We start from the raw sequence: 261,802 nt of genomic DNA, 5'->3' as shown, positions 1-261,802 counted from the left end.
GGCGACAGCCCTCTTGACTGATACAAAAACAGCCGATTCCCAGGTAAATGCGGGAGCGAGTCAAATACACCCTATATGGGTGTTCCTCGACATCGCGCCAAAGTGTTCACATTTCAGACCTGCCGAGCGTCTGCTGCCGCCAGACAGGAAAAAAACGGGACAAAAGGAAGTCCACTTCAGAACGAGCGAGGAGACAAGTCAAAGCTTTCCATTTCATACAATTGGAAGGAGGAGACGGTAACGGCGGCCAGCGAATCAAACTTCACGGGAAGCACGAAAAACAATATGGTCCCTTGCACCCCCCTTCTCCGTCACCGCTCTTGAGCGCTGTACGTACACGTTGGTCACATGCGCTACCTACAACCTCTCTCAACGCCTTCCCCCCTGGAAAGGTTACGATCCCCAGGGAAAATCCCACGATGCTTGGACAGTTTGACTTGGACTCCCTGTGAACGAAGACACCTTCGACCGAATCGAAACGACAGAGAACGCAAAAGAAACTTGCTTTCTCTCTCCGACGACCCAGTGCGAAGATCGTCGGAGAAGCACCCTGCGTTGGGGACGGGGACGTGGAGGAGAGGAATAGAAGCGCGCGCAACAGAGCAGCATCTTTTCCTCCTCCCGTTGCTTGCATGGGCGGCGAACCACGCCACGGGCCGTTCAGCGGGGTGACACGCGTCTGCCGCCGATCCTTGCCATATATCTGCTTCAACACTCGCACGAATTCACAGACGCTGCAAACTGGACAGGGATTTCCAACTTGCTCCGCGGTGGCGTTCTCCACGAATCGCCACGCTCACTGCAGGGTGACAGCCTCTCTCCCCGTGTTACACGCGGAAGAGATGACGCACTGTGATGATGCGCAGACACACTGAGCCTGACATCGCGGACAAACACAGACAGTAGCACAGGCCAGCTCTGCAGTTTCCCCGTACCAACGCGCCCAAGAGTAGGATTTCAGGGCGGCTGCTGCACAATCGTAAGGCCCAAAACAGTGAAGACACTCGTCGGGTGTAAGTACCTCGTGTGCTACACGGCTGTCCTCAGAAGGGGGCGGGCTGCGGCACAGCCTTGGCGGCAGAGATTTTCTTCTATCTGGGGTTGTCCTTTCGAGCCATACATTTTGCTTCACCAGAAACTGGTTCTGATAGCAGATAGGGTACACAGCTGTCGAGCCGCCGCCCACAAAGGAAAAAGAAGCAGCATCTAAGCCGAGAAAAAGTCGGGAAACCGTGCGCACGCGCGCGGGATGATCTGCTGTACGCGACCTCTACGTGCGAGCACAGCACGACAGAGTTTTGCCTGTCCATTCGTCTGCCACTCAATTCGTTGTTCCAAAAATGAAGGCACTGGTACCTTGAGAAGTCCGGGTGCTTGCACACCTCTTGCCTTGCCGTCGAAAAGGAGAAGAATGCTCGTAATGTGAACCGTCGCTGTACCTGTTTGTCGGTAAATGTGGCATAGAAGGACGACTCACAGTGTTTTGAACCGCTCCATCTTCCGGGCGACTGTGACTCCCATCTTGTTTTAATTGCTACAAAACTTTTTGTCCCACATTTGTTGCGGTTATTCGTCAGGAACGCGACTTGTTTCAGGTATCATTTACCGCCTTCCTCTGTTTCCCGCGAACGCCAGCCCCTACCGTACGCGCCCTCCGGGCGTTCCTCTTCACAGTCCCCCGGTTTTCCTCTTCACTTCAGTGTCGCAGGGAAGCTAGCTTTTCTCACAAGGGATTGAGGCAGCGCCTTTTGTATCTCTCCCACGTCGCCGGATACTGAAGGGCCTCTTCAATTAGCTGCTCCTTTCTTGCTTTGCAGCGGCTGGCGGTCACCGACATTCTCAGAGCCAGACTCAAACGTACAGTGTGTGCGCGAATACGAGGACTCCCGCGGCTACTGAGAGACCATTTTGGGATCTCAGTCACTCCTCAGCGCAGGACGTTGTCTGGTGCTTTCCTCGGGTGTGCTTCGCGGACTGTACCGACAAAGGGGCACGAGACCCGCGCGGCGGCGCGCTGGCAGACACCAGGCTTGGGGTGGCGTGTCAGAGCGTAGCCGCGAGCCTTTTCCCTTCCTGCGTGTGCTCTCGCCTCTCTCACCGAGATGGAGAAGTGCGCCCGCGCGGTGCTGAGGGGCGTCCACGCTCTTCGGGAGTCGCCCTCCTCCTTCCGCTCGCATGCGCTGTCGCAGACGGACCAACCGCGCCCCGCCAGACGTCTGCCCAAGACCGACAGAGCTTCGCTCTCCCGCCACGACCCAAGCGGCGTGCTTTTCCCCTGTGTGCGAGACGGCACGTGTCATGCGGCCTCTTTCTCACACTTTTCTTCGTCCTCTCGCGACACCTCGTCTTCTGCCGCTGACTCAGCTGCGTCGCCGCCTCCCTCTGGAGCCTCCTCGCCGTCCCCTGCTGCGGGCGAGGCGTCGCCTTCTCCTTCTTCTCCCTCTCCGTCGCCTCCCCTCGGGGCGCCGGCTTTCTCTCCAGATCGCCTGCATTCGCTCTTTGCGCGAGCCGACGTCCTCGCGAATCTGCTGCACTCGCGACTGGCCCTGCCGCTGCTCTATCCGCTCAACAGCGGCGGCGGCCTTACGAACCCGCTCAACGTGCCCGGGGGGTCGCCAGGCTCTGACGCTTCGGCTCTCAACTCCATCGCGTCGAGCCGCTGGAAGCGCGAGGAAGTCGTCGGCGCGCTGGCTACAGTCACCCCTCTCGTATTGGCGGCGACAAGCGTCAGCCGCTTCCTGAAGGCCGCCCACGCACTGTCCTACTACTCGGGCCCAACGTGCGGGACGCAGGTCAGCGGGCGGCGCCTGAGAGACAGGCGCGGAGGGACACCGCAGACGGAGGAGAACGACGGCGGCCGCGCACAGGCAGCCCCCGCTTTGGGCAGGTCGCGGGTTCACTTCCTGCGGCCGCAGCTCTGGCGTGTGCTGAAGCCTGGAGAAGAGGGCAGGACCAAACATTTGAAGTGGCGATAGAGCAGCTTCTAGGGGGCAGGATGCGTGAAGAGAGGCGCGGAGACGAGAGCGAGATGCGGGAGGACGAGACGTCGTCAAGGTGACGCTGGCCGCGGGTCAGGAGACAGCGACAGCGCCACACGCGGAGAGCACAAACACCGACGCATGCAAAGAAAACGGGTTTGAGAGGCTCGACAGAGTGGCGAAGCTTCTCAGGGGCCACCGACGGGGAACCCGAGAAAAAACTATTGGCAAACTGAGGAGTTTGACGCCAGACTGTAGGCAGGGCCGCGCGAGGAGCAGCAGTGGCTGGGGTTGCAGAGATTACCAGGGAGGAGGCAGAGAGCAGACAACAAGAAGAGAGAAGTAGAGGGAAGAGAGAGGGGTGAGGACGAAGATCGCGTGGGAACGAGAGTTATACCTGAATTTGCTGCTTTCCCTTCTCAGGGGTGCTTGCCGGAGACAGCCAACGAGAGGCGAGAGCTGTCGGTTTTGTGCGCGTACTTTTCTTTCGTGCGGCCTTCATACTTTCGAGTTTTTTTACACAGACTAAACACAGAGTCGGTAAATCGTCTTCCTTGGTCTCTCTAATTGAGTCTTTCGCCCGTGCCGCGCGCTGCGCTAGCCCGCCGGTGGCGCCTGCGACGGGGAGCCCGCTGCCAATCGCCACAGACCCGTGGGGGACTCGCCTCTTTTCTGCAGTGTCCCTCTGAGTCCGCACTCATAGCGAACGAGAAATACTGCGATGACAAGCTGGTAACTTTCGTTTTGCGAGTGGGGGCGCCCTGATTGCCGAGCCGCAACCCTTCGATCAACTCACAGGAGCACACACCGATGTCGAGATGAGTCCCCTGCCGCTTCGTGCGCCGTCCACTCTTAAGCTTGACGAAAGGGGCGACAGCCTCACTGATTTTCTCGAAAAGCACCTAGGCTAGGTGCTAGGAGGTACTCAACGCCCAGGGTTTCAGGCAGACGCAACTCAGCAGCGCGCGGCGACACGCGAATGAATTTCGCTCAGGTAGATAGGCAGAGAGCGCGGCAGTTCCTCCTTCTAGGCGCCACGCGTACGGAACTTTATGCGGAGGCGCTTTCATCCTCTTTTCGATAGCTAGGCTTCTCAACGAGAAGACACGTGCGGGTGCCTCGACAGACTGGCGAGAGTCCTCAATGTCCTCAGTGCCGTCAGTAGACTGAAGCGATCCTACGTCGGCAGCGACCTGTGAGTTCCACGAGTTCCGTCTGACCGAGTCGCCAGCGAAGGCGAACTGTGTCTTTCCTCCGCGACTTCTCCGCGCGCCAGTTCCGGATTGGTCACGTGATTTCTGAGACCCGCTCGCGTTCCCCTAGGGCTGCGAGTAAGAAAAGACTGTTTTTAAAAGAGAAAACGCAACAAGGGCGAAGCCGACGGAAACAAACATATCAGCTCCGGCTGCCAATAAACGAACCACCATGTGCCGCGAGACCCTCGCCGGACAGGCGAGCTGTCTCTGTGTCATCCCGCACCTCCCCCTCCCGCATTCAGACTGTCTCCGTTCTGCCGTCGCTCTCGCTTCAGAGCGACAACACTTATGCACCTCCCCCGGTCTGTCTCTGGAGCGTCGTCCGCACGCTCCACTTGCGCCGGCTCCCCTAGCGTCCCTGCCCGCCTGCAGCCACAGCCGAAACGCGTCACAGCCCCAAGACGTGAAGGGCCGCCAGAGAGGACGACGGCGAGAGCGAGCTCGTATCGTCGCCGTCGTCGGGGACCAGGCCCGATCGGTGCAGCGTCTCCTCGACGAAAACCCAGCCGCTGTCTGCCTCGCCCTCAGCGGGTGTGTCTGTGTGGGGAGGACAGAGCTCACTTGCGCGCACGCGCGGGGGAGAGTCTGGCATGACGAACTCCGACTCTCCTCCGCCCGCTACGAGCTGACTCCGCAGACACATACTCGGCGCAGGAGTCCCCCACGACCGGCGCGCTCCAGACTGGGAAAGACGCGACCTTTCACGGCTCTCCGCCGCCTCTCCTCCGGGCTCGTGTCTGCCTTTCCTCGGCAGGCCCCGTCCCTCGCCCAGCTGTCCCCTGCCCTCTGGCAGCCCGCGTTCGGCGTGTGCTTCGCCCCCTCTGGGCGACGCGCGCCTCTCGCGAGACGGCCACGAAGCAGACCCACCTCCCCACGAAGCAGACCCACCTCCCTTCCTGCGAGGAGACGCGCCTCGGGCTTCGGACTCTGAACGCAACGTGCAGAAAAGCCCACGCGGTCGCTGGAGCCCCAAGAGGCTGCGAAACTGGTGCAGGGCCTCGGCAACCACGCAGCTGTGTGAAGCGCCTTCTGCGGAGGCGGAGAGAGGAGACGACGACGCGCTTTCCTCGTCGCGGTCCTCGCAGACGCTCGGGTGACGAGGATCGAGCGCAGGCCGCGGCAGAGAAGACGTGACCCCCTGCGAAGCGGGCTTGGAGAAGAGAGAAAAGAAAAGAGGCGAAGGAAAATAAAAAACTGTGCCGCCGGACTTCGCATACGGACGCTCCGAGTACACGAAGAAACACGGCCCCGTCGGGCGCCGGAAAGCAGACGCCGATCGAGGAAACGGCTGACGCGTCTCCTTGACAGAGGAGGAAGAGGAGGACGCCCGCGGCCGCCCCCTCCCCATCGACGGCCTTGTCCAACTGTCGACACCGTTCTCTTGCCCCCCATCTCCACTTGCTCGCGCCAGTCTCTCTCGAATCGGCTTTCTTCCTCTCCCCCTCGTTTGCGGAGGCATTTCTGGCACACACGACGAGGGCAGGGAAGAACGCGTCGCCCCGCCGCCGCCACCGGACGAGGGAGATGAGGAAGAAGAGAGCGACACAGAAGAAGAGAAGCACCCAGGCGATGCGACATCAGAGAGGGACGCGCCTGCAGAGATACCGCGTCGCCATAGACATGCAGAGGCGCTGGCGATGCCAGCGCTGAGCGTCTGCGCCCACAGGCGCCGGCGACGCGGGGAGGAGAAGAAGACGACTACCGGCGCGCGCACACCGTCCCAGAAGGTCTGGAAAGACAAGGGGACACCAAAGAAGGAAGAAAACGCCACTTACGGCGAAAACCGCAACCTGCCGAAACGCGTGAGACGCGGAGAGACACAGACAAAACCCCTAAGCAAAACGCGAGGGCGAGAGGCGACTGAGACGCTTAGACGCCCACTCGCACCCCAGAAAACGGCTGCAAGTTCAACCGAGACCGAGAGGGTCAAGCGGGGAGAGAATCGCAGAAACTCCAGACTGACACAGGTGACTCAGCCAACCTGAAAAGAGAGGAACTCTCAAGAAGACAGGAATGCGACAGGGGCGCCTCGCCTCCGAATCAGGCAGAGACCATAGCACCGAAGACAGATGAGAAAACGAGAGGAGCTCGACGTTGGTGAAAAGAAGGGTTTAGGGATTAGGGACACGAACCAGGGACTGGCTCATCGGAAGACGGCACGAAGAGCGAGTGTTGAGGCTAAGGTCACCTTGATGTTACACAGCCTCTCTCGCGAGCTCCCCGGCGGGGACTCTGACTGCCGAAACTCACCAGAACTAGGCGACAAGAGGGATTCTTCGTCACGGCCTCCTGCGCCTCGACCCATTCATACTCGAGTTCGTGCCACAGTGTCTCGCCTTCGTCGTCTTGCTCTCCCTGCGCTAACCCCAGATCCGCCGGGCCCGCTTCACCAGCCCCGCGACCTCTCTTCTGCGTTGCCGCCCCCACGCGCCGCGCAACCGACGCCGCGGTGGCAGCCAGCGTCGGTCGACATCTCGCACATCCCTGGCACCCCCGCCCTTCCTCGCGTCCGCCATCCGTCGCCTCGCTCCCCTCGTCTGCTTCGAGGACGCAGCACAGGTCGCTGAGGTGGAGCGCCGCCTCTGGAAACAGCTCGGAGGGACACGAGGAGATCCGCAGCAGCGGCCCGTCTAGTCGCCACCATTTACGATGCAGGCCTTCATCCTCCTCCGTCGCCCCTTCCCTCGCCTCCTGGGGCTGGCGCCCTGGGGCCAAGCGTTCGCGACCCGTGGCGCCCGGGAGCGCGGGGCCCGCGCACCACCGTCCGCTCTCCTCTTTCTCCGCTGAAGACGCAGGCAGCCCACACGCTTCTGAGCTGGACGCCAGAGAGGAGACGAACGGGGACGCAGCCAAAAAGAGGGCGAGCGCGTGCGACGGAGAAGGAGAATCGGTTGAAGCCTGCATGTGAGCAAAGAACGAAGCGAAGGGAGAAGGCAGAAGCGCGGCCGCGCCCGGCGGCAGAGTCCCTCGGTGCCAAACGAAGCCCGCCAAAGACTTCCTCGGGAAGTCACACGCCTCGTCCCGTTCCGCCGTCGATTGCCTAGTCTCCCGACGCGCGAAATGAACAGGAACTCCGGCTGCCTCCGCGGCCTCCTCCTCCTCTTCCCTTCCCGCGTTCGCTCGCCACGAAGGAGAGCCAGCGTGCGTCCTTCTTGAGGTGACGTGAGAGTCACGCCCCCGCGGCAGCACTGCGCTCGCTGGGTAGCCAGCCCATGTATGCTTTTCTTCCTCGTCCCTTCCCGTTGGCGCCTTCCCGAGAAGTCGAGCTTTCTCTCTTGCTCTGCCCTCTTGCTCAGCGCCGGGGGCCTCTCCGTAGAGCTCCTCCCCGCTCCGGGTGTCAAAGTCCGGTCGGCGGCATTGCTCGCTTCCTTCCTCGCTCGAGGGGTCCGTTGCGCTGTCCTCTTCGCTATCTGAGAACGACAACTGCGAAAACACGGAAGTGGGTACATTCATCCTCTCTGGCGTGCCTCCCGCCTTCGGCGCCAGCGCGGCGAGAAGCGGCGCGACAATCGAACTCGCCACGGCCTTCGCGCGCCGCTCGTTCTCTTCTCTGCTTCTCCACATCCACCCCCACGCCCTCCGGAGCGCCGGCGACACGGCGGAGCTGGCCCCCTTAGAGGCCTCGACACCCGGCTGCACTGAGCAACGCCCTGTTTTTGCCGCCACCGCAACCTCTCCCCTCTCGCCGCCTGCCCACGGGCTGCCCCAGTGCTCTTCGACTTGCGTCTCTGCAGCCCGGAACTCGCCCTCCGCCCTGCGTGGGCCCTCGGGCCCCTCAGGCGCGTCGCCCCGGCGGGGCGACGGGCCGACGACTTCCGCGGTGGACGCCCGAGAGTCACCGCTGTGGCAGCCGGTCGTGGAGAGAGAGGAGAGGCTGCCGGCGGGGCCGGGGCGCGGAGGCCTGCGTGCGGGGGAAGCGGAAGCGATGCACCAAGGGAGTCCCCCCTCCGAAGAGGAGGAGGCGGGTGACGCCGACGAGGCCGCAGGCTCGTGCTCGTCCGGGAATGGAGACTTCGGGGACTTTGGGCCCCGAGCGCGGGCCTGGCCTCCCGGCGAGGGAAGCGGCGCGACCGAGAGAGGCGACGAGAGCGCAGCCATCGTCGACCGGGAGGCGAGGTGAGAGGACACGGGCGAGGCAGCTGACAGAGACATCGAGCAAGGAGACGGGAGAAAAGCCGCAGGCCCAGAACCCTTGACTACTGGATCGCTCGCGGAACGGGCGGGGAACCCGGCGCTGGATGAAAAAGTATCCTCGTTCAAACAACTGCAAGCACTCTCGCAGATTCCGTTTTCGCTTGTCTCTTCGTCCTTTGCAGCGGGAGAGGAGATCCCTGACCTTGCCTCCCTATCCCCTCCCACGTCTCTGTGCTTCGCGTTTCCTGCTGCCGCGCTCCACGCCATGGGAGTATCTCTTTCTTCAAGGTGAGGGGGCGACCACGCATGCAGAGCCTCTTCTCGCTCAGCACCTGGGCGCTGCGCTGGCGTCAGGTCGCCTTCATTTGCCTCCCCTCGGTCTTCTTTGCTGGCGTCGCTGCGGTGCCTCATCGTCGCCACGGCTGCCTGCGCTTCCCGGAGACGCACCAAACTCAGTCTGGCTTCCTTGCGTCTCTGCTCAGCTCCCCCGTGAGCGCTTCGCCCTCGGGTGCCGCTTCGGTCGATTTCCTCCCCTTCCTTCTCCGTCGCGGGTCTATCGGGCGCTGTCTCAGCGACCGTCATCAGCGTCTCCTTTGTCCTTTCCCACTGCTGCACCGCGGCCTCGCCACTTGGGGCGCCTCCGCCCGCTGTCATCTCCGCGGCATTCGCTGTCGGTTGTTGGTCGACAGCTGAAAGAGGACGCCCGTCCTGTGCCGCGCACGGTTGTGACCTGCTTGCCTGTGTAGTCTTTTCCCCGCGCCCTTTCCGCGCGCAAGTCGACTCTCCACGCGCGGCTGCCTCCGGCTGACGATCCTCCCAAGTTGCCTCACTCTCGCAGCTGCTCCCCGGCGCTCGGCCTTCACTGTCTCCTCGCCCACACAACGTCTCCACGACAGCTCGCGCGCGCCGGGCCTCGGCGAGCGCGTGCGCGGCCTGGCGGCGACCGCAAGCCAACGCGTCGCAGACCTCCGCGAGAACGGCCTCTTGGGCGGGGCGCGGCAAATCCGGGCGGAGCCGCAAAAGGTCGGCGGCGAACTTCTCCGCTTTGAGGCCACACCGCAGGAGGCTTTCCACGACGCGAGCCGCTTGAACCTCTTTCGCGAGAGACGCCTCGAGGAGCTTCGCAGACCCTTTGGAAGGGCTCGCGCCGCGCGCGCGTCGCTCAGGCTGTCTCCACCTGCCCCAGTCTGCGCCCGCCCCGCGCTCTTCATCTTCCCGAGCCGGCCTGGGGTCGGCGCGGGAAGCAGCAGCCAAGTCTGCGTCGGTGGGGGCGCCTCGGCGGCACTCGAGCCCAAAAGGGAGACAAGAGGCCCACGGCGAAGTTGAAGCCCGAGGCAGGGAGCCCAGTCGCACTTCGCTTCCATTCTGGCGGGCTCCGGCGGCAGCCGCGTGTCGCCCCCAGGCGCCACTGTGCCCGGCGGGGGTCGGGGGGACGGAAGTGGCAACTAGCGACGCAGCAGGGGAGAGGAGCCAGCGGCTGCTCTCCTCGCTCGCTCCCGCGGGGAAGGCATGCGAGAAGCACGGGAAGTGACTCTTCAGAATGTGAGAAAGCGGAGACACAACTCGATCTGCTGGGGCGCGCAAAAACGCCTCGAGGTCCTGCAGCAGCGCGACGCTGCGGTGAATCGACAACACTGAGAAGCAACTTCGCCCGCGCCGCGCCTCACCGTCGTGAAGGCCCGAGCCTGCAGGCGACGAAGGGGAAAGACCGGAGGACATCCGACCCGCGAAGGCCGGAGCGAGGGACGAAGGAGGAGCCGTAAAGTAGGCCACCAGGAGGACGCGCGCAGTGGACGCGAAACGCGCGAGCGCTCGGGGGAACCGACTAGGGCCTCCGGCAGTCCCGATGAGTGACGGCAAGAACGACGCACTGCAGCAAAGAAAAACACACCAGGAAGCATCCTTGTAGACCGCAGCCACTGCAGGATTCGCACGAACTTCTCTACAGCCGCCACGTTTTGAGAATGTGCGCTCCCACCCCTCTCCTCCCCATCCTCTCATTCTCCGTGCTCCCTGCTTCTTCGGGTGCTCTCAAATCTGCTCGCCTCCCAAGATCCTGCGGGGATCGTTTCGCGGAGAGGAGCCGCGCTTCCTGTCCTCTCTCCTCTCCCTCCACAGTCTGCTTTGTTCCCTTCTTCTCGTTCGTTGTTCATGCTGCCGTCGCCTCCTTCACTCCAGATCCCATCCCCGGCCTGTCCCCCTTCGGCGCGCCTTGCGCATTCACACGCTCCGCCACTCTGGCTGCGCTCGCCCGAGCCTCTCGCGGCTGCCCCCTTCCGCCTTCCCCCCCCTCCCCCTTCCCCGTCGTCCCTCTGTATCTCGTCGCCGCTCGGCCGCCCTGCGCGGCTTCCTCCTCACTGCTCTGCCTACCTGCCGCCGACCTGCGGGTCCTCATCGCGGGCGAAAAAAGGCCACAGCGGAGACGAGACATCCCTCGAAGAGAAACTGGTGTGCAGAACTGCATGCACCAGAGCCTGCCCGACGCGGGTCCAGGCGGCGTCCCAGACCGCCGCCCCACACTGCGGAAGGAGACGCAGCGACGCCGACAGCAGAGACGGCGCCGCACTGAGACGCGAAGGCGACAGCAGAGAGCCGAAGACGTCCGCCAGGGGCACGTAGAGGACGCATGAGCTGCGAAAGAGAAGTCGCACGGCACACAAAGTCCGCGGCATGAAAGACAAAGGAGCAGTCCGCAGGGTAACACGACCGACACGCCAGCTGACGCACCAGCACAGAGGTCAGACAGGCGAGGCGCGAGGAGGGAAGCCTGATGACAGAAACGCGCAAACAGGAAACACACACCGTCGGGCAAGGCTCGCTCGCGCTTCCTCGTTGCTTGAGTTTTTTCAGAGACAGGACAAAGCCTCCATGTGCTTGTGAAGCCCTTACTGAGATTTGATCATCTGCAGGGCCTCGGCTGTGATGAGCCAGACGAGGCGGTCCTTGAGCGCTTGCGCCAAACCGGCCAGACGGCTGGCCTCCCTCGCAAAACCAGATCGCAGCTCGGCTCTCCAGCTCAGGCGCTCCGCAGTATCTTCTTCCGCACTGTCGGCCTCGTCGCCCTCCGATGGAGCAGCGGGCGCCAGCCGCCTGGCCTGTCTCGTGTGTTCGCACGGCCGTGGGCGCGTGCGCTGCACCTCTTTCTGTCCAGCCGACGCCGAACGTCTTCCGCCGCCGCGTCCCTCCCAAGGCTTTGCCGTCTCTCCGCAGACGCGTGCTGCAGGAAGTTCTGCTTCTTCTTCTGAATGAGAAAAGCAGAGTCCCCCGTCGCTCGCGCCTCTCCCTCCGTCTGCGCTCGGGCACGCCGGGCGAGGTCGCAGGCGCCGGTCACCTCTCGGCTTCCCTTCCTCCTCGCTGCGGCTCGCCTTCTCCGCCACTCTGCATTTGTCGCCCCTGGCGCACGCGGGATCCCAGGCCCTTTCCTTCACCGCCAAGGCCGCCAAGGGTGTCTCCACCTGGGCACAGAAGAGGATGAGCTGCGTCAAGGCATTCAGCTGTGCACACAGCAGGTCGCCCTCGTCACACGCGAGCCTGAGAGACTCGCTGAGGCCTCTCAAGGCGTCTTTGCCTTCCGCGCGGCTGCCCCCTTCGTCGGCGTCTCTAGAGAGCGACTCGGCCTTTGCTGCAGCCTCGTGAATGACCTTGTTTCCGCCAGAGACTGCCTGCGCGCCTCCACCTCGCTCGCGCGGCGAGTCGCCCCTCCACGAGTACGCCTTGCCGAGGATGAAGACAGTCTCCGCCGAAGAGCAACTCATCTCTCGCCTCTTCCCGATGCTCGGGGCTGCCCCCACAACCTCCAGCGTGCCGCCGCGGGAGAAAAAAGGAGACGGCAGCCGCGCGCGGGACGGGGGCGCCACGACCGTCGCCAGACGCTGAACAGCAGAGGCGGCGCTCTCCGCGGCGACAGCGAGGGCGTGGGTCGCTTCTGCGCGGGCTTCCTCGTCCTCAAGCCGGAAAAGAGGGATGAATGCAGCGGCGCCTCGTAGGCCTCTGTCTCTCCCATAGGCCCCGCCCGCGTCTCCTGGACGGTCCGCGATCAGGAGAGAGACACCTGCAAAGTGGCGTGCCATCTGGGCAGCAACCTGTGCGTGCGCAAAGGCGCCAGCTTCAGCTTGCTGTGGAGTCAGAGGAAGACTCGCAGGAGGCCGCAACAATTTCCCACTGTCTCCGCTGAGCGCGCTCCTGCGCAGAGCTGCGTGGAAAGCAAACAGAACTGCCCGACAGATCTGCAGCGACGCGCGCGCCACAGCGGGACAGAGGGAAGAAGCAACACGCCCCGCGCGCCGCGTCTCGTCTCCCCCCCAGCGCCCTCGCCGAGGATCCATCCGTTCCATCCCTCCCTCCTTCAGCCCTTCTTCTCCCTGCGCACTCGCACGCTGAGCCGCCCCCCCCGCCTCCGCGGCGAAGAAGGGCGCGGAGGAAGCAGGCGCGGAGGAGGCAGACGCGAACGACGAGGGGGGGAAAGACGAGGGAGGGGAGATGCCGCCGGCCTCGAGGAGACGCACGAGCAGGCGAGACAGGACGGCCGGGGACCAAGTGGAGACGGAGAACGAGCAGGAGACAGGCAGCCACGCCGAAGCCAGAAAGGCGGGATCCGCGTCACACCCGCCCCTCAGCCCCCCCGCGCCCGGCGGCGACGCATTGTCCTGCCGCGGAAACTCGGGAAAACGTCTCAGAGAAGACAGCACTCGCACCGCTTCACTCGCTGCGTCGCGCGCCCGAGCTCCCGACCTGTCCGCGCCTGAGTAGTGAGGCCGCAAGAAGGGCAGTCGCCACCTCCCCGACGGACTCCCCGACACTCCGCACAGAGCCGCCATGGACGAACGGAAAAGTCCCCGCGCCCAGCCCCCGCCAGGGGACAGGGGCCCTCTGGCTTCCCCGAGCACAAGTGACTGCCTTTCAGAACAACGCGAGGAAGGAGACGCCGCTTCGCCCAGCCGGCCCCCGGACGCATCGGCCGAGGCGCCTGCGTCTGCGCGCCGCCGCGGAAAAGGAGGGGGGGCGTGCGGAGGACTCGCCGGGCTCCTCAGGAGCTCGGTGTCGTAGTCCCCCTCCAGTCTGTAGGGGGGGGGGAGAAGCCGCGGCCCTGCCCCCCCCCTTCGGAAGCGGGCGCGCCGGGCGGACGTGCAGCACGAGCGAGGCTGCTGAGTCACCAAACTCAGAGCGGAAGAGGCCAAGTAGAACTGGAAGAATGCGTTGCACTGCGACGCTCTGCGAGTACAACAGCGCGAGGGAAGAGACCGCGAGATCCAGCGACGGAAACTGGATTTTGTAGAGGCGCACGAGGAGCAGCCTGTGCGCGTCGAGGGCCTCGATGAGCATCGCGAGTGTCTCCGGCGAGACGGGAAACGCGCGCCCGTCCGGATGCGCGTCGCGGCTCCAGAGAAACAGACGCACGAGGTACGCGACAGACAACACCTGAAGCACAGGCTCCGTGCACTCTTGACAGCAACGCTGGACATTCAGCAGACGAGACAGACGCTCTCGCTTCAGACGCTCAAACGCAGCGCCCACCCAGACCGCCCTGCGTCTGCCACCGGCCCTAGACGCTCTTCCGTTCTCGCCTCTTGCATCTGTAGCCGGCATCTCGTCCGCAACGGAAATTTCGCTATGCTCGTCCTCGCTTTCCCCCCGCCTGTCCCCTCTGGCCCCCGCGCCTCGCCTCGGGCTGCGTGCCGCCCGGCGTCGCTGCCTTCGCCGCCGCTGCGGCCCCGCGTCGTGTGGGCAGCCGCCGTCTCCGCTCGAGCGAGAAGACGGTGGAGAGGCAGGGAGCGAGGGCGAGGAGACGGATCCCGAGGAGGACGCGCGAAAGCGAGGAGACGTGCGCGCGTCTCGACGCGTCAGCAGGGCTGCGAGCTTCTTCTCGCGCTGGAGGGAGACCTCACGCATGGAGCGGAGATGCAGATTCAGCTGGCGGAGGTAGTCGCAGCAAAACGACGCGAGACACTCGAACGAGACCTTCCCCGCAATTCGAAGGACGGCCTCCACGGATGCGAAGGACGAGAGGACACAGGGTTCGTCGTGAGCCGTTTCTTCTCTCTCCGCGCCGGCGGTCTCCTCTTCGTCTCTTTGGTGCGCGGAGAGGCACCCTCCCTCGTCCCGTGAGGCGTCGTCGCTCTCTACCCAAAGGCGCGCCGACCTCGAGGAGGACGAAGAAGAATCGCGGGCGCAATCTTCCTCAGAAGCACGCAGAACCTCAAGAGACAGGCGTGGAACTCTGCCTCTCGAACTCTGCGGACTGCGTGGCGGAAGCAAATCCTGCTCGCTCTCTCGCATGAGCGCAAAAGAGCCGCCGTCATCACTCTCATGGTCTTGGCTTTCCGTCCTCTCCTGGTCGGTTCCACCCCCTACTCGGTCTTTCACTGCCCGGCGCCCGTCGCTGGCCTCTTCTTCCTCTTGTTCGCGCGCGCGGGCGCCATCTCGTGTCTGCGCCTCATGCTCTTCTCCGCTGTCGAGAGACGCCGCCGCCGACTCTGGAGTCACGTTGCCCGCTTCCCCAGCACCTTGTTCTCTCCCAACAATCTCCGCGGCGTCGGGTGCCGGCATATGAAGCGACCTGTCTCTTATGTGACTGCTCTTACCGGTCTCCACTCCCCTCCTGTTCGCTTTCGCCATCTCTTCGGCGCCCGGCGGCGCCGCCTGCGCTCGCCTGGCTTCGCCTCGCGCTGGCCTCGTGGGGGCGCGGGGATTCCGGAGCCGTGCCGCAGGTCTCTGTTCTTCAGGCGAGTCCCCGTCCTCGCAGTCGCCCTCCCCCGCAGAGCTTTCTGCCCGCGCTGCGTGACCCGCTCTGCCGTCGATGCCGCCTCGCCAGCAAGAAGAATGACCGTCTTCGACCTGCTCCTCCGTCTCTGCTCTCTCTGAAGCGACGGCTGCATTTCTTGCCCTGTCCCCGCGTTCGGGGTCTGAGTCCCCCGCCCTGCCAGATTCGGATTCGCGTCGGTCGCGACTCTGCCGCCTGCGGTCTCCAGACCCTTGTGGGCGCGGACAAACGCCCGGCGCGGGCCCCACAGCGTTCTGGGCGCGGGGCCTCGGGGTCGGCGCGCCGCCCTCCTCGCTCCCCGCGGCCGCCTCGTCAGACCTCGCTTCTGCCTCTGTGTGTCTCCCTTCTCGCCGAGCCCTTCCTTCTGCCGCGCCGCTCGTCGTCCCGTTCGGCTGGCGCGGCTCTCTCTCCCCAACCGCGCCCTCTCTCTCACCAACCGCGCCCTCTCTCTCCCTCTTCCTTCCCATATCGGCAAGGCTGCCCTCGGTAACCGCGGCGGTCGCTGGGCCCGCGCTCGACGCAGAGGCAGCCAAGGCCTCGCTGGAGGCCCTTGCCTGCGCACTCGCGCAGCTGAGTGCCTCCTTCTCCTCGCTAGGTTGCTCTTGCTCGCTGTCTCGCTGACCCAGGTCGTCGTCTGTCCCCGGTCGAGCCTGGCAGCCCCGGTGGGATGCCTCGTCGCTTTCCGCGCATCTGCCTTCCTTCGGCCGCGCGACCGGCGAATCCGCGCCGGCGAGACTCCCCCGCGGCTGTCTGGCCGCCTCCGCCCTGGCTGCCGGCCGCGAGGAAGTCGCGGAGCGCCGGCAGCCCTCCATCTCCCGCAAGGGGATCGCCGGATGCGGTAGGGGCGAGGGTGTCGCCGCATTTTGTTTGCATACCTCGCTCGCTGCGTCAGATGTCTCCTTCTGGTTCTGCGTCTCCACCTCTCTGCGTCCCTTCCGCTCTTCGCTTGCGTCGCTTCGCCGTTGCGCGTGGCGGGCTGCGTGAGCGCGACCCCGTTTAGCTACGGCCCGATTTGCGCTATCTGTCGCGACTCCTTGCTGCTCATCGCGTCCCGTTTGCGTCAGCGTCATTCTCGCTCGCTTTCCTCCTGGGTTCTGCCGAAAAAGCGCGGGGGGCGAAGGAGCGCGGCCGCCGCAACCTCCCGGCGCTGGAGCGGCGACTTGCGCGTTTCCATTCTCTTCGTCTTGTCTCACTCCGCGCGAGGGGCTAGAGGCGGTGGACGCGGGTGCCTCTTCGCGGCACCCAGAAAACACCTCGTCCCTTGTTTTGTCCTCTGTGCGTGCACGCCGATCTTCGCTCCCCCCGATGCAGCCGAGTGCCGAGACTTGAACAGACAACTCCTCGGAATCCCCGGCAAGAAAATCCGGCAGAGGCGAACGAGAGGAAGACTCAGGCGTACATACAGCGCGAGCGGAAGGAGCCGGCATCAGCTTCTGCTCACCAAATGCTGCCCGTTTAGCGACTTTGAAAACAAAGAGGCCGCAGCAGACCGTCCGATGGTAGACTTCGGCGCGATAGTGACTCCCGCACTCGATAGAGAGGAGAGAATGACGATCCAACGAAAATCTCAGCACAGCCAACCGCGCATGCGAAAGAGATACTGAGTCTTGCTTCTAAAAAGGCCGAAGAGCGGATACCGGACGCCCAGAGACACGTGAACAAGGCCTGGTGGCGGGAATCTAGGGAGAGCGGAGACAGCAGTGATTGGTTCATACGTAGAAAGAACAACAGACAATTTCCCCCTGCTTCCAGAAAAACACCGACGCGCTCCAGGCTGCTTGAATTTTCCCTTGGACATGGCTCTACCCCGGGAGGAAGCCAGGCAGTGCAGTTGCCCAGGGTTCCTCTGCAAAAACAAATGCGAATAGACGGAGGCCGAACAAACCCGACAAAGCACACTCGCAGCGCAGCTCAGAAGCTCTTCTGCCTCGGTCTTCGAGTTGGAAGGGCGCAACAGAAGAACAATTTGGGAAAAAAACGAGGCAGAACCGATGGAACAGTCGTGGCAGCTCCTCGCTCCCTCGTGACGTGCGCGCGCCTTTCAGCGCGGAAACGGCAGAACTAGACTCTAGCGCTCAAAAGCTGCTCTTCAAGGCCATTTCACCACCAACAAAGCTGCTGAAAATTCTCTTGCAATCCGGGAGAGGTGCGATTCCATCCCGCGGCGCCGGAAAAAGAGAATGCCCTGTCCGCCTGCATGCGAGGCAGATACTAAAGGATGGCCTCCCTCAACAAGCTGCACGGCCGGCGTTGCACTGAAGCGCACACGCCCTCCTGTCTCCTCTCTTTGCTCAACTCGTGACCGCGGGCTCGCACATCGAGGGAGAAGACAGCGAAATAGGGACAGCTTCACGCCGCAAAGCAGGCAGGGAAGTCTTTTTTCTTCCGGGTGAGGTTGTGTTGCTTTCTTTTGGCGCGCGGCAGCGAACGAAGACTGTCAGTACACCTGAGCCCCTGAGGGGTCGCTGGCCCCGGGCGCGGTGGCGTCTGTCAAAGGCGAGGCGGCAGCGAGGCGGCAGCGAGGCGGCAGCGAGGCGGCAGCGAACATCCTTGCCGCAGGGCAAAACGCCTGACTAGGGAGAGACCGGAGATGCGTCAGGCGAGTGCTGTGGAGCGCAGCCTTGCCTCCGTGCTTACCTCGGCAACCCCAGGGGGGTCGATAGTGACACGTGGCGCGAGCCTGAGCCTCTAGAAATATCGACCGTACTGACGTCTCTCCACTGTGCGTTTAAGAGGGTTAAGCGCTGGAGCACCGCAGCATCTATTCAATGAGCCAAGCAGTCCCATCGGCTTCCAGGCGGTTAGCTAGTGAACTCATGTAGAGAGCGCAGCCGCCGGCTAACCAGCCCACACACTCGAACCAGAGCTGATGACGACGACTAGATACGCAAGCCGCTGACCCGCACCAGCCGCTGGGGAGGACATGAAACAGTGGCAGCCGGCAGGACGAGGAGCGACAGTGGAGACTGCATACGCTTCATCCTCCCCAAGTAGTGGGGCTACAACGCTGAAATTACTCCTCGGCGCAGCATATGCAGCGAACACGGTGAAGTTGCCGAAGACTCCTAAGACTCATATCTGCGAGCAGGGCTAAGTCAAGTACTACAGACACAACAACCATGCAAGGTTCAAAGCTAGCTCATGGAAGCTTTAACAGACACTCATGTTGCGCTAGAAAGAAAGTGAAGCTCACTTTTTTGAGCAGCCGGCATACCAGCTGATGAGGCACTCTGCAGCCTTGTGCCCAAGACTCCCACCCTGACCCTGAACCGCCACTCTCAACACACACACTGCTCTGAGGGAAAGACCTTCAGCGAATGTGGAGATTAAGGGAAGCTTTTAGAAACCCTCTCAGAACACAGTTGTGCCGACACATTCGCTCGCGTGAGAAAGGCGTCTCGTCGTTTTCTTGAGGAACCCTGTCAGCCAGACAGGATCTCACACACCCAGGCAGCGCGCTGAGTCTGAATCAGCTGCGTGTGAGGCGGCGCCACTTCCGTGGTGCAAAGGGCCTCCTCGGCAATCCCTCTATAGAGCCTGTGCAACTGCGCGATGCTTTCGCCGCACCGAGTATATATATTTCGACAGCCGACGACTCATGCCGTTTCCCAATTCTGTTTCGTTGCTGTGCCGCTGCTTTGAGCAGTGGACGAGCAATGGAGACTGGTGCGTGCGAGTAAGCGGTGGGTTGATCTGTTGTCTTGGTGCATAGCGGAAGCGAGAACAAGACCAGCCTTCTGTCTCACAATATCATTGTAACTGCACCATTTTTCCTACTCTGTCTTGTGAACTGAGCCAATGCTCGCGCAAGTGATGCTCACCCGGCGCAGCTCCTTGTTGCCTTCCACGGCATCCATAGCAAGAATTTCCAGTGGGCCAGCACGCCGTTGAACGTGGAGAGAACGGAGGACAGGGACTTATATATGAAGACAACTCTGTCCTAACAAAACTGACGTTTTGTTTCACGTGGTATGGGCGGCGCGAGGAGACTAGGAGAAGGCTTTCTCTCCGCACAGAGAAGCACTGCGCGACTCCAGCATGCGTTGCATGCGCAAAGCGACCCGCCGAGCGAAAGAAACAGCATCTGGGTTTGAACCCTGGGTGAAAGACGGGAAGGGGGACCTTGCCTATCCCACTTTTGACTCTTCTCTCGCATTTTTGCTTCTGCTCATTTCCCCGCTTTTCTGCTCACTCGCCGCCTTCGCGGACTTTCTTGAGTCGGCGCAAACGCCAAGTGCGAACCGTTTCTGCTGACTTGCCCGGCGGGCGCCGATGGAAGCGAACTAGGACGGCCGAGGTCCAGTTTCCGCTGTCTTAGCTCGCATCTTTTTTTTGTCCTCCCCGCTTCTCCTTCAATATTTTGCGGGCCCCGTGCCGGCGCATGTCTGGCGAGAACTGAGATCAAAACCACCCAGGGCGACGACGTTGCTATGACTACTCTGTCAGCTGTCTTCTCGCCCACTCAGTTTTCGCGTCGCCACCTTCTCCCCAGCTCAACCAGCGGTGGTGGCGGGTCGACGCGCTGTCTCCACGTCGGCATTCGCCATCCTTTCTCTTCTGGGCGCTGAGCATCTCTCTCCTTGCCTGCAGACCTTCGTGTCGGTAGTTTCCGGCTCCTGTGTGCCTCGTCCCGTCAGCGTCTCGTCCCGTCAGGGTCTCGTCCCGCCAGCGTCTCTTGGTCTTGCCCGCTCTGGCCTCTTCTCACCAAACACGTTTCCCGCGATGTCGGTTTCGAATCTCTTTGCCTCTGACCCCTCGGGCGCCGACGACGATTGGTTGCTTTCGGCGCCGCGAACGGACGTTTCTTCCTCCTCTCCGTCAACTTCGTTCCCACCAGCTGCCTCCTCCCCGTATCCTGGGCCTTTTCCTGGCGCCCCAGGCTCCCAGTCGGCCTCTGTCCCCCCTGCGCTTGCCTCCGCTGTCCCGCCTGTCCCTTCTTTCCCGTTCCGCGTGGCGAACCCGTTCGCCCTCGCGGCCTCCTCACCGGCGCAGGTCGCTTCGTCCGCCGGTGGAGATGCCGCGTCGTCTCCTCGTCCAGGAACCTCTGCGGGCAGGGTCTCTTGGTCGTCTTGCGCCGGTTCTGCGGGCCTGTCCCCCCAGATGACAGAGGTCCCCGACCCCGCCGCTCCTGCGGACTGCGGCGTGAGTGGAGACGCCGCAGGACTTCCTCGCGAGCCGCAGCCGGGCGCCGGCAACTCTGCGCACCTTCAGGGCTCCAGCGGCGGTGCGCCTCCAACTCCGCAGGACGCGCCTTCCGCCCAAAGTGGCTGCGTGCAATCGCCGTCTGGCGGGACGGCACCTGGCGCAGCGCAGGACGGTGTATTGGCGACCACGAAGAGCTCCTCCCTGGGGGCAGACGGCGGCAGGGCTGACGCTCCGAACGAGGTGTCTGTCGCGCACCCGGGGGGCGTAGCGGGCTCCACCCCTTACAACGACCCTTCCCAAGGACTGGCATTCACGGGCAAGACCCCGTTCTCGGCACCGCCCCCCGGCGCCGGAGAAGGGGACGGCTCCCTGGAGCCGTCGGAGCCCTCTCTTTCTCGCTCGTCGTCGTCAGGCCACGTGCCTTCCACCGCCGGAGGGGAGGGTGCACCGACGAAGGGTGCGCGCGACCCCGCTCTCGTGTCTCCTCTAAGAAACCCCTTCTCGGCTTCGCTGAACGCGACTGGCAGCCAGCCAGGTGCCCAGGGCGGCACATCCGTGGACCCACCGGACTCTGCTGCCGCTGCCGCATCTCCCTTCGAACCCTTTCCTGTCTTCCGCAATCCTTTCTCTTCGCGCGCGGCGTCGTTGCATCCGGATTCGTCTCGTGCGTGTTACGCTCAGAGTGTTTCGCCTCCTTCGTCTTCCTCCTCGCTCGCGCCCGCTGACTACTCGGCAGCATGCCCTCCCGTCCCTGATCTGGCGCTGGCGCCCGTCAACGCGCCACTACCTTCTGCGTATTCGTTGGCGGCGGCGAGCGGCGAGCCCTCTCGACCGGCACCTTTGGTCGCCCGCGAGCTGCCCTGGTCTACGACAAGCCGAGGAGTGTCTCTGTCCAGCGAAGACAGGGAGGGAAGCGCGAGTCCCGGTGACGGCGGACGCAACGAATCCGCCGCGGGGGGCGTGGCCGCGGAGGATGCGACAGAGGAGACCCTCGGCGTCGCGGGGGAGGGCGAGGAGGTCGCGAACGCCGCGGAAACGCCCGCTGCCGTTGCGCACCCGACGCGGGACTCGCTCGCCTCACCCGAAGCGAACTACGTTCTGAAGCGTGGAGTCGACGCGGCTGGACGCGAGGCTGTGCCTGGAGAGAGTGACCTCGCGCAACCCCGCTGTGCAGAGGTGGCGGCTCCTGCGGAGAGAGCGAGTGGAGAACTAGAAGAAAAGGCATACGGGCGTGTCAGCGCAGAGAAGGGAAGCCACGACGGAGGGGAGGCGCAGAGCAGCAGCGCCGGTGAACCGCACGGACAGACGCCGGCAGAAGACTCGCGCCGGCCAGGAGAACGCGAGACTCTCTCCTCTTTCTCGTCTTCCTCCGCGACTCCGTGTTCGCTCTTCACTCCCGCTCCTGAGGATGTGCCTCTGTGTGGGGACGCTACAGGGGACAGGGCGCCTGTCCCCACGGGCGAAGAGGTTGTCGCTTCATTGGGGAGCGCGAGTTCAGTGCCTGAAAACGCAACTCTGAACGCGCCGTCGTTTCCGTCTGAAAGGGCGTTGACTGCGCACCTCGCGACGGCGGAGTCTTACCCCGACTGCAGACAGCAGCCGTGCCCGTCACAGAGGGACGCGATGTTCGCTCTGAGTGATGCGGCGCCTTCTTTCTGCCGCTCAGAGACCGACGCCGTGATGGAGTTTGCGCGTGCGTCTGCGGCGGCTGCGCCGGAGGACGAGGGCAGCTTCGCAGCTGCTTCTCCGTCGTTCCTCGTGGACGCACGCGAGGCAGAGAAGGCCGCCGCAGGGGACCCTCTGTTTCTGTTTCGAGACGACGACGCCTCAGACAGCGTGTTCAGTCTGGCCGCTGTCTCCGAGTTCCTCGGCCCTGTCTCTGCCCCGCCTGCGGGCCGAACCGCGCGCGAGCCAGGCCTGGAGCCTGAGCAGAGCGGCGCTTCGAGAGAGAGCCCTGACGAAAGAGCTGGGCTAGGAGCCGAGGCAACCCCTCCGCCAAGCATCCAGGGCTTCACTTCTTCCACTTTGCCAGAGGGCGGCCTGGGCGAGAAGAGCTTTCTGCGGGTGACAGACGGAGAGGGGGTGCGGGTCGTCGCGCCGGAAACACGAGACGACGTCCCGCGAGGCGAAGAACTCAGGGCCGCGAACGGCGCTACTGAAGCAGCGAACGCTTCTGCAGAAGAGGGGGACTGCTCGTCTTCATGCGATGCCGCTGGCGACTCTGTCTTCCCCGTCGGGCCTCGGACTGAAGAAGGCGCGGGGGGGACTGGAGCGCCCCTGGAGAGCGCGACCCCGTGGAGTGGAGTTGCACCGGTGCAGAGCGGGACGGGTGAAGGACGTCGGGGCGCCGCGGATGCCGGCGCCCTTCAGTCTCCCCTCCCCCCGGCGGCTGAGATGGATTTCTCGTCTTTGCTTCGAAATCCACTTTCGTCAGCTTCTCCGTCCCCTCCCACCTCCGCGTTTCCCCTTGCGGCGCCAGCCCCAGCCAAGGTGTCTCCGGTTGCCGAAGCTACCGGGCCGAAGACTGTGATCTCGACCCCCTTGGGGGGACAGCCGGAAGTTCCTGTCGTACGACGAGCTCCAGAGGGCGAGCAAGCTGCGGCGCCCTCCTTTCCTCCTCGCTCGGATATCCCCATTCCTCCTTCCCTCCCTGTCGCCCCGCCTGCCTGGCTTCGAATCCCCTCGGCTTTCGGCTCCAAAAAGGAGCCGCTGCGACCCGACCTTGCGGAGACAGCTGGCCCAAGCGTCCCTGCGGCTCCACCGGCCGTCCAGCAGATCGCGCCCCCCGCCGCCGCCGCACCGGCCGTTCTCGAGCGGCCGTCGCCCTCGCCGCAGCGGCCCGCGTCCGGCTCTCCGGCGAAGCTCGCAGAGGCAGCCGTGCAGCAGGGCCAGAGTGTTGCTGCAGGTTCGCTTCCTGTCTGCCCTCCGGCGCCGGCGCACGCAGCTCCAGCGCCCGGTGACCCGAGCATGTGTCGCGTCGAGGCAGATGCAGCGACGGCGCAGGCGGAAGGCGTGCCACCTCGAGCGCAGCACCCTGTGGGTGCGCGGGGCGCGCCCGTGGCTCTTGGATGGGGCGGCTTCATGCTGCTGGGGACTCCAGAGAACTCGCGACTGTCTGAACTCCCTCTCGCAGACGCGCTGGCGCGGAGCCGCACGCCGCCGCCGGGTGCACGCGGCCCGGCTGCGGGGGGACAGCGGGCCTCTCTTTTCATGGAGACGGTCGCGGCGTTCCCGGGGCCTTTGGGGGCACCACACCGGAAGACCACAGCCGCGCTGGCGCGGTATTTTGAGAGGGTCGTGGACGCCATGATGCGGCAGGCTTCGGCCGACGGGGAGGAAGGCATGCGCCCTGCGGGCGGCGCTGCGCCGGCGTGCCGAACGCACGTGGGCGCGTCGCCGGCGCGGGAGGGCGCGGCCGCAGGTGCGCGGCTGGAGGTGTGCGGCCTGTGGGCTTTTTTGTTGCTTTCTCTTCAGCAAGAAGAGCAGAGAAGCCCATCCGGGGGGGCGGCGAAGGCCTCGCCTGGGCGCCTGGTCTTGCCGCCGGTCTCCTCGCTCTTTCCTCTTCCGGAGATGAGCGCGTCGATTCAAGCGGCGGAAGACCGCTTGGCGCTCGCGGCTCCCTCGCGCGCGGCAGAGAAGGCGGAGGAGCGGCCCGCGAGAGATGCTGCGATAGACCTCATCTGCCGGCGCGTGTGCAGAGGAGATGTGAGAGGCGCCTTCGATGCGGCGCTTAGGGAGAAGATGTGCGACCACGCTCTCGCCCTGGGGAATGTACTCAGCAGCGACGCTGTCAATGAGGCCCTTCAGGCGCTCTCCATCCAACTGGTTTCTCCGGGGGCAGAGGCCGAGAAGCAGTGCCCACACGCCAGCGCAGGAGCAGGGGGAATCCACAGCAGCGCTGGAGAGACGCACCCCGCACGGGGCAGGCGCGCAGACCAAGCAGCTGGGAGCGAGGGCGCCGCGGCGACCGCGCTAGGGCCCAGATGGAGGCGAGCTGTCGCTGCGCTGTATAGCGTAGTGGGACAAGAAACGAAGGCGCTCACGTTCGATGCAGGTAAGGGGGCGGCAGGGAGCGGACGGCGAGGGGAGCGAAAGACGAAAGAGGGACGCGGAGGGTGTGGGAGAGAGGGCCAGAACAAAGCGGGCGCGACCCTTTGAGTCGGCAGAAAAAGCGCGGAGGAAGCCACAGCACACACACAACGGGGTGATTCGCAGTTTCCTTCCTCGCTGCTCACGTCGCCCTCCTCGCGTTTCACAAAACCACTCATCTCCCCGCGCTTTCTCTCTCTGTGTCCACGCTCTGGCTGTCTCTTGTCGTGCATGTGTCCGTCGCAGAGGCTGTGGAGGTCTGGTACCCGACGGTCGCGCTGGTCTCCAGGTTCGCCGGCCTCGTCCACCCTACGGCACAGCGTCTCCTTCTCTCACTCAGTCAAGCGCTCGCCGAGCAGGGAGATGCCTCGCGTCCCCCCTGCGCGTCGTCGCCACCTTCCGCGAGTCGGTATCGCCACGCCTCTCAGCTGTGTGCGTTGCTGGCTGGAAAGACCGTCGTGCCTTCCTCGCTTCTCCCGGGGCTCGAGCGACAAGGCGCCCCTGATGGGAATCTCCTTTGCATCGGCGGCAACCCGATTGAGGAACTCATTCTGACAGAGACGTTCGAGTACCTCCAGCGCCTCTATGACCCCCAGGTGCGTCCACGTACAGACCGGCGTCGAGGCTTCGAAACACGCTCAGCTACCCTCGGGACAAGCGACCTAACCTACGCCCTGAGCCGTCTCCGCAGAGTCTTGAGTCTCCGCCGGCTTTCTGAGTCTGGACACGTAATCCATGTCTATTTTTACGCGCCGAAGGGTTGTGTACGTGAAGAAAGACGCTTTAGTGTGGAAGGAGGTCACAGTGGACATGCGCGTTGTGTTGGCTTTGCGGGGATGCGCAGTTCATGTTTCCGCAGCTTATCCCGGCGAAGATTCGGTACGCGCTCTGCCTCGCCGACTTGGGACTCCTGCAGCAAGTAAGTGATATAGGAAGACGCCGTCTTCTCCCGGTGCTCCCTCCCCGTCATTCTCTGCCCTACTCTCTCATTCTCACAGAAGCGCCACGTGCGGTGCCCTCAACGCTTGTGTCCTTCGCTGTTTGTCTCCTCTCTTCGTCGTCTGCGTCGCTTCCCCGGAGTGACATGGAGGATGTTTCGTCCGCCTTTTTTCGTGGCTCGCCAGTACCGCTAACGAGACTCAACTTATTCGTCTTATTCTTTCTCCTCTTTGTGGCGTCTTCCAGGCCCACAGCTACTGCAGCCTGGCGGCCTCTTTCCTCCGGGCGCTGCCGCAGGCACAGGTGCCTGCGGACCTCCGTCAGGAGCTACGAGAGGCTCAACAGAAAGTCGAGACGCTGCAGCAGAGCGGCCGCTTCGCGACGCTGGGGGCCCAGCTGGCGTCAACCTATAAACACGCTTTCGCCTCGACGCCAGACAGCCTGGAAGCGCCTTCCCAGCAGACGCTCACTCAGCATCATCCGTCTGCGCTCACGCCGGCTTCGGCGTCTCCTCAAGCGCGCGCAGCCGCAAGGCCGCTGGACAGCGCGGACGCCAGGAGAGACGACGGAAGAAAGGACGAGGGCGGCCTGTCTCTGGCCTCCGTCGTGGGCGGTGGCTGGCTTGGAGGCATGATCGGCGGACTCAAGAAGGCGCTGAGTGCGGAGGAAAGGAACGTCGGCGTGGAGAACGCATACTACTATGACCATGTGCAGAAAAGGTGGCGGGAGCGAGGTAAGGGGGGGGGGACAGCCTCACACGCCGCGCGTGCAGGGACGCGCCAGGACACTTCGCCACAGCGAAAAGCCCAAGAAACGGGAGAAAGAAGGAAAGGGGGAGAAGGGCGCGAGAGGCGAAGGAGGGAAACACGAGGGAGCGAAGCGTCTGTGAAAAAATGTGAAGCAACTAGGATTTGCGAGGTCGGAGGTGCTCTTGTGGTAGACTTTCACGCACATTATTTTTGCTTTCTCAGGACTGGTGCTCAGTCGCATGCCGCTTGAACGTGCCGGTCCCATTTGTCTCGTCTGTCTCTGTATGGTACATCTTCTTTGCCTCCTGCCCGCTTCGCCTAGAGGGGCAGCTTCGTGAATACCTGCTCTACGTGCACCTTCGTGCTGCGGGATGGCATCTTCATTTCCTCTCCTGTTTAGGTCGCGAGCACGAGGAGGAGCCCCTTCCGGCCGACGGCGCCGCCACAGGCTCGTCGGACTCGCCAGCCGGCGGTGCGGTCTCACCTCCGCCGCCGTCTCTCCCGCCTCCTCCCGGAGGCGACACGAAGCCCGCGGGGACGCGGGCGGGCGCGGACAAGCGCAATCGCTACGTCGACGTGTTCAGCTCAAATTCCACCTCTGGAGCCGGACAAAGAAAGCCTGGAGGGACTGTACCTGTGCCCGTCATGGCTCCGGGGCTCTACGGGGCGCCTGCAGCGGCCCCGGCAACGCCCATGCCGGCTTCCTCGAGCCTGCTCAAGCACCCGTTTGGCGCCGCGCGGCCGCAGCACTCTCCTGACTTGCGCGCCGACGCAAGCGCCGCTGCCAGCCTGGTCGCCCTCGGGGATCACGCTTTCCCTGCGCAGGAGCCGCGTCCGTCGCCTTTCGCAACGCCGTTCGCGTCTTCTGAAGGCTCGCCGGGCTTTCCGCCAGGGCTGGGCGCGTTCGCGGGCTCCGCGGCTTCGCCGCCGCCGACTAGCGCCTTCCCATCAGGGCGAAGCGCACGGGTGCTTGCGCCCGGTTCCAACTGTCAGAATGTGACACCGTCGAGTTTCCCTCCTTCCGCAGCCGGAGCCCCAGCGGCACCTGCCTTTGTTAGTTCAGCGACTGGCCCCGGACACACTGGGGATTCTCAGCCTCCTGCAAGCGGCGTCGCGTCGCCTCCGCCTGCCACCAGCTCGCCCGTCCCCACGTCGCCCTTCGGCTCTCGGCCGGGCTCTGCGACAGCCCCCCCCACCGCGCCTCCCTCGACAGCTCCTTTCTCGTCCCCAGCTTTCGCTGCGGCAGACCCTTTCGCGCCTTGTGGATCCTCTTATCCCCCGCCGGGCCCCTTGCCCCCGACTGCACCCTTCGCCGCAAAGGCCCTGCCCCCTCAGCCAACGGGGCAAGCCCCTGCAGCGAGCCCTTTCCCTTCGCCTGCGCCCCTCCCCACAGCGGCCTCTGTCCCCCAGCTGGCCGCACACCCGTTTGCTCCAGACTCGTGCGCTGCGAGCCTTGGAGGGGCGGTGCAATATAACGGGCAGCCAAGCGCCTCTACAGGGGCTTGGGTTCCTCCGTCCCCGGCGTCTGCGTGCCCGTCGCCCTTCTTCTCGCCGACACCGGAAGCCGGAAAGGCTGCGACGCCGGTTGTCGGCGAAAGTGCGCAGGCGCCCGGGGCGTTGTGGGCTCAGGAAGGAGACAGAGGACACACGGCTCTCGCAGGAGGCACTTTGGCTGGGGGCTCAGGGGTCAGGGCAACTCCGGGACGAAGAGAGATACACTGGTAGAAACAGCATACAGGAGGCGGAAACGAGCCGAGCAGCGAAGCCACCGAGACGGAGAAGAGTGCAAGACAAGGGGCAGTTGGGGACGGCTGGGCTCGCGCTGAGGCGATTCCAGGCAGGAACCGCTCTGCTCGCGTTCGATGCTCCTTGAACGACTATCAGGTGTGGGCATCCTGCTTTCCCTCCTTGTGTAAAAAATAGGGAGGGGACGAGAGGGCCGTCGGTCGCGATACGGCTTCTCCCTCGATGCGTCGCTACGTTTTCGTAAATGCTCTCGTTCCCGTGAAGGAAACGGGAGATCTACCAGTCTGCGTCTGTTAATGAGTTTCGTTGTTCGTATTCCTGTCATTTCCGCTTCGTGTTTCCTGGAGTCTTCGTTGCTTCAGCTCAATGTCTTCCATCTCCCTTTCCCGCGCAGGCTTCTTCGGTGCTGTGAGCCAGCCTTGTTCCTTTCGACGGCTGTCTTAAACTTGTCTTTCCTCTCGACCTGCGTGGTCTTTCTCCGTCTCCGTGTCTCGGCGTGCGTGAGAGACGTATTTTAAGTCCCGATGCTGGCGGGCGGGCGCCTTCGCTGCTGTGGCAGGGCTGTAGGTGCCTCGCACGGAGTGCGGATTTCCTTCCAACCGAGTTCAGCCTGCGGCATTTTTATCTCTTCGTTTGCCTCCTCGTTTCTGTCGTTTGAGCTGCTTTGCGTTTCTACTCTTTCTTCCCAGCGCACATCCGTGCCCGCACCTACGCAGAGGGCTGCACGTAAAGAGACAGCACTGAGCACTCCACTGTATACATCTGTACATCCTGCGATACTGCTCTATACACCCGGAAAACCGTCGTTTGCTCTTTTCTCCTGCATTCGCAGCATGACAGCTCTTCACTCACGCACCCTTTGTATCGAATTTATCTTGTGACTCTTCACTGACTTGGGCGTGTGTGGCGAATTCAACGCAGTGCGCACCAGCTTCCTGTTTTGCCTCCGTGGCCCCGCTGAGAACAAGACACGCGAAACTTCTGCGCGGGGAGTTTGCGCAGGCCCCCGCTCCCCGTCCTGTCGCCTATGCAGACAAGCGGCCCCCACAGAGGAAGTTGGCTCCTCTCTTCAGCTGCGAGGTTTCGGGGCGAGATTTCAAAACACAGACCTTTCCAACACAGGCGTTTGCAGGCTTGCAGACTCTTCTCAACAGCCAGCAGCTCTTTCGCAGGACCAGCTTGAAAGACTTCACGTTTAACACTAGGATGGAATGCCACTGTGTTAGTGCTGCACCCACACACAGCACGAAATGGAAGAGAGCTGCATACAACGTCTACCGTGTAGAGAGAGTCTGACCAGACAGATGCCTGTACACAAGGTGCCGAAATTCAGACGAAGAGAGCGACGCGGCACGTAGCTGCGCGTGAGCGCGAGGCGGCAGATTATTTTATATGAATATTTCGTTTCAAAAGAGGATTCACGCAGCCTCGTCAGCCTTGCGAGGAGGACACTCAAAAAAGTCTTCAGCCTTGACCTTTCTAAACCCTAGAGCCTGAATCACTTCAGCGGGAGGGACGGCAGAGCACGCCACGCACCCGTCTTGCCGAGTCGTTTGAATCTGGCCTGAGGTGCAGGAATTATCGGTCGACTGAGAGCAGTTTTAGTCGCGCTCTGAAGGCCGTCGCGGGCCTTTCCTTTGGTGGCCTAGCCGGTACCTGCAGCCACGCAGCGAGGCCTCTCGCAGGGCTTTTCGCGGCAGAGTGCTTCCTCGATGCCGCAAACAGGCACGTGCTGGCTCACTGCGTGTCTAAGCAAGAAGCGAGCTGAGACGGCGGCAGGACTGCGCGAGTCTCTCTGCATCACTGACTGTGCCGAAAACAAGGAACTCGTCTGCTCGGAAGCGGGGTTTTTGTGCATCTTTCACTAATGGGAACATAGCCTCGCCTGCGGTTGCCTCGTTCTGCACAGCAGCCGAATGGCGTCGCTGGCGGGAGCAACGAAGCCGCGCAGGAGTGCGGTCCCCGGCCTGCGGAGAGCGACTCTCTCTCTGTTTGTTGATTCGCTTGACAAAATCGGGATTCAGTTCGGTGCCGCGGGCGCGTCAAAAGATGCAGCTGACAAGACACGAAAAAGAGAGCGGGTAAACCCGCGCCCCGCACGGCCCCGACAGAACAAGGACGGGCATGCTCCAGAAAGAAATGCCCCCTACAGTTACCATGGAGAACACCAGTTTTACTGCGAGTTGTTCCCTTTTCTGCTTTGGCTTCTCATCTGCCTCGCGTTTCTTCGCAAGTCGCTCTTTTCTTCCCCGGCATGTGCACCGGGTTCGCCTCGCGGCTTCGGGGAGGCACTGCCACTGCTGCCTTTGGTTAAGAGGACAGGGGCAGGCTCCGTCTCCTCTTGGCGACTGCAGCTCCTCTCTGTTCGTTCTTGCGCGCTCCTCGCCCGCCCCTCGTGCGCCTGCTGCCCAGTCGTCTGCCGCGCGCTCAGAAGAATACGGGGAAGTACTGCCGCGAGCCGTGGATTTTCCGCCGGCAGACGGGACACTCTTTTTTGACGGAAAGTGCGCGCTCCAGACACCCCTTGCAGAAAGCGTGGCCGCAGACCGTAACCATCGTCTGGTCGTGGTCCTCGGGCGAGTAGAGGGAGCGGAATTTCTCGGTAAACTTGCGTTTCTGCGCGGCGCGCTCAAGATGCGACAGCTTGTCTTTCCCGCGCCCGTTCGCCTTCCGCCGGCCGCCGCGGGCCCGCCCGCCCGGGCTCCGGCCGGCGGCCTCGCCCTCAGGCCCGCCTCCTCCGCCGGCGCTGTCTCCTCCGCCGGCGCGGTCTCCTCCGCCGGCGCTGTCTCCTCCGCCGGCGCTGTCTCCTCCGCGCTCACCCACTTTCGGCGCCGCCCCCGCCGGCTGCGTGAGGGCGAAGGCCGCCGCAAGGGCCTCCTCTGAGGCTCCGCCGTCTTCCTCGCCCTCTCGCTCGCGCGCGCGGGGACGCGTCGCAGCCGCAGTCTCCTCGCCGTCGGCGCCTCTCGACGCCGCGCCGCCGTCGCTTTCAGGCCCGTCGTCCTTCGCGCACCGCAAGGCCTCTTCGTCTTGTTCCCTCTCCTCCATGAGTCTCAGCACGTCGGTGTGCCTGCGCTTTAAGTTTAAGAGACAGATTGCACATCGCGGGACGTGTACGTCGTCTTCCGGCTGCGGCGAGGGCGGCGGGCGCTGGAAGCCGCCGAAGAAGCCGCCCGGCCGGGGGGCCAGCGGCGGGGGGGTTACCGACGCGGAGGGCGACGGAAAGACCTCGGGCGCTTGCGTCGGAAACAAGAGAGGAAGGCTGCCGAGGCCGCCCCCGCTGAGTCCGTCAAACCGAGAAGGGCCGGGCGGCGAGGCGTTTTGGTCTTCGCGAATAAACTCGACGGCCTCGTCGTCTTCCTCTTCAATCGCGATGATCTCCAAGTCCTCGTTGTCGCCTTCTTCGATCTCCTCGAAAGCACCTTCCTCCGCTTCACGGTGCCCGACTCCAGCAGCCCGCGACTGGTCGGTGTCGCCTTGAGGCGGAGAGTAGGCGACCCGCGGCACGAGGGACGCGCGGGTCGTCGGTACGCCTCCGCCATTCTGCGAACCTCCGGTTCCCTCGTCTTCCTTCTCCTCCTCCTCTGCGTCCGCTGCGCGCTCGGGCGCCTCGCGCTCACCCGCAGAGGCCACAGCGCCAGCCACAGCGCGAACCACCGCGACCTCGTCTTCTTCATCTCCGCTGTCGATGCTGATGGCGGCGTGGCCGCTCCCCATTTCCTCCACACTCGCGGCATCGTCATCCCGCAGCAACTCGCCGTCACGCTGCCCCTCCTCCTGACCTCCTTCCTCCCCCTCTCTCCCTCCCTCTCTCTCTCCCTCGCCTTGGCTTTCTTCTCCGCCTTCTCCGCACTCGTCGCCTCCTCCGTCTATCTCGGGAGGCGCCGACCACGCCGTTGAGACCAGCAGGAAGGTTCGCCGCAGCCCCATCAGAGAAAACGAACTGGCGGAAGCGGCCTGGTGGCCTCCGCCCGAGGCTGGCGCGCCCTGCGCGGCTGGCGCCTCGCTCAGAGCAGAGAACGAAGCACCTGGCAGCACATCGGCACCCCAGCGCTGGGGGGCATGCGCCGCCTCTTCCCCAGCGGCGTTCGCTCTCTCGTCTTCTGAAGAATGCCCTGCTTCATCCTGGCTCTCTCGCGGCGCGCAAGAAGCAGAATGAGCAGGCGGAAGCGGCGAAGGACACAGGGAGACAGACGAAAGGGAAGGGTCCGCGGAGGCGGCGAGGGAGTCGGCCGAGGTGTGCGCACCGGCATCTCCGCCAGCGCAGAACCCGGAACTCAGCCTTCTTCTCTTTGAACTCGGCTCAACTGTTGCCTCCGCTGTCTCGCCTTCAGCGATGTTGGATTCTGTCTCACGTGATGTCGAAGATCGAAACGAGGCAAGAGAAGGAGCAGAGGCCGCAGCGGCGCCTCCCGCCCTGCATGCAATGGCGTGCGAGCTAGTGCCGGTTTCATCGGCTGCCCCCACTGAAGGTGCGGCGTCTCCGCTCTCTCCCAAAGTCGTCGTCCCAGTCATCATCCGCCTCTGTTTTTTTTGCGGCCTTTCGTCGCTCGCGGCCGCTGCCGCTGCCCTCGCCTCGTCTACGTCGTCTTCATCTGAGCGGCGCCTTCCCTCGTCTGCGCCTTCATCTGACGTCGCATGCGCTCCCTCGGACGACAGCCTCGTCCGCTCCGAGGCCGGCGAACACGCGCCAGACGACGGGAGGGGGGCGGGGACGGAGGAGAGCCCCGCGGGGGGACGAGCGACGCCGGCGGCGAGGGCGCGCGGCCTCCGCGAGGGCGTCGAGGAGGCGGGAGACGCGGATTCGGCCTCGGACGAGGCACTCGCATGCGCAGAAAAAGACGACGACGCTGCGGCGGCCGACGGCCCAGAAGGGCTGGGACGAGAGGACAACGAGGAGGAAGAGGCGCGCGAGTCGCTGGGACCTTCGCGACTGCCAACAGCGTCCGCAGCCGCATCTGCGGAGACGCACGACGCAGGGAGACAGGAGAGAGACCAGACGGAGGCTGGCAGCGGAGTCGAGGCCGCGGCTGAGGGTGACGAAGGCAGGGACGAGGCTGAGGAGTGGGAATTGGCCTCCGAAGGAGGGGCCTGAGAATCTTGCGTCGCGGCGGCGCCCGCCGCTTTAGCAGAAGGAGAAACGGCAGGGGACGAAAAAGAGGCAGACGAGAAAGACAATGACGAGAGAGACGGGCAGCCGGAGCGTGACTGCGAAACGTTGGAGCCGCCCGGAGTTCGCGACTGAGGAGAGCTGCCGTGGTCTGATGCGAGAAGCGCCTGGGGCTGCCGAGGGAGGACTGGAAAAGACGGTGACGCGAAGCACGATGAAGACATCGAGTTGTCGGGTTCTACCTCAGCCGAGGAGGACGACTCACTCCCCCGAGGCGAAGAATACAAAAAGCCGCTGCCTGAGTCGCGCTGGCGTGCGCCGTCATCGGCTCCCTCCGTCGTCGTGTCGTCTCCATCTCTCCTCCTCGCGCCGAGGGCGTCGGCGTGGAGACCCGCCACCCGCCCGTCTTCAGGCTCTTCGCGGTCGAGGACCCCGCGTCTCTCCTCGCTTCCGCGAGAGCGCGCGGCCTCCATCTTGAGACTGAATTCTGAAAGGCGAAGGCGCCCGCGGCCAACCTCTCCCCACTGGAGAAGCAGCTCCGACCTTCACTGCCGAGGTCGGGCGTCTTCTCCCCGCGCCTCGCTATTCACGAAGATTCAGGTCTCCCTCGCTCCCAAGCGAGAGACAGAACAACGGGGCCGAAAGGAGTGTGCGGAAGAGGACAGGGGACGACACAGCGGGGGAAAGCAAAATACCGTCAACACCACACACACAGAGAACAGAATCAAAGTCCGTAAGACTCTGCAGTCAGATCCGAGAGACCCACGAGGCGCGTGCCGAAAGATCCACGCTAAAAGAAGCTGCAGAGAAACCAGCCGAGGGAGCGTGGATATGAATACCTTTGCGAGGAACACCGGCTGGCGAGGGGAGATAAGAAACGAACAACCCCGCCAAAGGAGTTGAGGAGGCCAAGCACACAGCAGGGAGACAAAATCACAGAGGAAACAGGAAAACGATACGCAGACGAATCTTCCTCGATGGTGTTAACACAGAATATTCCGGCCTAAATGGGTCACTCTAGCCTCGTGGTGAACCCACACCGCCGCAGACAGCCGACGCCTCCATCGAGGGCGGCAAGCAGCGCAGCAGACACCGACAGTTGACGCTGAAGAGGTAGAGCCCTTCCCAAGCGAACTCGCCGCCCTGGCGGCCACAAATTTGACTTCGCGCGATTCGATGAACCTTCCGCGCCTCCTCGCCAGCCGACCCCCAGAGCGGAGTTTCAGGCGGGCAAGAAGCTTGGGCCGTGGCTAGTGTTGAAGTTTCGAGTTTCGATAAAAGGCCCGCGCAGACAGCTACTCGCTCTGCCCGCATAGCGCCCTCTCTCCGTCCGCGCTCCAAAAACACGAACAGTGGTTTTTGTGGTTGCCGCGCGCGTGTAACGCGGCTGAGCAGGGAAGAGGGCGGACGGCAACAGCAGAAGAACTCGAACCTTGGAGGAATCCTTCGCGCCTGAGGGTTCGCTCCCAAGCTGCGTTTTTGGTGGTCAGAAGGAGGAAGAAAAGAGCAGAAGGGACCGGAGCGAATGTGAGGTTCGGTTCAGAGACTTTGGGGGGGGGGGGGGGGTCGAGTATGCAGAAGTCGCTCAAAATCAAATCTGCCTCGTCGAAGAGGGGCATTTTTCGAAGACGAGCGATTCGTCGTCGTGCTAGTCTCATGCGAGCATGCCGAAGTCCTCAGCCACGCACTTGCCTCACAGCAGGCAGCGCTGGAGGCGCTCGTCGCCGCGCTCGGCTGCGCAGGGCAGTCCACGTTATGACCGCGTAGCGGAAAGCCGGCAGCCTCGAATACTCTACGCCGTTGCCGTTTTCACTTGCCTCTCTACAGCGCCTCTCGAAGTTTTCCGAGGCGAAAGAACGCAGAAAAAAGACACCCGATCTCCAGAGTGCCCCCCCTTCGGGCCGCCGTTGGCGCTCAATCCGGAATCCCCCAAAAAACCGCTGAGAAGAGAGTCCGCGGAGAGGAGAGGCAACTGTGCCGCGCGGCGACGGACGCCGAGGGAAAGCGGAAAAAAGAGAGAGTTGAAAAGTTGCGTCGCAGAGAAAACGCGAAAGCCTGCCAGACAAAGGGAAAAAAGGCCGTGCTTCTCCGTTGGGACGCTTGCGGCGCTGCGTGACTGGTCAGGAAAAAAGAGAAAAATCGGCGTCGACGCCTTCTCGCGGTGTGAGCGAACACGACAGCCCAGACTTGGCCGTGCCCGTTCGCGGAGCCGTTCTGCAGACACCCATAGTCTCGTCAAGAAGTCTTCTCGCAGCACGATGATTATGCAACGGATTCTGAGGCGAGAAAAAAAACGCGATTGACGACAGTCTGTGTGTCTGCGTGGCTGGTCGGTCTTTGTTGGGAAGTTGTGGAGGGAAAGAAAGGTAGCTGTCGTGTCCGCTCTTGAGACTGCACGAGGCGCGGAGGGCCCCCGAAATACGGGCCAGAAAACTCACAAAAATGCGAGACGGAGAGGGGTAAAACGTCTGCACGCAGCCCAAACACGCCCCTTGAATGAGAGTTTTGCCACGTTTATACTTCCAGCAGTGTACAGACACTCCGCCGGGGACCCGCAGTGAGCTCTATACGGTCGATTTAGTTCATGTTTGCGACAGCGACGTCACCGCGCCGCGCACAGCTCGCCCCCCTTTCCGCCCTTCTCCCCCGACATCTCTCGGTTTTCTGGCAATCGAGGAGACGCCTCCTCCCTCCGCTTCTCCCTCCCTCGGTGCTCAAGCCTCGGATCTTCCTATATACGCACACACTGTCCCCTCTGATGACTTTCTTCGCAAGGTCAGAGTCACTTCAAAGCTGACTTTTTCCGTTCCTTTGTGGATGAGACGAAGAGACCCGGGCGACCTAGCCTCTCTCGACGACGGGGCAACACCCGGCGACGCACTTGGCGTACGAAAAGCTGCTGCTCACGCAGAGGAGGGGTGGCGACAGAAAACGGCGGTGCGCGGTCGCTGGGCGGAGGAGGAAGGCGAGAGAGAGCCGAGAGAGAGAGAGAGGAAAAGTGCAATTTCATGCGCACGGGTCTCGGTCTCGTTCCTTCTGTCGCCTCGTCTTCCTGGCGTTTCGCACTCCGTTTTCAGCCTCGTCTTTCGTCTTTAGTCTTTTTGCAGCTCTTTTTCTGACGGCGGCCATCCGCTTCTCGAGTCTCAGCCGGGGCGAATGTGGGAGAGCGCCAGAGCGAGCACGTCGGATGACGAGATCTCTCGGCTTCTTCGCCCTTTGCTTTCGAAAAAAACACTTCTCTGTTAACAGCCGAGCGGAATCTCGGGGCGTGGAGAAAGCGACCTGCGGTGGGCGCAGCGCGCGTGCGCGTTCCTCCAGCTTTTTCCTGTTTCGCTTGAGAAGAAGTTCGCGCTTTTTCGGTGCGTCGGTTTTTTCTTATCTACGCCTCCTGATCTCGGTGTTCCTTCGACAGAGTTGTCGCATGAGCCCGGTATTTTCTCCTCAAAAGCGCATACATGCATAGTTCACCAGCGCCGGCGGTGAAGAGCGGATAGGAACGCGGCAGGGAGGCGAGCCATGGCGAGGATGGCTCTGCGTTGTCTGTAAAAAGTCGTGCTCGCTGGTCAAGAGAAAGATAGAGAAAGAGAGAGCTGGCAGATGGGGCATCAGTGAACAACTTGTCCCGCTCTTTCTGTCGGAAAGAGAGATTTTTTTCGCAGATTAGATCTCGCGGAGCGCGAGACGGTGTCTACCTTCTTCTTCGTTTCTTCGCCCCTCTCGACTGGCGGCGCAGCGTCCCCCGCCCCTGTTCGTCTCCTCGTGCCTTCTTCCGGCGTCTCCGCGCCCTCTGTCGTCTCTCGTCTTCCTTCTTTTGCTTCGCGTCGAGGCTCGAATCGTGCGCGTCCGCGTCTGCTCGCTATTGCCCGTGTGGAACCCTGTGTGCCGTGCTTCTCTGTCGCTGTCTCGCCTGCCTTAGGGGTCGTTGGACTGTCTCCGCAGTCACCTTTGGCGCCTTTTCCTCTGCATTCGACTTTGAAAGGCCTTTCTCTCGCGGAATCTCAGCAGGAACACACGGCGCAGAATTTCGGTGCCCGTGTGTGCCGCTTGTGTCTTCTCTCCAGCACACACGTCCACTGCCCCCGCGGCCCTCGGCTTTTTCTCCTCCTTGTCAGCTCTTTTTTGCGTCTTTCGCCTCGTCGCCGGGCCTCGCTTCTCGCCTCCAGGGCGCGCTGTGGATCGCGGTTCCTCGGGCTTCTTCGCCCCCGTCGTTTCGGCAAGATGTTGGGGGGGGCGGCTCCACTCGTGGGGGGGGAGCCTCGCGCGCGGCCCCCCTTTACAGCACGGCGAACGTGCTATATATTAAGAATTTGTCGTCGCTGGTGACGGCAGATCATATTCTGCAGATCTTTTCGCACTGCGGCGAGATCCTCAGCGTCGGCTTCAAAGCGTACGTGAACAACCCTTCGCAGCGCTACTGCGTGCTTGAGTTCAAAGACTCGGCCGGCATCACCGCGGCCTCGCAACTCAACAACACGCCACTCCTCAACGTCCCGATGAGCATCTCCGTCATGGAGCCCCCAGGCGGCGGCACGTACATCTCCCCACCCAAGACCCTGCCGACCGTCCCCCCCTCCCGACCGCCCCAGTCGCCGCCGCGGCGACCGGCGCCAACGCGACGCCGTTGGCGGGCGACGCACTCGCGAAGCAGATGATGAACGCGCAGCAGCAGCAACCTGCGGCCGCCACGCCGCCCCAGGCACTCGGCGAGGGCGTCCGCCAGCTGCAGCAGCTCCAGCAGATGCAGCTCCAGCAGTTCGAGGCCAACGGCGCGGGCCTCCTGGCTGGCGGAGCCCAACCTGGCGCGGTCGCGGCGCTCGGCGGGCTCGCCGGCGGCGCCGCGGCCTTCGGGGCGATGCCGCTGAACAGCCAAATGAGCGTGGTTGAAATCGCCATGCAGAATCACCTCAGCAACCTGCAGGTACGCGCAATCCGCGAGGCAGAGGAGGCCGACTCCGCGCGGCGGGAACGGAGCGGAAAAGACAGGAAGGGAGATGGCGTTCGAAGCTCGAACAACAGATTTGAGAGCTGGGTCCATGAGAAAAGGCATAAGTACTAAAACGCCCGCGCGCAGAGACCAAGCGAAGGAGCGCGAGACGGCGGCAGGGGCCTATGAAGATGGCAAACGCGCCAGAGATGCGCATCCTCTCGTTTCTTTTCGTGGGGTGACTCTTTTGACACCCGTGTCTTTCTTCTATCCACCCGCAGGCGGGCCTTTCTGCTCTGTTTCGCGTCCATCGTGGTCGCGTCGCCCTCGCCTCCGCTTTGGGCGCGCGCGCAGCCCTGGAGGTCGCCGGGGTCTGCGGGCGGCGATTTGGCGGCAGTGCCGCGCCGGAGGCAGTTCGCGACGTGGAATTCCTCTCTGCTGTCTGGGGTCGCGTGTGCGCAGGCAGTTCAGTCGGCGGCGCTTCAGGCGAAGCTGCTCGCGGAGAAGAAGAAGACCGAACTCGGCCTGGGCGTCTCCATCGGGCCTGGCGCTGGCGGGCTCCTCCCCGCAGCCACCTCGCTCGTCACCGGCTGCCTGCACAAGGAGACAGAGCTGCAGCAGCTGAGTCGCACGGTCTTCGTCGAGAGCTTCCCAGAAGAGGTGAGAAGGAGGGGGACAGACGGCCAGAAGAGGGCGAGACGCGCGGCAGGGGACGCGACCCTGGAGATAGGAGAAGAGGGGGGGAGGGGAGGGATATCGCGGGACTCAAAGAGGGAATGAAAGAAAGGGTCTGTACTGCGATGCTGGTTGTTTTGCGGATGGAGACCGGACGCGACGTCCCCTCTGGCGTGCGCAGCGGGGCGGCCGTGGCGTGGAACGGCCACCCTGTAGTAAAATGTATTTTTAATAGTTGACTCACAGCTGTATTACGTGACAGCTTCGTAAATACATTTAGTTCAATCCAGCAGACGAGAGAACAGGAAACAGCGAGTGATCGATGCGGGGAGGCGAAGTCAGACACGAGCGAGGCGGGAAACCTGATTGTGAAAAGACTATCTGTACTTCCCGCGTATGTGGCGTTTTGTGCTCAGTATGAAAAGGAGGAGCTGCGCCTCTTGCTACAGGACTTCGGGAAGATCGTTGGTCTTCGCGTAGGACAGCATGTAGAGAGGAAAACGAAGTGAGTCTAGGGTTTAGGGTTTGTGGCGCTCGAGGGTGTCCTTACACACACACGGGGGGAGGGAAGGGTTTCATGGGGCACGGAGACACGCCGATCGTCGCTTGCCTGCGTGGCCCTATTCTTCCCTCTGCCTTCGGCTGCGTCGGCTGCGCCTTTCGCTTCTCGTGGATTCATCTGCCTCGATTCGCCTGCGCCATGCGGCCACAGACTTGGAAGAGGTCCACGGCAACCAGCTCGTTTGCAGATGAAGGAGTTTTATCAGGGGCAGCTCTGTTGTAACCCTGTGCGGCGCTGGAGTGGGCTTTCTCTTGTCACTTTTCGCCCTTCCGCGTGCGGTGTGTCGCCTATCAGATATGCCATCGTCGAGTTCGAGACGCCTGAAGAGGCTCAGTTCGTCCGCGACATGAACGGGAAACCAATCGGCGCCCTCACCCTGACGTAAGTCCATCCTGAGGCCCTTTGAGCCTCGGCGTTCAATCACACCTGTGTAGAAATAGAAGTACATGTACGAAATATGAAGCCGGCGGGAGGGGGGGGGGGGGGGGGAGGGGGGGGCTCTCGGCGTAGGTACGTGTTCACAGTTGCAGAAGGCCAGGCTGCGTTGTGGCTGCAGAGGAAAGCACGCCGGCGGCCCGTAAAAGGGCGTGCATTTAGGATTTGCGGAAGCTTCCACTAAGGTCTCGCGTCCACTTTCGGAACCTCCCCGAGACGCGCGTCTCTCTGGGGCGAAGGAGGGCATGGCCAGGCGCCTCTTGCTTCCCTCATGAATATGGGTGGACCTCTCGATTGGGATTGTGAATGAATGTGTGTGCACCATCGGGAGTGAGTGATTTGTGGCTTCTTTGGACTTTTTTTGCAGGATCAAAGAGTCTCAGTCGCTGGTGAACTTTCGCGACCCCGACGGGGTTCTGTTTGACGTCCCTCCGCCGCCGATTCTCGCGGTGCTGAAGCAGCAGCAAACCCAAGAGGGCCAGCACGAGTCGCTTCAGGACAAGCTGAAGGAGGTGAAGTACTCGAAAATGGAAATCGAAGACAAACTCAAGGAGCTGAACGGCCAGAAACCGCGCGCGGTGCGCGACGGTAGCCGAAGCAGAGGTGAGACTGCACGTGCCTCCTGCTTTCGGCTCCGCCCCCCAACCCAGGATACGCAGCAGCCAGCTCTTTTTTGTCGCAGAGAGCGGGTGACTGTCGTCGTCTTGTTCGAATCATGAACGACTTCTCACTGGCCTGCAGACTTCGTTCCAGCGTGCATCCCCCACTCCAGGTTGATTTTTCCTCCTTGCGTTCTCAGGTCGTTCTGACCGCCGCCGACGCCGCGACCGGAGCCGAAGCAGCAGCCGAAGCCCGGAGGGTCCGAGCGGCGGGCGGCGGAGTCTCTCGCCGCGGGGAGGCTCACGCGCCGCCGGTCAGGGCCGAAAGCGGAGAAAGGAGGGCGGCCGGGAGTCGTCGCGGAGTTTCTCGCCTGCGCGCGGTCGCGGCGGCTCAGGGCGCGGGGGGTACCCCAGGGGCCCCGAGGGCGAGAGGCCGGCTCCTGAAGGGGTCTCCTCGCGCTCCCGTTCGCCTCCACCGCGCGGTGGAGGCGAGCGAGCCGGCAAGGACAGGCGAAGCCTGGAGAGACGCGACGAGAGTCGCGGGAGGCGAGGCAGCGAGAGACGCGGGTCGGCCTCGCTGGGCGCTGGAGCCAAGAGGAAGGAGTCAAAGGGTCGAAGCATCAGCCGGTCCCCAGACGACTACGAGGATGAAGTGACGGTCAAGCCCCCGAGCGCCGCTTCGAGGCCGGGCACGCAGTCGCTTGCAGCCGGCGCCAAGCCGGGGGGGGAAGGAAGGTTCGCCTCTACGGAGAGGAAAACAGGGGGGGGAGATGAGAGGCGGGGCGCGAGACAGGGCGCCGCCAGCAGGAGTCAGAGTCCGTCTCCGGCGCCAGGCAGCGACAAGAGACCGAGCCCCGAGCTAGGCAAGAATGAGACAGAGAGCGACTTGCAAAGACTGCCGAGGGACTTGCCGGGCGAAGCCAGGAGGCAAGAAGAGAAGGCGAGCTCCGAGAACGGATTCGGCTGCGGCTTGGATGACAAGAGATCCGTCAGGGAAGACGCGGCGGGTGCGCGCCGGTCTCGAAGCCCGGTCAAGCGAGCCGGACTGCTGCTCTCTGGAAGACGCGGAGACAGTCAGGGACGTCTCTCGTCTCGTTCGCCTTCTGCGGATCGATTCAGAGCTCGGGAAAACTCGAAGAAACGCACGGGCGCGTCCGCATCGCGTTCCCGCTCGCACTCGCGGCCCAAGGCGCCTGGGGCTGCAGCCGGCCGCGGTGCGGCTCCGCGTCGCCCGTCCGGCTCTTACTCCCTGTCTCCGCCTCGCAGCCGCGGTGCGCCCGTGCGGCGCTCGCCGTCTTTCCCGAAGAAGAAGGAAGATGGGAACGACGAGTTCTCGCGCGAGAGAGCCGAGCGAGATCGTCCGCGGCGGCCATCGCTGGACGCAAGGCGAGTGGGGCCTGGGGAAAGACGAATGGGCCGTCGCTCGGGCTCGCGGAGCCGGCGGTCGTCTCTGTCTTACAGCGACCGGAGTCTCTCTTCCTCTCCGGGGCGGCCCCGCAGAGGCCCGCCAGGGAGACAGTACCGCCGCCGGCCTTCGGAGGACGCAGACCGTCAGCTGTCTCCAGGGGGACGGGGCTACGTGCGGCCGCGCCCGCGGGGGGGCTTCCCAGGGGGCGCGGACGGCGGGGACCGCGATCTGTCTCCTCTCTTGCGCCGGAGGCGTCGCAGTGCCTCTCGCAGCGGCGACCGAGACTCGCTGGACGATGGCCCCCGCAGAGGAGGCCCCCGGGGCGGCAGACGCACGTCGGTGCGGCCCGAAGGCGACGACTTCGGGAGAGACAGGGACAGCGATTACCGCGGTCGTGAGGGCCTTCCGTTGTACCGGGGCCGAGGGGACCGACGAGGCCCGGGGGATGCGTTTGGGCGCGGAGAGGGACGCGGTCGCGCAGGCGGCCCGCTGCTTGCAGGCCCCCGCCGCAGAGTCGGCAGCCGTGAAGGCTCACTCGGACGCGACCGCGAGAACGAGAAGGGAGACGGGCCTGCAGGCCGGGGCCCCGCGTACCGTCGCGGCGGAGGAGGCCCGGAGCCCATGTGGACAGGGGGGGCGAACCGAGCGGACAACAAAGGCGCAGCTGGACTGGGCGGGGCTCCAGGGCCCCGCGGAGAGGACGGGCCGGGATACGGCCCGCGCGGCAGAGGCAGACAAGGCGGGCGGCGCGTCGTGGGAAGGCGAGGAGACGAGTCTGAGGAAGACGGGGGGCGAATGGACAGATATAAGAGCCAGTCGAGGTGAGGCTTTTTCCAACGTTAAAAGCCAAACAAATGCATATCCGTAGAAGCATAGAGGCAGTTGCTGCTTGCCCAATTGCATGATCGCCCAGCTCCCTGCGCTGTGCTCGGTGTTGAAGGTGGGCATTTCCCACCGTTAGAATGTGTCCGCCGCGCTAACTCTGTGAGTTTTCCTGGGTGTGTCGCGCACGCCATTCCTTGTTAGCCCGGAATCTTTTGCGTGTTCGTTTCCTCCAGGTCTCTGAGCGACGAGGATAGCAATTCTCGTTCCCCTTCTCCTGTCCGTCGTGGTCCAGGCGCGGGCGCGCGGGTGTCGTCGCCTGTGCCTCGTGACGCGGGCTCTAGCCACGGCGAGGGAGGGCGCGGTCGCTCCGCGGAGCCCAACGCGAAATACTACAAGAGCGCGGAGAGGAAGGGACAGGAGGGGACCAGGGGCGCGGCGGAGGAGTCCGGCGGCGCAGGAGCCTCCAGCAGAGGCGCTGCGGCGGACGGCGCGGTCGCGAAGGACGGCGAGTCGAATCCGCAGAGAGTTCAGCCGATGAATGCACTCTGCGGCGGTCGGCCCGGAGCGGCGTGAGTGGAGAAGCCGCGCGCGAGAGAGAAGAGGAGGGCAAGGAGGAGGAGTGACAATCACTGTAGAGGACTTGAAAGACGAAGCAGGGAGCTGAAGGAGAGATGACAAAGCGCAGGAGCCCGGGACGGTGGAAGTCGCTTCTCGCCGCAAGAACTAATGGAGGGTCTGTGAAAGTCTTGCCGAGGAAGCGGTCGGCCGGTGCGCTCCCGGTTTGATGTCTCTTTTGAACGCTGTTCGCCGTTTTTCCTTTCAGGCCTTCGGTAGCGGTCCCGACAGAGTTCCTGGCTGGCAGTGTTCACGGGTACCTTTCCCGTTCCCATAGTTTTTTGGTCTTCTCGTTTCAACGTTTCCCTGCGCGTCATCTGCATGCTCATCTTGCGCACCCATGCTGCGCACGTGCGTACGCGGTGAAGGCTGGCTCCAGGCGAGTGTCAACGAATGTTTCTCGAGATCTCACGCATTTCTACCGCTGTACCTGCATATTCTGCTCGCGTGCGTCAACACAAACGTGAATGCTTGTGCGGTGACGCCACAGCGTGGGATACGCATCTCGGGAGGGAGTCCCTTCGTACTTCATTCCACATGTCAGCCCGCGCGTGCGTAGGAAGTCCATCTTTTATGCAAAAGAAAGCAACCAAAGCACAACTCTTCCTTTTGTAACGCACAAGCACTCAGCACTTCGTGCTCCTCTCGTCCATTCCACATCGCACCATGCTGAAGATGCCACATCTCTCACGCGTTTTGCTCGGCGATTCGCCGTTTGTAGAATGTCTACTAGCACCAGCCCATCTCTTTTTGGTATCTCGCGTACCCATTCCCGTTTTCTTCTCTTTTCTGCCCTCCTCAAATAAGCAATTTTCGCTGGCCTGTCTCTCGCGAGTCTTATACAATCTTTGTGTTCATTGTGTTCACGCGGCTTCTCGCCCGTCGCCATGCGCAATCTAAGACCATACCTGCCTATCGCGTCATCAGACACGCCGGTATCGAGTGACTAGCTTGTGTATCGAGTCGGGCGTCACAGTGGCGCTACAGTAGAATTTTCGACTCTAGAAAAAACACCACAGATACAGCCTTCATCCGCCCCGAGGATACGCCTACGGGCGTGAGAGCGTCTGCGTCGCGCATCGCTGGAAGATGCTCCACGCCACTTTGAGGACTGGGAAGCAAACTGCGATCGCGGGTGTGGCTGGGCACATTTGTATCTAAAAGAAACACATGAAAATGACACGTACGAAGATTCCGTGCGTCCCCTCGCGAGAACGCATCTCTGTGGAGGCTCTCTGGAGAAGCGCAGGAGAGCGTATCTGCAAAGTAAGCCGGGAAACTCCCTGTACTGGCATCAAAGATTTATGCAGTGCGACTGAATCCCGCCTCTCAGGAATTTTCCGCCACGGTGACGCTCGCGAGCGCCGCCACTCCCCTCTTGCTACTCGTTTTGTATTCGGTAGTCTGCACGAGTCCTGCGGTGATGGCGCGATCTTTGCAAACTGCTATTTTGCTCAGAGAGATGTATACCCAGGGATCCGATATTGGGAAGCTACCGCCTTTCCTACCGAATGACTACATGGAAGGCCCCGAACATACTGCGGGGCTTCTCCCGCACATGGAAGCGATACGTGATTTTTCCTCAGAGCTCTTATGGCTTTGGAGCGAAACTATATGTCTGCACTAGAGGCCAATAAATGCCCCCTTGTCGCCCTCATACAGGTTTATATATATGTATGTACACATATACTTACATATATTTACATGTTGGTGCTTTATGGACATACCAGCCACGCATATTCGAATGCTGAGAGGACGAAACGTGGCTAAGAGTCGGGTTGGTCGGCGGCAGCGTTTCCAGGTGACGTTTGTGTTGAGGAGTCGGCGAAAAACAGCAAAAATCTCTGTCGAGTACATGAGTAAGAAAGCCGTGGGAGTTCCGAACGCGGAGGACGGGCACCAGAGGGCAGATGGAGGACGAGCAAGGACGCGTGGCCATGTAGGAGGGACTCGTCCATCCATTTGACACACGGTGCGCAGAGTAGAGTAAGAGACTCGCCAAAAGAATAACGTCAAGCTTTGGTGATGTATTTTTGCCGTGCGTGCGCTCGACACATGCGCGCCGCTGCCGCAGCGCGTGTTAAACGCCTTGCGGTGCTGAAAAAGCCGTTCGTTGACGCGACGGTAACGCATGTGCGCACTTGGAGTGAGTGGGAGTTGTTCAAGCTCCATTTGCCGCTGTGTTTGCCGCAAAGAAATATTTTCTGTGCATGTCGGAGACTCAGTCGTGTCTGGCTTGCTCTGACAGAGAAAAGGCGAGCGATGCATGCAGGGGATTCCTTCTTTTCTCTGTCGGGCCTCCGTTCTTTGTACGTTTCTTCTTGTTTCGAGGCCGAGAAAAAACGAAGAGGCGTTCGAAAAACCTTAAACGGTATTCTGTGGTGTTTGCGACTATGGGCAGCGGGCAGGTCGCAAGCGACCCTCCTCCTTTCCTCTGACGCGTTCTTACTCTGGCGCTTTTACCGCGACAACACTCTTTCCTCGTGTTCCTTTTTCCTTGCGCGACTCTCTCATCCGCTTGCTTCGTCTCGTGTTCCTCCCGAGGCGTGAATGTGCTCGCCTCTGTGCTTCTCGTTGTCTCTCGAGTCTCTCTTTGTTCTGCGACATCGCGTTCGTTTCCCTTCCGCGTCGTCTGTCCTGAGCGCCGTCGTTTTCTCTGCGCGTTCGCCGCACCGCCGCCTCCCTTTCTGCACGCGCGGCCTCCCTCTCTCTCTGATTCGTTTCGCGCTCCTGCTGGAGCGCCCCTTTCTCCAGAAGATGCAGGGCTCAGCTGCGTCCGCCGGAGGTTAGGGGGTTTACAGAAGAAGAATATCGGGCAGCGAGGAGGTGCGACCGCGCACAGTGAGCTCGAAAGGAACGAGTCGGCGACGGGACCTGAGTGGAGAGGCGAGAAAGCTGGGCCTCGAAGGAGATCTGCGGTGTGGGTCTTTCGCTCGGCAACAACTGCAAAAGGAAAGAGAAGAATCGCGAAGACGGCGGCGCGACCGCATCACCAGGGTCGCACGCGAAGAGCCGAGCAGCGAGCCAACCGGGGGGCAGGAGGCTCCTGTCGAGAGAGAGAGAGAGAGGCATGTGTGCATTGCAAGCGGTGCGCATGCCAGAGATGAAAGCATAGCGTCTCCTTCTCTCTCTCCTCGTGGTTCTGCCCGTCTTTCGCCCTTCTACACTCGTCTGCGCGTCCCTTTGGCGAGGCGCGTCTTCGGCTGCAGTTCGTCTGTGGGCTGCGCGACTGCTGGGAGTGATTGAGCTGTTTTCCTTTCTGTCCCCTTGTCTCCACGGCCGCCCTTCGTTGCTGGAGCTGATCTGCCTGTCTCGCTCCCGTCCTTTGAGCACGAGCTGCCTGCGACCTGTCAGCCTGGGGCGTCGCTTTCTTCTTCATCGCGAGTTGTCTTTCTGTGCTTGTTTCTCCTGGGTTGCGGGTCGGTCTTTTCGAGCGTCCAGCCATGCAAGGGTCCCAGCCCCGTTCGTCGCGGCCGAACTCCGTGGCGGCTGCGGGAAGCGTGGGCGCGGCGCGGCGGGCGGCCTCCTCTTCTCGACACCGCGCCGACGACCGGAATCCGTCTGCCTTCGATGCGTCGCGGACTTCGCGGCCTCTGTCGGCCTCCCACTCTCCCCCCCGCGCTGGGGCGGCCGCCGGGGGGGCCTTCGCCGAGGGCGGCGAGAGAAAGCCCGCGCGCAGCAACGACAGAAGTCAGAGCCGGGGGCCGCTGACCCACAAAGCGACCTCCCTCTCCTTCGCCCCTTCGGCCGTCGCCCTCGCGGGAGACGCCCGCGGCCGCGCGCGCAGCGCAGCCGTTCGTCTCTGCTCGCTGGCTCCCATGACTGAGTTGAGGCTCGTTCTCGATGACGTCAAGGAGGCCGAGATCGGCGGAGGCGCCGCGGAGGCACTCGGGTCGCGAGCGAGTGCGCCAGTCACGATTCTCAAGGTAGTCCACGCACCCAGCGAAATCCAGATGCGAGGGGTCTGTATCTGTTTGCGTCGTATATCGTCGCGATGCCAAACTCGGGGCTCCGTGCAGGGCTTGCCTCGACTAGTCTAGGGATGCCTCATACGTTTACATACATTGACGCATAACATACGCATCCAAGCCTGAGAATGTAGCGGCGCGGCGGCCTGCTTCCTGTCTCGTCACGCCCCTCTCCGCTGTGTCTCTGTGCGGGCTGCCGACTTCCTGGGCGCCTCAGGTCCTCCCGTCAGACGGGGGTCACGGGTCGCGTCGCCAGAGGAACCGCGAAGAGCAAGAGGACCCGCACTGCTTGCGCGGGTCGCTGCCTGGCACCGCGGAGATTTTCGGCTCGGAGCTGCTGCCTGACGTGGACTACGCGCTGCAACCGGGCAGCTGCCTCGCCGTCTTCTCCTGGGGAGGATGCACTCTGCAGTTGCGAGGCCGCGTCCAGCAGGTACGCATCCCTCCGCAGAGAGACAGGCCCCACAGCGCGCGGCAGAGAACTGGGAATTCCGCTTCTGTCCACGCATGCGACTGCGTACGTCTCCGCTCCCGAAGCGGGGAGGGTGGGGGGGGGGGGGGGGTAAAGGGGGGGGGATTGGCCATCGGGGTGTTTGGCACGCGCGCCACCGTCGCGGATGGCGTTTTTCGCTCAGGAGTACACAGCGCCGAACGCGGCGATGAAGGACTACCTCGCGCTCTCGTCCATACTTGACGCGCGCCGGCAAATCGCCGCCCTCCGCCGCGAAGTGGGGCCCCGAGTAAGTCAGAAGCGAGAAGCAACCGGCGTAGGTGAGACGCGGAGTAAAGCAAGAGGGGCTGAGTTAGGGGCGGAGAGATCTGCACGCACGCGGAAGAGCAGGAGGAGGCAGGTACGGCTGCGGAGAGACAGGGCACGAGAGAGCGAACGCGGGACGCAGGGAGAGACACTGCGCTGAAGGAGAGATGACGGAAAAGCGCGTGGAGGAGGACTCGACGGCCGAGACAGCGAGGAGAAGGAGACGAATGCGCGACGGCAGAAGAGAGAGAGGGGGGGTGTAGGCAAGCATGAGACGGGCGATTCAGCAGTGCTATGTCTTCGCGGCTTGGCTCGTATAGAACGTGCTTGTGGCGTCCGCTAGCAAGAGAGGAGGGATAGGGATGCACGTGAGTCAGAACCGCGTCTCCTTGTCTCTGTCTGTTCCTTGTGGCGCCCGTCTGTCCCGTTTGGCGCCAGTCTGACCCTTCTCGCGCCCGTCTGTTCCGTTTGACGTCCGTGTGTCGCCTCCTTCTCATCGAGCTTCTAGCTCAACTGTCAAGGCAAGTTTGTTTGTTTTTATGTAGGTCCTCGTGGTGGGCAGCAGCTGCAGCGGGAAAAGCTCCATCTGCTCTGTGCTGGCGAACTACGGAATCCGCGGCGGATGGACGCCTGTGTACGTCGAGCTCGATCCTCGGTACGTGCCAGGAGAAAAAGAGCTGAAGATGACTCACAAAAAGAAGAGAGGGAAAAACAGGTCATGGAAACCCCAAAGGCAAAAGGCGTGAGGCAGGTTGCGGTTGCGACTGGGCTGCTGTGTCTCTTGGACGGACGAGGTTGGGACCTGTCTGCGGTTCCGTGTTGCCTCACCTCGCGAGGAGTTCAGTTCTTTGTCGTTTTTTAGGCCTCTCACTGCTTTACGTTGTGTCTGCGAATTTTGTTGCTGGGCAGTTTGGCCCCGTTCGGGTCTCTCTCACTGCCACCTTATGCATGTCTCCTGTGTTTTGTCTCGACGTGTGCGCCTTGTCTTAGACTTGAATTTGTCTCTCTGCTTTTTATTGGTCGCTGTCGTTCTGCCTCCTCTGTTTCATCTCGGGTGTTTTCAGAGGGAGCACGGACAAGCCGCAGTTGCAACTGCCGCCAGGGTGCCTGGGGGCAGTTGTGTTGGAGTCGCTCGACTTTGCGGCGGAGCCTGACTTTCCACTGGTCTACTTTTACGGGCGGACCGAGCCGCCCTCGGCCTCTTCTGACGGCGCCTCGTCGTCCTACGCGGGCGGGGTCGGCGGGATGCCGAGCGCCGGCAACAACTACTCAATGTTTGGCGACGCTTCTGGCTTCTTCGATGCGGAGCAAGACGGCATGACCAACACCAGGGCGGGCGTCCGCGGCGGCGCGGAGGCCGGCGCAGGGACAGCGGATCTGTTTGAGTGGCTGTGCGAGTGCCTCAGTTGCGGCGTCTACACGGCCTTCGTGGATAACCTGCGCCAGAAAAAGGGCATTGTCAAGGAGGAGGAGGAGAAGGAAGGCGACATTCAGCGGCTCTTGGCGGCCTCGGGGATGCTCATCAACGCGCCCCCGCAGACGAATCTCTCGCTCGTGACGCGCCTCGTGGACATCTTCAACGTCGACCTCATTCTCGTCGTCGACAACCCCAGTCTTCTTCGCGCGTTGCAGGACTTTTACAAATACGAGGAGCTCGCTTCTGAGAACGCCGCACTCAGTAGTCGCCGGCTCCGGCCCCGCGGCTCCGCGCAGAAAGACGGAGAAGACGCAGAGGTGGCGGGAGACGAAGGCGAGCCCGCCCCGGGTGACGAGGCGGCGCCGACCAAGAGCGCGGAAGGGACGGACTCTGCGCCAGTCGACGGACTCTATCCGGCGCCGCCGACTGAAGCGAACCCGCATGACGACGACGATGAAGAGGAATACGCGCTATTCCAGAGTCAGGGCGTGGAAGTTATTGGTGTAAAGAAAATGGAAGGCGCTGTCACGGTAAGCTGCTCGCTCGGCCGCGGGCCTTCCAGCTCGCCTTGTAGCTTCTCCCAGGGAGGCCGCCTTCTCCTCTCCTTCGTTTCACCAGTCTCCGTGAAGCTGTCGCTCCGCCTCTCTTCTTCTGCGCCGAGTCGTGCGCCTGTTTTTTCGTCATCGGGCCAGCCACAGCATTAGGGCATTCGGCCGCGCTCCATCGCGCGCCGCGAGGCTTCGCGTACCGTAGATCGCCTGTCTCCGGCGCAGCTGTGGTGCCTTCAAGCCTTCAGAACGGGCTCAGGGTTGTAGCAGTCGCGCCTGATTCCGTCCCGCGCGCTGGGGCGACCCCTGGTCCGCCGGTAAACGCCGTGGAGGGTGGCGGCGCCGCTGCGCTCGCCCACTCTGCCCCCCTAGCGGAGGCCGGTCAAGAACTTGCCCACGGGGCTTTCGTCTGTCTGCTTCGCGATGCAGGTGGATAACGCTCGCCTGAGACAGCTGCGCCGAGCGCGCGTTTTGAGTTACTTCCTGGGGCTCGAGGGCGGCAAGCGCCTGCGGCCGCAGACGCTGCGCCTGAGGCTCTCAGACTGCAACCTCGTCCAGTTCGAGGCCGTCAACTTGGCGCCTCTCTCTGCTCTCCCTGCGGGTGAGGCGGCGCGGCTCGTCTACCGAAAAGGCCAGCGCAACTGCGTGCCCTTCCGGGCGGCCTCTCTGGCTCTGACTCGCTTGTTTCCGCCTGCTTCCTCTCAGCAGAGTGCATACGCATATTTGGACAGCTGTCTATTGGCGCATATATGGACACCTCCTACTCCTACATTTCTACCTATGTAGGAGTGGGACTCTGGAGCCCGATGTCTGTGTCTCTTTTGTTCACGCTCTTCTCGCGACTTGGCCCTGCGTCCGTGCAGACTACGTGCGGTCTCAAAAGCAGTCACCGATCACAGTCTCGCCGTGGACGGGGAACCCCCTCGCGCTAGCCAACGCCCTCGTCGCCGTCCCCGCGACGCGAGATCCGGCCTTCGTCAAATTCGCCAACGTTGCCTGTCTGATTCACATTTTCAAAGTCGAGGTACGGGCGTAGGAGCAGGTATCTCCGAGTGCATCCTACACACAATGGAGTCTAGCTGTATGCTGCTTTTTCTCGAGCGGTCTTCGGCTGTCTCTGGGGATCTCGACTTGCATGCACTGATGTATGTAGCTACCTATCTGGCCGTTTCGCTGCGCTGCTGTCTTGCGTCGTTCTTTTTCATTCGTATTCCCATATCTATTGGCCCGTTCACTGTCTCCACAAAGACAAACTGTCATTTTCCTGTATGATCTCCAGGAAGTCCCAGCCCCTCTCGGCGAAGAAGGCGGCGGAGGGCCGACGTACGTGGCGGAGGTTCACTCGCCTGCGCTGCCGGGGGGGCAGCTGCCCTCAAACATCATCATTGTGCCCGACGACTTGAAGGGAATGAAGTTTTTCGTGGACTTAAACTGAGCAGTTGGGTGTTCAGGCTTCGCATTAACACGAAGGACGCAGAGGGAGACTGAAGTGCGAGGCGACACCAGGAGACGAACTGTTGGGCCTCTGCGGCACGTTCACGCGTTGAAAGAGAAGCATATACTGCGTATCCACCGCGTAGAACAAACAGTTACAGAGGCATCTGCACATGTGCGTGTTTGTATCTCGCGTGGCGCTGCCTGGGGGCATCTCGACCCTTGTTGAAAAGTATGGGGCCGTCCACGGGGGAGTCTGCTTCGCATATCGCAGTTTCGTCCTCGGTCAGCAGTTCGCTGGCAGCGACAGCGGCATCTGCGAGCAGGCATATAGACCGTCGGCAAGACGTCGAGTGCGCCGTGATGAGTTGGGAGGGGATAGGATATCCATTTTTGAGTGTAGAGATCACCGACAAGTACGAGGTATCTCCTATAGCTCAGGTTCCCTCTCGCCAGAAGCCTAACGACACTTCAACGCCTACTCCTGTTTTCTGAATTTCCAGCGCTTTTGTCTTTGTATGCATGCGCGTGCCCGGTACACCCTCGCTGGTCTATATCGTACAGCGGCGCGGATGAGTTTTTGAATGAAGTCTCATGAGCACGTCTGCGGGGCTGGGCGCCGACTGACACCTCTAGAGCGCCAACAGAGCTGGCAGCCGGCGTGCGCATCGGCCTTCACAAACTGCACTTCGGACGAAACAGAGAACCCAAACTATCACACGCGACGCCCAGAAGGCAGAGAGGCGTAACTTGTAGACCACGTGCGGCGCATTAACTGGGGCTACGGCGAACGACCTTGATCTATCCCAAGTTTGACACTCTGTAAACCCCGTTATATACGTCTTCTTAACCGGTGAAAAACGCAGTGGAGCGTCCTGCATGGGGCTGGAGTTCGCCGCAGTGAAGGATGCGCGAGGCTCGGGCGAGCTAGCGATGGACTCTATGCAGGGTCGACCCTACAGGGGGTTAGCCCCCCCTCCCCGCTGTGTTTAGCTCTGAGCACTCTCGAGAAGGGAATCTTCCTTCTAGGCAGCGTTTCGCGGCATCCGAGCCTCGCATCTGGGATGAAGGCTCAAAGCGGGCGGTTCACACGAGCTCGGGCTGGCCTCCTGTGCTGCTGAGGCGCGGGCGTGCCTCTGTATGCACGGGCGCTGCGCGCTAAACGATGCTTATTCCTTCTGCGAATGCTGTCAGCGAATTACTACGGGCCCCTTTCTCCCTTGACATTTCTGGGTCTCCACGTAGGCAGAGAATGATCAGCACATCCTGAAAGGCTCGTCTTTTTACCAGGGGGGAGGACCGGCCCGGGCTGCTGCCGCCAGCCGGCTGCTGTGTGCATCAGTTCTTCAAGACAGACACACGAGAAGAGTTTTTTTTTAGCAGCGAAGGAGAGAGGCTAGGCGGAGAACGGAGCCTAAAAGAGGCACAAACTGTCGAAAGAAAAGCAAAGCAAACTTCGGCGTGGCCTGCGAAGTTACTCCACTTCCCGCGCGAGACCATCGCCTAGCGGCTGGACTGTTTGTTCAGGCGACAAACGCTCTGCTGGAAACCAGATCGAGCGGCGGAAAACAGTCTATTTTGAGGGGAAAGGGGTCCTGCGTCGACACGCGCCGGCAAAAGCTGAGATCGACGGACCAGCACGGTCGCGTAAGTGTGACTTGCGGGGAATTTGAGAAAGGAGACCTCCAGCGAGGAGTCAGAAAGCGCTCTCCCGCGGATTTTTGCAGAAAGCTCTGTGCAAGCTATGAGGATGTGTTGCGCCAGCGGGGGGGCTCTCTGCTTTGCCGTGAAACGACTGAGATGGGACTTGGCGTGCTGAGTTCTTGCGCGACAACATGCGCTTTTGGAGCTTGTTTCTTCCCTCCAGTCTTCACCTAATTGCCGTAAATCCTTTGAAGGGCTCTCCTGGCGTAGGAGTTGCCGTATTCTGTTTTCATCACCTGCTGAGAGAGGAGGGAGGGCTCGCCCCCCTTAAGAGTACATCACATGACACCGCCGGACTGCCCGAGTCACGCTTATCTCTCTTTTTGTTTTCCGCGCGCGCCAAGTCTTGCGCCTCGAGAAACTCGGGCTTCGGAGCTCTCGATTTCTTCTGGAAGTAGGATTTTTTTTCTTCTCAGCTTATCCGCCTCGCCGCCCTTGTCAGGCGCGCGTTCACACATACGGATTGCGCGCACAGTCTCTCCTTGTCATGCTTCGATGTCTCACCTGCAAGCGACGCTGCTGCTACACGCGTCTCTCCCGTCGTCATCGCCCTCCATCGCAGTCAAACCCCTGAAAGGCCGACGAACGCGGGACCGCTCAGTCTTTTCAACTGTGAAAAAGCAGTTTTACCTCCGCTCTGCCGCTTGGTGTCACCGCGTCTCCCGTCGGACCCGTACCGTTCGCGACAGTGTATGCACATCGTCCGCGATATTTCTCCCCAAGTTCGTCTCCGTTCCTCTTCGCTGACCCGTTTGCTCAATTTTCTTCGAACCAATCTCCGCAGGGCGCGTAGAATGCTGTAGAGAGGGTCCTGTGGGCAGAGACTGCTGCGTACGCCCCTCCCCTTTTCCTCCGCGGTCAACGAGCATGCGATAGTACTCGCCGCTAGTAAAACTGTGCGTCGGCGATTTCTTGAACTCAGGCAACCTCCGCAAGGCCCGAAAGTCATCCAAGTTCGATGCGTGGCGCATGGGCGGCATGCATGCGTCCTACAGCGACCCCGAAGACGGCTTGAGGCAACCGCGACCCTAAACTTCCGGACTCAGGGGCCCAACCTCGACGCCGGGAGGGCGTTAGTTGCCTCGGGAGCGGGGGCTCCGCCCGGGGCCCAGTCGCGCACACGTAGTCACGCATTCACGCATGCGGCCGCGAGGGGGGCGGAAGGAGCAGGCAGTCTGAATGACACCTGCGCTCCAGCGCAGCCGCGCCTCGTCCAGCGTGCCTCTCCCGGATATGACCGAGCGCGAGAAGCCGCCAGCCGCTGGGCCGCCGGCGTCTGCGGCGGCCTCCTTCGCCGTGGGAGGCGCGGGGACAAGTGGCTCAACTGCCGCGCCCATCCCCTTCGAGACAGGTACGACTCGGAAGTTCGTGCGGGTGGGAGACACACGTAGGCCCAGAGGCTCCGCGCGCGCGGGACTTCAGCTGCCGATTCGAGCCATGTAAACCAGCGAGCCGCACACGTTCGAGCTGCTTTCCCAGGCGTGGTAGTGTGCTCCATGCCAAATGTCGTCCTCGCGGGCGACGTACTTTGGCACACGTAGGTGGGCACATGCGCCTACCTCTCTGCATGCACACTTATATATTTTTATATATACGTGTTTTCCTGGCATCGGTCCTGTCCGCTGATGCACACCAGGGCGCGAGTGGCTCGCTCCGCGCGTCTGTTTGTCTCCTTGTAGACTGCCTGTCGTGTGCCTGCTTTTCGTTTTTAGCTGCCTCATTGCTGCCTCGTGTCCCTGTACTCTCTGGCGCTGCACGCAGGGGGGTGCGTGTACTACATCACCAATCCGCAGGCGGGTCTGGAGGACTTCCTCTCCTCGGTGCCCTCTTCGGAGAGTCTGCGTGGAGGGCTCGACGGCGCGTCGCTGTGTGGGGGGATGGCGTCTGCGGAGTCGTTTCCCCCCGCCTCGCCTCCACGCTGGGCAGATCTGCAGGCGATAGGCTCGTCTGCCTCTTCGTTCTGCGCGGATGCGTACGCATACCCCGGGGACCAGGGAGGGGCGCCGCTGCCCTGTGCGCCGCCGCACGCGGCGCTGCCGTTCTTTGCTCCTGGCGTGCCGTCCGCCGACACTCAAGAAGGGCATCCGCCGCCCGGCGCCTCGCCCGAGTTTGCTGGCGCGCCTCCGCCGTTCGATGCTGTGCCAGCGCCCCTCCTGTTCGACCGTGGAGGCGCGAGCAGCCCCTGCACGCCAGACAGTGGGGACGCGCTGGCCGTTCAGCAGCTGGCTTACGCCTCTGCGCCACTTCCACCTGTCTCTTTCTCGCCGCACGCCGGCAACTTCTATGACGCCCCGGGAGCCCACACGCCGTCTTCGCGCCCCTTCTTCCCGGGCCCCGGGGACAGAGACCCCTGCGGGCCCCAGTCCCCGGGGGTGCGCCACCAGAGCCAGCACCCGCTCTTCATCCCGCCCACACAGCGCGCAGCTTTCCCCATCCTCGCCTCGTCGCCAGTCGCTGCGCCCGGAGGCGGGGACGGAGGCGCCGAGGGCAGCCGAGGCGGCGGGTCGAATGGTGCCTTTGGCGGATACCGCCGAGGGAGCGCCGCCGACCCAGCTTCGCTGCCCGCGAGCGCCACTGCGGCATCAGCGCCGGCCGACTTCAGCAAGCCCAGCACGAAGGTGGACGTCTCGGGACGCTATACTTCTCTGCCGAGGAGTCCCTGCTCATCCTCTCTGCGAGCCGAGAGCTCCCCCCTCGGCGGCGCCTCGAATTACGCGGGAGGTCGCCTGTCTCCGTTCTCCCCTCCATTTGCACCAGCGGGGGGCGGGGGGCTTCTTGAGCTCCCTCTAGGGCCACCGCTGGCGGCGCGGGCCGCCCCAGTGACGCTCAATGGAGCCCAGTGCGGCGGTGGAGGGGCTTCGTCGCCAGGCGGCGGCCCCGGGGCGGGCAGCCACCGCTGCCAAGGAAGTGAGGCCAGCAGGGCCGAGGGGGGGGGATCCTTCGGCGGGGGTGGGTTGCCGCTCTCCGCTTCGGCAGCGCCTCCTTTCTATCCTTCCTCCGCCACGGCTGCGCTGGCAGCTGCGCGGCTAGGCCGCCACGCGGGGGTGTCGCCGCCGCCCCCCTCTGTCCCGCTGAAGAGTGCAGGCTTTGTGAACGTGTCTCTTTCGAATCCGAGTGAGGAGGGCGCGCGGAAGAATGGCGGCGGCAGCGGCTCCTCCTACGGCTACCGCTCCAACAGTAGTCCGGCGCCTAGCGCGTTTCCGGGTGCATCTCCGACGAGCGCAGTTCATCCTGGAGGCGCAGTGTCTTCCTTTCCTTCTGCGACTTCGCCTTCCCCCCCCCCTCTGCCGCTCTTCTGCCATACCCTCCGGTGTCGAGTCGACTTCCGGGGAACTCGTGCCAGGCGGCGGGTGCCACGCCAAAGACGCGTGGGACCACCAACGGCGTGGGAGCCTCTGCGCTTCCCAACGGCTTGGGCGGCGGCTCTCCTTCACTGTTGTTTTCACCGTCGCCTTCTTCGTTTCCATCTGCGTCGTCCTCGCCGCCGCTGCTAATGCACCCGCTGGTGTCGCCAGTGCGCCTCAACCTCGGGGCCGCCTCCGCGGGCTCGCCGCTCGCTCCTGGGGTGAAGAAGCGCCCTCCGTCGTTTCCTGTCTCCTCCTCTTCGCTCGTGTCCTCGCTGTCTCCGGCTGCCTCGCCGTTCGCGCCTGCGGGCGGGCACTCCGCTGTCGCGCCTCTGCCGCGCCCGTTGACGTCTGTGCCTCCGGGCGGGAACGCCGAGCGGGCTGGCGGCGGAGACGTCACTCAGCAGTTCCTCCTGGCGGGACGCGCACAGGATGCAGAATCAGGGGGGTCGCGAGACGACCGGCTGAGTGACTCGTTTTCGCCCTCCTCCGTCGCTCAGCTCTTCTTTCCGCCGGCCTCCAACGGCGAGGCCGGAGAAGCTGGCTCCGCTGAGGGAGCGCCGGCAGACGCGGCACCTGAAACTGCGGCAGCGGAGGGCCTGCGACTGCCGGGTTGGGATGGAGAAGGAACGGGGCGGAGCGGGGACTCTCTCGCCCAGTATTCGCGGGAGACCTCAGAGCAACTGGCGCCCACGTCTCCTTCTCTCGCCCCAGCCTCGCCTGCAGATGCGCAAGCGGCTGCAGTCCCAGGAAGTGAGGAAGAGTCGGCAGGGACAGCTCCGGCGGGAGGGATGCGCGGCGGCGTCAGCGAGCCAGAAAACGAGGGAGCTTCCCAGGAGGGGGCTGCAGGCGCGTCGCAGGATTTTTCTCCGGGTATGTCCTGTCCCTCTGTCGCCCCTATTTTGGACGAGTCGCCCTCTGGGCTCAGCACAGCTGTGCCGCCGCTGTTCCGTGCATCGTCTTTCTCCCTGCATCGCCCGTCTTTGCTGGCCTCGCGGGCGTCGATGCATGAGCTCTCATTGTTTCCCTCCTGTCTCCCTCATCCTGGTCCGCGCGCAACGCCGTTTTCTTTCTTTTTGCCGACCGATATTACGGCTGCTGAAGATCCGTTCTCTTGGCTGTCTCCTCCCTCTGTGCCGGACGCCCTCTCCTCTCCTCCAGGGTGTAGTTTTTATCCAGCCGGGCGTGCGAGTTGTCCTCCGTCTGTGCCGCCTCTTGCGTCTTTGCCCCCTGCCGGCGGCGGCGACAAAGATCTCCCTGCCTCCGTCCCAGCCTTCTCGTCGCCGGTGCCGCCGGCAGTCCCTGCCGGCCTTCGGGCCGAAGCCCAACTTCAGCGGCTCTCTCGTCTTCTCTCGGAGAGACACCTCCAGTCGGATGCGTCGCTGCCTGCGCTCGTGGATCCCACCGGCTGCTTTTCTTCGTCTTCCTCCTCCTGTAACTCTTCATCTGCTGATGCTGCCGCGGCGGTCTCGGCGCCCGAACAGACCGACGTACCGGCCGCACCCCAGCCGGGCGTCGGGGGTTGCGCCCACACCAACAACCTCTCTTGTTTGTCTTCCTCCTCCTTGCCTTGTCTTTTTCTCCCTTCCTCCGCCCCTGGTTCGCTTCCTGCTTCGTTTTCCTTGCCGTCTTCGTTTCCGCCTTTTTCTTGTTCTTTGCATGCAGTCTCGTCCTCGGCAGCAGACGCCTCAGCCGCTGGCGCAGGGCCAGCCGCGAGTCGCGAGCCGCAGTTCCTTTCTCTTGCTGAAAGCCTTGCGAAGGCGAGTGAGAGCTTCTTCGCCGAGCGCGACGGGGTCGCGGGGAGCCAGGCCGCGCAGGAAGCCGGGAATGCGTTCGAGCCAAACAAGGAGGAACGCGACGAAGAGCTCGAGAAGGAGCTCTGCGGTCTTCGGTTTCTGTCGGGACCAGGGGACTTCGAGGACGCCTGTGCCTTCGGCCGGCGCCCACCGCTCCCTGCCCAGCTGGGCGCCGCTGCCGGCGACCACGGGCGAGCGCAGACGGCGCTGGAGAACGACGCAGGGCTGTCTCCTCGTCTGCCGGCACCGCCGGAGGTCCCGGACTGCGTCGGAGGGAAGTTCTGCAACCTCCTTCTTCTGGATGACTGGGCTGAGCAAATAAGTCGCCTTGAAGACGCCCGCAAAAACCCCAGGGCGACGCAGAAGAAGGCCAAGGGCCCGAGCTTGAAGCGCGCGGGCGGCGCCTACGATCGCATCATTTGGACGTTCAAGGCGCTCTCACTGCAGGACGGTGGCGCCTACGTCCTCGTCCGGGTCGCCAGTCAGAACCTCAAGGCGTTTGACCGCATGCAGGTGAGAGAACCAACTCGGAAGGGGGAGAGGGGGAGGGGTCGACAGGCGCAGGTCGGGCGTGCACCCCCATATACTCTTTTCATATATCTATACATTCATTTGCATGTATGTGTATATGTATACACGTACAGGGTTGTGCATCGAGGGCGGAAAAACGTGGCACGACCTCTGCAGAGTCACTTTCGCTTTTCGTTCGTCGACTTCGAGGGCACAGATTCCGTGTGGCCTGTCTTCGTTTTCCATGTCCAGCGCACCGCGAAGAGGTGGATGTCAGTCACGGCCGCGCACCCCTGCCTAGTTCCTCTCCGGTCCATCTTCATCACGCCGGATTTTCGCAGCCTGGACGTTTCCGTGGCTTCGCCCTCCTGGTCTTCGATCGCGCCGCCTGAGGCGCTGAAGCCGGGCGTGTCTCCCTCGGAGACGCTGCCGCAGTCGTCTGCACCAGGTCCTTGCCCCGTCCTCCTCGCGCCGGATCCAGGGACTCCCACGCGGGCAGACTCGGACGAGAAGGTACCCGAGGAGGCGCCGCAAGAAGCCGAGCGGAAGGCGGGTTTGAGCGACGCGGTCCCCGGGCAGCCGCAGAGCCGCGAGGGCCGCGGCGAAGGGGCAAACGAGGGTGCGGATCCTTCCAGGCCTGCCATGGGCACGCCGAGCGGGGCGACTCTCAAGCCACACGAGAACGGGCCTGTCCGTGGAGCGGGCGACGCCGCCAAGCTCACTGAGGCCGGGGACGCGAAGCCAGAGCAGGGCGATCTACACAAGTCGGTCGTCCTCGTGTACGACTTTTTTGCCAATTGCAGGACGCTAGAGGAGCTACATCTGGGCTGTCGCAGCCGTTACACGTCCCCTTCTGCAGTGGAGCACGCCTCGCCGAGTTCTGGTTCGCCCTGGGCTCGATTCGCCTCCGCATTCCGCGACCCCTGGCTCTGCCGGATGCAGAGCCAGCGCGCGGACGGGGGACGGGATCTCGAATTCACGCAAGAATCAGGCTGTTCGCGCGCGGGGAGAAGTCCAGAGAACGACGGGGAGGGGAGGGAGGGGGCGGAGCCGAAGAAGTGTGCAGTGAAGGGCGAAGAAACGCAACCGCGGAGCACAGAAGCCGAGGAAGGCCCTCTCACGGCGCGCGTGGACGAAGCGATTCAAAGCGCAAACAAAGGCGGCGACAACGAAAAACGAACCTGCGAATGCGCCAGCTTTGTTCACCAAGGGAAACACGCGCATATGGAACCGGCCCCAGCAGCGACGCCAGGGCAGCAGCCTGGCGAAGACACCGCGGAGAAATCCGCTGAGAGCAATGCATGCGTCGCGCGAGAGGCGGAGGCAAGGGGAGCGTCTCATGCGGCCTCCCCTGCGCAGCGTCGGGCTCCGAGAGCGGCGGAGAAAGAAAGAGAATGCGGTTCGGCAGAGACTGAAGGACGGCGACGGGCAGAAGAAAACGATCAAGGCGAAGACGAGAGCTGCGCGACGGACGCGCCCTCTCCACGGATCCCTGAGACCCTCCTTTGGTCGTACCTCATCCAGCTGCTTCTCGGCATCGTTCACGTTCACAAATGCGGGTAAGGAAGCAGGGCGCGCGGGCTCGCCGTCTCGGGTGTCGCGCGGAGCAGAGACTCTGTGGGTTCTCCTGTTATCCCAGCAAAGGTAGCTTGACATTCGCGCTGGTGGCGAGCACGCGGCGGCGCTAAACCCTGAACCCATGAACTGTTTTGGCGGATGTCCAGCATCCGTATCACTCGCATCTGTGCCGGAGGGGGGGGGGGAAGGGGCGGACGGGAAGCACGGGCGTTCAGGCACCGTCCCTCGTACTTTCGCGCTGTGTCTGTGTGAGTGTATCCTTTCCAGCGTGGCGGTCGGTCGCGCCCTCTGTCTGTCAAAGATCTTAGTGAACTACCGATATCGCCTTCGCATCGCGGCCTGTGGCCTCCGCGAGATTATCTGTGACGAAGAAGACGTCGACGAGCCTGGTTTCGAGGGCGAGAGCGCGCACCCGAAAGCCGAAGGGGCGGGGGAACGCCGAAAAGGAAAGCGCGAGAAAAAGGGCGGGGTGCGTGGGCGATCGACGACTCACAGCGGAGGAAAAGAAACGCCGGGCGCGCGAGGAGGAGAGGAGGAAGGCGACGCAGATAACGGCGAAGCACCGACTGGAGGCGCCGCGCGAGACAGAGTCGCGCTACTGGAGGATGCCCAGCGCGGAGATCTTCGAATGCTGGGCGAGATCATGCTCACGTTGGCGTGTGCCGCGGTCGACTCATCTTTCGAGGTGCGTGTCCGCATCGCCCCCTCCCCGCCCCCCCCCTCCCCCCCCACCACCCGTCTCTCTTATGGAAAGACTCGTTTGGTAGTGGTCTTGGTTGGACAGTGTATCCTCCACTAAGTACTAGCTTGATGGTGTTAAATCCAGAGGCAGTCAACAAAAACGAGATGGAGGCGCAGTCTCCACACGCGTCATTCTGGTGTCTTTTCCTCTACTTCCGCTTAATAGTCGCACGCTCGTGATCCTCTCGTGCCTGGCTGGCCTCTGCCCTCGGGCGCACTGTAGATAATTTGTGTTAGCAGCGGATCTGCAGAGAGGTCACAATCCACTATCCCCTCTGTGTATGTAGTAGGGCGGCGTAGTGTCTCCCACGTTCTTTGCGTTTTCTTCTTTCTTTTAGCATCCTGCTGCCACGTCTGTTTCGTTTGTCTTTTTGTTTGACGTGCCAGTCTGTTTCGCCGATTTCTTCTGGCAATTTTATTGCTGTTTTTTAACAGTTCTTCGGGTAGTTCGTCTGTTTGTCTCGCCTTCTCCAGGCGTGTGGGGCCAAGAAAGGGGGTTTCGTCTTTAGGCCTGCCTCCTTCTCTAGACCGACACGTTCCATCTCTGTGAAAAGTGTCTCCCGGTTTGATTCTGTTGCATCACACCATTGTTGGTTCGGTTTGTCGTGTCGCTTTCTCCAGGCCCCGCGCTGTCCGTCGAGCGACTTCCTTTCGGCCTGCTTCTCCCACATCGTGGTGCCTTTCAGCGGCTTCTCTGGCGAGCTCAAGTCGTGTATCTCTCAGCTTCTGTCGTCTGCCTCGCCTACGTCGCCTCCCTCGTCTGCCTGTCCTTCGGCTGGGCACCTGCTCAGCGCCTACCAGCACCGGGTGTCGTGCGTCATGACCCAGCAGCTCGAAAGCACCGACACCTTTGAAGCGTTGCTCTTCCAGGAGATGGAGGCATCGCGGCTCATGCTTGTTCTGTTCAAATTGCATTTTGTCGCTTTGCGTGCGGCGCCGAGCTCCGCCTTCGCGTCGGACCGGTGCGTGATGCACCCTGGTGACAGCTTTCTTCTCTCCCAGTTCTTCGATTTTCTCTTCAAACAGGACAGCGCGCGGGGCGAACCGGCGCTGGATCTGTGCCGCATCTACGAGGCGCTCCACAAACTTGACGCCGGCGCAGGAGAGCTTCTGCCTCTCCACTGCGAGGGCTCCACAGCTGCGGCTCGCGTCTCGTACCACGACCTCCGCCGGTGCGTTGAGCGATCGTTTGCAATCCTCCTCTCCCAGGGGGGCGGCAGCCTCTGCTACGCGCCTTTTCCTTCATGTAGTGTTTCCCCAGCTTCCGCTTTCCGCGTCCCGTATCCTCTCCCGGCTTCATCGCCAGGTCAGTTTCCCTCTGCCTCCTCTCGGGCGACGCCGCCCCCCTTTTCCGCCCCCCCGTGGTTCCCCGCCTCTGCGTCTTTCTTTTCTGCTGCCGGCGCTCGGTGCCCGTCTTCTTCATTCGCCTCCAGCGCCGGCTGGCTGCCTTCCGGAGCGCCTCCGCGCCCAGACGAGCGTGAGAAACCCGCAGAGAAGCCCGGCGAGGTCCTCGCTGCCTCTGGCGGGTCATGGGCTTCCTCGGCCGCGGCGGCGCCCGCCGCGCCGCACCCGGGGTCGGGCGCCCGGGGCCCAGAGCTCGGCGAAGGCCCCTCGGAGGGTGACGGCGTCAAATGGGGCCGCGCAGGAGACCGGGACGCACTCGTGGATGCCGCTCTTTCCGTCGCGCCGCCGTTTCCTGTCTCCGTGGCGCCGCCGTTTCCTGGGGCCCTCGTCTCTGAGAAAGCGCCCGTTTTTTCGAGGCCGTCAGGCGTTCTAGCGGAGGGCTCGGAGAAGGCGCGCGGAGAGTCGGATGACCCGCAGTCCTTCTTCCCGTCGTTCTCGACGGCAGAACCGAATGCGCCGTCTGAGCGAGGGAGCGCGCCGCAGGTCTCGTCTTCGCTCCTGGTGTCGCCCTTCGGGTCCGCCGCGGTCTCTCGGGCGGGCTTCCTGGGGGAGCCTCCGACAGACGGCGACTTCCCGGAGAGGCTCAAGGGCCTCTCCACCCAGAGCGGTCGGCCTCTCCGCGAGAAGCGCGCGTCGTCTGCGCCGCTTTCGGCGTCTGCGGCTTCGTCCTTCAGCTCCTTGTCTGCCGCGGCCTTCGCGCCCTCCCCCGATCCGCCCCCCCTGCGGACACCCGCCGGGGGGCAGGGCGGGCAGGCAGGCGCTCCCCCTTTTGCCGCGTCCGGCGCGCTCGGGGCTTTCCAGTTTGGTCCCGAAGCGACGACTGTGTCGCTGCCCGGCGACGCGCAGAACGGCGTCGCCGCTCAATCGCTCCTGTGTGCCTCTCCGTTCGCTCCCGCGGGCTGCTCAGGCTTTGCACCACCGCCGCCGCTTCTCGGCGCGCGCAGCCAGGATCTCTCGGCGGCCTTCTTCAGCGCGCCCTCGTCTTTCCCGCCGCCTTCGCAGCCAAGCATGCTGTGGCGGGTCGAGCGAGGCCGAGCGTGCGAGCCGAAAGAAGGGCGCGGCGGGGCGGCCTCCGAGGGCGGCGACCAGGATTCGCAGGAGGCCGTTCGCTCGGCGTTCGAGGCGGCGATTGCGCGGGCCGCGGCTCGGCGGACTCAGTCGACGACTGAGCACGCGGCCGGCTCGTCCTCCGTCTCCTTCGTCTCCTCCACGCCGTCGGGGCGAGACGACGAGGAGGACAAGAAGGAGGAAGAAGGCGAGAGGGGGGCGGGCGAGGCCGCGGACGCGCAAGACGCCGTCCGCACCGCCATCGCGCTGGCGGTCGCCAGAGCTGCGGCGCGGAGGGAAGCTGCTGAGAGGGAGAAGAAATGTCTGGTGGCGTCTGAACACGAGAGGGACTCGGACGTCTCGCACGTCCACGCGCGGCATGAATAGAAGCAGCTCTCCGCAGTCTCTCTTGCGCCGTGTCTTTCGCAGTCGCTGTCCGAAGGGAGAGATTTCTGCTCCGTGGTTCGTGTTGGTTTCCTGTCTGTCTCTGGCGTGTATGCTGCCGGCATCTCGCCCACTTCGTTCTTGCCCGCGTGCCCGCTTTCTTCGCGGTCACGGTCGCTGGCGAGTCTCCGCTCTCTTGCGGCCGCGGGGTTTTTAGCGCAGCCGTCCGTCTGGCTTTCGTGGTTGGCTTGTCGTGTCACCAGGCGCTCAGGTAGCCTCTCGTATTCACTGTCGAACGCGCAGTTCCTTAACCTTGCTCTTGTCCCAGGTACCGGCTGTCTTTCGTTTCTATCGCGACTTCTTCCGAGGGAGACTCCCTTCTGCTGAGCTTTTCGGCGGTGGCAACTATCTTATTGCACCTGGTTGCGACCAACACGGTGCCGGGCCCCTCATACTCGTCTCAAGTGTTCGCGTTCTCTCCCTCGCGTTTAATCTGTGTGAGGCCTCTCTGTGCTTTCGTCGGCACCGTGAGGTCTCAAATCTGCCTGAGTCTTTTACCCTGGACGCTGTCGCTTCGTTCTTCAGATAGAAAGCAACTGGAAGCCTTAGCGAAAAGGAAATTTGAAGTTATCGACCCAGGAGGGCGCTTCTCGGAGTCAGCGGGAAAGCCGGCAAGGAACCGCATCGGCCTCTTAGTCCGAGGGCCTCCTCGTCGTGGTCGTGAATGCAGTGTCGCAGTCGGGGTTAAGCGTAATAGGCAGTGCTGACGTCCTCCCATCGAAGCCTATGTTTTCTAGTTTTCATGTCTTCTTGGGCGTCTAGCGCTGCAATCTGAAGTTCCAGCTCGTGTATATATACAGCGGGCGGCTGCCCTTGCATAGACCTTGGCTACAAACACCAAACGCCGGGGCCTGTCCCCTGACACACATATGCATCTGTAGGCGGTTATAGAGAGATGGATTTAGATACAGGAGATATAGATACAGATATATATAGATATAGACAGACATAGATACAAATCTAGAAAGATATTCGTTGTTTCAGCTTTTGTCTAACGGGAGGCACTACGGAACATACGTGCGCCGGTACAGTCTCGACGAAGACACGCGCGCATGGGACTCTATATGACCTAATAAGAATATATCTCGTGGTGCAGGCAGAGCTTTATAGAGGCTGTGAACTCAATAAAAATAGCTGTGATTTTCCACTGGTGCAGCACTGAAACATGGACGCAGACGTGGCGATGAGCTCCCGGCACACGCTGCACAAGATTACATGTGTGGCCCCGCGGTGGCCGTTGTAAGCTCACACAGATAGGCGAACCACGTGTGTAAGGCTATCACTGTCATACGCAGATCATGAGAACTTCGCAGTTTTGTAGGTCGTGGAGGCGTGTCCCCTCGACCGAGGCATGGGTGTTCGTGTCTGTGCTGAGTATTAAGCGTGAGTGAGATGCTGAAGCATATCTGTTTTCCAACGCGCAATCGAGCTACCCGTCGCAAGCGTTGTCTCTCGAGGTCACCCGCAAACGAAGGATTCTCCGCTGGCTGCTGGTTCGGCGGACGGGAAAACCGGAACTGTTGAACAATCTTATCGTTCTTTTCCGCCCGACAACGCAGCACTGAAATGAGGCGGCAAAAACCCAAGTGCCACAACAGAGACAGGGCACAACTCACGCAAAAGAATTTTTGCGTCGCGTGCAAGGCAGGGACGGTGTGAAAGAACCCCCGACGCGAGTACAACAAAGGAACAAGGCCGCGCCCGGATTGAAACAGTTTGACGTTTGCAAGACGGCCTCCGGGCAACGCAAATCGCCGCAGAGGGCGAAGCGCCACAGACAACAGAAAAAGTCCAGACACTCCCCGCTTCTTTGATTTTTCTCCATTTGCCGTTTGCGTCTATGCATGAATCGCTGGGCTCACATCTTCCCCCCAGAGGAGAGACAGTACTTTGCGCCCTGCGCCGGGCACATGCATGGCGTCCCCTATAGGATGTGCGAGGCAAATAAGCAGCTCCCGCAGCGCCGGCACGCGGACTCCACTGTGCGCGGTTCGTTGAACGTGTCATGACACCTGAGGCTGTCGCGGAGCGACATAGTGGGTGGACGAAAGAGCCAAACACGGCGGTTTCTGCCTTTTCACGGATCGGTCAACGCCGGGCAGATAGCAACCAAGCGACGGCGCCTGACATCTTCTTTCCAGTCTAAAAGGGTGCGGTCGCAGCGCCTTCTGCACTCAGCTTGCCGTCTGGGGTCTCTGGGGACTGAGACGTATCACCTCGCAGAGTCACCGGCCTTGGCACCTCGGAGTCAACAGCGGGCACGGGAGCATCAGGCGAAGATGCGGAAGTCGGCGCCGCGGTAGACGAGCCTTTGAGCAGATTCTCGTACGCCCGCCTCGCAGAGTCCCACATGTGTATCAAAGCAGTGACTCTCCCCCTCGGGGCTTCGGAATCGCCTGGCGAGCTCTCAGCTGTCGTCGCGCCCGGCGTCGTCGCTCCCATCTGGTCATGTCCCTCACTCCCACTGGTGCCCACTGTCGATCCGTCAGCCAGCCTGGCCTTGAGGTCGTCTACAGGCGCCTCTGCCTCAGCATCCAAAGTGTTGCCAGGCACCTCCCCTGCGAGCAGCGCCTTCCTGCCGCAGAAGACATCCGCCGCGCGGGCGGTGGTAAAGCACCAAAAGACGCCTTCGTTGACGCGAATCGTATGGTGTGGAGACAGCTTGGTCTCCTCTCCCGGAAAGGGCTTCACGCGGCAGCAGTGGCAGCCTGCATGCCCCGAGAACGAAAACCTGCCCGGCGGAGTCGGCAACGACTCGTAGTACGACGGCACCAGCAGGTAGAGCCAAAGGACAATCCAGAAAACCTGCTGCACGCACCAGCACACGCCCCCGGGGGGACGAGGAGAGGGGGGATAAACATGCGCCAGCCACGGCTGCTACCAGGGTCCACAAACTGGATGACGAGCAAGTTCTTTCTCCTGGTACGCGCACACATTACGTGTATATATATATATATATATATATATATGTATATGCTGATGCGTCAGAGTCCGTGTGAGCAGTGTGCACATCGCCCCCCACCGGCTGCAGACGTGAGTAGCGATGAGACTTCACGAAACAGAATTGCTTTCAAAGTTGTGGGTCGGCCCCCTACTACGCGAGCCACGTATGCGCCTACCCAAGACGCTGGAATAAACACATCTACATATATATATATATATATACATATTCGTATGTGGGGTGCCTGGCTGCGTGGTGAGAGGCGAAAGCAGACCAGCCTGCCTGCGGCTGCGTGTTTTTCTCGGTGTTGAATCCTTGCTGTCGAGAGCTTTCCTTACCAAGCCTACGAATGCGACCAGGCGGATACACCACTCCCGTTCATGACCCCGGAGTTTCCAAGTGATCTGCGGAGGACGCAACTGGCCTGCGTGGCGTTGCCGTCGAGCTCGCGCCACTGCAGGCGTTCACAGCACAAGCGCCGCACGCACGCTCAGCGAGCGACTCCACGATTGCTTACCTGTCTCCGCTTTCGCGTGATGGACGAATCTCCACTGGTGTTGTAGATGCCTAGAAACGCACACGTTCTTGCTTAAGAATCAAGCGGAACGAAACGCACGCGGGGGACGCCCCCCAACGTGAAAAAAGTAGGCCCCTCTGTATTCATACAAATACTCAAAAAAATGTCTATAGAGATATACATACGTGCATGTGCACATAAGCCCTCGTGCCTGTCGCCCACGCACACTTTCGGTGACTGTATCCTGCGGTTCCAGCATTCACGTTGTTTGCTGCGACGCTTCCTTACGGCGTTGACGATTCGCGCCTTGCAGCTCATCGCGTTTCGCAGAGGGGAACATCCACGAGCAAAGACACGAGGACGCCATTCGCTCCGTCACGCCCTGCCACCTGAAATACCAAAATCCAGATTTTGAAGAAATGCGCACACTGCGCGAAGGTCAACGCCGCGAAGCCACGCACACGGCCGATTGCGTACGTGCGCTTGAGTTGTACTTGAGTATTCAACGCCCATGAGCCATAGAAATAATGTCCTCATATACATGTACGTGTATATTCACTGGATTGCAAGAACGGGAGCAGAAGATGATACGAATGTACGGTGCCAGTCGCTCAAGCAGACCGAGATAGAAAGTCTAAATGCGTTAGACAGTAGACCCTAGATAGATGCCCGCTGCGAGCCGATAAAAGCTTCTGACTGCCGACGAATAGCGAAACCAAACAGATGGCGAAACCAGCGCAGCGGCCACGGGAAATAGCCCGCTGTTCGCGCATGTCTCTCTTTCGAAGACCGAGGGCAGGGCGTGCTCTGCGGAAGTGAACCGAGCGCGAACTGAAAGCAGACCTGCTGTCTGGATCAGCTGAAGGTACAGATTCGATGCTTCGTGTTTCGTTGCCAACGTCAATCCGGGCCTAAGTCCCGCGACTCACCGAAACCCGTGAACGGAGCGTATGGTAGCGAAGCCAAAAAGTAGACCGCCGAGGTAGCCCCCCAGATGGGCGTTGTTGTCGACACTTCTCAGGCCTATCATGTTGCCGAAATGCGCGAGAAGCTGCGACAGAGGCGCACAAGACATCCCACGGCCGTGGCAGCGCGCACGTCTGACCCGCGTTCTTCGCAAGCAACATACATACATACACATATTTATACATCTCCATAGCATATGTAGACACCTCGCAGTACTGTGCCGAGTACGCATACTCGTGAGCACGTCTGCCCCCCTGGTGGCGACTAGAGCGCCCCGTGCAGCCACATTCAGAGAACGAGCCATGCCTTACGAAGTATATACATTTATATATGCATGCGGACACAGTTTAAAGCAAATATATATATATATATATATATGAGCGCGCTGTACGTGTCACGCATGCGTGTGCGTTTATCCCCCCGGGCTCCCTTTCCATGCAAAAGACTTCGACGCCCCTTACCACCATCATTAAGATCGAGAACACGAGCCAGGCCGGGCTGCCGATGTAGTCCCAGTACTCTGAGACAAGTCGTCACAGGCACAGCGTCGGCACAGCACGCAACTCGCGTCAGTTTCCCGTTTCTTCTCCCTTTCCTTCCTCTGAGCCGTGTGCCCAGTGCCCTGGCTGTCACAAAAGGCTTCCGCCAAAATCCTAAACCCTGCACGCTCTGCCTCTCGTCAACCACCAAATCAGCGTCTGCGCTGCGTCGCCGAGCGTGAAAAGCCGCACACGTGGCCAAGCCTCTTCTCAGCGACCCGTGGCTCACCGATTGCGAACGGGAGAAGCGCGCCTAGGAGGCCGTAGAACGCCCCGGACGAGCCGACTGTGACCGTGCAGGGGTCGACGACGGCGCTTAGGAGGTTGCCAGACACGCCACTGACGCACCAGAGCAGCAACGTGCGCAGAAACCCCCAAGCCTGGAGAGCGCACACACAACAAGAGAATGCCGACTCCTGCCCAGTAACAGGGCGGTCACTGCGCCTAAGTGGGGAGGGGGTCGGAGAGGGGGATGCAAGGCGCTCGATCGCGCAACTCGAGCGGAACCCCTCGAGCCCGATCTAGCGTTCGCGATGGCCGCGGCTGATGTCCTAACAGAGGTGAAGAGCGATACAACTACGGAAGATCCTGCGTTGCATCGCAGCGGTGTGCGCACACCCTAGACTGGCTCACAGACCGGCTGGCGAGGAGGAGCGCCAAGCCCCGTGTAGAAGACCCACGCACGGTAGCAGAACGCGCGAACCTGTGGAGCTGCATTCCGTTCGGATTCGCAGCTTCAGCAACCTTTGAAACGCGGGTCGCGGCCGCTGTCTTTCACAAACCTACAGGCTCGATGATCCAGAGAGTCTGCACCTGGCAGAGGAGGTTGACGAGGAGATGAATCCAGCCACCGTGGAGGTTCATCGACCAAAACACGCGGAAAACTTCCCCGTAGTTTCGAATTTTGTTGGTGTCCAGACCGCCAAGCGGAGTGAACACACGAGCTGAGCAAGCGCAGCAGGACAAGAACAAAAATCGAGAGCTGCACGTTGTTCTAGAGACACTCGGTGCATCTGGCAAGGCTACGCACGCCGATCGACATACACGCGTCAAGGGGGAGGCCTGTGTGAGCGGTCATTCGGGGGCCGGAAACACCGAAGCAGTTGCACCGTCAGTCTTCGTCTCGGCCGCTACTCCGTGCGTCAGCCCGCTCATTTCCGCGTGGTGTTTTACTTTCGCCTCGAAGTGTCTGTTTCGAGAGTCATTTAGGGTTTCGCCTCCGCCTCTTTTAGCGTTTGGCGTTTAGGGCTCATCAGGCTCCGGGGCCTTCGGCGCCCTCTGACCCTCCGGGCCTCCTTGTCGCACTCCCGCCCCCCCCTCTACTGCCTTCTCTCGTCTCAGCTGTGACAGGGGCAGCTGGGCGGGTCCCTCTCTCGCCCTGCGTCCTCGCCACGCCTCTGCAAGCTTTGCACCCTGTTGATCACTTTCGCGGCTCCTGGCACCCCTGCTCCCTCGCCCTCTCGCAGGCTGAGCCACTCTGCGGCTTGACTCACCGTTCGGCGAGTCGAAGGAGGCGGCGTACTCCAGGGCGTCTCCTCTGCGCACGAGGGAGCTTGGCCATCCGCGGTCGCTCGCGCAGGAGCCGCTGGCGCAGCGCCTGATCGTCGGTCGCGGACTCGTCCCTTGCGACTCGCCTCCGTCGCCGGCGGCGGCGGCCGCGTCGCCCTCCCCCCCCGCGCTGGAGTCGGAGTGGGGGAACGCGGAGCCGCCGAGATTGTGTTCGCACGCGCCATAGCCGAAACTGATGACGCGGGGCTGCGGCAGAAACAGAGTGCGCAAGAAGAGAAAGCGACTCGGCTAATCCGGAGCTGCACTTACGGGAACATTCACCAGTCCACGCGTTACTCTGCAGCCCGTGCGACACGCCGCCGTGAACAAAAGCGAACCTGAAGCGAGAAAGCCGCGACTCGAGGGGGGAGCGGCGCCGCGCACATGGAGTGGAATCCGAAGGGCGCGGCTACGGCTCGAAACTAGTGGAAACGGTCGCGGTTACGCAAACGCCTCTCCACCCCTCGCTCCACAAACCGAGTCGGAGGCGAGGCGAACGTAAACGTGAGACCTGCCGGAAGAAGGCCGACGAAAATCCTCGTACTTAGCGGGCCAGGCACTCTGTCCCCTCTCTTTCTCCTCTACCTCTTGTCTACCGTCTCCATGCACACATGCATACCTATGTTTACATACACATATACAAACAAACATACATACATACATACATACATACATACATACATACATACATACATACATACATACATGCATACATACATACATACATGCATACATACATACATACATACCTACATACATACATACATACATACCTACATACATACATACACAGATATGAGTTCGTGCGTACGTGCTTCCCTTGCGCCGGTGCTGCATCTCACCATACGCTCGTCTGGGGGAGCGTCGTAGGAGGGGTAGATGACGGGAGAGATGCATCGCCCGTTGAAGGTGGTGATGTTGACAACGAGTCTAGCGACAGGAAACACAGTGGATCGACCCGAGTTGCATGCGGCTCCGGCAGCAGGCAACTACGCAGATGGCGCGCGGGAAACCGCCGCGGACACGAAGCGCGAAACAAAAACCAAACTGAGCGGAGTAGCGACGGAACTGTGGGGCCTGCGCGTGATGCAGTCCGGCCGACGGAGACTGAAAACGTGAACAAACGTGAAACCCACGTTTGTTCAGCGTAGATCGGTACCTCGACGCACAGGTATTTGCTTCCACGGCCACAACTCGTTTCTCGTGTGCGCTCTCTGTCTGCGGCATCGAATTGAGCCAGTTCGAGCCCGCCCCGCCCTGCTTCTGCCGTGGTGGTGTGGGGTCTTACTCTTGAAGAAAGACAAAGAGAATCACCGCACTGGTGGTGTAAGTGACGAGAAGTTTCCCTCGCATCGGAAAGCCTTTCTGCCGGTCAACGAACGGGTGGAACACGACCCCCATGACGTCCCTGCATCTCAGCTCCCAGCCGCTCAGAGCTGCGGCCACGGTATTCCTACTCGATGGCTTGGCTTCCTTCGCGGCATCCGCCGAAGATCCAGGCACGACGGCCGAGGGGGCGTGTCTGCGTTTCTTCCCACTCTTGCCGCTGCTGCTGGGCTCTCGTCTCTCTCGAGACGGCCGGCGGTGACGCGCCGGCGACTCGCTGCGCCTCGTGGGCTCGTCTCCACAGAGATCGACGCCAGCGGGCGCCCTCTCGCCTGCGTCGCCAGAATGAAGGTCTCTTCCGCCGCCCTGATGGCCTCCTCCGCGCCCGTCTCGGCTCTGGCGCGCGAGAGGGGACAGGGACGAGGAGGTGGGCGGAGACTCCGCGCGTCGTTCTTCGCCGCGCTCGCTGCACCCAGGCATTTCAATGACGCAGGCTTCTGCGCGTCGCTCCGCGTGGGGAGGCCCATCCTCTCCGTCTGCCGGCTGTCCAAAGGCCTCGTCGCCGACGTCCTCCTCCGCGCCGTGAGGCGAAGGCAGCTCGACGGCGGTGGACTCCTCTGAGCGGGCTCCCGAGCCTCGCCGTCCCCGCTGGCGCGCCTGCGAAAGAGACCTCGGAGACTCAGACCCCGCCCCCTCCGAGCACGTCGCCTGCGCGCCGCCCCGTCCCTGCGGCTCTCCGCCGCCGCAGCCCCCTGCGGGAGGCAACGGGGAGAGGTGACCAGAGTCCGCCGAGCCTGGCGACCGCGTCCACCTGGCACTCGAGCGAGCGGCGCTCCCTCGCGAGGACGCAGCTCGTTCTTCCCGGTCCCTGCGCTGCTGCTCAATGGCGCGCTGACGCTCTTCAACCTCCTCGACTTGCGCGCGGACGGAGCCTCGCCGACTCGCGCCCTCCTCCGGCGGACTGCCGCGCCAGTTCGGAGACAGGCGAGCTGCGTCTCCCATCTCGTTGGGCGTGGAAAAAAAGACACTTGAGGCACGCCTCCGCACCAGCTTGCCCCCCTGCCTCGACTGAATCAAACTGGGCGGCGAATGCGGCGTAGCACAAGGCTCCGAAGCAGCGGACGAGTCATATCGAGACGCGGCCTTTAGACGGCTGCCGCAGCTGCGCGCCGGAGATCGAGCGCGGCGACACGAGTGAGGACGGACAGAGGTGACACGCGCTCAACGGCAAACAAGAACACGGGAGAGATAGAGGTGCGAAGAGAGTCCCTCCTCCTGAAACCCACAGGCACTGCCTCTTCAACAAACTCTTTAAGTCAGAGCCTCTTCGAGAGAAGGGACACAGCCGCCTTCGTTCAGTCAGCGAAAACGGCTGCCTATCGTAAACCCTCTCTCACTGAGCTGTGATAAGAGACGAAGCACGCAGAAGGCAAGGCGGAAGCAGGGAGCTCTGGCACCCGGCTAGCCGCGTTGCGTGAGCGTCTGGAAGGCGGCAAGGCATTGAGTCGCTCGGGAACTCGTCTAAGAAGCCGTTACTCGCTGCCGTAGGTGTAGGCGCGCCTGGGCAAGAGCGTCAACAGTTCAGCATTGAAACGCCGGTCAACCCCGCACCACCTCCAGTCTTTTCACCCAAAGCAACGGGAAGGTTTGCCCGCCCATCGCTTTCACGGTATACTCGCGTCGCCGTCTCTCTTGCGCAAATTCGGTCCTGCTGCTGAAGGAAATGGAGAACGATTTCACGCATGCCGCTACCTGGTGAAACAGCTGGGCGTCACGACATACAAGGCTCCCTGCCGAGTCGGTCACCTGTACCCCAGCAGAACCTAGAACTACTCAGCGACTTCTTCACGTCGCAGCCTCTTCGACAGCGAGTGAGAGAGAACCGCCTTCGTTCAGAGGCCGCCCGGCGGGAGATAACTGTCGTTCGTGCGCACGAGCAGTACGCGACCCGGCGCGCGAGACTGGCGCGCTGTCGCTCTCGCCGATGACGCAGAACGAACAGCCGGACAGCAGGCACGGAGGCTCTGGATACCTCGAACTTCTCAAATTGAAGGCCGCTCGCTCCTCGCTGCGCCGGAGTGGGCGCCGAGAAGGAAGAAAAATGTCCGCAGGCAACGGCGGCGAGCCTCTCCTCCGCTGCCGAGAAGGCTGGAAATTCTGAGGCAAGAGTCTCCGCGGCAAGGTAGAGTGCGGAGAGGTGACGACGAGTCTCAAATCAGCTTCTAGGCAGCCGGAAAAAATATCGCAAAAAAGCGAAGACGACGAAGGCAGAAACCGCCGGAGGACGCGGGAGACTGCTGCGGTCCGGCCGGAAACAAGCTCAAGAGCCTCGCTAGAGATCCAGAAAGATGGGCGGCGAGGGCGTGGAATTGCAAAAATGATTCAAAAAAGCCCGTGGATCTCAACAGAAAGGCAACTCGGGAGTGTCCTCCGTCGAGGAGTCATCTAGTGAGACGCTGATCGACCTGCACGGATAGCTGCAAACGCGGGGCTCGCGGCTGGCAGTTCGGACTTCCGGAAAGGAGCTTTTTGAACAAGCCAGAAACGCAAAGACCGGACGTCGAGGATGTCTTTAGAGTCTTTTTTGGCGCGCATGCGCCAAGCCAATCAGACAAAACGATTCACCCGTCACCGAGTCCCCCTGCGATATCTCCGCGACGCGCGACACGGAGGAGACGGGGTACGCACACAGCGGACACACGCCTAAAAAAAAGAAAAGATCGAGATGAAAGACTAACCCAGCGCGAACGTTCATCTCCTCTCTCTCTCCCTTGTTTCGGCGTCCTCTCTCTGTAGCTCCTCCTCCTCCTCACGTCTCCGCCGCGCATGTCGTAGCGTGCCTCTGTGAACGAGCCGGGAAGCTGAACCAGCCAGAGGGAGCTTCAGCGCGGCGCTCACGGCGGTTTCCTGCGAGGAGGCTGCGCGCGACAGGCGCAACGGGGGTGGCTGTCGTGTGATGTAGAGCGATATCAAAGATGGTAAAGGCCTGCCGAACCAGATCTGTGAGTGCAGTCTCCTGCGAATGTCGAAATTCCATGGGAGTGAAGCTCGCTGCGGATCTCGCGATCGCCTGCTAGCCGGCGGGTGTCTCTGGATGGCCGCGAGACGTGAGGAGCCCAAAGGCGGCGAGGGCGGAGGGCGCGGACTGCCTTTTTCTGCGCGCCCCGAGGATTTTGCGTTTGTGTGTTTTTGAACGGATTTCGATGAGCACATACTCTGCAAAAACCGCACCTTCGCACGTGTGCAGGCGATGTCGAGGTCCCCCGGCCGCTGTGCTGCGTGCCCCTGGGCTCAGTCACTCGTGAACCGCGCACGCGCGCGCGGCGGTTTTTTGCCCGGCTCCTTGCTCGAGGGGGGGATCCGTGTGAGAGCGCATGCAGCGGGTGATCTTTTAATCAAGGCAGCGAAAAACAGGCGCAACACACGCGCGAGTGGAGAAGAGAAGCGCGGGGCATTTGGTGGACGAAACTCGGGTGATTCTGGCGCTCACATCCCTCGTTTTGCGGTTGAGAAGTTTGGCTGCAGCCAAGGGAGGCGAGAGAAAAGAAAGGAGAGTGACGCGTACGTGTATCTGCGTTTTTTGGTGTTTTTAAGCTCTCTCCTTCTCCCTGTGTGGGGGGCGTACTATCCCAGCAACTCTCGTCTGTTTTCTTCCGAGTCTAGGGCAAAGGTTGCCCAAATATCCCTTTCTCACCCACAGAAAACGTGCTTTTTCTCCCCGACTTCTGCCTTCACTTCGACGCCGCCCTCTCACACCCTCCCGTCCTTCTGCATCTTTTTACAGTTGTTTCTGCGCCCGTCTTCATCCGCAGTCTGGGCAACTTTGCTCTCTTTACACCTCCAGTCCGCAGACCTTTTTCTCTCAGTTCCCTTTTTCTTTTCTCGACTGAATCCGTTCCGCGGAAGACACCACCAGGAACTGAAAGGCGCGGCCGACTCCCAGTGTTTTCTGTCATCCCCCCTCTTCACGATGGCGGCAGGTTCGTCTCCTCCTCACATTCGCACATTTCGAGTTCTTAAACGTGTTGCAGCGCATTTTTTCGTCGTTTCCCTCGCGTTGAACACCCGCAAACTCAAAAAAACGGGGCTGACCGGGGCGGGCTGGATGTCGCACGAATGGAGAGGCCGTACGACGACGTCTAGAAGGGGGGGACGTGTTCCCTGTTGGTCCCTTCCCTGTGTGTTTTCTCACTTCTCTGTAGAATCTCCTTTCTGGCCTTCTCCTCGCCTCCCGCCGCGCCTCTTGGCGGTGCTGCCTCCCCGTGTGCATCATCTGGCTCTGTAGAACGTTTCATCGCGTGTCTCTCCTCCTCCGGCTCCCCGCCTCCGTGCAGATTTCTCGCTTTTGCGCCCGTATTTTTGGCAAGTTGTTGTGCCCCCTTTTTTTTCTGTATCTGCATGCCTCTAACGAACTCTTGCTGGGTTCTCTGGGTCATATTTCGGAATGTGCGTGCCTCTCCGCGCCGCTGCTCAGTCTCCTGCGGGCGCGCGGCCCTTGCGCGCGTGTCTCTGCACGCCGCGCCGGGTGTTTTCCCATCTTCTTCCCTCGTGGCATTCTCTGCGTGTGTCAACGTCGATCTGAGTTTGTCTAGTATGGTGTCGGCGAACAACGCAGAGGAGCAGGGGCTGCTCACTGCAGAAACGCGTCTGTTTTCGCGGTCGTGGATAGCACAGAGTTTATGCCTTTTTTCGCGTGGTGTTTGTCGGGACGAAGTCTGCCGCAAGCCTGTGCAATTGCAACAGATCGAGGCCAGAAGGCCCAGTGGCTTCGCCGTCTGCCGCAGATCGCATCTGCTGGGCTAGAGACGCTTCCATCTTTCGTCGTGTATCAATCTCTTCCGCGGCGGACCGCGCGCCAGCGCCGAGTTTTCTTCTCACCCTTCTCGAGGCGCGCAGAGAAGGCGTGTCTTCGCTGCGAGTGGCTTTTTTCGGGTGTTTGTGGACGCCTCGCGTGTCTCGGTGTGTGTCTGCAGAGCGGAAATGGGCAGATTTCGAGTTGGACGATGACTACGAGTTGGGCGACCTCGTGAACACCGCGAGTGGATTCGAGACCAAGCCCGACGATGAAGGCATTAAAACGGTCACGAACTACACGCAGACACTCCGCGGCGAGACGCTCAAGGTACGCCGAAGACCCGCCGCAGCGCCGTGGGGGCCTCGAGGAAGAAAACGGGGAGGTTCAGGTGCAGCGCAGACGCGAGGAGGGGCGGGGAGGGCGAGGCGAGACTCAGAGACGGACAGCGTCCACAACGACGGGGAGAGGGCAGAATCGCAGAGTGAGACGGATGTGCAGCTCCTTCGCAGTGCGCAGCGCGGACGAAGCCGCGTCTCCGCGCGCGCGCGCCGTCTCAGCTGTCTGCTGCGCGGCGCGCGGGAAGGGTAAAACGGCCTAGGCAGAAAGAATCCTCGCCTGCATGTATACCACGTAGGTGTCAAGTTTTTTTCTTCTTTTCAGCTTTTTCTGAAAAAGCGGATCCATAGTCCTGTCTCAGAGACGACCAGTTCCAGATGCCGAAGGGGTTTGGCAGTCAGGGAACGCCGCGAATGCGTGTGTGTGTGTGCGCGGTTTGCAGATTACTAAGCGCATCAAGGTCATTCGTAAATGCCAGCGCATCAACAAGGAGATTTACGCGCGGAAAAACATCGTGCCCTTCGGCCTCGACGCAGAGGACAGCGACCCCTCGCAGCGCGCCACGACGGTCCGGTGAGTCGAAAAAAGATTCGCGAGGCGAAGCAGGGGGCGGCGAGGACGAAGAAGAGACAGCAAGGAGAGACGTGAAGGGCGAGGCGCGCGGCGATAGCGAAGACGGTTCGCCTGGAAAAGTGGCAGAGAAAGGGAGCAGCACGGCGTGAATGGGATTGAGGGAGGAAGCGAGGAAGCAGACAACTGCGAACAGACAGAGAGGCGAAGGAAGGTACCAGACCGAGGGGAAACAACACGCATGGCGCCCTCTCTCGCCTAGGGGATTGTGCGGTATTGTTGCGTCTCTCGAGTTGAGTCGCACCATTGATTGACACGCACTTTTCGGGTGTTCCATGGCTCGCGGAGAAGCTTTTTTTCAGGAGGTGGATCATCCGCCGGTGGCGTCGGGTCACATGGGAGTTGTTATGGCTTGTCTGCCATTGTTTTCAGATCTCACGAAGAAATCATCATCGAGGTGCCGCGCAGCAGCAAGCAGCGCAAGTTTAAGGAAGAGGAGGAAGAGGAGGAATTCTACATGGCTGTGAGTCTTTTTGGCTTCTCTCTGCGTCGCGAGTCTCTTCGAATTTGGCGGGGGCCTGTCTTCTGACTCTCTTCGAACTCGACTCCGTGGCGATTTGTGTGCGCAACTGTTCCATATCTGCAGAGTTTGAGCGAGGCGCCCACGCTTTCTCACCTGAACGTACAGCGTTCCGAGTGGAGTATTCCTCCGGAGTTCGCGCATGACGTGTCTTTTTTGTAAACATTCAGTGTGTAACCCTCTTTTCCCGTGTGTCTCTTCGCTCTGCAGGATCTCAACCCGTCCAAGACTTCGCGCGACTTGCGCCAGAAGTTCCGCGCCCTGCGCGAAGACGAGGATGGAGTAAGAAGCTGCGGGGGACAGAGGGCGCGTTGTGCGAGGGAGCGAGAAAATAGAAAATGAGAAGAAACAAGCACAGGCGCACAGCGAAGCAGCGAAGAGGGGGTGGGACCTCCAGGCAGCCAGTTTGTCAGTGCGTGAGGAAACACAGATCTCTGTGAACGTTCACAGGCTACAGGACGGCAGGACAGACAGAAGACGGTGCTCATGCTCGCCAAACAGGTCGCCTCTGAGATCAATGCGTCCATGTCTGAGTTGAGCACGGCTTTTGTTTGAAGCTGGACGCGTGCCTCCGGAGACGCTTTGCTCTCCCCTTGGTAGCGGGACATCGGATTTCGATATCGCATCGGGGAAATCAGTGGAGATCGACACTGTTTCGTTCTGCGTCGGTATTTCACAAGTCGCGCGTTTCGAGTTGTGCGGCGCATGCAGGGCGCGGCTGGTGCCGACGGCGAAGAGGAGACTGTCTTGAGGTCTGGCGGTGCTGGCAAGTAAGTGCGGCTTCGCGTGGAAAGCAGAAATCGGCGAGAAGGAAGCACTGGCGCGCAAACCTTGTCTCTCAGGCAGGTTTCGTCTCCTTTGGGGAGTCAACGCGAGGGCAGAGCATAGAGGGGGGCATGTTGTGTGTTCTGGGAACTTCATTTTTTTTCGATTTTCTCGATGTGTTCAGGTACGTCCCGCGCGCGCGTCGAGACGGCGAGACGATGAAGGATCTGGAGAACAGACGCCGCGAAGAGTGCACAATCCGCGTGACAAACTTGAGTGAAGACGTCAAGGACGAGGATCTGACGGATCTCTTTGGCAAAATCGGAAAAATCGATCGCATCTACCTCGCCAAGCACAAGTACGTCTCCGCGGCGTTTCCCCCAGCTCCACCGCCTCATCAGCACGGCGCGGTCGGGGTCCAGCGATATCCCGGGACGGAGACATGTTGAGCGACTTCGGTGTTGCGCGCGTGTCTTCACTCGTGTGACCGAGAAAAGAGGCTTGAAGTCTCCAAGGATAGATGTGGACGGGCCTTCCTACTTGTATTCGTATCTAGTTGTGTCTGAATGACGTCGAGGTGTGTGTACATGAGTCGTGGCGTAGGGCGTGTCGGTCTGTGCTAACCAACCCACTGGAGGCAAGGCGGGAGTCTCGCGCGGGGGGGCGGAGATGTCCAGTGAAGACATTTTTTTTGGTGTTTTGCTTTTTTCTGTCTCAGGGAGAAGAAGTGCAGCAAGGGTTTCGCCTTCGTCACCTACCAGCGAAGAGAAGACGCCGTCCGCGCCATTCGCCAGCTCAACCGTCACGGTTACGACAACCTGCTTCTCAACGTGAGTTTTCTAACTCTGTCTTTTGGATTTTCTTTTCTGCTTTTCGTCGCGCGGCGCCTTGGTCTTGCGCACACTGTAGATGAAGGTGTAGACATGTGTATGCAGCTGGAGTCGAGTATGGCTCGTTAGGGGTTTTCTTGTGTCATGCATGCGGATTTTACTGGACTGACATGTCTTAATCTCAGCACGACTTGTGTAGAAATTGTTTTTGCTTTTTTCCATGAATAGGTCATGTTTGTTTTATCCGTCTCGCTGTTTTGTTTTCCAGGTCGAGTGGGCCAAGCCTTCCAACAGAGACCGATAAAGAGAGGCTGTCTGAGCTCCCTGGCAGGCAGCGCGTCGCGTATTTTCTTTCCATTTTTGATGCATCGAGACTGGCGCCTCTCTGCGGAGGAAAGCCGGGCGGGGGTTGGTGTCTCGCTGGAGAAGAGAGAAAAAAATGGTTTCTGCGCACGGCGGGCAGCGCGAAGGGAGCTGCTGTTTCGCGGCGCTGTCTGTTGGACGTGAGAACTCGTCAATGTGTAGGGACTGCCCAGGTTGCATGCGCGAAGTTCTAGTTTCTGTCTTCTATGTCTCATGCGTTGGACTGCCTGCTCCCTCTTGTTCTCTTTCGCTTCTTCTTCTGGTGTGGCCTCGCGACGGCCCCGCGACGTCTTCCGTGGATATACGCATGTATATACGCTGTCAAATGTATATATATATCAGCGTATATATCAACATATATATGTGCTCAAACACATTCACGCATGTCTCCTATGTGTTTGGCGATTGTTCAAACGCTCTCCTAGTCTTCGCGATCTCAGCTTCCGGTACGCGAGGCTCCTGCTGGGCACTTACAGCCAGGCGAATTCCTGCATGCAGGCAACACGTCCTGCTTTGTCGACTCCTTTCGGCGAGGCACATGCAATACGTATGTTCCCATATTTTTTATATGTATACTTATTTACATGTATGTAGCAGCGAAGCCAGAGAGTAGAGAGGGCTCGATAAACTTCTACTGTCGCGCACTCTAGCGCACGCTTGACGCAGCTATCACTACAGGTCCTCATACGTCTTTGCATATCCCGTGGAAGATAGATTTCGAGTTCACCCCAGAGGAGGACAAAACCAAAAACGGTTCTCGCGACATTTTGAGGCATCCAGTTTTCTTCGCACGTGCATTCCCAAGGGAATTTCGCATGAGACTCAAAGAGGTCAACGTTTAGCGGGACAGCAGCTGTGACAGCATTTTTGGAAGTGATATTCTGAGTTAGGCCTGATATATGGAAGCGACGAGACGCGCTCCTGTGCAGAAGCGCGGTGCCCGTCTGGGATATACGACACAGGCGGATTCATCTTGCAGCTGTCTACGAGCGGAAGCCGTGCACTCCTCGGTGCTTGTACTCAATTAACACTACTTCTTAATCTTTTCTGTTCTTGTCAGGATAGCCAAAAGGCTCGGGGCTACATGTGTCTTTAGCAATGCGTTGGAGACTCAAAGGAGTTCCCGTTTTGTGCTCATCTTGAGTCATGTGGCTACAGAGGAAAGACCGATTTGCGTGTGCGTAGATGGAAATAGTGTGTCTTCGTGCGGCGGGGTTGAGCGACCTGCCGTTTGACTCTCAAACTCTCTGCGCAGCACCGACTACGGCTCCTCGTCGCCGCGAGCGGAGCTTCTAGCATGCGAGCGGCTCTCGATCCAGACGCAAATCTATGTGTGCAGGCACGTGGGCTGGGCGCGGATACATGCGAGTCTCCTTCTGCTTGAGGAAAGGTGTAAGCAGAGGCACATAAATGCGTGAAGCATATAGGAATGTCATCCTGCATATGTGCGAGGCGGTGTGTCGCAGCCAGATGTGGGCGCCTGTGTGAAGACTGGCGACGCGCGCTGTAGCCTCACTCTGTTTCTGAGGGCCGCTCTTCAGCAGAGCGTGCAGAAACGAGGCATACAGGGTACGGACTCTCAGCAGAGGACTCTTTCATCCGCATCCGCTATCGGACTGCAAAAGAAGTGCATTTGAAAAGCTCGATGGAAGACAACACAAGACGACAATGGGGCTTGGCCGCAAGGCGCGGGATCAGAGCTGTGTCAGAAGCGCGTAGAAGCGCCTCTTGCATGCATGCTGCTCGGCTTTCGCAGGGTCATCGCAAATTTTCCTTATTCTGTGCACGTACAAGGTATTTCTTCCTGCTTCGCGTCGACTCGGCTGCCTGCGGTTCTTCACATCGCCTGCTTTCTTCACTGAGAGAGCGCGGACGGAAAAGGCGATTCGTTTGTTCTTCTCCTCCCAACGCCGAGCTGTCTTCTCGCGGACCGTCTCCATTGCAGACCTGCCACCTGGGAAAAGGCCAAGCATCACACTTCCGCGTGCTTCAACAGCACAAAAAGTGGCCTTGAGGCACTTCTCATGGGCTTTTTGCGGTGTAGGTACGTCCTCTCTATGACCTGTAGGCCTAAACGGAAGTGCGCGGAAGTCTCGCTCTTTCTTCCAGGGCTTTCAAATGTAAGCCCGGCGAATGGTAACTTTCAAAAGCTAAAACAACGCGTTCCGTCCCCCCTGGTCGCCTCTCCTTCGAAGTCTGGGAGCTTGGCGACCGCGTCCTCCCTCTGCGGCGAGAAGCAGCCGTGGAGTAGTGTTCCCAGTGCAGCTCTCTTCTCCCGGTGATCTGATCGAGCCGCCAGGCGTTGCTGGGGTCTCAGCGAATTCCTCCATCAGGCAAAAACTTGCACAGAAGACAGGACGCAGGAGGGCTCAGCCAAGGCTGGCGAGCGACCAAGGGGAACAGAGAGATAGAGGGGGGCCTAAGTTCTCTTTTCGCCTCTCCTCTCGAGGAAGAAGGAAAAAATGTCTTTCTTGAGTGCGGCGCGACAATGTGCCTTGAGGCAGTGGCCCTGAGATCTCCAAGAGAGCCAGAATTCGCCTCTCCCCCCCTTTGGCCCACCACGGACAGCTGTTTTCGCGTGGAAACGCAGTCCCTCAGCGGTCTCGTCACCTCTTCTGTCCCTGAACAGCACAGCATAAAAGAAACCAGAAAATATCCGAAGGCGAAAAGGCACGCGAGTGCGGTCACTCCACGACAGCAGAAAGCCAGACGGTCCCAGCGACTGTGTACAACAAACCTGGTTCTTTCCAGTTTCGGTCTGTAGGCCATGCAGGCCAGGGGATGCTTTGCCTCTCGAGGCGCGCACTCGCGGGGGTCTCCGCAGAAGTACAGACGATTGGAAGAGGCCTGGAGCAAGGCGAGAAGAATCTAGGCTGAGAAGCAGACATCGAGATGGAAGAAAAACATGTAGGCCAGAACAGTGGGCTGAAACAGAGTTTCTCCTTGCGTTGCTGTCTTTTCCTTATGCAGCACTCTCTTCTGCGCCTCCTACGCATTCCTGCATCTCTTCGTACACCTCCTTTTTCTCTCTGGTACTTCGATGACTTCTCGCCGTTGTATTATTTTTCCTCGAAGCTCTCTCCTTTCCATTCCCTTCTCTTGTACGTTGCTCACATTGATAAGAATCAAAGTATCAGTCATCAGGCATGCAATACCATTACATAACAACAGAAGCTGGGCTCAATGTTACAGTCACTAAAATGGAATTCCTAGGAGCTATGGAGTGTATCACAAAGTTTGTCTCCGCTTTCGCCTGCCTTCTCATAGGTCCTCTCTAGCGCGTGCGGCTGCCGTGGCCTTCCTCTCTCTTGCTTGCGCGCCTCTCTCGTAGATGCATTTCTTTGTTCTTCTTTCCTCTTTTCGCCTTTTGCTCTCGCCTTCGGGCCTCTGCAGTCTGAGCTGCCGCGCGAGGCAAAAGGTCTGTTGTCGTTCTCGAGTGACGGCAGCGACCTCGATTTTCGCGAAACAGGCAGACACAACGCCGGTCAGCAACAAACAGAGGAAGCCGCGGGGGAGCGAGGTGAAGCCGACTTTCTTCAGAACGAGGAGCGAGACCCGCTGCAACAGGCGTCTTCCAGTAAGATGCCGCGCAGGGAGAGAGAGGGTCCGAATAGACGCACAGCACAAGAAAGTGCTTGAGAGCGAATGGGTTGATCCTGCATCAATATATCGGTTTTTTCGTCACGCGCATGCGTAGAGCGTGACACGAGGCTCTACCTAGACAGAGATAGCTTGCGTATGCAGAAAGAGGCAAAGGACGCGGAACCGAAGGCAAGCGGTGGGGCTCACAGAAAAAACGAAGAAAACTCTGAGAAGACCGAAAATCAGGACGCACACACAAGTATACATATATATAAAACAAGGGAGAAGACAGAGAATGTGATGACAGCTGCAAAGCAGCCTCAAACCGCGGCGCCCTGTGCGTCTACATCGGACTGGAGTTAGAAGAGAGCAAGAGGAATTCTTTAGCTGAAGAAATAAACAAGCGAGAGAGGGGACCAAACGCTGAACCGTCTGAGGACGCTGCCTCTGTCACTCGACGCACACACGTGGATAGAAGCGCACATTCCACATATTTCAATATACTCACATTTTTGACGCAGAGGCTGTGAAACAAAGCATACATCCTGCGTGGACTGTCCCCTACGAACAAGCGGTTAGGATAAAGAAGCAGCTGTCCTCTCGTGCGAGGCCGCCAACTTTGTCGACAGCTCTGTGCAATTCGACGATTCCTTCTTCTCTCGTGCCGCACACGCAGAATCCTGCTGGTGAACTGCTGATTCTTCTTTCGTCTGAGAAGTTGGGTCGTTGGAATGTCCCCTCGCGCGTGCACGCAGTACAGATCGATTTTCTCGAAGGCCAAATTTCTCTGCGGTGCTCTCGATCTTCACCCCTCGCTTTCTCTTTTCCCTCTCTTTCGTGCCTCGTAGCCGCGAAGCTGAGCGGCCGAGAGACGCCGCGAGAGTGTCCCCCCCACGCGTCTGCCGGCGGCGCACGCGCGGCAGGAGCCCGAAACGCAGAAGTCCAAAGGGGTCTCGCGGGCTGGGAAGAAGGCCGCGAAGCCGAGCTGACGGAGGGGAAGAACTCTCTCGAAAACCGCGCGGACGCTCGCGACAGCTTCGTGTGCGCAGGGGAGACAGAGGGGCCTGCGCCGGCGGTTTCTCTGCAAGGCTTGTCTCCCCGCCGCCGCAGATCGCCAGGTCGGGGCGAGACAGAGAAACTGGAAGGAACGCAGAGATGGGTCGCGAGTGTCTCTGCAGGCCCGAAGGCACTCCGCGGAACCCCCACCGCGGCGCGCCGGTCGCGGAAGATCTCCTTTTCTTCCTCTCCTTCCCTGGCTCGCACGGTAACGAGAAAGGCCCCTGGCGTGTGCGTGAAGGAGCCCAAGGCGCGGTCGGAGGCGGCGGACGAAGGCCCAAGCGAAGCCGCCTGTCGAGGAGCGAGTATCCACGGACAACGGGGGCCAGACCTAAGGAAAGAGAGCGGAGAAACGCAGCTGCCGACAGCCTCCAGCGTCGCGCAGGGCCCTCCTTCAGCCGCTGGCTGCTTGCCCGTCCCCCTCAGTCCGCCCGCGGCGCTCTCTCGCCGGCAAGACGGCGCAGTTGCAGAGAACGAGCGACTCGCAGGGACGGCGAGCGGCGCCGCGAGAGATGCAGGTCCAACTGCACGCAAGGAAAATGGGAGCTTGGAGCACTCGGCGCCTGCGAGGGAGAGGCCTCCAGGCCGCCACGAAGGCGCGCAACAGCCCCCGTCTCCGCGGCTTCTCGCGCTGCTCTCCCCGCGTAGCCATGCAGAGGACAGCTCTCCCCGCTGTCTGGAGAGGGAAGCCCTGAAGCCCGAGAAAGGCTTCTTTCCCTTCGGCGTCAAGGCGCTCGACGGCGGGTCTGAATCCCGTGACGCCTCCCAAGTCAAACGCGATCTGAGGCTCTGTCTCTCCGCCTGTACGCGGTCGCCAGCCCACGCGCCCAGTCGCCTGCCTCCGCAGGGTCGCTCAGAGAGCCGGGGCGGCAGGCGAGGGGGACGAGACGCCAACGAGGACGCGGAGGCCACTCGAGCGGAGGCGCTTGGCGCGGGGGGTGCGGAAGAATCCTGCGGAAGCCGCGAGGAGACTAGAGACCAACGCGCCGGCGAGAGGAACGAGGCGAGACGAGAGCCCAGAGGCCTCTTCTCCCAGAATCGCGAGAGAGAAGCATCAGGAGGAGACGGCGGCCTCGACTCCGCGAGCAAAACAAGCCAACAACGAAGCGACCCAGACATGCGCAGACGGCCTCTTCTCTCTCCTGACGCAGGCTGCGCGATTCGTCCCCCGTCTCTCCTATCTACGAGCTACTCGGATCAAGAAGGCCGCGGAGGAGTCAAGGATGACCAGAAAGCTCCCCCCCTCGCCAGGGGCGCAGCGGCGCCAGAGAGGGGTGGCGGAGACGCCGAGAGTTGTGCGCGTAGAGAAACAAGCCGTGAAGCCTCTTCTCCCTCCGCGTGTCTTTCGTCTCCTTCTTCTTCCTCTGTTCGCCCTCTAGTGTGCCGGCCGAGCGCTGAGGCGCGAGACATCTTCGCGGCGAGATCCAGAGGCCACGTCGCCGCAACAGCAGAACTCCGCCTTTTCGTCTTGTGCCCTCCCTCGCCTTCTTCGGCGCCTCAGGCCGTCTCCTCGTCTGGCGATTTCTGCCGCTTTCTCAGTGCCACGGAGTCCGAAGAGTTCGCGACTGCTCGCCAGCTCAGCCAAGCTTCTGCGGGGTCCAGGGAAGAGCCGCGCTGCGCGATTCGCCGCGCACCTTCGAAAGAAAGCCGACCCCACACGCCTTCCTCCTCGTTTTTCCCTCCCGACCGCGCCCGCACCGACTCCAAGTCTCCTTCTCACTCCCTTCGCCCTGCGGCGGCCTCGAAATCTCCTCGCCTCAGAAGTGGAGACCGGCTTCTTTCGACTTCTGTCGCGCTCCTGAATGAACGCAGCGGACGAGGCGCTTCCTCCGCGTTGCGACCTTCTTCTCCCTCTGCACGCCCTTCGGCAGGGGAAGACTCTGTGCCCCCTACGCCTTCAACGGGGCCATGCCGAGAAGCGGCAGAAACCTGCTTGGCAGCTGAACTCGCCCGGAACGAGGAGGCGGGCGAGGTCTGCCCCGCTCGCTCGCCTCCGTCGCCGACCCGGCCGCGCGATAACTTCTCTCCCGCTTCGGCCCCCGCGTCGTCCGCCTCCGCTGCCACGAGCAGAGAAATGGGAAACGTTTCGTCTGCTTCTGCAGTGGCTCGCTGCGCCTCTCCGCACGTTGCGTCCAGCGACACTCTCCTCGCGCGGGGACTGGAGGCCGAGAGAGAAGCGGAGGCGCGGAGCGGAGCGCCCGCGCGTCACGCAGGCAGGATGGACAGCGGCGAGGAAGAAAACGGCGCGAAAACGCGGGGGGGGGGAGTGGAGACGCAACCGAGGCGCAAGTCAAAGCGCAAGTCCCCCTCCAGCGAAGCGCCGAAAGCGAAAGGCGCCGTGAACCGAACAGGGAAGACGGGCATGCAGCGCGAGACGGAGGGTGTGCACACGAAAGTTGGCGCGGAGAGAAGAAAGGCGCAGCTTCTGCGTCGGCCTGTTTCTGTCGAGAAGGCAGCCCAGAGACGCCTCCCTCGCGCAAGCCGTTTAAGGAAGCGGACTGGGGGCGGGAGGAGTACTCGGCCTTCGCTCACTGCCACTCTGATCTCGAGCAGGGAGAGCCAGAGGAGACAGCCCAGGCAAAAAGCGCGGAGGAAAACGAACTCTTCTTGACGCCCGCTCCCGCTTCGCCTTCTTACGCTCCTTCCTCGCCGTGCTCTTCGCCCTCCTCTTCGCCCTCGGCTTCGTCTTTTTCAGTGGCTGGTTTTTCGTCCTGGAAGTCCTCTGCGTCTCCGCTTCGGCAGCCCCTCGCCTCGCGCTTCAGCCCATTCATGCGCGCTGCCCACACGGTCACTTACTCAGCGAGAGAAGAGAAAACCGGAAGGCTGTTTCGCGGCTTCGGCGGAATGAACCGAGGCGGCGACGCGAGCCAGTCGGCGCGTCTTCTCGCGCGGCACAGAGACGGACGAGACCTGCCGCGGAGCGCAGAGCGGGGGAGAAAGGGCGCGCGGCGCATTCGAAAAGCGTCGATGAGGAACTCCCAATCACGCGAGGAGAGCGATAAGCCCTCAGCGCCCGTCCCTGGAGGCACATGCGCGTCGGTGGCGCAGGCGGGCAGACGGCGTGCGGTGACCGCAGCTGGAGAGCAAAGCGAGAGCGCCAAGGGTGAAGTTCGCCGGGGCTCGCGAGGGGAAAGCCGAGAGAGACAAAACGAGGACGAGGTCGTCAGCCGCACAGAGCGAGACGCGGAAAAAAAGGCGCGCGTATGCGCGCTCGTCAGCGACGCAGAAACACAGCGGAGCGGGCGGTGCGGCAGGCAAGAGAACGTCCCGCTGGCAGCAGAAGAAGGAGAGAGCGAGCCAAGAGAGAGCGGAGGCGAGCAGGCGCGAAGAGACGGCTGGGGCGAGCGAGGCAAAAGCGAAGGGCGGGACGCTGGGACTGCCTCCTGCTGTCCCCTTTTACTGTCACGCGCAGGATCAGGACACGCGTCCAGTCCTGCCTTGCTGGCGGATCCACCGCGCGAAGGCGAGGGCGGGCGATTTCGGCAGTTGTTTTCTTCCGTGAACGGTGCAACGCTTGAAACGCGTCCTGACTTGATTCACGAGAGAGGTTCCCTGGCTCGCCTCGCACCCCCAGACCTCGAGCCCTCTCGACCTGGTATTTCGTCGCCGAGCGCGATATCTGCCTCTCTGACTCTGCTTGCGGCTCCGCCGTCTCCTTGCTGTCTCTCTTCGGCTCGCTTGCCTCTTGTTTCGCCCGCTTCCGCGATCTCGCCGGCCTCACGGCCTTCTTCCGCGTCGCCTCCAGCCCTGTCCCTCGTCGCGTCTTCTCCGCTTCTCGTCGCGGCCTCTGATTCCTCCTCGCAGGCGCGGTTATCTCCCTGCATCGCGCCGTCGTTTCCCCCTGTTCTTGTCCCTATGTATTCGCCTTGCTGTCGTCCTCCGCTCTTGGTTCCTGCTTCCCCTGGCTCGTCTCGTCTGGCGCCTCTGCCTTCTCCTGCGCCCCCTCCTCTGCAGGCGCACGCGTTCGCTGCTTCGCCGCCGCGCGTCTCTCCGTCGGTCTCGTCTCCGCTGGAGGTCTCCGCGCCGTTGCAGGGAGAGAAAGCGACTGGGGCCTCTGCGGCGGCGGAGCTGCCGCGCCTGTCGGCGGCGATGTCGCTGAACGAGAGCGACGAAGAAGGCGCGCTGGAGGCTGCGCGCCTCACGTTCGCGCGGCCTCCCAAACGCGAGGCAAGACTTTTGCCCGCTGCAAAGAAGGAAACAGAAGCCGAAAAAGAATGCCGCGACGTGCCTTGCAACTGTCCAGCGACAGAGGACGCGAAGCAGAGCGTCTCGCAGCTGCAGCAGCCCTCCGCCGGCTTGACCTCCGCAGCCCCGAAAGGGCCTGAAGGGCGTCAGCAGCCGGCGCCGGGCGGACCGGAGAGACAGGGCGACGCGGCGCCGGAACGGCCTTCGCCGTGTCTGATGTGTCTGCAGTCGGAGAGAGAAGGGGGCAGCGCGTATTCGCGGGTGACATCCGCGCGTCGCTCCCAGAAAGGGAGCGGAGGGGGAGGCGCGAAGCTGGGACAGAACGGACCCAAGCATGGGGGAGCTCCCAGAGCAGAGAGAGGCTTGGAGGGCCGCGACGGCGCGACGCGGGAGAGGCAGGACGCGGAGCAGGGAGGCATCGAGCCGCAACGCGTCCGCCGCGGAAGAGGACCAGGCCCTCTTTCTTCGGAATCCGCCTTGCCTTGCAAATGGAGGGCGGGCTGTCGCTGCTTTCCCGCTTCTTCGCCGAGGAACTTTGTTTCCTGCGAAGACGAAACGGACGCTGCAGGTGCTGAGGCGCCTCCTCCACGCGGCCTCTCCGCGAGCGGCCGCCAGAGGGAGGCGGAGACGCTGCTGGGTCTCGAGCGTCAGCCGCGCCGGCCGGAGAGAGGACCGAAGCGCGAAGGAGGCGAGACGGACAGGAGCGAGGCAGAAATCCCCCCCCTCTACCGCGCCCGCGCGCGTCTTCTCGCGCTTCTCCTGCCGCACCTGCTCAGTGACGGAGCGCCGCTTTCCACAGAGGTGACCGAGAAAAACAGAAAACACAAGACAAAGCCACCCGCCAAGCAGCACGAGTGGAGAGGTCGAGGTAGGCGCGGCGGCCCCCTGCGAGCCTCACCCTAGCCCGTGTGTAGCGAGGCGAGCACGTGACAGCTCCTCTGAAGCTTTTCGTCGAGTCGAGTCAAGTCAGGAGCGTCCGACGCGCGCCGTGGAGTCTCTGGCGGGTGACCGCGGATACCCTCCACTGGAGTGCGATCTCTCCTTTTGGGTCAAGTCGGGGCGGACGCGCACGCCTGCCACGCGGTTAGATGCGCTGACTATTGCCTTTCCATCCTGGTGTGGTTCTCTCTCCTATTGAGAGCGTCTCTCTGCACGGACGCCTGGGTGTCGAGCGAGAAGACTCTCAGAGGCAAAAAGCGATCCCCCCGCCTCTTACGTCCCCACCCGCCACGCGAGACGGCGCGATGGCATATACATATATATACATGTAGATATGTAAGAAAATATATGTAGACGTATGGAACTGTATGCATGTATCGCGCTCGTTGTGTGCAGCGTTCGTAGGCGCGTGCCTCAGTGTGTAAGGGGTAAGAGCACAAATGCGCAGCTAAATATATAGACACATATACATACATAGATGTATGTATTAAACCAATGGGTGTGTATTCGTCTCGCTCCACGAGCTCCCGTGTGCCTCCGCGGGAATACACAAAGTCTCCATATATGCATATCTGTATTGGTATGTGTGTATAAATATGCAATTGTATTACGGCCTCGTCGTCGCATGTGCCTCTCCGCCAGGCCCGCTGTCGCCGCGAAACAGAGAAGCTCTCTGGTCGCGCTGCTCGCGCGCCCGTCCCCTGGGCAGAGAGGCGGCTGCAGCCGACGCAGACTTGTGGCGAGCGTCTCGCTCTCGTTCTGCGTCGCCTGCTGCACGCGTGCCTGGCGGGCGCCGTTCTGCCGAGGAGGCGTCTTCGATTCTGCCGGTGGTGTTCAAGCGTCTCTCGGCGCGACAGGTGCCCCGCCCGCTTCGCGCGGAGGCCAGCCTCGCAGACGGAGGTAGCTATGCGGGAGTTTGCGGTGCCTTCTCTCTGCGATTCGTTGTCGAGCGCTGGGTTTCCCGGCCTCTCTGCAGAGGGCGGCGTTCACGTCGTGTCGAGTGGAGCCAGTGCACGCCAGGGATCAAAAACATCCCGCCAGTTACGAAACAGCTCTGAGACCGAGTGAATCGCCTGCAGGCAGCTTTCCTCTCTTCTGGGAAGGAGAGGGCAGTCACGTATCGATGTGGAGCGAAAGACGGCCTGCGGCGGAGACAGCGCGAGAGCCCAGCCAGCTTCTGCAGCGCAGAGGATCGGGCTCTGCTTACGCCGCACAAGTAGAAAAATACCCATGCAGTTGGATGTATTTCTAATATAGAGGTTTCTATGTCTAAATTTAACGACAAATATTCTAGTCTATTTTTAATTTGCAGGGAATATCAGCAGGAAAAGTTTGTAGAAAACACCTGAATTCCTTGCTTGAGATTACTTTTTTCATTGGGGTAGAATCTCGCAGCCAAGCGGCATGTCTTTTTTCATTCATACATCTGCGCCACGCAGCTTCTTCGCTCTACTCATATCTCGCGTCGGCGCCCACGTGTCCTCTCAGCTCGTCCCTTCTCTTGCCGCGAGACCGCTTGTCAAGCTCAGACATGTCCTCTACAGTCTCTCTCTTGCCCTTTCCCTGCTTCATCGAAGCCATCTTCTGTCGCTTGTTCGCTCCGCTGTTTCGTCTCGTCATGTCGCTTGCGCGCCACGATTGTAGCTCTCTCGCGAATTTGAAGCTGCCCTGTGCGTTCGGAATGCCGTCCCTCTCGACGTATCTCTCTTCTTCCACTGTCTTTCTCCTTCGGGTCTGCTCGCGGCGAGAGTCTGTCGCGGCTTTACTCTTCTTTCTCTCCAGGTTGGAGGTCGCCTTCGCTGGCGGAGGTGCTTCGCTTCGCGGTCGAGATCCGTCGGAGCCTGGCGGCCAGCATTCCCGAGGAAAAGTCGTCTTCTTCTCTTCCCTGCGCGCGCCTCCGCCTTCTGCAGTCTGCGCTGCTCTTGCGTGCCTCCTCGGTGTCTCCAGTTCAGCGCCTCCGCCGAGCTAGTCCGCTGCGCCGTCGGTCCTTGTCTCCCTCTCTGCGGGCTGACCCGCTCGCCAGTCGCGCGCGAGAGAACCCCGTGGCGCCTTGCAAGCTCTGCTCTTCGCAGGGCGCGCGCGCTCGGCTGTCGCCTCCGCCTCGCTCAAAGTTGGCGCCCGTCTGCCTCGCCGCGTGCGAGGGCGAAAGCCCCGGCGCCGAGGAGAGTCCTGCGGAGAGGGCGCGCGGCACGCCACGCGGCTCGCCGCAACGGACGGGACGCGCGGCGGAAAACGGCGAATTCCTGAGTCCGCGGAGACCGGAGGAAACCGGCGTAGGGAGCCAGACGCCTCGGGGTGAAGGCCACACAAGTAGGCTCCAATTTCGAAGGCGAAAAACGCGAAAAACAGGAAATATATGTCTGCAGCGGGTTCGGCGTAGATACAGCACGCGCGGCTGCAGATCTGCGCGCTGCGCTGCGATCCCGCGCCCCTCAGGGCACCGCTCTTCTCTTCTGCGCGTATGTTTTTCCTTCAGGTTGTTCCTTCGAGAGAAAGTTGCTTTCCGCCGGCCTCATGCCTGCAGCCTGCGCCGCCGACGGGCGCTCAGCCGAGGGCCTCCAGCGGAGTGCGCCTCCCGCGCCCTCTGGCACTATGGCCTTCTCCCTGCGGTGGCGGAAGCAGCGATTCGGTCTGCCGCAGCTTTCGCTTGTTCCCCGAAAGATCCGGCAGCGAATGGACGACTGCAGCGAGTGCACGTGCGCAAGAGAGACAACAGGGCGAGAAGCAGCGAGTCGAGGAGATGAAGAGAACGAAAAAGAGACTGAGGCCGGGCGGGAAGAGACAGAAGGAGACACGAGGAGGATACGCGAAGCCAGAGACGCCTGGGCTCCAGAGAGCCGCAGAGACCAGGGAGAGCTCCTTCGTCTGAGGAGAGGAGAAGAAGATGCCGAGCGACAAGGGGTACGCGAAGTCAAGGACGAAGCGAGAGAAGGCAAAAGCCTAACCGAGGAAGAAGAGCGAGAAGGAACTCACCCAAACAGGCAGTATACCTGTACTTGCGCCAGCCTCCGCAAGGCGACGGAGGAACGGAGAAAGAGTGAAGCGGAACAAGAAGACGAAAGCGGAAGGAAAGGAGGCGTAGAAGAAACAGGAGCGTGTGGAGAGCCTAGCAAGCACGTGTCCCTGGTGCTTGACGCTGAGGTCGACACCCGAGGATGGAGTCGAGTGCAGCCGACACTCTCGTTTTCTTCTTCAGCTTCCGCCCATACACGCGGAGAGGAAACGAGTGTTTTCTTCGTGGCGCGACAGCGCTGCGTTTCGCGTGCGGAGAGAATCAGAGAGAAGACCCATGAAGAAGGGGGCACCCTGTCGCATTCTTGTCCGCCGAAGGCCGCACGGGAGAGAGACGCCGAGCAGAACGGAGGAAAAGAGAAGCAAATCGCGGGACGCCCCATTAAAAAAAGGAGCGCACAGGAAATCCAGAAAATCACAGAAAGGTGAGAAGAAGAAGCGGCAAAAATCACAGAACGGTGAGAGGAAGGAGCGGACGCGCACCGCCGCACACGCAATGAAAGGACAACACGAGAGCGACGGAGAGAGAGAGAGACAGGCGAGAGGCCGAGCCCCTCACAGCGCATGTCGATGCAGTTGTGAAGGAAACGAACACCGGATAGAACAGAAACAGCAGAGAAGAGCGAGGAAAGGCATAAGCTGGCGACGCAGCGGGGGGGGGTAGCCGGGAGTCGGGGGAGGTAGGCGACAGAGGAGACAGTTGAGAGTACACGCCATTGCTGGGAGCTGCAAGTTGCCTTTTCGGTTTTCTCGCGCCTTGGCGGCTCAGGATGTGGGAAGACGCTCTGGCTTACCTGGAGCGCCGGCGCACGCGCTGGCGCCTAAAGAAGGAGGCGGAGATGCAGGGGCAGGAGGAGCTTCTCAGGGCGCTGTCTGAGTCTTCGAGTCGCCCTGCCTCCTCTGCTGCCTCCTCTGCTGCCTCCTCTGCTGCCTCCTCTGCTGCCTCTTCTGCGGCTGCCGCAGCGGCTGCCGCTGCGAAGGTCTCCGGCGCAGACGCGGCAAAGGCGGAGAGCGCGCGAGGCACGCTGCAGAAAGAGAAAACCTTGACGCCGCGCCGCCCCCCAGGGCCCAGCGGCCAGGGCGAGCGCGCGGCTCAGGCCTGGCGGTGGAGCGCGGCGCAGGAGGCGCGCGGACAGGGCGACGCGAAGCGGTCGAGGGGGAGTGGAAACATAGGCGAGAGAGGGGCGCGCAAAGCCAGCCGAAGCCGCACTCCCGAGTGCAAACAAGAGGAGACAGTCTCCGCTCCCCGGGGCGCATCCCTGCGTCCTGTCTCCGGCCGGCGCCGCGCCGCAGGCCCCCGAACGTCGCTCAGGCGAAAAGCAGAAAAGCCAAGCAGCGGCTCCGCGGGAGAGGCAGGCGCCTACGTGCCTCCGGAATCGAAGACGAGAGGCGCGGAGGCAAGGGAGGAGACAGGCGAGGAGGGGGGCCTGCTACGGGCCTTAGGGCTTGGCGCCGAAGCGGTCAGGAGTTGCTCTGTTCCCCAGCGCCGAGACCATATAGAGCGGAGGAAGGAGCGTTCACTTCGCGACACGGAGAAGAACCCCCCCTCGCCCTCCAAAACGCTTTCCCGAGACGTGAGCCCGTGCCGCGCTGCGCCGAGAAAACTTATGCGTTCGAGGGCGGGCGAGGCCCCGCCCTCGAACGCCTCCCCGCGTTGCTCTTCTTCATCTTCCTCCCTCTCTGCGGCGCCTGCCTCTTCGCGGCCTCCTTGTTGTGGGCTCTTGGGTACATGCACGATCCAGCAACCGCCTCCCCTGCGTGTGGAGGCAAGTCTCCGCGCGCGCGCCGGAGGAGACGAGGTGGAGCGAGACAACCAGCGAGGGCAGCGGGCAGGAGGCAGAGCCAAGCGAGAAGAGCGAGAAGAAGACGCCTGCATGGAGAGAGAACGCGCCTACGACATTCTCACGACGGTGGATCCACTCCGCCTGAGCCGAGCCGTAGGCGACGCGGCGCCGCGGCAGCGAGAAGACAGCGACAGGCCAAAACTCGCTGTTCCCCTTGGGCATCCGTCGGCGCCGGCTGCGCTTCTAAGCGGCGAGCCGCGGAGGCCTGAGGACCAGGGCGAGAGCGGAGCCACGCGAGGCAGAGAGGACCCGCTTTGCGCTCCGCCTCAACTGGGTCGTTCAGGAGAAGACTTCCAAAGAAACAGGACGCCGAATCAAACGAGACCTGCCAGCGAACACCTTCTCAGACAGTAAGGGGAAAAAAAAGAACTGAAGCGACCTCCGCCAGAGACTGTTCTTTGAAACCCAAAAGACGAACTCCAGCGGCTTTTCACTCAAGCGACGCGTCGCCTCTCCGGAGCGCCCCTCGTCTCGTTTCCCGCCTTTCCCCCTCCCCCCCCCTCTCGCGCTTTCGTAGGCTGACTTGTCCTCGGGATGCCTCGTTCATCGCCCTGGTCTGCCTCTGCCCTCTACACATGCGCGCACGCTTCGTCTACATGAGGCTGTGTCTGGTGTACCATAAAACCATTTTCGGTAGCTCACTCTAATTTGCTTTGCGTGTTCGCTCCTCCAGGCCCGCGCCGGCACCTGCAGGAGGTCACAGCAGCGCGAAGCCGTCGCCGCCCCCCAAAGACGACGGAGAGCTGCCAGCGGAGGCCGCCCCAGGCCCCGCGGGCGTCTCTCTGTCTGCTTCGGCTGGCGCCGGCTCGCACCCCTCTTCTTCCTTGAGGCGCCCCGAGCCTCCGCGATTTGTTCGCGAGGCCCTTCAATTCCAAGCGTCTCCCTCGTCTCTCTCCCCGCAGGCGGCGTACCTGGCGCGGGATGCCTCTTCGTGCGACGCCGACGCAAAGGCGCTTTCGCCTGCTCCGGAGCAGCCCAGTTCGCCGCCGCTGCCCGCGCCTTCTGCGTCTTCTTGCTCTTCGTCCTCGCCCTCGAACCCGACGCTCGCCTCTGCCTTTTCGCGGTCAGCTGCGTCGTCTTCGTCTTCGCTCTCGTCTCATTTATCCGCAGAGGAAGTCCTCGCGCGTGCCGACGCTCTCGTGCGGCGAGTGTCCGGCGGCTGGCTGCCGTTCGCGTCGCCGCAGCCGTCCCGCCCGCAGTTGTCTGCGGCTCCACTGGCGCCCTCGTCCTGCGCAGAGGCGCGCAGGCCTCTCTTGGGTGGCAAAGCGGCCCTCTCTGCAGGCCGCGCTTCCTGTCCGCGTCGCGACGACGCCGAGCGTCTCCTGCCAACCTTCCGCGCGAGACACCTCAGCCCCTGCATGCGCGCAGCAGCGGAGTCTGAGTCTCTCGGCGAGCAGCGAGGCCACGGCGCAGGCCAGGTGGCTTCGCCGCCCTCTGCGCCTTCTGCTCGGTCGGCGGTCACTTGCCTGCGGCCGCCGGTTGTCGACGCCGAGCTGCAGAGACGCTTCCTCGAAGTGCAGAAGAGCGCCGCGTTTGAAGCTCTCGCGTCGTCGTGCCCCCAGGCTCCGCTCGAAGGCGCGCGCGGCGCGGGAGACGCCAAGACCTCGCAGCCTGCCGGCATTGAAGAACTGGCCGCCGAGGCAGACGAACGCCAGGCGCTCACGCGGCAGGGCGGCGGGCGAGGCGCTTGCGATAACCCAGGAAGGCGGCGAAGGCGGGGAGCGGAAGGCGGGGAAAACGAAACGCGAGAAGACGTCGGCGAAGCAGAGAAGTCCAAGGCAGGCGGCGCAGAGAAGAGAAAGGCAGAGAGAGCAGGAGAGGCGCGCGCGAGGAGAGCCGCGGGCGCCGCGCAACCAGCTCTTTTTCCGCACATCTTCCCGCAAGGATCGTCAGCGAATACGCCTTCGCACAGGAGCTTCTCTGGCGACGATGTCCTTTCAAAGCGGATGGATGTGGCAGAAAGCCTCATGCGGCCGAACAGCAGACGAGCGAGCACTTTGTCTGGAGTTTCCCTTTCCTTTAAAGAGGCGGGAGACCCTCACAAAGTCTGGCAAGAGCGGAGGGAGGGCGATCCGACGAGAGGCAGCGCCGCAGGGTGTGCATTCGCGGGCTTCTCCAAGGTCGCCGGCCGTGCAGCCGCGCCTGGCGCCTCTCTTTCCTCCTCTTGCATGTTCCCGCCGGTTTCTCTCTTTTCGTCTCCGCGGCCGCACGCCCCCGCCAGCCTCCCGACCACGCCAGCGTTCCCCGCGGCAAGCAGCCCGCCCGCGCTGCCGGCGCCGGCGCTGCCTCGCACCCTGACCTTCAGCGAGAACGAGGAAGACTCAAAGCGCCGCCCTCACGACGCCTACGCTCTGGCGGCCTCTTCCAAAGGCCCAGGGCCGCGCGAGACTGTGAGTGTTCCCGCGGAAAGAACGAGAAACGAGGCGGATGCAGATGGGGCGGGCGCCGATAAGGCAGGCAGACGAGACAGAAGGGAAATCTGACGGCGAAAGAAGGAGGAGGCGAGACGGGGAATGGGGAGTCGAGGAGATGGGGATGGCTTCCCGCCAGTAAGAGACCCAGACACGGCGATGGAGACCCAGTAGTGCGTCGGCTTTCTTTCTTCCGTCCTCTGCAGGCGCGAGCGGCTGTGGGGCCCCATCGAGCGCCTCCGCGCCTGCCCGCAAAAGTCATCTCTTTCGCGGAAATCCTGCAGACGCAGGAAGAACACAAGAGGAGTGAGGACTCCCTCGCGTGCGCGAGCGAAACACAGCCGCAATGTGGAGGAGAGAAAATCCCTCAGCTGCCCCCAGACCCGGACCTTCTCCCTTGCCACGTGAGACGCGTTCATAAGGCAGCACGCCAACCCCAGTTGGAATGTTTAGAAAGTGAAACAGTCAACCACGAAAACTGTCAACCGCAACCATGTAGCGCAACAGTTCAATGGCTTTACATGCGGCTGAAAAGAAGCACCTCGAGTTTGCTCAGATTCACACGGCGTCGCAGCAAGCAGGCGCTAGGCCGCATCTCTCGCGTTTAAACGGTATATGAAGTCCAGAATCTGTTGGCGCTTCTAATACGGTGCCGCTAATGGATGCTAGAGGTGGAGTAGATGCGTCGGAAGCAAGAAACACGTCTGTAGGTTAATAACAAGTTCTCAATGTGTGCGATGCACACCCACTGTATGCCTGGAGGCATCTGCCGCGGCGTACAGTTGCCTTCTCAACGAGCCACGTAAAAGAAATGCCTTTAGTCATCAAGGTGACAGGGTCTGGTTAGGATCCACATTCCCGGTGTGTGTACGCGAATATATATATATATATTTGTATGTATATATTTATATGCTCTCTATGGATGCCCTGCGCGTGGCGTGGGGCTCTTTTCGTCTGACCAGCGCGAAGAGAACGCCAGTGCGTCGGACTTGTCTGTGGATACACCTATACGAACGCGAGTCCAGGCAGATCGCAGAAATGTGTGTCAAACATATATATATATATATATATATATATATATATATATATATATATATATATATACGTAAATATACCTTGCAGGCACAACTAGGTGAACTCAGTCCAATTATGCAAGGGCGCGTGCTGGCGCCAGAAGCGTCAAGCGAAGGATGCCTTCTTTTTCTAGGCGTTGCCTCCGCTCCTTCAGGGCAGCCTCGGGGCGCGTGCACGCCAGGGTAGGCGGGAAACGGGTGGAGAGGCTGGGGAGCTCGGAAGCGCCACAGCGAGCGGAGCGAAGACAATTTTCCTTGCGAGGGAACGGCCTACGCCGAGAGGGATTCAGCCAGGCAGCCTGGGAGAGGCGAGGGCTAGCGTACTGAGTTCAAACAAGGCAAGGCAGGACAGCTGGTGTCCTCCTGAGAAGGAACTGCGGCAGCCGAGAGAAAGCGAAGGGAGCACTACCGGCAGAGAAGCGCAACCTGAGAGGAGACCGGCGTCTCCCTCCGGGTTCTCTTCTCTAAATCCTTCTAGAGAAGTGACGCACGTGGTTTCTTGCAGCGGGAGTCGGCCGCCTTCGCGGGTGCTGCCGCGCTTGCCAAAGACGCCCATCATGCATCTTATCAGCGGCGCATTTTCGTTTCCCGCGAACTCGGAAGCGAACCAAAAAGCCTGTTCCTGGCGACAGATGAACGACTGCTAGAGCGAAGCTAGTCAGTCTTGCCAGGGTGCTGCTGCAAACTGTCTCAGCGTAAGAAGGCCGAGCATGTGCGTGTGCCAAGTATATATATATATCAACTTATATACCTAGACAGTGTCATTCACTTCTACACGTGCTTATCCAGATAACTTTGTATCTTTTCGCGTATGGAGAGAGACGCAGACGCATCGGCTCGTTAGCGAAATGTGCGGATATTTGGTTGTGTTTCATCAATCGAAGTCTTTGCCTTATCGCGCGACAAAACACCGGACATGTTTGCGATTTGCGACAAACGAATGTCAAGCAACAGAAACATCGCCGACGCATTTCGCGAAAAACGATGTCGCCAGAGACAAGCTCCCTTCACTCTGAAAAAAAAGACAGCGATATGCCATGCCAATCGCCTGGACGTCACAACACACAGTCCCGCTCTCTGCAGTTCGTTATTTCGGAGAAACTGCGCACACACGTAGACATATATGGATTTCGATAGAAAGCAAATATGAGTACATTTCCGGCAATATCCCCCACGCTGTCTTCATTGTGGCCTTAGTGGCATTGCAGAACAGGTCAGCACTCACCCGCTCCACAGCTGAACGAGGCACCATGCAAGAAAAATAGGCATGCCTCGGACAAACCATGTACAGAAATGCGTAGCTAAACGTGTATTTTCAAATGATATAGGACCCCGGACGAGGGACTCTCTGGCCATGGCAAGCCAAACTCAGAAGGGCCTTCCTTCGATGAACGTGTCAATCGATTTCAGAGGATGCATGCAGCAAAATACAACGCGTATGCATAAATCCAACGATAAATTCACTTATGCCCTTCCCACATTCCCCTACGCCTGCTCCAGAACCAGCCAGGGGGATGCCATCCCAACACGAAGAGGCACGCTTGGAAGCAAAGCTTTCCCTGTAATCCCTCGCGTCTCGTTTGCAGCCGCGCGTTTTCACCTTGCCTTAGTGGCGAACCAAAAAAGCGAAGACATGCAGGCAGACTGCATTCGCTGCAAAGCGAATAGGTTTACGCGGCCTCCGCTGATAAACGCTCCTGCGAACGCGCGACAGAACGAGATGCCCCCACCCCCCCCCCCCCCCGGGCGGTTTTTCAGAAACATAAAAAATTAAGTATACCCGCCCGCAGACTCCAGAACCCGACCATGCCGGTCGCCTGCCTAAAAAGTTTCCCACATACACTTCAACCGGACCTTGCGTCCGTGCCATGCACACAGCCTGCTGGCTGACAACACAACACCGACCGCTCACTCCCAATACACGCACGACTCCTCGTAGAGCACACCTCCAACGAGTTTGTGTGTGCAGGGCAGAAGCCTTCTTGCGGAGGCCCTTAGCCAGAGCACATCTCGCAGGGCTCGTCGGGCGAGGCGCCGCGAGGCCTCCAGCGGCACACGGGTGCGGAGACAGTAGCGCTGGACTCTTCTGTCATGGAGTCCTGGCGCTTCGGCTCGTCCTCCAGAGACCCGCCAGAAGTGCTGGTGGTCGTGGTCATGGCAGTGCCGAGGACGCCAGTTGTGGGCAACACGGCGGAGTTCAGCTTCGCCTTGGCACTCATGGCCAGCTGCGAGTCAACAGTGAACTTGATAGCATCGGCAGCAGCCTGCGTGCGGAGGTAGTACAGCCCGGTCTTCAGGCCTCCTCTCCAGCCGTAGAAGTGCATCGTGGACAGTTTCGCATATGTGGGGTTCACCATGTGGATGTTGAGCGAGTGAGACTGATCGATGTACGGCGAGCGGTCGATCGCCAAGTCGAGAATCACGCGCTGTTTGATCTCCCAGACAGTCTTGTACAGGGCCTTCAAGTCATCGGGAATGATATCCATGTTCTGCACACTTCCATTGTGCGCAATAAGCTGCTGCTTGACTTCCTCAGTCCACAGGTCGCGCTCGAGCAAATCGCGAAGCAAGTGCGGGTTCACAACGAAGAACTCTCCACTCAGCACGCGGCGGTAGTATATGTTCGAGGTGTACGGCTCAAATGCCTCGTTGTTTCCAAGAATCTGCGACGTGCTAGCCGTAGGCATCGGGGAAACCAGGAGCGAGTTGCGCAGACCGTGCTTCTTGATCCTCTCGCGCAGCGAAGCCCAGTCGCAGAGTCCACTCGACGGCGTCACGTCCCACATGTCGAACTGAAGCAAGCCCTCAGACGCCGGCGAGCCCTCGTACGTCTCGTACGGGCCTTCAGCAGCCGCCAGTTCGCAACTTGCCTCAAGGGCGGCGTAGTAGATGCACTCAAAGATGTTGCGGTTGAGCTCTCGCGCTTCCGCAGAGTCAAAGGGGTAGCGGAGAAGCATGAACGCGTCCGCCAGACCCTGGACACCGAGACCAATGGGGCGGTGGCGCATGTTGCTGTTTCTCGCCTCGGGAATGGGGTAGTAGTTCCGGTCGATGACGCGATTCAGGTTCCTCGTCATGACCTTGACGATCTGCTTCATGTGCTCGTAGTTGAAAGTCCGGGTCTCGCGATCGACGAACTTCGGAAGCGAAATGGAAGCCAAGTTGCACACAGCAACCTCGTCGGGGCTGGTGTACTCGACGATTTCTGTGCACAGGTTGCTGCATTTGATCGTCCCGAGGTTCTTCTGATTGCTCTTGCGATTGCATGCATCCTTGTAGAGCATGTACGGCGTCCCTGTCTCGATCTGCGCCTGCAGAATCGCGAACCAGAGATGCTGCGCCGGAATCGTCTTGCGGCCGCGGCCCTCGCGTTCGTACTTTTCGTACAGCCTCTTGAACTCGTCACCCCAGACCTCCGTCAGACCGGGGCACTCGTTCGGGCACATCAGCGTCCAGTCCGCGTTCTCGCTAACGCGCTCCATGAAGAGATCAGGGATCCACAGCGCGCAAAAGAGGTCACGCGCGCGGCGCTCTTCCTTGCCGTGGTTCTTTTTGATGTCAAGGAAGTCAAAAACATCATAATGCCACGGCTCCAAGTAGATAGCAAGGCTGCCTTTCCGCTTTCCGCCTCCTTGATCCACATAGCGCGCCGCGTCGTTGAACACTCTGAGCATTGGCAGGAGCCCGTTGGAGTAGCCGTTCGTGCCACGGATGTAGCTGTTTGTCGCGCGAATGTCGCTGACCGCAAGGCCCAGACCACCGGCAGTCTTGGAGATGAGCGCGCAGCGCTTCAGTGTGCTGAAAATGCCGTCGATGGAATCTTCTTGCATGGTCAACAAGAAGCAGCTGCTCATCTGGGGACGCGGCGTGCCGGCGTTGAAGAGCGTGGGCGTCGCATGAGTGAAAAACTTCTGGCTCATCAACTGGTACGTCTCAACGACCCGCTCGACGTCGCCGCAGTGGATTCCGCAAGCCACACGCATGAGCATGTGCTGCGGGCGCTCGACGATGCGACCGTGAACCTTCAAGAGGTAAGACCTCTCCAGAGTCTTGAAGCCAAAGTAGTCATAGTCAAAGTCACGGGAGTAGTCGATGGCGTCGTTCAGTGTCTTCTGGTTCGCTTCGACGAAGTCACGGACCTCTGTGCTGACCAGCCTCGCTTCTCGGCCCATCTTGTCAACGTAGCCGTGGAGCTGCTCAATCACGTGGAAGAAGTTGTCGCTCGTGTTCTTGTGCAAGTTGTCGATGGCAATACGGGCGGCCAGCTTCGAGAAGTCCGGGTGGGAGGCGGCCATGTATGCTGAAGACAACATACATCCAGATCGGCGCGACATTTGACCATGTGAACTCACCAGAGCGCCATTTTTGCTCCCGGGTAGATGCACGTGAGTCCACAGGCCAATGACATTGGTGTATAAACAATGCACATGAAAGCGTTCTGCTATACCGTATCAATGTCATTGTGAGCAACACGCATGCTCCGTCCCTGTCAATCTGAAAACTCGCGGTCACAATGTGTGGACTTACCACTGGTCTGTGCAGCGAGCTCATCGAGCTCGCTGGTCTTGATACCCGCGTACATGCCATTGATGACAGCCTGAGCCACACGTGCGGGATCGACGAGGGGATGCAGGCCAAAGGACAGCTTTTCGATTCTTTTCAGAATTTGATCGAACGAGACTGACTCCTCCTCGCCCTTTCTGTTTACGACGTACATGCCACGTCCGCCAGTTGCGCCGGCATGCATCGGAGAGCTCACCGCGGAGCCATTCTTTATCGAAGGAGAGGGCCCGTCAGGTGCGGTTGAAAAAGCGCTTTTGGGAGGAAGTCCCACATGCAGGCCAGCAGGTGACCCAGCGGCAGCGGCGACGCTTGAGGCAGAGGGTGCCAGCATTTTGACGAGAGCAAGAATTGTGAAAATGGCTCCAAACAGAAGACGTGCTCCACGGAAGAGCAACTCGAGAAAGCGGGACGCAATGAAACGTGGGCAACAAGATCGGAAACCGGCTACAAGACGGTCGTGGGAAACGGCAGTGGAGGGTGGCGGGGACGGTGGGTGCGAGCAAGACGGGACGATAAACACGAAATATCCGGTACTATTTGCAAAAGACAAAGAGCCAGAAAAGGCGATTGGCGTTGGAATTCAGGGGATCAGTCGAAGCCAAAAGGTAGAAGACAAAAACTGAGGAGGGGCGGGTGTGTGTAGCGGGGGGGCTGGGGGGCACGACGCCGTTCAACTGCTGGCAACAAGTTCAAATGTTCCCTCGAGACAAGGAATCCGACAAAAAAAGACGAAAAGCGATGTAATTGAAAAAGCCGATACGATAGAGGGCAAAGAGATGGAAGGAATTGCCGATGCACACTTGTACGTCAGATACACCTTTGCACACTGTACATACACAACTTGTGTATACCTTTTCATCCGAGCTCTGGGAAGAAAGGGGAGGGTGCACGGTTGCTTAATTAGGATGTCTCGGACAGATCGACTCCCTTCTGTACAAAATAGAAAAAAGAAAACTCTCCGACGGATGTGGTTATTCGAGAACAAATATGAAAGACTGTTCCTCGTTCGACTGCAGAAGAGACGACGGACGGTTGCCGGGGAACGAACCCGATTATCTACGTTTAGGAGGTGGGTGGTGGCGGTGGATACAGCCTAGACTTGCTCACCCGTCGGTGGTATGACCAATACACCTGCGTGGGATAGAGACTGTAGTGGGCCAAAAAATGACCATAAGACCGCAAAAAGGTATGAGAAAATGTGTACAACACATCTCAGAGATTCACTTTGGAACTATCGCCTTCGAACGATAACGGTTGGTCGTCGTCTTCCAGAAGACAAGAGAGGGAGAGGGAAGTGGTACAAGGGATGAATGGTCACCAGACAAAACAAGCCCCACAGTCTGTCAGTCTATCCGCAGCGTACAAAACGGTGACACTATATTGAAAACCGCACTTCTGAAGCTGCGAAAGAGAACCAGCACAAGTATCTTTGTATTCTTCGGCCAGAGTCTTTCCACGCCGGTAGGACGCGGTGAAGGCGCAATACAGACTGTCCGCCCCTATGCAAAGGTGATCTGCATATGCCTGCCCATGTGACCCGCACAAACGAGGGCGTGGAAAAGGAACTTTTGTCTGGATATCTCTCTAAGAGAACGACTGAAAAATTAAGTGGACATTGACTCCCACAACAGAGACATAAAGACGGCAACTTTCCCCCCGAAAAATAAAAATGTGCGCCTTCCGAGACGTGATGAAACGGCCACCCCCCCCCCCGTCCGAGAGACACGGCTTCGCCCTGGGTGTCTGCGGGTTAGCGGCGAACCGGCCTGCACGATCGGCTGGTGGTAAACGCGCAGCTAGGACATCCGCGGCCGGCTGTCTCGCCACCCCCGCGTGTTTGCACGATTTCTAACCACATGCTCGAGCAACACACAACCGTGTCTGGTGGTTGACCTCGACCGGGTTTGCGGGATGTCATTTAACAACATGTTTGGCTGTCCTAGTACTTTCCACTCATATTTGCAGCTTCTGGTTTATAAGCCGAATGGATCGAGGCCACCCACACAAATGAGCACTCAAGACGGATCCTTACACCAGCGAGAGCATCCCAGAAGACGCGTCAAGCGCCGTCCATATGGGGGACTGGCTGTCTCGTGACAACGCGGTGTGTGACGCACGTTCCTGAACACTCATGAAAGAAACACTCGCGCCAAGCGGTAATCTCGACCTCTGCACTACAAGCGTTCCACCCCCCCCCCCCCCCCCCCACCCCCCCTGTCCCTCCTTACACACAGCAGCGGCAAAATACGTTTTATTGGTTACTTTAGATGTGTTTGTCATAGCGATGTGACTACGCACTGATATTCACGCCTGGAGTATCCGCCCACACGCGTACGCCGTGCATATTTCATGCATACGCAACAGCGCGCAACCAGCGGTCCTTGCTATACAAGCGATACCTGCTATCTTGCCACCATCACAGTGTGCTCCACATCGTCCGCGTGTTAACGAACGACCAGTCCTGGTGATCGGGCACACAGCTGGTCTTATATTAAGAGTTACCATACCGGAGGGCGCAATTTTCTCAACTACTCTTCTAACTTTCGCAGGGACTTTTGTTAGCCACGCACGCGTACACGCCCGTGATGCGCAACGCGGTAAGCCAACCTGGCGAAACAGGCAGTTCGTGAGCTACCGTAGACTTGGGACAGCCGCTTGTTTCACGCGCGAGATGTACTTCCCCTGTTGCGGATGAACCCGCGTGCTTGACGAAGGAATAAATGCGGCATTCTTCGCCGACGTATGCGTCTTTACCCCCAGATGCTGCAACAATCTCAAACAGAATATGCGCCCACTCATAAGCCATGCATGAGCGTCTGCGGATCTCAAAGGCATCCAAAGCGCACGAATTCCCAACTCATCCTGCCAACGGCGTGATTCGACGAGCACTCCCATCGGACTGACCTCTGACAAGATCAGCTGCGCTGGAGGACGAGGGAGTGCAGCGCGTGCGAGCTGTTTGCTGAAGGGTCGATCCTCTCCCGCTGAGCAGGCAAAAATCATTGCGCTCCATATCTATAACCTTTTTAATTCTACTCTCCCACGATGCAGGACGTGAACCTCTCAAAGAAGGCCCTCGCGCCGGTAGCGAAGTGCGCGCGTGGTGTGATTTCCGACTCTCCCAGGCATGTCAACCGTCATCACGAAATACGGGCCAGTCCCTCATCTTCTGTGTCTGTCTGTTCGGCTGACGCAGAGTTTGGTGTTCAGTGTCCTGCGTAGCCAATGAGGAAGCAATCCTGCCCGCTTGACGGCAGCATAACAAACTGACGGAAACGTCCCGAAGATTCATGACCAGGCATGGGGATGCAGAAGATGCCGCTGTCTTTAGCGATCGTGCGTTAAATCCAGCATACCAAGGCGAGGCAACACTTACGCACTTCACGTAAGGAAACTTTTCCAGTTGCGCAACCCGTCGAGAAAGGTACTGTTATTGTGCAAGTGGTCGTAGGTCGCTGAATCCTGCAGCCCCTCCGTGTGGGGTCAATAATTCTCCACGCCCAGGTAGCCTACGAGTGGTGAATTCTACACTCCCAGATCACGAGAAAGACTAGAAGTTGGACAATCCTGCATTTTTTCCACCTATGTTCAGCATGGAGATGGCACGGTACGTGGCGGTTACTCTATCCTGCGAGACTTGCACCGGTCGGCGTTGGTGTTTCCAGATTTTTCGGCGGAAACCAAACCGCAGTAGCCTTCAAATCCGGCCTGGAAAAAAAAAACTGACACATTCCCACGGGCATAAAGGTGCAGCATTCACAAAATCTGTTGACTGTGTTCTGTTTGCTGCGTCTCGTGTTCAGCTACTCCCTTCGATATCACACGCTGACATCCGGAAGAAACTTCATAGGCTTTTTAGGTATTCGTAGCGGGCATAAAGAATGGTAATCAGCGTAGCGACGCATGAGCAAAGTGGTTTCCCGCCAGTTTTTGAGTGGTCATTTCGAGTGTGTCCTTCGAATGAACTCTTCATCCCAGCGGTCCGGAAAATACACACAGGGTTGGCACACTCCCAGCCAGTGAGGGCCACAACGCACCGACCCATACCTGCGGCTCGGGCACAACTTTGTCATAGGAGCATCGGTGCCAGAAAACCTGTAGTGCTCCCTAAGGTCTGTACACATCGATATGCACAAATGTACATCTGCCTGTATGAACAATGGAGAAACGTTTCTGGAGAGACCACGTCTGCAGTGATCGGGGCGAGCTTGGACCAGCGTCCCACTCACCAACTGCGCAGCCTTTCCGCCCTTCACATGTCCCTCTCGTTTTCCTGTTATGCCAGCACAGGCAGCCACCTCGGGGGAGTCTGGCGCCAAATGATGGCTTTTGACAGAGATTCCTCTTCTGATTCAAGTACGGAAACTCCAGCGGCATGCAGGCTTGGCCCCAGCGAGCCGATTTCCTCATCCACTTGATGCCTGACAATTCGTGGGTAGCGGCGCCTGCATCACCGCTTGCGCACACATCGCCTACCTGCAAGTCTACCTGACCACTCCTTTTATACACAGTGATTTGAACCACAGAAGCCGCTCGACAGAGAAGCCACACGCCACACGCATGCATTTTTCCATCGAGACTGTTAGGCATATCTGTCCACGCGCTGCTCAGGCCACGTGGAGCCTGGACACGTCTAGGTAGGAGGTCAAGACACAGAAACAAACACAACTCTCGCACTCTCAAGGCGCGCCACTGCACCAGTACTCCCTGGAAGAAAAGATGCAGCACAAGCGAGCCACCACCCTTCGAGATCTACACAGCGATGGCGGCTTATCGCCGTAGGCGTCCTCACACGCGCACAAGCGCGTCACAGGGAAAGCCCTGGCTAAAAAAAGCGGAAAGTACGGCAAAAGAATAAAATTTCCCTGCTGCGCAACCGCGCGCAAAAAAAAGAAGCCGGAATGCGATACAGCTCGCTACAATGTGTTCCACGAAACGCACGCACTGTCCCTTTCGCCATCGCTCAAACCCCCCCAACCCCCCCCCACTTCTCTCCCTGCATGACTTCGCCTTTTCCTGCCTAAACTGAGTTGTAGAAGAGCAAACACGCTTCTGCGTTTCTCTGATCCGACCCTGAAAATTGCACTAGGTCATCCAACCCCTGGAGCGAACTCAAAACGCACGGCCGAGGGCACAAATATATAGATATCGTGAGCAAACCGATACAGTCACACTTTATCTCTGAACACACGTGCGAAACCAGTTTTCTGTCTCTGCGCGACTCGCGCAGTCCATAGCACACGCGTCGAACGAATTTTCTTCTGAAGCCAAGCACGCTGTGAGGGTTGGCTTGTGCCGATTCCTCCAGCAACACCTTCGAAACGCGAAACAAAACAGATTGTGCTTTTAATGCATATACGTGAGCCTGCTTTACAGACAACTCCCCGAGTTCGAATGATCGGCTACATTTTTGTCTTGCGTTCTCTCCCTGCGCCATCATGCGAACACGAATACACGCACTCGCCGCCGGAACCCCAAGCACACATCTCCGCATCTCCCGACCACGCTTCGCTGGCCTCTCCCTCGCGATTCCTCCCTTAGAGTTCGTTATCCAGCGGCGTGTTCTCGGCTGGAGCGCGTTCTTCTCTCTGAACAGCCGCGCTGCCTAAAAAGGACGCTCCATTAACGCCCAACGACTCGCCAGTGGCTGCCACCTGTGGGGAGGCATTATCCGGCAACTCCTCGATCTTGTTCCGGTTTGGCAGCGGCACTGTGCGGCCCTCGAGCTTCTTTCTGAGTCGCGGGCGCCTTTTTCCGGCCGAGCGCAGACAAAAGTCAACCATGAGTTCCTCGTCGAGCTCGTAGCCGTCACAGAGCTTTAAATTACTTCCTGCCGCGAAACTCTCTGTGAAGGCAAGCAAGCGAGAGACGAACAAGAAAGTGACGGGCAGCACGAAGCACCTGCCCAGTAACCGCGACAAAAGTGAGACAAGGCAAAGGCGCACTGAAACAACGAAAGAGGCCAAGCATAGACACCTCTTCTGCCTTTCCAGCAAACATCTGCATCATTCCCAACGAGGTATCTACCGCACGAAACACGACTAGTGCCGGCAGTCTACCACCGAGACCTAACTCGAGCCAAGCCTGAAACAGCATGCCGATGAAACTGTACAGGGTACTTTCCTGTGTGGGCACACACGAGACGCGGGCTATCAACTCTCCCATGTCACGATTATGATTTGTTTGCTTCCAGACTGGGCCGCAACCTCAGGAGCACGTTGATCCGAGTGAGCCGGCAGTGGTTGAGTCTACATTTGTGGATGCACAGAATACACTAGTGGTTATGATCTAACGCAGGAAAAGGTAGCATAGCTGGGAGACTCACGGGGCCAGTAGCGCGCGCACAGCGCATCCTCAGGAAGAGCGCCAATCTCCTGAAGCACACCGACGCACGGACGCCCCACAACCGCAGTGTCACGATGTGTTTTTCAAAAAGCGCTCAGAATGAGGCTTTGGCCTGTCGTCAGCCTGCGAGCGGCTTTGAGGAGAAAACAAGGACTGTTTTATCGCATCCCTCGAGAGGTTAATGACGCGCGAGCCTTCCCAACCCGACGAACTCATACACGTTCTACTGTGCGTCGGATGCAGGAGCTGCGACTCACATATAGATGTATCTATTTATTGGCCTATCGTTTGTACGCATGCGGAAGCGGCCGTATCGTTTCGCCTGTGGATAACTCAATCGCTTGCCGGCGGGACAGCGGCGGAGGCCCGGCGCTCAATTGGACGTACCTTGAGAGCCGCCGCGACGAGCTCGGAGCAGAAAAAGCCCTTATCCGGATTATCAGCTGAATTCAAAGACACGCAGCACGTGGAGGCCGACTATGTCCACAAGTACGCGCGGCCCTGCGCGGAAAATCTCAGAGCGCGGCGCCAACGGCAAACCGACCCGCGGGCTCAGACATGCATATACCGACATATACACGTGAGAGTAAAAGTCGGCGTCTGTGCACAAGTCAGTAAGTGTGTTTCGATTTCTGCATGTCCCTGCGCGCAGTGAACCCCGCACTCTATAGACTGCCTCCAGTCATCCCCCGAGATACGTGCATGCGCTTGGACTGCGGGGGGTCGCTTAGCGAAGGCACAAGAGAAAAGGGCCCCTTCACGCCTCGGCAGGCCGTCCATCTTGCGGGGGTCGACGCAGCGTTTGGCAAGCAACGTCCCCCCTTGCAGAATATGCGGCGCCGGTCACAGCTATGTTCAGGGCCGCTTCACCGCACCCGAAGGGGTGAGGCCACTGGCGAACAGCTTCTTGAACGTGAGCTCATAGCCTCTTCCGACGACGTTTTTGAGAAACACGAGGAGCCTGTCCAGCTGTTTCTGCTCCCTCGGCCATCGGAGGCGACGCAAGACCATTCTGTGCACGGAGAGCGGAAAGAGAAATGAAAAACAAGCATGTCCTCAGTTGAATTGCAGACGCGAGTGCGAGTAGCGCCCTGAGGCGCGTATATACATGCGCGACCACATCGAACCGCGTGTGCGACAACCAAGCGTACATGCATATCTACATTTACTTGTTTACAGAAAGGCATAATATGCATGTGACAAGCTTGCCGATCTGTACGCATGAAGGTGCTCGCGCGAACTCCCGCGAAAAGGAAAGTGAAGAAAGCCAGAGACGGAAATCCTTGAGGAAGCGGAAAGAAGAAAAAGCGGAAAACATACTTGCGATAGGCCGTGTACCATTTGGCCTGGACGAAGGTCCTCCACGGAGTCATAATTACCCCCTGAAGTTGCATACACGAACAGCGAACCAGGGAAACGCGGACATGCTGAGGCTCGGCATCGACTCCTCAAGGGCACGTTGTACGCCCTGCTCTCTCTCTCGTCAGTCTCGATTATCCCTAACCCGCTGCGAGGCACAAGCATACACCATCTGTGTAAACACCTACACAGCAAACTGTCTGTGGAGCATTTTGGCACATCTGCATGCAATTAAATCTCAATATACTGCCGGCCTACACTGGCAGGCCTTTCGTATACCAAGATCAGCTCGTGAAGAACCTCTGTTTTCAATGTCTGCTCTTACAGTATCTCCCATGCTCTCGAGCAGAAAGATGGCGTTCTCTTGACTCCTCAGAATCATGCCAAGGTGGTCGTAGTGCCCTCGAGTCACCGCGCGCTGCAGTTGCGCGTGGAACTTCTTCGTTCTGCAACGCAGAAAAGCGTCCACAACGGCGTCACGTCACGTAAAAGCGGCCCTTCCGCCGCCCCATTCCGAGCGCCCAAGGGAGCAAGGCAACCCGCCTGTCGTCGCCTCAAAAACTCGAGCGAGGCGGAAGGAGAGATTCTCGAATGTAGGCACAGAAGGGAAGCAAATGACTACTGTAACCCTAAACCCTAAACAGTGCATGCCATGCTACTCGTACAGCTGGTAATCGAACCTTAATTTTTTCCCATCCATAACGCGGCGCAGAGCGACGGTGTCTTGCGGCGCGTTTGGCCGCCGGTGAGAAATACCCAGCCGCCACGCAGCAACAGAAGTCCCTACGAGAAAAACGTGGTGCCCAGAAGGGGAGCGATGTAGTGGAATTTCTGCTGGCGGCCACAGACGAACCAACCCCCCGCAGAAATCAAGTTGTGGAGCCCCGTGGACACGACCCATCAAGGCGGAGAAGCACCCAACATGACAGAGCCAAGCAGAGGGAGAGGCAACCCGAAGAGGCAGCGCGCAGACGAGAGGGAGACGCGCAGAGGTGCATGTATACAGAGGCAGGAGAGGAGGCGCGAGGTCGGAAAGCGGAGATTCGAAGGCGTAGGACAAGACGCGAAGCTTTACCTGAACAGAATGATATCTCCCGTGTCCACAACTTCTTCGAACTTGGCCGGGGAGATCCTCTCGACTTTCCAGAAGCCCCTCTGCCTAGTGACGCGGCAGACGTCGCGCTCCGAGACGTTGCAGGCCTTCACGACTTGCCTCAACTTGTCGATCCACTCCACCACTTCGGCGTACGGCCCCTGTGAACCAAAGCGAAGTGACAGCTCGCGCACTGGACGCGACTTGTGGGCTCTCGCAAGCACACGAGTTGAACGAGAATTGGACGCCAAGAGTGAAGACACACGGGTGTGGGGCGGCGGGCAACGGCGGAGAAACGAAAAACCGAAAGCAAAGGTGAGGCACACGCGCTAGGCAAATCTCGCAAAGAAAAACTGGGCCTTCACCTGCTGGAGAGAGCCAAGCCAGGAATTAGGAGGCAAAAAGTCCGGTAAAACAAGACCGCCTCAAAAGACTCGCAGACACGGCCGAGTATCACTCTGGGACACGAATCGCTCGCGCACATGTGCGTCGAGAGCTAGAAGTGCACAGACACACAGGCTCAGCCACATGTCTACGTGTCTACACCTAGTCACAAGTTTATATATATATATATATATATATATGTATGTGAGTATGGATAAATGGAAGATGCTGTGAGAACGGGGTGAGGACGCGTGTCATGGCCCGATACATATCAATGTATGTATATATACATTGGTACCCAAAAGATGCACCCAGATATACGGATTCATCTCCATCTACTCGGTGCAGCTGCCCGCACACAATGTTTCCTCCGCAAGCCTAAGGACGCGGCCGCAGCACGATGGAAGCTTACCGCGAGCTCGAAGACGCGCTTGCTGCCCACGGGTTTCAAACGGAAGCGAACTTCCTTTTGCAGGTCGTTCGTCGCCCCCACGAGCTGCGAACCCTTCGGACCGCTCCCGCAGCAAATCAATTCCATCCATCCACCTGGAAATAAAGAAAGACGCCACCCGAGCAGTTCCGCTACCCCTTTACCTTCTTCATGCAGCCCAGCCCTCCCCTACTATCCTGCCTAAGATGCTTGACTCTAAACCCTAAACCCTCGGGAGTGTCATGCACAGAAAGCGCCAATCGCCGACATTCTCTAAAGGCGGAAGGTCTCTATCGCCGTTAGACGCGTGCCCCTGATGCAGCAGGCGTCGCTCCTCCCGTCTCTACGTGAGGCGATGCCAGGATATTTCGAGAAAACCAGATATCTTCATAGAACCAGTACAGACCAAAAGGGCGAGCCACCGGGACTTACTTGCGACAGAGTAGCTGCCCGCCGAGGGCTCCAGCAGGCTGCTGCTGTGGCAGAGGAGGCCACCGTGGAACCGCCGCGGATCCCAGAGGCACTGCGCACCGCACAAACGGAAAAATAGATTCCAAAAATAAATCGCAGACCAATATAAACGACACGATGCCCGCTCGCGAAACTCCAGAATACTCCAGGGTGCGCGATGCACGTCTGCCCTGGAAAAGTCGTGGAGTTTTAAGTCAGTCGTCACGCTTGACCACCTTTCCTGCAAAGTGTGCCGCGCACGTATGCGCTCATCTGGTTTTTGAGGGATTCATAAACCCTAAACCCTAAACCCTCAAAACTGCGCTTGGCTACTCGCGGGCTCTCAAAAAAAAGCAGGAAGGGCCACCCGCCTGCGAAAGCGCACACAACTTCGACTCCTCCAGCCGGCCCCGCCCGCATAGTCTCTTATTTGTGCACGCCTCGCCATTCCACGCGGATACACACACATGAAAACATTGACTGCTCATCGCAGTCAATGTTTGATCAGCTCCGTGGTCCTCACGCAGCTCGTTAACTGACCAGCGGCATAACTGAGCCCGCCCCTTACCCCCCTCTGTCCAACGCAGACACATCAAGCGCCTAGTGTGCACGGTAGTCACCCTCTTTCGACGCATATACAAGCATCTGTAACGTTGTCTGCGTTCAGCGGGCAGCCGAGGCTGTGAGGCGCGCTTGCTGGACGGCACGCTCACCTCAATTTTGATTTTAACGAGCTCCAGATCGATTCGCCCCGCCGGCGTGCGATCCCCCGTCTGTCTGTAGTACAAGAGACGCTTGTCCTTCAGCACAAACCAGCGCCGCTGCCATCCTGCGAATCTGTTCGGACTTCGCTTCTTCAAATAGCCGCAACACGAAATGCCTGACTTCTGAACAGACAGAGCCGTCCCAGCACACGCCGCAGACTGCAAGAGTGAATAAAAGCACGTAAAACGCGAAGCCCTCTGCATGCATACAACACCCGCCGGCTGCATGACCCCGACCACAGTCGGAGTCATGCAGCCTTTTATACCGCGTGCCCAGCGAATTCTTCCGCCTTTCCTCTTTCTCCCAAGTCACCAATTCTGTCGCCTGCCAGCGAATCGGCTCGCTCACTGGAGCTGTAGAGAAAAGAGGTTCCATCTTCAGAATCCCTCGAAAGACCGTGAGGCCGCGAAGGGAACGGCGAAAACAACTCGAACCCCATCCAACGGAAAACAGTTTCCGCGCGCTATCCCCCCCCTCTTCGCGTTGGTGTGCCTCTGCGTTCTCCACTTGTGCCCTTCCTCACCTGAAGTGCACTGGTGTAGAGGAAGTTGAAGCCCTGGAGAGCGGCAACGGAGTCGTCTGAAGCACTCCGGCGGCGCGGATGGACGCCACCCTCGTACAGCATATCCTCCGGAGAGACTGAGACGAGAGAGAGGACACGGGCAGGAGACACGTGAGACGCGTGCCACGCCAGGAAGACGCTGGGCCTTGGAGGTCCCAACCCCAAACGCAGCGTGCCGCTCGGGAGCCTAGCGTCCACTAAAACGTCTTAGAGCGAGGGAGATGCACGAGCAAAAAAGCAAACAAGCCGCCCCAAGACACACATATGCGTGTGCTTTGAAAAAGCGCCGCTCGTGAGTTCCCGCAGGCACCTACACACACGAATATAGAAGCATCCCGAGACGAGACGACGATGCCGCGGGAAACCCTCCGCGGGCCGCTGAAGCTACCAAAACAGAGCTGAGAGAGCGGACAACGCATCCGCGAGCATGCAGGAGAGTAGATTTGTAGATGCGCAGAGACGCGCCTAGAGCAAACTTACGCGACTCAGGCGCCGTGCTCTCTGCCTCGCTGTCCTCATCGCCCTCGGGCGGCGGGATGCTCACTGCCTCCTCCGAGGCCTCGTCGGATTCGTCTCCCTGAAAAGAGCGAATCAGCGACATGGCAGGAAGGAGAAAAGAAGAAAATGCTGCGCGAGCAGTGCGGTGAGAAGTCCCTTATGATGCTATCTATCTAGAAATGCAACGCAGTGGATAGGCCCACAGCTATATGCGTGTCTGTCTGTAAAAATAGAAAGTGAAGAAGTTGGTCGGCGGTCTGACTTGGCGGGTGCCGCCCGCGCGTTTCCTCCCTCCGATTCCCTCCCCCCCCCCCCCCGCGGCGCTTACCAGAATCATCGAGTCTGGCATGTCGGCACCGCTTCCGCAGAATTCGAGCACCGTATCGTGTTCACGGCCGTCTTCACTCGCTTTCTCATCCTCTGGCTCTTCTTCCGTCGCATTGCCACGCTCCTCTCCATCCCTGCTAGCGCGTGCGGCCGAGGCTCCATCGCCCGCTTCTACCCAGTCGTCTTCCGCATCCTGTTCGTCTCCGTTTCTCCGCAGGCTATCGAGCCGCAGCGCGGGGACGCCCGCGACCGCGGCCGCGGCGCGAAAGCCTTGGGCTCCAAAGGGTCCCAGCGACCACCGCGGCTGGGCCATCGAGCGCGAGAGGCTCCGACTGTCCCTGCTCAGCCTCTCCCCTCGGTCGGAGGCCGAGCGCATCAGCTGCGCTTGGCCATAAAGCGAGGTCGCATCTGGCGGGGAGGCTGCGGCAGCGCTGGAAGTCACCGACGGCGGCAGGAGAGCCGACGAGCCAATCTCCCGGTCTGGGGCGGGGAGAAGAGCGTCGTGAGGCTTCTCGTCGTAGCCTCCAGGGGCCCGCGAGTCTCCGGCAGGCTGCAGAGGGGGAGAAGCAGCGGAAGCGCCGGCGTGCATTTTCATTGCTTCCTCTTTCGCGGGAGAAGACGTGCGCGGCGATGGAGACGACGAGTCCTCGGAATGCGGCAAGAACGGCAAAGACGAGGCAAGGCTCTCCGCGAGAAGAACGGAGGGAGAGACCGAAGCAAGAGAAGCCGTGCCAGCTGGGTGCCGGCCTCCAGAAGCAGAGGACCCGGACACAGAGGCCGCAGAGGATGAAGAAGATGCGGCCTCAGCCACAGAGGGTGATGCAAGCGCGAAAGTTGATGATGACGCGGATGCAGAGGGAGCGGAAGCAGAGGACGGCGCCGACGAAGAAGACAACGGGGGGGATGAAGGCAAGGGAGCAATGTGCGGCGCTACAACCTGGTTCTGCGTCGGACTACTGTCAGGGAGAGGTAAAGCTGGCGGGTCCGCCCCGCCGTCATGTCGCTTTCGCATGCTGACTTGCTCCCGGCGCGAGACGCATGCGTTTTGACCCAAAGCTCTCGTCGTTCTAGGACGCTCGCTCTAAGAGGTGAGTTCTGGCAGAGCAGATGCATGCCCTTCCATCTGCTCTCTGGTCGCGCTCGGTATCCTTCTCAGCCTATACGCGTAGCTCAAGAACTTGAAGGGCTGAAACGTCTTAGCTGAGGAAGGATGCGGGGGAGAAAGGATTCCTGCTTGCCCAGAGAGAAGGCAGGAAAGAGTGCGTCCGCAGAAAGATGAGTGTGGGCGTTACATCCCTAAAACGGAGGCGCCATGCGCGTCGCTCTGAACGAAAAGCGGGGCACCCGCTCGCGGACAGCCACGCCGCCTATCAAAAAGTCCTGGAAAACGATATCTCAGAGAGAGCTTCCAGAGAGACTGCGGAATATGTATGTTCATAGGCGTGGCAAAGAAGAGAAACGTTAAAATCGTATACATACATATATCTTTCCGAGTCTGCATTCGGAATCACCTGTGGAGGCGCCTGGGCATTGCCCGATACAAGAAACGCCTGCCTTGCATCGTCTTCACGCCTAACCCAGATGCGGCGCCTTGAAAAAGGCAGGACCGGCGTATATGAATGTGTCTGCATCCGTCCTCTCAGCTTCGAAAAAGATGTGAAGACTTGCGAAACGCGTCGAGGGTGAAATCGAGGCTCAACGTGGCAGCTGTCTGGTCTCGCTGGCTGACTGTGTCCGTGCGGAAAAACGAACAGGAAAGCAGGAACGGCTGGCAGACCCCCAACAGTGACTTCAGCATGCAAGGCCGCAGTTCACAAGAAAAACAGGGAAAGATGAAGCGCCGATCTTGCTCAGAAAAAAAAGAAAACATCGTCCAGCCTCCTCGGGCCGCGCGCATGCGTCCTCGTTGAGGCCTCGGTTTCAGCTGCCTGACGTGCCTCAACGACTGCGAACGCGGCGCCGCGAAGTGACCTCATCGGCTAGCAGCCCCGAGGTTGCACCAGTCGAGAAAACGGATGTTGAAGAGTTTTCAGACTCGACAGGGAAGTTGCAATCTATGCCAACGAAGGCTGCTTGAAGAGTTCGAGGGAAAACGTAGCGGTGGAGCGAGGGTGGAAGAGAGACGCGCATCCGCACAGGCCTAGGGCACTCTGCGTCCTCGCGGTGGGGGGGGAGGCGCCAGCGGAGACCGCGGAGGTGACCGCCCACAGAAAAGAGCGGGAAGGTGAAAAACCCGTTGAAACAGACCTGCGCTCTCGGCACAGTGGATAGACATGAAGTTTTTTAGGTATGGAGAGAGGTGATGCTGCGCGTTCGGCAGCAAACAAGCCTAGAGAGGGCTCGCGGGAAACACAGTCACCGCTGCAAATAGCAACAGAGCGTAAGCATCACGACAGCGTCAGACGAAAAAGCGAAAGCACGACAAGAGCAGTAGGTGATAGGCCGGTGTCCTTTGCCAAGTCCCATCCTTGAGGCGATTTAGACGGAGCTCCTGCCATCTCCCGCCATTCTTAAATGGATTAGTCTCGCTCACCGCAACGATGATGTGGCCCCCGTGCGTGACACAGCGATCTCCACGCCTCTGTATTCGACAGAACGTCTCACTCGTCTAGGCTTTCCGCATTCTAGCGAGCTCGTCCGCGCCAATGCGCTCAGGGCTGCTGCTGGGGGGACCGAGAGGTTCTGCAGCGCAAGGACGGTACGAGGGGCTTTGCAGAAAACCAGGGCAGCTATACGTAGTGACCAGCGTAGCCGCTTGGGTGTGAGATGCGAGGCTGTAAACCAGCCTTGAAGTTCTCTCGAGGGAGAGGACAGGTTCTGCAAGGCAGTGGCTCACATCTTCCTCTCATGGGAGACGCTTGCTGATCGCTCGGCAAGTCGTTCGAGTGGGAGGTCGTGCGTGGTACTGTTCATGAGTATGCAAGCATCGGCAGAAACAGCCCACCCACGACACGAGTGATTGTACGGGCCATTTCCGAGTACGAGGAAGGCGATGCTTCAACACCTACCAGGTCACCTAGTGACTTAAACTCATAGGGTATAATCCCTTTTGAAGAGTCGATGGTCGGAGCGGGGTAGGCCCTGAACAGTTCCCGGCAGCGACGATGCGTGTATGGAGCGTCACGTGGAGAAACCTTATCAGCACGGCGCACACCACGGAAACAAAGCTGAGTCCATTTCAGCCCCCTCAAGACGTGTCGAGCAGGCGTAGCAGAATATAGACTGTGTGCTCCTCTCCAGCCTTGCAGTGAGACTGCCTCACCTGCCTGCAACTCAGCGGGTATCTGCCCTTCATCCAGACTCCGGTCTACGGAAACTCAACTGTGGGAAAGTTTACTGCTGCCGTCACTCTCCAATTTGAGCGTGGCGTATGTTCGTCACTCTACAGTGGTGTTTTCAGGTGATTGTCTCATGAAGAACGCTGTGCTCGAGGCTGACGGGCCTATGCAGCTCCTTGCAAGAGTAATGAGCGGCAGGATCCATCCGCTCCCAGGCGTGGCACGTGCCTTTCTTCGGCAGCAGCGTGGCGTACCGTTCCATGGAAGCAATTACTCCCGTTCAAGAGGCTAATAAAGTGTGTGTCCTGTCCACGTTTTTCTGCATCAATAGCCTGTCTGAAGTACACCCTGTGTTAACGCCGACCCAAAGAACTGACTCGTGTAGGATGTGTAGAACATCTATAGTGCGTGAACGCGCCACGAAGCCAAGACGCAAAGCCTCGCCTGCAGAGTCCGCCCCATTCGCTTCTCTGGCAAGACCTAACCACTTGTTCAAGAGCGTACAAGCTGTTTCTTTATCGCCGTGACGCAGACATGCGCGTAGGTCCGCCTCAAGAATGGCTAGAAGCAAGGATAATCATGGACAGCAGGCCGCAAGGCCAACCCCTGTGACTGGATACAGAGAGAAGCGGAAGCGCGAGACGCCGAACGATGTCTGCCGAGAGCGAGACAGCATAGTGCGAAAGAGGAAGGCCAAAGCATGGGCATTTTCCATTGCGGATGTGTCTATGCTTCAGATGACCTCGTTTGTCTGTCACGTTGTGGGGTGACTGGGTTTCGGCTTATATGGGAGGCGGCCTCGACTTCTCTCTGTGGGAAGGCATTTCTCCAATCCAGAAAATGAGGAATTCGGGAGACACCGAAAAGCAAATGTAGGGTCCAGAAAATGCTGCAAGAAAGCGGAGAAATATAGTGGTGGACATACTTCGGGTTTTTTCTGTATTGCCAAGCGTGTGCTCCTCTGCATGCCGTAGAAAAAGTGGCGGCCCCCTATGCCGGCGTTTTGCTTTCCGCATAGGGCGAAAAGGAATCGAGTTCGCTTGTGCGCCGTCACGTCGTCTTCGGGGGAGGGAACTCTGAGATCTGATCTCTTCTTTGCCCCTTTTGTCATCTTTTTCGGCTCTGTCGGCCTTCTTTTCGTCCGTCTGTCACCCCTTTGCCGCACTTATCCAGTTGTGTATGATCTCTGCACAGTAGGACGCTTGCCCAGTGTCCACGCAGTTTGTCTCCCTCTCTCTGTATCGTTTCGTTTCTGCTCCAGTCTTCCTGTGCGTGCCTTTCACTCTCAGCTGTGCTGTTCTCTCCCATTTGTTGTTTCCCTGAGGGGCAGACACTCTGTGGTTCATTTCACAGACACGAGGACGTAAAAGGTTTTCTGGTCCGTCGAAAGGAAAGAAAAGCCGAGCTGTTCGCCCACTGGGTGATTCGCACTCCCGAGTTCCTTGGCCTTCCCAACCGCCATTTCTCTCTCTTCTCCCCCCGTTGCCCCTTTTGTCCTCGTTTCCCCGCGTTTCTCTGTGATTTCTTATATATTCTCCCGTCTCTTCGTTAGCCCGTTTCTCTCTTTCCACGATGCAGTCCAAGTTCTGGGCGGCAGGGAGCGACGACTCCGAGGAGTCGGGCTTCACTTCTTCTGAGTCCGAGGGAGAACAGGAACAGCAGACTCAGCAGGGCACAGCCGGCGGCGAGGTAATTCTTCTTTTAAAATTGGAAAACGGCGACAAACGCGTTTCTTCTGTTTTCTTGCCCCTGTACTTTCAGCCGTCAACGCTGGATGGGGCGGGAAGGGGGGGACACACGTGCATGCGGGCGCCCTCGTCGTCTGTCGCGCCGTCTTCCTGATCTCCAATTGTTCTTCTGTTTTCCTGAAGTCTCTTGCGTCGAACACGCTCTGTAGCACCGTGTGTCGTGCCTCAGGCAGCAAAGGGGGGAGCACCTGAAGACCTCTACCGTCCTTTGCACACACGTGACTGGCGGTAGATGACGTCTCTTACACTCCAGGGGGATCTCTGCTGTTTTGTGTAGAGAGGGGGCCAGTTTGGTGCATGCGTGCATTCTTTTCTGCGCTTTCGAATCCGCTTCCTCTAGTGAACCACTGTTGGATGGACTGAAGCGGGTCGCTCCTCTCCGTGCTGCGCGTGACAGGCGCGTGCTTGTCGTTGTTAATCCCGTGTAGGCACGTATCGAGTCCCTAAATCTATTCACTTCCCGGGTTGCCTCTTCTCAGTGCTTTCCGCGTGCTGTCGCGGGTGCAGTGTCCGCTCCTCCGCCATTTCCTCGCCTTGAGGCAGTCTTCATGTGGTGCTGCTTCGCTCCGTCCCCTTTGTGTCTCCTGCACCCTGTCGCTGACCAGAGTCTGCCTTGCCGGTCGCCGCAGCAGCAGAACGTCCTTTCCTGCGTGCACTGCGCACATGCGACATTGCGAAGCAGGGAGTCTGCGTGCGAATTCTTCGGCACCTGCGCTGTTGTGCGGCGTGTCTGGTCCGCGTGTAGAGGAGTTGCTTTCTCGTGGGTGTAATCAGTCCCTCCGCCGCGCCTCGCTGGAATCCGGTGTCTGCTGCGCTGAACAAAAGACTGCTGAGCTGGGCTTCGCGCCACTTGCGACCTATTTGGAGACAGTTCTTGCCAGTTCGGACCGGCATTTTGTTCTTTTTCCTTTTTTCAGGCCGCCCGCCGCCCCGTGGTTGCCTCGCGATGGGCTGCGGCAGACACGAGCAGCAGTGACGACGAAGGCGGGCGCGTGGTGAAGTCGCTCAAAGACCGTCGCTGGACGGCCATGCGCGAGATCATCCGCCAGATGAAAAACCACATGAAAATCGCCGACTTCTCCGAGCTCTATAAGGGTAGGCGCCTAAACCTTCGTGTCTGCACACGCTGCCCTGATTCTGTGACGAATGAAACCGCGCCTCAGTTGCATCAGTCGCCGCAGGCGTCTCCCTGCACGTCTCCGTATTTGAGTATATATATACAGCTACACATCTATAAAATATAAAAAATGCTGTTTTTGCGGGTGTATCGGTGCCGGTCGTCCGACACCGTAGGGCTCCTGTGTTTGTTCCCACAGCTGCCTACGCATGTCCATCTGCATTCATAACATTCATATATATATGTGTATGTTGGAGGAAGAATGCATACATGAGCCTGCGTGTGCCGATTTGCGCTGTGTCTTTCGTGTCGCGTGCTGTCGCGGAGCCGGAACGCTTGCCTAGTTGCTGTCGCTTTTTACCCGGGTTTCGTGCAGACTACGAGAGTCTGGTTCGCGCGCTGCAGAAGTCTCAGCAAATCGTCGATCAGGAAGGTCTCCCGAGCTTCTTTGTGCGCATTCTGGTGGAGCTGGAGAGCTTCTTGGAGGAGAAACACCGCGACAAGGAAGCGTTCAAGAAGCTCTCGAAGGCGAAGGCGACGGCCTTCAACACGCTGCGCGCCAAAGTCCGCAAAACGAACGAGCAGTGGCAAGACAAAGTAGACGCCTGCAAGGCCGACCCTTCCCAGTTCGAGTCAAGCGACAGCAATGACGATGACGGGTTCGACGTAAGGGAGGAGCAGTCTGCTCGGTGGGGGTGGAGCGACGGCCCTTCCGCCGTCTTTGTATTGAGCTTCGCAGCAGAACGAGAGCGGGGAGCAGAGAGGAGGAACCGGACGCGTTGAAGGTTCGAAGGGCGACTGTGACCGTGGAGAATGTGCGTTAGTTCTTGGGAGAGCGACTTCAAACCTCCAATACCGATTGGTACAGCGAAATGTGCGTCTTCTGTAGGCGTCGGTGATGCGTTTTCTTGGGCGCGCGTCGTCGTGGCGTCGTTTTTGCGGTGTTGGGTTCGTGAGCGCTTGCGGATTGCGCGTGTGTGTGTGGCGCGCAGTCCGACGACAGCAGCGACTTGTCGGAGCTTTCAGATGAGTCGTCTTCTGAGGAGGAAGACAGTGACGAGGAGAAGCCGAAGCGCAAGGCGAAGCACGATGGCGACGAGGACTCTGAGGAGGACAGCGACGACGATAGCGAGTGGTCCGACTCCGAGGCGTCTTCGCTTTCTTCGGGCGAGGAGACAGACAAGCACAAGGCCGCGATGGCGAAGTGGGGTCTGCGCTCCGAAAGCGACAAGAAGTCCAAAACGGCCAAGAAGAAGACGGCGAAGCGCGTCTCCTCGAAGACTAAGGACGAAGGGGGCGTGACGACGCCTCGCGGCGGCGAGGCAGGCGCGCCCGAGTTTTCGGTGAAGGATATGGAGAGCCTGTTCGACACGACCGACTTGAACAGCGACATCATCCGGAAGCGCGTCTTGATGGTGGCTGAGAAGCGCGGGCGCCGCGGCGTGGATCGCCTCGAGCAGACGCGCATCCTCAAGAGACTCGCGGAGCTCGCTGCGCTCGTAGGTCCGCAGAGCGAGCTGGAGGTGCTCGGTCATTTGATCAGCGCGGAGTTCGACACGACCAGCGGCGTATTCGCCTGCCTGACGAGCTCCATCTGGCTGGACGTATTCCACCAGTTGGAGCGCGTCCTCTCGCTTCTCGAGGAGGGCGTGAAGAAGGCGCAGGACAGCGGCAAGCCCCAGGGCCTTTCCGTCTACGTCCTCGTCCCCACGATCGTCACCTCCAGCGACGCCGTGGAGGCCGCGGTCAACGCGCCCGACGCGCAGACCGTCTCCGCGGGCATTCTCACCAGCTTTGTGGAGAGACTCGACGATGAACTGATGAAGAGTCTCCAGTTCACCGACGTCCACTCCGAGGAATACAAGGAGCGCCTTGGCCAGAGCGTCGACATGATGGCGGTCCTCTGCCGCGCCTGGGTTCACTTGGCTGGGTGCCGCTGCAAGGCCCAAGCTGCGACCCTCGCACTCCGCATTAATGAGCACATGCACTACAAGTGAGGCACAGCGCAGTCGCGCACAACGGACGCGCGCGTCCACAGCGCCTGAAAAAAAAGTGCGAAAAGTCAACCAAGATGTCCCTCGCGGGGGGAGAGTCTTCTCGTCGGGGTTCGTGGACTCGGCGCACCTTTGGAGCCGCGGTTTTTGTGTGGATATGTGGGATCTCCCACCCCAAACAGGGCATGGTCTCGCAGGAAGGGCTGCAAGTCTTTTCTGCCTCTGTTGTCTCCTTCTCTGCTCAGGCATGACCTCATTGCCGCCAGCATGTGGGAGTTGATCCGCAAGCGGGTGCCGGCGGAGGTGGCGCAGAAGCTGCCCGACGAGGCCACAAAACCCTCGGACTTTGTTCAGTGCCTCACAGACCTTGTCTTCGAGTCGGGTGAGTTTCCAAGTACTCTGCAGCCCTGAGCGGCCTCGCCGCATCCGGTGAAAGGTGGAATGCGCAGGCGCTCACATGGCGGCGTTCTCCGCGAGCGCGTGTCCTGTGGGCTCGCCTAAGTGTGCCTCTGTACATCGTCGGTTAGGGCTGGTGCCAGTATGGCAACTCTCCTCTGTGACTTGCCCCTGTAAGCGGGGATGATCCGCTTCAGAGGCATGCTTCTCTGTCTGTCGTGTTGCTTTCTTGCAGAGAGTCCGCGGGAGCGCACGCGCGCGCTTCTTCACCTGGCCTACAGCCGCGCGCTGCATGACGACTACTACAAGGCCCGCGACCTGCTGCACACACCAAACGTTCAGGAGCTCGCGCTTCAGACCGACACGCAGACGCAGATTCTGTACAACCGCGACTTGGTGCAGCTGGGCCTTTGCGCATTCCGCAACGGCCTGATCAACGAGGCGCACTCTTGCCTCTCTGAAGTCTGCCCGAAGCACAAGGAGCTGCTGGCTCAGGGTCTGTCCAACTTGAAGAACGTCGAGTGCACGCCTGAGCAGGAGCGCGCCGAGAAGCGCCGGCTGTTGCCCTACCACATGCACATCAGCATGGAGCTCATCGAGGGCGCACACAACATGTAAGGCGAGCAGCGCGTGAGAGAACTCGGGGCCAGGCATGCGGACTCAGGCCTGTGTGCGTATAGGCATCTGTCTGTTGGTGCGGGAGTCCAGCGTCGGGTGGTGTATCCGTGTGGGGTGTCATAGATATATGCATATATATATATATATACGCGTCGCTGGACGCAGGCGCGTCCTGCTCGGTTGTGATGCCAGCTGTCGACAGTCCTGATGAGATGAGAGACAAAGGCGAGCCGAAAGAAGGCCCGTCCACCGCACCCTTCCTTCTTCGTGTGTGCAGCTGCGCGATGTTGATTGAGGTCCCTCACATGGCGCACGACCCGTTTGAGCACCGCAAGCGCCCTATCAGCAAGCACTTCCGCCGCATGTTGGAAACTTACGACCGTCAGGCCTTCCTGGGGCCTCCGGAGAACGCCCGCGAGACAATCATGGCCGCCACTAAGGCACTTCAGAAGGGCGACTGGAAGGAGTGCTGCCGCTTCGTGTTCAGTCTGGGCATTTGGGAGAAGCTGATGAACGCGACCGAGATCCAGGAGATGCTCAAGAAGAAGGTCAAGCAAGAAGCCATGCGGACCTACATCTTCACAGTACGTCGAGCGGTGTCGGCTCATCGAGAGAGGACAAGGAAGGGATGGCATTCGTAGTCGAATGCTGTTCGCTAGGAGCTTGGCTTTCGCGGCGCCTCTTCACAGCTCCACGCACATGCTCGCGGCGCACACGTTGGCCGCGCCCTTCGCGCGTCTTCATAGGATTCTATTTCTCGCAGTACGGAACGCTCCTCCACTCAGCTCCCAGTCCCTTCGACACACAGCCTGGCGTGTGCGCGTTGCTGTGCGCGCTGCGTTTTCTGCAGTACCTGACGCTCTACGACTCGTTCTCTATCTCCCAGCTGTGCGGCATGTTCGAGCTCCCCGAGAGCACTGTCCACTCCATCGTGAGCAAGGTAAGCTGACGTCCTAAAAGGCAACTTTAGTATCGCGGCAGTCGTGTTTGCGTGGAAGCTGGAAGACCGAATCGTCATGAAGCACCGACGGGACAGGACGGCGAGGGGCTGGGGAGGGGAGAATAGTGGCGTGTGTGTGGTAGCCCTCTTGTCTTTGGCGGATTTTCATGGTCGGCGTTTTGCGCCGGTTGGAAGGTCGCTGGCTGGCGTGTGCGGCAGCCAGCTGGCTCGGTGGCCAAGCACTCTTGAGGGCGCGTGAGCGTGTCTGTCCGGCGCGCTGTCGGTGTCTCCGGTCGCCTGCGTGAGCCGCGTGAGGCCCTCCCTGTTCGATGCCTTCAGATGATGATCAACGAGGAGATCCACGCGAGCTGGGACGAGAGCAGTCAGTTCATCCTCATCAGCCGCGTGGAGCGCACGCGCCTGCAGCAGCTCGCCTCGACTCTGGCGGAGAACTTGAACAACGCCGTCGAACAGAATGAGCTGACTCTGAACATGAAGAACCCGAAGTAAGCACGATTCCGGTGGACGCCGGCCGCGTCCCCACGGCCTGCCGCTTGTTCAGGTCCAGTGCCTTGCGGGATCCCTTCAGCTGCATTGAGTTTTCCATAGTTGCGTGGCGATGCTTAGTCACCGCGTGCGTAGAGGTCTTCGTGCCCCTGCCAGACGAAGATGTGTTCGAGTTTTGGGTGGGCGCATACCCATGTGTGTGCCGCGTCCGTCTGCGCAGTGCGTGGGGCGTACGTTGCTCGCGCGAATCGTTTGTTTACGTCTGGAAATCAACCTGATTTGCGCGTGTGTGTGTGTGGACAGATTCGCTCTCTCGCACGATCGCCGCTTTCAGCGCGGCGATGGGCCTGGTGACCGATTCGGCTGGGGCGGTCGCGACCGCGAGGGCGACGGCGGCGCGGGAGGCCCCGGCGGTCGTCGCTTCGGGCGCGGAGGGCGCGGCGGCTTCGGGCCCGGCCGGGGAGCAGGGCGCGGCGGCCGCGGTCGCGGCCGCGGTGGCCTTCGCGCCGGCGGCGGCCGCACCTGGATGGGCGACCGCAGCGAGGGAGGCAACTGGAACGCAGGGGGCGACAGGTGGTCCGGAAGGCAAAAGTACTAAGCGGCGTCGCCTCGTATGTGATGACCGCGCACGCTGATCCGCCTGTGCAGCGGCAGTTGCCGCGGTTCTCTTCGCTGGGTGGTGTTTTGCCTGCGCGTAAGCATGTGCATGTGTGTGCGTATTTTTCATCTGTATGTTCGAGCACAGACACGTCTTTCGTCAGCCAGCTAGTCCGATTCGTCGCTTCTTGAGCGATATCTCTGCATGACCGTGTGGGTGCATGCGTGGAGGGTGCGGCGAAAGGGCTTCTGGCTGCAAGCTCGAGAGCTACTCGCAAAGGAGTGAGTGGTGCGACGCACGTGAAAAGCTGCAACTGCTCTCTCGGTCATGCATGTTTCTGTAGGTGGATGTAACCATCGAGACACAGAGACAGTGTCGCACATGTCGGCGAGTTGTCTCATCCGTTTGCTGATATCTGCGTGCGCGTGAATCCCTGGGCGTACGCTACCTCTTTCGTTTGTTCATCTGGATCAAAGGCAGCCTCTGTTCCTACCTGTGGCGTTTTGAGAATCGAGAGGGGTGAAGCAGATGCGACGGTCTGTCGTGTCGCAGTCGCGTCTCTAACACTTCTGTAGGCATGCGTGAGGGTAGTGTTGTCTTGAGGAGGATTAGATCTCGCAACAGAGTGCTACATATGTGTGTCCGGATACATATACAGAGAGAATCAAGACTCCCTTTTCACCGGACAGCCAGCGATACGGTTTGCTCCTACGAGGGCTCTTGTTCATTGTCTAGGATTTGTATTTTCTACTGGGATTCGTCTTGCGTCTTTCTCTTCTACATCGGCGCCTTGAGCGCAAACTGAATGACATTTCTAGCATCCTTGAATGGATAGAAGGAAAGGTTGGTCGGCGGCGCTGGCGCCTTCCGGTCACAGCAGTGCCTGTACGAGGTTTGGCCATGTGCAACTGAGCATCCCGTGCCCTTTCTCATAACTCTGCTGTCTCATCCGTTGTTTTTGCTTTCCAAACAGCAGCGAACTCGTTCCATTCTTCATTTCTGCGCCGGACACGGACCCGCAGCCGTGCGACGGCACACTCGCAGAACATCCAGTTAAGGAAATGGCTCAGGTTCCTCACGGTGTATGCTTAGCCTCAATAGTTACGCGATAATCAGGAACTTAGTAACCGTCATAACAATGTACACAGCTTCTGCAATTGTCACGTGATGCTCCCCTCCTCATCAGTGACAGCTCCTGGATTTTGCAGGGGCTCTGTCGTACGGTGTTACCGCGGTAAGCGAGACGCCTGGGCGTCTCGAACGTGCGATTCAAGGGCAAGCCTGGCAGCGGCGGCGAACTGCACCAGGCTGTTCTGTGCATGGGCTTCGGCTCCTACGTGCTGCATCTCTCTTCGGAACTTGAGCTCTTACGATTTACTCTCGTGTTCGACGGTCCACAAAGGGGGGCCCCTATCGTGTTCGTGACACTGGACTGTTGAGGCGATCGCTTACCATTCCCGCCCGAGGGCGCAAGCTTGGTGATGCCAAGGCACAGAGAACTGGGAAGAATGATGCAGCTGGATTCCTTTTGCATCGTCTTTCTGGTTCGGCGCCTCACCTGTGCACCACCGGGCGAGCGACGCGGGTGTCAACCGGACGGGAGCGGGCGTTTTGCACGTTTTTCATGTTCGGCTGTCCTCGCTCAAACATGTATACCTCAGGCCAAACAACCTGTGACGCTGAGTCAGCCTGATGTCGGTCCGGTCTTGCGCAGTTGCACCGGGTTTGTAGGCTGTATGGTCTGCATTCCTGTGTTCCTGGGCTTGTTCGGCAATGTGGCATCTGGGTGTTACGTTGTGTTTCCATTTTGTTGGATGCATCTGCATCGGGGGCGCCAGTGAACGAGTATTGTGGAGTCCTAATACAGACCGCTGCGCCGGAAAGCGAACCGAACGCGGTTGAAGGATGTAGAAGCAGCTAATTATTCGCACGTTGTGCGAAGCTGTGTTCTCGTGAATACATCGCGCATAGTGGTTGTTCGCACATTCGCGCTAACTACTGGGTTAGGCTTTCAGGTGTTAGAGCATACATTTGGCAACTTTTTCTGCCTGGGGCGTTCTCCCGGGGTGCTAGGACATAAAGAACTGAGAGAATGATGCAACTGGATTCCTTTTGCATCGTCTTTCTGGTTCGGAGCCTCACCCGTGCACCACCGGGCGAGCGACGCGGGTGTCAACCGGATGGAAGCGGGCGTTTTGCACGTTTTTCATGTTCGGCTGTCCTCGCTCAAACATATATACCTCCGGCCAAACAACCTGTGACGCTGAGTCAGCCTGATGTCGGTCCGGTCTTGCGCAGTTGCACCGGGTTTGTAGGCTGTATTGTCTGCATTCCTGTGTTCCTGGGCTTGTTCGGCAATGTGGCAACTGGGTGTTACGTTGTGTCCTCATTTTTGAACGCAGCTGGAGCCCTCCTCTCGACCTAGTGATTAGGCGAAAGGTTCGTGGTATCGAGCCCCAGCGGGCGGACTTGAGTACCTTCTTTTTACCTTGCACCGAATGACCAGTTGAGGCCGAGTGACAAGTGCTGGCACGACCGGAAAGGCCGTACCACTACGGAAGGAAGCGCCATCGCACACCAAAGCGAGAAAACGTTTTGTGCTGTCTTTTTGCCTTTACCACATGCAGTCGCTGGCGCGCACCACGAAACTGCCGAGGCGCTGTCGTTGGAGCTTGGTCCAGTTGTGGGCCGGTCTGCTTCAACGTCTTCCCTACGCGCTGTTCAGTTTCAGGTGAAACTGAGAGGCAGATAGGAACACGCGTACTGCTGGTCGGCAAAGTCAGCCACTATCAGCGGATGCGTCGCTGTTGGTGTTACTTTGCCTACACTTGAAACTACACTTTCCGAAGGCATATTCATTCTATTAACAACGAAGATGGCGAGGGTCCTGCACGCCCCTCTGTTAAAAATAACATTTTAGCGGAGCTGGCAAAGAGGCGGACGTACTATGAACGACTCGTCGCTGTTGATGCTTGATTCCGTCTAGATAGGCATCAGTCGGAAACGTGTCATCCCATTTGCAGGGTTTGATGCCAGCGCTTCTTTCAGCGGATACCTTTGATTAGTTGTGAGGTTGCCGTCGCTACTGTCATCTTGTTTCGGATCGTACACTGCTCACCGCTTAAGAAGGAGAACGACAACACTGCCAGATATTTTCCTCCATGGCACCACGACGCCTCGGTGACGCCCAGCACGGTCATCCCGTACTCGAATCTGCAATTGTTTGTTCGTGTGAACGGTTTGCTGCAGGAGATGCTGCAACAGCACCACTGGCGTGGCAATACATGCTGTAGTACTCTTGTCGGAGGGCAGTGGTCAGCCGCGCATTCTCCCACATGCCAGTGGAAATGTCACACGACAATACAGCTTCTTATCTTTGGCAACGCACCACCAGTCCTGAAAGTGCAACAACGGATGTTGTCACATTCGTATGTGAGTACCATATTTGACTTCCTTAATCTTATTTTCTAATCCTGTGGTAGAATGCAATGACTGTTATTCTCAAAGAGTGCGCTCCGGCAGGGCCTCCTGCCACCGAAACGCTCCCGAAAGTGCGACCATCCCATGTGTGGCGCACGCGGTAAGAGTGCATATAGTGTTACAATGAGTGGCACCCACAAGATTGTGAGGTCTTCACTGCGATGTTGCAGTTGAATGATCTCGTTTGGTTCCCTGGTGTAGAGCGTCGGACGACGTTGAGGAGTATATTCTGGTCTCGCGAATACCGACGTGGGTGTCGCCAGCGGGCACACGCAGAGGACGGGTAACTCCGCTCCTGGCCACTTCCGACGGGGGCAATGAGATGGGTGCACTGGAATGTTTTCGGAACGAGGGATCACCGGTATGTTTGGGAGATCAGTGAAGCTCGTGACAGGAGCTTTAAGTAAGACTGGTCTAGCTTGAGGCGTTCAAGAAAAGAGGATCCGTCCGGATGGCAGTAGTGAGACGGTTTCTGAGAGCCGCGGGGACTGTGTGGGCGTCGCAGACCGTCGACACATTCCACACATGTATCCGTCTCGCGGACTAGCACCCTTGCTCGTCCGGCCCGTTCGCTCTGACGTGCTCGTTGTCATTCACTGGTTCCTGGAGGGCGCCCAGGACATCAGTTTTTATCGGTGGACGGCCACTGCAGAGCGGTCACCGAAGCGTGTCTGGATCGCCGTGCAGTGCCTCAGAAACCGTCATGGACGTGAAACAGCGAAGCGGGAAGAAGCCCAGGCGTCGTCTCCGCCCAGCTCCTCCTCTGACGGAGGACGTCAAAAGGAATGCAGGGGTGGTTGCATGTCTTAATCCCAGGAGCGCGGGCTCCTCGCCGGCGAGGGCGCCAGCCGCGCGGGCGACTGACTGGTGGTGCGTCGCCTCGTGCTAGCCATCGATGGCTCTCCTCCGTCATGTCGAGGGTTGCAGGCGTGGCTCCTACGAGCCGAGCACCTGCTATTCCTGCTAGCGTATCCCGAAGCACTATTCCGTTCTACAGAAACGAGAGACATACGCTCGTTACGTCCCCCTGTGTTTTTTGGTTTCTCGGCAGCGTTTTCCCTTTGAAGAGGAACGTGCTTAAGACTTTTCTTGGCTTAATACCGGGAAGCTGAGGGAAACCGGCACGTGGGACAGCCGCGAGGTTCGCTTGCTTATAGTACACTTTCTACTTGCACAGCATCCGGGCTAGCAATCTTGACGTACGCGTGCTGGCAGTTTTTTCGTAGTTGTTTGTTGTGAGTGGAACATCTGGTGTCTATTTCCGCGTCAAGGACGTCCGCGTGCCGACTCTTCTTCCCAGAAATCCTTTTTCCACGGCAGCTCTAGTCGATCCGCGCCGCCTGCGACACGCCGTCCGTCCTCCGTCCGCGAGCCGAAGTGTCCCTCAGGAGACCTCCGAGCCAGACCTCGTGCGAGATACGCAACAGTACGCTGACTTCAACTAGGAAGTGGGATTTCGCCCACAGAAAAGTTGATCCCGGCGTGTTTGCGCCTCGTGTATGACTCTGCGCTCTTTTCCCGCCTTATCAGCGTGGCTTTCTGCGTGGACAACCTCCCTGGAGAGGCCCCGTAGCGTCGTCCTAGGGCTCCGCCACTCCGGCTCTTAACGCAAAAACGCAGCTATTTCGTCCAGCATATCTCCATTGTTTCATGGTTTCTCGTCAGAGATCGTCGGTGCTTTCGGGAGAATACCAAAGCCTCAGTGTTCCCTGCATGTTCTCCTTGTACGGCCCTTCAACACCACCTGGTATCCGCTCACCGTGTTAACGCGGCCGTACCCTAATTGCCCTCACCGGCCCAAATATCCGGTTTCGTTCAAAATGTTGGAGACTATTTCCAAGTTGTTTTCCGGATCTAAAGAGGAGCCTAGCACCGGCTCCAGTGATGGGCAGCCACAAGTCGCAGCCGCCGCTGCGCCGGCTCTCGACCCGGCGAGCCCTGAGTGGCTGAGCTACTACGCCAAGGTTGCCCCCCCAGAAATCAGCAGGTGGGTTAACCCCGAGGATGGCTCGGGCTCCATCCCGTACGCAAAGCTGGTCGAGAACCTCAACACCCTCAACATCCCTGCTGTCCCCATGAAGGCCTTCAGCCCTGAGACGGCTGAGGAGGTTGCGTCACGGAGTGCCTCCAAGGCGTCAGGCGGGTACGTCCGCGCGGCCTCCCTCAAGCAGCCCCGTGGAAGGTCTGTGAACAGCGCGCAGCGCTCAGCATCTGAAGCTCCCAGGGAACTGAACGGCGCAGGTCAACTTGCGGCTCAGGCCTCCTCGGGTCTGGGGGCGCGCGGAGACTCTCGCCTTCGATCCGCCAGTATCGCCTCCGGCGTGCCTTTCTCTGGCGCGGCACACACGCCTCAAGGTCCGGCCTCACGCCTGCACAGCGACGCGCCCTCGGAGCCGGCTCTGTGTCTGCCTGTGACGTCGACGATCCGTTCCTATGTTGGTCCAGTCGCCGATGTGCGGGGCCCCATTACGGGCATGAGGATTGGCGAGCTTTCCCGCCCAGGCCCGAACTCGCAGGTCCCTCCCAACTACGTCGAGGTCGTTAACTCGTGCCACGTGCAGCCGCACGGCGTTCCGTCCACTTTTCAGCTTCGCACGGAGGGCTCGATGCAAGATGGCGCCTCCGCAGGAACGCCCGCGGCGGGTATCAGCGCCCCTGTCGTCGCAACAACGAGCGATGCCTTGGTGCAAGTGCGCGGAGCTGCGCCGGCATCGAACGGTCCCTTCCACAAGCCGCCGCCAATTTTTCTGCAGCCCGTCACGGCACAGACCCCCACAGCTGGCGCAGGCCAAGAAGGCTCTGAATCCCTTTCGGCCACCAAAGGCGTCGTGTACAAGCTGGGTCAGTACGTGTGGAGTGAAGAGGACATCAAGGCCGGAACTGGAAACAAGCCGGACTCTCCTCTGGACCCGCTGGTGCGTCAGATCTGCTCCGGCGCGATCTTCCCGAAAGTGCTAGGTGCGGAGGAACCCGCGGACGAAACACAGGCGCAACCCGCCGAAGCACAACCCGTTCAGCAGCCTGCCATCAACATCGAAGAGGTCATCCCCGCCACGGCGCTCACCATCGAGGAACTGGGCATTCCGTCCATCGTGAACTTCTGCAAGAGCAAACGCGCAGACCTGGAGAAGATGACTGACGCTGCCGTGGCAGTTCGCGAGGACACGGAGAACCAAGAAAGCCTGTCCAACAAGGGTGGAAAAGGCGGTCTTTGCTCGGTCAGTCGGCTGTCCAAAGGAGCGGTGGTGTTCGTCGAGTTGCCTGTCATCACCGCGGACGTCAGCGCCACTGGACTATGGCCCTCGTTCCAAAACCTCACGGACGACCAGAAGGCCGTGCTTGAGAAGCTCGAGGGGAGCGCTGCCGACCTGACGAACACCGAGGCTTTGACATGCGTCCTCCACTGCAAGAATGCCGGCGCCCTCGCGTCCGCCGCAGCCTTCCAGGAGTTTTACGGAAAGATGAAGCTGAACGCACATTGCCTGAGCCGCGGGCGCGGCTGGGCCCTGTATCCTCGTGCGGCTCGTGTCAAGCATTCCTGCAGACCAAACGTCACCTACCGCAACCTGGACGGCCTACTCGTCGTCTTTGCCCTTGAAGACATCGAGGCAGGTGCACCCCTTACGATGAGCTACATTGATCAGCTCTACCTTCCGACGGAGGAGCGCCGCAAGCGGGTCCTGGCCACGAAGCGCATCTTCTGCCAGTGCACGCGGTGCGTGGACACCTGCCAAAAAGAAAGGAAAATCCTGTGTCCCGAGTGCCGTCCTGTCAAGCTTCGCTTCACGGAGGACCGAGAGGCACGCGAGGCTGCTCAGAAGCAAAGTGAACTCGCTGTGCGCGTGCGCCCGATGTTGCCGCCTCTTCCTGAAGGCGACGACGAATGTGCAGCTTCTGAACGAAGCGCCAGCGACGGCCAGGAAGTCCTCGACACCGAGAGACCCGCGCAGCCGGTGCTCAAGAACTCTTCGTCCTTCGACAAGTCGTGCCACAGCTCAGACTACGAGGGTGGCGAGGAAGGAAAGTCGTATGATGGCTGCTCATCCGACTGCGAGGCCTCAAGTGATGGCGAGGACGAGCTTACCTACCGTTTGTACAGCAACGCCAAGTCCGAGAAGTCCAACGAAACGGAAGAGGTTGACTCTGAGCAGGAAGAGTCGCTCGCTGGTGAGGAGCAGGCTGCCGGCGCAGAGAGCGCGGATTCCGAGACCGCGCGTCAGAGCAGCACGACAGCTTCCCCGCTCTCAAGCGAAAACGAGGCCAGCGCGGACTCCACGAGAGACGCGAAGCAAGGCAAGAAGGCTCAGGGTGGCAAGCCTCTGATGAGCCTGACGTCCTGTGACACTATGGGTAGTGCAAAGCTTGCCGGTGTGTCGAGCGAGGGTGGTGAGTGTTGGGCTAGCAGTGATTCAGAGGTCGAACAGACCAGCAGCTTGGCTGGTGATTCTGAGAAGGAGGCCGATCCGGAGCGTGAGGAGAGGGAACGTGAAGAGCGTCTGCGGGCGGCGGGCGTCCCCATGAACTATTGCGTCTACATGGGGGAGGACTTTTGGCACTGCCATACTTGCCAGAAGACGTTCCGCGACGAAGACATGCCGAGTGGAATGGAACGATATCTGGTGGGCAAGTACGCTGTTCTCCGGGAGAAGTTCGGGCGGCCGTGCCCTGAGGAGTGGAACAACGAGTGTGGAAAGCTCGTGCGGACTGTCGCGAAGGTCCTCGGAACTGAGCACTGGCTGTATGCAGCAGGCCAACTGTTGCTTTCGCAGCTGTACCTGGGCATGTGGATGGGTGGCCTCGTGATCGAGGAGGTGTTCTCCAAGGCCGCAGCGCATGCAGAAACTTTCCTTGAGTTCGCAAAGCGCTCGGTTCCTGAGGCCCTGTCCACGGATGCAGCACCTCTCATGGTCGCGCTGCTGCGCATCCTGCTTTTCAACGGAAAGGGGAAGGAGTTTCTCGATTGGACTGAACGCCGCGGTGCTCTCACGGTGATCCGCGAGTCCCTCGGCAAGTGGGACGAGGTGTACGCGGCGTTCGCAACCGCGTACCTGTATGTGAAGAAAGAAGTGGAACAAGGCAACGAGCCGGGCCTTGCCACACTCCATCGCTATGCACATGCGTCGCAGTACTCCCTTGCGTTGGACGCGAAATACTACGAGGACATCGAGAACGCGCGCCGCGCCAAAATCGTTGAGGCGGAGGAGGCTGCGCGGCTCAAGGAAGAGGAAGCCCGCCGCCGCGGAGCGGAACGCCGGCGTCGCATTGCTCAGGCGAAGCAGAATATCGCTGCTCTGAAGGCCGCCCCCCCTCTCGCCGCTCCGAAGATCGCCAAGGACGTGACGATGACGCACCCTGAAGGTATCGTTCAGCAGTTCCTGAAGAAGAATGCCGTGCCTGGGCACGAGGAGCCTGCCGCGCGTGCAGCGCGTCTTACCAAACGCGGCGGCGCGGACGTTACCACCCCGGACTGGGAGTCCTGCGCAACAAACGCGGAGCTCGCGGCTCACGTTGCGTACGACGAGGCCAAACGTCTGCAGCAACTGGCTGTCGAGGGCCGTTACCCGGCTAGCCTTGCGGCTCACATGGGCAAGCCGGGCTCGGCCAACGGCACGTACTTGCCTCTGCTCATGCTGGCGGATCCTCTTCAAGCTCGCGCAGAGCAGCGTCGCCAACTGCGTGAGACCATGATGCTCCTTGAGCGCGAGCGGAGGAGAAGGGAACGGATTGCTGGCGCTCTCCGTGACCCCAATGAGGACGACGAAGATGCTCTGGACTTCGAGGACGATGAAAGCGATAGTGGAGAACCCCTCCAGCAGGAAGCGCCGGAGACGGAGGAGAAAGAGGAGGGATTCATCTACAGAATCCCCGGAATGCACGGAACTGCTCCCGGCGAATACGTGACCATTTCGCAGCTGAACCATACCAAGGATGGAAGGTATCCGCCGATTCCCTTCTTCAAGTCTTTCTTCTACGTTGATCACGAGGCGAGAAAACTGGGAAACGACCAGAAGGACATGTCAGCCGTCACGGTGATCGGATGCGGCTCCGGCGGCCCTCCTCCACTCTCCTATGACGAGTTGAAGGACATTGAGGGATTCAAGGAGGTCTATCTGCAGAAGGAGGATGAAGAGTACCGCCAAGAGCTTCAGGCACGCGTTAACTACCGCCTGGCCCAAAAGACCGCGGAGGCGGCCGCCGCGCTCCAGGCTTCCAAGGGCAAGAAGGAGGCAAAGGCCGTCACCTTATTCCGTGAATGCATGGGCGAACCCGTGGTGGCTGAGGTGAAACAGCGCTTCTTGGACGGCAAAGGACTCCGCGAGCGCGAGCGAAACACCACTGCCGCGCTCTTGGCGGTGACGAATGACGCTGTCCGCGAAATGACTCTGCATGAAGTGGAAACCCGGCGCCGCATTGAGCAGTTCCAGGAAGCGGCTCGTCAAGAACACCAAAAAGCGCTCCAGGGACCCGCTCTGCACGCCGTCGATCCCGAGCATGCAGGCCAGCGCACAGTTGATGGCATCGCGTTTCAGGTGGGGTCTGATGAGGAGCGTCAAGCCATCATGGCTAATGAAGCGGACAACAAGCTCCGGCCTGTGGTGCTTACGGCTAAGCAGGAAGTCTTGTACCAACTAGAAGGAAACGAAATCCAACAGTTCGTGGGTGGTGCGCTTTCAAGCATGTCCCTTGAAAATGGCGGCAAGGCCGTGTGGGACGTCCGGCCAGTCGCTGAGCCCCTGCAGAGGGCATCCGACACCAGTGGCCTGGTCGAGCCCAGCGAGGAAGCCCACGTTATGGAGCAGGAGGCGATGCCGAAAGACATGTCTCCTCCCTCTCCACAGGACGTCGCGCTGAAGCTGAAGCCGCTCGACTTCTCTCACATCCCCCCGCCTCTTGGCGGAACGCTCCCATCCCTTGATTCCGCGTTCTCTCTCTCGCATTCTCAGTACAAGCTCGTCCACCGGCATGGTCTCCCAGCTGCAGGTGCGGGCGTCGCAGGGGCGTCTCTTGAAGTAGCGCCAGAGCTACATTTTGAAGTTGCGCGGCCATATGGCAGCAGTCTTGCTCAATCAGGAAACTTCAGCTTCCAGGCAGGAACTGCTCATCTCAATGGGACGATCTGAGGCGGCTAACAAGATCCGATTTTGGGCTCCTTTCACCCTCAGGGGACGACATGCGCGCGGGTTCCCGCAATTGCGTCCTAGCCTACTGCAGGGAGTTTAGGGTTGAGTGATTTCTTCTGTGTGCTGCTGCAAGACTCAAATATTCAAGATTGTTCAGTCTTGGAGGGCAGCAAACGGTTAGCGTGCCAAACAAGAGACCATCCATGATCTGGTCCGTGCAGGACGTGTTTCGCGGCAGAAACTGCAGTAGCGTCTCGTGGAGCTGCGCATTTGATGGTATGCGGCAGCTGTGCTCACGCCGGTGGGATCGTCTGAGCGTGCGCGCTTCGCCACAAGGAACAACATGTATTCTGTCGATGCGCGTGTTGCAAGGCTAACTGTCATCTTGTAGCCTTGTTTTCAACAGGCAGGTGATGGCGATCTCTTTTCATCCCTGACTTCCGTCTTCTTCGCAGCAAGAATGCAGCCATTTTCATAGACGTGTACGAAAATGTGAAGTGCCGAGAGAAGCCTTAATGAAGTTTAACATTTTTCTCCGTACCTTCGGACACATTGCGTAACGTCCAGGGCGACGAATGGGTTTAGTGTGCAGTGCTCCGGCGCATGCCTGGAATCTGCAGAGAATCTGTGCTCGGCTGTTTATCCGTTGGTACCCCATTGTTCCTTGCTCGCATTTTTTGGCCAATGGCCAGGTATGAGGTAGCGGGTATGTAAAAGTTTAATAGTCAAGCGAGCATCGAATTCCTCCGCGCGGGCGTCCATCTCGTTTTCCATGTGTGAGCTGTCGATGGTGCTCATGTGCAGCCATGCATTGGTCGTTCGTTGTATTGTTATTTCCGTGTATTCCTTTGAAGTTTTTTTTAGGCTTCTCGGTGTCGGGAGACCCAGCAGACCTACGATTGTCAACCCTATAGTTGAAACCATCAGGGAAAAAGAGTAGTCGCTGAGGAAAGCGACTGAGGCGTTTCATGCTAGACACAGAATGCAATCTCGCCTTTCTGTTTCATGTACTTCGGACGAGAACGGCATCGAACGGTCAAATCAACTCAGATAAACAAATTGGCAGGTCGGCGGGACCGAGTGGCTGAGGATAGGGCCCACACAGCTGAGCTGGTGGGTTTCATGGTACAGTGGTGCGGGGAACGAATGGCTCGCTGCCGGAAAACACATTCCTACACTAACAGCATGCAGACTAAGGCATTGAGGCCGGCGACGCTGCTGGGAGTCGTAGTTTTCTAAGGGTAGATGGGGCCGGAGAATCATATGCACCTTCACAAGTGGTCTCGATTGGTAGTAGTAAATTCGAACTTAGCTGACGTAGGGTAAGAGAACTGTTCATTCGTTCAACACGTTCATTTCACAATGCCCACAAATGGCGGGCGCAAAAAGTAGTTGCACATGGTCTCAATAGCTAGACTCCACCCGTGAAATCAGCCTGGAGCACTACTCGACACTTCAGAGCTTCTTGCCAGGGGGTGGGGGGGGAGCGCCAGTCAGGGGAAGTTCGACGCATTTCTCCTCGTATGCCGTTTCGTAGCAGGTGTAGGGGATCTGGATCGTCTCGGATCTGAAGCATGTTCCAGCACGCTCCGACTTCACAGTTTCGCAGCGGATTGCAGGCTGTTGTTTCTTGCATGGGCTCTGCTGAACGTCCTGGATGACGGTTGTACAGGTGCCCATCTCGTACACTGGAACGTAGATGCACTTCTCTTCACTTGTCTGCTCAGGGCAAGGCACCTCGATCTGTGTCTTCTTTTCCTCCAGACACGGCTGCATAGTCAGCTGCTGCTCATCATGGCAGACTTCCTTGAAGTCTTGACGGGTGCAAGGCTTCTCAACAGTCTTGAACAGTGTCGCAACGCAGGTGTCCCTCTTGGGCTTCTTCACCTCGTAGCACTTCTCCTCGAACTGATGTCTCTGGCAAGGGAATGTCTCCTTCTTCTTCTCAAACCGATATCCTTGTTTCTTGACCTTTTTAGGTACATCCTCGCAGACTTCTTCCTGCTTCTGGGCCTCACAAGGCACTTCAATCTCTTCAGACACCTTGCGGGAGCAAAGCTTCGGGATCGCGACAGACTCCATGGTACATTGCGTGTCGGGCACTTGCTTCGGGCACATTTCGGTGACAGTTTTTGCGATTTCTCGAGTGCAGATCTTCGGCACAGACACAAGCACATCCTCGTTGCAAGGATATATCTCAATTTCCTCAGACAGAACCTCGACCATCTGGCAGTTCCCGCCCTTTTTCGCAGGCCCCAAGCGCCTCAACTTCCTGTGCTCCTTTTTGCTGGGGGCACATTTTTCGACCATCGTCTTCTTCGGGATGCGGCGGGAGCAGGTCTTCTGGACCGTGTCGTGCCTGGTCTCACTGCAGTCATACGCCTCCTGGGCGACGACCTTTTTCTCGCAAGGCTCCTGCACTAACTTAGAGGTCTCGAAGCACCGCTTCTCCCACTTTGTCTCTGGGCACGGGTATTGCTCTTCGCTATCAATTCGCTTTCGGCACTGCCCTGCCTTTGTGTGCAGCTTCGTCATGCAGATCTTCTCCGTAACGATGTCGTCGTACTCGTAAGGCACAGGGGAGTCGATGGTTCTGCTGCAGGAATCGTTGACCACACGCATTTCGACCTCGCATTCTCGATGCGTCTCCGAGCCCCAACACTCGTACTCTTGCTCAAACGCTTCTGATTCGTAGCAGGAGTCCACACTAGGGCGAGATACAATTTCGCATTGAGGCACGTTGATGATCTTTGGACAGGCTCCAGCAACTTTTTCAGTCACCGACTTCTTGCAAGTTTTGTTGAGGGTGACGGGGACGGATGAGCATAGCTGTTGCTTGGTGGCCTTCGGGCACTCGTACTGCACTTCCCTCTGAACAAGCTGAAAACAGGTGTCATCAGCTTCTTCACTGATGGTGTGACACACTTCCTCTTCAAGTGGAGAAGGGCAGGCGTACGGACGAGAAACCTTTTCATCCTTGTAGCATGTCTTCTCGACGCTATACGGTACTTGAAAGCACTCCTTTTCAATGTGCAGAGGGTTGGGCTTCAGAGTGGTAGTCGTGGTATATCCTCCCTTCTTTCCAGGCCCGGCTTCGGCACCGCTGCCCAACGCCAGAAAGGCGGTGACCGAGAGAACTCCAGCAAGCTTCATCTTCGAAAGGGGCACGATGAAAGGGACGTGCTCGTCAAATTCTGACAGAGCCTTACAAGACACAAGTAGCATGCAGAGGGAACAAGAACTAGAAGAAAAAAAAGTAATATGTCGTTGATCTGACAGCAGCTCTGGCGATGAATGTGGGAGAACAAACCATTTGCACATCGTGCACCGACGGAAGGGCCGCCAGGCGTTCGAGCACAGTCGTGGTGTTTGAGCCAGTGTATGTATTGGATGAGTATCTCATGCCCTAGTAGCGGCCGAGGGCTAAGCGCCGCCATCTGCTTTTTTTACTTTCAATTCCTACCGGGTCGACGCCCAGAGCCTCCTGGAAATCACTGGTCTCACGGTCGAGAAGCGCCGCTGCTTCCTGCGCTCAGCTCCTCCTTGTTGCAAGGTGCCTGTATTCGCTATTGCAGCAGCAAGCGCAGTGTAACACAGTGTCCATCGGCAGTATTAAAACATTTGGGGTCCGCGGTGATAGCCCCTGGTCCAACGAGAGTGAGACAGGTAGCCCGTTCCTTGCTAGATGTCTTGCAGGCTTTGCCCCCAGCCAAACCGTTTGTGTCTGACGAAATCCGCTACGTGCTAAATGCTCCATATGAGGTGCTTACAGCAACCGTCGCAATATGGCTGCAAACCTTCAGCATCGGACGCTTGCTGCCTTTATACAGGATCCACCTTTGAGTCACCTCAGACAGACTGTCGCGCACCATCTGGCCCGTCCTGAACCTGGCAAATCTGTATTCCTGGCTATTGCTAATGTCGGAGACCTTTCGTTTGCCTTCATCCCGAGGTGTTCTGTGTCCTTTCGAGAGAGGTAACTGAATATCACCAACTTATTTCCGTATTAGCTCGAATAACTGGATGACAGCACTCCACGTAGTGCTGCTGTGCCACTGCAGAGCTCGTCATTTCTTTCCTCGCAGACTTGGCGCGCCGCCTGCAACCATTATAGCGTCATATGCAACTCTCTCCCTGACCTCTCCATCTACAATTGCTTTGTGGTGATTCTTCGCTAGCTGCTGTCGTGGCGTATAAAACGCGCGTCGCCTGCTGCGATTGACAGATTTTTTAAGAACCCGCACAACTAGGGTGCGTTTGTGTCTGACAAAGATGTTTAGAACAGGCTGACGCACTATTTCTTTATCCTCAAGTCTCACACGTATCAGAGACAGTAGCATGCGATTGTTGCTGGCGTCACGGGATCACAGAGTACCACAATCAACCGACTTTTCATCAGCGCTCGCCGTTGCCCAGGCATGTCTCCCATGTGAGTATGGGATTCGAACCTGGGGCACATAAAAGAAGAAAAGTATATTTTGGAATCAACCGTGGCCGGCAGGTGCATATGAGGTCGTTTCTTGCAATATGGATATTAGTGAGTAGTCCGTGAAGTGGTTTATGTTTTTTCCGGATTCTGACAAAAAATGCGACGCATGTATGTGGTGAACCGCCGCGGGGAAGAAGAGCCTGTTTCGTTTGACCAAATTCTAAGGCGCGTTTCTCGGCTTGCCTTTGGGCTACATCCGCTTGTCGACCCTGCAAGAGTCACCCAAGCAGTAGTCAATGGCATGTATGCTGGAATCAGGACTAGCGAGCTCGACGAGCTTGCCGCACAAACGACTGGTAGGCCGTCCACATACCCGCGGTTGACATATACCTCGCGGTTTTTCGTCTACGGCTGTGATGCTGCAGTATCATAGAAACCGGATACTTGTGAGGCCACAGCGAGAGTGACCGTTCGCGGTTTTCGCGGCGTCTTTGTCTGCGCTTTTGTCGCAAGGGTTGCCCCCGTAAGTACCCCCATCTCCGCCCCGCCGTCATCCACACCCGTGCCACTCTGTGTCTATTCAGCGCGCATTGTTGCGTACGCAGTCTCTAAGTTCCGCTTACTACAATTATCATGCCCACCGTGTTCTTTCAGGAACTGGTCCCTACTGACCGGTATGCACCTGTCCTGCTCACTTCTGTTTCGAGAGGATGCCAGTCCTGAGGAGAACACACACTTACGAAGTGTTCGGTGTCGGATGTATCTTCTGTCGCAGCATACATGGCCGCATCTCACCCAGATTTCTCCGTGCTGGCGGCCCGGATATCAATTGACAATTTGCACAAAGATACTAGCGACAAGTTCTCTCAGGCTGCCCGTCAGTTACACTCATATATCGGTGAGTCCATGGGATCTTCCGGTTCATTTTCGTCACATTCTCAACGGCGCCCTTGGCGTATCAGGAAGAAAGCGGAAAGCTCAGATGGAAGGTTGTGGTTGTTTATGAGTAGGCACCAAGACGGGTGTCCCCCCCTTCCAGCAATCGATTAGCGCCCGTGTCGGATTAAGTATTGCTCTGCGAGGAAGGCTGATCGTATTTATGAATCCGACCTGATCCGGCAGTCGTCTGTGTTTATGTGTGCCTCCGGGACCTACAGATAAGAGTGGAAAAGACGCGGAGCTGATCAGTGATGAAGTTTACGCGTTTATCATTGCGAACGAGGCAAAACTCAATGCGGCCATCGACTATTCTCGGGATTTCGATTACGATTATTTCGGCTTCAAAACGATAGAGAGGTCAGACATCTTCGCCAAGGCTGCCGAGGGGCTGCCTTTTCCTTCTTTATAAACCAAATACATTCCCGAGCAAATCTGTATAATTCGAGCTTCTGTTACTCTGGTGAAGAGCCCTTCATCTGTGACGCCTGTGGACAGGGAGATAAACGGCGCATGCGTTTCCACTCCGCAGCGTCTAACAATTGGAATATATATTTTTTTCAATCGTGAATGCCTCATTACATTGGTGTCAGAGCATGAGGCTTTGTCTTTTGTAGATCGTATCTACTGCGAGTTCATGGAAAGATTGTAGAGCGGCCTCAGCACATGCTCATGCGGGTGGCATGCGGCATCCACTGTGGCGACGTCGAGGAGACGATCACGACGTACGAGTTGATGAGCAGACGGTTCTTCATCCATGCGACGCCCACGCTGTTCAACGCCGGCACGCCGCGCCCACAAATGAGCAGCTGTACGGTTGATTTCTTGTTGTCAATAGGAGACAAGTATTAAATAGGATCTGTCACCATCAAGTGTATTATTGAACGGCAGACCATCACCGGCAGGGACGATGTCTTGGAGGAAGTGTTATCTCGTGTAAATGTTTATGGATAGGCCGTAGTCTATTGAATATGTAGTGCGCCACGCATGCATGCCCTTGGTTTTCGGCTAATGGAGACAACCGGTCATCACCTCCTGGTCTTCCACCGTCTGTTGCCAAGTCTGCCACGCTGCCTCGCAAGACGGAATCATGTCACCTATCTGAGCGTGTTTTCTTTTCTGTCTGGAACATTTCAGGCTTCCTTCTCACAATGCAGGATGACTCGATTGATGGGATTTTCTCCACTCTAAAGCAGTGTGCCCTCATTTCTAAGACTGCCGGAGGCATCGGACTCGCAGTCAGCGACATCCGAGCAACCTACAGTTACATTCGGGGCACGAACGGCTACTCAAACGGTCTGCTACCCATGCTCAAGTATGTACTTCGGTTTGCTCTTGTGTGTGTGCCTTTGCCACAATCCACAAAGGTAGGCTCCAGCTGCGTACCTGTCTACCCTCTGATCGTTGGTTGCGAATATTGCGCTCCTGATGCAGCCGATCCCATATATGTGCGCACATGCACGAACACCCGCGGCCAAAGCATGCGAGTCCTGTATAAGCGTTTTCGGCGCAAAACGGAGAAAATCCAGAGTCCGCTTCCAGAGCAGATGTTGGGAGCTCCTCTCGACACCAAGCTTGGACACCTATTCGAGGGTGCGGGCAGACAGCAGTTTGAGTAGCTAATAGCTTATATTTTTGTGTGCGTTTCGCGATTGCGTTTGGACGTGCCTATACAGAGTGTTCAACGACGCGGCGCGCTATGTGGATCAAGGAGGCGGAAAGCGGAAAGGCAGCCTTGCTATCTACTTGGAGCCGTGGCATTATGATGTTTTTGACTTCCTTGACATCAAAAAGAACCACGGCAAGGAAGAGCGCCGCGCGCGTGACCTCTTTTGCGCGCTGTGGATCCCTGATCTCTTCATGGAGCGCGTTAGCGAGAACGCGGACTGGACGCTGATGTGCCCGAACGAGTGCCCCGGTCTGACGGAGGTCTGGGGTGACGAGTTCAAGAGGCTGTACGAAAAGTACGAACGCGAGGGCCGCGGCCGCAAGACGATTCCGGCGCAGCATCTCTGGTTCGCGATTCTGCAGGCGCAGATCGAGACAGGGACGCCGTACATGCTCTACAAGGATGCATGCAATCGCAAGAGCAATCAGAAGAACCTCGGGACGATCAAATGCAGCAACCTGTGCACAGAAATCGTCGAGTACACCAGCCCCGACGAGGTTGCTGTGTGCAACTTGGCTTCCATTTCGCTTCCGAAGTTCGTCGATCGCGAGACCCGGACTTTCAACTACGAGCACATGAAGCAGATCGTCAAGGTCATGACGAGGAACCTGAATCGCGTCATCGACCGGAACTACTACCCCATTCCCGAGGCGAGAAACAGCAACATGCGCCACCGCCCCATTGGTCTTGGTGTCCAGGGTCTGGCGGACGCGTTCATGCTTCTCCGCTACCCCTTTGACTCTGCGGAAGCGCGAGAGCTCAACCGCAACATCTTTGAGTGCATCTACTACGCCGCCCTTGAGGCAAGTTGCGAACTGGCGGCTGCTGAAGGCCCGTACGAGACGTACGAGGGCTCGCCGGCGTCTGAGGGCTTGCTTCAGTTCGACATGTGGGACGTGACGCCGTCGAGTGGACTCTGCGACTGGGCTTCGCTGCGCGAGAGGATCAAGAAGCACGGTCTGCGCAACTCACTCCTGGTTTCCCCGATGCCTACGGCTAGCACGTCGCAGATTCTTGGAAACAACGAGGCATTTGAGCCGTACACCTCGAACATATACTACCGCCGCGTGCTGAGTGGAGAGTTCTTCGTTGTGAACCCGCACTTGTTTCGCGATTTGCTCGAGCGCGACCTGTGGACTGAGGAAGTCAAGCAGCAGCTTATTGCGCACAATGGAAGTGTGCAGAACATGGATATCATTCCCGATGACTTGAAGGCCCTGTACAAGACTGTCTGGGAGATCAAACAGCGCGTGATTCTCGACTTGGCGATCGACCGCTCGCCGTACATCGATCAGTCTCACTCGCTCAACATCCACATGGTGAACCCCACATATGCGAAACTGTCCACGATGCACTTCTACGGCTGGAGAGGAGGCCTGAAGACCGGGCTGTACTACCTCCGCACGCAGGCTGCTGCCGATGCTATCAAGTTCACTGTAGCCTCTCAACTGCTCACGAGCGTGAAGTCAAACCATCAGCGCCGCGAGGGGCTGGTTGCCTCCTCACTGGTTTCTTCACGTGGCTATTCAGACCGTTTCCGAGAGCCACAACGCGCGCCAACGACCGAAAGCAGAACTCCTACGGTTCAGCCACCAGGCGGTTCTCAGCAGACAGACGAATTCACGGGACACCAGGCGTCTGACCACCTGCAAGAAAACGAACGACAAAACCACACTCCGAGAAACAACAGCATTGCAAGAAGCGTATCAGCAGAAAGCGAAGAGCACAATTCCTGCAAGAGTAGCGGGCCTCCGGTTGTCTGCTCGTAAGTCTTGACGCCTTTGAGTGAATGCAGGTATGTGATATATATATTTTCATACTAACATATCCACGACTGGGGAAGAAGCGGCCATGCACCTGCAATGAAAAAAAGATGCACATGCTCGAGCACGGACCTCCGTGTGTGTGTACGCAACCAAGCACGGCGACTGGATGCGCCGGACACTGAGAGTGCGGCGTTGGTATGATATTTGCGCACCTACAAACATCAGCAGCAATATACCAGTGGCAGCTTTAAGGCATGTCTGCAGCTGCGTGTATGAATAGGCGGCAGTCCAAACACGAGAAGGGTCGCGAGGTTCTGTTGCCATTGTGCGTTCAGCTTTCCGGTCAAGGACGCGGACGAGGACATGTGCCCCATGTGCTCTGGATGACAATTTCGTCTACCTCTAGATATGTACGCGGACGACACTGTTTTTCCGTTCTGATTCGTTATTCCTGTACCAGATGCTCCTTTTTGCTGTCAAACAGCGAGTAGACACGTTTCTGTGAGGTAGAGAGCTTCCGTTCCAACGAAGTACAAGTTTCGTTCGGAATAGCTGGCTGGTACTCCCACATCTAAGATGGGCTTGCTGCCCTCTCTTCTGAAGACGTGTTATACGTACTCACAGCGGCTCTCTGGCACCCATTTTGGCTGTTCGTGAACATAAAGGTATATGGATGTCAATTTTTTCTACACGCACGTGGACGAACCAGAGGGGTCGTCGGGTATAAATTTCAATGTGCGTATAGACACGGCGGCCAGTGCGCATAAGTGAGGTGTCTTTATACGCTTTACTGCATCAGATTTCTTTATCTGTATGGCCCTCCCTTCCGTCGGATTACCGCCGCCGTCAGCGGCTGACTCCCGGATCGACGGCATTTTTTCCCTCGGACGCAGTTTCCAGAGTCTTTCCACGTGTCTACACCTCTTGCTAGACATGCCCTCTTTGCTCCTGAGTAACATTTCCACTCTACTACGATACTGTCACACCGAGGCTCTTGCCCTGCGCCAAGAACCGATGAGAGTCCCAGGTGGTGTAAGCGTGCCTTTTGTGTTTGTCTGCACCGGTACATGAGAGCGCACGGGGGACCCGGTCACTTTAGGATCATTGCTTGGGTAGGATTTCTGTCTTGTCTCTAGGCACCTTTTTTGACATATGGCATTCCTGTTGTCTGCATTGTCGGAACTTTACTTTTTCTCTGGGACATAGTGACTTCCAGCGCCAGACGTGCACCTTTTCCGGATTTCGTCGTGCTTCCAGGATTCGGGACAACTGCACTGGACATCGAGCCGGGTGAGACCGGCTCAAGACTGCTTTGTCTCCTTTCGTTGGTGTTATGGTTTTCTTTCCCCTTTTTCGGCGCGTTAGTTTTGGGGGACCGCGAGGGAGATCGTGGGTTTCCTATCGGTGGGCGCTGCCCCTGTATCTTCCAAGCATCTTCAAGCGCCCCAGAAGAACAGGGCCGATATCTAGTCGGTTCTGCGCTATTGTTTTGCCTAGAACCTGTAGCCTTGCTGGTAAGTGGCGTGGCCGAAATGGCTGGTGGCACTGGCGTGGAAACTTCACAGAGCGTGTCCACAAAAATAAATCGAGACAGCGCCGCATCTACAAGCTCGGCGATGCCCGAAAGCTTCAACTACGAACGCTTGCCCTCGTTGAAAACTGCACGCATGAGAATACGAGAGGCGGTCAGCTTGGAATGCACTGTGAATGCAAAACACCACAACACACTGAACGTACTGTAGGTCCAACCCCCGCCCGGACAGGGGGAAATTATTTGGACCAGACTGGATGTCCCTTTGAGAAAAGTTGTCAGACTCGCACTCTTTAGCTGCGTGCCGCAAACAGGAACGGCTGCAACGGGACGGCTACGATCTGTAGGGCCTCTCGACGCGCAGCAAAACTGATCATTTCTGAGGCGTGGTTCCTCTCCACCACTTCATCCGGGCTACGCTGTGCGACGTAATCAGTGAGAATCGCGATAACGGCCTCAGGTAACGACAGTTTAGCGAAGGGGTATGAGTGTTCACGCCCCTGATATGGTTCTTCAGACGGTCGCGCCCTGGCGCAGATTACGCGCAGAGCTACATGGAAGTGTCGAGGAGCACACTGTGTCCTACGCAAGCTGCACTGCTCTCGCTGCCGTGTCTAGTCGGAAATAAAGTACGGCCTCTCTAGAACGGGGCAGCTTCTTCGGAGTAGAGGATTTCTTTGAGGAGAGACAACAGCTCCAGCTCCCTTTCGTTTCGTTGCTCGTCTGTCCACGCCCTCGCTTCGCACAGGCCTTCAATTTCTCTGAGCTTCTTCTGGAAAGGCACATGCAGAGACGCATACGCACCGGAATCCGGAGCACACGCACAATAAGAGAGGAAAGGGAGTTCTTTCCATGAGGGGGCGGTGTTGTGTCTTTAAAATGTTGCACGCGCCCGTGTTCCTACGCGGTGACAGGTCCGGCGATTAAAATCTACACGAAAATATGCGCATGCCTACCTCTCTGGGTACTGCACATATATGAACCTTGGCCTTTGACAGAAGCTGTGCACATCTTTAAATATGTCCGTCATTTACCAGGTAAGCGTTTCGTTCTCGCATGAGGACAAGCTGTTGGAGTTTCAACTCCCTTGCTGCCTGTTGGCACTGCTCGTCCAGATCGAGAAGCAATTGAAGCTCGGCAATAGTTTGACCCACAACTTCTTGCTCTCTCAGCGCCGCAGACGACTCTAAAGAAGGGGGGCGACGAAAAGAACCTACTTGACCGTAGTGGTCATTACTTCCAGCGAGCGGAGACACGTCAGCTCTGCCACCGTCGAAACGCCGACTTTTGAAGAACATTTGTTCTTCTACTCTTGAGAAACCTCTCTGCCGCTCATAAGCCTCACCCCGTGTGGAAATAGCAGGCTGTCCACCGAGAACAGGTGGCGAAGAGACAAGGGACGAAGGAAATCGACTCAAAGATACCGAATGGGATGACGAAAGGCGTTTCCCTGGCATGTGATGGCGAAATGTAGATATATCTGTTGCGAAATCGCCTGCGGGAAGACAAGTCCATGAATTGACAGTGGCAACAGAGAAGCGCGAGGTAGAGGGCCCACTATCAGTATGGTGACAGATGCCGCCCGCCACCTCCATCGTTGACGGCGCGGAGACAGTTATTATTCTTTTTGAAGAAACAGAATACCACGGTACTGTCTATGAAGAAGGGATAGGCACGCTTCTCATGGAAGGAAAGCCATTTTACATGATTCGAGGAGCACTGCGCTTAAATCCATCAGTGGTGTAAGTATGCACTATCCACAGTCCGGTACTGCCAGAAACACCAGCTAAGTGGCGTCTACAAGCTTGGTAAAATGGGGCTGCCTGTGCACCACTCAAGCAAAATCTTTCAAAACACGCTCCTTGCGCTCTCTAATCGCCTTTCTTACTGCATAATTTGTTGGTGAACCTTCACAGGTATCTCGTGGATACTGCGTTCCGACAGTTGTCTCTATTGTACGACAAGGTTAGCTTGCCCGCCATGGTGACGAAGTTGTGATCTAGAGACGGAAAATGCAGCAAAAAAGAGAGCAGACTCTCCTCCTACAGGGCTGCCATAAAGGAGACAAAAACTACGAGTGGTGTAAAAAACAATGTTGAAATTGGCGGCGTCCACTGCCGGTACTCAAAAGAAGCTTTGCATGCCGTTCTGTGTCTGTGTCTTCACGAAAAGATGGCCTCTGCCAAGCGCCTCATACCAGAGTTACTCCAGCCGTCGAGGAAGCTCGAGCGATGCCTCTTGTGACACCCTATTCGTTTCAAAGGCACTGTTTCTTATGATAAACCTAAGTTGCGATATATCTTGTTTCCGACGATGATGGGGTGTGGAACCTGCTACGCGGTAACTGCGCATGGGCGAACGGTGTGTGCCAGGGCTAAATCGTTGCCAAGTGTGTGTTAGAAATACGACCCGTTGCTGCGTTCTCCGATTCCTCACACTCGAGGATGAAGTCTGAGATACTTACGAGAGTGCGGCTGATAACAAAACAATCGACACACTGTGCTGAGCAGTGCTGGGTTCGGCCGATCCATCAAGTGAGAGAAACGTTCGATGCAAACAGAGCGTCAGGGTTCGTACCACTTAATTCCTCAGCCGCTAAAGACTCGGTATGACTTCCCAACCCCCGCAGGAAATCAGGCGTGCGTCAATCAACGTTACGCAGGGAAAACACAACATGCGGCGACGGAACACCACGGTGGTCCTTTTCAGGGAGGGAGCCTTAAAAAGCAACGCAAACCGGCCCTCACTGTATTCGTATACACACATCTGAAGAAAATGCATACAGGCTCTTCCAGTCGCCGTTTCGCTTGCTCTGTTGGTCTAGTAAACCGCGGCATCGTGGTGAAGGATTAGCGAATGCAGCGGCAGTGGTCCCCCACTGAACGTTCTGGATCCTCCTCGTGGCAACCGGCGGATGCAAATGGAGAGAAGTACCACCCCTACATCTGCAGCTACCCCCTCCACGCTTTAGCAAGGTAGGATGGCTGCAGATGCTAAAACACATCAAAATGCTAGGCCCCGTGAGGCAGTTTCCTCTTTTGCCTCGTAGGATGAACCTCGCCCATAATACTACGCCTCGAACTCGCTTCCAGGAGGCGTGTGAATGCTAAACATTTGCGGTCGATCTATAAGACGCCATTGCTGTGTTTCGTTCGCATTCAGTGTCTCTCCGTGGATGCGTTCGCTGGGTGAGGTGGGAAATGGCCCTCTCGTCCGAGCGGCGGACGGCATGAAACCTGTGTAGTCGCACAATCACAGACATTAGCATCATCTAGAACTTCATAGTCCGGTATTGATAGCCGCAGCTGCTTGAGAGGCACAACCTAACAGGCGCGCCACAGCATAGGCTTCCGAAGAGTAAGGCAACTCCTGATCGGCTGTATGGCAGAGAGCCACTTTTGGGGAACGTGGCGCCGTGCTGTGCATGTGCGGACATGTGCGTCTTGTTGATGAGTACCTCTGAGATGGTAGGGTAAGCACAGAAGCAGTGCAAGTGAAAAACCACTTACCGTTAACTTCAAGGTGCTTCATCAGCTGCGTGACCAGCACCTCGTGCTGCTGGTGCGTCGGCGTGTGAGCGCTAGCAGTTAGGGCGCATTCCACGACGCGCCCATTCGGACAGATGATGTAAGCTCCCGGGAAGGCAACGCGCATGTTGCCACCCCCGTTCGCGTGCAGATAGCTGAGGGAAACCCAAGAAGAACTCAGCAGAGAGATAGCGTGTGCGTGAGTTTCACAAGGAATTCCAATGGTCCTTCGAGAAGCACTAGAACTTCCACAGAATCAGATGTAAACGTGCGCACACATCTACCTATCTCTGAGAACCGGCGTATTTTTCTGGACTTCGGTGACTGGGAAAGCTAATTAGAAAGTAACGCCCGCCAGCGTTCTTGATTCGCCTTTGTGCTCGCCGTACTGGGACAAGGGCATGCGGCGCCGGCCGAAGATAAAAAAGCACATGTCAGCCTTACTTGTGGCCGTTTCTGCTCTTGACAACGAATGTAACGCTTCTCTGCTCGGTCAAAGTCACGCTGCCGTCGAGCTCGCTGAAGCACTTCTCCACCCAGCTGCCCGCGTGTTCCACCATATATAATAACGATGCTCCCGCCCATTCCTCATTCTGCCGGAGCTCGTGGTCAAGCCGCAGAGTGATGCCCATTGCGGTGACTGGGAAAGCAACACGTACGCAAGGCATAGATGACACTTTGGCGTGCTTCCGTGCACGAGTGCAGCTACGATGGCTGACCCGTCGGCGGCCTCTGTGCCCCCAAATCTGCACGCATGTAAACGTCTATCTGCAAATATCGTGCGCCACCCAGGCTCTTCGGCAATGCAGTTGCTCTTCCTAGGACGCCGTCCTTCCATCCGCTCTGCGCTTCTGTTCACGGCTCGCCAGCAGCCGAGAAGGCATGGTATTGGTGCGGAAGCCTGAAGAGTGAAGGCGTGGTGATGCAGTTATCTGCCAAGTACACCAAAGAGGGGCCCACGAGTGGTGCGGTGAGAGCCGGCTCCTCAGTGAGCTGAGGAATAGGAGAACCCGCCACGCGGCATGTACACCTTTCTCCGGAGAGGCGACAGGCCGCGCGGAATAGGACCACTGTTGTTTATTGACCATTCAATAAGAAACCCCAAGAGACTATTCCCCTTTCTCCTCGTTTCCCTGGCGGACGCACTTTTATCTCCGTCAGCTACTTCACCATCACGTATCGTTGTCACAAGCGCTCCAGGCGGGAAGGCATAGCAGCGACGGTCATGGAAACGCGAGTAGGGTTCCGCGAGCAGCTCGCTCGAAGGCCACTCGACCGAGTTGCAGCGGCTGCCGTGCCCAGTCTGACAGTCGCACCCCACGGGCGACTGCGCAGGGAAATCGGCGTCATCGCTATCTGCGTCTAAGAGTAAGGCCAAAGCGACAGATCCACAATCACAACGACACACATAGAGGCAAGCAGGACTGTGATGTTAAAAATGCTCCCCCATACCAAAACCGGTGGTATGTTGGTATTCATGCAAACAACATGTACCTTGCACACACGAAGGCACGAAAAATAGTTCCTGCAGGTCAGCAAGCGCACATACGCGGTTTCGGAGGACGCTCCGCGTAGGAGGCCCGTTGCCGTTCAGGCTGAGAACTCAGCCCGGTTCATCAACCTCATCAGCGGCTGCCAGTCGTTAACCGTTTGCATCCGGCCACATCATTCGTTGCTGCACAAGGGGGATACAGGCAGGTTATCGAGTAGCGCAACTTTGTCCTGGTAGCGCCACCTGCGCCACCGGCGTACCTGTGAAAAAACAGCACTTAAGCCGCTTGTTAGCAGGAACTTTGAAGGTACTTATGAATAGCGAGTCTGCATTACAGGGGTCTTCCATGACGTAGACCATCTCCTGGACTTGCCATTCGCCTTCTGCTGCAGTCTTACACATTCCTTTGGGAACCGTGGAATCAGCTACGCGATCGCCGTCTCCGTTACCCTCCTCAATAGAAGAGGACGCGGTGGTGTACTGGGAGGTGTCTACATAGCAGTGCACGTTGCACCGTTTCCTAGGAAGCGGACAAGACAATCACCCGAAGATGTTGCACTCCTCAAAAGCTTCACCAACAAGCAGACGAGAGAGACGCCACCATGGTAATCGTATCCAGTGTCCCGCCAGAAAATTCAAGAAGCCCACGCGGCTGTTTTTTGTATCGCTATCGCGGTAGTAGTGCTTATATCGGTGCGTAAGCAAGCCGAGTCGCGGTCGAGCGAGAGCGATCGGCAGTCGTGGGGCGTTTAACAACAGTCCGTACCATTTCTGGTTTCTCCCCCCTTCCCTTCTAAATGCCGGAATAGCATACAAAAGCACGACCCGGTCCACGCCCCACGCAGAAATATTCTCAGTGACGTTGCTGGCGTTCTGCTTCATCTCCGTGGGCGCCTCAGATGCAGTCGCGGGCTTGCATCGTATCAGAGACTGCACGACATGCCAAAGACGCTGGTACCGTAGTACTGCCTTTTGCTGAACGGAGGTGAAGACTTCCTCTGAAAAAAACACGTCTCACACAGCAGAGGCTAATCATTTCTATATATAGATGCATGTCCGTTCTCTGATTCGCATAGAAATGCCCTTCACCTCGCATAACAACGGGGATGACAGCCGTCGTACAGACTTTGCGTCTATCGGGTATTTGACCGCAGATCACCCACTCCCACGATACAGTAAAAGAAACACAGCAAAGCTGGCATCGGAGAAAGTACTCTCGCTCATGTGAAAACTTCGCCAGAAGAAAAGCCACGGCGCCAACAGCTGTTGTTCTCCTCTACTAACACACAACGGCCTCATCGGCGGGTAGTGTCGGAGGCGTCCGCCACAACACACAGGCGGTGGCGGCACGGTCAGGCCGTCATTTGCTGGGCGGCAGGTGGTTGGCTGCACACACAAGTAGCGATACAAAGAGGGATTTAAGACTAACCCCATCCCTGTGAACCAGCGAGGAGACGCCACTGATCTTCAACGAGTACAGAAACCTCTTCCTCTTCTCGACAGCGGATGCTTCCGGATGGCAGCCGTGTCGGCCAATTAACACTCTGATCCAGTAATTCTTGCCCTTCAGCAAAGCTTAGTTGGCCCAGCTTCTCGGTGGCTGGCAGATCCTCCAGGCTGGTACCGTCCACCAGCTTTTCCGCGATGTCGTTCGCAGATGTGGTGCATCGACTGCTACAAATGGGGAATCCCGGCGAACGCGGCTGCATTGCTTTAATGCTTTCACGCAAACGGGCTTCCGGAGCATAAGATACTGGCACACCATAGCTATTCTGCTGTAGCAGGTCTTCAGGCGACGCCGAGAATTTCGGCGCCCCACTGTCCTGCCTAAGAGAGAGGTTAGTTTCGCGCGTGCTCAGACAATGGCCGCCCCAGGGTGCTATCTGCGTACCACTACTGTATTGCCAGACGGCATCCTCCTCTCCTTCGCCGAGGCCAGATGACTCTTTGGCTGTTGTAGCTGATGTCGCCTGGCGTTTGGGGGGTTCGTCGCTGGTTTTTGGTTTCCAAAGGCCAATTGCGGCGACGGCAGCAGCTGCAGCTGAGAGCTGACGCTCCAGGAGAGTTCGCGTGCCACGACAGGTCACTGGGGATCGGCTTCGTCCAGAGACTATTGATTTTTTCGTGAGAGCTTCACCAGCTTTTGCGCATGAATCCATTGAACCGTCGTCGCTGCGGACAGCAGAGATACCACAGCTCCCGACGCTTGTTGTCATCGATAACAGAGGCCCACTGTTATCATCAGTGGACGCAGCCTTTATATTCGTTTTGCGAGGCGAGCTATTCCTTGTGTTGTGGGTTTCGTGAACATCGGAATCAGTCTTTTCTTCGGCGAGCGGGGGCCGATGTCGCGAGCGCCGTTCTTCTTCTGGAGGTAGGTCGAAACCGTCAACCAGTGAATACGTAGAAGAGGCAGACGGAGAGGACGGAAGCGATCTGAAATCGGGGGAGAGGCGGGGTGACAACGCGCCAGGGGTTTTGATTCCGCGGAGATAAGACGTCGGTGGAAGACGGCTGGAAAGCTGGTGGCCTGTGCTTAGCATTTCAGCGTCAGCCTTGCCCGCGAAAGTGCCAGTCTGGGCGTTAGCGGAAACCACTTGAGCATGTTGCTTGTTTTTGCTGTACCAGATCTCCGAGTCGGCGATATCATGCTGAATCCCAGCGCAAGCTGTCTCGTCCTTTTTTGATCCCGCAGACCCGTTTTTACCACTCTCGTGGGTAAATACAGAAACATTAAGCGCGCACTGAGAGTTCTCGCTACATTCGGAATCAGAAGAGGGAACTCCGTCATTTCGGGCCGAAGATACCGGCGACTGCACAGGGGGGCCCCATTGTGTGATGATCGGTTTCCCTCTCTGATCCCTGGGTCTTCGGTGCCTCTTGCTGCGAGCTTTCGATGGCCCCACGATTGTTGTACCGCCACTCGCGGTTGCTCTTGGTTCGGCCACAGATCCGGTCGGCATACTTATCGCGGTGACTGCCCAGGATTTCGTCACGGCAGATTCGTGAGTACTTTGGGGCGCACACGGCTCACGCAAGAAACTAGTACAAGAGAACAGTGGGAATCACTGGGCACAGGCTGGCAAAAACAGTGGCCTTCCGCGGGCAGAGCATGCCCTTGTGCATCGAAAGATATATTAGAGTTATTGGAAGTACATATCTTTAACGCAAAGCTCGCAGAGAACCATGCTTATGGGCTGTTACTTCGGAACGAAGCGCTCCTGTGCACCACACAGAGCATTGTACGAGCAGAAAGGATTGTAGCCGGGAGTATTCGACTCCTTGTTTGAGGGGAAAATAGGCTGCCAGCCTCCGCGGTGGTACGGCAATGCTTTTTCCTGCCTGACCCAGTGCCCCGTAAAGCCGCGCCAAAAACTGTAGGGGCGGCGTAAATGCAACGGGACGCGGCCAGGCGCGGCTCCCATGACCGCTGAGGAGACAGTGAGACTCTCGTAAGGACGATAGCAGATCTGCACCTCTTATCGACTGGCACTGTGCACTGCATGCCGGTTGCCTGTGAAAAGGTGGTACTTATCGCCACCTAGAACGGGGTGCGTTGCGATGGCGCCGGCTGTGAGTGTATATGCTGTGTAGAACTCCATGTGGCGGGATGTAAGTAAGGGGCCGTTCCCTGCGTGGGAAAACAGCTGAGAACGCATCGGCCTCGAGCACAATGCCTGTGACAGCGGTTTCGGGTTGGGCCAGAAGCACTTTGCGCGGCGTCCCTTTTTCGCGCAGTTTTTGGCTATGCCCACGGGTACAATTTGAATCGGCAAGCGCTAGGCTCATTGTCTTAGCGTTCGTTCAGACACCACTGCAAGACCCACGGTGCATGGACTGCCACAACGACGTCTGGTGTCATTTTCTGCAATGCAAGCGCACGAACAACCAAAAGCATATGCACGTCTCAGTCGAAGGACGGGAACTGGTTACGACGTGGAGCACTCTCACGCTAGAAGATGCCGGATAAGGATGACCATGCGATACAACATTGTCGTGCAGATGGCGACACTACAAGCGCAGTACACACACACACACACACGACATGGCCTCCCCTTGCGTGTGCAAGAGCGGAATTTAGATTTCTTTAGGACTGGCCCCGATCAGAGATGAGCCAGCATCTGCTTGACGAATGTTTCTGTCCACTGAGGCTCGGCGAGGCACTCGGCGAGTGCCAAACCTATTGCATCGGATATCTGAAGGGAGCGCACGGGGAACCGTACGAGTGTTGTGTGGAGGGTGACCTTCTCTGTCTTTTGACCTCCCTAGTCCCCCGGTACCGCTCTTAGACTCGCCGCCGGTTCCTGCGCAACGGAGGCGAGGCTGTCCATTTCATGGAATGAAGAACGGCAGCTTCCTCCATGGCGAGACTCCCTGGAAGCTTTCTGGCTCCACCGCGCGAAACAGATTCCATTCGTCGGCCTCAGATTGTGGATGCGCAGAAGCACAGAACCCACAAACGTCGCACTCCACGCTCTCACCTGGCGGGGGTCGACCGGGCGATGGAGTTGCAAGCTGCAGAGGCGAGCAAGCGCCTCCGTCGTCGGGGTATCGAGCACCGGCGCCAGTGGAGGCCCGCCCCTGGCGCCTCTGGCATCTCCTCCACCATTCCTCTTCTCGGCCACGCTTGTCCATCTCCGCGACGAGGCGTCTCTGCTGCTGCTGCGGTGCTGCGGGCGCCGACTCCGCACGCCCTGCGGAGGGCACCAAGGAGAGTCTTCGCTGCTGGTGCCTTGGGCACTTCGCGAAAGGAGCTGCCGCCTCAAAGCCTTCCCAATAACGGAGGATGGCATCTGCTTCAGCTAACACGCGCACACGGAAGAAACACGTCAGGACGTGAATCGTAATGTGTCCTTTGGCGGTGCCGCTCCCTAACGTGAGTAGCAGCGAATCAACCTCGCACCATGACTGAAGAAGAACAAAAAAGCGCCTCTGATAGCCTGCGTTCGAGGTTGCTCCTGGTGGACAATGCGGACAAGAGAAACGGGCGGAAAGGTGCGCCGCGGTCCGGGCGCCAAGCGTCGCGCAACTTGTCATGCAGTTTTTAGCGCCACTCAGACCTGTGCGTGGCGTGTGCAGTCAGGGGCTTGTAGTCGCTTGAAAGTACCAGGTAGCGGATCGGGCACACAGACACACAAGAATATAAGCCCGAAGAATACCCTGTCACCGCTGCAGCTTCTATCGAACGTGATACGAAGATGATTCCAAGGATCAGACAGTCCATCCATTGGGCCTCGAGGGCACACTGAGCACGGCGTAGAGCAGAGCGGTGGCCTCTGCATTTGCAGGGTTGGCTGCAAGTTTTCGTTTGCGTTTGTGTGTCGTATCCCAGTCGGGTTGCCATCCTAGGTGCCGGTGTCGCGCGTGTCATGCTCACTTTTTCCTGCTGAACTCTGAGCAACAGCATCTCCACTAACGAATCGTCAAAGTCGGGATGAACAAGACTGCTTCTCTGTTGCGTCTCGCCACTGCTGGGAGACTTGGCTACATTTTCCATCGATGCACCGATAGAGCGATCTACTGGCGTACAGTCCACGAACCTTTCTGCATTACTAGCCACGGTCGTCCGGCCCACTGCAGCTGCGCCCACAGCACCGGCTGAAACGCCCTGACTTTGCTTCCGGGCGGGACAAGCGGAAGATGCGAAGCGCTGAGCAGACATGCGTGCTTTCCTTACAACCGCTCCATCGAGAGAGTGCTTCACGACCTTGATGCTGACGGCATCGCACACATTCGCGTGACCGAGCTTCCGAAGCGCGACTGCGGCCTGCCGCGCTCGGCTGCCATCACTGCAGTAAACCATCAGCGGAGTCTCCTTGTTTTTCGGCAGCAGATGGATGCAGGACAAAAACTGATCGGTCGGGACATTGATGCTCCCTGCCACCTTCTCTACTGCAAATTCTTGAGGCGACCGCACGTCAAGGAGCAGGACGTTGGGCTCCATCAAGTATCTGTGTATCCGGTCAAGAACCGAATACTGGTTCACGGCTTTTTCCACTGGCATGCGCCCACTCCCAGATCCCATTTCCGTCCCGCTCGTCCCGCTCGGCGTCCTCTGCAATCCGGGCGATCCTGTGTCGTCTTTTTCGCCCTTTTCCTGGGTTAAAAGACTCGGCCGCGACGTGCGCGGCCTGTTCTGCTGCAGGTATTCCAGCTGCTTCATATGCTCTTGTATCTGTTGCCGCTGCTGACTCGTCAGCGTCTGCCGGGTGGGCGAGGCCACGTTGCGCGCCGGCGGAGAGCCTTTTGCGTCGGCATCCTCTTGCGGCGGCCGCTTGTCTGCCTTGTGGTCGTCCGCGGGCCTCTCTTTTTCTTCTAGCTGTCGTTGCTGCCGCAGGATCGCCTCGAGCAAATCGTGCTGCTGCTGCATCTGCTGGCGGTACTGCTCGGCCTGCTCCTGCAGCTGCCGCTGAATCTCCTTCTGCTCAGCTTGCAGCTTGGTCAGCACTTCTTCTTGTCTCTCGTCACGCAACTGCTTCTCTTCAGACATTCGCTGCATATCTGGAGGAATCGAGAGCGACAAAGTCCGGTTTCGACCGGGCGTTCGCGGCGGAGAAGGCGTCCGCTGCAAGAGCCACAGCGTGTCCTGTTGGAAGACAGCCCTCTCGGCTAGCGCTGAGCCTCGTCGCTTCCAGCCTCCTGGACCTGCTTCCTGCGTAGCAGAACTCTGCAAGCAGCAGCCGTGCGACAGCAAACACATATCCAGACTCTGGTGCCATGGACGCGTCATACATCTCCTGGCCCACTTGCTTTTCGTTCCCGAGACAGACGCAGCCGAGGCGCTATCGCATGATGTGTGACGTTTCGGATGACGGTGCAAAGACGTTAGAGAACTCTGGTCAACGCCTGCTGCTTTCAACCTGTCAGATGTATGCCGTTTCGGGAGTAGCGGCGAATGTGCACACGTCTTCCTCAGTAAAATGCCTCACTCGTATCCCAACGGCGTCAGCTGCATCGCCCGCTTTGATGCTGTGGTGGAGCTGCATCACGGGAGCAGCGCCTTCGCTTTCTTGGAGCGCTGTTTCGGGACTGGGAATCGTCAAGTGCGAGACAGTTGTCCTCCTGCGCCAGCGCTGCTTCCTCATTGCTTTCTTCGCTTCTTCGGATGCCTGATAGGACGAATCGCCAGTTGCGCTCGGGTGTCACACAAGAGGCTCTGTGAAGGTCGCACCCTACGCAGGTTGCCGCAGGCAGCTCGGATCCATAGAGAAAGAAAGGGTGCAAAGAGTCGAGCCGTGCATCTACAGGAGTCGTCTCACATTGGATCAAACACACCCTACACAGCTGAACGACGGCATCCACTCCTTCGAACCGGGACAGCGGCTGCCAAAGACCTGTATGCCTGTGCCAGTGTCCTGTCATGCCGTCGCCTCCTGCGGCTGGGTTTTTTAGTTGTATCAAAGTCGACGCCTCCGAAGTTCCCACGTCGCGCGCATGGGCCAAAGCTCGTGTGAGACAGATGTTGTTTCAGTGTGTCCACAAGCTCGCTGCCGGCATGCAATGAGGCTTTCGATGCTTCATCAATCTGCACGTCCAGCACCTTGGAGGAAACACCAGGATTGACAATTTTAGCGTGGCCCGAAGGTTCAGCCATTATTGGAGCCTGGCAGTGGGATAGAAACCACCTCACTCTGTTTCGGCACCCGGACTCTACGTGGCACCGCACGTGGCGACAACCCACTTCTTCTTCCTCCTGTTGCTGTTTGAGGATATCGCACTTCATATCCGCGCCGATCGACAGAGACAACGAGCGAATCCTTCCTGGACTACGCGGCGGCGAGGGCCGTCGCGCGGGATCCCTGGGCGGCGACAACGAATTCTCAAGTCCGGAGAGCCTTTTCCTGGCTTCAAAGGCCAGCGCGGAGCTGCGACGCCGCCAGTCGCCGGGCGCGGGCTCGGAAGTGTCGGTTGGCGGGTAAGACAGCTTGTCAAAGAGAGAAATCTGAGGCTGTGCACAACGGGAAAGGCGCATGCAGTATCGCTGGGAAAGTGTAACGCTTCAGTAAACCACGACCTTCATGAAAAAAGGGCGACCGTGCACAGCGAAAAAAGAACACAGATTTCACCAGCAGAGCGACTGGCGGCGCTACACGCCTTTCAATTCGTTTCTCGGTGACTTTAAAGGTTGTGCAATGAAGGCCACGCCTCCGGGGCGGCACGAGTCCTCCGTCACATCAGCAGGGATGGTTGCTCCACCTGACGCGTTTGGGTGCGTCTTTTTTTAGTGCTTTTGGCAGTTGCAAATGAGGCTATGATACTGGTAACAGCTCTCTATTGAGCGATCCGGACGCACCAACAGGCGAAGGTGCTGAGCAACGATCATAATCAACTGTCACAAACGCACTCTCCAGAAGCAAATCAGCTGCAGTTGGCAAGGAGGTCCTCTCAGGAGGGACCGGGTGGAGGGGAAAGAACCACAATAGAGGCAGACATTCCTTTCCACACATATATACGGGATCACTCCAACGCTGACGCGCTTACTGCTTCTGCGAAAACGACTCCGCCCCCGGACGAACTATGCTTAGGTTTGTGCGAGCTCTGCAGCGAGCTGGCCAGTTTCGCTTTAGCCTGTTCAGGCGTTGCCCCAACCCGTTTAGCGAGCGCGAACATGTCGATGTTCGGGGTGGCTCGCCCTCCCTCATCCTCCGAGGATGTCGCCATCGAAATCACAGAGTCCAGTTTCGAGACCTCTACTTGCGGCGCGGAGACGGCGACCGCATCGTTCGCGTCTGTGGCCTTGGCATTTGTGTCGGAGGGCGGCGCCGCGGGTGTGGCATCCTCCTGGAGAAGCGGAGGAGGTCGGTTAGGAGGAAGCTGCTGCTCTCCAAGACGCGCGAAAGACCCCCGACTCGAATTTTGCTGCGACAGCTGCCTGCCAAGTCTCGCGCAGACCGCAGAAGCTTGGCTCGACGCGTCTCCGCGCTGGTCTGCCCCCGCTTCTTCCGCAAAAGTAGGCGACTCATGATCTGAGGTGCTATCTTGCCTGGGTGCCTTGACCGGCTCATAAGCCAGGTTTGCGTTTCCATCGTTCTCAATCGCCGCAGCCGAACATCTCCTGGTGTCAGTGCCTTCGCTGGCACTGACTGACGATGACGTGAAGCTGTAGCTTCCACCTCGTTGGGGAGCAGGACATATCTGGCCATCGGTTGGCTGGATCGGTCGCTGCTCCTGTGCCGAGCGGCTTCCCCCGCACTCCGCTCCAGGCACTTCTGCCTCTCTGTTGTCGCTATTCGGCGAACGTGCTCCTCCTCCAAGCATATCAGGGGACAGAGAAGGGGGCGTCAACGGGCAGGTACGACTGATCGAAGGCGACGGAGGCTGAAAGGCTGCCGGACGCGTCACGATGTGGTGAACGCTGATTGGCGACGGGGACTCCGAGGCTAGAGAACCGACCTCGCTGGCAACCCGCGGTTCTTCCAGCCGACCGGGGTGTTTCGCAGGTGCGGGCCCTTTATACGCCGGGTTCATGTTGGGAAAAAAAGAGGCGGTCACAGTGCGCAGTCGTCCAGAGAGGGAAGCGAGCGCAGAAACGACTAGCTTGCCTACGTAAAGCACGAGGGTTCTGCCAGCAGCAAACATCTATCGGACCGAAAGAGTCCCTGAGCAGGGAAATCGGCCCTAGGGACGAACAGGGCATTCCACGAGCAGTGGCTAGACTTCCAGAGACCAAAGACTGTGTTGGCATTTCTTGTCTCCAGGAGCTAGCCAGAGCAGTGCAAACAACCAGGCTGCCGATGACGCGCAGTCGAATTTCCCTGCAAAAGCTACGTGTTGGCGCTCCACATACATGTAAATGCATGCACCGCGTTTTAGGCGGATCCCTTCAAACTCGAATGCTTCAGGGCTGCGCAAACCCGCGAAACAGTGGAAGGAAACAGCGACGCAACCACGTTCTACACTGAAAGTATCAACCTGCGCACATGCAAACTAGCGGAAGAAAAGGCCTTTATTCCTCGTAGCGACATTAGCCTTCTAAAAACCGAAGTGGTAAGGAGGCACGTTGTTGAGACAAAAACTGCGGAGGTGCCGACGGGACTCTGCTAGGCTGTTCTGTAGTGTCACTCTTTGAGAGTGTGCTGGAACCCGAAAACACACGCGTCCTTGCTTGGGGGACATGCTTTTGGAAATCGAACTCGCTCCACGAGTTACTGCCGGCCTGGTCGTTGTATGTTACATTCTGTCTTGCCACTTGAATCCACATGGCGAGATGACAGACTATGACGTCGATTTACAGAATCCGGTCAGTTTCTGAGAGGAGGTACGCGAAGGTCAACCTTCAAGCGTCCGTGCTCGCCACAGCGACGCCATTCGGGAGCCCCTCAAACTGCGGAAAAGGGGGCTTGCTTTGACCTCTCAAGAAGCCTCTTTTTGCTGGTCAGTTGACCGAGCGCCACGTGACTAGTCCCACTGACCCACAGCGCACATCACCCAGAAGCGTGAACGTGCATGCGCTATCGAACCGATCCGCGTTCTCCGCACGCAAAATGCAAGTGCCTATTCAAAAACAAAGAACCGGTTATCCATGAGGGGCTCCTAAAGGCAAAGCCTCTCAAGGATGTGCTACCGGTCCTAAGACGCGTCATGCAAACATCCAGACTGGTACCGGCTTGGTGCGTAATATGAAGGGCGGAAGAGTAGGCGGCATTCACATGGCAACATGCGTGTGCCCCTACAACCGATATACTCATCCTGCCCGTAATCTCGTTGCCGCAAGGTGACCCAGATGGCAGACGCAACAGCCCTTGTAAAAGGTTTCAGAACGCAACAAAAAAGGCATGAACAAAGTGCCGCAAATGTGCCACTCAAAATTAGGAGAGGCTCGGCTGAGAGTATATTACGATGCCGAATGTCTCTGCTATTCTGCTCTGAAAGATGTGCACGCAGGCACAGGACAGGGTATACCCTGTGTGTGTTGGGGAATTGCGACGGAACGGCCTCAGACCTCAAATACGGAGACAACTTTCAGCGATAACGAGAAACACTGCACCTTGTCCAATGCCGTGGGCTGAGCGCTCCCTGCCCCGTCAACACGAACATACACAGCTTTAGGCAAAATATCTGTTGTCTGTATTTAAAAACTCTACGAGTGTCTCTGAACTCTCAAAGCACTTCCCTTTCCTTCCACTGGGATTCAGAGAGGACACTGATTTGTTCTCGTTCTATAAAATGCCTTGCGGCTGCCTCAGAGATATAGGCTAGAAAAAAATGGCTTTACCTAGAGCGTAAGGCCAGGGCACCCGCCATGGCAGCTACAGATGGCTACCAGGAAACTGTACGGGCGGTGCTGGAGAACTGACCTCTGCCACTTCGCTACGGTGCGGCGTTACGGATGGAGAAAGGGAAACGTGCTGCAGAGGAAGCGACCTCGTCGCAGCAGGTACGACGCGATTAAGCCATAGTCATGCTCCAGATTTATGATAATAGGCCCATATATCGGTCATAAGAACTTAATTCAATTAAGAGTTCTCCGAAGCACTAACGGACACTGCCGCAACTCCGGGATTTGGGCACGGGGGGGCTCGCCACGGGAAGGCCGTCCGTATCGTTGTTGCCGTCTAACTTCCTTACCTACTCCAAACGAAGAAGGGCGAATTGTAACTCTGGAATAAAAAACGTTACATACTTAGCACCCAATTCTGTGCGCTTGGTGACACCGGTGGAAATGCTCAACGCCGTCCATCGAAGAGAGGGCCTCCTCGGGCCTGGGAGAAGCGAACGCGCGGGAAACATGCTGAACGATATCTTAGTACTCGCAGCGGCAACAAGTACCTTCCACAGAGCGGAATGTGACTTTTAAAACAGAACCCGCCAGAGAAGGGCGGCGTCCTGCCGTCATGATCTGGTGTCTTGTTGGGACACAGCGCTGCGCGGATCAAGCGGGAATCGGTATAGCTGGTCATGATGTGACCACACTCACCCGATCAATCCGTTATATATTTAGTTGTAGAATCAGCATCACTTTGTACATGGTGAATTGCTTTTAATACCGCCCTCCATCCCTGGCAAGATTGTCATCAGTGGCGCCTCCCCTCGAGTTGAGTGTGTCTGCCGCCTTCTGAGAGCGCATTGAGCGGCGAGCCAAACTAGGAGAGCGCATGTCTTGACATGGAGACCACGCCAACAAAGTAGCAAACCCAGTGCGAGCCAATTTCTTCTTACCGTCTGCCAAATGAGAACAGACTTACTGTTAAGGCGAGGCGTATTGTTGACACTCTTCTCCGTTTGAACGCTGCGCTGGCCTTTCCCGCACGCCATGGCAGCCGCCTGGTCCTACGCAGCTTACCCCAACCTGGCAGAGAGTTCCGTCAGACTCGGATCTGGGTCTTTGTCTGCGCCATACGTTCACGCGATACACACACAAGATGGACCGCGTACGACCCACTGTCCTATTTTTGACAGTGGTGTCTTCACTATGTCCTGCGGCCCAGAGTCTGAACGTGTCGGACCTCCTCCCGCCTGCGCCGCGACCAGACGATATATACACTGTCCTGAAGCCGGCTGCAATGCACGAAACGATTCATAAAGCAGCAAGCACAGCTTCTGTAACAACACAGCAGAGGGCTACACTGCAGGAAGGGGAGAAGGCAGCAGACGGCCTGGGGGTCTCCTGGCTGGAACGAGGAGCGCCTGAGCGCTTGCCAGGTCGTCGACGCGCACCGCCCCGCAGGACTCCCGCCCTCGAGCCGATCCCCCCCAGAGTCGAATGAGACGTCATCTTCGTACGGACGCCACAGCTCCCGCTGACCATCGAGGTCGTGCGCGGCGGTCAACACCGAGGGGGCGAACTCAGCAGACCGCGGCCCGCCGTCCGAACATCGGCGGTGCCTACTCTCGATTCGAATATGTTCGATCGCCCGCTGGTTTCAGTTCAGCCCCTCTCCCCGCACCACACTCATGGGCACTCGCCTCTCCTTCACAGAGCCGCCCTGTGAGTTGGGCGGTTGACAGCGCCGCTGTCGCCAGTCCTAGCGACGCACCTTCTTCAGGTTTCGCCAGTTCAGAGTTTAGGGCAAAATCCTTCCACCGCAGCGAGCGGAAGGTTTCTCTCGGAGATGTGCATGCCCTCGATAAGTTATATCCATTGCAAACCTCGTTGGACGATGGCGACAACCCAGCGGCAGTCGATTCAGCGAAGAAGTCACCGGAGCACGGATGGATTGACCAAGGGTCATCATTTCCTACAGTGGCAGGCCTTCCCTCGGAAGGCAGCGGGGGAGCGTCTCTGCGCCAATGGGCAGATCTATCTCAGCCTGAACGCGTGAAGAGATCTGAACTCACTCTAGGTCAAGCTGCTCTGGCGCAGATTCTGGCTGTGCAGCGGCCGAGCGCGACCCGTCCATCCGAGCAACCACTAGTGAGTGTGGAGGGTTCCACATCTGTGCGCGGCGCTAGAGGCGGCAGTCGGCAACTCCCTGGCAAAAATAGGATTCCTCAGATTTCGAGCCTTTATCCTATCCCAGAGCAAGATCGACAGTCCACGTTCCCTGCGGGGAATCGCAGGTCTTTCGTGGAGATGGCCGAAGAGACCGGCGCCTCATCACCGGCCCCATTTTCTGAGAACCCAGCACTCGCGGCGAGCATTGATCGTCTGCTGCCTCCTCAAATGAGTTACACAGTTCACGGCCCCGGCCAAAAAGTCCTGACTCTGACGCGTGCGGCTCTGCTGGGCATCGGCAACATAGGAATCGTAGTGGAGTTCGTGGACCCGAGCACGGAGGCGCGGCACGCGGCGAAACTTTTTTACAAGGAAGTTGCCCCAACGACTGGCTCCTACAGTGCCGCTGTGGACGCCGTGCAGCGCCGTCTAGAGAGAGAAACGGCAGGCCTCAAGGCACTAGACGCGAAGGCGAAGTCCGTCGCGGATTTGGTGAAGGGAGGCTTCATGGCCAGCGCAGGCACACACAAACTGGTGGCTACAGCCGGAGCTGGAGGTCAATTGCTCGGCACAAACTTGATTGATCCCAATTACTCCGGACTCCCAGGCCACCAGCTCCTAATTCTCACGTCTTTTATCCTCTTGCCTTTAGTGGGGCCCAGTTTAGCCTCCTTGCGAGATGACGCGTATACGGACGAAGCGCTGAAATATTTATTTTACAGACTTGCAACGAGCGTCGCCGCCCTCCACACCGACGGCCTGATCCACGGCAATATCAGGGCCTCCAGCATTCTCCTCAACGCAGCTTCAGGAGAAGCGGTCCTGTCCAACTTCGCTGCTGTAACCCCGACAGGCAGCGCTCTGGCAGCGCGCGAGTGCTTACACCCCACACAATTTGATCCCCAACGCGTGCAGGCCTTCTTTGATAGCGGCGCCCACCTGCCGGCGACGGAGGAGCTAGACTCGTGGAACCTGGGCCAGACTCTCTTTCAGTTGGTCTGTGGCTCTAAGCGGTCTGCGTGGGGTCTCACGCAGACGTACTCGACACTTGCTTCGGAGCTGACGGGCGACTCGGCTACAGAAAAATACTGTCGAGAATTTATCAGGGTAGTGAACCGGGCAACTTTCGACAGCTTTTGCCCTGCTCTGACTGGAGTGAAATCGCAGCTCCTCAGGCTAGTCAAGCTGCTCTTAGATCCCGCCCGTGACACGCGAAGGACTGTTCACCAGCTGGTAGAACAACACCCTTTCTTCCGCGTCGTCGAAGATGAGTGAGAGTGAAAAAAGAGTCCTGCTGTGCGGCCCACGCCTCCTCTTTGTTGTCTACGTGGAAGTGCCGCTGCGTCGGCCGCCGCGGCCGGATGACACACTGCGACGGGAAAAACCCGTTCTGACTTAACGGGTACGCGGAGATTCAACTTCGCCGATGCAGCCGTGGCTTCACGAATGCAGAAGCTTTGCCCTTGGCGGACGGCTCAGGACATACTACATGTCCAGGAGGGCAGCAGGCCTCCGTTTGATACATATCCTTTGTAGGGGCGGATGGACGTCGGTGGTGTCACAGAGCTCTTCCTAATCTTCGAAGAGTTGCCACACGCATTCGCGCGCTCCTTATTTCTCTGCTTGAAAAAAACTACACGTGTACGAGTTTTTTAAAGTGAGTTCTTGGGAAAACTGCCGAACCACAAATCTATATTGGTGCAATGAAGTTACCACGCTCTCCCTACAAAGCAGGCATTAAAAGCATGAAGATCATAGCTACGCCATGTGCCGTTATTACCACATTATATTATTATAACATCATCATTGTTCTCAAATATAAGTAGCTGCCGTCTCTGTACAAATGAACCGCGATCCGGTGCTCTCATCTGCCGCTTCACGTGGATCGCCCCTCCGGCCGTGTCCACTCACGGACTCCACCGTTGCTAACAGAACTGCATGGGCGGAAATATATCGCGAGCGAGCCCGCCACGTTCGCCTTGAGCCGACCCACGCGTCAACCTAGAAAGAGGCACACGATGTGCTTCCCTCCGTGACGCCTCGCAGTGCTGCCTCCAGGTTGGTTGCTCAGGCACCGCCACCCGTCCTTTTCAACACAGACTCAGTGGGGGAGGCGAAATTGCTGCGTGTAGAGAGCGGATCCTGTGCCTGCACTTACACGAGGTCGCGAGGCGCACACTCGTTTCTTCTTTCGTTTTTTTTCCACCTCTCAGCATAACCGCTGAGTGTGCTGCCGTTTTTTTCCACCTCTCAGCATAACCGCTGAGTGTGCTGCCGTCACTCTCGTCTCTCCTCCGCATTCGCGAATCCGCTACGCCTAACTACTATTTCCAGCTGACGTGATTTTTTTCTGACGGAAGGGAGTGCTGGCGGCGCTAGGCCACCGCATGCGACGCAAAGGCACGAGACAGTCTAAAGTCGACACGACCATGCGTCCGTTCCACGTATACGACGCGGAACGCAGCGAAGAAACAAGTCACTTCAGTGTGTGTCTTTCCCGCGTCACCGTGAAAACTCCGCACATTTCCTTGAGACGAAATTCGGAAAATAGAGCTCGCTGATCGCAACTCGACCCCCACGCCGACCCTCACAGCTGCCTCTTCAAGCACACGCGCCCGCACACCGGCACCGAACTTGGGACCACCCTCTTCCAGTCAGGTAAGACTCCCACATCCACACATTCGAACCTGTGTTGTTCCTACGTATCTCCCAAATCTCCTCAGCGTCGATTTTCGCGCTTGGCTCTATTCCGCCTGAGTCGGTGCGCGCAGCTCTTACAAGTCACTCCACAAGAAGAGCGACGTGCCGCGTTGAACCCAGGCGTCTGGGCAGACGTCCTGCGGGAAAGGGAGTTTGCAGAAGGCCACCAACTCCCTGAGCACAGACGGACACACACACGCACACGTATCCATGCGGTTCGGCGTTCCAACTGGCGAACAGCGCGACCTTCCTGAAACAGCTGAACGAACTGGACTCCGCGTGAGAGTCACGCGTCCGCAGGTCTCGCTTAGGGTTTAAGTTCTACGCGCGCGCCTTGCCTCCACGCGCGTGCACGGGCGCGGGAGGCTCTAAGCTGAATGCCGCGCTCTACGATCGACCGCTCTCGAAAGCCACACGGATCTCTTTGAGGTCTAGGATTGGAGGCGCCTGTTTCTGTGAGCGCCTTACGTTCTCGAGTGGTTCAGGAAGAGCGGAATGTCCAGCGGAATCTTGTTCGCAAACGCAAACTTGGGGCCCTCGTCCTTGTGCCACCAACGCATCGCCACTGGCGGCACCGAAGCCTTCAGGCTGTCCGTCAGAGCGAGACACTGAAAAAAAGAAACCAGAAACCAGGCACACAAAACAAACTTGAACTCGACAAACCGGGCTTGCATGAGAGTCCCTCCTACACACACACGAATAGAGATATACAATATACATATATGTGTGCACTTAAACGCACATATATATATTTCTAAAAATGAATAATATACATATATATATATATATATATATATATATATATATATATATATATGAGGTGGGGTAGAAGCCACACTGCCGAAGAGCGTTAGGTGAGGACATGCTGCGGCAGACTCGAACCGCCATGTAGATACGTCAAGCGCGCGACCGCGGAACACGTGCGGAGACGCATGCGAGGTTCAAAAGACTGGGATGAGAAGGAGAATTTCTGCGGTCTGCCGCGAAGGTGTGCGTCTCCTCGCTTACGCTCCCTTGTGCGTCCCACGCCGCGCCCTCGACGGTGACGCCGGTGATGACGAAGGATTGGTCGTCCTCAGGATCTCTCACGCCGATTTGGACCTCCATCGCCAAGTCATCGAGCGACCAGCCCTTGGCCTGCGCCACGGCTTGCCTGGTGGCGGTCAAATACGCGGAGGGATACAGGAGCCCGCCGAGCCAGACTCGGCGCTGCGAGATCTCGCCGCCATCCGACTGGCGCGTGAGCGCTGCCCTGAGTTCCGCGGGTTCCACAGGCGCGTCGCCAGCTGTCTCTTCGACCGCGTCCCGCCCGAAACTCCGCGCGACCAGCATCAGGTGCTTCAGCCGTCGCCCAAAGTCCTCGACCCACTCCGCCAGCGTCAACTCGGGCGCCGAAGAAAAGACCTTGCGCCAATCAGGCGGCACCTGCGACGAGCTGATGTGCTGCGCCAGATCGCGCAGCGCGTTTGTGAGCTTCGTCTCGCCTTGGCAAACCAAAATCAACTGCGCAAGCGAATCGTGAATCGTCGCCAAAAGTCTGCACGTGCGACACCACCAACCAACCAACAAACACACACACACGGATGAAAGCAGAACGGGCCTTGCAGGGCGACGGAAAAGAAACCGCGGCGGAAACCTCCAACACGCTCCTCCAGCGATCTAGCCTGAACCTAAACCTCCCCTCAAGCGGGGGGGAGTGCGCGCCTGAGCGGCCACTGCCCATTTCAGCCATGCTAGTGTCGAGGCTGTCCTAGCTGTCCTTGTTTTCTTCACTTGAAGCATCTACAGGTGTTTAGCTACTTACTTGCCCACACGCCCCATGACACTACCCTCTCAAATTCCCCGTTTCCCCCCCCGCTCGCCTGCCGCTCTTCTAAACCCGCATGTCCAGCATCGAGCGCATTGCTGATGTGTAACATCTTGTCAGAGCGGTAACAGCAGGACGGGAACTCGCCTCGTCGGCGAGAGACCCCGCGAGTCTGCGTCGCCTCACCTCCTCGCGACCGTGGTCTCGCGTTCGAAGCACCTGAACATGGGATCGCGGACAGTGTCTTCGGTGCGGCGGAGATCAGGGACTGTCCGCGGCAGCATCTTCACGATGGCCTTGACGCCGGGGAGGAGGTCTGTGAGCCACGAGCTTCCAGGGACGCCGCCCACCTCGGAGCTCATTTGCTGCGTCAGCTGCCGGGTGAGGCTGCGAGCGACGGCGTCCGCCTCGCGCTCGCGTCGGCCGCTGGCGGCGCTGGCCATTGCAGTGCCTTGCTTGGCGATTGCCTGGAAGTCGTGCGCCTCTTCGTTGCCGCGAAGCAGCACCGAGGCCCAAGCGCCGACCGCCGCCAGCGACTGCCGCGTCGCGAGGAGGCGCTCAGCGTGCGCTGAGAAACCCAGCCACGTCGGGCTGTCGACGCTCCATAGCTGGTCAGCCCACGCCTCGTAGGCTGCCGCCTGTTTGAGCAAGTCTGGCGCGCACAGCTGCAGCGGCAGCGACGACGTGTCCGCCACCGGATCCGCCTCCTCCACGCCCGCCATGATGTTCAGCGGGAAAGAGGCCTCGAAAGCCGCAGGCTGGAAGAGGTAGTCCACCAGCGAACTCAAAATCCTGGAAAACAACGCACAAAACACAGACGAAAAGACGCAACATCTCGGCAAAGCTCGCGACAAGGAGCGTAAGCCCGCCTCCACCGTCGGCTCTGAACAGGGGACGCGAAGAGGCACCAACCAAACACACCAGGCTGCGGCTGGGCGACTCGAGAGCGCGCGACTCAGGCGACGGCGGATTCCGCGCGAGCGACGGGACACGCGACAGCCAAGGCGTAGTCGGGAGGATACATACGCCCGAAGAGACGCACACGCGCTGCTGCTCAACTGCTACCATGGAAAGCTCTCAAGACGTACAACAGACAAAGACAAGACACCTAGACCGCCTAAACTCTAAACAACCGCCCGCCCCCGCACTCTGTGGTCAGCAGCACGGACAGCCGGCGAGGTGGCCTCGGCGCCGTTTTTTTCGCCTCACTTTTGGTCGACGGGGTTGTCGAGTCTGCCACCGTAGCAGACTTGTTTGAGCAGCGTGCGGATGGCGTCCCAGGGGAGTCTCTCCGGTGCGACGAAGTCGTTCATCATTCGCTCGTCTCCTGGGACACCGCCCTTGCCGATGGCGGCCGCGGCGTCGACCCAGGAGTTGATGATTTTCAGCGCACAGACCTGGTCGGCGTCGGAGAATTCGTACATTTTGCACCAGCCGACCGGTGCGTACCTGCGTCGCTCGAGGACGACGGCATGCAGGAAGGCCAGTAGGAACTGGAGCCGCGTGCGCGCGACGACGGGTGGGCGCTCGACGATGACGCCCGCGTCAGCGCCGGCACCGCCTGCGGTCTTCTTCGCTGCGTGGGTGGCGTTGTTCTCGGCGTTCATGAGTGCGTAGGAGCGAAGCAAAGACGCCTTTACTCCCGACGGCGGCTCAAAGACAAAGGTGTAAGAGACGCGCATGAGGTTTAGCGGCAGCGCAGGTGTCGCCTCCATCGTGAGGAAGATGCGGAAGTTTGGATGCACGCCCTGCATGCGGTAGAGCTGCTTCTCCAGGCCGTGGAGCCACTTGGTGGACAAATGGACATTCTTGAACATCACCCAGTGGCCCTGGCGCGATGCATGCCCGATCGCCTTCTCAGCCAGCAGAAAGCCTTCCTTGCTTCCCATCGCAATCGACGTCAACTCCTGCTTGTATGCCGCAGCGAGAGTCGTCACCTTGGAGCTCGGGTCGAATCCTGGCGAGGAGACGAGCGCGACTGGCACAGACGCCGCGGCCTGGTTTTTGATCAAGTCGTAGAACGTCGCCTGCGTCAACTCGGGAACTGCGAGGAAGTTCTCGCCCAGCACTGCCTCGACCAGACTCGAGAGCAACAGCGAGACGCGGTCTGGGCGCAGCGCGCGGACGAGCAACACCTCGCGCAGCGACCGCAACCACCTGCTTTTTGTCATCTTCCTGCCCACGCCAAACGCCACGTCCTCCCCCCCCGCGTCGTCGGCCTGCGCGCCCGCAGCGAAGAGCTGCGCCGGGATGGCCTTCTCCGGCTCCTGACTCTGGACCATCGCCTTGAACTTGGCCCTGCTCTCTTGCATCTGCGCCTCCAGGTCTGCGAAGAAGGGCAGCATCGCCAGCTTCTGCAGTGCCTTCATCTGCTCCACGTTGATCAGGCCGTCGAGGTCTTCAGTCCATTCGCGGCGCTCTTCAGCCTTCAACCCCTCCGCCTCGCCCTCGCCGTTGCTCTTCAGAATCGTCCCCTCCAACAGCAGCTGCAGCTCGGCGCTCGAGACGGACCCGTCCAAGTCGATCTCCGCGCGGATGTGCGTCATTTCTAACCCCACCACGAGTCGGTCCGCGTAGCGCAAGCCCGGCGCCAGTCGTTGATACGCCGTCGAAAACAACTTCTCCATCAAAAAGTCCAGACGCGCCTGGTAGTCGTTCGCCCCGACCTTCTCCAAGTCGGGGTGACGCAGCGTGTCGCTCAGAATGCCTGCGAAAACAGACACCGCGAAACAGGCAATCAAGGGCTTGAGAGACGCCAGAGGAAAACTACAACCCAACCGAGACTCCAAGTCAACTCTGAACGCCACATATCTACAGATCAGAGAGCTACACATCAGACACATGCAACAGCAGATACCTGCACATCAGATACATACATAGCAAGTATCTACACATCAGAGAGGTATGCATTTCCTCATGTATCTGCGTCGGTACGGACGTGGAGAGGCAAGCAGAGCTCAAAGACGCGCTGCCGAGGCTGCGGCGCCCCGCGGAACGGCTTTGCATCGCGGGTTCGAGGCTTACTGAGGAAGAAGCGGAGGTCGTATTGATAGAGAAAGGAGACGACGGAGAGGTTGAGAAGCATGAAGTATATTCGCCCCGCGGCGAGAGCCCAGACCAGGTACATGTTGCTGGTTTTTTCGACTTCAGCCATGACGTCTTCGGTTCGTGCGGCCTCGTGCTCGACTTCGGCGGCCTGCTGTTTGAGGTTTTCCATCGTCGCAAGCACCGCGTCGTCGTCGAGGATGTTGCCCTTCACGTTGGAGAGCGCCTGCAGCAGGCCGTCTTCGAGTTCGCGGATCTTCACCTTGAACTCTCCCTGGAGCTTGAGCATGTCGGTGCGGCGCTTGTCGACGTCGGGACGCTCGCTCTTCAAGATCAAGTTGAGGCACTGGTTGACGAGAGACGAGGGCGTCAGCGTGAAGTTCACAATCGTCACGCGGCTGCAGAGATCCGGCGTGAACTGCGCAGTCGGGTCGCGCGTTGCCAGGTACAGCAGGAAGGCCGGCGACAAGTCGATTTCCGCGTCGCCGACGGTGATAAGCTCGCGTCCGCCGAGTTTGTGAGTCTCGCGGTTCAGAACCGAGTTGAGAATCGGGTCGACTTTCTCCACGTCCTGAATCAACATGGTTGTGCCGAAGCGCAGCGAGGACTCGAGCGCCTTGAGGAAGTTCTGGTCGGTGAAGGAAGTCTTCGTCAGCTTCTTCGCGGCCATCAGCTGCGTGAGGAAGTTCGTCGCCTGACCGGCAGGGTCGATGATCAGCGGGTAGCGCAGGAAGCGCTTCAGAATGATCGCGTTTTGAATCGACAAGTCGTCAGGCGGCAGGCCGCAAGCGACCCAGTTGAGCCGCTCCGACGGCAGCGAGAGGAAATCCACGAAGGACAAGTCGGCGCGGTAGCGCACGCGCTCGACTTTGAGGATGCCGCGCCACTCGTCGACGAGTTTCTGGCGATGCGCGTACTCGAAGAAGCCGAGGTACGCGCAGAAGGCTGCGGCGAGTAGCGAGTCGCCAACGAAGGTGAATCCCGCTTGCTGGAGGGCGTCGGACTGCTCAGACCAGCGGCCCTTCTCAGAGCTGAGGTTTTGCAGGAGGCGCATCGACCGGGCGCACTTCTTCTGCACGTCCTCCATCTCGCGTTTGATCGACTCGACCTGGCTAATCAGCTGCGCGTAGTCCTTCTTATACTGCTGCAGCTTGCCCTCGAGCTGCCCAATGAGCTCCTGCTGCTGCAGCAGTTCCTCCTTGTTCTTGAGCGCCTCGACTTCGAGGACTTCGATCTCCTTCTGCAGCGGGTCCACTTGCTCAGAAATGGTCACGAAGGCGACGCTGCTCTCCACCCACTTCGCGAGCGGCCCTGCTGCCTTGCTCGCGCGGTTGATTTTCTCCAAGTCCCACTCGCCGCCGTGGATGAATTTGGTCTGCACGCGCTTGCGGGTCACCGGGGAGATGTTGCTGCAGTCAAAGTTGACGACTTTGGTGATGAAATCCTGATTCTTGAGCACCTTGCGCGCGTCGTCCCAGTTCAGCGGCTTATCGCCGGCGTCCGTGATGAGCACCGCGACGGCCTCGACGGCGATTTTGGCCATTGCGGGGGGGTTCGCCATCGACTTGAGCTCGTCCAAGCTTTTCTTGGGGATGTTCGTGACCGCCTCGGCGGCCTCCAGCAGCAGCGGCTCGACTTCGGCGAGCTGCTTCTGCACGACTTGCCGCCGCTCCTCGATGACGCCCGTCTGCTCATCCAAACGCCGCGCGAGTTGCTCTGCGCCGCGCTTCTTCTCCTCCGCCTCGGACTGCTGCTCCACCATCTGCCCCATCTTCTTCTCCGCCTCTTCGTTTTTCTCAGTGAGCACTTTCTCCTTCTCCGTCAGCGCCGCGCGCATCTCCGCGACTTGCTCTTCAGCCACGCGCAGAGTCTGCAGCCCCGCATGCAAATGCCGCTGCTGCTCACCCGTCGCGTCCGCCTTCTCGCCAACCAAGTTCACAAAGTGGTGCAGAAAGTCCAAGAAGTCGCGCGGCGTCATCCAGTTGCTCTTCTTGCCTGAACGCTGCAGCTTCTTGTTGCTCAGCGCCACCGCCGCATGGAAAGCCACAATCGACGTCGCCAGACGCACGCGGCGCGCCTCGTCGTCCGGGTCGAGCGGGACTGAAAAAGAAAAGCCGCCGAAGAACAAAAATCAAGTTCAGAGAAGGGCGCAACGAAGACACGCACACGCCCACAGCCCAGAAAAGGGCACGCGAACGAGAGGAGTGAGAACGCAGCGCGCAGCCGAGACGGCCAGGCTGCGAGGGAGACCGCAATCGAGAAGGAACCCATCGAAGGGACACAAAAAAGCGCGGACACTTCTCTCGCGGAGTTGAGGCCTACGAGACGAACGCGGAGTCCGACGCGCATGTGCGCGGATCCGCTTCTTGTTTGCACCGTGTTTTTGAAGTCCAGTACTTCAGCTGTCTTGCAAGTGTAGAATCACACTGCAGATCATTTGTTCAACAGGTGATTGACAAAGAGATCTCGTTCTTTACCTGGGTTGTCTTCAGCCTGGACCTGAGCGGCTGTTTGCACGTCGCCGATCGTTTCGCTGACGCCGACGACGGCGTCGGCCTCGAATCCCTCGGGGGGGAGCATGAGGGGGGCCGTGAAGGCCTTGGCAACCTCGAGCATCGCGCGTTCGTGCCAGTCTCCGAACCAGTCGATGACGCATCGATTGAAGAGCGCGGGCGAGGTCGCCTGGCGGTTGTAGAACTCGGGGTTCGCGGGGTTCATCGTGAAGATGATGTGGAGATTGCGCTGCACTTGGCGCGTGAAGCGCGCAAAGATCTCCCCGGACTCGTTGCTGAGGTACTCGCCGGCGCCGTACGCAGCCTTGCACTCGTTGATCAGCGCCGTATACTCGTCGCCCTCAAAGAGGCCCGGGACTTCGCCGGAGGCGAGCAGCGCGTTCATGCGCTCCAGGAAGGCTGGCCCCAAGGCGTTGCTCTCGTCGAGGATGAACGCGATCTTTTCCTCCTTGATAGCCGCACGCTTCATCACCACGCGCAAGTCCTGCTCGAACGCCGCCGTGTTGTAGTTCCGCCCCGCCTTGATCTGGAAGATCGAGAGCCCATTGATCCACGCCACGAACTTTGTCAGAATCGTCTTGCCCGCGCCCGACGCGCCAACCAGCAGCAGGTGCCCCAGCGGCTGCCGCAACACGCGATCGATTCGCGTTACGTGATCGAGCACCTCGTTGAAGAAGACGAGCTGCACGTTAAAGACTTCTTCGTTGAACACGCGCAGCTTGCCCTGCAGCAGCGCCCGCAACTCGTCGCGCGAGACTTCCTCGTACCGACGCGTCACGAGGGAAGTAAAAATAATGGGACGCTGCAGCACCGAAGAGTCAATTCCATCAAAGTGCCTGAAAAAACAAACATGCACACAGACACACGCGCTTCATCGAGCGGCTCACCCCTGGCAGACACGGGGAAGCGAAAACGCATGCTCCCGGGCGGCGTGGCCAGAAAGCGACAAAGAGGAAGCAGCTCCAGGTACGGTGCGACGGAGGGATGCAGATCGCACAAGCCCTTCACGCGGGCGACGCTTTCGTTACGCCCCCGCGCCTACGCTTCCCGCCTCACAGGCGAGGCGACAGCTTTCTCTGTCGCCATCCGCATGAAGGCGTAAGAGAGAAATATCGGCCGATGCACGCGCATGCACGCCGGTGCAAACACACCACAACGCTCAGACTCGAGGGAAGGGGGGTTTAGCACGTACTTGAGGGTGATTTGGTCGATCATTTGGTCGGTTTTTTGGCGTTCTGCCTCGTGGACGAGTCGATCCGAGAAGATGCGGAGGCCCTCGTGGATGTAGATTCGGACCATACTCTTCACGTCGACTTCCTCGGGGTCGAGTTGCGCGTCGCGGCCGCCGTCGGTTATGCTCGTCTGCGCAAAGAAAGTGCCCTCGCCCTTCTCGGCGCCCCACACCGCTCGACTGGCGCTCTTGACCAGCCCCGCATCGCGGCCGCCGCCCTCAAGCGCCTCCGCCATCGCTAGTTTCCAGCGCGTCAGCTCGCGCGGCGAATAGATGTAGTGCGGCTGCGTGTCGACTGTGAAGGACTGCGAGAACTCCGAGTAGAAGTCGACCATCGAGTCCGTAAGCGCGTCCGCATGCGCCCGCAGCTTCGGATACGGCCGCAGCATCGCGCGGTTGAAAGTCCCGTAAATCTGCAGAAGCCGCCGCAGGAGCACCACATCTCAAAAAGTCGAAAAAAAATTCATCAAAATCCGCAACTTCATCCACAGCTGCCTATATACACACATACATACATAAATATACGACCCGCGTACATATTCACACACTTATATGAATACTCGACACATAGTTCACATCGATTCACCATATATATATATATATATATATATACATATGCGTAGATGGGTAGTTGCCTGGCGTGGTCTGCGCGTCTGGTTTTTTCCAGTTTGTCTGCGTCTTCCTGCGCCGTTTCTGCTCGTGACGTGGAGGCGTTTCGCATCTCGCTGTTGCGCGCGGAACTGTAGCGTCTTTGTTTACTCGATTTGAGCGTAAAAAGATGGGCTAAATGAACCGTGTGTTCCTCCCTACCTGCCGAAGGGATTCGGATCCAGGGAAGTCGACGAAGAGGAGCGGGGCGAATCTGAGGAAGCGGTCACTCATGGGGTGTCTTCCTGCGTCGGTGGGCGGATTGCATGCGCCGGCGAACTGGACGCGCTCGACCCTGACCCACGTCCAGGGGCCTCCGCCCTGCGCCATTTGCGGCATCAGCCGCCAGAAGCCTCCAGTCTCGGTGATCTCCCGCATGAAGGTGATCACAGACTGCGTTCCGTACTTGTCCGGCAGCGGCAAGTTACACTCGTCGCAAAAGACAATCAACTTCTTGCCCGGCTGCGTCGGCCGCATCACCACGCAGCCGTTCGGAGACTTGGTGAACTCGCAGTACTGGTCGAACGTCTTCAAGAGCTGAACCGACCCGCAGAGAAAGCACAAAAAGCCAAAAAAGCAACCCCACACGTCAAAAAATGCACCACACATACACCCACATACACGCATATACACTTATATATGTAGATATGTTTATATATATGCACTTAAATACATACATATATACATGAATACACACATTCGCATATATATGCACACATGCGAATATAGATGCAGACATACAATTATACATACATTCACGTATATATATATATATATATATATATATATATATATATATATATATATGAAGGAATTGAGGGATATCGCCACGGAGGCAGATGGAGGGCCTTACCACTTGCGGCGTCGTGCCTGAGGAGAAGTTGAGGAAGGCGATGTCGAAATCAGTTCTCTCCTTCAGTACCGACGTCAGCGTCATTGTCTTTCCCGACCCTGAGACAAAAGCACCCGCGAAACCTCAGCGTCTTGCACGCGCGCGCCCTCCTCAGCCGCCGACTCTTGCCCTCCATTCACCACTGCAGACTGCCTCGTCAGACTGAAATCGAAAAAAAAAACGCTCTGGGGCACGATTCCGTCTCTGAGTACGAGTATAAAGCCTTGGTTTACTTGGTTCTAGTTCTCTCTTCTGGATCGCGGATCATCACTTGGGAAGAGTCGACAGCTACTTGTAATGCAACAACGGAGCCGGCTCTGCCCCACGAGCCGATACAAGGAGTGTCGGCGTGTTGTACGCCAATGCGGAGTGGCGCCGCACCTGGAGGCCCGCAGAGAATGAAGGGTCGCTGCTCATCGAGCCAGCCCTCGACGACGTGTCTGTGGCGCAGAGTGTCCACCGTCTGGATAACAAGATTCGCGTCTGTCACCTGCAAGAAAAAGGAGAAACAACGAACGCGCGATGAAGCACCGCGCAGACAAGCTATGCAGAACGACGCCAAACGGCTGCGCCCGCGCGCGGAACTCACGCATCACGGCGCGCTCTTCGCTGCAGAGAGCGCCAATTCCTCGCGCGCGCCCCCTGTTTCGACTGGAAAGCACCATATACATACATACATGCACATACATGCATATGCATATATATATATATATACGTACTTTCGTACATGCACTCACGGAATGGCATACATACATGAATAAGCATGAACATATCCACACACACACACACACACATATATATATATATAGTAGGCATCGAGTACTTGCGCGTCGAGACGCCTGGACGCGCGGATGCGGCGCATAGGGCTGCGAGAGGCGTGCATACCTGGTGAGGCTCGATATCGACTTGCTTGACCTTCTCCTTCCACAGGCGCCACTCGCCGTCGTCGACGCCCGGCTCGAAGTCGAGGAGCGTCAGATCTCGGCCGCCGTCGCCGTCGTCAGACCCGAGCGCCGAAGGCAGGCGCACGGGAGAGATTTCTTGCACGTCCTTCGCGAACTTAAGGCGATTCGCCAGCGACATCGATCCGCCAAAGCCCCACAACAGCGCCAGGAGCAGCCACTGAAGAAGAGAGCGGAACGACACACCACAAACGCGCACCCTGCGGCTACCGAAAAAGGAAACAGACGGAAACACAATGCACCAATACGCGCAAGAAACAAACGACATACACACATAAATATATGAAAGATATTTTCGTGTAGAAACCGAAGGGATGGGCGCCGGTCGAGTGCAGCCCGCGACCCTCTCCGCGGCTCGCGTGTAAATCTTGTCAACTCGCAATCGCCCATCACCCACAAACCGCTCTAAGCACACGCAGCCAGCTCGGCAGATACAAATATAAACAGATATCTCCATACACGCAAAAATATGTATGTATTCATGTATATATGCATGTGTGTATGTCTGTTGTGCATGCATCTGTGACGCGGCCTTCTGTTTTCTGCGTGTGGAGGCGTACCCTGACGAGGAAGCTGCGAGCGACGTCGTCGTCGGGTTCCACGCCTTCGTTTTTCTTTTCGGTTTGGTGTTCAGCGAGTTTGGCGATGCCTTTCTTGAGGAGGGCGACGGTGCTCTCGACGAGGCGGACGTGCGTGGGCACCATGATGTGCTCGCAGTTCATCGCGCACTCGAGCGCCTGGCAAGCGAATCCGTCCTTCTCAAAGTACGGCCGCCAAACTTCCGCAGCGAGCTCGCGAAGGTGCGCGTTGCCTACGCCGACGCTGCGCGGGGGGCCGAAGACTCCGCCGTCCAGCTGGCTGGAGGAGCTTGTCCTCACCACCTCGCGCTCCGCGAGCGCTTCACGCTCGTCTTCCGCGCTGGGGCCTTCTTCGTCGCCGCGCGCCAGCGAAGCACCGCGCGCCATCTTCTTCTGGCGACCCTGCGCCGCAGCCTCCACGCCGCCCGACTTGATCGCCGCGAGGTGGTGCTGGAAGAGCGTGGAGACCTCTAGCACCGAGTCGGAAAACCACACCATGCCGCAGCGACTGACTGTCGCCAGCGTCGCGTGCTTCAAAGTGTCGACTTCAAACAGCAGCCGCACGTTGCTCGGGATCTGCAGCCGCTCGCCGTTCGGCAGCGTCAACAGCTTGTTGTCGTCCAGCACCGAGTTCAGGTTCTCCGCCCACTCTGGATCCACGTCGCCGTCAAACACAATCCAGTGACGCTTCGGCGCGATGGTCGGGCCGACTTGCTGCGCGTTCGACTGAAGAACAACACACACCCACGCTTTGAAGCCGCCGTGGCTCATGCGTCTCCAAAATCCAGAAACCGAGCAAAAAATCCGACGCCAAAACACACATACAATCACACCTACATTAACAAGGTATAGACCACATCTTGAAAATACTATGTAACATACACCCAGATAAAACGACATGTATATAAATTCTTCTAGACAAATTATTGTGTCTAAATGCATCTAGGTAAAACGAGCAGACGAAACACACCTCGAAAAAATATCTCTGCAGACACTTTCATAGAAAGAGTATATCCAGTCCGCCTGGACAACTCGCTGTGCCTGCGCAGCCGCGATTCACTGGATGACCCTCTGCCTCGTCTACCTGCAGAATTTTTCTGAGGATTGCAGTGAAGACGCCGTCTTGCCACTCGAGGGTCGTGGAGTCGAGTCTGCCGTAGAGTTGCTCCTTGGGGACGGCCTTGGGGTCGAGGAGGTGCGCGTGACCCTTTATGCCGTCGACGGTTTCCATCGCATCGAGGAGGACGCGCCAGGCGGCACTCTTTCCTGTGCCGACGGGACCTACGAGCATGACGCCGTGCTGCAGCTTCTGAATCTGGTAGAGCTGCAGAATCTTCTCCCTCCACTCGCCGCGGCAGTGCATGTGGCGCAGCGCCGCGAGGCGCTCGATCTCTTCGCAGAGAACTTTCTCCTCCAGCATCGAGATGTCTGAGCCGGGGAAGACGCCCGCAAGCAGGCTGCGCAGCAGCGGCACGTCCTGCGCGACGAGCTTCGGCACGACGGTGTCGCAGACCGAGCGCAGAAGCAGATCTTCCTCAACTTTCGCCACCGCCGCCGGATCCTCGTTCTCGACGCCCGAGCCCGCGCCTGCGAGCCGATCTTGCAGCCACTGGCGCTTCAGACTGCCGGCTGAGTTGAGCGCAGACTTGAGCGAACGCAGCCCAAAGTCGTAGTGCGGCTGCTTCGACAGCTGCCGGTCGCAGAGGTCGAAGAGCGAGATGATCTTGCTCGCCAGACGCTCCGCGGAGCGGAAACCCTGCGCGAAGAGAGTCACCTGCGCAATCAGCTGCTTATCGGGCACAATCATCGCGATCTCGCGGAAGAGCTGCTTCAAGTTGTCAGGCAGATTCGAACGCCCCGCGTAGCCCGGGTTCATCGTCACGAAGATACCCACATTCGTCGACAGCTTCACGCTCTTGCCCAACAAATCGATCGTCGGCCTCCCCTCGCGCAAACCCGTCTAAAAACAGAAACGCACAGCCACACACACACACACACACGCATAATCATATACACATATATTTATATAGGAATGCATCCAAGGTGGAATCGCAGCGACGCAGAAATGTAGCTTTCACAAAGCGTTGCGACTGCGCCTCTTAAGGTGCACAGTGGACGACACGCGACCCCGCCTTCACTGCTAGCAAACATCTACATACACATACATATATGATTATAGATATTTTTAAATACATACCTATGCATGAACGATATGCATACACACACATATATATAGAAGGTGCGCTTCGTTTTTAATGAACTGCTGTGGAAGCGTCGCCGGGGCTCAGGGTCTCGTTGTCTTCGCTGTGGTTACCTGGATGGTGAGAATTTGCTCCGAGACAGCCGAGAGAATTTTTTCATCGAGACGATTGAACTCGTCAAAGCACCCCCAGGCGCCGACTTGGCACAGACCGGCGAAGAGCCGCCCCATCGCGTTGAAGTCGAACGTCTCGTCGCAGTTGAACACCAGCGTGTAGCGTCCCAACGCCGTCCCGAGCGCCTTCACCGACTCCGTCTTACCCGTACCTAACCCACAAAGCACGCGACAGATGCGCAGGCAAACCAGTTTACATGAAAATGCGCACCTATCTAAAAAAATTAACAAAACCTATCTACCTACCTAACAAAGTCTATCTATCTATCTACCTATCTACATGTACATGCGCATATATATATGTATACATATACATATATATACATGAGCGCCTCCACACACACCCTACCACGGCACACACACACTTGCTTGCCCATAGGGACAAGTACATATATATATATATATATATATATATGATACTTCCAGACGCGTTCACACGGACAGAGAAACCCCGCAGCACGCTAGATATCTATTCTATGGCTGTGTAAATCTTCGGCAGAATACTGTCGCTGAGTGAAGATCGCAGCGCACCTGCAGGCCCGAACGGGTTGCCGCCGAGCTTCATGTTGAGCGCCTGGGTGAGCGTGAGGAAGCACTTGTCAGTCAGGGGCGTCTGAATCAGGCGCTCAGCCATGCCTGGGGAGAAGGAGATCGAAAGGGCAAGAAAAAAAAAAAAAATTCAACACGTGCACAGCGATGAAGCGGAAAGACAGAGACAACTGACGCCAACGTGACCCCCCAACTCGAACACAGATTTACATCTCCACTGTCTTTCAAATGAAAAACGCTCCTTCGCCTCAGAGATATGCATGCTGCCTGTGCGACTTTGATTTCAGGTACACCCCGCAATGACAAGCACTCGACCCTGCGTTCGGGTCATCTTTGGGTTGGTCGCTGTCCGATTTGAGGCCTAGAGAGCGCTACTTTTGAAGGTAAAAAGAGAAATCTCCTCACCGAGGTACTCAAAGCCGTAGGAGAGAGTCGCGTCCGCCATGGCGATGCGAAGCGAGTGTTGCGGCAGCGCCTTCGCGGCCGGCGCAGTGAAGTAGAAGCGCATGTACTGCAGCCAGCGGAAGTCGTCCTTGCTCTCGACGCTTTGATCCAGAAGAACTCTGCACGCGAAGACAAAAAGAACACGAAAGGTGGGAAAAACGCGTCTCAGCAAGCGCACCTCTTCAAGTTCATGCCTCGCATGCAGAAAGACGTGGGTGCCAAACAGAAGAGACTCCCAACACACACATACACATTGTTGGTATATCGCTCTTTTCTCTCCAGCACTCTGTGAGTTGAGTTCCGCTCTTTTTCTTCCTTTCGCGAAGCGAAGCGCCGCTGCGCTTTACCTGCAGACGTCTCGCTGATGGACGAGCTCGGTAATGATTTGCACCATGCGCTGGCGAACCGTGACGCCGACGTCCATGACGACGCGATCTGCGAGGAAGCCGAGGAGGTTGACGGTGTAGGTGAGCACCCGCGAGGCGAGCGGATTCTCGTCGGCGCCGCGCTGCTGCAGCGCCTCTTCCACCGACCGCGTCCACGAGACCTGCAGCGCGAGAAGAAGAACTTGCAGCGGGAAGGCCGCGATCCACTTCAGGAACGGATGATCAGTCACTACTTCTGGGGCCTCGCCCTCTGCGAGAAGTTTGGGCATGTCGACCCGCTGCAGCTCCGCGATCGCCGCTGCGAGATTCTCGGCGAGCGTCGCCACCATCTGCTGCTCAACTGCCGCCAGCCAGTCCTTCAGCGACGCATACTGCATAATCGGAATCGTCGTCACGAAGGGCACACTCTCGCCTTCCTTCGAGCTGACACACACACACACACACCCCGCGGTCAGAAACACGCATGCGACTCTGCAGCCAGAGGCGTCGCCCTCCACACAGACGCACACGACATACCCAAATACATACACATGTATATATACATGTATGAATACAAGAGAGCAGCCGCACTGGCGAAAGCTAGGCACCTTTACATATACGTGACATGTATACGTATAAATATATGTATATAGGGAAAGGCGCCTCGGGATAGAGAGACTTCTTGACATTCTATAGACACACAGTTGCCTTCGAACAGGAGTAGAGTACAGAGGAAAGGACGCGGACAAGCGCAAGCACATGCTCCCCCCCCCTTGCTGCCACGGAAGCAACCTCTCGTTCTCGCTCGTGACACTACACAGGAGAGAAGTTACACCACATACACATACACACAGACACAGTGAAGAACTTATTCGCAAACATCTCTCTCCAGAGAGAGTCCTTCGTCCTCAGCAGGTGCGGCGAGGTGGCTGGGGGGGCGTTTACCTCATGCCGACGATGACTGTGGGATCATCTGGATCGGTGTCGAGGACTGCGATGCCAGCGAAGAGTTTGTTGACATGACGTTGAACCACCTTCACATCTCGCGCGCTTCCAATCATCTCGAGAAGATCCTCGTCGCCGACAAAGTAGAATCGCGCAAACTGCTCGCGCTGCCTCTCAAGGTACTCGCCCAGCGCCTTCTGAATGCGCGAGAGGAGGTCCGAGAGGCGCTCCAACTGCCGACCAAGGTCGTCGATCGCCGCAACCTGCGAATAAAAAAAACACAGCCGCGAGCGAGGCACACGCACGCGCGCGCGTCGAGTTACACGAGAAGGCAAACACGGTGCGCTTCACAGAGAGCAAAGGCGGCAGCGACTTGCGCCGCCGCGCCCGCCTCACGATCCGCGTGGGCTGCAAACGCCGCGCGTCTCCCTCTCACCCGCCTCTGAGAAAGGACCATTTACAAGGTTCTGCTGGGAAGTATATACACTACGAGTTGGGATGGTGGTTTAAAAGGCCTACGAAGGCTCGCCAGTTCAGACGCGCGGCTGCGGCGCAGAACGACTTGCCTCCATGACGTTTTTGATGGTGGAGGCCTTCTTCATGATGTTTTTGAAGTCCTGGTCGATTCCCTTGAATCTCTGGTGCTCCTGTGGAAGCAGCATCGGGATGTCCTGCGAGCCCGTAAAGACGCCTTGCAGATACACCCACTTCCGCTGGACTTCCACCCAGCTGTCGAGCAGACTACGCAACCGGTTCAGCTTGTCCTCCCACGTCAGCGCCTCCTCCTCAAAAACCTGAACAAAAACCCAGAAACTCGACTCACGAGAATTACACGCCTCGGGCTAGCCGGAAAGGGGAGCGAACCCAGCCAGCACGCCTGCGCAGCGGAGGCTCGCTGCGATCTCGAAAGAGACGGGCGCCCACCAAACCCTAAACCCTAGCCGACACGCACACGTGGCTCCACACACTGACCACAAGGATCGACAGAGAGGCAGAGCTGCGCACGCGCTGGCGAGACGCATGAGCAGACGCCTGTGTCGCTGAAAAGAAAGCGAGGTCCTTACCTTGAAGTACGGAGACATCTTCATAGACTGCAGCGCCGCCAGCTGATCCTCGATGAGTTGAAACAAGTCTTCCCAGCCCTTAATCAACTTGGTCTTCGTGCCGTAGGGGACAAAAATCAACTCGCGCTCTTGCCAGGAGTCTTTCACCTGAAGAAGAAACGACGCACGAAGACCGAGTCGCATATAGGGAAGCAAACACCTCTCTCCCTCTGTCTGTATAAGTAGATAGTGTATCGTGAATGGTTGCATTTTTGCGGCTAGACGTCAATCTAACAAGCGAACTTAGGCTTTCCACGAGATCTACTATTTATATAGGGAGCTGCGGCTGCAGGCAGAGCGAGCACTGAAGCGCATCGTCGCTCAAGACGTGATCAAGTCTGAGCTTCAATGCGGTCTCGCTTCCACACCTGCCGCAAGAATTCCTCGAGCGCCGTTTCACCCTGGGCCTGCACCAGGATCTCGCGAATCGCAGCCTCATTGGTGACGAGTTCGGCGTCTGTGGCGCAAGCAAAACAAAAGCGACACGATGAGAGCTCCGGGCTATCTCCCGTCCATCCAAATCCAAGAAGCGAATGCAACATCTAAGGCGACGGGCGACCGGAACGCGAAAACGGATGACACAGAACAGGGGCGACCCTACCAACAGATTTATATTTTGCGTGACTTATATACATGCAAATACATATTCACGTGTACATAGATATGTCGAGTTCCTCATGTGGCAGGCACCGCCCCTCCTCCGCGCAACAACGTCGTTTTTACTCAGGACGAGATACGCCCGCATATGCTTATGCTACCCAGCATGCGCGTCGCCGCTTGTTTATTCCGGGCAAGTTGCCCTGATAAATCAAATCCCTTGACCTCATGCATGTTGTTTTTAAGTTGTCGCAAGCCCTTACCCCAGAGGGTTCCGAGGGTGACGTCTTGGATGGGTTTTTTTATTTTGAGGACGCCCATCACGAGTTTCCAGTGTCTGTCTTTGAGGGAGTCGGTGCGAAGGTCGGTGATGAGCATGTTGAGTTTGAGATAGGCGGAGAGTTGGTTGCGCATTTCCTCGAATGCGTCGTACTGGCGGAAGCGCGAGGGGATTTTTTTTATTTTTTCGATGAGCTCCTCCAGTTGCTGGCGGACTTTCTTGGGGACGATACTTGCCCAGGGCGTGTCTTTGAGGGAGGCGACGTCGGCGAAGAGCGAGCCGAGAGCGTTCCAGACGCCCTTCATGTCTTTGATTTCGTCTTCGAGGTTCTGCGGCGTGAAGTGCTCGGAGTCGGCACTCTGGAAGTCATCGAGGCCGAGAACTTGCTTCGCCTTCAGCCCGAATTCGTACTGCTTCGCGAGCTGCGCGAGTTGAGTCTCGTAGGTGGCAAGCACCTGGATGGCATGCTTTGGCGCGACGTCGCTGCTGACCGGGCGGTGAGTCATCCACTCGGTGTAGAGGTGCTTCAGGCGGTACTGCACGCGCTCGTTGTAGCGCCGCACCACGTCGACGATCTGCTCGCGGTTCTGCTCCACGAGCAGCACCTGGTGCCGCAGCAGCTGCTGAAAGGTCTCCAGCTCGCCCTCGACCTTGTCGATCCACAGCCAGTCACTGGGGAAGGCAAACCGCTGGCGCTCCAGCAGCCGCTCGCTCGCCCGCAGACTCTCCACCGTCGCATCCCAGGCGACGTCCGCCTTGGAGGCTTCCTGGAGCTTGAGCAAAAACTTTGTCAAATTCGACACCAGTGAGGAAAGCAACTCCTCGGCTTGCGCCCCCACGCCGTTCATGAACGCCTCCATCTGGAACTCTGACATCGACAAGAAGGTCACAGCCGAAATCGTTGTCTCAGTCGGATCTTCCGCCTTGCCCTGCTCCTCCAACTCCGTCAAGAGCGTGTGCAAATGCTTGAAAAACGCCTCCGTCCGCGACGCCACTTTCTGACCGAATGCGTGGAGAATCTCCCGGTGCCACGCGTCGTACTTTATGTTCAGCTTGGACTGGGCCTGTGCATACAGCACACATCGCGACACACACGCACTCCTCGATAAAATAAAGAAAGACACAAAGGAAACGAAATCTATATCTCTCTATCTGTATCTAATTTTATCATTTTGTCAATCTCTGTATATGTATATAAGCAAGCACATCGCGGTGAAAGTTGAGGTCGAGGGGGCTGTACCTGTTTGTGATCCACAACAGTGGCGCCAAAGTCTTCGCGGCTCTCGTGCGTGTCGAAGGTGCTTCTCGCTGCCTTGATTTCGTTCAAAAGGTGCTGCCAGGTCTCGATATCGTCAGACAGACGGCCGATCACTTCGCTGACGTCCACGTCCCACAGCACTTGGTACTGCAGCCACGTCTGCACATATGCCTTCACTTTCTGTACATGCACTGAACATTCCCGCGCAAACAAAAACAGAGCAAAAACAGTTTCCTTCTCGCCGCGTGGGAGTCTGCGCGATCTCGCACGCGTTCTCTTTGCCGCTTTACGCGAAACTCGGCATGGTTCTTCCTCTTTCCCTCTCTCTCAGGTCTCTTCTCTCTAGATCTCTCCACAGTCCTCACAGAGACAGCTGCACGCATGCTCACACGGCTCTGCGTGAACGCGCACTCTAAGCCGTAACCCGAACTGCCGCGTGGAGTCGACTTCCGCGCGCCTCCGGCTGTTTTTTTTTTTGCCGCTCTCTCTCCCTCGCGGCACGCTGAGCTCTGCGGGGTGGGTTCGCGGCCTCACCGTTGATCACGTCGTAGGCGCGAAAGAATACTGCGGGTTCAAGCAGCTGCGTCGCGATGTGTCGGTAGGTGCGATCTTTGCGCACTCTGCGCGCGAGAGACACCTCCGCCGCCTCGCCTCCCGCCTGCCGGCCGTCCTCCTCGTCGTCAGAACTCTCGGAGTAGAGGTTGTCTACGACGACGCCCGAGCGGGCCGAGAGCCGCGGAAGCAGACAGACCGACGCAATCGCGTCGTGCAACTCGCCCATCCAAAACTGGTGCGCTGCCTCGACTGGAGGGAAGACCTGCAGCACTTGGTTGCGCAGCTACGCACACAAACAACGACGCAGACGCGCCATACAAACGCAGAACGAACCGTTAACCGCAACACGAGACGATGCGCCACGAGCGATAGACACATATATATATATACACAATTTATATATATATATATATATGCTCCCTCAAGAGGAGCATGCGCAGCTTGGAAACACAAGAGGGAAAACCCGGACTTCCGAACCAATCAGAAGCCACACGAGTGTCGCCCAAGCTTCTCGCACCTCTATACATATATATATATATGTATATATACATATATATATATATATATAGTTAGATGCGTGGAGACGAACTTTTCACGACAGGGTGGCCGAGGCGTTTTTCTCGCGTTGAGCGTGAGCAGAAGGCTCGTGGCTTACTTGAATTTCCAGCATCGCAGGTTTCTTGATCAGCGTGGTGCCAGCGTTGGGCCAGGCCTCGAACTGCTTAACCCACTCGTTGATGAGGTCGACGACGCGGCTGCGCAGAATCAACTCGACGTGGCGATCCAGCAGGCGCGCCCACAGATGAATATTCGAAAAATGCTGCAGCTGCTGCTCCTCGATCTGCTTCTGGACCTCGGTCAACATCTAAGCGCAGATCCACACGCAGTCACGCACACCAACATATATACATATATCTGTATCAATACATATATATACATGTATTTACAGATAGGTATACATATGTATATGTATATGGGCGAACACGTATACGCCCTCTGGTCACCTTTCTCGCCGCGCATCTGAAGCTGCTGCCCTTTCCTCTCCGCGCTTCACCTTGTCGCGCACGTCTCTCGCACCTTCACGCATCTGCATGCGGCAAAGGTCTGTGGACGCTTGGTGCGCCGCGAACTTACTTCTTGCAGCGTCTCCTTCGGCGCGTCGAGAGGCACGCTGCGAATGGCTTCGATGTCCTTGAGGGCGTCTGCGTGTCTGAGGAGGCCGAGCTCGACCTTGCCCTCGAAGCTGTAGACGACGTCCGCGAGTTTCCGCACGTAGGCCTCGAGTCTGTCTGCATCCCAGCGAAGCGTCATGCCCTCTGCGAGGCGTTGCTGGGCGTCGCGTTGGTAGGCGGCGACGAGTAGGGCGATGATCGACTCGCCCGACTTGGTGCGCATGTTTGCCGGCGCGGCGCGCGCGTTGCTGAACTCGATGCTGTTGCAGGCCTCCGTGTACGTGCGCAGAACTACCCGAAGCGTCGTCACGAAGGGGTAAAGCACCTTCGCCTCGTCCGCCATCACTTTCACCGAGTACGGAATGCGGAAGTGCAGTGTGTTCAGGAGGCGCACCTTCGAAAAGAGAGGGGAGAGGACAGCCAGAAAACAAACACAGTGCGTGAGCAGGCGACCCCCAGGAGCCGCAGCGCCGAGTCGTGGCCGCTAGGCGCGCGTGTCTGTGCCTCGGCGCGTTGAGTGAGACGAGAAGCGGAAGCGCCTACCTCCTTGAAGAGGGCGAGAATTTCGGGGTCGAAGTTGACGTCGAGTTCGAGGCCGCGGCCGCCCATGATGCGGATGACGAAAATGCGGTCGCTGGCGTCGAGCCGTTTCTCATCTTTGACCACGCGGAGCCAGGAGTCAAAGAGCTCGTTTTGACTCAGGCGCGCCTTGAAGGCGTCAATGTCTTGGCGCAGCCTCTGTCCCTCCACGTGCTGCTCCCAGCCGCGGCCGAGGACGTCTTCGATGCGGCCGACGAGGCCCTCGAGTTTCCGCTCGAGCTGCTTCGCCCAAACGATGGAGCCAGCCACCGGCGCCATGTCGCGGACTTCCGCCATCGTGAGCGTCTCGACCTTTTGGTGGCCGTCGAGGAACGACGCCTGCAGCTTGCGCAGGTCCTGTTTGACCTGCTGAATGAGCGTCGTCTGGTACTCCTGGATCGCGCCGCGGACCCGCGGGCGGAAGAAGAGCGCGTTAAACTGCGAGAAGACGCGGAACATCTCGCCGGAGGTCGTCGAGGCGCCGAGGCGGTCGCGGAGCCGCGCCGTGATCTGCGATTCCACGCGGTCGATGCGGTCGTCGTACGCCTTCCGCGCGGCCTCCCACGCCTCTTGACCCGTGCGGCTCACGTCAAGCACGTCGACGGTCTGCATCAGCTCGTACGCTCCGGCCACCTCCTTCTGCGCACTCAAGTCGCCGCCCGCGTTCGAGGCGAGGACCTTGGAAATCACCTCCTTCAGGCGGTGGTGCTGCCGCCGGAACTGCCGCAGCTCGCCCATCCGCTCCTGCAGCACCAAGTGCTCGCAAATCAACTTCGACGGCGGCCGCTCCGACAGCCCGCGCTTCTTCGACTGGTCGCGAACCATCTCTTTGAACTGACGCACTTCTTCCTCCCACGTGCGAAACAACTCCGTGCACCTAAACAGCCAAAGAAAGTGAGATACGTGCTCAAAGGGACTCCACAGAGCAAACACGAACGACACATCCACGAAAAGCTCAAAAACCCTCACTACGAGAAGTAAAAAGGCATCCAAGAAGGTGGTCATATCCACGCAGACACACAAGAACGAGGGAGAGAGAGGAACACAGACACACTCGCGCTGCACATCTACCTATCTATCTCTATCTATTCATACACTAAATACATATATATACACATATATATGAATGAGAGGAAGATTTCCGGTGCTGTCCCCCAGCGAGTTCTACACATGTACTTGACCGTGAGTGTGTGGACTTATGCTTAAAGGGCTTCCTCTTGCGTCGGAGATCGTCGCCGTTGCGCGTGTCTCTACTCACCCGCCTGTGGCGTGTTCGAATTCCTCATAGCCGAGGAGCAGCAGGTTCTGCTGCGAGAGGACATTGACGAGCTGCTGACTCAGGTCTCTGGAGAGCGCCTCCACGAGCTGATACGCGCGCGAGAGAGGGTACTGCGTCGCGTTTTTCAGTTTGCGCAGATGCATAAAGACCGTTCGCACGGCCTGCGTCAGCTGCTCAACTGAGGTAGCGCCGAGGAGGTCGTTCACGGGGAAGTCGCGAATCAACACGTTGACGTTCGCGACCATGTCCGACGCTTGCTTGAGGCCTGCGTCTTGCTCGAAAGTCATCGTCGCAAAGACCTTCCTCGTCTGCTTCAGCACCTGCAGCGTCAACTCCGCCTCAGGAGTCTTCAGCTGATCCTCCACGTGCGATATCGCCCGCTCCATACCCACCCAGTAGCTCACTTCCTCCGCCGCGCTGCCTGTGCTCGCGTCCCTGAAACGCAGCAGACAGAGACCGACCCCGATGTCAGTGCCGGGACGGAAAAGAGTGAGAGAAAGAAAAAGCGCGAAGGAGAGGAAGACTGCAGCTATCGGAGCACGAAGTGGTGCGACGCGCCGAGAAAAGCTTAGCGAGAGGCCCGCACGGCACGGATGAGGACAGACAGACACGTGAGGGACAGGAGACAGATGGCAAAGGCACCCCACACCTCGCGACGCAGACACGCAGGCATGCAGGAGGAAAGACCGCGCCGTGAGAAAGCGAACGGACATGAAGACCAAAACGTAGAGAGACAGATACATGCATATATGTGTGTTCGCCGGTAGATGCAGACACCCAGAAAAGAAAAAAAAAGACAAGAGGAGAGAGGCAGAGGAGCGCAAATCGGCGAGCGGTGAAAACGCAGAAGGCGGACCGAAATATGTAGGAGGCGAGCAACACTCATATGCTGGAAAGCTGTGTGGGCACTCAGGGATGTGTGGCGCCTTACCTCTGCATTCTGCAGACTTTCTGGATGTCCTTAATCCAGCGGTTGACGTGGTTTTGGAGTGCGATGAGATATCCAGTGTCGTGGAGTTTCTCGCCGATGTCCTCGACAGTGGCTCGGCGGCCTTCAGCCTGCGCGCGCCTCACCGCTTCTTCAATCACCGGGTCGACGGCGAGTTGAATCAGCGGAATATCCACGTTCTGCTGCGCCTGCTGGACGGCCATGAGGAGCTCCGCCATCTTCTTGTTGACCGTCTGGTGCACGCTGGACGCGGCGACCTTCGCCGCCGCCGTCCCTTCGCCGCTCTCCTCGCACCCGCCCACGCCGCCGGCCTGCGGCCCTGCGCTCGAGCCGTTCGCGCCCGCGCCGCCCGCCTGCGCGCCGGCGCCCGTCTCCAAGTCCTTCTGCGTCAGAGCGACATGCAGCATGGGCGCCAAGCCGCGCTGCATGTAGAGCTGCGTGACGTCTAGCGAGGACTCGCCGTCGTCGCCGAAGCCGCAGCGCAGCACCGCGAGCTGCTGACCAATGGTCTTGCGCTGTGTCGCCCCGCCTGCGCCGCCGTCCTGCGCGGCCGCGCCGCCGTCGCCTTCGGCAGGCGCCGTCTGCTCCTCGAGGGAAAAACCTGGTCGCTTGAGGAAGGCCACCGAGCTCGCGCGTCCCAGGGAGTGCGCGGCGAAACCCAGGTCGACAAAGAGACGGTACTGCTCGTCTTCCTCGTCTTCGTTCTCCTCCAGAGCGGGCGCGGCGGCCGCGCCGTCCTCGCCCGCCCCCCCCGGCGCCGTCGCCGCGTCGCCTGCGCCAGCCGCGCCTCCAGAACCCGACTTGCCTGGCTTCTGCTTCGAGACGGGTTCGCGCCCTACCACGAGGACCTGCTGCTGCTGGTCAATCAAGAACGTGTGCAGCGTGTGGTCGCCCTCCTTCGCCAGCAGCGACTGCAGAGACGGCCGGCTGCAGTTCAGGAGGGCTGGACAAATCTCGAGCAAAAAATTGCTCAGCGCGATCTTTTGCCGCTCCATCGTGAAAACACCGAAGAGCAGGTGCCGTTCCAAAGGTCAGTGCAGATCACGCACATGTGTGAAGGGCACAGAGGGCACCCGAGGAGGATAGGAGACTGTAGAGATCCTCGCGGCACCCGAACGGGTCGACGGGGTTAGATGAAAAACACAGAGGACGCGCAAGGAAACATGCACACGTCTGCAGAAACGGTGTAGATCTCTACGATGAACGCGCGCGCTCACGCGGAAAAAAAAGGAAACGGATAGAGGCAGGAAAATGATGGGAACCACAGAATCAAGAAGTAAAATCACGGAAAAAAGCGGAGTATGTAAAGAGTACTGACGGAGAGAGTCACGTGGGGGAAGTTACAAAATAGGAAACGGGTGATGACTCGGGGGGGGTTCAAGCCTAACACGGAAACTGACCGGTGAGCGACGCAACCCGGCTCAATTAGAAACGAGGATATCTGAAGCACACACAGTTCCCGCAAACAGAGAGCTGCACTTTCTAGTTTGCACCTCACAAGCCACAAACCCGACGGTGATGCCGCTACAAGGATTCAACAGCAAACGCCGGTCTGCTCGCTGACCATGTTCGGTCGGTCAGAACAGGTTTCGAAGACGACGATGCGGCACAGCGATGTCAAACACGAGAGTACGCGTGCACAGACACCGAAACAGAGAGAAGGAAGAGTGACAAGTTCCAACGGAAACCCGCAAAAATCCAAGGCCTTAAGAACGCCTAGCTGTCGGGTGTATGGACGACCGGGGAGCAAGCGTCACTCACTGGTCGTTCGCTACTATGCCGCGATCCGGTAGAGAAACCTGAGAGAACTACGCCGAAGAAGAAGTGACACACATTTGACGGAAGAGAGCCTCTCCCGTCGTACATCTCGACACGAAGAAGCCCCGTTTTCCTCCGTTTTTCCCGCGTGAGTGCCGTCTGAACGAGTCGCAGGCGCAAAAGACATTACGTACACACGCCGCCGGGACGCAAGTTACGTGCCCGGTAAGCCAAAGCGGACGAAAACGGAAGGAAGTTGTCCACGGACGATCTGGAGCGCAAGGGGAAAGAAAGAGCCCGGCACATACTTCATTTCCCCTTTTTCCGTCCTCAAAAACTCACAAAAACAGCTGAAACAGACGCATGTAGTTTTACTCCCCTGCGGAGAGCCGGCCTGCCGGGCAAGTAGCCAATGTACCGACCGGTCAGGGAGACGAGTTCAAGAAAGACGCCGTTATCCGTACGGTTCACGAAAACTCTACACAGGGGAAAGCGAACGACACTCGAGCAGCCGTCTCACAGAAAACGTCGTCTCCATTCACATGCAACGCGAGACTGACTTGCCGGTTGCCCGCTGACCGCAGCTCGACGCCTCCTGTTGCCGTCCGCTACTCGGTGGAACGGGCCCGAAAAACGGCTCATGAGAGGGGCGGCGTTGCGAGGCGAGCAGACCAGATAGCGATACGCGAAGTTTGCGCTAACAAATCGAAACCTAACGCCTCTCCAGGTTTGTTCGAGTTTTCGAAACTACGCGGGTGCAGTACGATACACCACGAGCCGTTACGCGCCTTCGTGGTCGCGCCCACCGGCGACAGCAGCAGCTGCGTTCATCGGACAGATCAACGAGCGCGTTCCCACGAAGGACGGCACAATGTAGTGGATGAGGCAAGGAATACTTCAGCAGAGCTGTATTTCTTCTATCCGTGTGTCTGCCGTTGCATTAAACTAGCTAGTCAAGCAGTTGGGCGGAACGAGCGCGAAGGCAGCGGGAGAAACTTCTGCGCGCCCCCCCCATGAGCTACCCGTCTCGTTTGCGCAGAGAAGCCGGAACCCCAGGCGGAATGCAGCCCGGAACGACGGTAAACACGATGACGGGTTCCGCGATGAGAGTGTCTGTGTGTGCCCATAGACTGAACCATAGCTCAAAACTCAGTATTCATTTTGCTGGATGTGAATCGCCGTGTGCACAGGGGGTACCAGCGCTCTGCGGTACCTTGGGCACCGTGTCGGCTGTCGTTTGAGACGACGCGGCTGTGATCGGATTGTTGAGTGGTGAACGAGGGCGGTTTTCTGGAAAGTTCCGCTTAGCTGGGCCGGTTGCCGCGCTCTCGCCCTGGCCTCTCAGATTTGAGGACTGCGTCCGGTTCTGCTGCCCCCAGACCAGATGTGATGAAGCGTTGCACGCACGAAGGCCTCACACACACACACACACACACACACACACACACACACACACACACACACACACACACACACACACACACACACACACACACACACACACACACACACACACACACACACACACACACACACACACACACACACACACACACACACACACACACACACCACACACACACACACACACACACACACACACACACACACACACACACACACACACACACACACCACACACACACACACACACACACACACACACACACACACACACACACACACACACACACACACACACACACACACACACACACACACACACACACACACACACACACACACACACACACACACACACACACACACACACACACACACACACACACACACACAACACACACACACACACACACACACACACACACACACACACACACACACACACACACACACACACACACACACACACACACACACACACACACACACACACACACACACACACACACACACACACACACACACACCACACACACACACACACACACACACACACGCAGAGCTCTGCTGCATGGTTTGATGACTGTGTGCAGCAGCAGCGTTCAGCTGCGTCTCTGCTGCCGCAGTTTTATCGTCATGGCGTCCCTGCTGTTCATCAAACTGCGTAAATGAAGGCAAAAGAAGCTGTTAACTTCGATGTAGATGCAGCTCCTGCGCGTGTAAGCATTGATGACATCACCGCCTGTGCTGAACGCGTAGGTTCCAGAGGCATCATCAAAGCGATTGCAAATCCAAAGAGCGTCAGCCATCAGATAGTATTGTAAGATACCGTTTACTAAAGTAGCCACAGGAGGTTGATGCCGTTCAGTCCTTCCTAGCGTACGCTGCGAGGATTGTGAATCAACGCAATGAAACCGTGCTGTGGCTACCCGTCTACTTGTATAACGAAATGAAAGACGAATGAGCAGAAGCATTACACTCTGACCAGATAGGGGTACGCAACAGGGTAGGCCGTACGGGAAGCGACAGAGAAGCTGTGCGTTCCGATGTGCCGCCCAGCCCCACTTTCTCGGATATTCGCGTCACACTTGAAAAAAATTTAGATGGAGCTTGCTGCTGCGGTACACCTTCCCCAACTGAAAGAATGCTCTGAGACAGTTACCTCCGGTTTTCTCTCTGGGAGCGACGAAGCGCAAGCAAGACTTTCTTCAGACTGACTTCCCCCGCGGAAAGGATGTGCATCTCTCCACTTGCCTGTATGTGCTCACAATAGACATATACATGTACTATATGCAGGCAGCAGGCGAATTGTGTACTACTTGCTGTCGCGCTTCTACCGGTGCTGCAGAAGGGGAAGGGCAGCATATCGCGGCGTGCTTTTCACCTTTGGATGCAAGCTCATCCAGTAGATCGAATGGAGCCTGCTCCCCAAGCTCTGCGCATGTCAGACTCTGCGGAGACATGGTATACGCGATACGTCATGCGTCCAATCGCTCCTCACCGTGGACCTCTTGTGTACTGGTACACCGTCGCCTCGCTTCCCCGACTTGTATTGTTCGGGCAAGCTCTGTACTCCAGCCGCTGAGGTCGCGAGAGAGATCTGGACAAGGCATAAAAACGATAAGAAGGAATTGTCAAGTGTTTAATGGAGTGTTGCGCAGACAGAGCCGCCTTGATGCACATTGCGAGATGCTCCCCCGTTTGCCTGTTCATAGAGGGCGCGCTTGCAGGTCTGAGGCGAGGCGCTCCCCAACTGCAAGGGTATCTCGAGAACTTGCAAGGACGCGCTCGTCTAGGTCAGGCCACAGTGCTCCATCTTTTCTGTGCGTCCAGGCTACGCACCTGCCAGACTGTCTTGTCACCTCCGCAGCTGGCATTCAGCCGTTCTGTACGACCATGTAGTTGAGTTTCTGCATGGAGCTACTGTTCTGCTGTAGACTGCCGGACTGAGACATGCAGGAGAAATCTGCGCTGAAGGCGGAAGCTGCCACAGTTTAGGCCAGCCACCCACAAGCGGTTCAACAGCTCCCAGGCGAACGAGTGGGATGCGCAGTGAGAGTCAGGCGGTGTCGGTACCACCCCGCAGTGCTGAAAAACTCGCGTGCGCCTGTCAAAGATTGCTTGTGGCAAGATCCTCTACGTGCGTGTGGCGGATCGACTCCATGTAGTGGTTTTCCTTTTCTGCCTTTTATTCCAAATTGAGAGCTCCCTTCGGTGGGTACAACCTCATGCGTGCGAATCAACGACTGCAAAGAGCTGTGATCGGTCTAATACAGGCTTGAAACCCCCGGAGCCGAGTTCGCGTGGGGGGTCTACACGATTGAGACGCACATATAGTGTGAGTGAGCGGATATGCAGGGCATTTGCATTAAAGGAACGACAGTGAGTCTATTCTAGACCTCATAATGCAAAAGAATACCTTCTGCGTGCGTTCGTACATGCTTGCTGGGTTTTTGACGTACATGGCTCACTTGAGTGTCGGGCGAGTACGCCGTACATGTATCGGCTGGTGCATGCACGAACAGCGATTCAGTTACATGCGCAACCTTCCGGAGAGGAGCGTTACCTTTCGAAAGGAACGACCAAGAGTGAGACATTTCTGAAGTGAACAAACGGCCGTCTTACGCCGCAGATGTTCGCTGTCGAGAGATGCGTCTGTTGTCTGAGGCTGCCCGGTTTCTACCTTCCTGGGGCGTGACGCCTTCGCATGCAGCCCCAGCGCATACTTAAGACCGAGCACCGTGTCACAATCGATAAACATGAAGGCAGGGGAGAAGTGGAAAAAATCGCTACAAACAGCTCGAGGTTCACCGGATCGAATCAGCTGTCGACGTGGAGTTCTGTACACCGCGAGATTAGAGATAAACTCAACCGCGGAATTGTCTTTCTCAGCCGATGTCCCTGCATAGTGGGGCCAGAGCTTTCGCTTGCGCAGATAAATCAGAGTTTAGTAGCTCTTTTCGTTTAACGAGAGCCCTGGTAAAGCCTCCGAAGGAAACGCCCCTCTTTGTTTCCCTTTTTCCTTCCGTTGTTTTACGTCGAGCTCTTCGACTCAAGTCGTCCTCGTTGTGACTCGAGTCAGTTCGCGCTGTTGCTTTCTTCTTCTGTCTGCTCTTGTCGCACTCTCGCTTTTTTTCGTGACTCTTGTGTGCCCTATCAATCCTCACATCGCTGAAGCCAGGGGCGTGTCTCTTTTCCCGCAAGATGAAGCGGAAACTCGAGGCGCACACAGAGGACTCGGCATCGTCCTCCGCGGGACTGCCGTCGGCTGGAGAGGTGGACGAGGCGGGCGAACACGCGAGAAGCAAGCTCGGCCGCCGCGGCGAGGTGTCTGTAGACACCACCGCGCCCATTAATGGAGATTCTCACATGGATGACGCGAGTCCTGCAGACCAAAACAACACACGGGCGGGGAAGGACGGAGGCAAGGACGATCGCGGCAGAGATCCGCGCCGCAGAGACGGAGGCCGAAGACGGAGGGGGAAGGGCAGGAAGGAGAACAATGGACTCGCAGATAATACCACGAAAGAGGAGGGAGCGAAAGCTCCCTACGAGCCGCTCATCTACGAAAATGCGGACTTCGAGGCCTACTACAAAGTAAGCAGGACACGCGTTCTGTGGACCTGCACAGATATACATGTATCGTATCGTATTTGTATCGATCTGAGGGCTCACACCGACTCTTGTGTGCTGTGGGACATATATCTATATGCACATTTTGTATGGGCATCACCGTGTGTTGCATATCTCTGAGTTATCACATGTGCGTTCTATCTGGGGGCAGATGCGGCGCCGAGGCTTCTGCAGGTTTTTCTACACGCTTTTTGCAGCCGTCGGAAGGCCAGAGAGAGATAGGAGACAAAGGTCAAAGTGCCTACGTGCGTCTGTGTGAGCGGTTCCGAATGTTTTGTTTAACTCCTTGCACGATGCCGGAGACTTCCGCTTTTTTCGCAGGCGCAAGAAATTTGCCCTCCGGAAGAGTGGGACGAATTCATGGCCTGCGTTAAGACACCGCTCCCAGGTAAAGAATTTCGTTTACTTCTTCTCACGCGCAGTCTCCTCACTTCTTCGTTCGCTCCACTCCGTCTGTCCGGGTCTCGTGAAACCCTTCAGCGTCATCGCTGTCGCCCTGTGTTCCTTTCTCGACTCACCTTTTTTCCTGTCCTCCCACTCTCGTCGCGGCCCCCGTTGCCTCTCTCTGTGTCGTTCGTCTTCTCCGTCGCGGCGTTGCCACTGGAGATGGACTCTGTTTTCTTCCTTTGCGATGAGTTCGCAAGCTCGTCGCTGGCGTCCCTCTTCTCTGCGTAGTGCCGTCGCCGTTGTGTGTTCGTGCGGTTGATACTTCCAGCCGCGGGCGCGCGTCTCATTCTTTCCCTGGACCTGCTCGCCTCCGGAGACCGTCCCGATCTCCACTTCGCTCTGCATGACGTGGATCTCCTCTATCCCTTTCTTTCCTTTTTCTCTTTTTCGCAGCTGCAGTGCGAGTCAACCGCTCGGCGCCTCTCTGGCGCTCGACTGTGCGGCTGCTGAAGCAGCTCAGCCAGCCAACGGACAAAGAGGTGGGCTCCTTTCCCCGCGTCCGCTGGCGAAGACGAACACGGACGATGGCGGCGATGTTGCTGTCTCGTTGCACATTACCTCTCTTTTCTTGACGCTTTTCTCGCAGGGCACGGAGGAGACGCTGCAGAACTTGCCTTGGATGCCGCACGAGATCGGATGTAAGTCTTCGCTCCCGGTCTTCCTTTTGCGTGGCTGGGCTACAGCTGCGACGGGATCTTGACGTGGCGTCGGGGCTGTGCTCCCGACGACATTTTTCAGTTCCTTAACTAAAGATTCCCTTTTCCCGAGGAAATGCCAAACTATTCCGGTCCTCATGTGTGGCGTGCATCGGTCTGCATTTGCTCCCCAACAAACCCGCGCCCGTCTGCGTCCTTGAGAGCGCGCCTGGCGACATATATATATATATATATGCATGCATTTGCGTGTATATGTGTATGTGTATATGGTTCACGTATACGTGTGGGCGAGTGTTCACTAAATGTAGATATGCGTGAATATAGTGCCTGCGCGGCAGGCGCTGGCCTCATGAGCGGCGCATGCTTATCCAGCGTGGAGTTCTACATTTTGGAGCTCTTTTTCCTTCGCAGGGCAGTGGAGCACCGTCTGCAAGATTCGTCTTCGCCGCGACAAAGCCTTCAAGCGCATTCGGCAGCACATCATGAACGAGGACTTCAGGGTAGGAAGCTCTCGCCTTCAAGCCGACATTTATGGCGCCCCGATTCGGCTGCGCTGTTTGCTGAAGCAACACTCGCACTTTCTACAACGTATTTTCACATATATATGTGCATATTCGCGCACACTTGTATGTATTCGTAGTAGCCTTCTCCTTCTAAACATGGGATGCTTTCTCCTCGATGCATCCTGAATCGCTGAAAGGCAGAAGAAGTGACCGAGCAACAAGAGGTCACTTTACTAGTGAATATATATATTGATACTTATCCCCCTATATAGATGTGTGATCATATATATGTATATGTATATGTATGTACACTTACATGAAGGTGCGTGTGTATCGTAGCCCGGAGACTTTGTGTCGCGGGCACGGCTGTCTGTGCGTGTGGCGCAACGGCTGTTTGCACCTAATTGACATGCGCCTGCGTCGTTCGCTCCGCGACCTCGTCTCCATCGCCATTCCTCACATTCCTCACGACTTTTGCTCCTTATGCCCTTGTGTCGAGTTTTTTGTCGCTTTTTCTCAGGGGGGTTTGACGCGCCAAGAAGCTGTGAGCATGCTGCCATGCCTTTTCCTCGACGTCCAGCCAGACCACCGCGTGCTGGACATGTGCGCCTCCCCAGGTGCGTCTGCCTGTCTCTCAGACTCCATCTGGAAATCTGTCTGTCGCGCGCCCTATTCGAGTGCATGCATCCCTAAGCGCCTCGCGTAATGCATCCGATACGTCCGACAGAGCCACTCCGCGCTCCGCGCCCATTCGATCCATGCCCGAAGCGATCGAACAAGTATATTTGTATATATACATTGCACGGTTGCAGGTATATAAATGTGAATATGCAGCGAGGGAGAGGCGCGGGCGCGCGGCTCGCGCGCACAGCATCGACACGTCGCCCTTTGCAGCGCTGTCTTTGGCGGGGATGCGCGGAGCTGCTGACTTTGTCGCTTTTTCCTGTCTGGTTCCCAGGCTCGAAGACGACGGAAATTCTAGACATGCTGCAGTGGAGCACCGTGGACGCGCTCAACAAAAAGGAATCCGCCTCCGCGAGCCTCCCGGGCCTCGAACCTCCGACTGGTAAAGGCGAAAGAGCGCATGCAGAGTTGAGACGGCAGCCCCGAAGCACCCCGGTCGAGGCGTTATGCAGATAGATCTGTGCACGTTTCGGTAAAGGGTCACGTGCCTGCGGAGTTCACTACACCCATATGTATATGTATATACATGAATATGGATTCATGTGCATGTATGAATACACGTATACGTATACATGTATATATGTGCAGAGCTGTGTGTGGGTCTCGTGTTCCAACTGCGTCTGCGAATGCAACTGCACTGGTGTGCCTCGACTTTTTCACGTTTATAATTCACTGACGTTTCATGACGCCCGCGAACCACAGGCGACAGAGAGACGTGCGATATTTGGTCTTCCATTTTCACACGCAGACTTGTTTTCGTTTTTCGCTGCTTCAGGCTTCGTCATTGCCAACGACGTAGATGTGCAGAGGACGCAGACGCTGGCGCACCAGTGCATGAAAGTTCCCTCGCCGGTTATTGCCATTAGCTGCTTTGACGGTAAAAAAATCGACCCCGTCCTCTCTCTGTTGAGCCGGCCTCTGTGCAACTCCCGCCAGCGTTCCGCGCATGGCGTCTGTTTCGCTTCATCGACCGTATCAGCAACAACATTCAGTTTATTCATGATTATGCGCGTCAAGACATTTTTTTATATGCACATAAACCAATATATATATATATATATAGTTCTTCATGTAGTTGGCTAATCGGCACAGGTGGGAATATGTATATTTACAAATATTTATATACGTATATATACATATATATTCATAAAGTGATGCGTGTGGATCGGCTGTGGATTGGTGGAGGACGGAGAGCGCAGGCGAGACTCGCGGTCGCATGCTTCGTTATCTTTCAAGAGTAAGCGACATGTCTCACGCAGTGTTTTTTGTTTTTTTCAGCGGGCGTTTTTCCTCTCACGCTCCCTGACGGCCCAAAAGGGGAATCGCGAGTAGGTCAAAACAGACGCGCAGAGAGAGAAAGAGAAAAGCGCAGTGCTTCTGCAGGTAGAAGTGTCTCTTGCTCGGCTGTCTCCAGATTCAAAAGTACGTGGCGATGGTGACCAGTGACTTTCATATGCACGGCGGCATATCGCGCAACGCGTATATATATGTATATATATGTATATTCGTGTATGTTTTTGTGCACGGAGATGTCAAAGGGGTGTGTGCCTGCATTTTTGTGGGGACTGGATTCTTGCTCCAAGTCCTTTCTACTGAGGTGACTCTTTTTGTCTCACGCTGTTCCCTGAGTTTGTGAATGCCCGTCTGTGTGCAGCTTCAGTTCGATCGCATTCTCGGTGAGTCAGCGGGAATGCGAGAGGCCCTCTCTCATTTCCAGCGCTCAGCGCCCATTTGGTGTCAGCCTTGCTGCAGGTCCTCTTTTCTGCCTCTCGTTGACTTCTTGTCTTCCTTGTAGATTTGCTCCTATCGTATATCTTGCGACCGAATTGATTCTACGCTTATACTAAGCCACCAGTTTCAATGGATACTGCCGTCGGCCGGATTGGCTCCACAGCCGTTCGTCGTTGCTTTTTATCCTCTCGTCCGTGTGCCGTGTACTGTCTTCATCAGCCGGTGCGTTGGTTTTTCCTCTTCTGAGGCATTTTCCCCCATTTCCTCTGCCGAGTTCAGGCTCCGTACGCGTGTTACTCTGCGACCCCCGCGCTCTGAAGTGTGTCTGTCTTTTGGAATTGTGTCTGTTCTGTGGATTTCGTCTTTTCTCGTTCTTCAGCCGATGTGCCCTGCAGCGGAGACGGGACAATGAGGAAGAATGGAGACCTCTGGCGGAAGTGGAGCGTCTCTGGAGGTCTGAGCCTCCACAGTGTTCAGGTGAGACTGAAATGATGAGCCCTGACTCGCTTCTTTGATTCGTCTCTTTGTTCGTTTTGGAGACCAACGGCGCGGCTGCAGCTGCCGAAAGCTAAGAGCTTCGCTTGAAAGAATCAGACCAAAAGAAACACAAAGCCTCAAGAGCAGGAATTACCGGACATTCATCTATCTAACGATGCTTTCATGCACAGAGATATAAATATATACATATATACATATATATATCGGTGTATTAATATCCTTACATTTGAAGACGTGGTGGTGCATGCGACGCACTCATGTACATATATAAACGTATATATGTAAATGCATCTGCGCAGACGTTGAGGCAGAGCCCCGCCGTAGCGCGGAGAGACGCCTGCGGCGTCTGGCGCAGGAGTTCGTTTTGGTTCGTGTTTCCTTCGCGTGTAAGAGTCTCCCTTCTGTCTCTGTTTTCCTCTCAGCTCGGGATTCTGCACCGGGGTTTGCAGCTGCTGCGCGTCGGCGGCCGGCTCGTCTACTCGACGTGCTCGCTGAGCCCTCTGGAGGACGAGGTAATGGCCCGAAAAATGAAAAAAAAAGGCAAAAGAGTGAACCTTTGTTTCGGCGCGCCGACGCCCGAGTTATACAGTTTGTCTTTCTCGAATCACCACACACAGGCGGCAGCTAGTCGCTCATCCGTCCACCAGCTACATATATTTATATATATATATATGTATACTCATGACATATATATACATGCGTGACATACATATATATATATATATATACACTCATACACCATATATATAGTGAATCCATAGAGATATATTTACTAATCTGGAGCTTTTCCTGTTGGAAGCCCTAGAAAACGATGATGCGTAGCTAGATCAGGATGTTGAAACCAATTTGGTCGGCTATGTTTCGCTTTCCAAGTCGCGGATGAAAAATATGAAAATTTGAATACCTTTCTGCGAGCGCCTGCACTCGGATGAGCCATGACTGTGTTCGCATGCGTATAAGCGTTCCCCGATACCGGTCAAAGCCTTCTAAAGCGCGCGTTTTGTTCGCTGGCGTTTTTCTTCAGGCGGTGATTGCTGCGGCGCTGGTGCAATATGGAGATGCCATTGAACTTGTTGAACCGCCGTCTCTGCCGGGTATCTTCCTTCTCGAAAACTCGACAGAGTCGAGCTTGCATCTTGAGGGTTGAGGGTCTTCTCCAGGTTTAGGCGTTCTCCCACGGACGGTCGAGGCGCTTGGTAGATATGCATATATCTACAAATACGTATACATATATATGTACAAGGAGGTCCGCTCTTTTTCTTGACGGAGAGTGAAGGTCTGTATGATTCTCGCACGCCGTCGCTGGCAGGGTGGGACTGTTTTTCCGCGCGTCCACTCTATCACCCTCGAACGCATCCATATACTTATGTAGCGTTTGACTTGGCATATGTGCACATTCACGGATCTCCTGAGCGTCCGCTGCGTCCGTGTGGCAAAATGCGCTGGTTTCGGTGCCTGCTCTGCTGCAGGACTGCGGTTTTCGAAGGGGAAGACATCGTGGCTCGTTCCCGTTCCTGACTCGAAGAAAAAGGGTGAGAAAGTCGGGGAAGACGCGACGAGCGAGGCGGAGAAGGACGCGGAAGCTGAGCAGAGTGAAGCAAACGGCGACAAGCTTGAGCAGAAATTCTTCAAGGCCTTCGCGGACGTGCCGGAGCCTCTTCGAGGAAAGATCAAGTAAGCAGCGTATAGATGGAGCTAAACTTCCTGTTACATTCACGTAAACGGATATCTCGCCTACGCAAGCGAGACACTTGAGCACACGCAAAGATGTGCCGTCTTCGAATATGTCGCTGGCAGACACGCTTGCAAATCCATCTCATATCTGCGCATGTATATGCGTGCGTATATATGTGTATGCTTGTGTGGGATCTGCACTGAAGGTTTTACACAAGTGTATGTATGTATATATATATATATGTATAGTTGTGCGTCTACTACCGCTGGTAAGTTCACCTGCGCTTGCCGCTCTGGAACCAGACCTTCGCTAAATGTTGAGACAGTTTGCGCAAGGAAGCATGGGGAAACGCAGAAGGCCCTCTGCGCCGACCGCCGCGTCATTGGCATCGCCGTTTTGCTCGCGTCGCGTTTCACACGTTTTTTCTCGCTGCGCGTGGCGGCGGGTCGCTGCGGCGGCTCGCCTGTGCAGGCCGACGATGTTCCCCCCCCCCTCCGCGGCGGCGCTTCACCTCGACCGCGCGGTGCGCGTGCTTCCCCACCAGAACAACACAGGCGGGTTTTTCGTTGCCTGCTTTCGCAAGACGCGAGAACTTCCGGAGCGCAGCCAGCGCGGCCGCTACAAGACGCTCGCAAGCGACCCGTCAGCCTCCTCCGCTGCGCCGCCCGCGGTTCCTGCTTCGCTTCCAGAGGCGCCGCCCGCCGCCGCCGCGAGCCCCGAGCCCTGCGGCGGCGCCCTCGCGGCGGCGCCCGCGCCTCGTCCGCCGGCTGCTTCGGCGACGGCGAACCCGCTGCTGGACGAAGAGGATCTCAGCCCAGCGGCCGCGGCGCCGGAGGAGGTTGCGGAGGCCCCCGAGGCGGCGCCGACGCGTCCTGCGCTGAGCTTCGAAGGCCACGCCTCCGTCGCGCTGGCGATCGCCGCCAGCCAGCCGGGGAGTCTCTTCCATACGCTCCTGCCCATCGATTTACTCGACGAGGAGGGCGTGGACAAGATCTTCTCCTTCTACGGCTTCTCGAGGGAATTCGCGCCTGCGCTGGTGAGCGCCGCCGCGACGCCGGCGGGGGCGGCGCTGCATGCGGGGCGGGGCGGAGACGTGGCGCGACCCCTGGAATCGACGCGACGGCGCCGCTTTACGCAGAGACGCACGTGTGAAGCAGCAGAGTCAGACCAGCCTAAGCCGCATATGCGCGAGGGTAGCGCACCCTGTGGTGTGGAAAAGCAAACTGAGCGGAGGCGGCAGCGGGACGGGGTGTTTGAGGCCGTTAGACGCTTTTTGTCTTGGTTTGTTTGACCGCTTAAGGCCCCGCCGACAGGCGCTTCGCCTTTTCAGAGCCGTCGTCCCGTCCCTCGTTGTGTTGACTCTTGTCTCTCAGGTGAAGGGCGATCTTCGCGCGCCGGAGGCGGTTCGCGACCTGCCGCTGCAGCAGCTGACGCGGCGTCTGCACACGCCGAAGCGGCTCTACTTTGTGTCTGAGAGCTTTTCGCATCTGCTGCATCTCCTGCTTCTGGCGCCCAGTCGCAGGCTGCGCGCGGCGGCCTCTGCGTCTGCTGCCGCCGCGCCAGAAAGCGCTGCCTTGTGTGCGGCGCCGGCGCACGACTCCGAACCGGAAGCGGCGCGCGAGGGCGAGAAGGCGGACGGCCACAGCTGCAGAAGAGGGAAAAACGAAGTTCGAATGAAGTGGCTCCACGCGGGTGTCAAGGTGCTCGTCCAGCACTCTGAAACGCAGCAGTTGTCTTGTCAGTTTGGCGCCGACGGCTGGAGAATCGCACAGGTACCCCTCCTCTCTCTCTCTTCGCGAGGCCAGTCTCTCCCGCACGGTGTTTCGCGCTGTGCATGCACATATGCATGTGACTCCGCGCTTGCACCGGTGGAGCTCGCATGCATATGCGTACATCCACATATACCTAAATGTATATATGTATATATATATATATATATATATATATATATATATATATATGCGCTGCGCATATGCGTATCAGCTCCCAGCGCGCTGCTCGGCGGTGGGGAAGGGAGGCTCCCGCCTCAGAAGCTGCCTTTCCTGAGGACGCCGAAAACCGGCCGTCTGTGGGTGCTCTTTGCGTGGGCAGCCGAGAGGAATCGGCGGTTCCTCCGCTTGCTCGCGCGTCTCGCACGCCTCACATTCACGCGCGAATCTCTGCACATGCGTATGCACATGCATGCTGCGTGTTTGGCTTTTCTTCTTCAGGAAGGGGCGGCCTTGATGGCCAGGTACATGCGCCGGCGTATCCTATTTTTGAACTTGGATGTCGCGGCCTCGCTGCTTCTTTCTGAGACGCGGATTGTCAACCGCGAAGAGCTGCTTGCAGCGGAGGCTGAGGGCAAGCTGACGGCGCTCGACTCCTGCCGCGATCCTGAGACCGGCGCGCTGGAGCGTAAGCAAACGGCCGGCGAAATACATCCACAACTAAACAACGCACCCGTCGCGCCTGACATGCAGCTGCATCTGTCGTTTTTTCACTGCAGTTTCCCACGCACGCTCAACTCGCGCTTTCCTTACGCCTGGTAGGAGTCACAAGTGCCCAGTACCCTCCATACACACGTAAACGTATACACATATACGAATATATATAGATATATATATTAAATAAATCTATTTATGTTCAGGGGAGTCCGCAGGCAAGCAGTATGCAGGTGCGGTTTCCGTACAGTCAGCCCGGGCGCGTATGACTGCGTAGGGGTTTTAGCGAGTTTTAGCGGATGAGGCGGCGGGCTGTTTGCGGAGCCCCGGCTCCAGCGCATGCATGCGCCTTTTTCGCATCTATCCTCTATATTGTTTGTCTTCAGCTGGCGGCTGCGTCTGCGTGGTGTGCTCGACGACCCTCCTGCCGGCCTCGCGGAGTCCGTCTCTCCCTTCGATCGAATCTCTCGCGGACGCGATCTGCCTGAGCTGCCTCATGACGCCTGGAGGTCACCTGCACTGCTACGTGAGTCGAAAGGAAGTCGCCGGCCTCGTCTACCACATCTTTGGCGTCGAGGAGACCGACGGCAACGAAAAAGACGAAACCAACGACGAAGACCAAACATGAGCGCCGCGAAAGACGCCGACGCGGCGTGGGCGTTGTGTCTGTTGTTCAGTGCCGGCTAGGGTTTGGGGTTTAAGATGGTTTTCGACAGCTACTTCAGTATTTTCGTTGCACGAAATGCGGCTGGCAGGCTCGCCGCCGCCGGGTCCCCACAAGCCAGACTTCGCCCGCACACCCGAGTTGAAGTTTCGCTATTTTGCTTTGAGTTTTGCAACCTCGAGTCGCGCGCACCCGGTCGCTCGCTAGACTCCGGCAAAAGGGAAACCCAGAAGGAGGTCCTGCCGCGTGTGTTGTGCGGCGGCGTAGACTCTTAGGAGCGTGAGCACGCCAGCGCAGAAGGCACTGAGAGCCGCAGAATGGTAGTAGAGGGAGACGGCCGCCGACGCCGAAAGCGTCTCGCTCCCGCAGTCTCTGTAGTAGTCATCGCTGTTCTAGGCGAAAGCAAGAAGGAGTGAAAATTCCGTCCTTTGCTCGAGTTCTCACAAGCACAACGCTCCAAACACACCACCCGCAGAAGTGAAGAAGCAGCAATAGAGCCCAATACAGACTGCCGCATATATGCGAAAAAAACGTAGACATATACATGCATATATATGTGCATATATGTCTATATATGTATGCATTCATCTGCTGCGGATACGCAGACGGCACTTGAGGTGCCCGGCTGCCGCATGCAAAGGCGTCCATGGCACACAGCGCAGCAAATACGTCTCTCTGCGGCCTGTGCTTGCCGCTAGAAGACGTCAGATGTAGAGAAGTACGCGCAAAAGTGCAAGGAGAGCGAGGAAGTCGAGGCAGGACGACCCGAGATGGCGCGGCCTCGAGAGACGCTTCGAAGTCGCCGCGCCGCTAGCAGGAAAGAAGAGCAGAGACGATGCAGCGGCGAGGTCGCGTCCGAGGTGCGTCTATCGCTTTCTCCTCCTTGGTCTGCCGACCTGACTCTTCTTCAGGTTCTTGATTTGCTTCTTCAAATTCTGCAGCTTCTGCTTCACGCTCTGCTGCTTCTTGTCGCGCAGCTTGCGACTCTGACCACGGGAAACACGAGCGCGAGCAGACTTCGTGTCGTTGATACCGAACACAGTATGTATCAAAAAAAATAAAAATCTATAGATGTATATACGTGTATCTGCATGCCTGCATGAATATAAACATGAATATATATATATATATATATGGGCAGCCCTCAGGGGAAAGGGTTCCTCCACCGGTCTGTCGAATATTCAGATATACAGGTAGATATATATATATATATACCCAGGCGTGGGAGGAAGGCACAGGAATCTACATAGTTATCTCCACTTTTGTCTACGTATGCGTGCACAGCTTTGCGCATGTGCGTGACCTCACGCCACTTCAGGGCGCGGAAAAACGTCAGCATGCGGAGTTGCGCGGCTGTCCTACCTGTCGGACCATGGCGAGGGGCTTGTTTCTGGCCTTGATCTTTTGTGGCGCGTTGCCGGTGACGACTGTTTTGTGCTTTTTCGAAGGATTGGCAGCCAGCGAGGCCTCCGCTGCATCGAGTTGTTTCTTTGCAAAGGGCCATGGGTTGCCGCCCTTCCGCTTCTCCATCTTAGCTTCCTCCCTCAGCCGATTCCGCTCCCTCGCCTGTCGCCGCTTCCGCCCTGCCAAACCCTCGAGCGACGTGCTCGTAACAAACGCGCTGTGCTGCAGATGCAAGAGAGACACAACGCCTCCAGATCAAGAACAGAAAAGAAGGCGGAGAACGTTCCCACGCGGCATCGAACGCGGACGTGCCAAGCAGAGGAGACCGCGAGCAGATCGAGGCGTGCGCCGAAAAGGACAAGACGCAGAAACCCAAAAAAGCAGGAGACGCGGCGACACCTGCGAAGAAAAGCCGAGCGTCTTCGAAAGCAAGTTGCCTCTCGCTGCATCCAACCGATTCTCCTTGCGAGATTGTGCGTCGCCACTTCGAGGCTCGCCATCCCGAGATCGCGACTCCATGCATATCCTCGTCTCCACGCAGAGACGACTTCCCCCTGGTGCACCTGCAGCGGCAATCCCGCGGCCACGAGAAAAAGAAACGGCCGCATCGGCCACCACGAAGGTTCTCCGTCTATAGGCCGAACCGCGTGGACTCACCGGGCTCTCCTCGTTGCCGGAAGAGTCGTCGCTGTCGCTGTCTTCGCTGTCGCTGTCCTCGCTGTCGAGGCCCGCTTCGACGCCGCCGGTTTTGGAGAGGAGAGAGAGGAGTTTTTCGTGCTCCTCATCGTCTACCTGCTTCTTTTTCTTTGCGCTGGGGTGCTTCCCAACCGCCTCGACGGCGCGCTTCGCCTGCAGGACGCGCAGCGCGTGGAATTCCTCAGGCGTCAAAATGCGATCTGTCGCCAGAGTCGAGGGCAATGAGGACTCGCCCCCCTCCGAGGGCTGCTCGCCGGACTCGTTCCTGCGGCGCATCTTCTTCGTTGGGCGACTTTCGTCCTTTTCGTCTTCTTCATCCTCTTCATCCTCCTCGTCATCCTCTGCCTCGTCTTCTTCATCCTCTTCATCCTCCTCGTCATCCTCTGCCTCGTCTTCTTCATCCTCTTCATCCTCCTCTTCATCTCTGTCCTCTTGGTCCTCCTCTTCTTCTCCGTCCTCTTCATCGTCGGAGTCCAGCTCGAGGCCCTCCTCGTCATCATCTTCTAGTTCACTTCGTTCTTCTTCTCGCATTCGTTTCCGCGCCTTCACGAGCTTCTGCAGGCGCTCCAACTCCTCGACGCCAGCCAGGTTCGCCGCCGGCTTGAACTCGCCGAAGCTGACTCCGTCGCCCTGGAAGAAAAACAGAGAAAAAAAAGTAAAGACGGGCAATACGGTGCGACCGAGTCTACCGAGCGCAATCCCGCTTTTCTCGTCACTCGCTGAACCGGCAAGCGATGCATGTCAGTGTCGGCAGCAAGGCGCCCTCACTCTGGTGTTGGGCATGCCCAATGTCCTTCGCATCGGCGCCTTTCAGTCACGTTACTCAGCGTCACTCCACACGTCACTGTGGGTTCTCAGCAACTGTCTGTCATCGCTGCAAGCAGCCACCCCTGCAGCAGAGCACCTCTCCATGCCTGTGAACGCTCGCCTGCGTCTTCCCCCGCCCCCCCGTGGCTCCAGCCTCTTCACGCGCGGTCAACTCCCCCTTTTCCTCCACTGCCTCACGAGACTCTACTGTGCCAAATATTAACCAGTCTCTGTGCAGTGATTCGCGGTCGGGGACCCATGAATTCGATGGTCTCAGGTGCTCGGTCGAATTGACTAAACACAGACGCAGCAGCAAGCACGCGTGATTACCGCGGTGGTGAAACCCACGACTTTACACTCGCGACTGTCTCCGCCCGGCGCAGCCCCTCTGGCCGCTCTGCGGAATCTCGCGCACGGCTAGCTCTGCGCCTCTCAGCTTTAGAGGAACTGTGCCCAGGATTACCTCTTGGTTCTGTACGGCGATGGAGGCCTCGCGGCCGCGTGCGTTGGCGGGGAGCAGCGAAGGCATGACGTCGCGGTAAAGATTCATCAGCCGGCGCGCGGCGATGACGACGCTCTTGCTCGTTTTCTCTCTGCGGTACTCGATGAGATCTGACAGCAACTCCTTCGTCATGCAGAGCGGCGCCCGCGTGCAGATTTCGGTGATCTGAACCCACGCATGCGCACAGAAAAAAAACTCGACAGCCTCCGATCTGATCAGACGCTCCCCGCCAACGAGACTACACCAGACGCTGACGCATTCCTGCTGTGTCTTATTTATAGGGGTGTTGACAGCGTACCGCGTTCAGGCCAACAGTGATCACGTCTTCGCCGCGCGTTTCGTTGATGAACACGTCAGCAATGTGCTTGACGACAGGAAGCAGCTCCTGCGGCGGAACTAGTTCATGGACTCCGGTCGCGAGGATCGCCAGAAGCACGGAAACCAGACGCTGATGAGGCTGGAGGTACTTCTGAAGAGACAACGCGCACACGAGGACCTCCTTGAAGGAAAAACCCGCTGCGACGAGCGACAGCGCAGCGATGCTCGCGAGCAAAAAGGACGGAACTCCTCACGAGACGCCTTCGCAGATTCTGAGTTTGGACCCGCCCGGGACAAGCCGACAGACAGACTGAGATACAGGCCAAGTCACGTCGAAACCGACTTGCAGGAAGGCGGCTTACCACTCTAACATGCTCACAGACAAGCGGACTCACACACCAACATACTCACATCGAACGTGCGCGTGTTCCAACATTTTCGCATGCAAGCAGATTCACCTACCAGCATGCGCATACCGCACACACAAACAGTTACACACAAACAAACTCGCACGCAAGTCGACTCACAGACAAGTTGGCGCACATCCGAAGAGCGCACACACGCACGCGCTCCTACCCACAGCGACTCACGCACACGCAGACTCGCACAGACACACATCTCCTCGCGTGTAGTAAAGTCCCCTGAGGTCGACGCCCTCGCAGGAGGCGGCGACGGCGGGCCTCCGGACCTGCACGAATGGGTAAAAGTTGAACAAAAGGAGCTTGTGCTGGCCGATCAGACGCGAGAGCAGGTTGAGGAAAACGACGCGCGACGCGAATCTGTCGCTCTGCCCCCGAACGCGGCCTGCGCAGGCGTGGCACAGACAGAGGAAGCGCATCGTGTGGAGACGCAGCTCGAGTTCGCCGTCACGAGCCCGGAGGCGAAACACGGAGCCCTCCCGCCTGCGCGTCTCCCTCACTGACGCCATACAGCGAGTCTGCGTCGGACTGAAGCCGAACTCCAGAGGCGCCAAGGCGGCCGCGACTCAGCGCGGCGCTCTCGTAAGTGTGCCATGCATGCAAACGCGTTACAACTATCCGCGTCGCGAATTTACGAATTAGGGCAGTTTTGCGGCGTCTATGCGGAGGAGTCCCATTTGGGCAAGTGTCACGTGGAGTCTAGCTTCGGGTCTCCTGGGCTGCGGCGCAGCTTGGCTTACTGAAGAGTTTGTCTGCCAGGCCCTGTGGGTCGTAGAGGAGGTCGATGATGGATACGGACGCCACCACCCCGCCGTTTAGGTGCTGCTGCTCGAGCCGCTGCTGCTTCCGCTTGACCTTTCGCTGCAGTTTAGCCTGCAGCCAAACGCCAAGCAAGAGAGAGAAAAAAAAAAACTTGCAGAGGGCGGCTATTCAGCTGCAGCTCACGCGGTGCGGTGCCTGAGGCAGGCCGCAGCGGAAGAGACGAGGCCGAAGAGAAGGAGGAGGAAGCGACGGCCGCGCAGAAAAGGCCGAAGACAGAAACGGGTGAAAACTGAAAAACAGCATGAAAAGCCACCCGCAGAGGGACTCCCGCGACCCCTCCCCCCTTTCCCCCCCTCCCCTCCCCCCTGGAGCCACGAGCATTCTCTCACCTTGGCGCGTTTCAGCTTCTTCTTGGCCGCAGCGGTTTTCTTTGCGAGGCCCTCCTGCGATCTCGTCAGGCGCTTCGCCTCCGCGGCGACCGCCGCAGCTTCCTCCTCTTCTTCGTCGCTGTCGTCGTCCTCCACGTTCGCGATGCGGTTCGAAGCACTCTGAGACGACGAGAGGAACAAAAAAAAGCGTTTTTTATGAATAGCTACCAAACGAAGTTCCGTTGTGCCAGCGTGTTTTCGAAAACGCACCACGGACTCCACACCGGCTATGTCGAGGCGTAGTAGTATATGGAGTCCTCTTCTCACTCATCTGACAGCGAAAGAAAGAAGCTGTCTCTCTCTGTCTCCGCCTCTCGCGTGGACGTCTCCATTTCGGCTGGCTGAGATGAGGGCGTTGGTAGATTTCCACAGATGACAGGAATGCGCGTACCTGAAGTTCGCCGAGAAGAAAGAGCGCCGCGGAGGTGGCGAGTTTGACGTCGCCCGCGAGCGTGCAGGCTGCAATCGCGTTGACGATTTTTTGAAAGTTCTTGTCGTTGCGGTGGACGGACGCACCGCCACTGTGGCGCTGCTGTCTGTACACTTGAATCAGGCAGCAGAGCGCAAGCCGCGCGGCCAGAGGACACGCTGGGCGTGACAGCATCGCAAAGAGCTCCGGCGAGAGAGTCGCGAAACTCTGCAGACACGCCCAAGGCGCGAACATAAAAAATGCGAGAGCAACAACAGGCAGGGCGCCAGTGAAGGCCTGCAGAGCTTGCGAGGCGGAGGAAAGGAAAGAAGGGACAGGAAGACGCAGCGAATCAGGAACGGTTTCACCGCCGTAGAACAGGGCCGCCAAAAAGCAAACAAGATGTATATGTACGGGCGCATGCATATGTGCATGCAGCACGGCCTCGAAGAAGATAGGGAACGGAACTGCCGATACAGACAGAGCGAGGAGGACGCGAGTTGAGCAAGCACAGAGAGATTTTCACGCAACAGAGAATGGTCAGCCAGAGGCCTCCTAGTGCGAGGCGACCTGCAGCGGAGACAAGAAGAGAGAGAAAAAAGCGCTTACTTGCTGCATATGATCCGCGAGACAAAGCTTCCCCACGTCTCGCGTGACGAAGGAGAACAGAGTCTGGCGGCAGGTCTTATCGTTCAGCTGCAGCAGCTGCACTGAAATGCGAAGCATGTCTGAGCACGAGAGCTGCAAGCAAACGCACCAAAAACAGAGACGCAGGAATGAAGCAGCCAGATGTGTAGTGGAATGCGCATGCACTGAGCGGGGAGGCCAACGTGTAGAAATGGCGCGAAAAACGACAAAGAAGGCGACATCTGGGTCACTGGACGCTCACCTCCAGCGCAGAGGCCGTCCGCTCCCTCCTCAGAAGGCGCGCGGGCTCCACACTCCCAAGAAAAAACTACCGGACGATTTAGCGTTTAACAAAAAACAACGGCGCAAATTCGTTCGCCCCTCCGCAAGCCTAAACCCCTTTACATTAAATTTGCAATCACGTAAAGTGCGCGGGCAGGGCGCAGTAAAGATGAGAACTATTCTGGATACAGAAATGGCTAACAAGCTTCACCGGACGCGCGGTATGCCTTTGTCACAAGCAAGTACATGGTAGCGCCAGCCCCGACGAACGGCAAGGCTTCGAGGCTTCTCGCGGCGCAGAGAGCCGCCCGCCCTCGAACGCAGCGAGCGACATTTAAGCGCCAACGCGTCAGGTGGGACTGCGGCCACATGCGACAAGCGAGAGACTGTCTTTTCTTCTTTTCTCTTTCACATTTTCTTCTCCTACCTGTCGCTTGCGCCTGAGCAGCAGGAGTGCCGTAAGGAGCGTCTGTCGCGTCTGCGGGTGCAGGGCGGAGGAGAACTGCATCAGCGTCTTTTGAATCGAGCCGGCGAGCTCCGCCGAGTAGTTCCTGCTTTCGTTCTCGGTCTGACTACTCTGGAGGCTGCCGTCATTTGCGCCGTCAAAGCCAAACAGAGAGAGAAAGGAACCAGACGCGTCGCGCGCCGAAGATGTCAGATCGGCTGGCGCCTTCCCGCGCGCATTGGACGTCTCGGCCTCCGCGACGCGCGGGCTGTAGCACGGGCTAGTCTGAGTGGAAAGGAGAAAAAAATTCAAGAAAGGTGCGCGGAAATGACGCGTCGACACGAGATGAAGATACGAACGCGAATCACGCCAGTCCGACCCGGGGCTGAAGAACTCCGTACCGGCGCGTCGGCGAGTGTGGGGTCTATGCAAGCAAGTACAGCGGCGTCAGCGCCCTCTGAGCGAGCCAACAACGCAGCGAAAGAACCCAGATCCAAGCGAAGAAGTGAAAAGGGCGCACTGGTAATATACGTCTAGACCTCTGGCTATGCGTTACTATTTGCAGGAATAGGTGCGGCACAGCGCCTCGCCATTTCGAAAATCTTGGGTCTCACATGCGCAAGGAACATGAGAAGCTGCTGCAAGCCCTTGACAGTTCGATGCGGCTGCTGCTCGAGCACGGACAAGAGGCCACGAAAATGAGAGAACTGGAGTTGGAACTCGCCAAAGTACGCCGGCGGATCGCGCCTCACGTTGTTCTGTGGAAGAAAACAGAAACACGACAGATCCGAAATAGGCCCGACGGCTCGGGGGCGCCGCGGGACGCTCGAAAGAAGCGACGGAGGAGATGCAGTAACTGGGAGTATCCGCAGAGTGCCCGCGAAAAAACCGGGCATCGAAAACGCCGAGACGAGAAAAAGCCACGAGTCTCTAGCGGCCTCGGCGGCGTCGGTCGCTCTCACGACGTTGCGCAGACAGAAAAGCGTGCATGGGCTGCAGAGGCGGAAGCCAGAAGAAGAGTCGAGAAGCAGCTGCCAGGGAACGGGGTTACAGCAAAAAGCTCTCCGCACAGCCGCCAGGTGTATGTACACCTGTCGAAGCGGCCCGGTGTACATACACTCCGTGAAGGCTCGAGACGAAGGCAGTGGAAAGGTTAAACGATGCGCTCTGATTTCTCTCAGGTAGTGGCTTCGATTCAGGGGCCTGGTTTTCCTCTTGACTCACCTGGAGAAGGGGAAGAGACATCGGCGTCCCGGCAGATCGCCGTCCCGCGCCGCCCTGTGCGGCGACTGAGTCGGCCTCGGCACCGAGCGACGAGAAGCCTGCCATGGTTCGTCTTTTCGAGAATGGCTCAATCGGAAGGGTGTGCAGTCCAATCCGCCAAGTACAAGGACGATGTGCGCATCAGATCCCAGTACTCAAGAAACTTCCGGTGCTACTAAACTCTAGCCTTGCTGCCCCAGAATGCGCGGTTGATCGTCGCTGGCGTTCTGTCCGCAACGGCATCGATGCGCGAGTCCATGTCGGAGCTTGTCTCTCTCCTTAACGCCAGACGAAAAGCGAGCTGCAGCCCAAATGGCCGAGAAGAGGCGGAGAGATGTAATTGCAAGAGACAAGAGAAGAAAACTCCGACAAAAAGTGCCTCTGTTTTATGTTGAGAACTTCGTTTTCATTTTCGCAAAGTTGAGACACTCGACGCGCAGCCCCACACGGGCAGCAGGCCCCCGGTCTCGGTCTACTGGTTCTTCAACTGCCTCTGCCTCAGTAAAAAACAGCAGGAAAGGCGAAAGAGGACAGGAAGCGCAGGGGAGAGAAAGAAAAAAAATGGCTTTGCCTTGCAAACGATCGAGGGGACCAGTTCACGCGCGATTTTCGCGCGTCATGCTTGTGGCCGCATGCATGTAACCTGCATGCGAGCCCGCGGCAGACCGCGGCGCCTCGGAAGGCACAAAGAGAAAAATATCTTCCGGTCCTAATATCTGCTCCGTTTCTCGGCTTTTTCTCACAAATAGCGAAGGACGGACTGAGGACGTTGCTGCGTAAGATGGCTTTCCTTGGGGTCCTCACTTTGTCTTCGGCAGAGAAGGCGCGTTTCTGAGGCCCTCTCTGCGTCTTCTCTTGGCCGTTTTGCCTCACCTTGTTGACCGAGTCTCGTTTACACCTTCGAAGAGACAGTCTCTTCGCAGCGGCCGCGCTGCTTCTTTTTCCGCGCCTGCCTTGTCTTTCCTCTACACGTCGCTTGTTCTGCCTCTTGCTGAGCGTCGACTCCTCCTTTCTCCGCCGTTCTCTGCGTCCTTCTCTTTCTCGCGGACTCACGGTCTCGGTGTCTCTGGTTAGGGGCTCTGGGGGACATCGTCTGTCTTCACCGCATTCTCCTTCATCGCGGTTTTTTCCCACGATGGACGCGGAGGAGATCAATCTCGGCTTCCTCGAAGACGCGCCGCCGCAGTCCCTGCGGCGCTGGTGTTTTCCTTCGAAAGTTGGCGGGAAGCCTGAGTGGCTGGAAACGCGGCAGCTGCCGAAAAGCGAAGACTTGACGTGCCCGACATGCAAGGAGATTCAGACTTTCTTGCTCCAGGTAGGCGCCGCCTTGGGGGTTGTGTGGTTCTGTCAGTCCCGGGAGGCTCTCTGCGGCGTCTGGTTCTGTCCCTCTACTGTCTCATCCCAGATTTTGGCGTTTGTGCGGTCTTTCTCCCTTCTATTCAGGTGTACGCGCCTGTGGATGACTGTGCGGGGGCTTTCCATCGCGCGCTGCTGCTCTTTGGGTGCATGCGGTGCGGCTCGGGCTTCTCGCTCTTCCGCTGTCAGATGCCGAAGGAGAACGCACTCTATCCTTCCTTCCCGCTGGCCTCGGTGCCCAGCGAGGTCTTCTGGAGCGCCTGGCGGGAGGCGGCGACTGCGAAGAGCCTCTCCGCGCCGCGCGGCAAGCACCTGAGCGAGCGCGAGGAGTTGCGGCTGGCGCTTGCGAAGCTGCAGGCCGAGGAGGCGCGTGTGCAGAGTTCCTGCTGCCCGGTGTGTGGACTCCCCGGAGACACCTGCAACCCGAGTGGCGCTACAGCCCTCGAGGACGCGCAGGCCGCCAGCATGAAGACCAAAGTTCTGCAGCTGCTGCGGCTGAGAAACGACGAGGCGACCGCAGCCTACGAGCGAAAGTGCGAAGAAGAAGGCAAGGCCAGCGCGCGCGTCGTCGACGTCGACGAAGAGGAGGCCGTCTTTGAGGAGTTCGAGCGCCAAGCGGAGCGTGAGCGCCGCTGTCTTCTCCGCGGAGCCATGCCCTTTTAGCCTTTTAGTCCCCGAGGCAGCTTCGCAGCATCGAGTCGCCCGACCGCATTCATGCCTCGCGGTTCTGGCACGTCTATGGAGAGCAACGCGCACCGCCGCACATTCGTGCCTCCTTTGTTTCTGCCGCTGCTTGGCACTTTTTAAGCGACGTCTGCAGCGCGGCGCCCGGGGCGGCGAGATGGTGGAGCGCTGCAGGTGCGCGTCTGCGGTGTCTGCGTTCAGGAGGACTGCCTTGTCTTCATCGGCGATGCCGAATTTTCGCCGCGCATCGAAGCCGCGGGCTGTGCTGCGCGTTGCCTGAGTTCGAGCTGGCGGTCGGCGAAGAGGAGGAGGACGCCGAAGACGACGGAGACACGTCGGCGGCGTACGCCTACGAACGCGAGCTCTTGAGAAAGTACGAAGAAGAGGAAAAGGCCGATCCAGGTACGCTCGCGAGCCGCGGATGGAAAGAGAAGTCCCGCAGAACGGTCTCGGCTGCGGCGGCGGCCTCGCGGCCGTCTCCGAGGGTTTAGGTTGCGCGCGTGTGCAGGTGCATGTGGCTGCACGTACACTAACATTCGTGGCTTTCTTCCGAGCACGTCGAGTTAGACTTGCGCCGATTTCGGGGAGATCTAGTACAGCTTGGTCTCGCTGCATCGGGTGTCTCTATTTTCAGCCATAGTGGCATGCAGCTTGGTGCCCTTCATGATGCGTGCATGACGAATGGCGCGAGCCCGGAAATACTCGTGTCTATGCGGCCGCTGGGTAGTTCCCGCGTTCTGTGGATGTCCATGCAGTTTTGGATGCGACGGGGCTCGAGTCTGCAGCGCGTGGACAGCCCCGCGAAGGCGCGTGTATTTCGATCCTATCCGTGAAGCTAAACGTTGGATTTTCATCGTGAGTGTGTGGAGAAATGTGTTTTTCATGTCTGGCTGAGTCGTGCGTATCGGGTTAGCCGCGGTGTGTGGCGTGGACGCGTATGCTTGTTTAAAAGCCCTTACATCTGTCGACTTAGTATAAGCATAGAACCAATCCGGTGGTAAGGTATACGACAGCAGCTAACCTCATATAAGATGTGGCCTCTGGGGAGTCTGGTGTCCCGGTGCGCCCACCGCTGCGAACTCCTGTCCAATGGCTTTGCTGGCTTCGCGCCCGCGCCTGCATGGTTTTTTTTTTTCTTTTTCTCGCCTTTTGTGTGCGCAGACGCCGTGTTGGATCCTTCGGAGCAAGATGCGTTCGAGAATATCCACGAAGAGCACACTTCGCAGGATCCGCAGCTGAGTGGCTTTCTGAAGCGGTGCTCAGCGGCGCCGGCGAACCGCGGCCAGGTGCTTCGGTACGCCCTCGGCGGAAAGCCCTTGTGGCCTTTCACGCCCGGTCAGCTGGCGAGTCAGCCTCCGGCGTGCGAGCGGTGCGGCGCGAAGCGGCAGTTCGAGTTCCAGGTGCTTCCGCAGTTCCTCTTTGAACTGCGAAAGTCTGCGGGCGCTGTCGCGGACGGAGGCGCCAAGCCGAGCGCTGTCGCGGGGAAACGAGACAAGCGCGAAGCAGCGGGTGGCGACCGGGCTGGGAGCGAGGGTCGGGCTGCAGGCGATGGCGAGACGGCACAGGAAGCCAATGGCGGCTCGCAGCCAGGCGCCCCCCCCCGGCCAACCCCCCAAATAGTCGAGGAAGAAGAGGTCGGTGGGGCCTGCAGAGCCGAGGCCGCGCAGGCCGCCGCCGAGAGACTTCACTTTGCGCTGGTCTGTGTGTACACGTGCAAGGCACACTGCGGAGGAGCGGAAGAGAGACAAAACGCCGAGGCGGTCCAAGCGCGCGATGCAGTTGCAGCAGAAAACCACGCGACAGCGTATCCGTACATAAAAGAGTTCGTGTACGTACAGCCGGATCCCTTCTTCGTGAAGCAACAAAAGAAGGAAACCGCGTGATGGCGTGGCATGTGAGGAGCCCGTTTTTGTAGAGGGGAAACGACCAATAGCCTGCAATGAGGAAGGCGTGCATGGGTTGCGTCATCGAGACGAAAACTGCATCGCGGCGCTGAGAGACAGATGAAAGCATCTCTGCCATGAAAGATGCATGCACAGGCAGCGTACCGGTGCTTATTAGTGACACTTCAAACGCCCGGAGATGACGCGCAGCGTCCAGGGCGCCGTGCGCGCGTTCGACGCTAGACTTGAGGGTGGAACACAGAAAACGCGTGTCTACCGTGGCTGCAACTGCTGATCAGGAGTCTCAGATGCGACGGGCTGTAGTAGACGTGGCCTGCTGTCGGTGCATGTCTGAGGTATAAAAAAACATGCAGTTTCTCTTATGCCTCTACGCGACACAAGCGGCAGCAGTCATTGAGCGACCGCACCTGTCGTCCGGCGGCCTCGTCCTTCAACGGAACCCGCTGCAGACACGTAACTATCGTGCCGATATGGGGACGACGAAATGAACCAGCAGGCACGCGTGGCGTCCTCGCCTTTTTCAAGGAACTCAAATAAAAAAAGGCACAGACACACGCCGCTGCTCGAGCGCAAGCGCATGTCTAGCCTCATCGGCGCTCAGTTCTCGAGCCAAGGGAAATCGAAATAGCAATTCCGGCATGATTTTAGAGAACATGACTCCCAGACTACGCCTGCAGATGAGACGCTGACTGGAGGCCTCACATTTCTCGTTAACTGGACAGTCTGTGATAGTGATACCTAGAAGCGCTAGCCAACGGGGCAATGAACAACGCTCAAGCACACGCAGCACTGGTTCCACGACCTCGGCGTGGAATATACTCATGGATATTTGGCGCCCTCCCTACCACGCTAGCGCGTATAAAGCTTCGTTTAATAACTACATATTAAAGTGAGCGCATGTAAACTAGTCCTGAACACCAATGCTTCTCACGTACCATATATAAAACCGTACTGTAGATTTTTTATGTCAACACCTGTTTGTGATGACCAGTGAAGCTCCCAGAGTGGATGCAGTTGTCACTCGAGCAGAAAAACGGTGAATATTCACTCCGCAACGGATCTGTAGCAAGTGTCTCTCACCACAATCGCAAACGACAGAGCACATACCATCGGACGACGGTCTAGCGTGCGCTGTCTAGTTCTTCATGGCGGAGACCTGGCAAGGATTAAAAGAACGCCAGGAGGATGGAAGTTTAGAGCAGGAGTTGTCGCTCAGGATGTCTTGGTAGTGCGATTGCTTACGGCGCACGGAACACAGCGGGAGGTGAGATGTACTCTTCAAACAACACAGGCACACTAGGGTGCCCTCTAGCGTGGACGCCGCCCTCCTGGTCGACTAAGATGTTGTCGCCAGGCACTGGACGCCTTTGAACCGCGTTCGGAATGATAGAAACCCATCCGCTACAGAAAATGACCGCCAACATGTGTCCAGAGGAGAGCTGCTTCAAACGCATGTGGCATCAAAAACATTTCACTGTCAAACACGATCGCACTCGAAATCCCACGCGATCGAGAGACAAATGCGTGTCAGTATGCAAGACGCGGCAAGCATAGAGTATGCAGGTCTCGTATAATGTTTTGCTTGACGCCTCGATGATGACCTCGCACAAACCGTCCAGACACATTACGGATCACGACCTCTATAAGCGCCCGCTTATTGGTATCCCGGCAGGTGAAACGAGATAGATTTTGGAAAAGAAACAATTAATTCAGAACATAAATAGGAGTACGACGAAGACTTGGACCTTCCCGAAAGCGTCGCGACGCCCTTGACTTAGCAGTCTGGGGTAGGACAAGAAGTGTGACTCAACGGAAGCGAATACCAGGTCTATACAGAAGAACAAGGTTTCCATAGAAAAATATATCGTGCCTCATACGGAGTGGATCAGTGGACGCGCACAGCCCAGATCGTACGCCGCAAATAATCACGAGAGTGATATCGCATCGATGATGCATTCACACTCACCAGACGATTCCTTTTGAATCACAAAAGAAACCAACTCAAGGCTGGCCTCTGCATGGCACTCAAGCTCCTTGCAACTGGCAGAGCTCGCCTGACTGACAATGCCGAACATCGGTCAGTGGGAGTATTCAAACGCTTAATGCACAAACTCAAACGGTGCTGAATCCCGCCAGGTATGCGACCGCATAAACCAAATGCTGCACCTCCTGCTGATACTGCGCCCTCTTCGAGCCTGTAGCACCACGTCCCGGGCGCATGTGAATTTCTCTGCGTGAGCCAGAATCACCGGGACGCTTCTTGCCAGGTGACATGTACTCTGAGACAACTCGCGATGCTCGACTGACAAGTCGTGACCAAAAGTCGTTTGTAAGAAAATTAAACCAATTAGGTAATATGGTAGATAGAAAACAAACTGTCTTCAGAAGTTCTTAACCCAGCTCATGTATTACACCTGACGGTGAACTAGCGTCCCTACTGAATCTTGTTCAATAACACGGGAATAATGAGCCGACGTGGAGGTGCTGATACAATCCGAGGACTCCGTTCACGGAAATCAAACGAGCTTTCACGCTATCTCTAGTGCCTGTCGAGTCGCACAAGGAAGATTTGATCCTGTTTATGATTTAGGGGATGTAAAAGTGCTCAGAGTCTAACCGTCGAGCCATCTGGATCCTCATATTCAAAGATAGTTCTATTTAAGAAAGTTTTGGCTAAACGACATGTGAAGAGTAGACACTCTGCTGGTAGTTTGAGGTCATGCTAACGGCGAGAAGGGACGTGTGTTTCAAAGAAAAGGGATGTTTAGCCGGGAAGTCAGCGTCTAAAAAATATAACCGATAGTCTCAACTTTGATGCACAGATGGACATAATTAATCCTTGTACAGTTTGTACCTACTTGACTTTCTCAGTTTAAGCAGAACTGTAGTTTATGGGGACTAAAGCCAGCGTAATACAATCGAATGAAACAATGTGCTCCAACACTAGTCTAAGTATCTAACATACCTTTTACCTACAACTGTACGGAACGTAACAAACCCCCAAGCAAAGAACTTGGCATTGTGTTCTAATTCCCCGTGGTAAACACAGTGAACGAATGGCGGAAGAAGCCACAGCTAAAAGTGTTGGATTTCAATATCCTACTACATGTGGGTTAGTTTCAATGCCCAAGGCAGAACCCCGCCGCTGGCTATAACGATCTGGCTCTTCACATCAAGACACGTAATATGTTCCGAAAGAGGCAAATTCAGAAGAATCCAGCTCCTTCCCATGTGTACTCGGAATCCTTGAAGGGCGGTGGAGTCAGGCCTTGCTCAACAGCATCAAAATCAATGCCCTCAAACAATGGATGCTGCATGATCTCATCGAAGTCCAGTCGGCGTGCCGGGTCTGTATCCTGTAGCTTTTTCGCGAGATCCAGGATCAGCTGCTCTGTCTCTTGCTTTCCTTTGTCCCAGGCGAACTTCGACAGAGCTGCACCTAGTGAAGACATGTCTGATTTCTTCGAATATGCGATATACTCAAGGCCCAATCTTGTAAACGGGTTTCCCTCGACCTCCGGTGCAGTATGTCCAAGGCGCGACGCCTGCGTCTCTCTCATGCCTTCAACGGTAACAGTCTCCATATCGCCCAAAGCAATGTGTCCGCTGAACGAGATATAGAAGTTGGAGAGTGCGATGTCTCTGTGAACAAGTCCGGCTTCGTGCAGTGCCTTGACAGCGAGAACGATCTCCGCAATTGCCAGTGGCAAATCAAACTTTTCGGGGTGCTTTTTGAAAGCCTCCCACACATCACCCCGCGCCCGCGGCATAACCAAATACAACGCTGGGTACCGCCGACCCACGAACGCTCCGAGCGCAGGCCAGAGAAAACGATTTTTCGGCAGAATGTCAGTGTGGAGGTAACTCTCACGCACAGGGCTCCACCGAGGCAGAAGTGAGAGCACCGAATTTGGTCTGGCTTTGATTGCAATACCTTGTGCCCTCTGGCTTGGGGACAGATTCAAGAACTTTGCAAGCGCGGCATCTACCGTCGGGACGAGTTTCACCACTTTAAAGCGTGACGCGTGTCTGCGTCTGCCGTCGCGGAGGATGTTGCCGAACTCAGGAAATTGCATTTCGTCGAGCTGGGGCAGGTTCCACCAGTAGCGTATTAAGTCGATCGTGTGGCATTCTGCATGGCCACGAAATGCACCAACGAAAAACCGTTTCGCAAGAGTTGCCCGCCGCCACAGCGCCGCGTGCTCATCGCGGTGCAACCACTGACACATGCCCACTGCCTCCAGGCTTGGTGCCTATCCGGAGGCCAGAACACTGGGGTATGACACATGAAACGACTGACCGTCGCGCAGACGGGCAGACCACGGCCTTGGCGACCACTGAGTTCTCAGTCCTGGTCAACATGACGACTCACAGGTGGCTTGATATAAGGTCACACCCACACATGACGAAAGGCCTCTAGGGAGAGAGCTACCCACAAAACGATCGAAGACAGCTCCGGTTCTATCGCAAGTACTACGGCATATATCGTAGCCAAACAAAACGAAACTTGCCAGTAGCCAGTGCCCACCTCTCGTGCCACACGGGATCCAACACTTTTAGCTGTCTTAAGCAGTCCAGTGGGGTACCTTAACAGCGAGAGAAAACTACAATTCAGATGAGACCTCTCTGTGGGACTGAACCCGTGTCCCGTGGAATTCATTTCGTATCACGAACGAATATGTGCAAACCTCGACGTTCCCTAGAAGACGCCGAAATGCACCCTTGCGGGTAGATTCTAAGACGTCGAGCAATGTCAGGGCGCCGTAGCAGTTGTCTGCCAATCGTCACGGACTCGCCCCACCACAGCGCGGGGGTCTCAAATCACGCGACGCATGACTGCCACAACGGCAGCGAGAGTACAGAGGTCATATCTGTGTCTCGCGTGAAGGGGGACCGGCCGCAGCTTTACTAGTGGCAGGCTATCACGAACGCAGACGTGCAAACGACGGTCACCAAAGTGTCGTACTGGACTCACCGCGCAGTTTTCTCTGTCGAGTCTCGACGGAATCCGTGTTGTGGTGGGTGTCTGTGTTATACGTAGGCTCTGCATAAATTATGGATACCCCGAAAGTCAATGTGAGGGCGACCGCAGCGAGGAAGCCGTATACTCGTGGCGCCATGGCTGAGGCAATCGTGTTTGACAAGGCAGCTCAACTGCAGGAGGCCGCCGGTTCCTCACAGGGGTGTTGCGCCGCAAAAAAGGTCACCCGTGAAAAAAAGAGACCCGTCCTCGTGACTGTTAGCAATACGGTGGAGCACAAGAAGTCAAAAACCGCAAACCAAACGAAAGACAAAGTGACGTCGATACCAGCTCCTGGCTCAAGTCACGTCTCGCTGAGAGCACTAGAATAAGGGCGCCGAGCCCTTATTCTCCTGGAAGAGGCGCGAATGACCTACACAACCGCGAGGTCTGCTTCAGAACGACTCAGGAGCACCCTCGGATGGCGCATTGCTTTGGAGCTGTTTGGTTTGGGGTTCATCGGTGTGAGGCTCATCGGTCTGGAATTCCTTACCTTGAGGTTCGAGAGCTGCTTGCGCGGCGTCAGGCAGTCCGCTGTGCGGCGCTGGTCCGTGTGTCTCGTCGGGTGAGGTGCGCTGCTGCTCCGGCTGCTCCTGGGGCTCTGCGGCATCTTGGAGCGATTCTTCTGACTGCCTTTGCTGTTCGAGATCCATTTGAAGCGCTCGCACGCCGTCAGCGACTGACCACAATGCAAAGAAGAGCCACGAGGAAGCCCGGCGTGCAGCATGAGAGACAGGACACGTCGGCACACGACCGGTCTTCGAAGAAACGTCCACACCTCGGGGACCCCTTACACAGACTTCCAGCTGAGACACACAGCTCGCTGGCGAACGCGCACCTGCCCCCAGACGACCACCAGCTTATCGTTCCTTACACCAGAATGTCGCAGCGGCTGCGACGGCCACCAGAATGGCTTGCGCCCAGCCGATCCTCCTGAGAAGGACATCGCAGTTAGGACAGAGTGGGAAGCTCTGCAGAGAATGCCGACGGGAATGACGCACGCGGGAGTGGGTGTCGCGAATTCATCCAGAAACTCAAAACAGGACCGCGCGGCAAGCCGGAGCCACGCAGCATATGCAGCAAGCTCGAAGACGAATGTGCGGGTACCTCTGAATAGATTTCCATACGCCTCCACCCGTCAGCCGTTCGCTGTCGCCAGACGCGCCTAGGTAGCCGTAGCAGAGAAAATGCCGTCCACCGCAGGGTGCAAAAAGAAGTCCGGCTCACAAACGAGCGCCGCGCACTCAGCGGACCCTCACGCAGGCAGAGGGACGACCTGACCGCCTGGCGCGCCACGTGAGAACTCGTTGAACACGTCAGCCGCTTACTTGTTTCTTTTCTTCGCGCAGGGAAGCCAACTCATGCCCGCCCGCGAATAGCGGAAAGACCGCGCAGAATAGGAGGGTCCGCCGCGATTGGTGGCGAGGGGCGACTTGCCCACGTTACCCCCCGCCTCCTGTGAACAGCCAGGACAGCGAACGCCGGGCGCATAGACGCTGTGAAGGGAACGAAGGCAAGAAAACGCGGCATCCCAGCGTCAAGGATAAGAATGACCTGCGGTCGAGGCTGAGGAATCGTCACACGCCGCGACAGCCCGTGGACGGCTCGCGCGCTACACGAAACGCTCTACAAAGCCGATGCCCCCGCTGTCGCACGCGCCACGCAGTATATATATATATATATATATATATATATATGTATATATATATATATATATATATATATATTTATAAACGCTTCTACGTATGCTTAGCAAGGCTAGCTCTGCACGCGTAGAAACGGCGTGAGACTCAACATCTAAAGGCACAGTCAACGAATTCTATGAGCAAGTTTGGACGGCAACCGCGGCTAGCAAGAGAGAGACGTGCCTTGGAGGTATCAGCGTCCTCCGCATCCTCAGATGTGGCGGGACGGGCGCGAAAGCCTCTGCGACGCGTGGCTGACGAGGACGCGGAGTCACTGGTGCTTTCGCCTAGCTGCTCTAGCACACGAATCCAGGGCATATCAGGCTGCACGGCGGGCCCTGCGTCGATAGCAGGACTTTCATGAGATGCGACATGCTCTGCGTCAACGAAAAAGGAGCACGTACCCAGAGCAACAACCAGAGAGGAAAAGAGGTGATAGGCCGAAAAAAATGAGGCGCTGGGGCTGAGGGAACGCCAGCGACCTCCGGCAGTTGCGCCGTCCATCGTCCCCGCAGGGATGGGAAAACGTACAAGAACAATGGGAGAGACCCGGCAAACGAGGGCGGAAATCACGCTCCGGCACGAACGCTGTCTCGACTAGCGGAAAAAACACAGCTTAAACCGGCCTGGTCATCAGCAGCGAAACAGGGGCCGCAGTCCAGGGTAGACACAGTCGCGCCCAGCAAATGGAACCGAGACATAAGCGACAAAGATCTGCGTCAGCAGCAGAACACAGCCCCTCTCGAAGTGGAAGGGTGGCGAAAATGGTTCCGTAGCTCAAATGACTTTGACAGGGGAGGCGAAAACCCGCGAAAAACGCCCGATACTAGAGACCAGAAAAAATCAAACAGGAGGCGCCTGCGACGCCCGTGGATGACAAACCGTACGGACGGCTCGTTAAAGCCTTTAGCTGCGACCGCGTCGCCCTCGAAGCAAGGCAATTTCACCTGGAGCACACCAGCGGGTTTGTTCAAGAGTCTGCATGCGCCGTGGCGTCACGCCCGCACGATGGGCGAGGACTCTCTGCCGCCGTGGAGCGCGCAGACGAGCATGAAAGGGCCGGAAGCAGCGGGTTTGAATGAGAGAGCCGCGTAGGCATTTGAGGTGGTTCAACTCTCCCCCCAAAAAAGCAGAAAGCGTGGCGTAAGGCTGTCTCCGCGACCTTAGGGAACCTACGGACCGAAGTCTAGTGGAGGTATTCTCCCAGACCACGGCCTGCACGGCCTCAGAGATAAAGGCGACAGCGATGTACGAACGACACAAGTCCATGTAACGACCGGACAGTGAAGCCCTGTAGCTCAAAAATACTCTCCTCCAGATACGGGTGTGCCACACTGGAGACAGGCTTCGAGTTGAGTGTGTGGCAAACCTAGCAACTCTGGTGTAGTGGACTAAACCATCGAGGGAGCATAGGTACGCGGAAGTCAGCCCGCAGGGCTCGGGCGGGTCCATTCCATCTGCCTTCGGTTGACGCACTCTCGCACGGAGGGTATTTGGGCGGTTGCCGCTTCATCGCCTTCTCACGGAAGTTCTCACGGCCCCTGGACACTCCTTCCTCCTTTTGTGCGTGAATGTGGGTCATGTGCGTTGCGCTAGATGGGGCCAGCGGCACCGCGTCCCGCCTTCGGATCACCGAACCGTAAACCCTAAACCCTAAAGTGCTACACGACGCTACTCCGTGTTTTGTCCAAAAACAGTCGACTAAAGTGTACGGACGCGAAATTTGGGCATGAACCCGGGACGTGTACGCGCCCCAAGACTCGCGCCTCGACCCTCCCAGCCGGCGAAAGTAATTCGGGGACTCCCCCTGAGGTGTGTCTCGTCTTCGAGGCTGCCTTGCCCCCGTATAGGCGCCGTAGGTTGGGCTGGCTCTTGAATCTCGCACTCGACACGCACTGCGCTAGAAAGGAAATGGAGGTGTGCCTGCTTCGGATGTGCCGACTGCTGCCCAGACTCCAAAAGTCTCCCTTTGCCGGGGCTGGGGTCAACATCGGTATACCCCATATCGGAGAGTCCCGCAGACTCCCCCGGAGCGCTGCAACTGTATGGCAAGTTGTGCTGTCGCAGAAGGCGTCGCTGCATCCTAACATCACGTTGGCAGGACGCACTGTCGAAGGCCATGGCCGGGTTTGCAGACATGTGCAGGCTTCGCAGGAAAAAGAGAGCAACTTTGTTTTGAAGAACTGATCTGTGATTGGTGGAAGCTGTCCCGACTGTCATAGTAAGAGGGCGTCGTGTCGTCAGATAGACACGACGCCCTCTTACTATGACAGTCGGGACAGCTTCCACCAATCACAGTCTCTTCGGTTACGGATGCTGCGGGCTACTGACGGAAAGGTGATGTCGGCAGGTCGGCATGCCATCACATAAGTGCACCGCGGAATTGGGGACTCATTCTCACTGACGCCTCAAGGTTCCTTTCCACATACGGTGTGCCTCTTCGATCTCGTGGCATTCGGCCTGCGGCTCCGGACATCCATGCGGGAGGATGCGGCATGATGTATACAACTTTCGCGCTGAGAGATGTCTTGGTAGAGAGCTCTAGATACGTGACCAGTGACGCGACAGGTCTGTAGGAGGTTTCAAGCAGCGTGCAATTTCTCAATGAGAAGGCGAACAGAGGCACGACCTGCTGCGGCTCTGCGGATACGGTTTTCACGAGACTGCCGGATGGCGACGGCTCTCAGTGCACCAACAGACTCCGATCGGAGACACTATGGGATGCAACACGTTGGTTCGTTGCAACTCGGCGTCCACACTGGCGCGTTCATCGCACTGGTTGTGCCACAGGACGTGTGCACTCATGCTTCGAAACACGGCTTCAGCCTAGTTGTGTGACTCCGGAGCGGCGACACACGCCTAGTGAACGGACCCCATGCTGGGTGGAAGAATTCAGTGCGACGATGGACTGCGTCCGAGAAAGCTGTCGGCGCCCCGGGAGCGGGATGGAAAGTTCTAGACGGAGTACAACTATAGACAGGCAGCGCGTACCCCTTCGGGTAGAGAGTCTGTTCCATATCTGCAAGCACCAAGCCTCGCTTGCGTTCAACAAACGCACGAGCCCGTGCCGTACTCAGAACAGGCGCTGGGGAAAGCGTCGTACCCAAAGCATCCAGCGTCTTCCAATGGGAGCACATCTTTGTAGGTACGTGTCGTGTCTATTGCGCAGGAGGTTGCACCCGCGTTCCGGACTGCGGCCAGAGGACACCTGCAAAAAGCTGGAAGTCTATTCATGCACGAGGCCATCTGTACTTTTCCCGCAGTCATCCTCGAGTACTTTCTCGCATGAGAAAAACGGGTTCAAGTCGACTCGCTTCCTCCTCTTTGATAGCAGCGTGGTGAGTTTATCTCTGGAGCAGTCCGGGCTTCCCTTTCACTTGCTCGGCTTTCCACCACGTTCCCTGTCGAACTACGCGGCCGCATCACCTCTCAGCAAACGCTCCTCTCTCTGTCCTGCAAAACCGCCCCCTCGCGCACGCGTCGTCTTCTACATCCTTTACGAAGAGATGGGCCTTGCAGCCGGCGCTGAGGAATTTTGCAATTCGCCCAATCACTCTAGTCCCGGTCGCGGCGAAAACATGGGCAAGCTTTCTTCTCAGACACTCGTCCACATCCCGTACCAGCAGTTCAGGCGTCGAGTAGCCTCATCCAAGTTTTGTTGCGCGGCGCCCCTTCTGCTCCCCTATTTCCCGTCTCTAAACTTGACTAAATTGTTGGACGCCAAGCTCGCTAGCCGAAAGATGCAAGGCGGCGGCGTGAACGCGCTCGAGGGCGCGAGCAGACAAGACACGCGCACAGAATCTCCACACTCCGTGCAGCAGCAGAAGCTCGTCGTCAAGCCGCCTCGTGCGCGTTGCTTGCGGCGAAGCGGCGCGGCGCCGCGACCTTGCTTCCCTCCCAGTCTCTCGGGTTGCTGCCGCGAGTTGAGAGTATCGGCATTGCAGGACGCTCGGCTCTGTTGCCTCTGCTACGCGTTCCCGAGGCGCAAAAACCTGTATTTCCGCTGAAGGCGCGCGCTGTAAATTCTCCTCGCCGTTAATATATTTTGGAGGACCCAGGCGCCTGGATCCTCGGTGCCACCGCCGAATCCGCCGATTCCGCGCGTAGTATCTCGTCCCGTTGTCTAAGCTGACTGACGGCTTTGTCTTGAATTCGAGCTGTCGCTACCTGCATTTCGTCCCTTCAGTTCCGCGTACCCCGAGCTTGAAAAACATCGGGAGCCGACCGTCTCATCTTTCAAAGCAGTCGAAACCTGAATTCGAGCCAGAGAACAGGTGTTTTTCTTTTGCGGCCCCCGCCGCCCCGGAAACAGCCAAATTCGTTTTGTCGCACCGCGCGCCCGTCGCACTGCCCGTGTCAACAAGACACCGAACCCCTCGGAGTGCTGCGAGTCCAGTTTTCACTGTTTTTTCTCAGTAAGCGCCGAGCAGTCCTGCTCCAAGTGTCAAAAAAATACCCCTCCACTGCTCTGTCCTTCTTCATCGGAAGAAAACCACGCCACCGTGTCAACGACGCTTTCTCCAGGCGGGTGCGGGGGTGCCGCAGGCGCGCTGACGACGCCAACAGCCCAGGTCTTCATCTCTGGCTCCTCCCGGGAGCCGTCAAAGGAATGTTTTTGCTGATACGCCCTTCTTTCGTCTTTATTGCTTCTCTGGAAGCGGCAAACCCTTGCACAGGAAGGGCATCGCTCGCGCTGACGCCCCGAACTGAGGTCCCTATCTCCTCCTAGGCGGATCTAGCGGCGCAGGAGGCGATATGCGCCGCTCGAAAGTTTGAGGAGGGGCTCCGCAGAGAATTGTTAATTGAATTGATTCACGATGAAAATCGCTTCCTCCATTTTCGCAGGGTGCGCGCTGGTGCTGGCGCTGGCTGTCTTCTTCGAGAAGGACAGCGGCGCGCGCGCCGTCCGCGTGACTGCGGACGAGGAAGATGACAAATCGGGGGATTCTGCGAAGAAAAGCAGACTGCCAAAACTATTCAAGACCTCTAAAGGGAAAGGCGATAGAGTAGAGACCGCAGGCGCAGCACCAGCGTCTGGTGAGGAGCAGAAATCCACGAAACACAAATTCTTTAAAAAGCTCAAGCTCTCGACGCCCGTCCAAACCCCGACGGCCGAAGGCGAAACGTCTCCTGACCCCCAAGATGCAGGAGAACAAGCGGCGCCCACGGCCAAACCCGAGAAACGCAAGTTTCCACTGAGACTGAAGCTCCCACAAAGCCTGACACGCTCTAAGGGGCAACGAGGCAGGTCTACGGAGTCAACAGAGACAGCGGAGGGAGCCGATTCTGCTGAGGCATCTGACTCTGCTGAGGCCGCCCAGTCCACTGACACGGGCGCTGCCGCTGAGGCAACTTCGTCTGTTGGGGCAGTCGAGTCAGATGAGGGAAGCCAGGCAGCCGAGTCTGTTTCACACGACCAGCCGGCGGGGAAAAAAGGTCCGAGGTTCATGAGCAAACTGAAGTGGAAAGTGAGTCGGAAGACCCCTAAGGCTCCGAAGAAGACAACCCCTAAGAAAGGCAAGAAAGACAAGGGCGCTCTGCCGCCGCCGGCGTCACCTCAAGCGGAGGGTAAGACTTTCTCTTTACTGTAAAAAAGTCCCGCCATCCGTGAATCCTTACCACTGTCTTGGCAGCCTCCGCATGATCGTCTCTCGTAGTTGCCGTCAAATCATTTTCTGGTTTCCCCTGCTTTCTTCTGTGCCTGGCGTGTCTTTCAGCGTTGGCGTGGCCCTTCACAAGCACATGTAAGTACAGCGACGCGGGCAGGTGGGCGGGAGCCCACGCGGAGACGTTTTGTTTTTCCGAGAAAAAATACCGCTGTTTCTCGGCTCGCCTCCCTCAGCGCGGCCGTTCCATGCGCAGCGAGAATCTGCATTCTCCTCGCTCCGCGGCCGATTAGCTATGCAGATGTCCACAACTGCTAGTTCCAAACTCGAGACCCCGTTGCGGGTGGGGTCGAATCCTTAGCACCAATGATCCTTGTGCGACACGGGGACTTGCTTGTTAGGAAAGGGACCACGGTTTCTCGTCTTGTGTCGACGCAGCCTTGTTCAACGAGATTGAGGTGTATCGCCCCAAAGCGAAGGAGCTCAGTCATAAGAAGCAGTACGACTCTCTCGCCCCTATCTCTGGTAGGCTCTTCTGGTTTCGTCCTTTGGCCTCTCTCCAGGCGGGGTAGGACGTGGATTTGGCGTGCGTGGCTGTGCGTCAACCGAATATAGCTTTCATTCTGCCGTCTGGTTGATCTTGCCTTCCATTCAGCTGGCAAGCGATCTGGAAAGCACCTGTCTTGCGGGCGATTCTTCACCTATCGATGCTCCCAAAAAGCATGCCCTGGAGGCATCAGCGCTTCCGGATCTCTACTGACTCTTTACCTCGAATGCGTGTCCTCCAGCGAACCAAAACGAAAACCTCACGGCCCTCGAAGAACTCCTTTCCTCTGACTTCGTCACAGACGGCGTGACACGTGAGTCGGGATGCGACTGCCGCTGGACGCAGCAGACAATGGAGAAAATTCGGCACCAATCTCCCCACCGTGGCAGCTCTCCCTGCCTCGACGCAGGGTGACGCAAAGCCGCCTCTTTCACTCGCCCCTTTGTTCAGAAGCGCGCCCGCCTTTTCCTCCCCGAGGTATCTGCGCTCGGTCTCTCGAGTGGTGTCTCTCCTCAGGAGCGATTGGAGATCTTTGCGAGCGCGTCCAGCACGCGGTTGGTGAAGGGCGTGCCTGCCCGGTTGGCTCCGTGCCCCAGATCGACTGTTCCCGCCGCTCGCTCGAGGACATGAAGGCGTTCCTCGAGGCATTCGAATACGCGCTCGCTTCTGCGCCTGCGGTCAATGCCTGCGGAGAGGCTTACGCGGAAAGCGTCGCTCTCCACGACCTGCTGGTCATCCAGGTTCCTCTTAGCCCCAGACCGATTCGCTCGCCCGCAGATATGAAGTCTCGCCTCGACGCTCTGTTTGCACCCGGCACGCCGACCCCCATCGAAGGTACCGCGCCCTTCTCACCTTTAAGAGTAGCTGGAACCAGCGGATCCACATGCTTTTCACGAGAAGGCTGAGACAAGCCGGCGCGTTGCAGGGGAGGGAGGAAGAGCCTTCTTTACCGGCGTGAAGGTGCGTGGCGCCGCCGTTTCTCGAGAAGTACTTCGCAGTGGCACGTCCGCCGTAGCCTGGCTGCATCTCACCTTTCGTGTGCTCGCTCGACGTCCCGCCGTCGAGAGATGCGTTCGAGATCTGGCAACGTGCCCGTCCCACGTCGGGGGGGCTTGAGGGGCGGTGACCTATCGCAGAGTCTGATGCGCTGTTGTTTCCTTTTACAGAGAGCTCGGATTCTGAGGGCTCAGCGAGCTCCACGGACAGCGGAAGCGAGGCTGACCGCGTGACCTCCACGAGCGCTTCACCTGCCTCCGGAAGCAGCGCCGATGCCGCTGTCCGCGCTGCCGCAGAGCCCGAGGCGGCCGCGGCGGAGGCCAGCGCTACGCAGTCCCTCAGCATGCTGGAGCTCAAGTGAGTCTTCTGGCGAGGATCCGAAACGCTGGAACGTTCCGCTGCGCCGCTCGCGCCGTGCTTCGTTTTCGACTGAAGTTTCAGTCTGCGACTAGAGCGTTGCCTCTCTGTACGGGCGTTCGCTTCTGCGTGTCTGCCGAGCCGTTCAGGAAGCAGCAGGTCGAGGAGCCTCAGCAGAAAGAGACTCGGAAGCCGAAGCGCGACGCGAAGCCGTCTCCGCCTGCAGACAACCTGCACATCCGCCCGCTGCCCTGCGGGAAGCACCTCACGCGCGAGCTGCACGCGACCGCGCCCCGCCGGCTCTTCTTCACCGGCGTTCGCAACCCCGTGGGTGAGCAGTTCGATCTCGCGCGGAGCGCTCTGTCGGGGAAAGGTCTGCTCCCGCGGCTGCCTGCTGTGCAGACTGGCCTCGCCGGTCCTCTGAGGAGTTGGGGGGAAGAGACGCCGCGCAGCATTTGGAACCCTCTTAGGCTCTTACGCACATGCCTTCCCCCTGTGTGGGGCCCTCCTTTCGTTTCACACGAGAGGCTGAGGCTCCCGCTGCAGTCTCAGAAATCGGCTGTCGTTCCACTTTGATCATCACTGCGACTGCGGTTTGTGTCCATTGATCGGACGTCGCTGGCCCTGTGTCTTTCACGGCTGACGCTTTCCTTCTGGACTCGGCAAACGCAGGCCTCTCTTGCCCTCTTCCCAGTGTGTTGGGCATTTCCGCGGACTCCCCTCTGCGTTCGCTGGGTTGTGTTTGTGTGCAGTGTCCGTCATCTACAACTTGCTCTTCCAAGCGTGGAATCGCTGGGACGAACTCTTCGCGGACGAGGGCGCCTGCCGCCCCTTCCCGAGGATCTCGACACTGCTGCGCGTCGGGTCGGAGCAGCGCCTCACGCAGCTCGACGGCCTCTGCGGCGTGGCACTGAAGAAGCTCAAGGGAAAGCCCAAGACACCCGCGAGGCTGCCCGTCGTCCCCAGAGAGAAGTTCTTCCGGAGGACCCGCGTGGCGGGAGTGGCGCAGTTCTCATGCGATCTCCTCAATCGCGCCGCCCGGGCCTTTGACCTCGGTACGCCGCCCATCGCAGCCACCGTCCCTCGGGGGGTGGGAGGGGGGGAGGGTCGCTGAGCAGACTGTACCCAAGTAAGCCTCGAAGCGCCGGAGGATCCTCTACAGAGAAGGTGCCGTCCCTCTCGCACCGCTGATGAGGTGCGCATCGCGTGTCAAGCGTGACCGTTTTTTTGTTCTCTCGCTTCCTGCTTGGTTTACAGGTGAGTCTGCGGGCGTGGGCGAGCTGAACAGCCGCATGGAGTCGCTCGACGATGACATGAAAGCCCGCAGCCTCTCGCTGGAGCGGAACGCCAGCGCGGGGACCAACTACCGCCGCATTTGCCTCGCCTTCCGCCACAGCGTCGAGAATGTTCCCCACATCTCCAACGTTCTCTCGTGCGCCTTCGGCGACACTGTGCTCGCCAACAACACGCCGGTCGCGACCCCGCATGGACGCGCGTCTCCCGAGGGCTCAGACGCTGAGTCCGCTGCTGCTGTTGAGTCAGCCGCTGAAACCACCGCGCCCGAGGCTGCCGCCGCCGAGGCTGCTGCGCCAGAAGCCGCACAGGCTGCGTCTTCAGTGGAAAGCACGGCTTTGCTGCAGACCCAGGCGAAGGTGGACTCACCTGCAGTTATCACGGAAGGCGACGAGTCACCTGAGGAGAAAGCGGCGTCAGCACAGAGAGTCTTCAACTGGTTCAAGCTCCGCGGAGGTAGGCGTAGAGGGTCGTTCATGCGCCGAGCTGCCGGCGCCGCGCGGCCGTTGGCGTGTTGGGCTCGCAGGGCGCTTGGGCGGATCAGCCATAGCGCGAAGTAGAATGGACATGGCTGCAGAGTTCAGTGCCTCGATAGCGGTCGGAGTTCGTGTGTGGAAAGCCTGTTGGGCGTGAGGAGAGCGAGTGCAGGGTTCCTATCGCGCTGCGTGCGCGCCACGATGCATGTGTCGCGTCTTTGGCTGCGCAGAGGCGAAGCTTGACGCTGCGAACCTGCGCGCCGTTCTGCGCCTGGACTACGAGACCTGGTGGCTGTCGCTGCTACTTGGCGACGAGCGAAGTCTGAAGGAGATGAGAAGCAAGGCGAAGGCGTCGTGCAAGGAGGCCGCGAAGAAGGAGCTGAGCGGCGATGCCGAAGTCTGCACGCGGCATTCACAGAAGAAGTGGTGGGATAAGACTTGCGCCAAGAAAGTCTCTCGCTTCGACTGCGAGCCCGTCAAGGATGTCTCCGGCTTTGTAGGGTACATGAAGGAAATGTCCACGGTCGTTGCAGCTCTGGCGGCGCACGACACGCTGGTAAAGAAGCCTTCTCAGAAGGAGAAGGGTCGCCCCTTCGCCACACTCGCGAACGACTCTGCCGCGCAAAAGACACTCAGTTCGCACAACGCTTACGCAGTCGCACTCATCAGTGCGTTCCAATTCTACTCGCAGTCGGTGTTCTCCAACAAAGAGCTCCTTCATGGCCTCGGTAGGTCGATCGCGCGCCGCAGACGCCAGGAATCGAGGGCGCGAGCTCAGGAGCAGACACCCAGCGGACGGGTTGGGCACGGCGCACCCGGAGTGTCGCGCTCAGGCAAGATGCATGCAAGCAGACGCGACCTCGTGCGTGCTGCCACGGCTGTGGCGCACGCGTTTCGGCTTGCTTGGGATGCGCCAGCTTTCCGAGGAAGAGGCTGACATATTGCTTGCCTCGGCTCGCCAAGCTTGAGGCGCTGAAGTCTGCAGGGGCCGTCTCTGTCCCCCGTTCGGAGGCCACCGCTCGAGTGTGACTGCTGCGTGAGAGTCGGCTGTTTGCTTCGCAGGGCCTGTCGCGGCGTGGGAGAGCAGCCTGTTGCAAGCGCTGTTCGCCGGAAAGGGCAAAAAAAGTTGGCTCTTTGGCCGCTTCACAGGGGCGCTCTTGAGGAGGTTCGGGTCGCGTCTCGCCGAGAAAGCCTACACTCCGGAGATGATGCACTGTAGGCTGAATGCCACTTTGCCGCAGATAGTTTCTCTGGCTTCACTTGCTGCTGTCCCCTTCTAGCAGTTCCCGTTCTCACTGCTTGCTGCGTAGAGGCGATGCTGAATTTTGCCCCGGGGCATGTTGTTCCATGCCCTGCGATGTCCAGCGCCATCTCCTCTGTTTTCTTTCCGCACTTTTGTGGCTACCACCCACTCCCCTCTCTTCACCATCAGCCTCAACCTCACCTGTGCTTGTATGCGCTGCGCTCTCGTGGCTCTGTGGTTGTGGACGGCGAAGCCTGGCTGCGTCTGGCCTTCGCAGACCTCGGCGCGCCCTCCCACCGTTCTGCGAGTCCGGTTTGTGATTTCTGACCTGCCCTTCCTTTTCTTCTTTGTTTTGAACAGTTTTGCACCGCACGCTCCGGCCGGATACCCGCCAGAAGATGTTCCAAGCGATCAAAGTCGTGGTGCACCCGCTGGCGATGAAACACCTCAACCAGATGGCGGCGCTGTACAGCGACAAAACGGGTCGCGTCAACAAGGCTGGCGGCTTCGCGCAGGAAGTCGACAAGACAATCCAACAGTGGACGCGCCACGGCATGACTGAAAAGATGGTGGTAGGTCCTCGACTCTCCTGTCAACGAGAGTCGCTCTTGGCTCTCAACAGGCGTTGAACGCGAGGGGATTGATGAGCCCTTTACGCGCGCACGCCCACCACAGCCAGTGCAGGATCCTTGTGTAGTCTCCTGTATGAGGGGAGTCGAGACGTGAAGCTGGTGCGGCATCTTCGCGGCGCCAAGAACCGTGTGGTCCTTTGTGGGCGTGCCCTTTTTTGCGAAAGGCGGTCTCAGGAGATCCCGACGCTTCTCTAGCGCCTCGTTTTCGAGTTTGTCTTCTTGCAGAAGTGTGTCGCTGCGGGCCTCCACCTCCATACACCGGTGTGCCATTAATGCCGCTTGGCTTTGTTGCGTTGGATGCCGGTTTCTTTCCACCGCTGCATGCTTCTTCTCTTTTGCTCAGGAGCGTCTGGAGAAGGGCGAGAAGCTCACGCCCGCGGACTACGCTGGAGTGAACATTCTGACGATGCCCGTCCCTGTGCGCGAGCGGCTGGATTCGCTGATTGCCGAGAGACTGGAGGTGGCGCTGAACAACCTTGCAGGCAACCCCGAGAACGTGGAGGTGGCGCGCGCGGGCTGCGACTTCGCCAGTCTGCGATCGAACGCCCTCGAAGTCATAGAGGACTCGCGGTATTTGCTCAAGCACGGCGGCGGCGAGGGCCTTATGTTCCTGGGCAAGGTCGTCGATCCGGGCGACACGTCGCTCCGTGCGCGCGGATTTTTCGCAAAGACCTGGTCAGGTATGAAGAAGATGGCGAAGAGCATCCTGCGCCTGCCACCCTATCAGGCGCAGCACTTTGTCTTCGCCGGCGTTCAAGTCCGAGATGACTTGGTCAGCCAGGTCGTTCAGGAAATGGCCTCCATCTACAACAGAAACGCAGCCTTCTTCAAAAACGAAATTGCCTTCCGCAAGGCCGTCAGCGAGCTCGTCCTCGTCTACGAGCACCTCTTGCGCGATAGACGCCGAGAGCCCTTCATGGTGAGTGCCCACCGCGCGGGGGGGGTTCGCTGCGGCTTTCTTGATCAAGTCGGCAGGCAACGCTTTGCACGCATGGTGCTTCATCCCTGCAGAGTCTGTGCGTCTGTCTGTATCGGGCTTGTCAGGTGCCGGTCACGTCGCTTCTTGACAATATCAACCCCGACTACGCGCAGATGGACGGCAAGCCGCGCCAGCAGGAGTTTCAGACGTCGGCGCTGTCTCAGATTTTCGCGCAGGCCTGGTCGCTCTTTTTCTCGGTCTCGATGAACAACTTCATCAACCCGCTGTCGATGGAGAAGCTCGAGAACGAATACTCTAAAGACGCCTGGAAGAAATCCGTCACCGACAACCTCGCCGTGAACTCGTTCCGCTCGGTCTTCCTAGGCAGCGACTTGCCGCTCATGCTGTACGACCAGCTCATTCCCAAGGCGCAGAAGCAGATGCTCAAGCGATCCAAGTATGGCGTAGCCACCATGTTCGCCTACCAGACAGTCATGACCGGGCGACTTTACGCAGCGCAGAGCCTGCCGAACCTCGGCATGTTCCTTCAAGCGCAGGGTCCCTACTTCGGAGACACCATCATCCGCTGGCAGCGCAAGCGCAGGATGGACAGAATCATCGAGATCTTCTCTTGGATTTCGCTGGGGCTCTTCTGCTTCGGCGCCGTCAGCGAGTGAGCCTCATCTGCTGCACTGGCGAGATTGCCACGAATGCCTCCAGGGCGCGAGCAGATAGAAAGGAAGACGCGGAATCGAAGACGTGGCCTCTAGTCAGCAGGGGGTGAGGGGGTCGCATCCGCTTTGCGCGTGCCTGCTCCATCTCGGCTTTGTCGTGCCTGCTGTATGACCCGCACCGACTGTAGTTGCCTGATACCAAATTCTTTCGGCACCCACGCGTTTGTGCGCCTCGTTTTTCTCTCCTTGCTTCTAGGGCCCTCCGGACCACGTCGCAAGCAGTTGAGCACGTCGTGCAGAATCAAAGCAGTCTCTCGCCGTCGGTCGCCGGCTGCCCGCCCTTGGGGATCTGCGCGGACGGCTCGATCGGCGACCCGATTGCGTCGCCGCCCACGGCGGCCGCGAGCGCTGTGTTCCAGTCGATGACCATGATTGGTCTCGGGATGGCTTTTGGTCCCGCGATTGCCGTCTGGCGAATTGCCGTCTCGCACGTCAAGATTCTCTCGCGATTTGAAATGGTAAGCGCCTCCGGTGCTGAACCGCAGACACACGCGCGTCGCAGTCCCTCAAGGATAGTCCCTACACACACACGCAGGCACTGAACCGGAAGGGGTCGTTTCTGGGCAGCTTTGAGTACGAGGGCGCTGTCCGTGCAGCCTTGAGTGGACTCGGATCTCGCACTCCTGGTGGACTTGCGCCGCGGATGGCAGTCGGGGTCTCCCATAGAGCCGCACATCGGCGCCGCTCTGCTCGACAGGTTTTACATTTATTGTAAACATAAAGTTCTTCATAAATATAGGACCTAGAACTCTATAGTGTAAACTCTCTGAGCTAATATTTCACCAACTAAAGTATCACTCCTGCTTCAACCGTGTACGCGCGCATATCTGTTTCTGCAGGCGATCGGAAATGCCTTCCGCCGCATCGGGCGCTGGTTTCGGGCCAAATGGCGCGGGCGCTGGTTCACCAAGAAGCAGAACGACAAAATTCGGAAGGAAATGGAGAAGCACGCCAGCAAGTTGAAGGCCCATCAGAGAAGCCTGATCACACACAAATCGGAGAACTTTGTTGATCAGCCGGTAGCGGCTGTCGCACCGACTTTCGACGACATATTTACCTCCGAAGGCTCTGCGTCGGCGGAGGGTTCCAACGGCGGCTTCTTTGAGATCGAGTCGGTGTCTATGCGGAAGCCTCGCACCGACAGAAGCATGCAGGTGCGCAGGCACGACCTGCTTGTTGAGCGCCTCAGCCGCATGTAAAGAACTCTTTAATCTGCTGACAGGAAACGGGAGTTTGATGCCCGCTCATACCTGTGCTCCACCACAGTGTACGCAGTACCTTCACAGCGAACGGGGCCCTGACTCTCGCCAGAGTTCGGCCACCGGCACATTGGATCCGCCAGCATCGCGAGAGAACCGACGCAAAGCGTTGCTCACGGATGCGAAACCTCACGCAGAGGACACGGATGCAGCGCTGATTCCAAAACTTTTTGAGTCTAATCAATCGTTTTTCAACTTCACGAGCTATATGCAGGCCTGCGGAGTGTGAAATTCACCGCAGCTGCTGAAAAATACTAGGGAAGTTTTCTCGTGCTCGAGTCCTGCGTTCGATGTATTCTGAAAACAACTCGCTTCTCACAAATGAGTATGCATTACTACAGTTGAAACGTGCTTGATGACAGTCCCTCCCGAAGAGGAGCGACCAGAACGTATCTTGATTCGCGGACGCAAAAGAGACACGCGTCCCTCCTTGGATAAGCTGGCACTATGGAATTTAGAGAAAATGCTCGCTGTAAATAGTAACACTGTGCTGGTAGAGGACTGCAGCAGGGGCACAGTCAGCACCCCTACTCGGGTTTATTGAACACCTCTCCGCAGCATCGACTGTCGTTTCTGAGTAACGCCAATGCCCGTTTCACAGTGCTTGCACGGTGCTGCCCTTACCTTCTCATAGCAGCAGTTCGGGTCTTAGCACACAAAACTGCAAATACAGATGCTGAACCACTCTCGTGTGGCGCGGCCTCTTCCGTGCACTATTCCCAGAAAATGACTGTCTGCGTCAGAGGCAGAGTTCTGCATACAGTGGACGTCTGTGCTCTGGCTTCGAGCTGCAACAGCGATCCCTCGCGTACTGAGGCTGAGCTGCTGTGCTGAGAACGAGCTCATCGAGCAAACCCTAAAATTGAGGAGCTCTCAGGAGCAATTCCTCCGCGTTTTGATTGGTTCTAGATATAGGTTTGGCAACAATCGTATCTCGGCCCCTCCCTGCAGGTCTTCTGCACCGCATCTGGCAACGGAATTTCATCTGCTATCGATGCAGACGTCGCTCCTAAAATTTGAACTTTGATCCCTCGACGCGAGAGGCCGTGCGAAGATATTTCTCGAGGCCGCACACAAGGCATACGCTAACGGGAGCAATGCCTCTTCCCATGCTGTGCAGTTTGATCGGAGTGTCTGATCCGAAGGCGGACAGTTCGCAAGAGTGAAAGTGACTCCTCGGTATGTGACCCCCGTGAGTTCGCCGGTGTCGCCACCGCTGCACGTTGCATGCGCCACTTGTGTCTTGCCAGCGAGGGCGTGTCGCCGAGGAATCAAACAAGCAAAAGCCTTCAACACCGCAACTTGTGTATTTTCCTTCTCCAAATTTGTGCGTTCTTACCGTGCGTTTTTGATCCGCACATTGCGAACAAGCTGTGCGAAATCTTGCCTTGGGTGGAGGCGGGAGCGCTGCCTCACGACCACAAGCATGCCTCGATTGCCATAGCGCTGCAGAAGCACGAAAAAGGGGATAGCTGTCTCCACAACCACTCTTCCCGCTTTTTGTTGAAGCTGTTCAACCCCCCCAATCTTCTTATGAGCATTTTCTTACCGTGGCGCCAGAGAAAAAAGTAGTGGCATTCCCGACTTAGACGCTCTGCCGCGTTTGCCGCTCCGCGCCCAGCCGATCCAGAGTCCTCAGTCGAGGCTTAAGTGCTAGCGCGGGAGGCCAGCCAGCCTGTCTTCATCAGCGAACACTTTTCCTTTTTCAGACAGAGAACCCTTGCTTGGCTTCTCGCGAATTTCGGATGTCTTTCTGGCGAGAGGCACCATGCATGAACGCTGGATGCGGGCTGGCGGTACACGTATAGCGAGGAATACCGAGCAGCAGCAGCAGCAGCAGTCAAAGGCGCCACCTCCAACCGCGACGCTTCGGAGAACGCTGGGAGGCGCGATTGAAGCTTTGGCCTCTGTCATGCATTGGAAATCGTGAGGTCTGGGACGGGTGGAAGTGCTTCTCAGTGGCGCCGACAAGCTGCGACAGCTGTCGAAATCGTTCGGCGCTCTCTGCCCGTGGCCGGCTAAAAACCCGCCGATATCGGAGGCGCTGCCCTTGGGTTTTTTCTGTGCGGAAGGACCACATCTGACGAAAACATCGCACTGCAAACCCCTGGGAAACGAGAAGTTGAAAGGAAAGATGGATTTGCCCAACGGACGAGCGACCCCCAAGGCGATCAGCAACCCTGCTCTCAAGAGACGAAAACCGCAGGTAAGAAGACGCCTCGCCGCAGACACTGCAAAGCTAGTCTCCCCAAAAACGGGATGGGATGTGATTTTGCACATGCAACCAGCCTCTGTCTCTTCAACCATTCACGCAGTTTCAGATAAATCAGGCGTGCGACACGTTTCGAGCGCAGGGGAGTACCGCGGAACCCACTAACCACGCAGCTCGTATCTGAGCACTCTAGACGAACGCTTGGTTCTGTGTCAGGGATTTATGGCAGAGGTTGGCGCGGCGTCGAAACAGTTATATCTGGGAATCTTTCTCGGATTCTGGAGGTGGAGTGGATTCCTCGCTGTGCGTGCTGTCTGCCTGCCGCTTCCCAGGTTATTCGTCGCATCGATGCATGGAAGCTAGAGGCGGCATTTTGCGAAATCACGGTGAGAAGAGGCTCGCGTCCAGTAGCCGTTCCCAGCCGCTTTGCGTCGTTCTCCAGCTTGCTCTGCGTGCGCGTGCATCCTCTGATGTACGAACAGTCCGCGCCGGTGGGCAGGGTTCCCTCTCGGTTCTATTTCACGCTTCGTTGCGGCCGTCTTTTTGTTGCTCACAGGGAAATTCAAAGATTATCGAGAAGAAGGATGGCATTGCGCTCCTGGCGAGATATCTGGTAGGCTCCAAAAGAGGGATTTCACTTTATCTGCGCCTGCGGGAGCGCTTTCGCGCGGGCACTGACACTGACTCCTCAGCTGATCCAGCCAGCGCCTTCGGGATCGCTGACTTGAGACAACCTAGCGCTTCGGTGCGCCGCTCCGTGCTCTCTTTGTGCAAAAATCCTTCTCTTCGTCGCATGAAGATCACGCCAGCGCGACGGGGGCTTCACTCGTGGCTCACAGGAGCCGCACGCAGAGCTTGATAGCGCACGACCAGAGCGTCGGTCTTCACTCGCCACCGGGCGACCCAGAGTGCTTCCAGCCGTCGCTGCCTCGGTATGCCCACACCTGCACGCAAGTATCTGTATACTTGGGAAAGGAGCGGAGACGCCGAAGGAGGCTCGCGCCTCATCCCCCCCCCCTGCCCTCCCCCTCCCCCGCGGCGGTCAGCGAGTTTCGTTTTGCGTTCGCGCGTGTATGTTTTAGGGCTTGGCGCCATCCAGGCAGGAAGTCGACACGTTTTTTCAGATGGTGAACGGCCGATGCGACCTCGCGACGTTCCGGCGCTTCTGTTCGCTGCTGGTACACGACGAAGACAAGGCCGAGAATTTCCGGCAGTTGTTTCAGGTCTACGACCGCGACCAGACGGGCAAGCTGAAGAAGAAAGTACTACGGATGATCTTCTGCAACATCGGCGAGGCCTTCTCTGCGGAGGACTGGCGAAACTTGGAACAAGTTTTCGACCTCGCGGGCAAAAGCGACGACGACCTGATTTCGTACGACTCCCTCGTCAACAAGTAAGCGCACCCGGCTCTCCAGGCAAAACTGTCTTCTCCTCAGACACTCCCGCGACACAAGAATGCACTCTCTGCTGGTCTGCGTCGCTTATCCGAGGCAGCATGCGAGGCTCCGACGCTCTCGCTTGGTGAATCTTCGCTGGAAAACGGCGAAGCACGCGTCTCTGTGCCATTTCGTGTTTTTCTGAATTGACGCTGCATGGATTCCGTTTCGAAACTCACCTCCCTCGAGGGCGAGCTACAGCGGCTGGCGGAGGTGATCTTCAAAAAAGTTATCTGGGCTGTGTGGGGTTTTGTGGCAGGCTTCTCGATCTCCCTGGCTAACACGCGCACGCACACGCAAGCGGGCGCGTTCGCCGTTTGCAAGTCTCCGCGTCTCTCGACAGGGACAGTCCTTTCCGCGCCAGGAATTCAAAATCCACTAGACGAGCGGAGCCTCAGCGTCGCCCGCAAATGCGAGTGTTCGCGAAGCGGCAGCGTCTGCAGGTCTGGTGATTCCTCCCTGTAGAAAGTGAGAAAACAGGATTTCTTCCAAGTACAGGAGCGTACGCCGAGCCGAAGTCAGAACTCGGTTGCAGATGCGCGCGGCGGTTCGCTCCCCTGCTGTGCATGGAAGGTCTCTTACCTAAATCGTGAGCCTGAAGACCTTCTACGAGCCTCTCCAACAGTCCACATGTCATACTTGTGAAGTTCTTTTCAAGGTATTCGCTCAGTGAAGTCAAGGTCGCGTATTCTCACGCCCGTCGCTCAGGTCTCTGTGTCGTCTCGTGTGAGATCAAGCCTCGCCAAACGAAACGTTTTCTCACAGGTCTTCGGCTTGTTTCTTGCGCGGCAAACGAACTGAAGAGAGTATCTCGCGTGGACTTGCATGTATAATTCAGGGGGATGGGTTGCGCGGGTCGCGCCCTCACAGAACTCCTGGCCACGCAGTCGCATGCTCCACATAGATATACCTATTATATATATATATATATATATATATATATATATATATATATATATATATATATATATATATATATATATGTATGCAAAAGGAGTTATACGTGCATATATATATATATATGCGTATATGTAGGTATACATATGCTTGATTTCTGGCTGTGTCTCTCACTGTCAGCACTGTGTATCCTTGGTTTTTAAAAGCTTTTCGCTCCTGCATTCGTTTTCTCGACTGCGCCCTGCCTAGTTGCTGTTTCCTTCGTTATTTATCTATCGCACGTTCGGTCTAATGTCCCGTTATACTATCATACTGTATACCCAAATAATTACCCATCAACTGACTACATTTCGAGTCATAAAATGTTGTATCAACATTCGGGTATTCAAAGCTCGAATACTACCCCACTGGACTGCTTAAGACAGCTAAAAGTATCCCATTTTAGTAGGTGTAACATGGAGTCTAGCTTCAGTTGTTATCTGATTGGTATTGCATGCCCTGAGTACGTACCCTGCACAGCCTCTCGCCAGGCGCCTCGCTCGCGTCTCCTCTTCGTACCTATAACAGCTACCCTGGCGCGCCTGTCTCTCGGCATATAGACAGGTATATTATTCGAACGCATAGTACGTGCAATTCGTAAGTTTCTGTTCGTTGCCGCGGACAATGCAAGCACAAAACTGCGGCAGAAATATCACAAAATCCATCCCACATACTTGTACGTAATATGGGCGTGAACCGCACATCCATATATATATGCATCGATAAGATAAAAAACCGCCTTCCTTGAGGACGCAGCTGACTGCATGCTGCGCCTCCGCGCGGCGCCCTCGTAGTCTCTGTCTGGCGTCGGCTCGACTTCGACAAAAAGGCAGTCCATTTATTTTTTTTCTTACGCCGGTGCAAAGTCTATCCCCATCTGCCCATATTCACAGCTGACCCGACGCCCACATATAAGCATATATATATATACATATATGCATATATATATTTATATAAGTATAAATGAAGTGCAGGTTGTGAAGTCGCCTTGCATGAAGCGCGTGGGGTTTCCTATATTTAAACCCGTCTACTACACTGCCTGCCCACGCCGCACGCAGTCATAACGAGTTCGGCAGCTTCGTCGTCGGCTGCTGCGTGGTTTCCTAGTCCCTCTGCGGCTTTCTCGTTCTTCGCGAGCGGTGGGCTTTCCTTCGCGCGATTCCCCTTCTCGCTTTTACCCACTGCCGCCTCGTCCTCGTCGTCTGGCGCAGTCGCGCCCGCGTGGTGAAGGATGAGACCGACGTCGCCGGCGTCCATCTCCTCCACGGTCGCGAGCGCCTCCGTCGCCTGCGGGCCTCGCGCGTTCGCGCCAGTCTCCGCGGAGGGGGGCGTCTCGGCGGCCGCAGCCCGCAGCAGACGCGCCTTGCCCACGCCCGCCTCGCGATCTCTGCGGCTGTCGGCAGCCGCGATCGCGATCAAAGGCTTCAGAGACTGCAGCGGACCCAGAGGCAGCACACCCAAGCGAGACATCGCACCCGCGTCCCAGACGCTGCCGCGCCCTTCGTGTGGCAGCCAGAAACCGGACTGAACGAGCTGCACGCCTTGCGCGCCTGTCTCGCACTCTACACCCTAAAGGGAGAGAGAAGACGGCGAATCGAGGGAACTCAGAGCTCGAAATAGTCTTGGAATGAAACACAGAAACGATGGAGGCTGCTGGGCTCGCGACTTCAGACGCCATTGCGCAACGAACCACCGCCGCCCACCAACTGTCGCGAAGGTCTGGGGAGGCCCGACTCGTCTCCCCTGAGGCAAAAACGGCATCGGGGCGACAGACGGCCACGCCGCGCGCAGCGCCCGAGAGACGCTTCTCCCCCGAGTCGGCGTCTGTGTTGAAGGTTGTTCGTTCCTATTTGGGGTGGTTGAGGCTTAGGGAACGGCTCGGCCAGGGCCAGTCGGCCGCGTACCTTGAGGAGGTTTTGGAAGAGATGCGGGAACTCAGTTTCCTGCTCGCTGAGCAGCATCTTCATGCGGTGCCTCTGCAGCACACACAGAGACATCCGGACGAGGAGAAAAGGCGCACTAAGCCACCTTGTGCCAAGCGCGCGACCTCCCCCCCCGCACAGTCCCGCTTGCCGCTGCGCGTGCGGCGCAAGCAGGCAGGCACGAAGCACAAGGAGAGCGCGCGCGTATAGAAGAGGCGACGCAAGGAGTACGCGGCAAAAAGACAAGCCGCGGCAGGGCGGCTGACGCAGCCAAGCCGATGCCCCTTGCACCAAGAGACCTACTTCCTTTGGAGCCGCGAAGCAGGCAGGGCAGTTGTCCGCGATGACGGGCAGCCGGTGCACCGCGGCGAACGCTGCAGTCTCTCGCTCTCTCGTCATGATCAGTGGGCGGCAGATTCGCAGGTCGCCCTCCGCATTGACGTAGTGGCCCTGAAGGAGCCGCCGCAACCGCGCGAGACACGGAGATCCAGTCGCGACTGGCTCGCGCGCGACACCTACTCGAACGACGAGGTGACGCACTACGCCAGCGCGCCACTGGACTGCTGAAGACAGCTAAAAGTCTGGGATTTCAAGTCACGGCAGTCACGTTGGCTCGCGGCGACGCGCGGCGGCCTCGAAACTGGGGCAGCGAACGGCACGCAAATGCACTTCCCATCTGAACTGGAGCTTAGGAATTCGGGCAGAAACAAGGAGACGTGAAGCGCTTCACCTTCATGGTGTTCAGCGCGCCATTGTGGAAGGCGCTCATGAGGAAAGACTCGCAGACGTCGTCGAGGTGCTGCCCGAGGACAAGCACGTTGTAGCCGTGCTGCGCGAAGAAAAAATAAAAGAAAAAGAACCAACAACCTCTTGGTGCTAGCGACAGTTTCCCTCTAGCGCAGCTGAAAGAGAAAATCCGAGGACTCGCGCCAAAGATACACCCCTTTTTCTCAAGTCTGAGCCGACCGCCCCAGCGCCATTCGTCGAGAGACAGACAGGGCGGCAGAGCCGCAGCGCGGAAACATCGAAACAGCCTCCCCCCTCTGACATGCGAGAGGCACACACACCACAAAAACTGGACTGACAGCCTCGGCACACCTCCAACCAGCGCAGCAGGCGTCCATGGCGGCCCCCCTGCAAATCACATTAGAGACTGGCGTCGCAGGCATGATTGACAGTAGACTCTCGAAGCCTGTGGCGAAGCGGCTCTCGCCGCAAGGGTTTCTCACCGTAAGTGACAGACACAAACCTCCTCTCTCGTCTTTTCGGCACTTACTCTTCGCATGCAAGAGTAGAGGAGACCGCGCTTCAGACGCGAACAGAACGCGCAGATCGACTGGCGCTGCATGCGCTCCTTCGCCAGGGCCATGATTGGCAGCCGCAGGTAATGGTAGCGAACGCCTGAAAGACAAGCAGAGCAGAGACCTCGCAGGGCTAACGCGCGGGCTTCTAGTGAAGCTCCCCCGTGCGCCCGCGCGACCCCCCCACCGAGCCCTGACCTTCGTGCCCCTGCCGCTTACACTGCAGCCAGTACTGAGCCTACGAGTGAAGCAAAACAACCGCCCGAGCCGCGACAGCCGCGACAGCGGCGAGGGAGACCTACCAAGATCCTCCATGTACTTAATGAGCGGGCGAGGGTTGAACTCGGGCGTGACGGGGTCGACGGTGGCGGCGGCGACTGAAAAGCGCACAGGCGCGCGTCGCTGGAGGTCGCGAAGGACGTGGAGGAGTGTGAGCGAGTCCTTCCCGCCGCTGACGCCCACGAGGAGCCGATCACCGTCGCGAATCATGTCATACGTTCGAATCGCCTCGCCCACTGTTCGCCGCAGCGTCCGCGGGATCTCGAGGATCGGCGCTCCCGGCGCCCGCCGCCCCGGCGAGTCAGCGGACGAGGGGGCAGACGACGGTGCTGCCGAAGTGGCAGCGGGTGCGGCGGCCTCGCCGTTGAGGGCTGTGGGAGGACTGCGTGTGTCTAGCGAGACAGCGGCGGCGCCAGTGATGGTTTCCTCGTCTTCCTGTCTCTCTGAATCGACCGCCAGACTCTTGTGCGGCTGCGCGTGAGTCTGCCTCTTCGCGTTGCGACACGACTCTGGCTCCTGCTGCCGCCCGCGCTTCTCGCGTTCCTGCCGCAGCTCTGTGCGAAGGGACGCCACCTGACGCTTGAGTGCCTGAATCTCGTCTGCAGCCGCAGACGACGCGACCGCTGAGGACGCGACCGCTGAGGACGCGCCTGCCGGCTGCGTCGCGCGCGTCCTCGTGCCTGAGGCAGGCAAGCTCCAGTCTTCTTCGTTCGCTCTCCGCTCTTCGTCGTCCGGCGCAAGGCCCTTCGCGGTCGCCCCCTGGCCGTCGTCTCGGGAGCCCTCGACTGCCGCGAGGTGCCGCTCGTCGTCCGCAGTCCAGCATGAGCAGCAGTTGGCTCCGGTGAAGAGCCGTGCCTCGATGCACGCGTGCTCAGGCCGCGCGAAGGAGCTGCCTGGCTTCTCTTCAGGCGCTTTCTTCTGTGTAGCATGACTGCCGCGGACCGCCGTTGGTGCCCCCGGAGACACCCACCGAATCGCCTGAGGTGAGAGACTGGGCTCCAGTGCGGCGTCGCGGGCAAAGGGCAACTCGTCGCCGCCGCGCTCTCCACTGAGCATTCGCTGCAGCTGCGCCGCGCTGGACGCTTCGCTGCAGAGCTGCTCGCGCTTCGCCCCGCCCTTGCCCAGCCACTGCAGAATCGAGAGCGTCGCATCGGCGGGCAGCGCAAACCAAACGAGAGACGCCGCGGTGGCGTCGACGGCCGCGGACGGCTGCCACCGGCGCGAGCCTGCCTGAGCGACTGCGTCTCCGCCGTCTGCGCCCGGCGGTGCTGGCGTCGGTGCGCTCGCCTCGGAGTCGCGTGGAGTCGCATTCGCGTCCACGGGGCCTGCAGGCAGCTGCGCGCGAGTCGCAAAGGGCAGCGTCGTCTCGGCGGGCGGCAGATGGAGCACGTGGTAGGTGGGTGCTGCAGAAGCGTGGAAATGGGCGAGGTGCGACGCGAGCACGCTATCTGCGAAGCCCAGCATCTCTGCGACGCTCTCGCAGTTTCGCGGAACCCGCCACTCCGTCGCTCTCGACGCCGCCCGCGACGCGTCGCGCGGAAGCGTGGCCGTGGCCTCGCCCAGCGCACGCGCGTTCGGCAGAAACGAATTTTCTGAAATCCACGTGCGCACAGCTTCCTCACGGCGACCCGCCCAACCCTTCACGCGCCACCGGCCAGACTCAGCCGTCACCTCGTACCTGAGCGGAGGAAGGAAAAGCAAACAGAAAAAAAAGCCGCCTAGAACTCAGAGAGGTCACCTGTAGCCGCGTCTAACCCCGATGCGTTTGGCAAAATGGTCGCCCCCCAAGGAACAAAACTACGGTCCTTTTCGTTTTGTGCCTTGATGCTTGTAAAGCAGTACCTTCCATCAATCACTGCGGCCAGGGCCATGTAGCGGACTCAACGTGTCTGCGCTGGCGCGTGTGGAGAAAGATGCATGCACTCGGCGGAGGCGGATGAAAAAACGAAGACATCCAGACGTCCTTCTCGACAAAAAAGCGCCAGCGCAGCCAGTTGACCTCAGCGTTAACGCCAGGCCTTCCTCGTATTGGTGATGCATGCAACACGTGCGCGCATATACCCTAACATATATATATATATATATAAATATATGTACGCGTAACGCAGATGCCCGCGCACGAGTATACGAAGACAGGACACGAGGAACCCCTCCTCCAGCGAGCAGCGTTGGCGCGGAAGAAAATTAGAAACCATCCACACAGCGGCGGCAGGCAAACGAAAATCCGGTACCGGCTGGGATCGAACCAGCGACCTTGTGGTTAACAGCCACACGCTCTAACCGGCTGAGCTACGGAACCTCCGCACGCTCTTCATATCATCAGCCCAAAGCTGCGGATTGCCGCCGCTCGCGCCACGGCCTGCACTCCCCCATGCTTGTATGTACGAACATGCTTAATCCAAAAGGAAAACGAAAACGCCAGCGGCGATCTACAGAGCATCACACGCGCGAGTATGTGCGGGAGCATGCGCACCCGTGCTCCAGACGAGGCTTCACCACGTGCATATATGGAGGCAGATTTGACTCCGCGAATCGCTAAACAGAGACGAGGCGTCGCGCTTACCTGGTCATCAACTTCCATCCATTCGAGGCGACCCAGAGGAGGGCAGCCGCGAGCTTGTCGAGGTCGGCGCTGCGCATGAGGCCGTGGAGGCTGAGGCGGACGACGCCGGGGCGAAACAAGTCTTGCCCCGTGGAGAGCAGCATCGCCTCCAGGGCCTCGAGGAGTTCCGGCTGAATCGACAGCAGATACGAGGTGTAGGGCGACGCGCACAGGCAGCCGCCGCGCACTTGGACGCCAAACAGGTCGTTGAGCAGCGCCACGACGAAGTTCTGATGCAGATACACGCCGCCTGCCGCCGAGTAGTTCCGCGCCTCGCATCCGCACGCTGAGGACGACGCGGGCGACGTCGTTGACGCGTTGCCGTAGCGGAAGAGCAACGAGATGATCCCCACGCGAGGCCTCAGCGGTCCAACTACCTGAATCCTGCGCCGTGGACAGCGCCGCACGCAGGCCGCAATGAACAGCAGCGCCTCTGCTGCGCGCCCTCCTCTTCTGAGTCAAGCCCTGCAGAGAGAGGCTGCAAGATGTGCGCTGGCAGCCTTTCTCTGACGGCGCATTGTAGCCCTAGAACCCGCCTGAAATGCGCCGATTTCATCTGTAGCAGACGTCTCCCATTCAGGCTCGCCCAAAATAGATGCTAAGAGGCTTTTCTATCTCCAAACAGTAAGAACGCTTTCTAGACAAAAATAAAGTAAAGATGTCCAGTGCGGGGTGGTGTCCTGTAATCGTAGAGGCACTTCTCGAATAGAAAATCCTATACCCGCCTCCACTTGAATGTTGTCTGGAGCTTCCCGAGTAGTTCAGGAGCGAGCGAGCAGGCTTGGCGTGCCTCCGGCGCTTACCGCGGATGTGCGCGGAGGCGATGAAGGAGCTTGCGCGTCCAGAGCTCTTCGCGCGTCCGCACAAGCTCCATCGGCAGCTGCTGCAGCAGCCGCACGGCTGCGGCGGCGCGGATGACGGCCAGGAGATTCGGAGTCCCCGCCTCCTCGCGGTGCTCGCTGCGGTCCAAGGTGTATACAGCCGTCTTGTGTCCCGAGACGAGATACACCGAGCCGCCCCCTGGATGCGCCGGCAGGTCTGACAGCAGCAGCTTCTTCTTCAGCAGCAGGAGGCCTGGAGCGAACGCACGCGAAACACCACCAGCAGAAAAGACTGCCGTGCAGGAAGAGACAGAGCGGGCAAGTCAGGCGCGTCCTGGCGCGAGCCACGCGTGCGAAGCCGCAGCGAAACTCGAGGCGACCAAGACACGCAGAGTTTCGAGGCGAGAAATCGCTTCCGGCTTCTGGCCGCTTTCTTTCCCCCCCCCCCCCCCTGCTTCCGCTTACCGCAGCTGCCGGGACCACCGAGCAGTTTGTGCGGCGAGAAGAAGACGGCGTCGGCGCGGGCGTCGCCTTCTTCCTCCGTGAGACTCGGCGGATCTCCACGCGCGCCACCCTTCGCGGTCTTCGCCCGCAGCACCACGCCCGGGTTGACGTCTACGCCGACGTGCGAGGCGGCGCCCGCGAGATCCCAGCACGCCACGCCGCCGAAGCGATGCACCAAGCGATTCAACTCCGCCATCGAGGAGCGCGCGAGGTCATCCACAGAGCGAGAGAGCGGAGAGGCCTCGCCCACGGTCGGGCTGAGGAGGCCTGTCACGTTGGAGGTGGCGGAGAAGACGCAGACGGGAAGTGAGAGAAAGGCGGCGGGCACGCGCTCGCGCTTCAGCTGCGCGCACAAATCCGCCTCCGCGCGGAGCTTCTCCAGCACCGACGCTGCGGACAGCGCGGCCGTCTGGCAGTCGAGGTCGAAGAAGGAAAAGGCGAAGGAGAGATCCACAGAATTCGCAGCGGCCTCTGCGGCGGTCGCCGCCACGCCGCCCGCGCCGCTGCGGCCTCTCAGCCCCGCGCCCGCCGCCTCGCCTTCGTAGGAGTAGCGGCCGCCAGCCTCAGACGAAAGGGAAGCATGCGACGAGGCAGACGCACAAGAGGACGCACAGGCACACAACGCAGCAGAGGAGGCGCACGCTGAACAGGGGATGTGGGTGCCCGCGAGCTCTTTGAACGGAAGAAAGGAGGAATGATGGCAGCACGGATCGACGAAGAAGTGGACGCGGAGATGAACCCGTCGCGCCTCTGTCCGCGCCTCGCCGTCGGCATCCACCCCCGCCACGCACGAACTGCCTCCGAGTGCAGACGACGCAGCGCGAGCCGACAGAGTGCCGTTAACCTGCGGCGAAGACTCAGCCGACGCCGCAGAGGAGGCGGAGGCAGGCGAGGCGAGGAAGTCGGGGTGAAGCGCCAGGTGGCGTCGCGCGTGCGCCGCGGTCTTCAGCCGCGCGCCGCAGGCGCGACAGACGAAGCTTCCCCATCGATCCTCCTCGAATAGCGCGAAAAACCTCGACAGAAAAGACGAGGGCGCGCCGACAGGCGACGCAAACAGAGGCGCGGGCCCTGGCGCGGAGTCAGAAGTCTCCACCGCAGCGGCCGCGGCAGCGTGGGGTGCAGAGAGAAGAAGAATCTGGAGGAACTTCGAGACTGCGCCCGAGGCCCCGTTGCCGCAGAAAATCGCCGCGTCTTCGTGGGAGCCGTTGAAGTTCATCTTCATGATGTGCCGAGCCTGAAAGCCACACGCGCAAGCGACCACACGCTCCAAGCCATGAAAACCCCACCGATGGCGCGCAGCTCCACTCCATCGAACAGACAGACGAATTTTGAGGCTGCTCCAGCAAGATACCATGTGATCACGTGTACGAGTCTGTTCCTCTCCGCACACAAGTCTACAAAAATTCAGGAACACAGGCGAGCGACGAGGCCGTCAGCGAGAATCCTTTGCAAGCTATAACGAGAGAGAGAGAGAGCGGCGCCGTGGCGCGGCTGTGGGACCAGATACCTCGCGGCGCCGGCGCGCCTGCGGCGATGGACAGGCGAGCCGCTGCGGCAGGAAAAAGATGAAAAGACTTACCTCTTCGAGGAGCTGGTTTGCTTGCTTCCCCGTCGCGCTTTCCTGCGAGTGAGTGTTGCCGTAGAGAGGCAGGACGCGCGACACGATGAATTCCTCCACGCTGCGCAGCGCGCGCCCGCTCGCGGCGTAGTCCGCGTACAGCAGCGGCCGAGAGGACGCGACGCGCGGCAGCGGAGAAGAAGAAGTCGCAGCGGCGGAGGACGTTAGAGAGGAGGTAAAGGGCGTTTCCAGCGGGTAGGCATCCCCTAGCGTGTCTTCAGCAATCTGGGCGAGAAGTGCTGGCGACAGCGAGGCGAGAGGCTCTAGAGAGGAGGAAAAAGAAGGCGGCGCTGACGGCTTGTGGAACTGCATCTTGGCGACTAGAAGTGTCAAATGAGGAGGAGAAAAAAGGAGACGAAAGGAGAAAGCCGCGGCGACCTGAACGGTCTCGAGGCGGCTCTGCAAGGAGGCCGCGCAGAGGCGGCAATGAAGCGAAGTGACAACGCGAAAAACAAAGACAGAGGCGCCGCCATAGAAGACAAATCACGTCAGGTTCAGAAAGACCCAAGACGATTGCAGCGACCCCCCTCGATGAAGGGGAGAGAAAAAACAAGTCGTTCCGCAAGGCAGGGTAACGTCAGCAAAATCGACACATCCTAACATTCAGGGATTTGCGTGGCCTAGAAAAGAGTGAAAAAAATCTGTTTTAGAGGATTGGGGTTTGGGTATTTCTGATTTCCATATTGGTGACTCGGAAAATATCCTGACGAATTTCGCATGCATGCAGCCGCGCTCAGTCGAAAGCGGATAGAGGGAGTCTTTCCTTCGCCTCGCCTTGCTTCTCACCTTCACGCCCTTCTATTCTGAATTTCGTTTTCCAATTTCTCGTTAGGACTCCAAATCTCGTTATCCACTTTGACTGTGGGGTAGTCGAGTGCGGCGCATGCATGCAAAGGCCTCGAGTTGCATGCGCGATAGACGTCTTTCACAAAGCAGCGCTACAAGAAGCGCATTGCTTGTGTAGAGCGTTCCGCTTCCGCTCCCGGCTGAGATTCATCGCTCACACCCCAAGAGACAAGTGAGCCAGCAATCCCTCGTAGAGGAAGAGAGAGCAACTCTGTAGTTCACTTCGCGAAACTGTCGACCGCCAGCGCGGCCTGTGAAGCTACACCTTCTTCGAAAAGATAGATATCCGTGAATGTCTGTTCTTGCGGCCTCGCGCCCTATCCTGAGTCTCCAGGATAGGAAAGTATGTGCACATGCAGAAGTGAGGAGCGCGTTGCCGCCCCTAGGCGCTCGCTTTGCATGCGATGATTGATCAGGTGTCTTTGTTTGCAATGCGAAGCTGCGGTGCTTCACCAAGTGCTTTGCTGCGGAGTAGAAAAAGTGTCAGACTCGCACGTTTTCCAATCCGCCTGCCGCACACACTGACTTGCGCAGAACTCGCTCTGCCTCTCTCCTTCCTTTTCGAACCTCCAACAGACACGGACTCGTCTGAAGACCTACAGCTGTGCAAAAGTCGGCAAAAAAAACCCGGCGAAAAACCTGCGGTGCCGCGACCTGTGCACCGCTTGGATCTACTTTATTACGCCTGCAGCTAGCTGCCTGCACAACACGGTGGAACTTTTTAAACCCAGCATAAAGTTACTCTTAGATGGAATGGGACATGAGGTTTTTAAATTTAAACTTACCATTAGACGACAGGCCTCTTTAAAATTGTTTTTTGGGCAATACGCCAAAAAGTTCCACTCCGGTACGATGTGAAGCGAAGTGGCAAACTGCTTCACTGGTACGGAGCTCTCTGGATGCGATAGTTCAATTAAACCAAAAGCCGTTTGTAAGAACGTGCCGCAGCGCGCATGCGTGTGCAACCCTCAAGACACGCTGCTTTGATAAATCTCTGTCACGCCTCGAGGGTGCGGGGCGGGCGGCAGAGTCGGCCGCGAGAGCCGTGAGCCTGAGGTAAGACACAGTTTTGCCTGCTGAGGGTACCTGCAAGAACCTAAGATCCCCCGCCATTCCCCCCCCCCCCCCCCCCCCCCCCCTCCCCCCCGCCAAAAAGCGAACTCTGCGTCTTCATTTTCTCCTTGCGTTTTATAAGCAGCGAGGCCTCTGCGGCCGTGGCAGGCTGAAGGGCGAAAACAACCCCGTTCGATCCCCGATGCAAGACTGCCGCGACAATGTTGATGTAGTAGGATACTGACGTCGTTCCTGCTCACTCAGAGCGGGAGAAGCCTCCTCCTCAGATGCGAGTATGGTCAGTAGCATCGTGCTTGGATGCGTACGCGTGCGTTTCTCGAGACCTGCTGTGCGCCGCGTGTGCGAGACAACTCCTGCGCGGCATCGAGGAAGCATGGATGCATGCGCCGCTTGTGCACTTCTGAAGCGCTTCAGACGTGCTTCAGAAGTGCGTGTCTGCCTGACCCTAGGAGATCGACGCACTCCGCGCGACGAGGCAGATGCGTCGCTGCGGCTGCTCGTAGATCCATAGCGAGAGCGACCTGCGATGCAGCGAAAGAACAACAGAAAAAAAATGACCTCCCCAGCGGAAGACACACAGATCAGCTGAGCTTCTTGCCGACGATGCGAGCTGGCCGCTGAGAATTTGAACGCACTCAAGCGCGCGACTGCCTCGGCGAAGGCCCTAAAAAACTCAGGCACCCGCGCAACGACGCAAGCCCTTTGAGACTCGCCCCCCTTCCCCTCGCAGCCTTGGAAAAACAAAAGGAACGCAAGCGCTTACGCGTAATCGAAGAATAAGTGCAGCTGTCGCAGCGACGTGTTTAGCCGTTCGAGGTAGCTGCGGCGCAGAAACGAGACAGCGCAGGCTAGACAAAAACACATAAGGTGCTCACTCAGCGGCCATGAGCGGCTGAACCCCTCAGACTCTCTGTTTCACGGTCTACGCAATAGAAAAGAGTGTGCCTGCGACTCTGTCGCTGCGACTCCCTGCTGCGGTTTTCTCACATGCGGCGTTCGTGGATCTTCTCGTAGCAAGCCCGCTGGCGCAAAAGCAAGAAAATGCAGGCGGCGCCGAGGAGAACTGGCAGGGCCTCAGAGGCCGCGCCCAGGACATCCAGCTGAGCAAAACAAACGACACAGCGAAAGCGCGTCGATATAAAAAAAAAACAGGGAACCCTAAACCCTACACCGCGCGCCCGGGCTAGCGAGGCATCCGAGCGCCGTGGAAGCGGAGATTTTCTAACACGTAATATGTATGGAAATCACAAAAGGTTTCACGGACTGCGTTTATGAAAGGTGATTCGTGCACCAACGCAATCCAGTTGTTTAGAATCAAAGCACACTCTCACGCCTTTCGTGCCTCCAAGTTCTGCACCTCTACGCTTTGAAGCTGGAGTCCTACAACTGTTGATTTCGTATAAGTATACAGCCAAGCCGGTAGCGAGATATACAATTCTAGCTCTGTTGTAGGTGCGATATATGGACTCCCCTTCTCACTCATCTTAACAGCGAGCGAAACAGACGGCAACTCAGACGCAGTGCGCCCACGTGAGCCGTTTGCTTCCTCTGACACTTACCGCTTGCAAACAGGAAAGCGTGCGGGCAGCAGGACTCCAGGCGAAGTACAGTGACGAAGACAGCGCCACAAACACGACGACTGCACGCGAGAACAGCAGAAAGCGCGCGACAGAGGGAAATCCGTGCATCGGTACCCAACAGCATTTGTACACACGCTGTACGCACACCATCACATTCACTCCGGTAGCCGCCTTCCCGAGATTAGTCTGCATGAAATACACGGATGTGCCTCGTGTTGCCAACCCCTTTTTCCTTCTGTGCACTCGTCCTCGATCGCGAGAAACGCAAAATTGCAGATGGAAGGGCAGAGACTGGGGGCGAGCAGCACACGTGGACGCAGCAAGAGACGCGCGGCAGCACACAGCCGCTGTGATCGCAGAGAGAGGATACAGCCGCGCGTCTTGAGACGCGTGGCTTCACAGTCAAGTCAATCGGCCTACCGCGGAAGTGCCTCTGTTCGCGCTCCAGGCTGTGCAACGTGTGCCGAATTGAGGTTTCCAGCCGCCGCAAATCTGCCGAGAGACATGAAAAACGCGAAAACTCGAAAACGCGTCCTGACTGATGTGGCAGGGCTGGCTGAAGTTCGAGCCCTGAACCCACAAGAAGGACGGGGGGCGGGGGGGGGGGGGGGGCGGGGACGCGACCAGATTCATCGATCGTTCAACTTACAGAAAATAAGTATAGGCCACATGTGTACCCTTACGCGCGCATGCATCACCAGACTCGAACACACGTGATTCTGCATATACTAATATACATGCATATGGATATATATATATATATATATACATACCTTTATACATATATGTGCATACACACATGTCTCTATCTATACATACATACATGCATACATACATAAATACCTATATATATATGTACGTACATATATCTACATATATATATGCATACAAATACATGTATATATACATATATACATATATGTACACATATATAAATACATGTATATATGTGCATGTATACGAGAAGCGCTGACATTCAGCGTAGCAGTGAGACATCAGGAGAGAGAGTGTCGACAGACAAAGTACGCAGGACGGTTTAGACCTCGACTCAGGAACAAGGATCTTGTCACAGCTGCCTCAGATCTCCGCCCAGGGGCGCGCGCGGGCAGCCACTGACCGCGTATTTGGCTTGGAGGCAGCACCGCCTCAGAGAGCGGGAAGAGGTCCACAGACATGCTGAGCGAGGAAGGAGCTGCGTGAGTGGGGGAAACGGCAACGCAGAGAGAGGACGATCTTCAGACTGCCGCCAGAAGGCTCCACAGAAATCCTGGCGCCGCGCGCGTGAGGGCAAGCACTCGCCGCATCCTCTCCAAGAGGCGACCGCCCGCTGGCGGTGCAGTCTCGCGGAGAAGGCCTCAAAAACACCCAGCAGGGAGAGAGGGAGAGGCCCCCGCGAAAGTCAAAAGACGAGAGCCCGTGGTGGGGGGAGCGGGCGGTGGAGAGGGCGGTGTCGCCAACAGGGTCCGCAGCCACTATAAGGGAAACCAAACTTCTCCAAACGCCAGGCAGCAGAACTCCGCTAAGAGCGCCACAGGACTCTTGCCGAAACGTCGAAACAGACAGTCTCGCTGTTAGAATGCGCGCGATAGAGAATTAAGAAAAAACGATGGGCTAGGCCCGCAGTCACGAAGGCGCCGCTCTGCGTGCGCGGCGATGGCCTAGAGAGGGAAACGAAGCGAGGGAGAGGTTAAGGGACAGCACATCAAACGGCAATCTATCACACTCTGTAGTGCCAGCTCCGGAGAAATCGAAGCGGCCGCGCGCCAAGCCGTGCATGCATGTGACGCAGCGGAGGAAAGCGCCTCAAGCACGTGGAGGTCCCTTCTGGGCAACAGGCGATCGCGGGGGGCGCCGGCAGCTAAGAGGAGGGCTCAAGGGCCGTCTGAAAGCCGCGCAGAGTGGTCGCGCGCGCATGTGACTGTTTTCGAAGCCACGAAAGATTCATCTCGATGGAGCGTAATGCTCTGCTGGTTTCAATCTTCCAAGAGAGAGTTCTTGCCATCAAGTAAAACGACGCAGAGAGAAGAGGGACGAGAGGCAGACCGATAGACGAGAGACGAACGAAGAAAGAAAAAAACATGTACAGACCACAGACGCAAAAGAGACTGCTGGATTCCAACTGAGACGCTCGAAAGTCCCAACGACGCACACACACACACACACGGCGAGGGGAGGAGTTGTCTGTCTGCTTGTCTGGCGATGCAGCAACACGAGGGCCTCGGCCCGAAGCTTGCAAGAAGAAGGACCGCAGGCGGCGGAATCTGCGCGAGGAAGCCGGGGCCGTGCGCGATTACGAACTCGAGGCGGTTTCAGCCTCCCGTCCCGCTTCGAGGCCGTTGCGCCCGGCACTCGTGCTGCAGCAGCAACGCGGAAAAACCGTCATCCTCTGATTCCACGGCGCGCAGAAGATGTGCAGGAAGGAACGAGGGGAAGGAGCGCGCACAGATCGCTCGCGACGAAGGAAAGACGCAGGCAAGCGGAATCAGGTGTGCGACGCCAGTCGCTGCATGCAGCCCAGCGTGTTTGGGTCGCTAAACGGTGCTTAAAGTTCACGATATGCAGACAGAGAAAAGCGAGCAGGAGAGCCTTTCACATTTCCGCGGATTGAACGGCTCTTCGAATGGGAGAATCTGTTGTCAGAGTGAAAAACGGCCACCGAGCTCCGCGAGCATCGAGACTGAGTGACGCCGGCGGAAAGCGGCTTTACTTCCTCTCCAGCAAGCAGCCAAGGGTCGCGCCTGTGCGACGCGCCAGTGCAGAGGCGGAAAGCTATTTGAAGAGTCGAGATACTGCTGAACGGCAACATAATAAAAGTCAAAACCCGGGCAGTCCGCAGAGCTCAGAGCGGCGGCGAGCACTCGCGCTGCCCTGGCTGGCGGACGTGTCAGTGGCAGACAGCGCAGCACACACAACGCCTCTGGGTTTGCCTGTGTGAAGTAAAGAAAGCAAAACGTGACGTTCCGCTGTTGCACGGGAGGCCAAAGAGTCCAGTTGAGGGCGCCGCATGGATTTCAGCTGTAGAAATGCACACACGCCCTCTGAAGCCACCTTACACGTCCGCCGCGCATGCAACTGAAAGCTCGCTCCCTCTGCAGGGTAGCTGCACGCGTTTTAACCCGCCACAACAGAAAAGGAAAGGCCTGTCTGCGCTTTTACGCCTCTTAAATCAAGTCAATCTACGCTGCGAACGAACCTCCAAAACACCGTGCCGGTTTGAAAGACACTGGAAAGTGATAAGGTGCGAGTTCTGCGTGCCGAGCGCCGTGAACGGCTCACAGCAATCTGAACTTGTCGCCCGCCGCTCATCGTACGCGTGATACCCGAAGTCTCCTGGGCTCGACGGGCACTTTTTCCTCTCATGTGACCTCGCGCAGAATTCAGAAAATCCACTTTTGCATGAACCTATTCTCAGCGGCCTCGGACAGCGGACGAGTGAACTATCCCTTGGCCCGGTTGTCCCTAGTAGAGTCCTCTGCTTTGTAGTTTAGCAGAACTGTCGTTTACTGGGTCTACAGTCAGCACTAGATCGACGCAAAAAAGTCTGCTTAGCCATTTTTCAGTATCAACAACCTTGTCTCGAGTT

The 261,802-nt window shown here is 58.4% G+C and overlaps 31 protein-coding genes and 1 non-coding gene across 32 annotated transcripts; 16 read left to right on the top strand and 16 right to left on the bottom strand.

Moving 5' to 3' along the window:
• Positions 1-2,102: 2,102 nt before the first annotated feature.
• BESB_026120 (uncharacterized protein) lies at positions 2,103-2,975 on the top strand (the record flags this gene model as incomplete). The annotated part of the gene is made up of 1 exon (XM_029361292.1): positions 2,103-2,975. The coding sequence occupies one exon, from the start codon at positions 2,103-2,105 to the stop codon at positions 2,973-2,975; it is 873 nt and encodes a 290-aa protein (XP_029215647.1).
• Positions 2,976-4,622: 1,647 nt separating this feature from the next.
• On the bottom strand, positions 4,623-13,185 carry BESB_026110 (uncharacterized protein; the record flags this gene model as incomplete). Its single annotated transcript, XM_029361291.1, has 4 exons — positions 4,623-5,963; positions 6,485-10,238; positions 10,739-10,999; positions 11,258-13,185. The coding sequence occupies 4 exons, from the start codon at positions 13,183-13,185 to the stop codon at positions 4,623-4,625; spliced, it is 7,284 nt and encodes a 2,427-aa protein (XP_029215646.1).
• Positions 13,186-13,267: 82 nt separating this feature from the next.
• Positions 13,268-16,555, bottom strand: BESB_026100 (uncharacterized protein; the record flags this gene model as incomplete). Its single annotated transcript, XM_029361290.1, has 1 exon — positions 13,268-16,555. One exon carries the CDS (start codon positions 16,553-16,555, stop codon positions 13,268-13,270), a length of 3,288 nt encoding a protein of 1,095 aa, XP_029215645.1.
• A 3,295-nt stretch (positions 16,556-19,850) lies between these two features.
• Positions 19,851-27,775, top strand: BESB_026090 (uncharacterized protein; the record flags this gene model as incomplete). The annotated part of the gene is made up of 5 exons (XM_029361289.1): positions 19,851-24,327; positions 24,609-24,958; positions 25,207-25,281; positions 25,548-26,034; positions 26,451-27,775. The coding sequence occupies 5 exons, from the start codon at positions 19,851-19,853 to the stop codon at positions 27,773-27,775; spliced, it is 6,714 nt and encodes a 2,237-aa protein (XP_029215644.1).
• Positions 27,776-30,223: 2,448 nt separating this feature from the next.
• BESB_026080 (uncharacterized protein) lies at positions 30,224-33,376 on the bottom strand (the record flags this gene model as incomplete). Its single annotated transcript, XM_029361288.1, has 1 exon — positions 30,224-33,376. One exon carries the CDS (start codon positions 33,374-33,376, stop codon positions 30,224-30,226), a length of 3,153 nt encoding a protein of 1,050 aa, XP_029215643.1.
• Positions 33,377-37,551: 4,175 nt separating this feature from the next.
• On the top strand, positions 37,552-42,904 carry BESB_026070 (RNA recognition motif-containing protein; the record flags this gene model as incomplete). Its single annotated transcript, XM_029361287.1, has 7 exons — positions 37,552-37,821; positions 38,290-38,487; positions 38,919-39,007; positions 39,359-39,445; positions 39,867-40,102; positions 40,299-42,327; positions 42,565-42,904. 7 exons carry the CDS (start codon positions 37,552-37,554, stop codon positions 42,902-42,904), a joined length of 3,249 nt encoding a protein of 1,082 aa, XP_029215642.1.
• Positions 42,905-46,389: 3,485 nt separating this feature from the next.
• BESB_026060 (polynucleotide 5'-hydroxyl-kinase) lies at positions 46,390-51,071 on the top strand (the record flags this gene model as incomplete). Its single annotated transcript, XM_029361286.1, has 8 exons — positions 46,390-46,872; positions 47,132-47,347; positions 47,550-47,654; positions 48,217-48,326; positions 48,736-49,618; positions 50,066-50,237; positions 50,500-50,660; positions 50,916-51,071. The coding sequence occupies 8 exons, from the start codon at positions 46,390-46,392 to the stop codon at positions 51,069-51,071; spliced, it is 2,286 nt and encodes a 761-aa protein (XP_029215641.1).
• Positions 51,072-53,953: 2,882 nt separating this feature from the next.
• Positions 53,954-63,581, top strand: BESB_026050 (uncharacterized protein; the record flags this gene model as incomplete). The annotated part of the gene is made up of 6 exons (XM_029361285.1): positions 53,954-54,125; positions 54,536-55,998; positions 56,118-58,427; positions 58,677-59,983; positions 60,270-60,687; positions 61,365-63,581. The coding sequence occupies 6 exons, from the start codon at positions 53,954-53,956 to the stop codon at positions 63,579-63,581; spliced, it is 7,887 nt and encodes a 2,628-aa protein (XP_029215640.1).
• A 2,199-nt stretch (positions 63,582-65,780) lies between these two features.
• On the bottom strand, positions 65,781-72,477 carry BESB_026040 (rhomboid protease ROM5; the record flags this gene model as incomplete). The annotated part of the gene is made up of 10 exons (XM_029361284.1): positions 65,781-66,446; positions 66,918-67,033; positions 67,385-67,485; positions 68,026-68,147; positions 68,524-68,582; positions 68,831-68,981; positions 69,388-69,545; positions 70,095-70,356; positions 70,992-71,079; positions 71,438-72,477. The coding sequence occupies 10 exons, from the start codon at positions 72,475-72,477 to the stop codon at positions 65,781-65,783; spliced, it is 2,763 nt and encodes a 920-aa protein (XP_029215639.1).
• A 2,968-nt stretch (positions 72,478-75,445) lies between these two features.
• Positions 75,446-79,655, top strand: BESB_026030 (translation initiation factor 3 subunit; the record flags this gene model as incomplete). The annotated part of the gene is made up of 10 exons (XM_029361283.1): positions 75,446-75,455; positions 75,950-76,066; positions 76,449-76,597; positions 77,049-77,179; positions 77,609-77,699; positions 77,967-78,038; positions 78,468-78,526; positions 78,706-78,879; positions 79,240-79,351; positions 79,620-79,655. 10 exons carry the CDS (start codon positions 75,446-75,448, stop codon positions 79,653-79,655), a joined length of 951 nt encoding a protein of 316 aa, XP_029215638.1.
• A 2,083-nt stretch (positions 79,656-81,738) lies between these two features.
• Positions 81,739-96,815, top strand: BESB_026020 (uncharacterized protein; the record flags this gene model as incomplete). Its single annotated transcript, XM_029361282.1, has 9 exons — positions 81,739-81,834; positions 82,982-83,291; positions 84,145-86,733; positions 86,802-89,405; positions 90,119-90,376; positions 91,259-91,786; positions 91,953-92,913; positions 93,258-94,682; positions 95,006-96,815. The coding sequence occupies 9 exons, from the start codon at positions 81,739-81,741 to the stop codon at positions 96,813-96,815; spliced, it is 10,581 nt and encodes a 3,526-aa protein (XP_029215637.1).
• A 2,995-nt stretch (positions 96,816-99,810) lies between these two features.
• BESB_026010 (ribonucleoside-diphosphate reductase large chain) lies at positions 99,811-102,710 on the bottom strand (the record flags this gene model as incomplete). The annotated part of the gene is made up of 2 exons (XM_029361281.1): positions 99,811-102,116; positions 102,344-102,710. The coding sequence occupies 2 exons, from the start codon at positions 102,708-102,710 to the stop codon at positions 99,811-99,813; spliced, it is 2,673 nt and encodes an 890-aa protein (XP_029215636.1).
• A 5,206-nt stretch (positions 102,711-107,916) lies between these two features.
• BESB_026000 (uncharacterized protein) lies at positions 107,917-115,604 on the bottom strand (the record flags this gene model as incomplete). The annotated part of the gene is made up of 13 exons (XM_029361280.1): positions 107,917-108,224; positions 108,705-108,753; positions 109,112-109,167; positions 109,600-109,736; positions 110,045-110,106; positions 110,409-110,529; positions 111,159-111,337; positions 111,973-112,106; positions 112,423-112,513; positions 113,154-113,327; positions 113,729-113,844; positions 114,248-114,344; positions 114,594-115,604. The coding sequence occupies 13 exons, from the start codon at positions 115,602-115,604 to the stop codon at positions 107,917-107,919; spliced, it is 2,535 nt and encodes an 844-aa protein (XP_029215635.1).
• A 3,838-nt stretch (positions 115,605-119,442) lies between these two features.
• BESB_025990 (putative eukaryotic initiation factor-3, subunit 8) lies at positions 119,443-125,788 on the top strand (the record flags this gene model as incomplete). The annotated part of the gene is made up of 10 exons (XM_029361279.1): positions 119,443-119,559; positions 120,536-120,713; positions 121,112-121,401; positions 121,728-122,728; positions 122,975-123,111; positions 123,361-123,739; positions 124,021-124,327; positions 124,594-124,683; positions 125,023-125,189; positions 125,494-125,788. 10 exons carry the CDS (start codon positions 119,443-119,445, stop codon positions 125,786-125,788), a joined length of 2,961 nt encoding a protein of 986 aa, XP_029215634.1.
• Positions 125,789-131,088: 5,300 nt separating this feature from the next.
• On the top strand, positions 131,089-136,389 carry BESB_025980 (putative histone lysine methyltransferase, SET; the record flags this gene model as incomplete). The annotated part of the gene is made up of 1 exon (XM_029361278.1): positions 131,089-136,389. One exon carries the CDS (start codon positions 131,089-131,091, stop codon positions 136,387-136,389), a length of 5,301 nt encoding a protein of 1,766 aa, XP_029215633.1.
• A 1,455-nt stretch (positions 136,390-137,844) lies between these two features.
• BESB_025970 (Toxoplasma gondii family D protein) lies at positions 137,845-139,542 on the bottom strand (the record flags this gene model as incomplete). Its single annotated transcript, XM_029361277.1, has 1 exon — positions 137,845-139,542. The coding sequence occupies one exon, from the start codon at positions 139,540-139,542 to the stop codon at positions 137,845-137,847; it is 1,698 nt and encodes a 565-aa protein (XP_029215632.1).
• A 1,433-nt stretch (positions 139,543-140,975) lies between these two features.
• Positions 140,976-145,192, top strand: BESB_025960 (ribonucleoside-diphosphate reductase large chain; the record flags this gene model as incomplete). Its single annotated transcript, XM_029361276.1, has 6 exons — positions 140,976-141,174; positions 141,594-141,716; positions 141,976-142,114; positions 142,372-142,565; positions 142,892-143,069; positions 143,431-145,192. The coding sequence occupies 6 exons, from the start codon at positions 140,976-140,978 to the stop codon at positions 145,190-145,192; spliced, it is 2,595 nt and encodes an 864-aa protein (XP_029215631.1).
• A 2,168-nt stretch (positions 145,193-147,360) lies between these two features.
• On the bottom strand, positions 147,361-148,018 carry BESB_025950 (uncharacterized protein; the record flags this gene model as incomplete). The annotated part of the gene is made up of 2 exons (XM_029361275.1): positions 147,361-147,492; positions 147,755-148,018. 2 exons carry the CDS (start codon positions 148,016-148,018, stop codon positions 147,361-147,363), a joined length of 396 nt encoding a protein of 131 aa, XP_029215630.1.
• A 1,771-nt stretch (positions 148,019-149,789) lies between these two features.
• On the bottom strand, positions 149,790-154,702 carry BESB_025940 (uncharacterized protein; the record flags this gene model as incomplete). Its single annotated transcript, XM_029361274.1, has 7 exons — positions 149,790-149,956; positions 150,230-150,402; positions 150,692-150,887; positions 151,394-151,609; positions 152,000-152,259; positions 152,506-152,737; positions 153,169-154,702. The coding sequence occupies 7 exons, from the start codon at positions 154,700-154,702 to the stop codon at positions 149,790-149,792; spliced, it is 2,778 nt and encodes a 925-aa protein (XP_029215629.1).
• Positions 154,703-156,004: 1,302 nt separating this feature from the next.
• Positions 156,005-161,207, bottom strand: BESB_025930 (rhodanese family domain-containing protein; the record flags this gene model as incomplete). The annotated part of the gene is made up of 5 exons (XM_029361273.1): positions 156,005-156,541; positions 157,417-158,406; positions 158,669-158,848; positions 159,406-159,687; positions 160,221-161,207. 5 exons carry the CDS (start codon positions 161,205-161,207, stop codon positions 156,005-156,007), a joined length of 2,976 nt encoding a protein of 991 aa, XP_029215628.1.
• Positions 161,208-164,442: 3,235 nt separating this feature from the next.
• BESB_025920 (rhoptry kinase family protein ROP37 (incomplete catalytic triad)) lies at positions 164,443-166,389 on the top strand (the record flags this gene model as incomplete). The annotated part of the gene is made up of 1 exon (XM_029361272.1): positions 164,443-166,389. One exon carries the CDS (start codon positions 164,443-164,445, stop codon positions 166,387-166,389), a length of 1,947 nt encoding a protein of 648 aa, XP_029215627.1.
• Positions 166,390-167,888: 1,499 nt separating this feature from the next.
• BESB_025910 (dynein heavy chain) lies at positions 167,889-192,934 on the bottom strand (the record flags this gene model as incomplete). Its single annotated transcript, XM_029361271.1, has 30 exons — positions 167,889-167,988; positions 168,283-168,422; positions 168,823-169,351; positions 169,808-170,413; positions 170,831-172,328; positions 172,646-174,766; positions 175,144-176,015; positions 176,372-176,823; positions 177,221-177,595; positions 177,912-178,009; positions 178,332-178,440; positions 178,836-179,072; positions 179,473-180,204; positions 180,575-181,450; positions 181,805-182,016; positions 182,396-182,500; positions 182,819-182,976; positions 183,205-183,666; positions 184,168-184,430; positions 184,734-184,961; positions 185,232-185,378; positions 185,639-185,727; positions 186,131-187,211; positions 187,388-187,596; positions 187,940-188,243; positions 188,616-188,825; positions 189,095-189,526; positions 189,676-190,588; positions 190,970-191,425; positions 191,922-192,934. The coding sequence occupies 30 exons, from the start codon at positions 192,932-192,934 to the stop codon at positions 167,889-167,891; spliced, it is 15,027 nt and encodes a 5,008-aa protein (XP_029215626.1).
• Positions 192,935-194,710: 1,776 nt separating this feature from the next.
• On the top strand, positions 194,711-195,769 carry BESB_025900 (SAG-related sequence; the record flags this gene model as incomplete). Its single annotated transcript, XM_029361270.1, has 2 exons — positions 194,711-194,776; positions 195,077-195,769. The coding sequence occupies 2 exons, from the start codon at positions 194,711-194,713 to the stop codon at positions 195,767-195,769; spliced, it is 759 nt and encodes a 252-aa protein (XP_029215625.1).
• A 2,536-nt stretch (positions 195,770-198,305) lies between these two features.
• BESB_025890 (NOL1/NOP2/sun family protein) lies at positions 198,306-207,979 on the top strand (the record flags this gene model as incomplete). Its single annotated transcript, XM_029361269.1, has 18 exons — positions 198,306-198,698; positions 199,056-199,122; positions 199,575-199,660; positions 199,768-199,819; positions 200,249-200,337; positions 200,861-200,957; positions 201,299-201,406; positions 201,800-201,901; positions 202,303-202,352; positions 202,679-202,700; positions 203,135-203,232; positions 203,676-203,765; positions 204,278-204,347; positions 204,723-204,927; positions 205,400-205,964; positions 206,302-206,700; positions 207,139-207,325; positions 207,738-207,979. The coding sequence occupies 18 exons, from the start codon at positions 198,306-198,308 to the stop codon at positions 207,977-207,979; spliced, it is 2,922 nt and encodes a 973-aa protein (XP_029215624.1).
• A 239-nt stretch (positions 207,980-208,218) lies between these two features.
• BESB_025880 (uncharacterized protein) lies at positions 208,219-216,443 on the bottom strand (the record flags this gene model as incomplete). Its single annotated transcript, XM_029361268.1, has 14 exons — positions 208,219-208,407; positions 208,912-209,001; positions 209,378-209,641; positions 210,077-210,745; positions 211,386-211,589; positions 211,723-211,893; positions 212,431-212,546; positions 212,902-213,034; positions 213,313-213,471; positions 213,743-213,988; positions 214,370-214,501; positions 215,097-215,399; positions 215,729-215,872; positions 216,339-216,443. The coding sequence occupies 14 exons, from the start codon at positions 216,441-216,443 to the stop codon at positions 208,219-208,221; spliced, it is 2,925 nt and encodes a 974-aa protein (XP_029215623.1).
• A 1,069-nt stretch (positions 216,444-217,512) lies between these two features.
• Positions 217,513-220,300, top strand: BESB_025870 (programmed cell death protein 2, c-terminal domain-containing protein; the record flags this gene model as incomplete). The annotated part of the gene is made up of 4 exons (XM_029361267.1): positions 217,513-217,692; positions 217,821-218,355; positions 218,619-218,819; positions 219,579-220,300. 4 exons carry the CDS (start codon positions 217,513-217,515, stop codon positions 220,298-220,300), a joined length of 1,638 nt encoding a protein of 545 aa, XP_029215622.1.
• Positions 220,301-223,527: 3,227 nt separating this feature from the next.
• BESB_025860 (rhoptry kinase family protein ROP35) lies at positions 223,528-225,994 on the bottom strand (the record flags this gene model as incomplete). Its single annotated transcript, XM_029361266.1, has 2 exons — positions 223,528-224,453; positions 225,835-225,994. 2 exons carry the CDS (start codon positions 225,992-225,994, stop codon positions 223,528-223,530), a joined length of 1,086 nt encoding a protein of 361 aa, XP_029215621.1.
• Positions 225,995-231,843: 5,849 nt separating this feature from the next.
• On the top strand, positions 231,844-241,028 carry BESB_025850 (uncharacterized protein; the record flags this gene model as incomplete). The annotated part of the gene is made up of 15 exons (XM_029361265.1): positions 231,844-232,594; positions 233,071-233,157; positions 233,421-233,492; positions 233,696-234,013; positions 234,346-234,532; positions 234,682-234,863; positions 235,285-235,587; positions 235,790-236,281; positions 236,532-237,029; positions 237,364-237,516; positions 237,905-238,116; positions 238,520-239,095; positions 239,221-239,768; positions 240,026-240,287; positions 240,669-241,028. The coding sequence occupies 15 exons, from the start codon at positions 231,844-231,846 to the stop codon at positions 241,026-241,028; spliced, it is 5,001 nt and encodes a 1,666-aa protein (XP_029215620.1).
• A 2,194-nt stretch (positions 241,029-243,222) lies between these two features.
• On the top strand, positions 243,223-245,017 carry BESB_025840 (putative myosin light chain MLC4; the record flags this gene model as incomplete). The annotated part of the gene is made up of 5 exons (XM_029361264.1): positions 243,223-243,294; positions 243,633-243,686; positions 243,857-243,913; positions 244,383-244,693; positions 244,996-245,017. 5 exons carry the CDS (start codon positions 243,223-243,225, stop codon positions 245,015-245,017), a joined length of 516 nt encoding a protein of 171 aa, XP_029215619.1.
• A 1,672-nt stretch (positions 245,018-246,689) lies between these two features.
• BESB_025830 (uncharacterized protein) lies at positions 246,690-255,031 on the bottom strand (the record flags this gene model as incomplete). The annotated part of the gene is made up of 10 exons (XM_029361263.1): positions 246,690-247,241; positions 247,577-247,648; positions 247,898-248,044; positions 248,325-248,423; positions 248,871-248,995; positions 249,198-250,852; positions 251,738-252,160; positions 252,580-252,850; positions 253,063-254,335; positions 254,681-255,031. The coding sequence occupies 10 exons, from the start codon at positions 255,029-255,031 to the stop codon at positions 246,690-246,692; spliced, it is 4,968 nt and encodes a 1,655-aa protein (XP_029215618.1).
• On the bottom strand, positions 251,400-251,473 carry BESB_026990. The gene has a single exon. It is a non-coding gene; the product is annotated as a tRNA-Asn (tRNA).
• A 2,053-nt stretch (positions 255,032-257,084) lies between the features above and the next one.
• On the bottom strand, positions 257,085-259,394 carry BESB_025820 (uncharacterized protein; the record flags this gene model as incomplete). Its single annotated transcript, XM_029361262.1, has 6 exons — positions 257,085-257,160; positions 257,403-257,459; positions 257,627-257,739; positions 258,199-258,278; positions 258,640-258,711; positions 259,337-259,394. 6 exons carry the CDS (start codon positions 259,392-259,394, stop codon positions 257,085-257,087), a joined length of 456 nt encoding a protein of 151 aa, XP_029215617.1.
• Between the last annotated feature and the right edge of the window lie 2,408 nt (positions 259,395-261,802).

The sequence above is a fragment of the Besnoitia besnoiti genome (genome assembly GCF_002563875.1).
Source record: "Besnoitia besnoiti strain Bb-Ger1 chromosome Unknown contig00014, whole genome shotgun sequence".
In the NCBI taxonomy this organism is placed as follows: domain Eukaryota; phylum Apicomplexa; class Conoidasida; order Eucoccidiorida; family Sarcocystidae; genus Besnoitia; species Besnoitia besnoiti.
This window is presented reverse-complemented; position numbering and strand designations above follow the sequence as displayed.